The sequence below is a fragment of the Magallana gigas genome, chromosome 10 (assembly GCF_963853765.1).
Source record: "Magallana gigas chromosome 10, xbMagGiga1.1, whole genome shotgun sequence".
Lineage (NCBI taxonomy): Eukaryota > Metazoa > Mollusca > Bivalvia > Ostreida > Ostreidae > Magallana > Magallana gigas.
The window spans coordinates 2,884,354-3,128,146 of NC_088862.1; the positions used below are offsets into that span (position 1 = coordinate 2,884,354).

General features: G+C 33.6%; 15 protein-coding genes and 2 long non-coding RNA genes across 39 annotated transcripts in view; 6 read left to right on the forward strand and 11 right to left on the reverse strand.

Annotated features, from left to right (window-relative positions):
• Window positions 1-8,509, reverse strand: part of LOC117689958 (deleted in malignant brain tumors 1 protein) — a 9,464-nt gene extending 955 nt beyond the window's left edge. The window contains exons 1-14 of the mRNA XM_066072609.1: window positions 7,993-8,509; window positions 7,881-7,898; window positions 7,621-7,762; window positions 6,979-7,094; window positions 6,023-6,043; window positions 5,804-5,827; window positions 5,411-5,555; window positions 4,997-5,154; window positions 4,620-4,787; window positions 3,655-3,792; window positions 2,576-2,784; window positions 1,971-2,323; window positions 803-1,064; window positions 1-707 (exon numbers count right to left, since the gene is read on the reverse strand). The exon at window positions 1-707 is cut by the window's left edge and continues 955 nt beyond it. Coding sequence (XP_065928681.1) covers window positions 812-1,064; window positions 1,971-2,323; window positions 2,576-2,784; window positions 3,655-3,792; window positions 4,620-4,787; window positions 4,997-5,154; window positions 5,411-5,555; window positions 5,804-5,827; window positions 6,023-6,043; window positions 6,979-7,094; window positions 7,621-7,762; window positions 7,881-7,898; window positions 7,993-8,005 — 1,758 coding nt within the window. The 5' untranslated portion in view covers window positions 8,006-8,509 and the 3' untranslated portion in view covers window positions 1-707; window positions 803-811. The remainder of the gene's footprint in view (window positions 708-802; window positions 1,065-1,970; window positions 2,324-2,575; window positions 2,785-3,654; window positions 3,793-4,619; window positions 4,788-4,996; window positions 5,155-5,410; window positions 5,556-5,803; window positions 5,828-6,022; window positions 6,044-6,978; window positions 7,095-7,620; window positions 7,763-7,880; window positions 7,899-7,992) is intronic.
• An 8,390-nt stretch (window positions 8,510-16,899) lies between these two features.
• LOC105320425 (uncharacterized) lies at window positions 16,900-22,899 on the reverse strand. Its single transcript, XM_011418357.3, has one exon. It carries the CDS (start codon window positions 22,897-22,899, stop codon window positions 16,900-16,902), a length of 6,000 nt encoding a protein of 1,999 aa, XP_011416659.3.
• A 16,289-nt stretch (window positions 22,900-39,188) lies between these two features.
• On the reverse strand, window positions 39,189-43,527 carry LOC105346535 (uncharacterized). 3 transcript variants are annotated; one of them, XM_066073257.1, is made up of 6 exons: window positions 43,396-43,492; window positions 42,858-43,255; window positions 41,934-42,026; window positions 41,599-41,799; window positions 40,609-40,836; window positions 39,189-39,781 (listed from the first exon to the last, which is right to left on the reverse strand). In XM_066073257.1, the coding sequence occupies exons 1-6, from the start codon at window positions 43,431-43,433 to the stop codon at window positions 39,603-39,605; spliced, it is 1,137 nt and encodes a 378-aa protein (XP_065929329.1). In that variant the 5' UTR covers window positions 43,434-43,492; the 3' UTR covers window positions 39,189-39,602. The 3 variants fall into 3 exon arrangements, with proteins under 3 accessions (XP_065929329.1, XP_065929330.1, XP_065929331.1); XM_066073258.1 differs by having other exon boundaries at window positions 39,190-39,781; window positions 43,483-43,527; XM_066073259.1 differs by having other exon boundaries at window positions 39,583-39,781; window positions 40,599-40,836.
• An 8,371-nt stretch (window positions 43,528-51,898) lies between these two features.
• On the reverse strand, window positions 51,899-56,919 carry LOC105346536 (putative per-hexamer repeat protein 5). 3 transcript variants are annotated; one of them, XM_066073075.1, is made up of 4 exons: window positions 56,790-56,919; window positions 56,003-56,091; window positions 55,087-55,218; window positions 51,899-54,854 (listed from the first exon to the last, which is right to left on the reverse strand). In XM_066073075.1, exons 2-4 carry the CDS (start codon window positions 56,061-56,063, stop codon window positions 52,066-52,068), a joined length of 2,982 nt encoding a protein of 993 aa, XP_065929147.1. In that variant the 5' UTR covers window positions 56,064-56,091; window positions 56,790-56,919; the 3' UTR covers window positions 51,899-52,065. The 3 variants fall into 3 exon arrangements, with proteins under 3 accessions (XP_065929147.1, XP_065929146.1, XP_065929145.1); XM_066073074.1 differs by having other exon boundaries at window positions 56,000-56,091; XM_066073073.1 differs by having other exon boundaries at window positions 55,087-55,221; window positions 56,000-56,091.
• Window positions 56,920-57,002: 83 nt separating this feature from the next.
• On the forward strand, window positions 57,003-78,799 carry LOC109621033 (uncharacterized). Of its 3 annotated transcripts, XR_010710010.1 has the most exons (5): window positions 57,003-57,106; window positions 57,949-58,083; window positions 65,243-65,392; window positions 75,485-75,533; window positions 78,165-78,799. It is a non-coding gene; the product is annotated as an uncharacterized lncRNA (long non-coding RNA). The 3 variants fall into 3 exon arrangements; XR_010710011.1 differs by lacking the exons at window positions 75,485-75,533; window positions 78,165-78,799 and adding an exon at window positions 67,449-67,551 and having other exon boundaries at window positions 57,010-57,106; XR_010710009.1 differs by lacking the exons at window positions 75,485-75,533; window positions 78,165-78,799 and adding an exon at window positions 72,941-75,158 and having other exon boundaries at window positions 57,013-57,106.
• A 17,680-nt stretch (window positions 78,800-96,479) lies between these two features.
• On the reverse strand, window positions 96,480-98,874 carry LOC105346538 (dentin sialophosphoprotein). Its single transcript, XM_011455163.4, has 3 exons — window positions 98,716-98,874; window positions 98,335-98,433; window positions 96,480-98,054 (listed from the first exon to the last, which is right to left on the reverse strand). The coding sequence occupies exons 2-3, from the start codon at window positions 98,399-98,401 to the stop codon at window positions 96,913-96,915; spliced, it is 1,209 nt and encodes a 402-aa protein (XP_011453465.3). The 5' UTR covers window positions 98,402-98,433; window positions 98,716-98,874; the 3' UTR covers window positions 96,480-96,912.
• A 16,026-nt stretch (window positions 98,875-114,900) lies between these two features.
• LOC105346806 (transmembrane protein 106B) lies at window positions 114,901-121,477 on the forward strand. Of its 2 annotated transcripts, none has more exons than XM_011455526.4 (8): window positions 114,901-115,037; window positions 116,450-116,664; window positions 117,198-117,321; window positions 117,942-118,005; window positions 119,184-119,349; window positions 119,613-119,809; window positions 120,885-120,938; window positions 121,168-121,477. In XM_011455526.4, the coding sequence occupies exons 2-8, from the start codon at window positions 116,500-116,502 to the stop codon at window positions 121,265-121,267; spliced, it is 870 nt and encodes a 289-aa protein (XP_011453828.3). In that variant the 5' UTR covers window positions 114,901-115,037; window positions 116,450-116,499; the 3' UTR covers window positions 121,268-121,477. The 2 variants fall into 2 exon arrangements, with proteins under 2 accessions (XP_011453828.3, XP_011453829.3); XM_011455527.4 differs by having other exon boundaries at window positions 117,210-117,321.
• A 3,851-nt stretch (window positions 121,478-125,328) lies between these two features.
• LOC105346541 (calcitonin gene-related peptide type 1 receptor) lies at window positions 125,329-140,168 on the reverse strand. Of its 2 annotated transcripts, XM_066074064.1 has the most exons (14): window positions 139,805-140,168; window positions 137,919-138,037; window positions 137,394-137,454; window positions 133,261-133,705; window positions 131,457-131,572; window positions 130,957-131,048; window positions 129,423-129,561; window positions 128,959-129,109; window positions 128,552-128,630; window positions 128,045-128,126; window positions 127,863-127,945; window positions 127,096-127,231; window positions 126,523-126,564; window positions 125,329-125,976 (listed from the first exon to the last, which is right to left on the reverse strand). In XM_066074064.1, exons 2-14 carry the CDS (start codon window positions 137,933-137,935, stop codon window positions 125,695-125,697), a joined length of 1,725 nt encoding a protein of 574 aa, XP_065930136.1. In that variant the 5' UTR covers window positions 137,936-138,037; window positions 139,805-140,168; the 3' UTR covers window positions 125,329-125,694. The 2 variants fall into 2 exon arrangements, with proteins under 2 accessions (XP_065930136.1, XP_065930137.1); XM_066074065.1 differs by lacking the exon at window positions 139,805-140,168 and having other exon boundaries at window positions 137,394-137,479.
• Window positions 140,169-141,300: 1,132 nt separating this feature from the next.
• LOC105346554 (F-box/LRR-repeat protein 18) lies at window positions 141,301-148,921 on the reverse strand. Its single transcript, XM_034453989.2, has 10 exons — window positions 148,724-148,921; window positions 147,379-148,327; window positions 146,965-147,112; window positions 146,127-146,302; window positions 145,293-145,495; window positions 145,011-145,099; window positions 144,561-144,714; window positions 142,744-142,879; window positions 142,151-142,233; window positions 141,301-141,896 (listed from the first exon to the last, which is right to left on the reverse strand). Exons 1-10 carry the CDS (start codon window positions 148,861-148,863, stop codon window positions 141,698-141,700), a joined length of 2,277 nt encoding a protein of 758 aa, XP_034309880.2. The 5' UTR covers window positions 148,864-148,921; the 3' UTR covers window positions 141,301-141,697.
• A 1,041-nt stretch (window positions 148,922-149,962) lies between these two features.
• Window positions 149,963-155,625, reverse strand: LOC105346809 (uracil-DNA glycosylase). 2 transcript variants are annotated; one of them, XM_066074066.1, is made up of 5 exons: window positions 155,414-155,625; window positions 153,862-154,067; window positions 152,507-152,554; window positions 152,134-152,312; window positions 149,963-151,354 (listed from the first exon to the last, which is right to left on the reverse strand). In XM_066074066.1, exons 1-5 carry the CDS (start codon window positions 155,565-155,567, stop codon window positions 151,075-151,077), a joined length of 867 nt encoding a protein of 288 aa, XP_065930138.1. In that variant the 5' UTR covers window positions 155,568-155,625; the 3' UTR covers window positions 149,963-151,074. The 2 variants fall into 2 exon arrangements, with proteins under 2 accessions (XP_065930138.1, XP_065930139.1); XM_066074067.1 differs by having other exon boundaries at window positions 153,862-154,064; window positions 155,414-155,624.
• A 662-nt stretch (window positions 155,626-156,287) lies between these two features.
• Window positions 156,288-166,055, forward strand: LOC105346542 (retinol dehydrogenase 12). 2 transcript variants are annotated; one of them, XM_034453985.2, is made up of 8 exons: window positions 156,288-156,547; window positions 156,986-157,168; window positions 158,274-158,445; window positions 160,781-160,906; window positions 161,326-161,484; window positions 162,203-162,364; window positions 163,614-163,883; window positions 164,453-166,055. In XM_034453985.2, the coding sequence occupies exons 2-8, from the start codon at window positions 156,989-156,991 to the stop codon at window positions 164,698-164,700; spliced, it is 1,317 nt and encodes a 438-aa protein (XP_034309876.2). In that variant the 5' UTR covers window positions 156,288-156,547; window positions 156,986-156,988; the 3' UTR covers window positions 164,701-166,055. The 2 variants fall into 2 exon arrangements, with proteins under 2 accessions (XP_034309876.2, XP_034309874.2); XM_034453983.2 differs by lacking the exon at window positions 156,288-156,547 and adding an exon at window positions 156,755-156,872.
• A 1,298-nt stretch (window positions 166,056-167,353) lies between these two features.
• Window positions 167,354-175,549, reverse strand: LOC105346543 (omega-amidase NIT2). Its single transcript, XM_034453982.2, has 9 exons — window positions 175,302-175,549; window positions 171,849-171,967; window positions 171,338-171,461; window positions 170,319-170,413; window positions 169,820-169,913; window positions 169,405-169,479; window positions 168,997-169,177; window positions 168,514-168,569; window positions 167,354-167,901 (listed from the first exon to the last, which is right to left on the reverse strand). The coding sequence occupies exons 1-9, from the start codon at window positions 175,309-175,311 to the stop codon at window positions 167,813-167,815; spliced, it is 843 nt and encodes a 280-aa protein (XP_034309873.2). The 5' UTR covers window positions 175,312-175,549; the 3' UTR covers window positions 167,354-167,812.
• A 4,247-nt stretch (window positions 175,550-179,796) lies between these two features.
• Window positions 179,797-186,717, forward strand: LOC105346544 (1-deoxyxylulose-5-phosphate synthase YajO). Its single transcript, XM_011455170.4, has 8 exons — window positions 179,797-179,955; window positions 182,178-182,240; window positions 183,268-183,453; window positions 184,168-184,326; window positions 184,707-184,885; window positions 185,120-185,171; window positions 185,540-185,701; window positions 186,368-186,717. The coding sequence occupies exons 1-8, from the start codon at window positions 179,836-179,838 to the stop codon at window positions 186,461-186,463; spliced, it is 1,017 nt and encodes a 338-aa protein (XP_011453472.3). The 5' UTR covers window positions 179,797-179,835; the 3' UTR covers window positions 186,464-186,717.
• A 401-nt stretch (window positions 186,718-187,118) lies between these two features.
• Window positions 187,119-190,111, reverse strand: LOC105346399 (uncharacterized). 2 transcript variants are annotated; one of them, XM_011454945.4, is made up of 3 exons: window positions 190,017-190,111; window positions 188,163-188,446; window positions 187,119-187,505 (listed from the first exon to the last, which is right to left on the reverse strand). In XM_011454945.4, the coding sequence occupies exons 2-3, from the start codon at window positions 188,434-188,436 to the stop codon at window positions 187,261-187,263; spliced, it is 519 nt and encodes a 172-aa protein (XP_011453247.1). In that variant the 5' UTR covers window positions 188,437-188,446; window positions 190,017-190,111; the 3' UTR covers window positions 187,119-187,260. The 2 variants fall into 2 exon arrangements, with proteins under 2 accessions (XP_011453247.1, XP_011453246.1); XM_011454944.4 differs by lacking the exon at window positions 190,017-190,111 and adding an exon at window positions 189,885-190,012.
• LOC105346545 (uncharacterized) lies at window positions 189,809-191,916 on the forward strand. 2 transcript variants are annotated; one of them, XM_034453978.2, is made up of 3 exons: window positions 189,809-189,968; window positions 190,578-190,853; window positions 191,404-191,916. In XM_034453978.2, exons 2-3 carry the CDS (start codon window positions 190,589-190,591, stop codon window positions 191,670-191,672), a joined length of 534 nt encoding a protein of 177 aa, XP_034309869.2. In that variant the 5' UTR covers window positions 189,809-189,968; window positions 190,578-190,588; the 3' UTR covers window positions 191,673-191,916. The 2 variants fall into 2 exon arrangements, with proteins under 2 accessions (XP_034309869.2, XP_034309871.2); XM_034453980.2 differs by having other exon boundaries at window positions 189,876-190,031.
• A 5,105-nt stretch (window positions 191,917-197,021) lies between these two features.
• On the reverse strand, window positions 197,022-241,877 carry LOC105320283 (uncharacterized). Of its 11 annotated transcripts, none has more exons than XR_010710135.1 (9): window positions 241,796-241,877; window positions 239,485-241,205; window positions 229,242-229,362; window positions 228,938-229,049; window positions 227,883-227,988; window positions 226,728-227,012; window positions 200,038-200,268; window positions 198,582-198,815; window positions 197,022-198,332 (listed from the first exon to the last, which is right to left on the reverse strand). XR_010710135.1 is itself a non-coding variant. In XM_066073334.1 (5 exons), exons 3-5 carry the CDS (start codon window positions 227,001-227,003, stop codon window positions 197,487-197,489), a joined length of 1,353 nt encoding a protein of 450 aa, XP_065929406.1. In that variant the 5' UTR covers window positions 227,004-227,012; window positions 227,883-227,965; window positions 228,938-229,055; the 3' UTR covers window positions 197,022-197,486. The 11 variants fall into 11 exon arrangements, 3 of the variants coding, with proteins under 3 accessions (XP_065929406.1, XP_065929405.1, XP_065929408.1); XR_010710129.1 differs by lacking the exons at window positions 197,022-198,332; window positions 198,582-198,815; window positions 200,038-200,268 and adding exons at window positions 216,138-221,863; window positions 222,108-222,253; window positions 223,777-223,995; XR_010710128.1 differs by lacking the exons at window positions 197,022-198,332; window positions 198,582-198,815; window positions 200,038-200,268 and adding exons at window positions 216,138-221,863; window positions 222,108-222,342; window positions 223,777-223,995.
• On the forward strand, window positions 224,132-228,368 carry LOC117683881 (uncharacterized). The gene is made up of 2 exons (XR_010710136.1): window positions 224,132-226,344; window positions 228,098-228,368. It is a non-coding gene; the product is annotated as an uncharacterized lncRNA (long non-coding RNA).
• Window positions 241,878-243,793: the final 1,916 nt, after the last annotated feature.

Sequence of the window (243,793 nt, forward strand, 5' to 3'; positions counted from 1 at the left end):
TTAATAATCCACGTATACATGTATATATCATACCGATATCTTTGAGTTTATCATTCATTTTCTTTTACATTTAATGTATTATCATTGCAAATCTATGACCTGTCATGTCTCCTAATAACGACCTCTTATGAAAATTGTATGACATTTTATCTCAGAATTAAAATTTGTTTTATCTCGATACAACTTTTAAGTATATTTATTCGTTTTCCATTTATATTAGCAAGTCGTTTACTAACTGACACTAATAAAATATATTGCATTTTAGCAGTATTGTTTGACTGTTTGTTTCTATGTTATGTTCCTTTTAAATCTGTAAGAGATTAATCTCAAATCCAAATATAATTTGAATGCAAATGGTATCAGTATGGTGTCGACTTATTTACAATATTCAATAGATAGTCGGTATTTAGATTAACATAAACGAGAAAAAGGGAGAATAACAAAGAAGCTATCTTATTTCGACTTTTTATCTTCATAGTGATAAATGCTATATAGTAGATATATTGCATATTTTCATTATAAATCAGTATTTGATATTGTGGAATCATTAGCATTACAAAAATGCATAATACTCAGTTATAGTTTATATTTAAATGCAAAATTATTCCTGTGTTTTGCGTCATAATAAAGTTCTGCAATCTGTTCAGAAACATTCATTGTGTTTAGAAACGGAAATACTGCATTGACGCTGAAAGTTGTGCGGAGACCTGAAAATAAAAAGAAAAACATAACTTAAATGTTTCCTTGCATTTAACATTTAAATTCAGCAAGTTTCGATCTGATATTGTGAATTATAACCTACCATATTTAACTAACGAGGTTTTTCTTCATCATTGTCGGTATCATTTTGAAAATTGATAACGTAATTTTCCCTTAAACTTCTGGCCACGTGACTAGAACACGTGGGTTGACAGGCGGGAGAATGATCATTTTTCTGACAGAAAGTAGCGTTACAGTATAAATGCACAGCACCATGACTGCTAGAGAACCCAACATACTGGAAGGAGAACCTTGTTTCATGATCTAACTGATAGAATACTACAGCATTAGGATCAATTACACACCTGCAAAGACACATAAGTATATTCACCTACATAAATACAAGGCAGATTCATAACATACAGTACGTTTGATGGTGCGCATAAATGAACATATACGAGTGAAAAGGTGGAAATCTATGCTGCATATAACTTTTGTGTTCTTCAACAAACACCATGCCATTTATACGAGCGAATGCTTATAAAGTAATTAGTGTTTGTTAAAGTTCGGACTGCAGTGGACAACGGTAACAATATTTAATAAAACGTATCAAATTTGTTTCAAATAACGCTCGCTGATTAGCATTAAACAAGTGCTTTAAATAGACAGACGCAGGAAGAATGTGATCCCTGCTGAACTGATAAAAAGGATTTCTTTACATTAAGGCAGGTGTTAGGGAAACTAGTGGCGTTAACCATCCTTTGAATGAATTGTTTATACAGTGTAGCAATAAGTTATATATTAAATTGTCAATAGAAAGTGACTGTATTGAAGAAAAATGGACGAATTAAGAAAACAAATCGCTAAGTTACATGTATTATGTATTCTCAACAACATTTGATATATATTTGTATTATATATATATTTGGTGAACAATTAGATATTGCAAATGTAGACTTCAGACCATATTCACTACGAAAAAAATATCGGGAAAAAATAAGGTGGTTAAATTTTCTTATACTAATAAATACTTAAACACTTTTCGCCGGTAGTTTACAATTATCATTAAACACAAAGTATCATACCCGGAACATCATTATGTTATCTGATATTTGCTGTTACTGTTATGTATTTATATATGTATTGCTAAATGGTAATGCAATCATTGACAATTGGATATTTCTCATAAAAAAGACAACTATATAGTTTTATAAAAAAAAATACTGCAAAGGGATTTAAGGTACTTATAAATGATGTGAAAAAATGTTTACCCATCTTTGATGATATAATATTGCATCCCAAGGTCAGTGATAACCGCTGGTGTGATATAGCAGTGTGATAATCTCATTTTTATGTTACTGTCCGTGACGTCACTCAATGCCCGAACATATAGCTTCTCTCCAGCTCGGCATCTATTGAAATCCTTGGCCCTTGTGAGCGCGGGGTCAGAAAAGTATTGAAGATGAACTTGTCGATCCGTAGGTATTGAAGAAACCACATCGAGAGAGAAAAATTTGCAAAGCAGTTTCACTTGAAGTCGAACTTCACGAATTATGAAGTGGTACAGACGGTCATGACGGGCGCAGAGAAGTTCATTACTGTATTCAATACCTTCAGTCAGATTCTGTAAAGAATTAAGACTAATGGCTAGATAACTTTTAATGTACTTTTCTTCCGAACGTTTCCTTCAAGATTACTTTTCTGTGCAAATATAAACACCGAGGTGATTACTCCATAGTTAGTTACTTGTAATAGTCTGGTAGAATTGGATGTTGATAGTTGTGTATGCATACCATATGCTATATAAAAAGATGATAATGTATATATTTAATGTCGTCGTACACAATATCAATTTTAACACTTTTCATTAAATTACCTTTTCAATTGTTTTGCAGTCCTTGTAATTTTGTCTGAAATAAAGACTATCACCATGAATACTTCCGGTACAGTTAGCGTTGTCAAAACCTATATAACATTCATCTGGATCAAAATCCGGGTATTTTTGACGCAAAGGTTGAAGATCCACTGTAATGTTCCATGCGTCATCAAGGCAGCTGACAAAGACTGATGACGAGGAAGATGTATCTGAAAACATAAGGTACAAAAGTGCATATCGTGTAATTAAGTACATGTATTCAATCAGTATTTTTTTTAAGATGTGGTCTCATATGTAAATGCAACGGTGTATGCATACAAATTAAATAACGCTCTCAAATGTTTTAACGTGCGCTACTGCGTTATGAAACTTTGTTTACACATACCGCTGAAGTCCACATCTTTAAAAGAATTGATAATTTAATGCTTACATTTGCGTTTTTTCACTTTTTCCCTTCCAACAATTTTGACTATTTTTAAAAATCTGCGGGTTTTTTAAAAAACGAGTTGTGCGCAATCAGCGGAAAAGGCATTGACGCAGCCGAACTATGCTGCCTAAAGAGTGCACAATCCTATAGATTATGGTTTTCTATTTCCACAATTTTGTTTTCATTTTATTATAAGACGAATTAAATCTTTGGTATTTTGATAAATATAAAAGTAATCACCTGAATTTATTCAAGTATAAAAAATATTCACATCAATGAAATAAATATATTTATAAGCATACAGCCCGGTTTGAAGTCGCAAGGAGAGTCAGTCAAGTTCTTTAAGAAATACTAAAGAATATTCTTTTCATACGCACCAGATTTGGCGATTTGATTTTCTGTGTTATAGGTAAATAACACTCATATTATTTAAAGAAATTTAAAAGGGGGACCGAGAGTGAATGTAATTATATATGAATGTCCAAAATGACAAACGTATATTTACCCATTTTCCATTTAAATCAATATCTGTGCGGTTCGTTTGGGCGTATTCTCCAAATGTTCTTTATTGGTATAGAATTTATCAATAAACTAGTAATTGAAATTAAGTAGATATATTCATTGATAATTTTCATACAAAGTAGATACTCACCTGTTTCACAAGTGTGTCCAGTATAGCTATTAGGACACACACAGGTGTATCCTTTTTGGGAACTAATTTGAAAGCACGTGCCCCCATTTTGACAATAGTTGATTGGACAAGCGCTTTTCGATGTTGTTCTTGCGATACCTGATTTATTTATAACAATTATTACTAAACGTAATGTTACGATCGATATCGAATCGTTTGTTCAAGATATTGATTACATATAATATAGCGTTTTCGTGTCATGCAAAGTTCAACATATTTTTAAAAATTGTATAATTTACATGTACTTGTATATACAATTGTGTATAATTAAATAACTCCTTCAAAATATTCGACGTATCTTCACACGTTACAGAAATCCATGGCAATAATTTAATCATTTGTACTTAAAGGTGCATGGTCACGATCTTCCATAAAAAAAATGTTTTAAATGTTTATAATGCTTCGGTAAAGCATTCTGATAGGCAACCAAAATTTGAGGGTCATTCGTTAAATTATAAGCAAGACACAGAATTAACAATTCTCTGTTAGCGGCTATGAAACAAAGCTTGGGCGATGTTTTCGATTACATTTTGAATATTCCATGTTTAGACATATAGGTTCATTGGATGTGACAAACGATTGGAACTGTTCATTCATATATCAAAACGAATCAGCGGATAGAAAAATCAGCTTGAAAAAGAGCTTTAACCGGTTTATGTACGAATGTAAACAAAAAACAACGCACGAGCCTTGTTAACATTTACTTATAATTTTACGTTTAACACTCAAACTTTTGTTGATCATTGGAAATGCATTACTAACGCATTGTTATTCATAAAAAAATGAAAAATATTATTTGGCCAAAATTGTGACCATGCCCCTTGAATTTATCAAAATATCTAACATGCACATTGTTTATGTGTGTAATGCGTTGCATTCATGAAAAATTCGTCGAAAATACAAAAGCGTAATTAGATAAAACATGCCGTATTGACAGTAAGGTCCAGCAAGTCCTTCCGGGCATATACATGTGTAACCGTAATTTGAACTGACAACACATGTACCGCCATTCTTGCACGGTGTCGAGGTCAAAGTGCAAGGGTTTCCTACCGTCGTCTTCTGATTCAATGGAATGTTACCAAACTCATAAGGTACTGAAATTTAAAAAACAAAAAAGACGCAATTAAGTTTTAGTTGTTTATGAAATCATTTATTTTGATAAATATTTTAGCTATGTGACCTGGATTACAGAACTATTTAGAATTTTCACTATCGGATTACGTCTAGATTAAACTCATTACAGATAATCAATTATACATTTATGTAATTGTACATGAAGATGTTATTCAGATTAACAGCTAACCACAAGAAACCCCAGCGTCCTCCCCGTGACCACAGTCAGTGTTTCCCCATCCATTTGAGGGACAGTCTCCGATCTCTGTCTCATTCCCCACACATTGTAAATTGTCTTGCCAGATTGGTCCGTATCCGTTTGAAAAGTGGGCATATTTAAACACTTGACTGCAAAGGAAGGAAAGCCAATTGTTCCTATCATTAGAATATTTTCCCTTAATAAGTGAGAAAACGTTCAGGCCTTTCGAAATTAATACCTATAAAAACAATTATTTCATAAGCAGAACCAAAGCCCAAAACTGTTTACTTGTCATCATTTTAATTTGAAAACTCTTACAACGAGTTGCAGGCATTGGGTTGCCTATATTGAACAGTAAAAAAAACTTTATTAACTGTGAGAAATGATCATTCATTATTCATCTACCTTGCCTCTTTGTAACCAATCATTCTGCATATGACATCACCATCTGCTTTATCAAACATGTCGTCACAGACCGTACCCCATTTCCCGTCATGCAACAGCTCTACTCTACCTTCCGTCTCAGACTCTCCATTTATAAGTCTTACAACTATGAAACACGTTCTAATTTTATATGTTTCATTATCATAGAAAGGGAAAAAAACATGTATCATCATTGAAAATTGTATTTATTCATTAACATGCTTATGATATAGGAGAAAGTAGAAGTATAAACCGATGAATTAACTCACGATTCGTAATTTAGTAAATTTATTAGATTTTGTTGTATATACAGATCTTACAGTTTGTGCAGAAAATTGTTTTTGATAAATCCTGCAAATATCCCGTAAAACTTACGTGTTGGAGAACTGGTTGTTGTAACTTTAATATAAGATAATATTTGTATTTTTAAGAGATGACAGTTTATAGAAAAACGTGTAAAGATGAGTAGTAAGGCTTGACATTTTTAACTACAAATATTAAGTTGAAATGATATATTTTTTAAGAATTGTATGTATGTATTTTGCATAGACTGTTTTGCATAAAATTGAACAAGAAATACTTTATATTGCTTACCTATCGGATTTGTGGAATATCCTGCTTAAAAGAAATAAAATGAAATGCTTAAAAAATGTGATTTTCTCATACATATCAAGTTATTTATCAATCTTCTGATCCTTTCTTTCTAACTATCAGAGTTTGTGTTTTAAACTACAGCAGAAGGACAACATATTGAAAAAAAATTTTATAATTGTAAACTAGGTTTATGTTCATAAATACCTCTAACACTTATTAAGTATTTATCTGAAACAGGATTGAAAGACTTTATAGTCATATGGTCTCACATAATGGCAAAAATATTTTTAGAAAAATTTCCAAGAAGATTATGTTTCTCAAAACAACTGTTATTAATCGTATATAACGTTTATAAATATGAAGTAAAAACAACAGTTGTTGACACAACACAACACATTGTTATTACCCCTTTGTTATTATTATTAAGGTAAGGGCTGTAGAATTTCGTGTTATAATGAGATTTCGCGTTGCACAAAGCACCTTATACATGTAGATGTACGAACAAACAACCAGTCAAAGACATCAATTTCCATCTGAAATGCTACAAATGTATTGTCAAGATACACTTTTTAATGATAATTTCGAAGTAAGTTCTTACAATTAATACTTTGATGATTTTATTTGTTTCCTCGCTGTACTGTTTCAACTCATTTGTTTTTACATAATTGTTTCTTCTCCTGGTCAAGTGATCAACATACCAATATTTGAAACAAAACGGTTTGATAAAACATTGGATTCCAAATGAGTTCGAAGCCTTATTAGATATAAAGGTATGTTTTAGAACCAAAGCATCTCGTAAATTTTAAATTCTTATATCATTCATCTGCTTACTTTTGATTGATAAACAGCTGATAGTCTCTTATGCATTGTTTTTTTCGAAGGCTCAGAAGGCTCATTTGAGATTCGAAATACGAGATACGAGATTCGTACTTTTCTTTACGAAAACAAACGCAAACCTGTACAATGTAATTCAACAGCCTCATCACAAAATCTCTGGAAAATGTAGCAATAAGACAGGTCTGGATAGGAACAGTGAAGCAGCTGGGATCTATAACGGTCATACATTATTGTTCTACAACATACGAAATCACAAAACAACTTTATGAATGGTTTCCTTAATTTGATTTATATATGTAAATGAACATTTCAGAAACTTTTAATGTAAAAGTTAAACAAAAGTTTTGAAATAACCTTGTGGCGTGTTTTCTTCTCATACATATATTTTAGAATATGTTTTTTTTTTTCATCGAAAAAAAAGTTTTTGCTGAATTTCATAATATGCCTGATGATTTTCGTTAAATTTTTATAGGAATTCAAATATCAACTTGATGTAATTTTACTACGATAAGAAATTGATCTTTGTTTTAGAAACGTTTTACTTCATCCTTAGGAATTTTCATACAGTCTAATATATTGTCTGACGTTTGACTTATGTCAACTTTAAAAAATAATTTTACGTAAAACTTTATTGATTGTAATTTTTACTGTTCAAAAGTACGCGACTCGCTTTTGCTTTCATCTTCAACTGCGTCCTAAAACATAATTTTAAAAAAAAAAGTTGCCTATATCGCACACTAGTATTTTTAAATCATGTATACCTGTTATGTGACCCATACTGCAGCCCTTTTGATTGGCAGAGTGCCTCCCCGGCTGTTTTGGTGAAGGATCTATAACACAGCTCCCTACCGTTGAGTTTGATGTGTCCCCCATAACGAAAAGGAAACAGTACATCAGATATTCCTGTCGCAAAATGAATGCTTATGTTTTAAAATAGAACTGTAAATTAAAAAAGGCCAGAAAAAGGATTTAAGGCAACATTGGGAATATTCCCATCAAATCATGCGTTGATAAATCTTACCTACTGTACGAGCGTAAACTACAAAATAAAATTATTACATATATTAGATTTAAGTTGAACAGTAGGTTCTTATATATTGCATTTTGATGGATTGAAAAAATACAATTTTTACCTGGAATTGTCATTTTAGAGGACAATGAGGTAGTTGCTTTAGAACTGATCTTTGTTTGATGAACTGGTGTCGTATGGACTTCAAAATAAAACCAAGTGATTTAAAACCTCAAACACATGTATAGCACTTCATAACTATACTCTGTCCCAAAATATCCTGGATTTACATTTTGCTTAATTGCATTATATTAATAAATATCTTAGGGTCAAAACGATGTTCATTCAAAGAATGAAAAATTTCCATGATTTCTTAGTGGAAAAGCCCCTGTTAGCTTATCAGGTTTAGATACAATGCTAAAAATGTGATGTCTACGAGGATTTTGTATTGAAGCAAGTCCGGATGATAACGTTGTAAAATTGCGCGATGTATTCCGAGTATATTCCGAATGGAGAAAAGATGTAAACATTTCCCATTATAAATCTCCGTAAGGAATCTGTTTTCGTTCCTGTGAATTTTTCCGAGTTAAAGATGACAATGTGTCAATGAAATTATCTTGGAAATTATCCCGCTTAACTATTTCAATTGCCCTTCTTTTACAGGTATGTGTATATTTTATTAAAAATCGTCCAAAGTGCTGCATGAATATCTTGGGACAGACTATACATAACTATACTCCGTAAATACACATTTCAAACTGTATGGCATGTAGGAACAAAGTCTGATATATAACATATATTACATGTAACTATGTCCTTTTACAAGTTTTTTTCGTTGTAAGCAAGACACTCTTAACAATACAACAGCGTACTTTATGCATATATAATGCTTACAAAAACCCGAAAAGTTCTAAAAACAATATTCGTTTATTTAGTAGGGAAGGCTAATATTTGATCAGCCTAATGGAGAGAAAAATCACAATTTTATAACGTTAGGAAAAATACCTGGCGATTCATTATTTAAAATACTGCTACAATGAAGAAGATTGTTAACAACACTATGTTATTGTAGGCAATTAAGTTGTTGGAAAGTAGGAAATTCTGGAAAAGGTTTATTTAAAAATGGCGATTTCCTATTCAAACAATTTCAATTCCCCTTAAAATAGAATGACATTATTCAAATTTGATTTGCATATAAAATAGATGTTGGAAAGGAATGGGATAGAAAGGTCAGACACATGTGCTAGTGTATTATTCAATTGTATAAATATTTACTTTGTATGTTATGGTGCTAGTTTATTATTCGTGAAATTCTTGGGTACCTCTCATCAACGAATTAACATTCCCCAAGAATAAATAGACTAGGGTTTTAAAGTCATATTTCCTTATGTTGGTTTGAGTAAATACACGAAATTACGTTCCCGCGAACCTGTAAAATGTAAGTAATCCAGGAAAATTGGTCCCCATGAATTAAAATGATTCCACAATATCATTCTCTAGTATTAATTTTTATATTGTATGGTATGATGACAGTATATCATTCTAATGTATAAATTTTTATATCGTATGTTACAATGCTAGTGTATTATCATACTTTTATATTATGGGTTATGTATATGTATTCGGAGAAGAAATTGAAAAAAAAAACATTGAAATGTGATTGACAATCCCGTCTGAAAGTTGAAAACAGTACCTTCCGTTTACAAATTGTCAGCAAAACAGCAGAGATACTACGTCTAAAACGACGGTTTAAGGACTATTTTGCAATCAGTTGGATATGCATGTAATAATAATTTTATGAATGGCTAGTACCATTTTAGAAAATCTAAAAGCAAATAATTGAAAGACTTTGTCTGAATTTTCAAACATTTAAAATATAGAGATTGATTTTACATTTCTAAATTTCAGCTAAGATTCGTTATCAAAATTATTTCAACTGTACAGAGATATGTTTGGTCAATAGGGTTAGGCGTAAGTGTGTCTGCGATTAGTATGTTTGTTTTGGGTTGATATATAATTTGGGTCATGTAATAAGTGTGTCATATATTATGTAAGCATTAAGGAGAACAACCACCTTTTTTAATCATACCATATTTTTGACAACTCATGCCTTGTTCTATTTTCTCAAAATATAAAGTTTAAAAGTTGTATCAAGCTAAATAGGAAACGCGTGTGTTCAAATTGAATAACTATACACTATATAATAGACAACTCGGAAATAACCCATATTGTTCTATACTTAATACAAGTAAACGTTTTCACATGTCTACTCATTTATTAAATATCGGGCGTCCGTGGGAGGTTAGAACAAGTATTCCTTTTAAAGGAATGAACGGCAAGTGAAACCAGTTGTCAAAATGAAATGTTTTGCCAAAAGTACAACATGCATTATATAGGACAAATTACGTTGTTTGTTGGCTTCCGGAACAACCAAGAACAAATACACTCTGTATTTTGTAGGAAAACTATTTCCGAACAACATACGCATGTAATGAAAAACAAAACATGATTTAAACCATAAGTAACTGTATAAATGGTTAAATCTATAATCAACTACATTGTTCCCTGCTATAAAACTATTAATTGATGATTAACATGAAAAGCTTCACCTCATTTTTTTTCAGGCCATGATTCTTGATACCGTGGGAGAAAGACTGTCAATATTGTTTGTAATGCGCGTTGTATTGTTACACTTACAGAGTCACATTTTACTTTGTCAAAATGCTCCATTCTTTAGTAAATTCCCGTTTTTTATTTAAATTCCCGTATATTTATCATTGGTTCCTTTTCAAAACAGTGCTTGTCATTACATAATCAGCCAGATGTCGCGTGGTAAATGTTTGTTTAACTATATGCGGGGATTTCTGCACTTGCATTGTCTCGTGTCGGACTTCTCAAGTTAATAGGATGTTTGAAAATTTATCAGTTACGATTATTTGATTCACTAGTATTTCATCGTACGTAATCCGTTATGCAATTATTGTTTTCCAAATTGAAAATGTAAATCTGCACCGTAATTACGACCAAGGAGAGCTAAAATATTTCAGAAAAATTAAAACCATTTGCAAGAATAGACGATCAAGACCTACTGCATGAGATACTAAAATTAATTAACAACAACGTTCTCCAAACCGGATGTTGCTTAATCCGACCAAATTTTTCAGAACCGCCCTCCGCCGGATTAGACAAGTTTTACTGTATGTGGATGCGTTAACTTTACCTGAACGAAAAGAATTTAAAACATTACTTGAAATATACCACATTTTGAAAACGAGGCTATTTTAAAATCAGGTAAACACGTGCTTACCTCACACATGGATGACTTCTTAAAAGAATAATGTTTAGAGTGCAGGTAAAATACTTCGGATATAACCACTTTTTGTTTGGTAATAGAACAGGAATTTTTTTTTCGCTTATTAGACTTGCAAAGCTTGGTTAAGCTGACAGAATGTTTAAATGTGCCTAGACAGGAAAGGCACAAAATGCAAGGTAAATAATAATAAAATGAAACGTCTATATTGACCGCCTTTTTCTACTTAATTTAAGTCGCAATTACAACACTATTGATAAGAGTGTCTGTCTCGATCTTTCCTCACTGTACGTTATATCGTGAGTGCGTGTCAATTGGGTGTGATTTTGTACAATTATCATTTTGAGTTTAAACAAAAATGTCGCCATTTATACATCTGTAAGATAATATAAAAAATGCATAACTCATACCTTTAAAAATAGCAAATAAAAAAATCAGTTTAAGAGCTATTTATTTTTAAAAGTTTGAACTGTAGTACTTATCCATTGAAGCTCCATTTGGAAAAAATGGATGATCAAAACTGAAATAAATGCTACCTCTGACGACCAATAAAAATGGTTAAAATAATCTTATTGATGGGTTTGAATTTGTAAATTCTGTGCTTAGAATTTTTTTTATATTTGATAGCTAAAAAATGTTCAAACCATCGTCTGTGTATAATCCTAGTATCTGAAAAAAAAATTTTCTAAAATCAAAAACACATACCATTTTGAAATCAATAGGACTCACTTTCACAACTAAAAATCGCAGAAAATATTTAAAAACTTAAGCTTTATAACAAATCTTTGAGACATGATTCATTAACTGATGAACTGCTTGATGTCTTACCAAAATAACGAAAAGAATTCCCATTGTGAACGAGTTGTCTAACAGTCAAACACTTTTTCATTTAATCTAAGTCTTAATCTTGGAAGTCTAATTCATACATAAGTATTCATGATTATATCACGTGCAGAGTGATGATGTAAGCAAAGCTTAAATGGACCATCAAGATAACAAAATTGTATGGAATATGTTAATTAGAATTAAACTGTATCGCTATACAAACTCCGTTTTATCTGTTAAAAAAACAATTTTTATAATAAATAACAAAAGTAAATATTAAATAAAACCTTTAATATGATTTTTTCTCCGAAGTAGAAGTATAAATTAAACAGTGTTAATTCGAAAATGCTACAAGCTTCTAATTTGTAGTTAAAGTAAAATTGTATTTTTTATTATGTTTTCGAAAATAATTGTCTTTTTTCTATTCAAATCTGTTATTATTATATTATACAATTGTGCTTTCTAAATCATGCATTATCAGGGTGTTTTGCCGTACTTTGCGACAAAACTTGAATCAATGTCGACACCCGATTATTTAAGGGTGAATGGCCTTAAGATAAATCAGTCTTGTTTGCGCCGGCGTTATCTGTCGTATTTTTGATTCATTTTAACAACTTGAAAATTTTGCCGCTTTTAAACAATAAAACTAATTATTTAAACAAAGATTAAAATAGTGATATTGTACATGATGTAGAATGATATGATAATGGAAGATAATAAATGAAATAAAATCTACGAACTTTCGTGTTACCTAAAAATTTCCGGAATTTATTTTTATCAATTTTTTTTTCATGTTTCATTAAGTAAATGTCGAAAAGAATTTCCTGTTTCTTTCTTAACATTTTGCATCAATATAGTTGAAAGATTTAAACCAAGTTCACAAGACAAGTTCAAAGTTTGCACCATCTCAAATTGTTTGATTGAGGGAAATCTCAAGGAAGAAAATCATAAATTTGATTAATAAGAGTTTGCTAAGTTATCAAGTACTTGGGACTTTGTTGTTTAATCTATATTTCACCTCGGTTATTATATTCATTATCAACTTTGTAGCTAATATAAATCATCTAGCATGGTCAAACGGAGTACGTACAAACTATATTCTTTATTTTTATTAAAGGTCGGAAAAAATAGAAAATCAAAATTATGTTTTACACCAAAAAGGTTCAATTTACTATCACTTCAATAAAATATCCTGTCCTTGGTTAAAACAGGTTTTGAGTCTTTTAAGATTTAAGCAAAATCTTCATCTTGCTGGCAATACTTAGTGAGATTCGTTCCATTTTCTGGAGTACAAGTCATATAAATCCCTTTAATCGAATTCTTTTAAAACTGTTTAAGTACTTTCTTACGTTCAAAATTGTGCGTGTATTAAAAATAAATTTTCCATTTCTGAGTGCACATAACACTATACATTTTTATTACAGGAACGAAACAAAGTGTACCATAAAAAGGCATTTGCTGAATGTTTTGTAAAGCTTAAAACTAAGTAAACAAGTTCAAAACGGTAATGTCAACAAAACATTATCCAATAAAATTAACTTAAACAAACAAATGACTTAGAAAGTGTTTAAGAATGAAACGATCCGTAGCAGCGAAAATTTCCGTATAAACCAGTGTTGTCTTGAGGAGGGCCGCGGGGGTTGTCAATGACTAAGAGTACAAAACCTTCAAAATACATAATCTTGCCATAGTTTCCGTATGAACCTCATTGGCCTTGGTATCAATAAGGTACACCTAGTCGCTGTTTAGATATTTAACCTGCTGTATCACGCTGTTTGATAATGACTTAGGGTAAAGGTTGAACAAACAGGGGGAGATGAATCAGTGTGTCAGAAAAGGTAAACAAAATTGTCAGTGTTACTTTTTAAGTGAAATGAAAATGTGACGTTATTTTTCCGTTGTAATATTGTCTTTGACAACAATCACAAAACGAAATTAATGTATATGTTGTTGTTTTTTTGTGTTTTTTCTTGCTCATCGATAATATAATAATTTATAAACGTTTAGGCAACATTTCAAGATGTATACCATTGGGGTTTACTTTCTAAAACAAAAGGTCTACATCACTTATCGCATGTTTTCTTGAGATCTTTAAATTGAAAAAGCTTTCATTTCAAATTAAATTGTTACTATAAAACAAACAAATAAGGGCGTTTAAAGGGACAACAATCTGTGTAAAAAATATAAATCAATATTAATGCAGCTAAAGAGAAAATAAACTGTGAAGAAGTTTTGTAATGTAGAATTCGAATTTCATGTCCTTTTTTGAACAAATCAATATATAATCTAAAATCGTCAACAATAAGTATAGTTCTAGTGTTTCGAGGTGGCTGGACTTTAAAATACACATTTCTTATCTAAAAAATAACAACAGTAATAAATATTTTATAAATCCACATGAATGCACAGATGCATATACGTTTTTAAATGATGTTCTAAAGGAAGTTGCAAAGTTAAGTAAAACTGGATATCAAATTTTTAATTGATGGTTTTAAATTTTGGGGAGTTTGATCTTTTATTTCAAAAGTTTTCAGAAAATTATTGCATTGATGAATGTTTGCCAAAGTGATGTGCAATTGCCAGTCATAAGTTTGAAAAACGTCATTTATTTTTCATTGGGAATAGCACAGACAAGTAGGAATATAATATTTTTAACTTTTTTTTTTTGGGGGGGGGGATGGGCTTTCTCTTTTTCTCGGGTTTTTCGGGTTCAAATGAATGTGCTCATCAATGCAAGGTCTTAGGAATCTGTGTGAAACTACTTGGGTTCCAATTTAACAAAAGAAAACAGTAGGCTTCTGAACAAAGGTTGTGTTTTTGGAATAAGAAATAGACAGAGAAGATATGGTTGTAGAATACCGCAAGAAAAAAGTCAACAATTGACTGCAGCCCTGATTAAGAAATCTGGTCTCATCTTCTAGCACAAAGAAAAAAAGAGATATTAACATACTCGTTCAATTTTTCTACTATTGGTCTCCTTTTGATAGGCTTTATGTCTGCAAAAGGTTTGGTAGATTCAAAAGGAAGATCTAACATTTCCGGCATCGCTTATTCCCTTAAGTTAGATAATTGGGCCAAAATTAAAATTATATATCTTTCCCCTTACTCGACCGACCCAATTAAATCCCGTTGACTTAATTTTTGTTCACATTGAAAATATTCTTTTTAAAGAAACCTGATTTATCCAAATTCGTTTTTAGAATACCCACATCTTTTTCGTTTAACAATTATTTTGACAGTCTCGATCATCAACATGGGCGAAACACTCGCTTTTTGATCGGTAACTTCGCCGAAATTTCCTCCGAAAGAGTTGAAGTCGTCCTGATTTCTGAGTTCACGTTCGTGTTATTTAACCCCAGATACATTAAATCGATAATCATTTATTTCAAAAGACGTTTCCACAGTCTCAGTTAACCACTTTTGTGATTAATCGATTGTCTTATCTTTTATGGGTATAAATACGGGGTGATGCCACATATAGCCTACTCACAGTGCATTGAAAATTACAACGCGGGTATGATAAGGCAACTCTCAGCGATCGACTGAGTAAAATTCCTCTGATCGATAAGACGTCACAATAAGCAGCATGGTGTCATATTTTACTCAGAAACATGTCAATTTTGTCTTTATATCTGGTTTGAATTATAAAAACTTCAGAAGAAAAATGTCACTAGAAACTTCTAACTGAATATATCTTCGATTCTCTGTATTACGTATATTCATCATAGACAACGTCAGAAGCATGTTTAATAGAGAAGATCAATGTCGGTAGACAAATCATCGGAATGCAGTGTAAACAATGCCGAAATAAGACTTAATTAATACAGATACCCAAGATTTATATGAGAGTCAGTTAGGATATAATCAGGATAATAAAGGCATTGATATTTTGTTTTATCAGCGAGTTTTACAAGGTAAGCAAATAGACATTTAAATGCCTTGACCGGCCTTTCCTCTGTAAATGTGTACAAAAAAGGCAAAAGTGAAACACTATTCAGAATATTATGAAAGATGAATTTGGTAAATTTCAAAAGTATATGACCTTAAGTACTTGAAAAGTGCTGCTAGAATCATGTGCTTCGTTGCTGTAAATAAAAATACAAAGAATCTTCAATAAAATTAAAGAAGTTGAGGGGGTTTCAGAGAAATAATGACAATATTTATTTTATGCGATTAACAATAGGATTCTAGCAGTTTGCTGTCTCCTGAATACAGCTAGCTAACGCATGTCGTTTGATGATTATATTTATTCAAAAACATGGTGAAAAACTACAAGAAAAGAAAAAACAATAAATGTGATGTACAGAGCCAAAAAATAGATAATGTCATGAAAATGTGTAAATACGTATAATGAAGCTTAAATTTTATCAGTATATTAACATTACATGACTGAGAAGTTCACATATACCTAGTCTAAATGTATACATGAAAATGTAACAAACTCCCCTAACCTAAACCATAGAAATATGTATGAAAAAACTACTGTAAATTATCAAAATACATAGCCGAGAGTAAAAAATATAACCTAACGACAAAAGACTCAAAGATAATGACTTTCAGATACTTACATTGTTGGCAGACTAGAAAAACAGTGCATGACTGTGCAGACCTGAGGTAGGACGACGAGTGATCCAAAAAAACCCGTGCAATATACAAGTTAGGAAATAGAAAGTAAACAATAAAAGAAAAAACCAAGCCGTACCGGATAAAAAATTTCCGGCTACAAGACGGCACACTCCTCGCCTGATATAGAAAATATCACTCTATATTAAACTTTTAAGCACCCTAAATATGACAATTTGTTAAGTTACATGTAATATAAACTGAAACACAGTCCATTTTCAAATTGAAACACAGTCCATTTTCAGTCAATTATAAGTAAGATTCACTAAACGATCACTGTTCAAGAATTACGATAAGTTCAGTAATTGGTCGCACATAGTTTTTAGGTTCACCATTCACGATTACACGAACTATCACTTTACGCACAAGTTCATCATCACTTGGTAAAGCCTTAGTAACTATACCGATTGGCCAAGAATTGCGGGAAAGTTCTTTGTCGCAGATTAAAACTACATCACCAGGCGATAGGTTTCTTTGAAGTGAATTCCATTTACGGCGCATCTGTAGAGTGTTCAAATATTCAGTCTTCCACCGTTTCCAGAAAATTGATGCAAGATGTTGAACTCTCCTCCACTGCGTCTGTAATAGCTCGTTTTTGTTTTCATGATCAGCAAATATCACATCCTTATTGCTTGTTTTCTGAGTAAGAAGAGTTGAAGGGGATAACACAAGGGGATTTTCAGGATCTGTAGACACTGGCACTAGAGGTCTTGAGTTGATAATGGAAGAGGCTTCCGCTAAAAATGTAGTGAGAACCTTATGAGTTAAACTCATAGATCCATAATCAAGAAGGATCGCATCCAATATGCGTCTCGTAGTCCCGATCATGCGTTCCCACACTCCTCCCATGTGAGAGGAGTGGGGAGGGTTGAAGATCCAGGTCGTTCTCTGTTCGTTGAGAAAGTTATGAAGGTGGTCTTCTTCCACATTGATGACATTAACTTTCAGCTCCTTCGCAGCACCAATAAAATTTGTTCCCATGTCTGAACGAAGGACTTGAACAGGTCCACGTATGGCGATAAGCCGACGAAGCGCATTAATAAATGAGGAGGATGTCATTTCTTCCACAACTTCAATATGCACGGCCCTGGTAGTGAGGCAAGTGAATAGAGCGGCCCATCTTTTACTATTTGCTACACCACCTCTGGTACGTCGTGTAATGATGTTCCATGGTCCAAATATATCAACTCCAACAGAAGAGAATGGTGGTTGTCCAGGTATGAGACGATCCTCGGGCAAGTCGGACATTTTCTGATGTTCAGGTTTTTTCCGAAGTTTTCTGCAAGTGACGCACTTATGAAGAACAGATGAAATGAGTCTTTTACCTCCGACAATCCAAAATCCAGAAGAACGAATATGACCCTCTGTTATATGACGTCCTTGGTGTCTGACATCTTCATGAAGTTTTCTGACAATAAGAGTGGTAACATGATGTTTTGCAGGCAAAATGATTGGATTCTTGAATAAAGGATCATCATTGTATTTCTTCAAGCGACCACCAACACGCAAAATCCTTTCACTGTCGATGTAGGGGTCAAGTTTTTGAATGGAACTATTTCTCGACACAGGCTTAGAGTCTCTAATATTTTCAATTTCCTCTAAATAGAATTTCTTCTGAATGTCTCTTATTATAACTGTTTCAACGTTGAGAAGAAGTTGAACATCACTCAATTTGCTCTTTGGGTTACGACAATTCTGAATGAAACCATAAACTTTAGCAAGTACAGCAACCAGTTTGTTCCACTTTGAGAATCGTGTAAGGAGTTCATTGTCCAGACCCACAGCTGTTTTTGTTTCAATGTCAGTTTTATTACAGCGGATTTCTTGATCCTCTTCGGGGCTCACTAAAGGAAATTGTTCAATAGAGGGCACAATCTCCACGTTTTCTATGTTTGAAAGCCATGCACACTTTTCCATTTCATTTGGAAGAATTCCTCTTGTGCTCACATCTGCTGGATTCATTTCACTGCGAATATAATACCATTGGGTCGAACTGCTGAGACTGTGGATATGAGCAATGCGGTTAGCCACATACACAAGGAAACGTTTTTTCGTGTTGTTAATATATCCTAATACAATACGACTATCACTGAAGAACTTGATGTCATCTATTTTCACTTTTAACTGTTCCTTGGCTATTTGTGCTATATCGGTAGCAAGCACTGCGGCACATAGTTCCAGTCTAGGAATTGTATGTCCACTAACAGGTGCCACTTTTGCTTTTCCTAGAACAAATCCTTGAGATGAAGAACCATCTGAATACTTTGCCTTTAAATAACAAACAGCAGCTATGGCTAGTTCAGACGCATCACAGTAAACTAGCAACTCCCTTCTAAACGCTTCACACAATTTGGGAACAATCACACGAGGAATACGTAAGTTTTCCAAATCAGGTAAGTTATTTTTCCATTTTTCCCATTCTTTGAGCAAATGTTCAGGTAAGGCTTCATCCCAGCTGGAGGTGTTTGACACAACTTTACGCAGAATAATCTTGCCTTGTATGACGACAGGAGCAATGAATCCAAGTGGATCATAGAGACGATTCACAACTGAAAGTACACCTCTCCTAGTAGATGGTTTGTCTTCACTAGAAATTTTGAATCGTATGGTATCTGTTTGTAAATCCCATAGAAGGCCAAGACTGCTTTGAGTTAAGACATCCTTCTCAAAGTTAAGGTCCACAATATTCTTTGACAAATCATTCGAGTCAAAAGCTTCCATTACTTCTTTTTCATTTGAAGCGAATTTATGAAGTCGCAATCCACCATACTCTTTCATGGCATCTTTAGTCTTCTGTAGAATGTTAATCGCTTCACGAGTAGTTGCACAAGATTTCAATCCGTCATCAACGTAGAAGTCATTCACGATAAAGTCTTTCACTTCCTGTCCATAACTTTCAGCAGCTAAATCACCAATACGACGTAATCCATACATTGCAACAGATGGGGAAGAACGATTGCCAAATACATGAACTTTCATTCGATAAGTAATAAGTGGTCTTTCAATGTCATTATCTCTGTGCCACATAAAACGTAAATAATCCCGATGGTCTTCATCAACCAGGAATGAATGAAACATGCTTTGGATGTCAGCAACTACAGCTACATTTTCCTTCCTAAATCGAATGAGAATTCCTAAGAGGTTGTTTATGAAGTCAGGTCCCTGTAACAATTGTTCATTTAATGACACACCCTTGAATTCCGCTGAGGAGTCGAAAACTCCGCGAATTTGATCTGGTTTACGAGGATGGTAGACTCCAAACAGGGGAAGATACCAATGTTCTTTGTCAGGTGGTATTATCGGAGCTAATTCTGCATGATCACAATCGAATATTTTCTGCATGAACGCAATGAAATGTTCTTTTTTTGTGTTGTTTTTTCTTAGAGAAGCATCAAGACATTTGGCCCGGAATAACGCTTGTGAGTAGTTGTCTGGAAGTTGTTCACGATTTTGCCGGAAGGGCAATGGCGCAGTCCATTTACCCTCAGTAGGATCAAGATGAAACTTGTTGTCCATAATATTCAGAAAAGTGTGGTCTTCAATCGAGAGACCAACTTTGTTGTCATCTGATGTTTTCGTGAAGACGTCTGTTTTCTCAATTACGGTCTTATTCGAGGTGATAACAGTGTTTTTAATGTTTAACATCTGTGTACATGGTTCCAACATTGTAGGTCGACCACTTCTGTCTACGTAGGTTCTGTTGACCTGTAATGGTGGAATGTGTTTTCCAGCCAAACAAATGTCTCCAATTATAGTCCATCCTAAGGGAGATTGTTGAGCAAAGGGAAATCGTGATGGTCCTAATCGCTGATCAATGACGTGATGGGCTTCTGGAAGATCCCGTCCAATTAGCAAGAGGATCTCCATAGATGGATCCAATGGATGTAGATCTCTAGCAATATCCTGCAAATGTGGATAATGAAGAGCGATATCCGGAGTTGGTATCTCTGCCTGACTATTGGGTATATTATCACACTCTAACACAGGTGGCAACTTTAATTGGCGATTGTCATTGATCGATTCTACGATAAGGTTGTCAACAATGCGTCCTCGTGTTGCAATCTTGCCTGAACATGATTGCATAGTATAGTCCACTGCCATGGTCTTGATACACAAAGCGTCGAAAAGGTAACTTTTACTGAGAGTTCTGTTGCTTTGGTCGTCCAACATGGCGTAAGTGAGTATCGATGATTCAGGTTGACCTTGAACAAACACCCGCACTGGTACAATCCTTGCACACGACTTTCCACTGAATTCACAACAAATATCGGTACACTTGGTAGTGACAGACTGGTTCACAATTCCAGAAGAAAAGTTTTCCTCCTCGCCATGGGTTTGTGGTGAAGGAAAGTTCCTCGACATTTGACGGTAACTAACATCCTCATGAAGAGCGGTACAATGATAGTTACTTTTACACACATCACACAAAATTCTAGCTTTGCAACGATTAGCGAAGTGGTCTGATGTTTCACAGCAACGAAAGCAAATGTTATGATCACGTAAAATATGTTTACGGTCCTCGATACTTTTGGTTCTGAAAGCTTTACACTTGTTTATGGTATGTTTGGATCCTTTGTGAATCAAACATATATGTCCAACGTTTGCTGTTTCAGATGAAATGTCAGTTTTGTGAGTAAACACAGTTTTGACTTTTGTATCTTTGCGGTCAAATCGAGGTTGTTTAGAAGTATCAAACATCAATCCAGGATCATTTCTGATGATGCTCATCTCACCAATAAAAGACACAAATTCACCAAAAGGAGGGAAGGCTGTTGAATGTTCTTTTTTGTAATTGACCACACGATTAATCCACTTATCCTGGAGAAAACGAGGAAGTTGTTGAATTGTAGGTTTCAATCCTAAGGATGAATCAAGGTAAGAAAACATGACACTGTATTCTGGAATGCTTTTTACGGCTTGTATCTCACAAAGTAAGTCATGGAGTTCATACAACTTCTTTGGGTCTGTGAAATTCGTAAAAGCCTGTAGTCTAGATTTCAATGATGATTCAAGTAATTCTGGAGAGCCAAATCTTTCATCCATACGTTTCCAAATGTTCACTAAACATAACTTTGGATCACTTGCATAGGACGCTCTAAGGCTCATGATCAATCTGTGAGCTTCTGAGTTTTTGTTCGTACAGTTTGTCAAAAGAGTCATTTCTTCTAACGGAGAACAGCAGATTTCTGACACCATTGTCTTAAACTGTGATTTCCACACCACATATCTATCTGATTTGTCATCAAAACGTTGTTGCTGAAAACTTTCCAACAATAAGTTTTTCTTGAGAAGATAATTTGAGGAATTTGAATTGTTCTGTAAAGGTAAATTCAAAGTAGTTTGTAGTGGGGTACGGTTATCGTTGTCTCTGCTTTGTTGATCATGATGACGGACATCTGAAGTATGTACAGGATGATTTTCTTTGTCTGAATCAGGATTCGCTTCCTGCTGATAATAAGTACGAACTCTACGACCAGAAGGTTTCACATCTTGGTTTAATGTAAGATTTTCAACAAAGTTTCTTGTCTTCTGATCACCAGATATACTTGGAACAGTGGGCATGTTGGGTCCTAGATCTTCATGTTTGATACTTTCTCCCTCCTCTTCAAGTTCGAATTCCAGCTGCATATTTGCCAGTTCGAGTTCTGCTTGTTTTTGAAGTAGATCTAATTCTGTATCCAGATCTTCCCATTGTTGTTGACTTTGTGCTAAGTGAATTTTCTCTTCTACGGCGATTTTTGATTTCTGTTTTTTAAGTTGAGCAGATTGCTCAGCAATTTTCAGACGAGTTTCTGCTTCTTTTGCTTTTTGTAGGGAACGCACTGAGCGTCGGCTAAGTGATGTAGATTTGGAAGTATTGTGGGATGTACTCGAATAAGTTTCCAATTGCACAAAATCAATATCATCTTGTAATTTCACTAAAGCGTTTTGAACTTTCTTATCTATGTTTTGAAAGTCTCTCTCAACAAAAGCCAACTTTTCAATACTTTCTTTAGTGTATGTATTAGACAGGAATTCACTAAATTCTTGATAAATGTCTTGATAGCGTTTATGGCTATTTTCAAGGTCGGTCTTTGATGATGTTAAGACTTTTATTTCTTTACTGCAGAATGCTATATCCATTAAAATATTCTTTATTTCATCAATGCAACGTGAAATTTTGAATTCATATCTGTTCACTTTATCCAGATAAACTTCTTGTGCTTTAGGTGTGAGTGTTCTTACTCTTCTTGATGTATTTTCTGGAGTAGAAGTTTCTCCCTTCTGAGCCATGGTTGATTTCTGTATTCTGCAATTTTTTCACTATGCTGTCTCCTGAATACAGCTAGCTAACGCATGTCGTTTGATGATTATATTTATTCAAAAACATGGTGAAAAACTACAAGAAAAGAAAAAAACCAAGCCGTACCGGATAAAAAATTTCCGGCTACAAGACGGCACAAGCAGTATTACTTATAAACATGAACTAATTGCCGATCGAATTTTTGTATCATACATACAAATGAACTTCGGGGTAGTGTTAAACCTTTTTGATTTTTTGTTAAGGTGAAAAAGCGATCTATTTTTAACTGTCAAGTGATACTATGGCACGGCAGCTTCAAAGATTGAGTCGATTCTGAAGTAAAAAATAATATCTTGGTTAACATATTCATTTCAAGTTGGTATTCATATTCAGCACTGACTTCATAAAAGCAAACAATTTTTAAATTGATCATAATTTTGACGGTCGTTAAACTCAGAGTTGCCTTAACCTACCCGGGAACCGATGATTACTACTTTCAGTGTTGATATAACAATTGGTTGGTAACTTGTAATTAGTTAATAACTCTGCCAAATTAATGCTAAAATAATCATAAAACCGTCTGCTTATATTTATCATGAAAATTAAAATAATCCTCTACACAACGGTTAATTGGATCAAAAGGTGTGACTAATACCTCAAAATACACAGAGGTACAGAGACTGATTTTATTTGTCATTTAGCTTACACAATTACAAAACATTTCTATGAAATGTATGAATACATAAAATACATTAAATCTATTAGATTGGAAAATGAGTTTTAAGATTTTTAAAAGTGTTTTAATTCTTTATTAACTTGGTTGGAATATTAATTATAAGGTTAAAACTGTGTATATTATCATTCCTGTAGATTATGCTGCATCATAAATATTGACAGTTTGACCAAATTTAGGTTGGTACTTGTGAAGTAAAAGACTCTTTGTATTGGAAAATTTAAACATTTCTCTTAACATCGTTAAATTTCAAATCAACAGAAACAAAAGAGTTGGCTTGGTAATGACTATATTTAAAGTGAAATTGGGTAAATGTACAAAAATCTTTATCATTTAAATATCTTTTTTTTTTCTTCCTAGCTAGCATTATGTTTCAAATATGGGTTAAAAATTTTTTGTCGAAAAGGAAATTCTCTGAAAATATAGTGATTTCGTGTAACCTTATTATTGTAGAATCATTAAATATGACTTCACAAATATCTACATTTATTACACTACCTTAAGTTTCTCATATATTATTTTAATGTACTTGTAGACATTTTATAAACGAAATTTTAAAAAATTAATTGATACTTAAAGTAGGTATATTATGATCATTAAAATGATATTCAAATATAGGCTTACATGTACATCAACATACAAATGATAATGAATTAATGTATTCATGCACATGTAGTCATTGAATCAAACATGTTTAAATTTAAGATTAGCAATATCAAATGGTGAATTCGACATTAAAGGACTGTGTGCGGTTTTATGCATTTTTGCCCGCAAAATTAAAGTTTTATAAAGAGCTTTAAACATAAGGTGGAAGATAGTTAAAATCATATTGAAAATAATTGTGTATTATGTAGTAATGACGTCATAAAGATTGTCTTATTTTGAACAATTGATGTTTTGTAGCAAAATATGGGTGTTTTCTGTTGGTTTTTCGACTGGGAAACAACGAGCGCAGGCTTGCTCAAGTACCATTTTTTAATATAATGTGTATAATTACCTGAAGACAAATGTATGTTAAAATCGTACTTGAGCAGACCTGCGCTCTATACTTCCGAATCCAAAATCTAAAGCAAAAATGAGAATATTTTCATTTGTTTGCAAATTTGCAGGAATTAGGTCATTCAGATGACGTCATAGATAAACAGCAATTGAGCAATTACGACTAAAATCAAGATTAAAGTGATAGGCGTCTTCTATACAATGATTTATGAAGATTTTGATTTTTATACAGTACTATTTAAAAATCGGTTAGAATTGGAGGAAGATATTTGACCATACTGCACATAGTCCTTTGTTCAACATTCCATCAAGTTATATCATTATATACAAGTATATCATTTTGTTTTACAACTGGTCATACTTTTTTTTAGTTTTGTAATAAAAAAAAATTGATTTATTTTATAATGTATTCTATATTTTACCATGGCAGAAAAAATTTTTTTACTTACCACCTGCCCAACTTCAAAATTTAGGGTCGGATTAGGGGAAATATAGATATTTTTATTGATAGCCTTGTAAAAATGTAACTCAAAATAAACTTCTTTGTCATAAGGTAATCGATAACCCAAACATTTTTGATTACTTCTTGAGAGTATCGTTCTCTGTCTGCACTAAATCCCACAAAGCAAAGTTAATTGCAGTGTATCTTTTGAATATATTAAGGGGCATGGTCACGATTTTGGTCAAAAATTATTTTTACGATTTTAATCTTTATAATGCTTCAGGGCACGAGCCTTGTTTACACGACGAAGAATTGTGAGCCCTGTATCTTGCTTAAAACTCATCGACGGGCACCCAAATTTCATTTGATCATTTAAAATGCATTCATAAAGTATTGTTAATAATACAAGAGGCCCATGGGGCCACATCGCTCACCTGAGCAACAATGGGCGTTCAAAAGATATTGTGCCATATGGCCCTCGGTAGAATGGCAAAAAAATAAATATTGTAGAGTATTTGAATTTTACACTTATTTTTTCATACACGTAATCTTTGACATTGCACCTTCATGAAATACTGTTTTTACACAGAATAAGAATATCCTACGCAAGTTATAGAACTAAATATTTGGTGGGGTACACTGTTATATAACTTCTAATTCCCTGTATTTTCGTTCTTCCCTCCTCCCCCACTTAATAAAGCGATCAAAATATATGAGAGCATATAGGTACATTTTCTTCCCCAACTACTTACTAGTTATTGTATTTTTTTAAAAATATAATAGTTATTGTATTTTATCAAAAAAATCCTACATGTATATATGTGAAGAAGAAAATTGCACCTCAATGCGGCCAATTTCTCAAATTAAAAATAATCAACAATTTAATTTGTCTTCTCCATTATAATTAAATGACTATTGTTTACCTCGCGTAAACTCGTGACTTTTATAACTTTACTCACACTTGATTGATGAATACACTGGAATGAAAAATTTTGTCACGTGACATGTTAAAGAGCTATAAAAATCAATGTTACCGTATTGAAAGGCATATCACTCTAATTTACTATGGCCCACCCATTATTTTCATTTTTAATTAAAAATAACAAATGGCTACAAACCAGGATAATTTTCCGCTGTAATATTTTCTCAGGAATAGCGATATTTTTTTTATCCCCGCAACAGAAATGTGTCAGAACTATGGAAACTGTTTTAACGATGTCGTTTTTATTTACTCACATTTCACATTATTCATTGTATAAATAGGAGGCCCCAGAGAGTAGTTATATACAGCATATCATTCTTTAATTTTCTTGTGTACAAGTATTTAACATACTCTAATTCATATAGAATTTCTAATAATCAACCAAAATTTCAGCGTCAATCGTAAAATTATAAGCAACATGAGCTCAAAATTTTGCTTGTTTGAGTCATATTTTGTTCACATGAGTTTATTACATCCAGCTTAAGATTTTTAACTTGGTATTTCCTATTCGGCATTTAAAATGGACAAAAAATGAATCTGTGTACAAACATAAAATTGTGAGCAAATCTCTGTATCTTGCTTATAATTCGAAGCTTAACACTCAAATATGGTAAGTAAATAGAAATTGTAAACAATTAATCACAAGAAACATGCACTATAACAAATTAAGAACACAATTTATTTTTCAATATGAATCATATACATGTATATACCCACACATTTCCGTCAGCGATATTAAACTATATTTAAACTGAATAAACTCGAGAAAAAGCCGAGCATCTCAACAAAACATTTTGCATTATTCTACAATTACAAAAAGATGATACCGAATTACCGATAGCCTGAATGAATTGCATTTTAGTTCTTTCTTAATACATCAGATGTTGCTTAATTTGCGCAGGTAAACAGTAAACTGTTTGATTTACCGAAGTCTCTGTTTGATTTGATACGTAAAAATCAGGAAATACAAGCGACAGTTCCCAGGTTAACGCAAAGCATAAATGAAAACGAAGCGAAAATCACACAAGCTAACACCACCGTCATATGAAAAAATTGTCAATGCATTGAAATATTTAGCCTCAATTTACTTCACAAAATCGGCACCAATGTATATTGCATGTTTCAAAGATTCCCTTCGTATACGAACTGTTGCACAACAAACAAATTCATCATTGTCAGATTGACCCGTGTATCATATAGGGTCATGGCTGCTTTAAACAAAGAACCTCGTTTTAGAATTATGGAATACGAGTCTTGGTAAAATGGGTAAGCAAACCTGGGCCGGGGCAAAATCAAAGCAAGGGCAGATCGGCAATCGTCAATTCAAATTACGCATTATTTTGCCGCAATATTTACAGCGAATACAAATATACTGGTCAGTAAATTTCTTGAAATTTTAATGAGATTGGCAGATTAATAACTGTCAATCTTTTGTTTTGCCTTGGCCCAAGACTTTACCAAGACTCATGGATGCTATAAATTGCTTGAAACACGCCTTTTCTATCTTATTATTCTCGTAATAACTCAGATTTGAAACAGAATTAGCCCATAATTTTTGCAATTTATTTTTTCCTTCCCATAAGGATTATTCATGCTAAATTACGTTGAATTTGCCTCAGTAGTTCTTGCGAAGAAGATCTTTTAAATGCACCCCCTTTTTTTTAAAGTTTTGAGGTTTTCTCCGCTTTCGATGAAAATTTGTCTTTCATTTCTGCAATTATATTCATCTTTTCATAAGAATGCTTTGAGCCAAATTTGGTTGAATCTGGTTAAGTGGTTTTAGAGAAGAAGTTCAAAATGTGAAAAGTTTACAGACGGACAGACGGACGGACAGACGGACGACGGACAAAATATGATCAGAATAGCTCACTTGAGCTTTCAGCTCAGGTGAGCTAAAAAACAGAAAAATAAAATTTGACCAAAATTGTGACCACGCCCCTTTAAGGGCATGTGAGATCACCTAGAGGAGACAACAATAAATAAGCTTTGCTTTAGAGTATAAGAACCCGAAATAACAATTTCTAAAACGAGGCAAGCTCCTGACAAACAAGATGATAAAACAAGTTTATCAACTGTCTCGATTGAAGTCATCATTGACTTAGTTCTATGACCGATAAAACGACCTGTTTATTTTGTTACTTTCAAAGGGGGGGGTCATCAAAATGAATTGGGGCACATAGCACTATGTTTAAGTCTCATTCATCTAGAAAAGGTGCAGCCATTAATGTGGCTAAGTTGTAGAAATCTTTGTCTTTGTCTTACAAGCTATCAATCGGAACTTAATATTTTGTATTACTTGTTTTATTCAAATTTACAATCTAGCTGTAAAACTATCATTTTAGAGTTTGATACATGTATCTCGGTCGTGGGTTCCTCAATCATTTACAAGGAATTTATTGCATACAGAACTAGGTCAAAAGGTGTGTGCATATTAAGGAACATAAATGTTAGAAATAAAATTGTGGCGGCAATGAAAAAAAGGTATATAATGGTTGATTATGAATGTAAAATATTTTAACTTTTTGAGAGGTTTAAGACAAGCCACATTATTGGATCTTTTATGTGGTGCCAATGATATTGGCAAAATAAAATTGAAAGAATGGATATAAAGCATTCAAATTATTTAAATGCAAAACTCATTTCCTTCGAGTTGCTGCCCCGAAAAATTAAAATATCCTGATGACATTGAAGCCATTAACACAACAGTAAGATAGCCCAGAAGGCTCATTCGAGATTCATCGAGCGCGATTCGAAATACGAGAATAATTAAAGATTCGAATTTTAAGATTCAAAAATAAATTCACCAATCAAATTAAGGATTTGAAAAACTGTAACGAAGCGACATCATACTATTCTAAATAAAGATAATCCGTCCATGCTCTTATTAATAAAAAAAATAATAGGTTATCCCTAACTTAAGTATAGGGTAATTAAGCAATCGAGGATATCATGGGACAGAGTGTAGTGTGGAAGCAATTTCAGACAGTGTAGATTTAAGTTTAATTTTCGGTGATATAGTGAGGCCGTGTTTACATGTGTATCATTATCTTTTAGGTTGTTTGAGAGACAACGCCCGACAAGCTGAAGACGGGTAATTCATGTCTCTAATGTAATGTGCATGTAATTGTTGTTGGAATCGATATATTTATTGCTATGAGACTGTTGGATTTCTCTAGGATATATTTGGTATTCAGACACTGGTGGATATCTTGCTATTGAATTGACGTTGATGGGTTATGATCATGCAGGGTAGCATCTTTTGTGATATTGATATGACTAAATACTGTGTATATTTTGTTAGAGGATCTCTTGTCCTATCTAAATAAAGTAAAGTTTATATTGGAATGGTAGTTTTGTAGAATTTGCATCTGTTGGTTTCAAAACAGTAATTTTCCATGCATTTTCGAACGTTAAACTGCTTGCGTTTTTTAAATATTACATGTAGCTGGAAATGGGTATGGCGTCAAGACATATGGGTGTAACATCACAACATTAAAGATAGAACAGAGTGCATGTATTTGTATTTGATTACGTTTGAAGGGAAATTTCTACATGTAATAAGTTCCTTTTTCTGTAGTCATAGAGTAATGTACACACATGTAAAGTTGAGTATTACTGTAAACGTATTACTTTTGGCTGTGTATTCTATTCAGCGTTTTCGGCGGAAAATAGGGTACGCTAAATAAAGTTCATCGCCAAATGTGAAATATATTAGTAGATAAATAGGTACCTTCAGAAATGCGCTAAATCAAATCCACGTTGACTTGTTGAAAGATCATTTTTCGCCAAATATCGTACACGCTAAATGTAGTAAGTTTATAGTACACATTCATTAAAGGATTATCCCTCCTCCCAGTGATACGGCAGATGAAGGAGAGCGATGTGAGAAGTTTAATGGAATTCGAGAGGATCGATGAGAAAAAAGGATAGCATAAAAAGAAAGTAGATCAAGAGAGCAGTGGTGCTAATTATTGTAGAGCCACTTCATGTTATTTTGGAATTGGCAGGTTAGATTCAAAATAACACTTTAAATGCATGCGAGTGTGAATAACTGTTGATGGCAGTTTCAGATATATATCATATACAACATATATATACATTCAAGAAGATATAATGTTGTATTTGGGATACTTACCTGGCATTTCTAATGTGGCAATGTTAGCAGGTTGATGTATGTCATCATTATCATGTCCAAATACTTTTAATGACCTTGTTTAATTTTGTTAAATAAGGTTGTTTAGATGGGTAATTAATTATGGAAAAGTTAGCCAAAATGAGGTAAATAATGACATATCTTGTTATCACAAAAATTTAAATGGTAAAACAGATTTTAGGTTGTTTAATTATTGCAGATATTTGTAGCCTGGTGTGGTTAGGAAGAAGAAATAAATAACAAGGAAAATAGAGGACGTGATGAAGCAATCCCTCTGGCTGGAAAGGAGTATGAGGGAAAGACGAAAGAAAAGGTTAAGATTTTGGCCACATAGCATGATCCTTAAGAGTTAGTACTGTTAATAACTGTAGACGAAATAACTAGTTTAGCTCTTAACGTGCGTCATAAGGAGTTGGGGGTATATGAGGTAAAGACACTGTGGGCGTTTACAGGGAAAAATTAACATGGCGTATTTGTGTTTAACTGTATCAGGAGGGCGGGGTGCAGATGTTTTATCTACAGCTGTGAATAAGCATTTCAAAGAGCATCATTATTGAGAGTCTAAATGTGAGTTGGCTTAAGAGGTTAGAATTAAAACATGGCCAAAAACATGGGGACATTAATATTAAAGGTCACCACTGGCAGGACTGTAGCGCATGTATCCTGGACCAGGTTATCCCTTCCTCTTTTTACTTCAGAATCAGTATATGGGTGAGTGTACTAGACCAAGGGGAATCATTTTTGTTATTTTGTATATTGTGGGAAGGGACCTCCTCCTTTATGAAAATCATCAATTTTAAAAATTAAAAAAGGCAAGCTACTGGATTTTTTTAGATAGCCTAGAGTACAAAACCTTCAAATTACGTAATCTCGCTTTAGTTTCCATAACCTCGTTGGCCTTGGTGTCAATGAGGTACGTCTTGTTGCTGTTTGGGCCTTTAACCTGCTCTACACACTGCTGTATCACGATGTTTGATAATGGCTATGATAAAGGGTAAAGAAACAGGGGAGAGCTACCGGTGTGTGAGAATATGCAAAAAACTTGTCAGTATTGCTTTTTAAGTGAAATGAAATGTAACGTTATTTTTCCGTCGTAATATTGTGATATGATTACATCACAAAAGGTATTAATATATTCGTTTATTTTGCACAGTGATAATATAATTTAATAAAAATCATTCATAGTTTTTACAAACGTTTAGTCAACATTGCAAGATATGTATCCTTGAGGTCCTCTTTCTAAAACAAAAAGTCTACATCACCTACATGTATCTCATGTTTTCTTAATAACTTAAAATCAAAATAAGCATTCATGCAGCGGATTGAACAATTAAAAAGAAATTCCTGAGACCAAGCGGCGGGTATAGCCAGTACGGGGACTTAAAATTTACACAGTTCTAGGGATGTAAGCAGCCGCGTTCTATTTCTGTTGCATGTATATTTCTTGTTTTTCCGTTTAGTCTGTATCTACGATAGCGTATGAACTACTTATGGATGTTAGAACTGTGGAAATTGCTGTCATCAAAGTTTTACCGAATAAATTTACGTGTTACTGACTTCGTTATTTCTACATTTATAAACATTTTTTATCAATCCTGTTGAAATAAAACAGTCAAACACAATAGTAAACGACACGAAAAAATAAATCACAACACTGGAAACGCCCAAAATTCAAAAAGAAATTCGGGCATTATTTCGCGTCCTCAATGTTTTGAACCTTCGCTGAAATACTGTTATGACACCTGCAAAGGCTGTGTGTTCCCCGGAGGACTTCAAAATTCATAAACTGATGATGTCAAATTGGACTTTGAATTTGGAATCTTTGATCTTGTTTAACGGGAATACAAGTTGACTTTAATGGATCATATGAACGATGTTCAAATGCACATATTGTAAAAAGATCCCTTGAAAGTGTACCCAAAGAACGTGTCCACTATATTACATCATATAATTATTATACTTCTTTTTGGTGTTACAGGTCTTGTCGGTTATAATTAGGCCTATATTTATTAATATATTGTAAACATGACTTGTATGAACAGTAATTGAAAAGGAATTTGAAAATTTTTCGAGTATTGTAGTGAATATTACCATCGGGTTCGGAATTCCATGAATAACAACATAAATATATATCCATTGTAAACAAAGTTCAGTTGTTATCTGTACCTTGCCCGAGTTGGACGTAGATTTTATCCGTCAGACTTTAGAGGTTTTTAACAACACATAACTCATATTTGTGAGTATCATTGACAAATATATACCGTCACAACAGTATTTTCAACTTTGTGCTGTGAGTTTAAATCTGGGGCAGAAAAAAAGCCAAACAATGGTAAAATTCATACAAAGATCACAAAAATTTGAAAGATTTTTCATGAAAATCCTTAAATGAATAGTACTTTATGACACTCGAGATTTCTCTCTGTATTACCCTTTTATAACATTGTCTGGTTATTAAACTGAAGTTATCGGACTTTGTACGTGATGTCACCGGAAAAGAAATGACAATGAATCACTGAAAGAACTGTTCTCACATAACTATCATTCTCACATCACACGATACAGAGTTTTACGATAAAATAAAATATCCAAGAAGAAAGAGTTGTACACTTTTTTCATCTAGTACATGTATACACACGCTGAGGTTAAAAGAATTTGATCATCCTTTGTGTTTTTTCCTTTTTCTCTGCCTCCATTTTTTTATTTTATAGCATGGACGTGGATTTAATAGATTTGTTTTGGATGAAACAATTGCACAAAAAACAGTTTTAATAGACATGCATGTCTGTCGGTAAATGGTTAATGACTCTAAGGTGTCTCTTAGCTATAAGCATATTTTGCATCAATCATTTCTTTTGGAAAATCAAGCTACGATTTGTGCGTTAAGATCTTCAATATCTTGTTCTTAACTCATCATATTTTATGATAGAATTTTCTCTGTCCAATTCTGCAGTGAGACCTCAATTAGTTGCATGGTTCCTGGTCAATCTTGTGAAAGACTTAACAAATACAAAGGACAACTATAAACACTGTTTTAATTTTTTGGCATCCATGTTTTAAACACTTTTTTAAAGAAAAAGTTGGTGAGATAAGAGAAACTCGAACAGCAACTGCCAAGCACAATCATTAAACATGTAAACTTGAATGCACCATGAACCGCCAATTACCTGGCATTTGTGAAACACAAATTTCAAATTTCATAAACACGACAGATCAATTGATCGACGATACAAAAAAGGAAATATGGTCAGTTTTACTTCAGAGAAAACTGGAGGATATTTGCAAAAAAAGAAGATGGGTGAATAAGGCGTGTAAACTGCCTATGCGAGGATAGATGAGATACTATAAAATTAAAATATCATCAAATCTCATAATTTTTTTTACATTATTGAAAACAATGTATATTTAAGGATGACGTTTACTCAGAATGAAAAAAAATCCACTGATGATAATCAAAAACCATCTATTGTGTGTTATAGACCTTTGCTTGTATTGTTATTTTTCACTTTCAGAAAAGTAGGTCAATGACCCACTTTTTGAGTTAATGGCCATTGAAAAAAATCCAATAAAATTTTACACTACGATTGAAATTTTCTTAATTTTAAAAATATTGCAAATAATTAAACACTTTTAAAAATAAGATACAGTTTATGAATGGTAGTGGCACTAAATAAGTACACAACATTTAGATTTCAGCATCAATTTTAAAAAATACTTCAGTTCGAATTTCCTCTATCAGTTTTCAAATCCCTACCCATTTTTGATTCAATTTTACAAAAAAACTGAATGATGATAATACAAAAACATTTATGATATTGAACTATTTATATTGACCTTATTCTGTTGGCATAAAATTTATATGAGGTCAATGATCAAAATTTTGAGATATGATGTCTTTTATCGTTTTTAAGCATTTTTCAATATTTTTATTATTCGTGCCATAAAATTATTTTAATGAATATGTGAGGTAATACCAACAGAAAATATGCAAAATTACGTAGACTTAAATATAAAATCCGAACTTTTAATATTACACTACTGCCAAAAAACTTTTAGCAGAAAACAAAATCTGCAAAATTTAGTCCGAATTTCTTCTGTTTTGCTAAAAGTCAATTTTTGTTTGAGCATAATTCCATAATAAAGTAAAACTATTGACTGTTTTGTCAATAATAATTAATTTTATAAATACTTTTTGTGTTTAGAACAAATTTTACTCATTACATTGAACTTTTTAACAATCGGAATTACTCAAACCCTGAGTAAATAACACCCTTAAAATAACATTGATTTATAACCATTAGAAAGGTTAAATATTTGGAATAGGTTGAATTAAACTGGTGCATGCGTGTCAAAACCTCCAAATCAGGGATGGGGTCGATTACTTTCAAAAGTAATCGATTAAATTACAATTACTTTGGGTTTTAAAAGTAGTCGATTACAGGCTAATTACATCCATTTTTAAAAGTAATCGATTACATTATATTACTTTTCCTCATTGTAATCATGATTACTTGTGATTACTTTAGATTACTTTATTTGTTTTTCAGTTTTTTCATAGTTTAAATGTTTCATTAAAAAAAAAACAGTGCATTTTTTGACAGGACTCTTTATTCTGGTATCAAGTAACTTGTTGCATTATTTACTTTGCATTCCCCGATATGTATGCAGAACAGTATCTACATTTGGCTTTCACAATACCCGATGATGGTTGATCATCAGAAAACTCAAAATGTTGTACAGCAGACATCTTTCTCTAAACAAAGTCCAACTAAAAGTGATCCTTTAAATAATTTTCCCAATTAAATAAGCACAGTATGTAAACTGTTTTCTAATGCGCCTAAAAGGAAGGACTGTTGAATAGCAAACTCATTGTATCGTGACAAGACAGGGCAATAAAGGAATACTGGCCAACTTTAAGACTGTCATGAACCTTATTCACTAAATATAAGATCCAATGAATAATGATTTCAACCTATTGAATTTTGCCATTGTAATCATAAAAGTAATCAAAAATTAATCATGATACAGGACTTTTTCACAGAGTAATCGATTAAAGTACGATTACTTGTAATCAGAAAAATGGATGATTACTGATTACTCATGATTACTCAGCAACCTGCAATCGATTACAGCTGATTACGATTACTGATTATGATTACCCCATCCCTGCTCCAAATAGTGTCATTTTTAGAACTTCAATGCCTTTTCTTTTATAAAGTGGGTCTGAGCTTCATATTTTTGTCATAGTCTATATAAAATCAAACCGATTTCAATCAACGAAAAAGTGGAGAGATGACCCACTATACTTTAAACATGTCATTTTGTATCGCAACAATTGAACGTTTTAGAAAAATAATACAAGTCCTTAAATTCGTGGTTGAAGTCGCATATAGCATTTAACAAGGGTATTTGTTCTAACTGAAATGGCTCAGTGGTTAGAGCACCAAACTTAAGGTAATATTATAGAGCTAGGGTTTTTCGGTTGTGGGTTCGAAACTACCAAAACTTTAAAATTTATTTTTTTTCTTATCGTTTGTTAAAATATTAAAAACTGAATATTGTTAAAAATGGTGCTTTAGTAAACTTTTATTATAACATTATCAAGCATATTTAGTTGAAAAAATTAAATTTGAAATTGTATTTCACGACTAAACCAAGTAGGCATTTGCGCTATCTTGTTCCCCCATCTTCTTAGTATGCAACCGTCGTACAGCATAAACATAATCGTGTTCTATGGTGCATCATTGTTCAATTTTATCACAAAGTACAGATAAAATATGTTGTGTCAATAAAAAAAAATACAATAACAAACCATCAACCATCTCAAAACTCCATTATACGAAATACAAATTCAAAGCAGAGCAACACGGACCTCCAAAAAGATAGAGGTAGGATCGGGTGCTTAGGAGGAGTGAACATCCTAAGCCTTTTACTTTAAGCATGTTTGTCCAGTTCACGTGCATTCACCGTTAAAATGTAAATACACGTTTTTATTGCTAGCAACACTGTTTTTGTGATATTTTGAGGAGAGCATCTGCTCTAATAGCTCATGATTTATTAAACATAAAGTGTAAGAAATTGTAAGATTTATTCGTATGAATATTACTGGTTGAAACAAAAATACAAGAGAGAGAGAGAGAGAGAGAGAGAGAGAGAGAGAGAGAGAGAGAGAGAGAGAGAGAGAGTTTAGGATTCCTTCCCATTACCATATGGCAAATTAGATAATTACATTCCCTATAAAACTGAGCGACCAAATGTAGGTGGCCAGGTGGTCATGCTACACGATCTACGTGTATGCACCCTCACAAAACTTATTCACGGTTTTGAACTTCAAGGTTAAGAGTTTATTGATAACAAAAATATGTTAATGAGAACACCGTGTTTTAACTGAAACCCCAAATGACAATGTCGTCGACGGTTGACATTAATCAGTGGTATGATTTAAACCTGTTCCTCGTGCCGGGTCCTCCAGTGCCTTACATATTATTAATCTACCTTAATGTTTTCAGCAACAAATGACACCCAGTTGTCAACACAAAGTATGATCATTGTTTAATACCATTAATAAAGCAAATGAAGTAAGTTCTCGATTAGCGGAAATAAAGAATCATAGGAATTCTGCCGAACATTTATATGCATAGATCATTTTTAAAAATGTTCTTCCAGTTTTGCTAGATAAATTGAGCACTATTCTTTACTAACTGACTTGCTGCTTTTACTTTTAGTTTTACGATAGACAAATTACTTGGATGAAATGACTGGTTCAGCCATTGACTCCACAGATCAGGGCATTTGCACACCCATAGGCTTTTCAAAAGTGTTACAACAAAGTTTAAAATATTTTTAGTGCGTTGATCTTGTCCGAAATTTACCTAACTTTGAATTCTTTTTTTTCCAAAGTGAGTTATTTTTTTCATAGTGAGTTGCCACATGACAGTATTCCTTAAGCCCCGGTCCGTTCATATGAAATATCATAATATGGCTTTACAACCTAACTGTTCAGATCTTTCACCCAACCACACAGGAAGGAAGAGAAATTATGCAGGATGCATACATTACTGTATTTTCCTGATGCACAAACTTCATAACGACTCTGCAATCTTTACAAAAGACTTGCCTGATCAATTTCGCAAAGCTTTGAGATGAGTCTTGTAATAGCAAGATTACGTCTGTTGCCAGCAAAGGGCGCTATATACTTTGTTTTGAAACTTGGTATCCGAAAACTTAACTTCTTTTAGCTTCTAATGGATTCTGATTGGATGTCATTTAATTCGTCATATTGTAAGGAAGGATTTTCGAAGCCAAGAATTCTGTTCCATTAGACCAAAATCTAAATTGTTTATCTTGAACAGATATTTTATAAACAAGACGTTCTATAAATGCATACAACTCATTAGAAATGGTGTCAAATAAATCTTCATTGATTGTGTATTTCGTTATCTTGTTCTTATTAATCAAATACTATTTTTTTTTAAATATATTTATTCGATTTTTCGTATATCTACAGCGAATAAACATGTTGTTAGAAATTTATGACTTTACAAAATAATATAATTACCGCAATAATTATTATAATAAGCATAAAAAAGATGCTCTAGCAAATTTATCATTTGGAGAAATAAATAAACAGCAGCCGTTGAACGTTTTTCAGCAAAATCAATTCATTCAATACAGAAATTCACTTTTCAAGGAAAGTATACATTTATCTTTAAGATAAATCTTAAGTGAAAATTTGTTTGCAAACATCATTATCTTTCATGAACCTTTCAACAAAAGTTTAAAGTTTGAATTTTTTAAGATTTAATATATCATTTTGTCTTGCATCTAGCACTACCGTTGTATAACATATTCTAAAAACTGCTCTGAAGAATGAATTTACATTGAGATATGCTGCAAACTTAATCTTGGACTTCGAAACTTAAACAGGTATCGTGTTGTAAAAGTATCTGCTACAACTGTGTTTTAAAGGTATCTGCTACAATCGTGTAGTACAGGTATCTACTGCAATCGTGTTGTAAAGGTATCTGCTACAATCGTGTTCAACAAGTAGCTGCTACAACATTGTTGCAAAAGTATCTACTGCAATCATGTTGTAAAGGTAGCTGCTGTAACAGTGTTGTAAAGGTATCTTCTGCAATCGTAGTCTTGTTTATAAAGAAAATTCATACCACTAAATACCATTTTTTACTTAGTGCTCTTTCGATGGATCATTGACCAGTTTGCTTCAAAGAAATAGTACTATACACTAGGCAATAGGTATTGACACCCCTATTGGTAAGCGAAGGGAAAGAGAGAACGCTTTTGTAGTTTGAAAGATATTTTTAAACCCAATGTATTTTCATTTCATCTTTCTTTTTATTACATGTCAAATGATACTAATAAAAAAATCATGCATATATGTTTAACTTTTAAAGATGAAGTTCGTTGTAAAAAGCTTTGTGTAAGCATGTGATTCCAAATGTCGTGATATGTACACTTCCGGTTTGTTTCCCTTTTATCAAAGATGCAATCTCTTTCTGTTGAGCACTGTTTTAGTGTCCACGTGAATATTAAACATTTCTTTGTTTATTGGCTGATATGCTTATTTGTAAAATGTCATGTAGATATGAAAAATGATGTTTCCGTTGTTTGTTCACTTAAAACTTATAAATACACATTTTGGTAAATAATGAAGGTACGTTTTACTGCATGTGTAAGCAACTCTACTGGCATCTGTATGTTTATTTGGTACTAACCCTAACCCTAGTCACCGATATGTTTGCTACGCATTTTATGAACGCACATGCTACCAATAGCTTCTGATGAAAAAAAGATGTTTCATTAAATCGCAATTTTTGTGTTGTCACTTAATCAAAATACAAAGCAAAGACAAATGAATGATATAGAAAAAAAACAACAGATTTTCAAAACTGATTTTTATTTGATATAGTATTTATAAAATCGTAATTCTATTATTTTAAAAAATATATTTAAAAACAATTGCGAATAAACGCTTGGTTGGATAAAGATTAAAATAATTGTTTATTCCTGTAATTAAATCATTTAATTAAAAGGCAACAGCCCCCCAAAAATCAATAAAAATATATATTTTATAAAAACACAATAATGATATATACACGTACGTAAACATGCACGTTCACATGCATATACAGCACACATTGTATCAGGCGGCATATATAGTGACTCATGCGCGAAACCAGAATTTTTTTTCACAGGGGGAAGGGGGCCCAAGGGATATTAAAATTTGTCAAAGAAGGGGGATTCAAGGCATATTTTCGGTATTTTTCCTAAATAAAAAGAAATTTGAATTATGGGGGGGCTTCTGACTCCCTCCCCCAATCTCGCCCCCTTATAAATACGCGCATGGTAGTCATTTTTCTTCTTTGACTATTTTTGCATAATCCACTGTTCATTTGGAAGGATTCTATGTTTGATAGTCTGTCTATTAAATGTATACGAGATATGAATCCTACCAGAGGAGTCCTGAAATAATGTTGGGTAACTAAATTCCACGCCATTTGAAGATTTTGTGTACTCCAGATTTCTTGTGTATTTCCACGTGATCCCTAAAACAAAGGAATATGATGCAAAACGATTATCACCTTTTCTTAGGAACTTTCTTTTGTCGAAGTATTATAGGGTGGTATGGGAGACTTTCAGGTTGTGACGTATTGTTTATTGAATAAACAATGAAATGCAGTGTTATTATGTAAGTACTTTCTTTCACAGTATTGCACCTAACAGCGTAGCGCACTGGGCTAGAGGGTTTACTGCTCATCTGTAGGTCATGAGTTCAAATCCCGCTGGGGGGTTTACAACTTTTACTTCTACAACTATTTTTAAAGCTATTTTTTGGTTAATTTTGTAAAATTTTGATAATTCTAAACGGGTGAAAGTATTTTACTTATAATAACCTTTAATTCATATTAATATCGACAGATGTCCCATACCACCTTAACTTTTATTTCTTTGTTTTTTCCAATATTCTTGAATTGTGCATTGAAATTTTGCCCAGGTTTCTCAATGAACATGAATTCGTTTCGTTAAAGAATAATGTATGTGTGATAATATATTCACCAATATAAAGTTACAAAAATATTTGAACAAAAGGTTTTAATGACAATATTTCATATATCGTTAACTTTGTCAAGGCATTTAATGGCAATCATTAATAATCACTTGCATGTAAATAAAGTTTTAGCACTTTGGATGGGAATCTATAATAGACCTCCCAGAAGTCCCTTTGTACCTTAATTAGCTCACTGACTGGTATATAGTTTTGGACTTACCTTATCCTAGACCTCATTCTGATTTTTGGATTATATGATAAAATTGAATTAAATTCTTTCACATTTTGATTGGTCAGTGGGAGCTCGGACAGACCTGGACTCACCCTGATCGTCAGACAGGGACACGCTGAGGGGGTTACGGTCCTTGGTGGTCGGGTTGTAGACGATGGCCAGATTCCCACTGCTCAGCACGCTGGCCTCGATCCCGCTGTTGTTATTCGGTAGAGTGGCCTTACTGGGTCTAGTCCAGGTCTTTCCGTCATCCGGGCTTTCTGCTCGGTAAACATGCTGTGCACGTCTGTCCCTGAAGAACACAATGAGTCGAGGGTTTCCTGTAACGAAAGAAATGACCTCTGTGGGTGAAAGAACGACATTGCTTTCAAGAGTTTGCTGCCTTATATTTAGCCAGCTGGCACCGCGGCATGTAGACTATGGTAATTACAGAACGTTTCCTACGTTTCTGCACTTACATGTCGTTTCTGTTGATAAAAACATGCTAATGAGAACGCAGTGTCCTAACAAAAACACTAAATGACAAAGTCGTAGACGGTTGTCATTTATCACCAGAATGATTTAAATCTGTCCCGGATGTCAAGGTCGCCCAGCGTTTATCTGTAAGACTAAGTAGATGTTGTGTTTCGCTAATGAGTCTTCATCAACAAATGACACCTACCTGTCAACAAGATTTATGGTGATTGTTTCCTGTGCTTATTCTTTGTTAAACACACAAAATGACATGTTAGTCCCTTTTTTGCCAAGCTGAAGTTAACACCAATTGCATATAGTGAATTTTGAAAGGACGAAACTTTTTTGGGATTATTTTCCTCCCCCTTAAAGTTAATGTATTGTTCTCTGTAATAAACTATGATACTGTGGTTTCATCAATATTCGTTGAATATCAATTTTCGCGGATTTCGTTGTTAAGTTGATCCATGAAATTAAATGTTCAGTGAAACGCAATTTTTATTAACATTTTGAATTGAAAGGGTCATTGGCCACGAATTTACGTATCCTTGAAACTATGATTTTCACTTAATCCACGAAAATTGATAACCTTGAATATTAATGAAACCACAGTATTCGGTACCGCCGACCTTTCTTTGGCCTGACGACGGACGGTTGGACAAGGTAGTTGGAGGCCGTGAACGGGTGGTCCAGCCAGGAACTGAACACATCGTGGTCCACGCATTCCTTCAAGTTGGAGGTCTGGTCTTTGCTGGAGCCTCCTGCGTAGTACATAGGATAAAGCCAGGTGTTCCGAAGGGACACCACGACTCTGTTACGATCGAAGGATCCTGTATATAGACGGAGAAAAATCAGAAACGATCTTAGCGTCACAGTGTCACAGTGTAAACAATGGAATAAAGATAGAGCTCTCAAAATTCATCAATATTAACACACAAACTATTAGGGTTATTATAGCTTGTACCTTTGTGTTTAAACATAACACGTGGTGGGGAGAACTGTATGGCGGTAGAGTTGGTGACATTTTTAGCGCCGAGGACCCATATTTCTGCAGAGTCTAAACATTCATACAATTAATCAATGATTAATTGATGATTTTATATATTACAATCAATAAGCATTACTGATTTATCCATTATATTATTCTAGTAATTCAGAAAGTTGGTTTTTTTTCTGTTTACGCGAGTTAAAGCTGCTTGGTCCGATTTCATATCAAATTTTGTGCACGTTTATAAACGCTGGTTTTGCTAAGTATATGTATAATAATAGACATTGCAATATTTTTCTTAGTCAATAATACCAAATTTCAATGAAAAAAAATATGTAAAAAATTTGTTAACAAAACAAACGACATAAAAGGGCATCGCGTTATTTCGCCTCATATGAAAATTCACCCTGACGCTAAGACAGGTATGGTTGTGTTACGACTTTGACATCGCTAGAAATAAAGGTCGTAATGTTCAGGCAAATTACAAATGAACCTATGCATGTTTTATTTACTAATAATTCTGAAGTTTGCTTTGTTTACAATCGATGCATAGCATGCAAGTTCAATAACACCAATCATTCGGGGGACAAAACCAAGCGGTTCTCTTTTCTAAAGATCCCATTATACACTTTGGTTTGTTTTTTCGTTTGCCCAAATGGGAGTTATTTTTATTTACATTGAATAATTCTAACTTTGAAAGGAGACCGATTCTGCTGATGTAAATAAGAGAAAGTCCATAACTTTCTAAGATAAATGGTTTGTATGAAAAATTATTTGATACTGTAACTTCAAAAAAAATCGGACCAAGCAGCTTTAATGAGACTGAAATGACACTGTTGGTATTTTCAATATTGACCGTAAGCTCATCTTAAACCTTAAGATATATATATAGTGGCCAACCTTCACTCTGAATTCCTGCTGAAGCTTTCTTCGCTTCTTGTTGCGAGTGGAACAGATACAAAACGTCTGTTTTATTGTCATGGAACAGTACAGGGTTTTGGTTGGAATAGCCTTTTCGCTGAGATACAACTTGTGCTTTCGTCCATTGATCCGAATTGTTCTTTAATTGACTGAAAACAATAGCCACATTGCTCTCTCCTTCTGATGTCCCGCTAAACCACGCCATAACGAGGTCTCCATTCGGAAGTGGTTCAATAAAAGAGGCATGGTTGGAGGCAAACGGCGGAATCATATATGCCTCCATGGTCCCATCAGAGGCGTTCCGAAGAACGCCGTCAAACTTTGGGTCAGCATTCGCAGTGATTGCAAAGATTAAAAACCAAAAGAAATTCCTGAAACTTTAAAAAATAATACCGGGTATTTGATTAGAACCGAAAAATTAATAAACTGACACGCAAAATCTTTACATTGGAAGCAAGGTTACATGTACACAAATCAACACAGAACATTGCAATGTATAACATAGATGAGTGCTTACGTGTATAGGAATACGAAATGAAGTCTTAGTTTTGACATAACACCATGGAAATGTGAAAAGTAGGATTTGTTTTGAACCTTTACTCACTTGATCATTGTCCTCCCTATACTGATTATTCAGTGATAACGGTGTGAGATATAAGATTGTCGACGACCCTTATCTTGAAAGGAATTGATCTCTCTGGAAAACAATTGGGACAACGGACATAGTGAGACATATACGATTTCAAGTTGTGAGCATAAAACATATCCTTTTTTCTTTACAGGATAATAAAAAACGAGAAGTGGGAAGGTCAAAATGTGAAACTATTTTAAAATATTATTTTTTAAAAGTAGAAATAGATCTTTTTGTTTGGTTTTATAAACCTTCTGTGTATAAAGATTGATATTATATATATATATATATATATATATAGAGAGAGAGAGAGAGAGAGAGAGAGAGAGAGAGAGAGAGAGAGAGAGAGAGATTATTACTGGCAACTTTGCTGTATATCAAAATTTACTGTTTACTCTGCTTCAATAAGTCATTTTTAATAGCCAACCAAAATTTGAGAGTCAGTGGTCGAGTTATAAGCGAGATACTGAACCTACAATTCAAAAGTTTTTGTTAACATTTTGAATATTGATAAGAAAAGTTAAGTTTAGACCTAAAATGAATTTGCCAACGCTAGAAACTGTTCTGTATTTACGTTCAACACGAGTTTGCAGATAAAAAAAATCAGCTTGAAGAATAACCTTTATCATTATATTCAACCAATGTAAACAAAAACTTGTCACGAACAGTGTTTACATTACAAAGAATCGCAAGCTTTGTATCTTGGTTATACCTCTACGATTAACACTTAAATTTAGATTGATCATTCAAAATTGTTTGCTTAAGCATTGTAAATATTAAAATTTAAGAAAATGAAACTTGAGTAAAATCGTGACCATGTCCCTTTAATGTTTAATCCTAATTACCCACGTATCAATGATTAAAGCAACAGTGTCATCAATCTGGTGTAAAGGTCTTCACGATTCTTTTCATCTGTCCTGTCTTTAACTGTACCATGAATATGGTTATATTTAATAATTAATACAACGGTATTTCATTGCACGAATGGGAGAATCTGTATTTTCAAAAGAAGGACTTTAATGGCAGTTGAATTTAGTAAAAATCCATGAATATTGCCACAATATGCGCTTTTAACATTATAATCAGATAATTTTTTTCATGTGTTTGATATATTCTTGGTACGATTAACCAACATGCAATATAAAAGAAAAATTTGATGCCTAATTAAAATGGCTCATCTATAAAAATGTTAATAATATTAAACTTCACCAACAAAAGTTTAAAATAATAGTAGAACGATTAACATGTAAATTACTTTGGACATTGGCGTAAAAATAATTTGAGAAAGCGCGTTTTTCTCATTAAACACGATATATTGAGTTCAATGTTTAATCATTGAGGAGTTAAAAAAATTTTTTACAAGAAACTAAAGTTTCAAAAATTTATAAAACTGCAATTATAAGTACTCATCTGATTTCTGAATCTGTTGAATTGTTTGCAGTGAAATATCTTCAACATGATCCACGCTGCATGTACTTTTTAACTTTGACTAATGCGGGATCAAAATTTACCTTTTAATCATAAACCAAATTGAAAAAAATCTGGTCGTAATAGTTGCGAAATTTTACAAACTTGATTGATCTTGATCAAGCCTGTTGGACTTGCACTGACGATCACGCATGGTACAGTGTATATGCAGTGTATACGCTTACTATTTTTCAAAATTTAAAACAAAAGGAAATGACAAGCAGGTGATGTTATTAATTTTAGCCAACATTCCGAGATGTTGACTAACGGACCAAAAGCTTCTCCTTATTTATGGTCTTACTAAATAGCGGAATTGACAAAAACTTAGTTAAATCTACCTATTATGCCTTGCATGGTTTTATTACATAATTGTACACGTTTGAATTATTTCTGTGCGGTTTGTTTTAAAACGGCATGTTTCGGTATAAAACATGAAATGCTGTCTTTTTGTGTAAGGTGTCCATATTTTACAGAAGTAAACTCGCATAAAAACAAAACAAACAAAACAAAACAAAAAAAACCCAAGTTTTAGTGCTTAAGTATGGATTGTTTAAAACGTTGGTTAGCTTTTAAATTAATGAAATAAAAAATAGTTGTTTTCATGAATTTCTCTATGTTCTATTTTTTTTTTTTTATTAAATTTTCTACAAAATGAAGGAAAAATTGCAAGCACAAACCGAGGAGACAAATTTACGACGCCGTGTCTACAACGTCTTGCTTTGTTTCGAATATCTCAGATGTAATATATGCAAAGTATATTACAGTTTAAGGACCGTCGTTCTAACACAAGTAGCGTTATTTAAAAACATTATTATCGTCTGCCACAGAAAGATGTGGTTACAAAATTAAAACAAAATTACATACATTTATCAAAACTGTCATTGTTGACAAAAAACTCCTACATCCAAGTCAGCGCACCTTACATTTTCATTGACCTTTTTTGTTTTTAAAAAAATTAAGTTTTATTAAAGAACAGAAAACAAAATGAAACAAAAATCGGAGCTGACGGATTTCCCGCGTTTTCTTCCGTAATTACTGTCAAACTCTTAAATTAATGTCTAAGGTGCATAGAGACACGAGGCTTCCCTTTCAGATTCATTTTCTATGCTTTGACCATAAGATTTTTGGAAGATGCTAGATTTAACAAGAAATGTTTAAATTACTTAAAATTTATGTCTCTGTATTATTCAGTTCATTATTTCTTGTTAAAAAAAAAAGATCCATATAAACAGAAAATCTACAGTATATATTATCTATGTTGTCTTTAGATATGCGTTTGCATTAAACAAACTCTCCAGGTTCTTATTTTCTTATATTAGAGCTGAAAAAATATTGCTCATGCATATGATATTTGATATCCTTCCGACTCTTTGTAGTTGTAAGTTGTTAATTGTAATACTTGTAATAATAATAATAGAAGAGTAGATGAACTATTAAGGTGAAAGACCTTGTTTCCGATACTTTTGGTTATTATCAATAACAAATCTATAAAAACAATTACGATTTCCAGATTAGTTGGTGTTTTTTTAGACAATATACATCATTATTGTTTTAACTATTTTTTTTTTGTAAATGTAGGAACTCATAATGACGTGTTGTTGGTCTGAGATCTTCCTCTTTGAATTCAACAACCTTTGTCTGGTTTTTAAGCTAAGACTACGCAATGAGTCCATATTTCGCTTGAAACCGCGTCATTTTTCACTTGTTTTGACGCGAGGAATAGATACATGTAGATACGCCCTTCTGAAAGTCCAAGGTCTTGTTAAAATGGTTCTAAAATGTAACTGGTGTCGACATTTATACCCGAAAAATAATTATCAACTATTTCTATTATGATAAACTTTTCTTCTGTCAGAATGTAGCTTTAAGTATCTGGAGCTTTGTTTCAATATTGATTATACTTATTCCCCTTTAGAATTGTTTTCCAATTACAGTGTCCCGTTTTATTTTATCTCGTGCTACATATAAAGTTAAAATGCTTCTTTTAATTAACCTGATATGATCGGGATCGGGCATTGGCAAAATTGAACCTATGTAAATATATTAAAGTATAGCTTATAATTTTACAACACATGCTTTTCCAAATTGTTATTTTTTCCAAGATTCGGAAAATTTTCCATATTTTGACATATACATGCATGTAGCCAGTTTTATTCAAAACAATGATTTTTAAATATTTCCAATATGGATACTTCGGGTAGCGTCGTTTGGGGCATTTATACCACCGCTTGTAAATTTATTTATTATAATTTGTGATCTTTCGCAATTTCCACAGATACATCATACATTTAATCGAGTATAATATAATTCTTCAAAAAAACAATTAATTCTGAAGGACCTTTTAATCATAGCAGAGGAAAAATATGTTATTTTTACATACCCTCACTCAGAGAAAGAACTGGGTACGCTAAGCATAACATATCGGCCCTGTCGAAATGTGAAAAATCAAACACATGATATCTTTAATATGTTCGCCGAAATAATTCATGTAGGACACCCCTTGTATGAAAATAACTTCCGTTTGCTAAAATTCACGTGCGTTTGGTAATTGTAAACTCCGAAACCGGACAGTGTGTACGGATTTTGTAAAATATATAGATTTTTGTAATGTTTGATCTGAAATTTCTACAAGGCTGCATTCGAGTACATACACTAAAATTTCAGAATAGCACAATATTAGACTGCTTATTAACATGAAAACGGAAAAAAATATGTACAAGACTGCGGCCACTTTCGTTTTTTTTTTAATTTTTTCTATTTTCAAGATGAACAAAAAAATGGATGTTTTCATTGGTCAGCTAAGACGTAAGATGAGTTTCTTGATTATGACCATGCCTTAATAAATACTTAAATGTAAAAATCGACTACTGTTGATAATAGACCTAAATTAAAGAAAAATAAAACGGTTCCATGGAGAAATTGGAGTATTTTAATTAGTTTATTAGTCCTTAGACACAGTGTATTTGAATTACTCGCAATTACATACCGTGAATTGCAGATAAAATGGTCAACGTTGTTGTGTAGTAAAAACAACTATACCATTTTGATTTCATGATGGATATAAGAAGAAATATCATTTTGAAAAACCTAAACATTTCTTATAATTTGCTATTTAAGGATGACGTTTACTCAGAATGAATAAAAATTCCACTGATGATAATGAAAAACCAACTATTGTGTGTTATAGACCTTACATGGTAGTGTTATTCTTCACTTTCAAAAAAGTAGGTCAATGACCTACTTTTTGAGTAAATGGCCATTGAATATTTTTTGAAAATTTAAGAAAAATCCATAAAAATTTTACACTAAGATTGAGATTTTCTTAATTGTGAAAATAATACAAATTACTTAACTCTTTAACAAACGAAATACAGTTTATGAATGGTAGTGACATTAAATAGATACAAAGCATAGAGATTTCATTCACAATTTTTATAGATATTTTAGTCCGAATTTCCTCTTTCAGTTTTCAAATTACTACACATTTTTGATTCAATATAACAAAAAACTGAATGATGATAATGTTAAAACATTTATAGTATTAAACTAAGTATATTGACCTTTCTCTGCTGGCATAAAATTTATATGAGGTCAATAATCAAAATTTTGAGATATGGTGTCTTTTATCATTTTTACGCATTTTTCAATATTTTTGTAGTGTGTTCCATACGATTATCCAAACGAAAAAGCAAGATAAAACCAACAAAAATATGTAAAATTATGTTGACTTACAAATAAAATCTTAACTTTAAATATTAAAGTACTACCAAAAATATTTGAGTGGGAAAAAAATCTGAAAAATTTAGCCCGAATTTCCTCTGTTTTGCTAAAAGTCAAACCTTGTCAGAGCCCAATTCCTTAATTTAGTAAAAATATTGATTGTTATGTCAATAATAATTCATTTCATAAATACTTTTTGTATTTAAAACAAATTTTACTCATGAAATTGAATTTTTAACAATCCGGATTTGAGAACTCAAACCCTGAGTATACAACGTCCTTAATGAGTATGAAGTAATCTGTGTGCCTTTGTACTCTATATAAATGACGTAGCAAGTGTAAACAAATGACGTCATAAAGAAGCTGAGAGAGAGACAGAGAGAGAGAGAAAAAAAGAGAGGTTTTAAAGAGTTTCAAAACAGTTTTAATATCGAATCAGAAGTCAGATTCAAGACTCGGTATTTGTGTAGATCTATATACATTGTATTTGGTGCAAAGTTATATTAAATATATAAGTAAATCAGACACTGAACGTTTGCCGATCTTGTTGAAGTAATTTAAAAATCAAACTTAAAAACTATTTTCACAAGAAAAAGTAATTGTGATCATATTCCTATGTGCATACATTCAAAGCACCCAGTATATTTACTAGTACATGGATGTCATTAGTCTCTGTAACGGGACTGTCTAGGGGTTAGTCGCGTATCTATATTATATAATATTTACATTTTTCAGTGTGAAAACTGTGATTTTGTACTATACAGTCCAGTAAAGTCAAAGGACGTTTTGTTTGGGCGCAAGCGGGGTTTCCTTATTTAAATTCAAATTTTTATTCATACAAAACCTGAAAATTATATAAATATAATTAAAAAGAAATCATTCTTTGAATATCATAATGTGATAATTACGATTAAATTTTATTACCCTACCAAAAGTATCACCTCATAATATTCAAAGTACTTAAAAAACAACAAATCCTGGCAGGGTTCTATAGACCCGGGCGCGGCTAACCCGGGCGGATGATAATCAAAGGGGGAAAAACTCCATACGACAAGTAAATACAAATAGGGGAAGTATGTGGATAAAGCAATAACAGTTCAGATTAAAACATTGTCAAATATATATTCATGTCGCTGGAATATTTACTGGAGGAATTTAATCGCCGAACAGGCGTGTGTCCCGATTTTTGATCAATTGATCGATTTCATTCATCTTGAAAAGATATAATTCGCGTGTCTTACTAAATGTACTTTAATCAATTAGTAATCAAGTGTGCATAGTGTTTCTTCGATAAATTTCTTCTAAAACATTCAATCTAAATATAATTTATACCAGACTTTGACCAGTGCGTGCACGGGTTGACATTGCATATGATATCGCTTAGTTAGAATAATTTAACTGTGTTTTGAGACAGGCCTTCACCACACTTAAAGCTAAGCTTCCCGTATGCCCGTAATGTAGCAAAAATGCAGAATCGCTCCGAAACGATTTTGGAGAAAATTAATGAGGCTGCATTACTTTATTATACTTTCATCTAAAAAATTTTATTCGAATCAACACTTTTTCCATGAACGTTCTTTACTCCCTTCAATATTTACACACCTTATTGACAATCGGAACTCTCGGGAATTTTGCGCAAGATTGTAAAAAGTTAATATGATTTCGGATTTTTGTTAGGAATTCTTGTTGATTATTAATAAGCGAAGCTTGATTGAGAAAAAATAAAAACAAATTGGTAATCTTCAGGCACAAATGTTGTTTGAAATATATAAAACAAATCACAGTACTCTTCCGATTTCTCGGTATTAAAGCCCAAAATTTCGAGTCTATTATTTTAATATAGTAGTATAGATAGTTGTTACAAAACAGATGTAAATAAAAAATCATTTGACCCCCTCCCAATGGGTTTATTCAAAGCATCGGAGATCTCATCCTTTGAGTGTTAGGTAATTTTAAAACCAGGACTTCGCGCGATAACTTCACATGATTTGATAATTTTTGCGTGCCGATAAGTGGACGGGATCAAGAGAATAAAGCTTTTTGCAGCTTTATAATTATTTGAAAAACAAAAACCTTACTTTTCTATGGTTGGAAATGACAAATAAGGCCTTTGATTTTCCATCTTAATATAACAAATACAATTTAACTGCTTTATCTTTTAAGCTTACATGCTAATAATTGCACGTAAGCTTGAAAGATACATGTACATTTCAAAATAATTTGAAAAAATGAAATAAATTAATTTTAAATAATAGACACGTACATGCTCAAGCTATAGATCGAAGAAAAAGACTGAATTTTCTACTTAAATCTGCAAGTTCCGTTTATGAATTTATGAACAACAGCGAAAATTAAAATTCATGTCATTAGATACGGTTGCCCTTGAATTATTTTGTTTAGTCGACCAAGCTTTTTGGAAAGCTATTATTTGTACATCTTACACTTCTGTCAACACTGGAGAAATAGTACGTCACATGCTCAAAACAAGGATGGGAAGCACATGGTATTGCTGTTTTCATTTTCCTGTCCTATCATCTTAAAGAGAGGACAAGAAACGGCGAAGACATTATGGTCAAGTTTTTAAGATTATAAGAGTTGACACTTCTGCTGATTTCTATTAAACAAGCGATGAATCGGTCAAAAATTGCCCTCTAAATTATGTAATCATGTAGTTTTTAATTTTTACCTCGGCTAAAAAGCTCTTACAGTAACTTTGTATGAAAGATGTTCACATGCATTAAAAATTTAAATTGATTTGTTTATTATCATGCTTTTAGATAAAAAAAAATAAACTACATTGATTTTAAATACATTTTGCCCATCGTCTCAGTTTGTACATCTTTTAAATTGGGCGTTGACGGAGATGCAAGCGAAACTTGCGCAACACGACCTCTGGTGAGAGAATGCAAACTATTATGATGATGATATTTTTAAAAAATCAAACTGTTTTGAAACCGGTTAATTCTCCAAATATTTCACATAAAATTTCATTAATTTTGAAAACGGCCGATTTTGCTGTTTACCGTACCCAGTTCTTTACAAGCGTTCGGGTGCTGTAAGTTGCTTCATTCGCTCCAAAACAATTAACTTCAATCGCTTAGCTTGTTCTGTGTGTATTTGATACGTCGCGATGAATCACCATCGGTGTTTCATTTTGCTCTCCATGTCAATGAATTCTACTCATAAATACCAAAACCTGAGATGGGAAATTTTCTTTTTTTATTATCAAAATAACAACAAAACAAACAAAAATACTGAATTCTTTGGATCAATACACTTACACGTCTGTCATTGTTATTTCACATAATTATGAAGAATGTGTACATTAGAGTATGAAGTGTTATAGTTGCAAACATTAAGTGTTCTTATTTAATTACAACCAATTTCATTTGGACTGCAATTCTTTCTACTAGGATATTGAGAGCTTTTCCTGAAGAAAAACTTAGGAAGTGACAATGGCTTAACCGCACAACCTGGTCCTTTCCCATCTGAGCCACAACCATTTGCAGAATAGACATTTGATCCCGATACCACTTGACCATACGACGAAAGCGTGCCTGCACTGGATACGCTGTTACAACCTGGTCCTTTTCCGTCTGCCCCACACCCGTTACCGTTTCCGTTGCCATTTCCATAACCATTGCCGTTACCATTGCCATTTCCATAGCCATTGCCGTTACCATTGCCATTTCCATTACCATTGCCGTTTCCATTGCCATTTCCATAGCCCTTGCCGTTACCATTGCCATTTCCGTTACCATTGCCGTTTCCATTGCCATTTCCATAACCATTGCCGTTTCCATTGCCATTTCCGTATCCATTGTTGCCATTTCCATTATTTCCATTTCCACATCCTGGTCCTTTGCCATCAGCTCCACATCCGTTTCCGTTACCATTGCCGTTTCCATTGCCATTTCCGTTACCATTGCCGTTTCCATTGCCATTTCCATAACCGTTGCCGTTACCATTGCCATTTCCGTATCCATTGTTGCCATTTCCATTATTTCCATTTCCACATCCTGGTCCTTTGCCATCAGCTCCACATCCGTTTCCGTTACCATTGCCATTTCCATTACCATTACCATTGCCATTTCCATTACCATTGCCGTTTCCATTGCCATTTCCATAACCGTTGCCGTTACCATTGCCATTTCCGTATCCATTGTTGCCATTTCCATTATTTCCATTTCCACATCCTGGTCCTTTGCCATCAGCTCCACATCCGTTTCCGTTACTATTGCCATTTCCATTACCATTGCCGTTTCCATTGCCATTTCCCTTACCATTGCCGTTTCCATTGCCATTTCCATAACCATTGCCGTTACCATTGCTACTTCCATTACCGTTGCCGTTACCATTGCCATTTCCGTATCCATTGTTGCCATTTCCATTATTTCCATTTCCACATCCTGGTCCTTTGCCATCAGCTCCACATCCGTTTCCGTTACCATTGCCATTTCCATTACCATTGCCGTTACCATTGCCATTTCCGTATCCATTGTTGCCATTTCCATTATTTCCATTTCCACATCCTGGTCCTTTGCCATCTGCTCCACATCCGTTTCCGTTACCATTGCCATTTCCATTACCATTGCCGTTACCATTGCCATTTCCGTATCCATTGTTGCCATTTCCATTATTTCCATTTCCACATCCTGGTCCTTTACCATCAGCTCCACATCCGTTTCCGTTACCATTGCCATTTCCATTACCATTGCCGTTACCATTGCCGTTTCCATTACCATTGCCATTTCCGTATCCACTGTTGCCATTTCCATTATTTCCATTTCCACATCCTGGTCCTTTGCCATCAGCTCCACATCCGTTTCCGTTACCATTGCCATTTCCATTACCATTGCCATTACCATTGCCATTTCCGTATCCATTGTTGCCATTTCCATTATTTCCATTTCCACATCCTGGTCCTTTACCATCAGCTCCACATCCGTTTCCGTTACCATTGCCTTTTCCATTACCATTGCCATTTCCGTTACCATTTCCATTACTGCATCTGCTTCCATCAGCTCCACATTTCATTGCGTATAAAATTCTGCTTAATCCACTTTTCCCACTATAACTGTTGCCATTGTTTCCCCCGTTGTTGCAATTTTTACCATTGCCATCAGGTCCACATCCATTACCTTTATTTGACCCACCGTTTCCATTGTTGTTTCCTTTGTCGTAATCCCAGTCTCCATTGTCTTCCCAATCACTGTAGTCTTCTCCGCTTCCTGATTCACTACTACTACTTGAACTACTACTGCTACTTGAGCTATCACTAGATCCGCTTCCGCTTCCTGATCCACTTCCAGATCCGCTTCCGCTGCTTGATCCGCTTCCTGATCCACTTCCAGAACTGCCTGATCCACTTCCACTTCCAGATCCACTTCCAGAACTGCTAGATCCACTTCCGCTTCCTGAACTACTTCCACTGCCCGATCCGCTTCCACTGCTTGATCCGCTTCCAGAACTGCTAGACCCACTTCCACTTCCTGATCCGCTTCCAGAACTGCTAGACCCACTTCCACTTCCTGATCCACTTCCACTGCCTGATCCACTATCGCTACCTGACCCACTATCGCTTCCTGAACTACTATCACTTCCAGATCCAGAGTCTTCATTGCTTCCAGAGCCACTTCCGCTTCCAGATCCACTTCCACTCCCCGAACTGCTTCCAGATCCACTTTCTGAACTGCTTCCAGATCCACTCCCTGAACTGCTTCCAGATCCACTTCCACTTCCAGATCCGCTACCAGAACTGCTCGATCCACTTCCACTTCCAGAACTGCTTCCAGATCCACTTCCACTTCCAGATCCACTTCCAGATCCGCTACCAGAACTGCTCGATCCACTTCCACTTCCAGAACTGCTCGACCCACTTCCTGATTTACCACCTGATTTGTTATAGTCTCCGTCCCCATTGTCGCCATTGTAGTCATCATCACCATCGCCATTTTCGCCATCATAGTCATCATCGCCTTCATTGTCATCGTAACCATCATCACCTCCATTATCATCACCATTGCCATCGTCGCCATAACCATCATCAGCTCCTCCGTTTCCGTTACCATCGCCACCATTATTTCCCCCGTTATTTCCATTTCCACCATTGTTGCCGAAACCTCCGTTTCTTATCAACGACTTGTACTTTGCCTCCCCTAAATTTAAAAAAAAGTTCTATTCATAAATTCATATCATTAAAAAAAACAATACTTTATCATTCATGTAGAGTTTCAAATTTTAAATTTTACATTAAGAAATATATCTTATATTCTAAGAATGACAGCTAATTATTATTACTTTGACTTTAACGAAATATTTTGAAATCGATCGGGCATTAAATTGACCTATGCTGTGTTAGTTTTGGTTGCATTGACGTAGCTGACTTACAGTCGATCTGACATCCACAACTGGCCCCAGAGTACACCTCTCCGTCGCGACAAGATTTGCCTTTCCACCGTCCCCTCACCTTCTCCTCGTACTTACAGGAGTCTCCATATTTAGGACGTTTGTTGCATCTCCCTTCTAAAAACAGAAAAAAATAGTTGTTACATGAGGATATTGTGTTGTGTCAACAACTCCCTCTTTCTTTAGGTTAAAGATTTTTCAACGATACATATTCGTACATGAAGTACGCAGTCTTTGTTGTAGAAGGTATTGAACTTTAATTAATTATGTGTTTTTGTTTGGATCCTTAAACAGCGATTGCCACGGTATCAGATATACAACTATTCCCTAAGTGTATGTGTTTGGACGCAAAAAGTTTTTTTTTTGTATTGACATTTAATTATAATTCAATCGTATAGCTAAACATTTTAGTCTTTTCAGGCCGAAACGTATTTCTACGGAAATGGCAATCAAAACGTATTACTACGAGAAAAAAAACTTTCCTTTAAGTTTTTTTTTTAAGTATTAATTTTTTTAAGTTTTTCATGGCTAAGGTTTTAATGAACAAACAAATAATCATTTACCTTTTAAAAAACAAGGATTCTTCAGGAATATAAAAATTAAATACTGGTATTTTTTAAAGGGTCTTGGTTAGAAGAAAAGACATACATGTAACGACGTCACAATGAACTAGACTGCGTTTTACAAAGCAAAGTCGTAAAAATCTGTAGTCTTACTGAATGCTTTTTGATGAACAAAATTGATAAAAAACCATTAATTTACAACTATTCCGATTTCTTTAGTTTTATTCTAAAGCCATTAAATTGAATCATTGATAAAGTGCTAGTAATAAGCATTCATTGATTTGATCTATAGTCGTAGGTTGGTTCTTTTGTAAAAATCAGCCCTGACTTACTTTTTTTGGCTAGAGCATCTCCTACGATGAGGCAGACAACCACGAGGATCAACAAGGTCCGCATTTCCTGATATACCCAAGTGGACAATATTCTGAAATATACAGTACGTATCAAAATCTTTGATACTAAAAAACCCCTAAATTTTGCACCTCTAGAATTTGCGTTTTCTACACTACACTGCACTACAACTTTATTTTGCTCTGAATGATTTGTAAGGTATAACAAAACCTGATTGATTGGGAAACAATATACCATTTCAAAAATTCAAAAATAACTGTTATTGTGCCGACCTCATAAGGATGCTATGTCTTTGAGATAAGAAATGGACAAACGAATTGGATAAGGATTTTACCTCTAGTTGCCTGATATACCATCTGTTTAAATTTGTGCTTCACTTTGGTACATTGCAGTAACACTTAACATTAAACACTTTTTTCTACAACATTTATAAATCAATCTAATTGCTATTGCAAAGAGTAGTAACAAAAATCACTGGATAAAAGATAAATCTAAAATCAAAACAGAAAGATCTTTTGAAAATGTTTTAAAAGTTTCTTGCATTGAAGCGATACTACTGATAGTAAGTTAAAGTAAATTAAAAGTCACACATCTTTTTTTTTAAACTAATATTCAAGTACGCAGTACCATAAGATAGAAAAATTACAAGCCCTCCACCAATCTGAATGCCATGAAATTATCTTACAATAACTTGAGGCAAATCTTAACCAATTGAAGCGTAGGCCAATTAGAAGAACACTTTATTCTAAAGTAAGAAAGAAAGCTACTTACCAGATATGATTTGTAGTATATTCCACCAGCTGTCTTCAGGATTGCAGCGGAAAGGAAGGCGATTTGATGCCAGGACCGGCACCAGGTTCTGGTTATATAGTCGCCGATGAGTGTCATGGCGACTTTTTTTGTTAGAGCTGAATGACCGTTGCTAAAGAGGGGAGGAGCCTGGTGCAGGAAACAATGCTGTTCTTGACAGGCGCATCACTGCAGCAGAATGCAAATCTGTGATGTAAATAGTATCTTGGCATTTATGTTTAAATTCAACTCAGCGGTTTTATACCCTTATAATTACAACAAAGACCTAATTTGTCGCGGTAAGCTATTTGTTATTCCTCAAATATACATGAATTTTTAATTTAAAACAAAGAAAGTTTCAGAAACAATGAGAGACATGTTATGTTAATTTAGTTTTAATTAAATAAAAAAAAAATATTTTTAACGCTGCACTTAAAAACCATCTCTGTTGTGAATGCCGACATGTTCTATGTTACAATTTAACTTGGACATGAGAAATAATTTGTATTTGAATTTAATTCTTAAAATCAAATTACCTGTCGACTTCATTTCCTAATCAGGATATCTTTCTTTATTATATAATATCAACCATGCTTGTGTTAGAATTATGTTTGCAATTGCATATCATTTGATATATATTACTTGAATAAAGTAATCAATAATTTTTTTGTGATGAAAAAATGTAGATCTTTAACATACATCTAATATATTTATCAATCAAACATTCATCCTAACATTTTGTCACTTATTAAGTTAGAAAAAGCGGTTACACAATTAATTTTTGGCGGATGAGTTTAAGTTGTGAAAATGTCACCATTGATTCATGAAATGAAGATTTGCAAAAGGTGGCACAAGCACTCGTGATGTATATTTCATGTAATAACTAAGTTTAAAATGACGTGAAAATTCCAATAAAATGTCTATGAATTGTTTTTTTTTTCATTTGAAGCTGATAAAAAAATATAATTGTCAATGTTTTAATGAATTTATATTTTCATAAAAACTCTGACATACAGAAGTAACGCGGGTATGTGCTCATATTTTTTTTATACTAATGAGAGTGTTTAAAAGACGTTTAGGACAGTGATGGTTTTTATGAAATGCTGTTTCTCTTACGTAAGCTCACAGGTGTTCATTATAGGCGGACGAAGTTGAACTCTTAAACTCATCTTTATTGCAACAATCGCCAGGTTTTTCAACAATACCTGGTGATGAAGGACTTGTGCAAAATCCTAGACGCGACATACAACGATTTCACGTTAGGTATACTTGAAAGGTAAATGGTTTTCTTTGTTGTTGTTTTTCTATTTTTGAGATATTACTTTTTTCTACATTTCTTTTGCTTTGAAAATTTGATCTTATACACTTATGGTATACGTTTGCTCAGAATGAAAAAAAATTCCACCGATGATAATAAAAAAAACAACTATTGTATGTTATAGACCTTACATGGCAGTGTTATTTTTCACTTTCAAACAAAATAGGTCAATGACCTACTTATTGAGTTAATGGAAATTGAATATTTTTTGAAAAATTATAAAAAGTTTACACAATGATTGAGATTTTCTTGATTGTGAAAAAATACAAATTGCTTAGCTGTTATAAAAATGAAATAAAATTTATAAATGGCAGTGACACAAAATAGATACAAAGCACTAAGTTTTTATTTACAATTTTTTATATACTCCAGTCCGAATTTCTTCTACATGTATCAGTTTTCAAATCCTTACCCATTTTTGATTCAATTTAACAAAAAGTTGAGTGATGATAATACATGAATATCTATATTATTAAACTAAGTATATTGACCGTACTCTGTTGGCATTATATGTATTTGAGGTCAATGATCAAAATTTTTGGATATGGTGTCTTTAATCGTTTCAGCGTTTTTCAATATTTTTGTAGTGGTAGTGACTGCCATACTATTATCTAAATGAAAAAAGCGCTTAAACAAACAGAAAGGATGAAAAATCATGTTGACTCACATATAAAAATCTTAACTTTCAATATTACAGTACTACCAAAAATATTTCAGTTGAAAACAAAATTTGAAAAAATTTAGTTCGAATTTCCTCTGTTTTACTAAAAGTCAAACTTTGTTTGAATTGAGCCTAATTCCATTAGTAGTAAAAATATCGAATGTTATGTCAATAATAATTCATTTCAGAAATACTCTTTGTGTTTAGAACAAATCTTACTCCTCATAACATTGAACTTTATAATAATCCGAATCTGAGGACCCAAACACTGAGTAAACAACGTCCTTAAGACAACACATCGATAAAGATGACACCTTAAAAATGTTATTGAGGCTAAAGATCCAGTTCAAATTACTGTTAACAAAACCTACAATGCTTTTTGAGTGTTGAGTGAAAGCGTTTGCCAGGGACAAAACAAATATCATCATCCTCATGTAAGTATCTGGATTTCTTTTTACTGATTTTCATTTAAAGATTCCATTTATTATTTTTTATGATATGAAATGTAAGTTTTTAAAACTCATTTGATCGAAAAGTTTTAGAAAGCGTTTTCCTTTTCCATATGTTGTTAATGTGATTTTCATACATGTAATCAAACGAACATCAAAGCGTAATTTAATCAAACTTCGCGTAAAGGGTTATTAGTTTAAAAGTTAAGTACGCGTAAATACAGGTCATAACGTGTTTACCTTGTAAATATGAGGAAAGTAGGAAAAAAGATGGGCTTATTTCAAACTTTTCTTCTAAAGAACAAAAAAACCTTTACATATTTTTTCTTATATATCGTTAACATCAGTTTATCCAACAAATTAACCCATGTATCAATACTCTGTCTTAATGGGACCTTGTGAAATAATTGTTAAAGCAGTGTAATGTATGGGTATGATATTTTTTTTTCGATTTTTTCTACTTATGTGTGGTCTGAAGGAATCGTTACTTTCTGGACAGTCTGATTCTAAAAGAAGATAAGATATCCTACTTATATAACTCTTTTATAGAAAATCAGGGTTATGTTATTAACAAAAAAACAACGATGTGTTTTTAAACAAAAACATATTGTAATCTTTGAAAATAGTATAGATACCACATTTAGTTACATGTAAAAGACGTAAGTAAAAAAATAAAACTTCACAAACTAAATTTTTAAGAATAAATAAAAGGCTGTATATTATAATAGAAATACGGATTTAAAGTAATCTAATGTTTTATTTTTTTTTTTTCATTTTCACCTTAACGAAAAACTTAGAGATATGTTAAGTAATTTATCATGGGTCTGGCCCTTTGAACATTTAAACAACCGTGTTTTTTATTGAAAGATTTTTTTTGAGTATAATAATAGTGATAAAATAATTATTGCTGGGTTTTTTTAACCAATCCGCCTCGGTGAATACTGTACTTCTCAGGTAGCTTAATCATCGTATTGACCTTAAAACAGCAATAATTGTATAGTATTATGAGCCAAAACCTGATAAAACATTTATGCATACTAAACTAAAGAAAGTGAGCGCACAAGATTGTAAATTTGCAGGAATCATCGACACAAATCAATTGGGATTTAAATGTCTATAACCTCGAAAGGCTATGTACAGGTTTCAACAAAAATATATTATGTTGAGAGTCGAAGTACATGGCTATTCCGGTAATTAAAAAACTCACAAAGCTTTCAAAAAATGGCAATGAGAGGTAAACCGATAACTAGTTGGAAATGTTAATGAAAACATATTTTAATGAAGTTATATTGTGTATATCCTAAAAAACTAGTAATAAGAAAAGATTTTATTTCTAGTGTTCATACAGCAGATCTAGAAATAAATAAAAACAAATTAAAATATACCGGTATATTATAATTCAACATCATGTTATATTAACAAACATTTAAAACAAATTTTTTTTTTAAAAAGACCACCAGTTGGATTTGAACCCAAAACACTGAAAGTATGTATTTACTTAATCCAGGACGAAACCACTGAGCCACGGAGACCTGTCAATATATGTTCTTTAAAGTACTGTTTGAAACAACGCTGTCATATCAATGGACTTTGTTTTTTATCCTTCAAAAAATAATTTGAAAAAGTACATAATTAGGCATCTCTGGGTCATCTCTCCATCTTTTTTTAAAAAGCGACATTTTTAATGTTGAAATATGTTACCTTTACACGTTTCAAATTTGTGGAGAGAAGACCCAGAGACAACAAAATCATTTAAAAACAGTTGTAAATAAGTAGGGTTTTGCATGAATTGCATCGTGTTGCTATATTTAGACCCATATTATAATAAAACCTTTTGCATTTCAAATATGTTTCCACTCATTCCACATCCAACAGAAACCAAATAACGGTTATAATTCGAAAAATATTCAAAATTAATTGATGAAATTTTCACTCTCCTTGTGCGCCCAGATTCCTGCCGAATCTACATCTTAAGCGCCCACATTCTTTATTAAACAATCTTATGACATCTTTACTAACTCTGAAAAATTTGTTTTCCCTTTGACATATTTAGGAGCTCGATGGTCTTGGCCATTTTTAGACCATATTGGTCTACATAAGAAGAAAAGTTATATATGAAAATATAGGAAAATGCCGAAATTTTCAAGATAAATGTACAGATTTTTTCTTTCCTAAATACCAGTTTTTAGCTTAACAAATCAGATGGATGGATAGATAGATTGATAGATAGATAGATAGATAGATAGATAGATAGATAGATAGATAGATAGATAGATAGATAGATAGATAGATAGATAAAAAGTATATTTCTCTGTCTTTTAATACACGTAAGTTACAAATCAAAAAAATGAATGTGTTGTTCTAACCTGTAACGGCTAAATAAAAACTATTATTTTTTTTACATTTCTAATAGATGACTTATTTGTATTCTTCGTACACTTACAGTTGCAAAACAAGGAGTGAATTGTAAACGTGATGTTCTAAAATGGAATGACAAAATGAAGGCTTCTATTTTCTAGATTTTTTATGATAAATGTTGCATTTGCTAACCTGGTTATCAAATTCCTAATAATTTTGTGATTTCCTGTCTTTAACGCCGGAGAATATCAGTTAAGTTAATTACATTAATTACAAAATAATGACTAGCTACATTAGTGTTATATGATTTGTTTCATTAGGTGGTATTTTGTATCGTCTAATGTTTAAAACAGATGCAATCTGTTTCCTTTTAAGGAAACAATTCCTGCAGAGTAATTTAAGTTTTATTTGAAAACTCGTTTTGTTCACGATATACATTTGATAGTTTCTGGCTCAAATATTATCTTTGAGATATTTACATCAAAAGAGTATTTCTAAGATCAGAATTGCGTAATTACCTGTCATTTTCCATAACATTGTAGTTGCACAGTGCAATTGTCATTCGCTGCTAATTTATTTTACATATCAAATCTTGAGTATAAAATTAGACTGCAGGTGTCATATTGATTACATAAAACGAAACAAACCCACTATAATACTCACTTTGTTTTATCAATATAGGTACAATTTTAATCAAATGTGGTAATCAATATACATGTATAAGCACTTCTTCTCTTTAGAAGAACTTTGGGATACATGCGACCTGAAAAAAAAAATTAGGACAGATTTTAACTAATAAAATATTCAATTTAAAAAAGGGTACAATTTTAAAGTTAAATGCATCTTATTATCAAAATTATTTTTTATCTTTCTTATGTTAATATAGTCTTTGATATTATTTTCTTTAAACTTTAGTCTCTGTCAACAGAATGAAATAATAATTTTTCCCTATTTATGTATAGTTTCCATTTATTTTTCAGTAGAATTTAGAGTTAGTAATAAACATTTGATTCCGATTCTTCTTTAAAAATAGTTTTTTTTATTATATCGTTATATTTTTCTGCAGAATAGTGAAATCAGTACATGTATTTCAATGCCGAGTAATGTTATATCATATAGTTTATTCATCCTGAAATATACCAATGCATTGATTTTCCATCTTTCAAAGGGATATCTAAAACATTCATATATTTTCTTTAAAAGGGGGGATAGTAACTATTAATTCTAAATTAACAAAGACACATTTATGAATTGTCCTTTACAAATTTCTAAAAAGATATTATCCAAGATTGCAAAATTTGAATTTAAATTGGTTAACCTTTTCAAAAATATAAATGACAACAAAAACTGAAATCATCTTGACATGACACGACAGACAATAAGCTTATTAGAACCGACTACTAATTAAACTCACGTGATTTACAAAATAGAACTGTGTCATAATGAAAAAAAAAATGATAACACTTTTAGCTATCACAAGGTTACAGGGAGATGAGTATCAGATGTTTTGTGTTTGGTAATTAATCACTGGGGATTGATATGTTGCTTTAAAGCTCAAATGTCAGTGACTTAAGGAGGCTTTGTGGTTAAACCTATAACCCATTAGGCCTGTCCTATATTTTTTTCAGCCATAAACTATTATTTAGCGAACACAAGAAACTATTAACAACCATCCGGCAAAGGTATTAAAGGTTGAAGTGAAAAATTAACAAATTTACAGCCGAGGACCTCTTAAAAGATAGAGATGGGAATAGGTGCCTAGGAGGAGTAAGCATCCCCTGAAGTGACATTACATTTATGAAAGAAATGCCTTATTAGGAAAAGGATAGGGTTCTCTTTGGTCTCCAATTAGTCAGCACATGTGTGAATCTCAAATATATTAGGTTTAAAATTCAGATATTTACTGTATCTTTAAACAAACGTCTTCTTATTGAGGAAATTGATCGAGTCCAAAACGGTCACGACCATTTAGCCACATATATGTTAGAAATTACCGATACACCTTATCAGTTGACTGATTAAATTCACTACCAAAGCATGTTGAGTTTTCAAAAAGGAGAAAGCATTGAAGAAGTAAACAGGTAAATGATTAATGCGTGAATTGGACAAACGTTTAATTAAACTTATAACCCGGACCAAAATACTCGGAGGAGAGACATATAGTATGTGAGAGTATATTTAGATATGATGCGTAATTATATAGAGAAGAGTACATACTGTGGAATCATTTTTTATTCATGGGAAGGGGGGGTCAATGCTCGTGGGTACAAAAATTTTCCTAATTCGTGGGGATGTTAATTCGTGGGTGGCAAGTTCTATTTTGTGAGAAAAAATACTATACAAATGCTTATATATTAGGCCGTGAGGATGTAAATTCGTGTGCAAAGGTTACCCAAAAAAGCCATAAACAATGGTCCACCACGAACAATAATGATTCTGGAGTATAAGACTTTTAGACAAAGTCTATGAGCAATCATCTATATATTGCATAATAGTGCATTTCTATACTTCATTTTCATATTAGAACTATTTATCATCTGTTTCTAGTTTGGACATTGCTGATGAGTTTCTAAAACTCTAACGGAAATATTGTTACACGGTTTTGGGTTTTTTTGTATTTTTATTATTTTATCGTGATGTAAAAAAGTATTTACATCTCTCACACTATTTGAATGTGCACAAACAACTTTTTTCTTGTTTATTCCAGATTTCAAAATTATGTTTGGCTTCTTTGTTGAGATAAAATTTCCTTAAATAAGCTCGTGTGTTAATACCTGAACTCTTTATTGATAATGCTATTTCTTAAAAGGAATATTTTTTTTATCTTGCTAAACCACTTTTTGGCAACATAAATATTTTGAATGATTAAACATAATAAACTCGTTCATCGATTATAATTAGTAATTAAAACAGCCAAGTCACTGAACATATTGAACTGAAAATATCAACTTAAAGGAAATATCTTTTGTTGATGCTGATCCTACAAATCAAAGATTATTAGTATACCGAATTGGAAATAGATATCTGTATTTCAGAACTACTGTGGAATCATTTAAATTCGTGGGGACAATATTCGTGGATTGTGAGTTTTTTGTTTATTCGTAGGGATGTATTTCGTGGATGCGTCGGTTTTCAGTTTCAGTAACAAAACTAACTCTCTATAAATTTGCTCTCGTTGAGGGTGTAAATTCGTTAGGGGGAGGGGATCTAACTATGAATACTCACGAAAATTTAGGCAACATGTATTTTAATGATTCCACAGTAGTTGTTTTTGCTCACAAAGAATACAGAAAACCCAGACATTCTTTTTTTCACGAATAATGTGTGATGTACTGGGCGACAATTATCTTTAACTCGTTCGTCGAACTGTCGGTTTTGTTAAAACACTGCTGTTTTATCTTTTGGTAGATCAATTTGTCTGAATGTAACACCTACTCTTAAATTGGCCAAGTGTAAAATGTTTATGATGAATTTCTGCATCATTGAGCGTTCCTGATTTACCAGATGGTAAATGGCCGGCCCAGAGTAAATGAAATTTACAAAGAGCAATCATATCATATACATCAAAACTTCAATTCCACTAATATATATATATATTCTTTTGTTATTTCGTTTTTATCTATTATTGAGATTTTACTTTTCATTGCAGGCGAGTTTTGGGAACCGAAGCATCAAAAACTTCTGCAACAGCGAAGAGTAGCAAAAACAAAAAGCACAAGGAAAGTTTTTCACCAAAAACCTGCAACATTGTCTAAAAAAAATCAGATCAATTTTGTTCTGACCCGGTAAACACTCTCGGGTAAGTGACAATTTTATATTAGAATATTCTCCATCATTCTATTCTCTAGAATGTATACTTCTTTGCAAGATTTAAAATTCTTTTTTTCTAAATAACAGAGTATGAATTTTAATTTCCGTTCTATTCTTTCGTGTATGTATGCCTGGTGATTAATTAAAAAAAAATAGCAAAGTTCTATTGTAAAATATGGAACGTGATTAAAGCTTTTTGTCTTCTTCTGAATTTATAAATAATAAATTCTTTTAGTTCTTTTTAGCGTCTCTGTATAGCCAGTCGATTTTATAACTTGAGAAATCAATCGTAAATGGTTTATAAGACCTTTCAAACCAAACCAGAAATACAACTATAAAATGTGAATAAATTTAAAAGTATGAATTCAGTATTGTAGAAGAATTATGAGAAGAAATGCGTTATTAATTATAAAAAAGCATATTAGAATCTACGACATGGAATGGTAAAACATTTGTAATCAGTGTCACTGGAGAAATCGGCGGCCAATCCCAGCCCAAAAATAAATAGGTGGAATATTATCACCTTACAAAAACCTTAATCCCATAGTCGTCAGCAACTTTTGTCTAGATTTTACAAAATTCAACCACTATTCATTAAAAAAAATAGACCAATGTTCAGTTTTAATGCAAATATGACTCAGATTATCTAAATTTTAAATAGATGTTAAGGAAATAAGTTATTTAAAGCTGCAGGCGTAAGCAGTAATACCTTTGCATTTTGTAAAACATTGTGTAATTATTTGACCAGATCTCAAAGAATTCTAATAAAAATTATTGTTTGATACACGTTTCTCAAATTTACAGTTAGCAATTTAACGTTTGTAATCATTCGCTATGATTTGAAATAATGATTGCAGTTTGCTAAGGCTTTTGGCAGAAAAATATTTGCTAATGAAAAAAATGGATATATAAGGAGTATCAAAGTAATTGGAAGAAAATATCTGATGAACTGTAGTGTATATGGATCATCTCGGTTTTTTTTTTGGTTTTTTTTTGTTTTGTTTTTTTTGCTTTGGGGGGGGGGGGTATTTTGCTTTTATTTGGATTGCAATATTTTTTTCAATTTCATAATCCTCTATCAGGCATCTTTGTAAAACGGTCACCAAACTCGTGAATGTGTTTTAATCCATATTCGCAAGTAATCATTCCCTTATTTCTTCCTCTCTTAAGCTTTACTCTCTATTGCTCCCTCTCTCTGTATACGGTTTTACCTAAAATCGTACCAGTATCAGGCTTATTTTGAAAATATTATTGCTGACAATGGCATGACTTGATGGCTGATCAAATTCATATATGATGAATATGATATCGTTAAATGCTGTATGAATAAAGTTTGCAGAATGCGACGAGTTGGTTGTTTATTGAAGCTAAAAAAAGTGTTACAAAAAAGCTGATAACAGATATATATATATATATATATATATATATATATATATATATATATATATATATATATATATATATATATATATATATACAGTTCAGTGATTATTTTTTACTTACAATAGATTGTTTTAATATAATCCGTCAGGGAAATTGTAATTTTCTCATCAGTTGGTAATGTATATTATTTAGTCATAAATAAAAGGATATTACGTTTTGGTTGTAGTGTCAAACACTATCGTATCCCAGATTCAAAATGTTTCTGACACTCTATATGTTCTCTGTGTTATTATTTATCAAACATCATAAAAAACATTAATGGTTATATGACTTTCTTGTTATTAAGAATAACGAAATATTTAAATCGAAGGAAATAACTCAATTTGAAACAAGATTTGCTTATTAAAATTTCGTTTTTGTACAGAAACTGTGTGTCGGCTTTTTAACCGAAGATTTGTTTTGCCCTTCACTTTTTATGACGTGACCCAAAAAACAAAAACCACAAAATGTAAATTTTTATTCAATTCCCAGCAGGTGGCCCATAATTACATGTTAATCATATTTATTTCTTTAACAGTGTTATGAATTCCTCAAACGTTAAACTGAGTGAATGAAAACTTGTTGGTATTGATTTAAATGCATTTTTAATTTTCCTTGTATAGTATCCTATGCTACGTCTATGGACAATGACACAGAGAAAACATTTTGATAAGAGGAAATTGGAAAATATTTCAGAACTTGTTGGTTTTACTAAAGACTTGGTTTAGGTATGTCCTTTTAGCATTTATAACTAGAGAAAGTAACCAAAAAAGCCTATTTCCTGCACAATTTTTACAAATGCTTGATATTATCCAGTGTCTATTTAATTCTTTCATTTTGTTAAAAATATATGTAGCTTACACACTTCTACATTTATTTCACAAATTGATATAACAGAGTAGAAGCTTCAACATGTTTTTTTTGTTGGTGATTCTCTCATGGTTGTTACACAAACAGGTTTTTTCCCAGGTAGATTCACTTTATAATATACCTATTTTTTATTCAGAAACAATTTATAAAGCAAGTTTGTTCATGCACAAGTATTTAAAAAAGTTTTCTTTTAAAATTACAATAATTAGATAATAAAATGCAAACTCTTTTATCATTCAAAAAGGAAAGAAATTTAAACTGTTACAAAACTATAAAACAAATTTTCTTTATAAAATTTTTGTTGAAATACAATCATGAAATAACATTCACCGAATATTTTCTCCAATATTACTTAAGAAATCTAATTGTATTTTACGTTACCATTAAAAACCTTTTGCGATATAATTAATCAGGATCAAAATAGTTAAAATCAATTTGTCCAATTATAAATATAGGAACCTCTTTTACTTTACATAACTGAATTGAAATACTTTGTAAAAATGTAAACCGTTGGAAGTATTTTGAATATAATGTACTTTAATCCACGTTAATATCAACAGATGCCCCTTACCATCTTAAAGTTTCTTATTATTAAAACCAAGATGTATGCATATTTATAAATACATTCTCCTTAAAAATATTTTTACCAGCATGTTGTTATAAATATTTAGATAAAATGCATTATAGTATTTCCTTTTATATAATTAAATCTATTTCGTATATGATTTCAAATATATAAAAATATCAGCTTTTTACAAGTGTTTCCCTTTGCAGGGTCAATTAAAAGGTCAAAAGTGGAAAACAAACTGCCTTTTTTGTGCTACCAAACAATTTAGAGGCGTGAGATTGAATCGTTTGGATTTATTCGTTCCAATCTTATCCCCATCCTGGCGCACTGAAAATTAAAGTATTAATAATTATTGAAAAAAAAAGAAATTTTTACAGTCAAATGTCAAAGTAACTAGCTCCTAAACTACAGTGGTTACTGTGATAAGTATTTTTCCCAAAAATGGCGGCAAAGGGAAGTAACTTTTACAAACTGTAGATTAGTTTATTGATATCAATTTGCTTGTTTCTCTTTTGGTCGTTAATAGTGCGTCCATTGTTTTCGCTTATTATTAATAAACACACAGAAATACCGGTATCTTACAGGGCAAAATGAGAACTTCTTCGCCATACCAATATAATTATAATATGATCTTTTCTAGAACATTCTTAAAGTCATAAAAGACATAAACACTGCTCAAATGTAAGAGTTCATATATATAAATCATGTGACCAACTGTGACTGGAATGAAAAGTAGCAAAATGTATCCTTCACTTCCCTTGATATATTTGAAACTTAATTTGTGTCTCGCCGCCGGAAACAGTTAATCGTATATCATACATGATGATTAATAGCACAACAAAACATTACAATGTCTTAAATATGTTAAATTGCAATAATTAAATCTTCATTATTTTTATTAAAATCTACATATGTAAATTTTTATCTTTCCTAAGTTTGTTTGTTGTAGTTAAATTCGGACGTCAACGATTTGTGATAAATAGTCCTCAAAAGGAATTAAAATTGGAAGAAATAATTGTGTATCTTAAAAGGGTTAGTAGACATGTGACTCGCTGTGTTTAAAAATTACTAATATGAATAAAATTCAAACATTGTTCAGATTTTTTTTTTTTTTACATTATTTCACAGTTGAAAACCTTTTGCAGTGAGTCAAACGATGGTTTTCCCAATGACCACTAAATGTTCAGATTTACCTTTACATTTAAGTTCTCTAAAGATATATTTTACAGGTAAATAAATCAATAAATCAAATGCAGATCCCGTATTTTAGAACAGCAAATGTATGAAAGCTCCCATATCCAACATTGGTTTTTGGAAGTCAGCCGTCGATTGGTGAATTCGGGTCTATAAATAGTGACAGTATACCAAAAGTACATCTCAAATGCTAAACAAAAAATCATATATTACAAAAAAGTTATTTATGTCATTTTAGCAATTTTCGTTCACCAAAAGATTATTTTCAAGCTTTGAATTCTGATGAATAGTTACAGAAAATTCCAGACTTGAATGTTATTGATTTCTGTATAGTTTCACGTGTTTAACTCTGCTACTATACAAGTTAAACGATGAAAAATAGAAAAACCTGACCCGCTATTGGAAAAACTGAATGAAAGATGTACTAATATAAGTTATCACTCTATAGAAACCAATTTTTAGACGGGGTCACGTGACCCCGTCTATTGGTTTACTGTCAGCCGAAGTCTTAAACCGAAAGGCAGGCGTAGAACACATGAATTGAGTCTACGCGTAAGAAAATAGTGCAGAAAGTTTTCATGCATTTCAGTAAATATGTATTATAAAAACACGCATTAAATCTTTTTAAGTCCTCTGTCTATAAACAAAATTCTATTTAGAAAATAAACAAATAGTTTTATTGATCAAAATATTCTTGCTCGGGTTCAAATGTGGAATGAGTTACATAACTGAATGCACAGCGCCGTTGACAATTCAGTTGGTGTACGAGCTCATTAATCAATAGAAGAGGTTGATGGTGGAACCGGAATTAAAGTTCACAAACGCAATGTGCCATTTTTGAAAAGTTGTGAATTTTATTTTGACAATCTTTCACCTTAATACTACCAAACTTCATGCGCAAGCCGAAGTTAAAATCGGGACGGGTTATACACAGATGCTTTACAAATTAAATAGGTGTTTCATTGGCTTTCCAGTCTACTTGCGGTATGATTGCTATTCGTCTCTAAAGGAATTTTGTACAAAGAAAATAAAAACAAGTCTGAATTTGCCTTCTCGTTCGTTGGCTCTTTAGTTGATTAAACTGAATTTAAATTTTAAACAATGCATTGTAAGCAAAATCTATAATAGATTATTCATTTTTGAAGACTTATACATCATATTATATATACAATCTTATGGATTGAAGAACCAAGTTTAAATGTGTTCATGTTTGCTTGGGGTGAATTACATTGTAAAATAATGCATTACATTACCATTACTTCATGAATTAGGGCATTAAATTACCATTACCATTATTTAATTTTCTTGAAGTAATGCATTACATTACCATTATATAAGTAAAGTAATGCATTATCATTACTTTGTGAAAAGTCAATAAGTTTTAAAAAAGTAATTTAAGAACTAAATAAAGAGTTTTTGTAAATATTTCAGAAATAAAACATGCTTAAAATATTTACAGGTTCATGTTCACTATCAGGTTCAAATTTAATGACTTATACAAGATTGCTGTTGCACTTGTAGTTCTTAAAGTAAGGTTGGTCTCGTAACATTTACACGCTATAGCGGAGTTGACAATCTCTGTTATTTATGTCTCTGATTGTTGGAGTACGATTTTTAATGAAAGGAACGGTTGTATAGTAATTCGTTTAGGTGATGCACGAGTTTACACAAAAAAGTAGTAAGTGGCGAACGGATTTATTTTTACCTATAAATTTTCCATGAATCGCAAATGAAGAAAATCGTGACAGATAAGTCGGTCTTAAAAATCAAAATGGCGACCGTGGCAAATCTTTTTATTGTCAAAGTTCTTGGAATTTTGATGTAAAAAAATATTTCTAACGTCAGTTGCCTGTGTTTGTTATTGGTATACAAATGTTCACTTTGTTTGTTAATTCAGCAGTTTTAGAGTTTTCGGGGTTTTCATAAAACTTTTATTACGGATACCGTCCGACTTGTGGATTTTCCCTTGGATCACAAAATTGAATAAATCTAATGATTAAAATTATCTACTTTGATATAGTTGTTTGATATTCCCGGTTAGTAGTAATTTTATAAATTTTTCCTTTGGGTTTTATTTTACATAATATACTGTTTTGTTATACTTTCATGTTAAATACTGAAATCTGATTGGTTAAGACGCAGTTCATTATCCGTTCTATTACCCTCAGCGTTAGCAACGCACTTAGCAACGGGTAACATTAAAAATTGTTACATGCTCGAAAATTATGCGCGTAAGGTTCGCTGTAGAGTTCACGTTATTCCTATATAAAAGCAGTAAAATTTTCTTAAAAATTAAGACATTCAGTATAACAAAATAAATAGTGCCTGTTTGGGAGGATAACAGTTGAAATTGACACCCCTCGAAAACCATTGTCAACCTCCGCTTCGCGTCGGTAGACAATAGTTTTCTCAGGGTGTCAATTTCAACTGTTACCCTCCCAAACAGGCACTATATATATAGTGTCAATTTTCTACAATTATGAAGGCCGGGATTGAGTAAAAGATAGACAAAGTATCAGACAATTGCAAAAAAGCCGAATTAACATAGATTGTAACAAATAATTCAAAAACATAAATTTTGGAAGCATATTCGAGGAAATCCAGGACAATTACAAATTAAAACTTTCAAGACCCCGTCTTTCAGTACTCTCAGTACTTTGATTTTTAAAGTAGTGAAGATTTTTCATTGATAATGTCAGATCAAGTATTTATAGCTGCAAATAATGAAAGCGGAAAAAGTGACTTCATCTAAAAGTGACGAGATCATACAATATTCACAAAGAAACCAAATATTTCTTTGTTAAATTTCTGAATTTAAAACAATAACTCATAACACAAGTTAATATGCAAATCAACGTAATGAAAATTTTCTTTAGTCATTAGAGTTGACTCCTCCCTACCTCAAACAGTCTCAAAATTTTGATCAAAAGAAAAAGGAAACGACAAAACATGAACTTTGCTTCATAACCCGATAAGTTGTTCACATGCTAATTGCATTTATTTTTGTGCTTTCATTAGAATTTAAAGATGAAAATTAAACAGACGATACGGCAAACAAAAACACGTTTATTACATTTGAGTTTTCAAGCATTTAATTCAATTTTCAAAATTGACGTGCGGTTTGTGGAACTTTAAGATATTAATTTTTTATGAAACATTTTCTCTGCTTCTTTCAAATTACTTCGTAGTTTTGTTTTGGTCTTGAGATCGCCCAAAATTAAAGAACTATAAATAACAGAGATATATCTGTGAGCACTATCGTATATAGGGATGGCACATTGTAGAATGCAAAACATTGATGATTCAATAAAATAAGTAGCACTTCATTTCACTTGTTATTTGCTGATTTTGTTATGATGAAATGCATAATGTTTGAAATATATTTTAGAGACAAAGAAAACTGTCCAGGTTATAAATTGACAGCGTTATTTAAAATACCTATAGATTAAAATGTAATCAGTGTTGTACCTATTTTGTTTTTAGATTGATTAGAGCAGGTCTGGATTATTTCGTGAATGATCGATAATTGTGACATAAAGAGAACGCATACTGACGGAAAGTAGGTAAGAACTCCAAATAATTGAAGTTTCCTTAAATGAATGATTGAAACTGCGTTTCGTTTCTTTGTTATTGTCATACATTATACGTGTAACTCTGCATTTATTTAGGGTTTGTTTTGTCTACAGATCACTTGCTCCAGCTATTTTTATTGCATTAAACCTGTAAATACCCTTTACTCTACCTCCTTCCACTGAAGAGAACCAACAGAGTAAACAAATAACACTGATAAAAAGTTTTTAAAAGCATCATTAAGAGATATCTATTTTTTTGCTTGTATCGAAGTATGGGGCAACGGAAAATAATTTGATAGAAGTGATTGATCTAAGTAAATAATTCTATCAGTATATCATATCTTTATTTGTTAAATAAACTGTTATGATTTAAAGTCAACTATTTATAAATTATCGGTGTGTTTTTTTACAATACTCATTTAAGGCAATATCGTTAGTAAGAATTTAAGCAAAGGTATTTTAGAAAGATACTAATGCACAAAAAAACCTGTAATTTTCCAAAAATTATATTAAACATCAATAAAGAAGCAACAAAAAAGTTTACACTTTGGAAGTTTAGTAAAACGAGCTCAAATGCATTAAATCTTAATAAGATTCATATATGTCACCTAACTCGATTTCGTTTTTAAACATCCTTGTCAAGAACTTGCTTATTACTAAGTCGTAGAACCCGACTGAACATATTTGCCAATATTTATTTTTTTCAAAATTCCCAATTCATTTTTATAAATCAAACAATACTAAAATGGGTTGAATACAGCCTAATATATATTTTCCTTTTCCTTGATATGTGACGTTTTCCTTCACATTCAAGACCGTAAAACTCATGTTTGATGATGTTTGGCACAGGATGAACTTTAAATTAAAAGGTGTTTTGTACCTTGACAATTTTACATGTTAAATTTGATTAAATTTAATCTCAGTTTTTCATTACAATCAACTTATGCAAATTCAGTGAAATTTATGACATCTTCAAGTTAGCATGAGCTCTGAAATTAGGTTGAATGGTAAACGATCAATGCCACCCAACAGATATGTGCCTCAGGATACTTGATCGTGTATACTTTTTTAGAGTCCATAATTGACATATGGTACCAAAAGTGTGTCTAATTTTATTTTGATGTAAATATACATGTACATAAATTAAGCAATGTTTAAACAAAAACGTTTTGATGGTTTGTTGCTCTAAACGTCTCGATTTTTATCCGGGATCCAAAACAGCCAATCAAAAACATTGCAAATGAATTATATGCTTAAAAAATGATAAAACATATGGCAGCAATAGTCTCTGTTTTTTAAATTGTAGTCTTAAATTGGCATTGAAGAACCTATAAACAGTATTTTTGGCCCCTGAAGATGAACAATTGGTATTTTAAGTCGATAACATTGCCATGATGTCCCCGTGTTTGAAATTTTCAATACTTGGTTATACCTTTTGAGCATTAGTATCTTAATTTCATATATGTTTGGTTTTACAAACCTTACTAAATCTCATGTTATATTTTTTCCACCCTACTTCTTACAAAATCTATTCTATCAATACTTCTACGAACTAAACTGAATAACAGTCAAACAAGTTTGTCCACTTAAATGTACGCTTTCTTTAACATTTGGAAACAATTGTAATTGAATTAGTATAATAATAATTCTTTTTGCATGTTTCCTCAACTGACAACAGAATTGACGTTTTATTAGAATGTATTTTCATGGAGTACAAGGTAATGGAGCTTATTTAATTGGCAATGAAGTCTTTACAAACTGATGTAAGATTGCTTTTAAAACATATTAAAATATTTGATTTATTCATCGAAGAATAAAAACTTCTTTCCATGCAACGAACTGATTGACACTTACGTTCAAAGACATCACTGCTTTATATAAATGCTCAAATATGTTCACTGAAAGATTTAAAGGAAAAATATATAAATGTTTTAGGTAGTTCGTTCAAGCTATGCAAGGTAGCTATCATTGATTGTAATAAAAGAATTTATCCAGCTAACGTGCAGAACTATTATTAGGGTCTTCCGTCATCAAGGAATCCTTGAGGTCCGAATATTTTTCATTCTGTATTGAGTCTGGATTTCCCTCATGCATCTCATCTTTTCATAAATAGGACGGAAGTCTTAGTCGTTGCTTGCAACGAGTACAGTCTGGTTACTATGATTTTTTACATTTATAGCACAAGAACTGCGCATTCCAGGAATTGCTTAACCATATTTTGTGCTTAAAAACTTGATGAGGTCGGTGGATTCGTTTTAATTTGCTCCTAGTAAACAAGACGCAATTTTAAAAAATCCTTTATTACTCTCTAACTTTTAGTCATACTAGAGCATGAAAAACTTAAAAGAATAAGATTGACGAATAATTTATTACTCATTTAAGAAAAAAAAACGGAAACTGTTTTTATGGAATTATGTGCAAGACAATAACCACATGTTTTGTTTCTTATTTTTAGGTAACAGAAATTTAGCTGCAATAAGGAAATATGGTGGTTAACGATATAAGTAAGCAAAATAAAACAATAAACATTTACATACAAAATAGAACCTATATGACATCTGGATGACAAAAAATGAAAATATTTAAGAGAATAGTTATTTTTAGACCAATACCAATTTCCTTAATTTACCTGAGAGACAAAACTTAAATCTATATCTAATTGATCACCTTTTCAATAACTCAAATACTTATCAATTTTAAAACTAGTATCTCCAAGTAAATAAAGTCAATGAATTTTTGCTTATTTTTTGTTTCACGTTTACAACATGTTTAAATCAATTTTCTCCAAAACTCTTTCGTTAAAGCTTACGTTAAAGTTAACCTGAAAATAGAAAAATGTCGATTGGTTGATTTCGTGGTTTGAATGCATGCAAAATGGTAATCTAAACGAAAAACCCGGGCAAAGAAACATTAAAAATATATCAGAGGTACCGTACTATCAACGTACGAAGAGAGATTTAATGCAAAGCATTAAGAAATGCTGCTAATTTTTGAAGTGAAGGGGGAAAGGATTTGCATAACGCAGATATCTTGTTTCAGTAATGACGATATTGTATCTCTACTACCATAGACCTGTGCTCTTAATAATTTAATTTTTTTTTTTAATATTTCTATGATAATATTTTACGTATGTTTTCATATACTGACAAAGTGCAAATGGGCAGTGGTTAAAATGCGACTTAGGCATGAAATTGAATTATTTTAAGTTGCAAAATAATTAAGAGAATATTTATAATGGTTTGACGTGAGAAGGCCAATCACATTGCAGAAGATAATGCATTGTTTTGGTTGCATCCTTTTGAAGGATTGGCTAATTAAACATTTCACAATTGAATGATTTATTGCATGGTACACTATAAACGACAGGTAACATATTACTTCGTGTTCTTAAACAGAGAAAACAGGTGTTTGTCGCGATCCTCTATGATTAACAAGATTTAGGGGCTATTTTTATAATTACGGACCTAGATTTTCTTGCAATTTGCATTCCCAGGTCGTATGCAATTTGCTGTTATTTTTTTAAGCAGCATTGTTCATCATTGCTATTTATTATATTACGTTTGGAAATACCAATATTTCTTTTACAGTTTGATATACTGTAGATTCTTATAATTCGTGGTGGCTCAATTTTCGTGGCATTCGTGGGTATCCCTCCCCCACGAATTTAAATCCCCAACGAAACAATTTTAAAAAGAGTTATCTTTATTACTGAAACAGTTACTGACGCATCCACGAAATTGCCTCCCCGTGAATGAACAAAAAAGTCACAATCCACGAAAATTGGCCCCCACGAATTTAAATGATTCCACAGAATATTGTATTTAGAGTCCAGTGTTTGGCTTCAAAACAATTGTGAACCCAGTACGTATTCAACATGCTCTATGCAAAAACACATGTGTGTACGATGATAAGATAATGAATTTCGTTATCTAATCTTACTGTGCATCTTATAACTGCATGTATTTAGCGGTAGAGAGAGTCTTAACTTATTTCATTAAAATAAAACGGAATGGCAGTAAATCTTTTTATTTGTTCACAGTATGCAAACAGTAGTTTAATTGGAGCTCTCAGTTCTCTATAAAAATTAGCATTCAGTGGTGTTGATTCGCTACATTCATTAAATATTGTTAAGTACTCCGTTGCCTTGGTAGCAGAGACGAAAAATGAAAAAATATTACGTTAATTTTGGTACCAGACGAAGTATCTTAGCGTTATCTTATCTTGGTCAAAGTAAAAGACTACAAAACCGATAGTTCATCTTAAAACTGCTAAAAATTTTAAAAGATAGTTCATAATGAATAAACAGCATTTCTTTGAAACCACTATGTACTTTGTTCTTCTATCACGTACGGAAGTTTTAAACCATCTGTATTAATTGTGCAACAAAAACAACCATCGTTTAAAAAACAAGTTAAAAATATGGCACATATTATTTAGTGGTACGCTTAAAAAAATCACTTTATTTTAAAAATTCATTCAAGTGTACGCATATACTTTTCTTGTATACAGATACATTAATCCTTAAAAATGAAACAATCATGTACTCGTTTGGAATAAAAATAATAAAATAATGGTTGAAACTTAGCTGGGCAATGAAGGACCGCGTCCCGATGGGAAATTTAGAGCGGAAGAATATTTCTTTTTCAAATGTCCTTGGCCATGGCTTTCCAATACAATACTTCTCAAATAAGCTCAGGCTTTTATTCATTAAAACAATCAGCAAAATAATTGATACAAGATAGGTTTTAAATTATTTAACAGTCTGTTAAATGTCAACTTAAGTTTTAATTTTCGCCCAAATTTTAACCATATCTACAAAGCAATAAATGTCAATCTTCGCTTTTGATATTGTGATTACAACTTCTTATACCAATGTCAACAATAATTTATGAAAAATAAAGAAAAATATTATGTCTTTATAAAATTCTTACTTTAAATTAGAACGGCTGTAAAAGATAAACGACATTTTATATATTCGACGAGGATAGTTTATATGGATGAAATTGTGTGTAATTATGGTTATATTACTGAATGCATGAAAATTTGTAAAAAGTTACTAATCAGATCAATGCAGTTGATTTAAAACTTACATCATTCAATTACAAAGTAAAAATATGTTGCTTTTTATCTTCCAGATGGCTTTTTTTTTCAATAAAACGGACATTTTTAAGCCCGATACAGAACCTGGGGGTGAGAAGACGACGGTTCCCATGTAATTGTAATGCAATTAAAATAGCAATGTAGAATTTACATAAAATTAATTTGTATTTTATTGTGCATATTACTCACATGCATATCGTTTTGTCATATGTGCCATGTTGTTTTGTTTTGAATTAATTGCAACCAAAAGAGGAAAAACACATATTTTTAACAATGAAATAATTGTATTACAGTCGTTAGGCAAGTTCCTCAAGATATAAATCGCACAAATCTCCATAGTGACCGCTACATAAATACAAACAAAACGATGCAAACAGTCTTTATAGTGACCGTTATGTGTCTAAACCACAAATTTGGTTTCTAAGTGACCGCTATATGTATATCGCACAACACGATGCAATGGGTCTCCATTGTGATCGTTAGGTGTTCACAGAAAACGATGCAATCGGTCTCTTGGGAGTATTGGGCACTTCGTTTTGTAAAAACTTACCTTAAATTTTTGTACACATTCTAGATGGTTTGAGGTACTTTTTTCTGTTCATATTGATGAAAAATCAAATCATGCGTCAACATTTTAACAAATATGAAATAATTTGAAACAGCTTTTGGGGTTTTTTTATTAACCAGTTTGAAAGTGTGATATTATGTAGCTATAAAATATGTTATAATATTGAATAAAACTTTTTATTTGCCCTTACTGGATGCAGTACTGATGACTTTGTATTCGAATACCGTTTTGAATGAGAATATGATTTAAATGAAAAAATTCTTTGTTTAGCAATATACTTATCTTCTTTGCAAATAAATTGGAGATAATACTGAAGTTGATCAACACCAAAATTTTGTTTTAAAATTTGATAAGTAAACAAACATGAATAGCATATACTTGTTTATAAGATAGCGTTTTCTATTAATTACTAACACTTAAAAAACTATTACTTGCATTGTTACTCTCTAAAGAATATTTTAGAATAACTTTAAACATTGGTTAAAATAAAAAAGAGTTTACAAAGTATACTTTATAGCTCACCTGAGCTGAAAGCTCAAGTGAGCTATTCTGATCGCATTTTGTCCGTCGTCCGTCTGTCCGTCCGTCCGTCCGTCTGTCCGCTTGTAAACTTTTTTACATTTTGAACTTCTTCTCTAAAACCACTTATCCAATTTCAACCAAATTTGGCACAAAGCATCCTTATGGTAAGGCAAATATAAATTGCAGAAATGAAAGACTTATCTTTATTCAAAGCTGAGAAAACCTCGAAACTGTAGAAAAAGGGGGTGCATTTTTAAAAATCTTCTTCTCAAGAACTACTGAGGCAAATTCAGCGTAATTTAGCATGAATAATCCTTATGGGAAGGAAAACATAAATTGCAAAAATTATGGGCTAATTCTGTTTCAAATCTGAGTTATTACGAAAACAATAAGAAAGAAAAGGCGTGTTTCAAGCAATTTATAGCATCCATGAGTCTTGGTAAAATGGGTAGGCATGACCGGGCCAGGGCAAAACAAAAGATTGACAGTTATTAATCTGCCAATCTCCTTAAAATTTCACGATATTTACTGACCAGTATATTTGTATTCGCTGTAAATATTGCTGCAAAATAATGCGTAATTGGAATTGACGATTGCCGATGTGCCCCGGCTTTTATTTTGCCCCGGCCCGGGTTTGCTTACCCATTTTACCAAGACTCGTATTCCATAATTCTAAAACGAGGTTCTTTGTTTAAAGCAGCCATGACACTATATGATAAACAGGTCGATCTGACAATGATGAATTTGTTTGTTGTGCAACAGTTCGTGTACGAAAGGAATCTTTGAAACATGCAAAATACATTGGTGCCGATTTTGTGAAGAAAATTGAGGCTAAATATTTCAACGCGTTGACAGTTTTCGCATATGACGGTGGTGTTAGCTTGTTGTAATTTTCGTTTTGTTTTCATTTGTGCTTTGCGTTAACCTGGGAACTGTCGCTTGTATTACCTGATTTTTACGTAACAAATCAAACAGAGACTTCGGTAAATCAAACAGTTTACTGTTTACCTGCGCAAATTAAGCAACATCTGATGTATTAGGAAAGAACTAAAATGCAATTCAATCAGGTAATTCGGTATCTTCTTTTGCGTAATGGTAGAATAATGCAATATGTTTTGTTGAGATGCTCGGCATTTTCTCGAGTTTATTCAGTTTAGATAGAGTTTAATATCGCTGATGGAAATATGTAGGTATATACATGTATATGATTCATTTTGAAAAATAAATTGTGTTCTTTATTTGTTATAGTGCATGTTTATTGTGTTTAATTGTTTACAATTTCTATTTACTTACCATATTTGAGTGTTAAGCTTCGAATTATAAGCAAGATACAGAGATTTGCTCACAATTCTATGTTTGAACACAGATCTGAGGCCATTCATTTTTTTCCATTTTAAATGCCGAATAGGATATACCAAGTTAAAAATCTTAAGCTGAATGTAATAAACTCATGTGAACAAAATATGACTCAAACTTAGCAAAATTTTGAGCTCATCTTGCTTATAATTCTACGATTGACGCTGAAATTTTGGTTGATCATAAGAAATTCTATATGAATTAGAGTATGTTAAATACTTGTACACAAAAAAATGAAAGAATGATATGCTGTATATAACTACTCTCTGGGGCCCCCTCTTCAGCCCCTCTTTATACAATGAATAATGTGAAATGTGAGTTACTGTAAATAAAACCGACATCGTTAAAACAGTTTCCATAGTTCTGACACATTTCTGTTGCGGGGATAAAAGAATTACTGTAAAACGAGAAAATTTGGCGCATACTTATTTTAGCGCAAACGCAACTGCCAGTACATTAGCGCAATTATATTTTAGCGCATGCATCTTTTCTTTAAAAAAGAATACAAAAAATGTTGTTGTTTGATAAACGATCGCGCTCAAAACTAAGATCTGTGTTCACTCAAGCGCGTGAACACAGCAATTTTGATTTCTATCTCGCATGCACGGTAAACTGTCGTTGAGAACAATACACTTACTTTTGTGTAAATCGTCAGTAGATAGATATGAAAACTTCATTTATTGGTGATGATGTGTAATTTTTGTTGGAAAACAAATTTGAGTTAACGGACTTTGAATTTAACGTGTTGACTTGGGTAACACTAGAAGAGTCCCGAAACTAAAAGTGAAATCGAATGCTACATTTACCATCAGTTTCGATTACCATGAGATAATTTTTTTCACAGTAATTTTACATTACAAAAAACACAAAAAATAGTTATCGTCTTGTTATCTTTATAACCACTAATCAGAGATCAAAGAAATTATGATCAATCATGTATTGTCAGCTTAACGATCGCCACGCTTAATCACATTTTCACATTTCACGAGGCGCTTAATGGAAGTGACATGGGGAGAAGCCCAATTTTCAAGGTGCTAATGAGAGATATTAAACAGCAATTAAAACTGAATTAATTAATCCATGTTTAGGCACTTATACCTGATAACCCATACCGGTCACCAGTGTAATTGTTTAAACAAACAGAACCGACAGCATCTGATATTTAAATGAACACTTCTATTTAGCCTTAAAAATGGACTGACGTTATTGTTTTGCAACTTGAAGAAATTTAATACATATGGAAAATCGTTGGCGCACTATTAATTTAAGCGTTCAGAGGCAGTTGCGCTAAAGGCGCTAAAATATTATTTGTAGTGCGCCATATTTTCTCGTTTTACAGTATCGTTACTCCTAAGAAAATATTACAGCGGAAAAGAATCCTGGTTTGTAGCCATTTGTTATTTTTGAATAAAAATGAAAATAATGGGTGGGCCATAGTAAATTAGAGTGATGTGCCTGTCAATACGGTAACATTGATTTCTATAGCTCTTTAACATGTCACGTGACAACATTTTTCATTCCAGTGAATTCATCAATCAAGTGTGAGTAAAGTTATAAAAGTCACGAGTTTACGCGAGGTAAACAACAGTCATTTAATTATAATGGAGAAGACAAATTAAATTGTTGAATATTTTTAATTTGAGAAATTGAGCGCATTGAGGTGCACTTTTCTTCTTCACATATATACATGTAGGATTTTTTTGATAAAATACAATAACTATTATATTTTTTAAAAAAAACTACAATAACTAGTAGGTAGTTGAGGAAGAAAATGTACATATATGCTCTCATATATTTTGATCGCTTTATTAAGGGGGGAGGGGGCAGAACGAAAATACAGGGAATTAGAAGTTATATAACAGTGTACCCCTACCAAATATTTAGTTCTATATCTTGCGTAGGATTTTCTTATTCTGTGTAAAAACAGTATTTCATGAAGGTACAATGTCAAAGATAACGTGTATGCAAAAATAAGTGTAAAATTCGAATACTTTACAATATTTATTTTTTTTGTTATTCTACCGAGGGCCATATGGCACAATATCTTTTGAGCGCCCATTGTTGCTCAGGTGAGCGATGTGGCTCCATGGGCCTCTTGTTTAAAATCATAAATGAAACACAAAAAACAAACTTTCATATGCGAAAGGAGACAGTGAGAGTAGTAGACGAAAGAGAACAGAGATTGTGTTTCTCTGTTGTACATGTATATTGCAGATAATTTGATTCGGAATTTTTATCGCTGTAGTATGAACGTTTAGTAACCATCAGATGAAGTTTCATAGTTATAATTAGTGCATAAAAGGAAATTGTTCTTTAATTCTGTATTTCTCGTTAAACAAATATCATCTTATGTCAGAGTGGTAGATGGTTGGGAAGGTGTAGGCTCCGACAGATAGTTCTGATTTTGTGTACAACGATGAATTGTCTTTTCAGTAAAGGGGCAAAGTGAAGTGACATTTTGCTATCATTGTTTGTCGTCCGCGTGCGCTATCTATAGTAGTTTTTAAAATCGTTTTTAAATATTTTCTCTGTAACCATCGGTCTTTTGTCGACCTAATCTGATGTAAAGCATCAGTAAATTCATAAAATGAAAAGAAACAAGTTAGTTTTATTTTACAATTTAGAATCCTCTTTTTTCTTTGATGAAAAATATTGGGTAACAACTCTAGAAGACAAAAGTTTATGAGGATGAGAAAACTTAAAAATGCAAAAAGCACTAATGCGTTTATAATTAGTATGTATGGGATGCATTAGTCATATTATGAACAAACATTTATTCTTCGGAAATGCTCTTATTTTTCATTTGACATTTAGTATGTACACTTTGTGCATCGTTCGGATCAATATGGAATACTCGACTAATTCAGAATTTAAAATCTGGTGATTAGATAAGGTTTCTTCTTGGTCATGTAGTGAACATGTATTATTATTTTAAACTCTTCTTGACTTCTGGGTATCTTTATTAAGCAAGGAAATTTAATGACTGCCTAACAAAGAATGGCTGTATGATTCTTGTATTAGTGTCTGTGTTTTATGTGTAATTCAAATGTGCATCTTAATTTGTTTACGTCTTTGTCGAAAATACATCATGAAAAAATTGATTCATGCATAGTACTATCTTGTCATTCTACAAAGCTTAGTAAAATCGTTAAAATTTTATTGGAAAGGTGGTCGGTGTTTTTCAAAATATGTACATAATTCGACAGGAAAAGCAAATCTAATCATATTTCAGGGATTTCATAGTTGTGCAAATCAGTGTAAATCACAAACAAAAAGGAAACAAATGGTCACTGAGGTAAGGGGCCAGCTGACTTTTCTTAACTTAAACCAATTGAAATGAGTTTCCCTAGGGTAAAATATGGTTTCTGTTTTCGAATCCTACAGTTATAAACAGCTGTGGTTAAGGAAACTATATCTTAATTATGAAATAAAAAACAATAAATGTAAAGAAAAACTATAAAATGTCTTAGCGGTACTTTAAGCCGACGGATTCATTTAGTCTGGAAACATCTCAAGGTCTACGAAACCGCACGAACTATTAACTGGAGACGACGCGCATTTACACAGTTTTACTGGATGGATACTGTTGTCAATTCATCGCAGAAAAAGCTTTATCATAATTGGTGTTAGAGTCAAATCATATCATTAAAATGGTGTGTTACAATTGATTTTATTGTTTTTTTTCATATCTCAGAATTTCCTCTTTTACAATGTGAGCTAATGCCAAATTATATCCAAAAAATATATAATTCAAGCAAGTAACCAAAGGCACACATTTTATATTTATATGACATGTAAATTTGAAATATTTAAATTCTGCTTGTTATTGTTTTACTACTTCTATTAGCCCGGGCATGAAGGACCTTCAAAGGTAAAAATGTTAAAAAAAAAAACATTTGTATGTAATTAATCTTAACATAGAAGTTTCATCCAAGAATCAAAACATCAGTAGAATAACATGCTTCTCCCTATTGCATCGTCCTTAAAAGTTTGTTTAAGGAACGAAGGTTTTAAAATAAGCAAATACACTCATATTTTATCTCCCTTATATCTCCTTCAATCTTCAAATAAGAACGCAGCTTAAATTTCAGGTTATTTCCATGTTTACGAAACTTAACTTTTTTATTTTCATATCCAATTTTTTCTGTAGAAATTTAAATCCAGAAAATAAACAAACTATAACTACCTCCTTCCTCGGTATATCAAGTAACAATAATTTGTCAACAAAGTTCTATAACTCTTAAACTTAAAATTCTATACGGTCATTTAAGAGTTAAACAAATTGTTTATTTCGAAAAAGTGTTTGTACTATAAGACTGACCTTTCAATGAATTATACATATACCGACTACTGCTAATTTATAAACGCTGAAATATAAAGCTATGAAATATTAGACCACATAAATCTTTATCTGCACACACTTTCAACGACTGTTGTGCAAATAGTATCCATTACTTTTACACACAATTCAAAAAACTTTTAAGAGTCAATGCACAGACTATAGATATTTTAAAGAATGTTGTATGGACAAGTGATAGTAATGTTCATAATATCGACAATGTAATTGCATATACGTGTACAGTATACTTATTATCAAAATAGATCGGCGCATGCAAGATTAGTCAACATCAAACAGACAACTCATGGACACTAGTGGTCACAAACAGAAAACTCATAGACACTAGTGATCAGAGTATCTGCAAATGCAATCACACTGATAAAGTTTGTTTCGCAGATTATATATCTTTACATGCACTACATTTGCATACTTATAAGTTTTATACAGACGTAGTTATATTTACAATACAGGAACTAACAATGACTGAAATAAAAAAAATATATATTTATATTATACGTAAATAAGTATTAGGGATTAGTGAATTTTAGCAGATCTATAAGTTGTATATAATGTCCATAAAGAAATCGATGCACAAGTGTATTAAGATATGCAAACAAAAAAAACCTAACAATTGCGTTTAAAGCTGAGAGTCTTCTTCAGATTTAAAAAATTATGTAATTTACTGTCACAATGTATCCACACATATACAAACTGTAATCAGATAGTCGGTTAGATCTACAAATCAATGGACACTAGACAGACGGGTAGATAGATGTATTTGCACACAGACTGTCAATAAAATCCAACATATTTAGAGACAACTGTTTATGGTACCCAAAGAATGATGCATTAGACACAGGAAGTTGAATCAGATACCTGGAAAGAGTCTCCATAGAAAAGACAATGGCGGACATGGAGTCCAATTATCCAGAAACGTTATTCGGAGAGTGGATGAAGCAGCACGTAGCTGCAGAAAGTATCCATGGAAATATGGACACATAAAAACACTAGATTAAGATTGGAGCACATAGGCAACTAAAAAGAATGTCATAAAAGTATCTAATTATTTGTAACATTAGTGGACGATTAGACATTTGCACAGTCTTTACAGACATAGACACAGCAACGAATTATTGATAGATTACTCAAAAATGACTCTTGCAGATATATGATTTCATGTTTACCACTGAGACAGATATTTCTACAGAGAGCCTCTACAGACATAAACACATCAATGAAAACAATGATAACAACGATAATGGTAACAATGATAAAGATTTCTGTATAGAGCTGTATATAGATACATTATTTGATCATTGTATTTTTAACTATATCTAAAAATATAAATACAGTATGTGTTCTAGGTTTATTTACATTAGTATTTTAATGTGTTAAATTCTGGGTTTAATAGCATGTTTTAAAAATGTCGTGAACGTTTATTTCAATTACATAAAACCTGGTTTGATTTTTTTCCCTTGCTTTATAAGATGGATTTCTTTTTTTTAAACAGTGAAGTTGTGAATTGATTCTAGCAAAACAGAAAAAAAATAATTTAAACATGAGGGGTGTACCTCTTTTTGCCCCTCATTCTGAAGCTGTACAAATTAAAGTTATTTTGAGTCGTCTTTCTTTCTACCTTGTTTTTTTTTTTACAGGAGATCACCAATACTGTATAAATAGTTCTCATATTTTATTTGAATTCATAGAGTTTGGAGATGTATTAAAGTGCCGCCCTGTATAACACAGTTTTACTGAGCCTTAAATTTCTTCCAATTCGTCCTTGTTTTATAACATCTCCATATTTGTGGTAAACTCTTCTTGAATAAACAAATGTTTGACAGCATGGGCGACTTATTGGTATCATTGACGAAGATGGTTCTTTATTCATTATGTGCTATTGATAAAAAGGCTGAACTATTATATATATATATATATATATATATATATATATATATATATATATATATATATATATATATATATACATACATACATACATACATACATACATACATACATACATATATATATATATATATATATATATATATATATATATATATATATATATATATATATATATATATATATATATATATATATATCTCCATGCTATAAATGACTGTTCAAAAACCATCTAAAGCATTCAAAAACTTTACGATCCATTATTAATAATGAGTAATATTTACACAATAATTATTGTTAAATGAAAGATATCAAACTCTTTGAAATCTTAGATCAAAATGACTATGTTTCAAGAGGAAATGAAGTGAGCTTTTAAATTTTGAGCATACCCTATAAAAATGTGAAAAATACAGCAAGTTTCAGTTGTTTCAATACAGATTTAAAAAAGAAAATCTTAACAACAAAAAAGTATTCTTATTTGAACGAAAAAATAACTGTCTAAATATTTGTTTGCGGGGGGGGGGGGGGTCTTAATAAGGGTTGTACAAAGAAATCGTTCATTAAGTTGTATATGATATAATGATAATTATTGTGTGATGATTTAAAGGGACTTCATCCCGATTTTGGTCAAAATTTATTTTTCCGTCTTTGATGTATACAGTGCTCCAATCAGGCAGTAAGGCAGTCGTCCAGTTATGAGAGAGATACACAGCTTTAAATTCTCTGTTATGTAAACAAGGCTCAAGTCATGTTTACCTTTACATAATTCTGAATGTTGTAAAGAAATTTCAAGGTTTAGGCCCAAATAAATGATTGTGACAAACATTAGGTACTGTTTATTTTGGTTCAAAACGAATTTAAGTTGAACAAAAATCAACGATGTGCCTTGATACATGCAAAAGTATAAAGATGTACCGTTTATCAGGTTTTTTTCCGCGTGTATTCATTTTCCGCTTTGTTCGCGACGATTTCCGAATCACAAAAATAAATCAACGTAAATTTGATACAAAGTTTTGTTCTTGTAATAGAGTTTCCTCTTTTCTTATAAAGTAAACAGGTAAGTTACAGTACGGTGAATTGTGTTGAGTGAGTTTGGTTAGAGGTAGATGTTGCAATCGGAGGACAAGCGCCAGAAAACAGGTATGTAAGCCTCGTTGTTTATAAAACGGCCACTTTCCTTGCGTAAACAAATGTCTAATTACCTGGTTTACCTGAGCTACTGGTATATGTAAGGGTACATGATCTATTGATCTATGACTGTTTGCGTCTCTGAAAATAATTATCGGTAATAATTTCACATTAAGAAAATAATGTAAATGGTTCTTTTGCCCAAATTTTTCATTTTTAAGAGTGACATTTTAGATACTTTTTTCCCTCTTACTTTACAGGTCTAAACAATCGTTTAGTATATTTTCACTATGACTTTGAAATAGTGAAAATTTGATTCGCGTAAATGTTATAGACCGTTTCGATCAAACTTCGATCCACTTCCTAAAACAATTCTAATCCCTCTTTTAACCTGTATATTCTGCTTAGTACTCCTGCAATGCATTAGCCTCTAAATTAGTTTTTAACTCTGGATGAATGATCGGATAAAGCGGATAAACAGTGAAGTTATAAACATTTTAACTAGAATCAATGACTACTAATTGACACAATACTGATTCATTTAAAAGTGGTCTTTGCTTTGGTCGACATTGTGGCAACAGCGACTCTGGAGATCGAAGACTGATCAAATTCATTGTAACCTTATAAAACCTTATCATTTGTATAACGTCCCATTTATTCTATGTCTGTACATACAATGATTTAATTGCTATTATGGTACATGTATATCCTATCACGGTGTGGTGATACTTAACGTAGTGCTAAAACAAAGATGTGCTTGCATATTCAATTTTGGTAATAATCGTTTACCTTAAAAATGTTGTCTTAAGAACCAAACCCTCCATGATTTCATTTTCATATTTGCATATGATTTCCATTTGTTATTGGATATCATCAAGTCTTTAAAGAGCAAATGAAACCATTCAACAAGATAAATGTATCTAGAGACTGCATACTACTGTCTCCATTTTTTTTAAATTGCACCCAAATTCATAAGGTTATATATTTGGTTGCAATAGACTTTATGACTTTTAAATCAAATTTCATATATCAGGTTAAATTTCCGCTATTTGGTTACGTTTACTTCTTTTTTAAACATTTTTTACAGTTTTAATCAATTCATATTCCTATTTGACATTATTTTTAACAGCAAGGATTTGAAGCTGTAAACACACATATTGATAAGCGGCCGGTATTTACATTTTAATAGATTTGTTTGCAATTGTTCTTATGATATTGAAATTGAATAACCATTAAATAAGTCATTAAAACGAACCATTGTCCAATCCTCGGCATTTCTATTCAGGTGGCAATGATGTCGGGTTTTCGCTTATAATTCTATAAATCTTCAGAATGAATATTAAATGCAACGCAAAATTTCACATTTAAACTGAAGGATGTCGATGTAGGTTATTTCTTAATACCTCTAAGGGTCACAAAAAAGAATTCAAAAATGGATTTTCTTGCAAAATGAAGTGTTTCAAACATGTAAACCTCATTAGCGAAGCGAGATTCTATTAATTTAATAGACATCACATTATTCAAACTTAAGGTCAGACAGGCGGGTTGGAAGGGTGTGAAAGTACGTCTGTAGCTTTTAAACGGCAGGGATTTTGAATATGAGTGAATATCATCTTTTACATGTATATATAATTACAAAAAGCAATTTAAATCAGGCATGATATGCTTCTTGTATTTGGTAGGCTTTTCGACATCACTAATAGCTACTTTTTTAATAAAAAGATAGCGGACCTCTTTTGCATTAAAATAAAGCAGAATTTTTTCAAAAACTTGTATTTGAAAAAAAATATAACACATGCTGTGCCTTCAACTCTTAAGTCAGGTTTTTAGACGACGTATTATCGAATTAAAAGATACCACAGAATCAGTGTCATCTGTTTCATATTTGGATATTTTACAGGAAAGGGGAATTGATGGTAACCTAACAACATAACATTTCTATAGACAATTTTTCTTACTTATGTAGCAATATACCTTCATCACCTGCAAATGGAGTTTTTGTCTCCCAGTTATAATAATAAAAATATAATACGCAAGGACAGTTTTTAAGGCTTGGCAAGCTAATGAAAAACAAATTGTAAAATCATGACTCTCAACAGTCTCGATTTAAGTCATCTTTTCGTAAGTCCAATGGATGAAACAGCAACCTTATCAGCAAATACAATCTTCCACTTGGTGAAATGCTGACTGACGTTTTTCATACTTATTGTTAGACCATAATTACCCTCAGTGACACTTAATTGTCCTACTTCAAATGTTTTAGAGGCCTATGTTTGCTCTGCTCCTGTTTTGTATTGTTCCTTTGGGCTTTTGATTTTGATCACTGTTCGTTAAAACAACATGTCATTAACAAGACTTTTTTTTTAATATTTACATCAATATAAGCATATCAGATGAACATGAGTATACAGTTTCACTGTATACATATTGATTTATAGTATTTGTTTGATTGCTACATTCAATATTTAGATATAATGTATATGTATATACACATATTACTCCTTAGAAAAGTAACAATGTAATTTTAACAAGTGGTGGTATAAAATATATTTGAAAATGTTTTGTTTTGGTGTTGTGTTTTTTAGAGAGAGAAAACAGCCGCAAAAATAAGAAACATGGACATTAAGGAGAGAACACAGATAGTGATGAATGTTCCAGACGTTGAAATGTGACTTTCCAATAAGTATCAAGCAGATGATATTTACAGTTTTTCGGAAGCAAAAATTTTCTACAAATAGTCTTCTGCCTATAGGTTTCTCCATGATATTTACATTTAGCCTTGATGTTTTCATTTTAATATGTATATGAATATTGATTGTGAAGAAAATGATTGAATGTTAATGTATATGGATATTCCTATTAGAATACTTTCCATATTGAATATTTATCAAAATTTGTTTGCAAATCAAATTTATTTATCATCCATTACCCCGGTCCAATTCAAATTTCTTTCATAAAACGTCAATTTGCTGACTGTCAATATTGAAAAGGTTTTTTAAGATTTAAATTCTTATTTTTTTAATTACATGTAACAGAGCGAGTTTCTATTATTAAACATTAAAACATTTAATTTGAAAAAGTATTCAGCTGGAAATGTAAAGGGAAAAATCGTTTAAAACTATTTGTAGCTTTATGTCGAATATGTCTGTTCCGAAACTTCATAACTAACATAACTTAAACAACAAAATCATTTTTAGACTACAATGTCGCATAACATTATCAAACAAGAGGCCCATGGGGCCACATCGCTCACCTGAGCAACAATGGCTTTATATGGGTGTTCAAAGGATATTGTGCCATATGGCCCCTCGGTAGAAAAACAAATAAAGAATACCATAAAATATACTGTATCCAAATTTTACACTCATTTTCCTACACTTAATCTTTGACATTGTACCCTTATGAAATACATTTTTACCAAATATAAGATCCCATGCAAGATATAAAACTAAATTTTTGGTAGGGGTACACTCTTAACTTCCAATTCCCTTTGTTTTAGTTCTGCCCCTTCACTTTATAAAACGATCAAATTATATATGAGAATATGCATATAGGTACATATTCATCTTCAACTACATTGTACTAGCTAGTTATTGTTTTTTATTTGAAAAAAAATTCCATATGTGAAAGAGGAAAATTGTACCTCAAGGCGCTCAAATTAAATTAAATTGGTCTTCCGCATTATAAATGGTTGTTGTTTACCAGGTGTGAACTCGTGCGACGTTTTATAACCTTACTCACTTGATCGATTATTAACCTCGAATGAAAAATATTGTCATGTGATATGTTAAGAGTTATTACATGTATAATCAATGCATAGGCGTAGGAACTGGGTGAAGGGAACACCCCCCCCCCACTTTTTTTGCAAAGTTAGACATTGCCGTACTCAAAATCGGTTTTTTTTCAGCTTGTCAAGATTTCTGATAAGGTCTAGCCCCCCCCCCCCCCCCAATCCCTCTCAATGAGCCTCAGACTGCAATGTATTGACAGGCATATCGCTCTATTTTACTAAGGCCCACCCTTTATTTTCATCTTTATTCAAAATCAACGTTAACAAAATGGCTACAAATCAAGATGATTTTCCTCTGTAATTTTTTCTTAAGAATAGCATAATACATTTATCCCCGTAAAAGTAATGTTTTAAACTGTTTTAAAAAGGTTGTTTTTATTTAATTGTGTCTGAAAAACCAACAAAGTTGGTGTAGATTCATCGTATAAGGAGGGAGCCCCAAAAAGTTGTTACAGCATATCATTCTTTCAATTTTTCTGTACAAGTATTTAACGTTTAGTGAGACATTTTTGGTGATAAATCAAAATTTAAGCGTCAATCGTAGAATTATAAGCAAGATACAGAACTCACAATTCTGCTAGGTTTGAGTCAATTTTTTGTTCACAAACGTTAATTACATTCAACTTAAGATTTTTAAACTTGGTATTACCTATTCAGAATGAACAAAAGCATGGCATCTGTTCTGTGAGCAAAGCTCTGTATATTGCTTATAATTATAATTCGAAACTTGACACAGCTGAATATGGTTAGTAATTAAAGAGAAAATTGTAAACAATTAAAACAGAAGAAACATGCACTAAAACAAAAAAAAGAGCACAGTTTATTTTTCATAATACATTTGTACATATATACCTATATATTTCTAGCAGCAAAAACAATCTCCGTTTAGACTGAAAATGCAAAGCATCTTAACAAAACACGTTGCATTATAATCAAACATAACGTAGACATCGTACCGAATTACCAATAGAATGTATAATATTTATAATATGTTGTTAGTGCATCAGATTTTGCTCATTTTTCGCAGGCAAACAATTAACTGTCTGATTTACCGAAGTCTATATTTGATTCGATACGTAAAAATTCCAAAAGACAGGCGATATTTCCCCTCAAGTTAAAAAGCATAAACGAAATTCAAAACAACGTAAAACCACGATCACGAGTCAAAAATATCAACGCATTGAACGCATTTGTCTCTTCTTAGAGTCATCTCCAAAACAGAAGTCTCGGTAGTTATCTTTCGTTGCAAACTAAACAAAATGTTTTATGATACATCAGTATACAAATAGTACATAAATAAACACAATGCCTTTGTACAGGTATACATTCATCGTTGGAAGAATGTGTGAAAACAGCTATTTACTGTTATAGTTGAATTGATGACAAAAATACAAAATAATCCTATCTTAGCTTTATATCGTTTTCACCCTGTCCTCTATTTTTTACTTCATACATAATCTCCATTTCACAAGATGGATTTTACAAGAAGTTTAATAGATGGGTCAAAGCAAATTAAACAATAACAAAATCAGACCCAGGGGTCACATTGCTAATCAACGATTATGATGAACAGTAAATCTGATCAAATCATATTTTAGGTATTAAAAACATATTTTGATAATTTACTTTAGCGGATCCTGTTTAAAAAAAAAAACTTAAAATTTTTCTCCACATATCTTTGTTAAGCATATATATACCATTATATTGTTTTTAGTTTTTGACAAGGATTTGAAAGATGTATTCATATCTTGTTCTGTTTTTCGTATTGCTGTGTTAAAATTCAATTCCAATTGTGATCCTGTCCTACGTATGGGGGTCCTAATTGAAATTTTTTTTAATCTTCACTATCTAAGGATACTTTCAGCTTTTCTGACCGAATAGATTTTGAAACCTTTTTTCTTTATTCAATTTTAAGTTCAAATTCACCATACTCACAATTGTGGCTCTAGCATACCCCCACGAATCATTATTAGAACCAACTGAAATGTACTTTACCCAAGAATGTTTCCTCGATAGTTTCTTTTGTTAGTAGAATTAATAAAAATTTTGAATTATTCTAAACTTTCTCCTTTCGAAAGAGGGTGTGGCCCTTCATATTAACAAATTTCAATTCTTTTTGCCCTAAAAAATTGTGTCATATTAGTTAAAAATTAAGTCCATGGGACCAAGAAAAACAAGTTGAAAATGTACAAAAAATGTTTAAGACAATACAAAAGATATCGACATCGACAAGCAAGGGACGAGTTTCACTTGAACAATAAGCTCGAAAGTTTACATTGTATTAAGAAATGTGTATTGCTGAGGTTTCATTCATTTGAGTGGCATCAGTTACTCACATTTTGAATATAGTATAAACAAAAACAGATTCAATGATACGTAAATTTGTGGCCAGTGATCCTGCCATTTAGTATGTTCTTTTTTTTTTTAAAAGGACACAAATTGAACTCCTTTTTTCTCAACTTAAAAATTAAATCTACGCAAATTGGTATTCAGTATTCAATATTAATGAAATCAAGAGAAACAATAAATCAAGCCGTATTCCTTGTTTTTCCTAGCTACTATTATGCAACATCAATAGATCGAGGTCAGTTCATGGAGCATCTTCTTATGATTGAGGTCAGTTCATCGAGGTCAACTTCATTACTGAATGAATCTTTCGATCGAAATTCTTACGCGTAAGACAACATGTGCATTCTAGAATTAACAGGTCGAACTGTATTTTATGTTTGTTTGCATCTCTTAAGGTAAATGAATTGAAATAAAACTGAGTAATATGTTATATAAATACTAAAACAAACCAAGTTTTTATAAGAATTACTTATGCAAGCGGAATGTGTGCGCACGTGGAAGCATTTGTCGGATGCCGCATATGGACACAACAGTGATCGGCCGAAGCCGATCACAATAAAAACAAACTCATGTTAATATTGCAATAAGAAAGGAATAAAACCATAATAAGGACAGGCACACATTAAATGTCGAGCTTTTCAATCTCAGCTGGATGCACTTATTCTGATAACAAGAAGCAAAAACACATTCACCTAAAAAAAAAAAACGAGCGGACACAGCAACTCCATAAGCACGCATAACACATCTAATCCTGGACAAGAAAGGACGGATGTTTACAAGGCAACCAAAGACAACAGTTTCCGAAAATATTATCATATTTCAAGTGATAGTAGAGACTCAAATATGAAAAGACAAGAGTTTCTAAAAGCAATAACTTATCTAAAATAATTTCTCACTTACTTGAAACAAGACACCACTACTATTTTAAAACAAGAAAAGATCATATTTTTCTCGTCTTGGTTTACATAATGTAAAACAACGTTCATGTTGGTCTCTTTTCCTTTATACTGTACAATTTATAACAGTGTTTACATTTTAAAATGCAAGTGACATTTAATAAATGCCACTTCATTTCTTTTCAATAAATATAAAGAGATAAAGTTTTGTTCATTTTTCTTTTATTCCTTCATTCTTACAAGTGTTTTTTTTTTCGAACTGCGAGATGTATTCATCTCCTGTTTTGTTTTTCGTCTTGATGTGAACGGTAATTCATACATGAGAATGCAATTGGTTGTTCATATATTACCAAGTTAAGAAACATAAACCTCATGGCGAGTAATTATAAGGTTTTTTTATTTTACGTATCGTTTTTTTCCAACCCAATAGTATTGTGAGTATGCTCTATTTTCCAATTAAAAACATGTGTTTATTATCTCTCCTGTACAACTAGAAAGCGACATTTTTTTAACTGAATCGGAGTACATATTTAGAACATTAACTGATGTATACAAAGTTAATGTTGACTTTGTATTTGGACTTGATATATTAATTAAATCTTGCAAAGGTAAAACCCACGACAGTCATGAAATCGCATCACGGACCGAATTCATTTATAACTAGTTAGAATGCGTGCATTGTTGTCACTTCCCAGCATTTTAATATGAGAACTTATATAAATCAAGAAGTGGTTTTGATGAATTTTGCAACGTATAATGTTATAAAGTATAAGACAAAAAATTAATTTGAATTTCAATCCGCGATGCTTTCAGACAGTAATTTTTGTTGTGTTTTATAATTTATCACTTAACAAAAGACGACATCACGGGAAATACAATACATGGCATTTTGTCAGCCGAAAAAAGGAAAAAAACTAATTATGGTAAATTGTCAAAAAGGTGGAAAATTAGCATCAGCAAATGGATATGGCGTTTAGTTTTCAGCGTTGTAAGTCTTGATATTTATTTCAATTTATATTCTTTTAGAAATTTATGTTATTCTAGGGTAATTACTGTAGCAAATAGTTAATATAAGTAAGATATGAAAGATTTTGGCCGTACATTTATATTATTTGATTTACAAACTAATGGGTAATATACTCATCTGGTCGTCGATATGTTAATACAAGAATTATGTTTAGATTTGAGAGAGAGAGAGATTAATGATTAATTATCCCATCGAATAATTTATCACTCATTAAATGAATAGCATTCATAACGTTTAACCATTCTAAGTTGTATCGAATGGGAGCGTTTGTTTCTGGAACTGGAAAGGCTGAGAAAGTCAATCTTTTCTAAATGGATTTTAACACTTCCCAATTTTAAGAACAACTTGCTTTCCCTCTAACACCTCTTCCGTTTACTTTCTTTTCACTAATAATTGCTTACAATATAAGTGAACACTGTTCCACAGCTGTATTTGATCATACTCTTTGAAGTAAGATTCAGAGTCAGAGGTCAGATTTTTTTTTCAATAATTTATTGAATTGCATTCTGTTTACAAAACAATGTTACATCTGCTTGAGGTAAACAACAACATGAGCAATACATAGAAAAATAATACAAAACAAAACTTTCAGTTAATAATACTATTATGCATACTTTTCGTTGCCGGTTCCATTACACATGTGTAATTTTCAGATGAAGAAATGTCAAAGAATATCTTTTATTCCTAGATAAAGAAATATTTTTTTTAAAATCTTGATTTGTTTAAGCCGTAAAAATCTAAACATTGGAAAATAAATAGTAAGCAGGTTTATTTGTCTAACCGTAGAATACCTCAAAACAAAACATATGGTCTGGCATGAAACTCGACAACTGGATCACAAAACTCGCCTACAGTAGAAAAATGTGTCTTTGATTGTAATTGGAAAGAAATCTATTAATGGATCTATTTGTCATTATTGGGCGCATCGGTGTAATCTCCGTTTCCGTCGGCTCCGCCGTTTCCACCATTTCCTCCATTTCCTCCATTTCCTCCGTTACCGTTTCCACAGTCGTATCCGTTGCATCCGTAATCGCCATAGTTACCGTAATCGCCATTGTTGCCATAATCGCCATTACCGTCACCATTTCCGTCACCGCCATCTTCGTCACTGTCGGAGCTGGAGTCGCTGTCTGAGCTGCTACTGCTGCTGCTACTGCTGGAGTCGGAATCATCGCTGCCATCTGATCCATCAGAGCCGCTTGATCCGGATCCGTTATCTCCGTCTCCACCATCACCACCATCTTCACAATCTTCATCATCAGATCCGCTTCCAGAGCCGCTGCTGCTTGATCCACTGTCAGATCCACTTCCAGAACTGCTAGACCCACTTCCAGAACTGCTAGATCCACTGTCAGATCCGCTTCCGCTGTCATCATCATCGCAATCCTCATCAGAGTCACTGCTGCTAGATCCACTTCCGCTGTCAGATCCGCTTCCGCTGCTGCTGCTTGATCCACTGTCAGATCCAGATCCACTGCTGCTAGATCCTGAACCAGAGCTTGAATCATCGTCGTCACAATCTTCATCTCCGTCATCACTGGAGCTGGAGCTGGAACCTGAGCTTGAAGATCCTGAGCCAGAGCTTGAAGATCCTGAGCCAGAGCTTGAAGATCCTGAGCCAGAGCTTGAAGATCCAGAGCCAGAGCTTGAAGATCCAGAGCTTGAGTCATCATCATCTTCGCAGTCATCGTCATCAGAAGAGCTGGATGATCCAGATCCGGAGCTAGAGCCAGAGCCGGATGAGCTAGATCCAGAGTCTGATCCGCTTCCGGAGTCAGAGTCAGAGCTGTCGCTGTCGCTTCCAGAGCTGTCACCATCATCAGATCCGCTGGAGCTGTCGTCATCACCGTCCCCGTTCTCATAATCTCCGTTTCCGTTCTCATAATCTCCGTTTCCGTTCTCATAATCTCCGTTTCCGTTCCCATCTCCGTTTCCGTTCCCATAATCTCCGTTTCCGTTCCCATAATCTCCGTTTCCTCCATCGCAGCCACCGTTTGTGCAGTCGTAGGGTGAACCAGCATAGTCACCACAGTTTACCGTACAGTCTGAAAAAGTATGCGACGAAATATTTTTTTGAATTTTGAGTTTCATTGAATTGTCTTAGATAATAATTGTTGCTTTTCATAGATTTGAATATGGTTATAGGCACCATTTTTAAGGTTACCTATCTGGATTACTTTTTCCGATCATTTGTTCTGTTTAAATTCGTTTAACCAAAAGTTCATACATTTTTTTTTATTTCTGCCTCCAAAATAATTTTAATTCAAAGACTGAATTTTTGAGTCTACAGAGAAAAATAATTCCGTTGATCATTGCTTCTCTTACCTTTGACTGGGGCACCTTGGTTGAAAGCCACCAGGCAGGCTAAAGCGAAAAGCAGACACGCGCGCATGATTCAAATAAACCCCGATGTATTCTTCTAGGCTGTAAGAAAAAGAAAGAACCTGGTTAATCTCAAAGATATTTTGGAACACAAAAATCAAATTGACCTGTATAGAAATTACTTATCTTAATTTGATTTTACTTAATGTAGCAAAATTATGAAGAAAAAAATTCCAGTTTTTAAAACTTTATCTTAATGTTTTTTTCATTTTTGAAAGAAAAACAGTTTTGTTTTTAGCGTTTGGAATAAAAAAAAGATTAAGATAAACTAACATATTTAACTTTTTTCTTAGCTATCTACAGAAATTTTCAGAGAGCACTTACCAAAAAATTGCTAGTTTTCCAACGGCTGTTTATGATTTGCAAGCTTGTTGCGTGCTGATCTCTTTGGGTTAGAACAAGTCCTTATATAGCGGATTGAAGAATGCAGGAATTCTGATTCGCTGCCGTTATTTGCATATTCGTGCGGCAACAATTAAGGTAGATAGATCGCCAAGGGGATGTTTCTGCCTCACAGAGGTCGAATCTGTACCGAAAGGCAACGAACCGTGACCACGCATATCTAAACTTAACATCAGCTATTCTTAACAATGAAGAATAAATAATTAGTCCTTTTTTATTTAAAATACAATCGTTGCAGATGTTAATCTTCTGCTTATTTAGTTATGTTAAATGGATATATTATAAAACGTTTTTTAATCTGTGTACCTGCTGCAAGATTTCGATTTTTTTTAAAACTTTTATTTGGCCAAAGAACAGCAGTAGCAAAAATCATTGGAAATAATACATAAAGAATTAAACAAACGCAAAAAAGATTTCAATAATGTGTAAAAATTTCAATAATCATAATTTTTGAGGAGTGGTGTTTTTATCCTAATATTTTTTTTCCTATTGAATACTTTTTATATATTTCAACTTGAGTTTGTACTGCAGCGAACAAAAAATACATGTATATATGAAAAGGATAATGTTTGCTTAGAGGTTGTTCAATCATTAGTATAATTGGGTTATTGTTATAACCGCACTACTGACTGCATTTTCCTTAGAAAAAGCATGCTTTTTAATTTGATTATGAAACCATTACATTCTTACATTACATTTACCGTGCTTTAGATAACCATTATGTCAAATTAAATGGTTTTACAACTGAATTCAACATTTAAACTTTTTTATTTGGATTTCAAAAACATAACAAAAACAGTTGATAAAACACTGTCTATCAAGAGAAACGACTAGAATTCTGAATATTCATTAAAAAATTCTTCAGCTTCTTTTCCAAAATAAGATGACTAGAAGTTACAATCTGCAAGACAAAAATTGCATCACTACTAAAAATATGTCAATTTTATTTTGTAGTACTATGCTTTTACTACTTTGTGTAGACATCAACTATTTATATTTTTATTTTTTGTTTTTATTTATTGTAAAAATGCTTTCAAGGATCCATAAATTGGGAGAAATATAGACTATTTGTTAGTCTTGTTTCTGGTTCCGTAACGACAATTATATAGTATATATGTATATGTGTCTACCAGTTATCTATAATATTGCACAAAAATCCATTTAAGGGGATTTTATTACAAAATAAATATTCAGTTTTTATTTTATGATATATATCTAATTTATTTTTTAAGCCTAACACTAATTCAGTAAAAACACTGTCACTTGAACTTAAAATCGTATAGTTTGTGATAAATTGAAGTTTATGAATGAATTGGTTTATTAATAGTCCAATCATGAAAAAATGAAATATTTGAAGAAGAAAAAAACCAACAGTACTGTATTAAAACCATGGCATATATAAAGTGGGTATCGGCAATTTTAGCTATATACATATCTGGGGAAAAACTGATGTTAATCTATAACATTCAATTAGCTTATTTTTGATAACATATTCTGAATCAAAAGTTTTGGTAATACATCTATTTCTAAGATATTTGAAAAAAAAATCACAACATTTCTAATAATATCGTTGGTCGAAAATACTTATTATAATATTTAACGGGGAGGTGTTACATACAAAGTTCCCAATGTAATCTATAACTATTCAGTGGGGATATTTTTGTTTTTTTGATTACTAATGATGAACACATTTAATCGTTTCAAAGCTGGAGTTAAACGATTAACCATTTACTATATATTATCTGTAATGTTTATAACAAAAATCGGTATCTTGAAACATCTTTAGAAATTGCATATTTTAATTTAGGGTTTCTTGTTTAATATAAGTGGTCTGTAATTTATGAAAACGAATTTTATAAATAGCATTTAGGCCTACGAACAGTCCCTGTTACCTGTCAAAGCCTTGTGGACATTTTGACATTGTACATCTCAAAATACAAATTAAATTCTCATCAACAAAACAGCTTCCTTCTAAGAGAATATATTAAATTGTAGGACTGAAAATATCTTTAAATTCATTTCAGTTTACAGGTGTCATAAATTAGGATTGGACATTTATTATGTGAACACTTGTTCATAATCAACAAAGATAATGCAAAAATGAAAATGACTCTATAAATGAAATTTTATTTGAAAAATCAAAGTTTAATCCTATATGTTTTTAAGTATAAAAACAATAACATACCCCTATAGTTGAAGTTATACATGGCTGTAGTGTAATAAAGTCAGATTTGCAATATGCGTTTCATAGATAATATTGTGTGAAACAATAAAATGGTTGAATATTGATCAGAATGCTCCAAAATGAAAAAAAGCATGACATTTGGACTTTTGATTAATATATACTATTGGTATTGCAATGGAGCTTACTTATACTAATTTGTTTACATTATGGGGCTTGCTTATAGACATTGGATAACTTCATACAGCTTCTTTTACACATTTGATAAATTTGTGCACCTTTCTTCTAAATATTTTATAGATTTGAGAACCTTTCTTCTCTCCATTCGATAAATGTGTGCAGATTCCTTCTACATAATATTTACTTAACGCAGCTTACGATAACTTCATAACACTCCCATATACATTGGATAATTTTATGCAGCTTGCTTCTCCACATTTGGTCACCTCTTGTAGCTTCTGTAATGGTTTTGACCAACATTTTTGGATAGATCTCATAAAAGCTGACTTTTTGCTGTTATATAAGACTAGCATTAAAAAGGAGTTGATAACGTAATATTTACATTTGACGCTGTCATTTTCTTTGATAACAACACGAATCGATTTTGGAATAGAAAGACTAATACATTCCATAAATGATCTTTTTGATGTTTAATCTAATAATTGCTGAAATTTTATCTCTAAGAAATAGATAATAATTCCTTAAATATTTTGAGGTTATCAAATACAGTCGGGCGTAATCAAATTCTATTAGATTTGATTTTCCCCGTTCGGTTTGTTCACCTCATAATATTCAGAGAATGATTTCTTTTTATTAATAAAAATACAATTGAAAACATTCGATGGATACAAGTAAATGTACACTCGGTGGTTACAAATATATATGCTCATTTCATATAAACATTTGACAGAATCCTGCCATTGTAGTATCTACAAAGCAAATGTCACCTTTTAAAACTTTAACACGTAAACGTTAACTGGACAGATAAAAGATGTTTTAAAATAATTTTTTGTGATAGTAATTTTTTGTTGTTTCTAAAATTGTTTTCGTGGAAGTTAAGAGAGTTGTTTTGTATAATTTTGAGTATATTGTAATTGATTTGTTTTTAGAAATTTGCAGTATTATTCAAAACGGAAAAATCGTTATGGTTATAAGAAAATATCTTCTTTAAGCATTTTTGAAAACAATGTATTTGGATTATAGTTTAATGGATTAAAGTTGTTGTATATAGGATTGGGGAACGGGGTTATATGGTTGTTCTGTAAAGTATTCTGTTGAATACTCCTGGGCAAGACTTGTTTCCGAGGAGTGAAATTGGATGATAATCGTTTTGTAGAGCGTTTCTGTTAGCAGAGCTATGCTTTCGGTTAGTGGTAAGCGAGGTCGGGAGAGAACTACTTGAAAGAATGTTGGTTTTGTTGTTTTTGATAGTGTTTGAAAGAGAATTTTTGTTCTGTATACGGTTGTTTTAGTTGTTTAGTTGTGTTCGTTGTATGTTAGAACAATCGTCCTGTTAAAGGTTATTGAAATACAGAGGTTCTATAAACGGTTTTTGGGATAATGGTTTGACGAGTATTAATACTTTTAGGTTGTATAAAGACAACTTTTTTTCAATATGACCTTCAATTAGAGAGGGCCCACTGCAAACAAATAATGAATTTATTAAGTCATATTTTCTTGTATTTTGCTGCATAAACACGTAGAATGTAAAATACAATGTCGTATATTGTTCAAATAGATTAGAAGGTGTGGAAAAAACAGATGATCACAAAACGCGTATTGATTTTCAATAAACCGTTTGGAATTCGACTTTTGTAGTAAATACTTAAATACTTGGAAAATAAATAGCATAGATTTCTTCTCGCGTCAATAAAAAATGTGTATTTCAAAGATGAATCGTCGATCAATTTAAGATTTACACTGCTAACGAGATAGGAAGAAGCAATGACAATAGCTGGTAAATAAACTGAGGTGTTTTTGACGTCACAATGCATTGGGCCTTCGGTAAAGTTTACTTTGGATGCATTTTATGTTACTATGATTCTTGTGGATTTTTTTTACTTATTTTTACAGTTTTAAAAATAATTTTTAATGAATATATGATCGCAGTTTTACGTGTTTTTATGATGATTACTTTCACGTGAATTCCCATAAACCACATTAGTATTATATATCAAACTATTTTTTGTATATACTTTTTTACTCTTCAAAGTCTAATGACATCATTTATGTGCACGATAAGATATACAAGTGTCGTTATAAATATCTTTGATTTGCATTTCCACAATTTTAATTATTCTCGCTGTAAGCTATAAACCGGCTGAATATTGCATTCGGGCTACGAAAAAAGGTATAACTATTTTAATTTTGTTTCTGTTCATAAGTTTATGCATATCATATAGACCAATCCTAATAAATGTAAATGCTGTTTTATATATTTTATATATTTTGATTTCTAAAAATAAAAACGAAACTGGGAGAAAGGTAAGAAAATAATCTTTACTGGCTTCGCAGGCGATAAATAATGGCATGCTCAAAACCAACCAGATGGATCATTGGGTGCAACACTCACTCCGCATGCCGAAATTAAGCCGCCTTATAAGACATTTTTGAATTAATAAAATAGTAAGGGGTGAGCAAAAAAAGAGGTAGGTATGATTAAGCATTTTGATCTTTTGCTATTCTATGTGGATGACTTCATAAAACACTGTTTCATACTAGATACGACATTTAAGTCTAAATATTCCGGACCAAATCCATGCGTGGTGATTGCTTTAGAGAATATGCCCGTGAAATTAAAGTATTATTTGAGCTTGAAGTCAGATTTGGGGACTGGTATTTTCATCTGTCATACAACACGAGCAGCTGGCACTGAAGAAGTTTCCGCCACTATCGTTGTCCTTATAAAAAATGCTGGTATATTGTATTATTCTCAAGACAGCGAGTAACCGGCATTCAGATGGTTTCTCTAGATGGTCGGACAGAGCTGGGTAAGGCGCGACCCCTGACATTTGGGCAAAAATAAAACTTTTAAAGAGTTGATACTAAGAATGCACATTTGTAAGTTACTATATGATTTTTAAATCTTGATTTGATATATTTTTTAGATTTTTTTGCAATATAATTATTTCGTTATTTCCTTTCTGATTAGTTTACAAAAAGAAAGAAATATATGTTTACCCAATAAAGAAGTTAATTGAATGTTTATTTACTTTAGTTTTAATTTACAAATCGTCTTTTTTTCAAAATTTATTTGCCTATTGTAAATTAATAGCAAGATGCATCTTGTGTGTTCTGTTCTTATTATAACTCATTTCCGTCTTCTTTGCATTGTTATGCAAAGTGCCTTGCAGGACCAGGCCAGTGTTAAGGTTTTTACAAGATGCATGACAAATTTGATTACACCATTCAAGATATTTTTTCCAACCAAGAGACAAAGTGGATTATTTTCAATTTTAATATATTTACGTATTCTTGTATGATGTCATACGATGGAATATGTATTGTTATATCTCGTTTTTGTAGTGTTTTAATGTCTTTATTTAATTAAGGTAAATGTCTTCAGACAGTGTCTAATCAAGCTGAGAACGACGTCCATGTTGTTTGACTAATGTGAGGATAATTTACAAATAAAAATCGACATAATTGTTATACATCAACGAACTAAAGTTAGTGATTACATTCTTTCAACAATTTAATCCAGTAACCGAGTCTTTCTACATATTTCATTTTAAATGGCATTTATTTCTATTTTCACGATTTTTCTAGATTTTTGACGAATCGAGATTAAAATATTTGACCAACTGTTCATCCGTGTGTCTGTTTTGGAGTAGCTAAACGGGGTCTATTGTGTACATATGCATCGTAACACTTTCTTAAATTGTAATTTATTTATCTATTTAATTTTTGTTTGCATGCTTTACGTCTGGCTTTTTTTTTACATGTGTCTATGTACAATTATAAATTTGAAATATCATGACTTGTTTTCATCATAAGAACTGAAAAATAAACGTTTTATCAAAAACAAAATAGGTTAATCCTGCATTTTTCCATTTTGGTATATCCAGTTTTGGACTTTTCTTTAAAAAAAAACAATGCTGTGAATGGCCAGGATCTGTATGCTCTAAACTTATTACAGAGGCTATTAGAGACTTGTCTATTTATCAGAAACAATAACGCATCTGTGGTTCTCAGTTTTACATAATTAAAACAGCAAGGTTTAAGACAAACAAGACAAATTGTTATATATTAAAATAAAGAGTGTACTATTTAAAATTCTAAGTTACCTACATCTGAATTAAAAGTAACTTATGTTAAAATTTACATTGGTCTGCTTGTACAAAGTTGACATTTGTGGTTTGCTAGATAGCTCTATGTATAAATTTATTTTTTTAATTCAAATTGTTGCTCAATGGGACAAAAGTTATGTATGTTTCACTGACGCATTTTACTTTCTCAGTATCTTTCAAATTTTGTTTAATTTTTACGATTTAAAAAAAACCATTTAGAAATTAGAGCCCTTAAAAAGATAAAGTTATGGTTAATTGTATTTTAAAAGATGCGCATTTTCTTTATTCGGAAAGTTGGTACAGCTGAATCTTTTATTTCATCCATTTTGTTCCCAAAATGCTTTTTTTTTCGAATCATGAGCGAACATATAATGCATTATGCAATGTTCTTAAACTTTAAAACGTCTCTTTGCTGCCTGATGTATGCCAATTAAGCAAATGTCATCTTAACCAAGTTCATGCACCTTTATTATAAATACAGTGACGCTAACCTCACAAATTAAGCGCTTGTTATTCAAACTTTATGAATGACAGGACGTCGCTATTCCCGGTAAAACGTGACTCCACGGAGAGGCATCCAAAGAGAGATGGCATGAAGATATACACAGCAGCTCTTTAGTTTGTCATGAAATAAGAAATGGAGAGGTCTTTTTAGGATAACAGGGCCATCTGTTGTTAATGCGCAACTCGAGGAAAGTGCATTTTTATATACGGCGGCGTAATCAGAATGCAAGGGATCTGGAAGGCTACGGCGGATCGAAGTGTAAAACTTCGGACCTAAACTTGATGATTCCAACTGGACCAATGGGAACTCTATCTAAATGTGCTCTCCGTCTTTAACGCTATTTTTGATATTTTTTCATTACAGCAATTTACTTTTTTTTTCTTTTTTTTTTTTTTTACATGTTATTAAGTTTATACATATAAAGAACTGTAATGTGTTGAACAGGAAAGCCTCCTGACTTCCTGAACTATTAATTGTTGTGGTTTTTTGTTTGTTTGTTTTTTTTGTTTTTTTTTTTTAGGGGGGGGGATGACAATTTTTAATAATACGTTTCTTTTTTATTATGAGTGCTAAAAATTGCACCGTTGGGCCCCATGTTGGTGGTGCTTTTTTCTGGGGGGGTTTTCGTTCTTTATTTCTTTATTAATCGTTTATACTTTTTTTAAAGTGATTGTTTGCTAACGTTGTTGTTGTTTGCTTTATTTGTTTGTTTGGTTATGTTTAATTTGGTTAGTTATTTTTTTATTCTATAATCGTCAGGAATTGTACTACCGAACTTTTGGGTTTTTTCCTTCTTTCTTCTTTTCCTTCTTCCATCGATCCTAAACTTTGTGCACTATTTTTTTTTCTTAAAATTATGACTTCGATTTTCAATGAGGATGTTCGCTCATGTCGCTTTCTGCTGTGTAGCATAAACGCGTAGGTTTTCAATGTATAACAATTCAACAATGGCGAATAACTATAAATAAATTCTTGACTTTTTTACATAGTTTTTTACAAAATCATTATGACAGGGAAATAAATTAAATACACCGGACTATTAGATTATTCAACGAAATGAACTCTCTGCACTTGTTTCACGTTTTTAATTGATTCTTGATCTACAAGCTGTTTTAATTTATATTATATCATTATAATATATATATATTCTTATTATGAATATCTATATATATATACACTCTATGTATTTTTTATTAAACAAATATGATCTGCAATATTCATGTCAGCTTTTTTAATGTAAATTGGAAAATTATTATTGAAAAAAAACACCCGAAAGAAGTAAAGTGAACATCATCACAAAAAATTGGATTTTATAGTAAAGAATGTTTTACTTGTTTCAGTTTTATCCATCGAAAAGGTTCCAGATATATGCAGAATTATAGCCAATTTTGGCAGCAAAATAAAATCTTCAACAGCACAGCTCATATTTTTTAAATATCAAATGATTCAAACACGATATTTTACAGAGTGACTATCCAACTGTCAAACTAATCCACTCTAGCTCTACAGTCAGAGAATATTCGGATTGGCGACCGTAGGGACAATGTACGACATGTCAACCACATATTATATTTTTGGCGAACAGTCACAGGCACTTGAATTGATGCATGGACCCCAGCCATCCCACGCAATTACATGCCTACACCCACAATTTTTTATCAAATTTTTAAAACATGCAGAAAATACTTTCTTCTTATCAAAACAACATTTTTGAAGATCATTTTTTCGACTGACTCTTTTAAAATATTAGTCGGTATACGCTATCTTAAAGGGGCATGGTCACGATTCTGGTCAAATTTTATTTTTCGATTTCTATTGTTTACAATGCTTTAGTAAGACATTTCTAATAATCAAATAAAATTTGAGAGTGATTCGAAAAGTTATAAGGAAGATAAAGGGCTCACAATACTTTGTCATGTAAACAAGGCTCGTGTCCTGTTTTTGTTTACATAGTCAATATACCAGTAAAAAAAATCTTTTTCCAGCTTATTTTTCTATCTTTTTATTTATTTTAGGCATGGATAAACAGTTCCTAACGTTTAACACATTCGTTTTAAGTCTAAAACTGAAATTTTTACTTCAACGTTCAAAATGTAAACAAACGCTTTGTTTACATAGCGAAGAATTTCAAGCTCTTTAACTCGCTTATAATTCAACAAATTACACTCAAATTTCGGTTGCCTATTAAAAATGCCTTTCTGAAGCAGTGTACATATCAAAATCCGAAAAATAATTTTTGACCAAAATCGTGACCATGCCCCTTTAAGGACAAGCTTTAAAAGACGAATAAGTTTCATTTTCAGTAAAATCAGAAAAAATGTGATGCCTATAAAAACATACACAAGAAATCAGTGCGAGTTGGCCTCAGATTTTTTGTTGATTTCAATCGATAAGATAGGAGGTATCCATACCATAGTGTCTGTGTGTAGAGCTATAGATCTACAGGTACATTTGTAACAAAACCGTTATAATGAACATTGAGTGTATATATATAGGTTAGTACCGAACTATTTGTAACAAGTATCTGTCATCTAGAATCAATAGAACTCATTCCTTTACTTTTCAAATTAGAGTCAATAATCCAAAGTCTCTATATTTATGTATATATTAACATTTTCCAGTGTTTTTGTCCGTGTTAACACTACGTATCGATTTACTAATGTACATATATAGTCCTTTACAGTCCATCTATGATTATTCAAATTTTAAATCGCACAATTGCTCGGGTTTTTTTTTATATAATCAATAAGAAATCATTCTTTGAAGGTTGTTATATGATAAAATACGGTCGGGGTGATCAAATCTACAATAAAACAATTCTGGATTTCGGGATTTGATCATCACCTCGTTATACTCAAAGAATGATTCCTTATTTCTTAATTGTTCGTCTTAATTCGGAAAGTTGGTAGATCTACAGTACATGCTGTTTAGAATAATATAAAAAAATTTAGTTAATTTTTCGTCTTAATTCGGAAAGTTGGTAGATCTACAGTACATGCTATTTAGAATAATATAAAAAAAAATTACTTACCAAAAACCTTGCTAATTTTATTTCTATGTTTTGACAAATGGCCTATCAAATGTTTAAGAAAAAATAATAATATACGCCGACAGCAGGAGTATGAAATATAAATTAAACATTAAATTCAATTTTATTTTTTATAATTTCATAACAAGGAAATGCAGATTCGCTATCTTCCAACAACACAGAGGATATCTTTGTCAAAAATTTGAATGTAAAATACAACGATGAGACGTTCATTGAAAAGACGTGCACATATAAATTATATAGCAATAGAGTATACCAACTGAATACTGAATGTGTAAGTGGCTAATATCTCTCTCTCTCTCTCTCTCTCTCTCTCTCTCTCTCTCTCTCTCTCTCTCTCTCTCTCTCTCTCTCGTTTTTATGTATTTAAAGCCAATCTAATATTCAGTCTCTTATTGTCTTTAAATGTACTTGAAAATGCGGGTTTTAAGATAAAATATCTGGGGAAAAAAATATCTTTTTTTCTCAATTCGGCGGTTAGTGGTTGTTCTTGGCCTTTGTGACATCTTGGGGAGTTTAAAGAAATCGAGAAACAAAACTATGCATGACGCCAAACTTAAAAACCAGATATACTCAAAGGGGAATGAAATTATTACTTTTTACCCAAGTATGTGAATCTACCATAGATTGGTTAGAGAGAGAGAGAGAGAGAGAGAGAGAGAGAGAGAGAGAGAGAGAGAGAGAGAGAGAGAGAGAGAGAGAGAGAGAGAGAGAGAGAGAGAGACAGAGAGAGACAGACAGACAGACAGACAGACGGACAGACAGACAGGAAATCCATTTTTGTTTCAAATATGTGATGTGATTAAAGCTTAAAATTAAGTGGGAGGGATGAGGGAGATTGATATCTTGGACTGGATTAGCTAACTTGCTCTCGCAACAATACAATTACAAATTACTTGACTCGGCAACCTTTAAGGGGTTGTTTTTAAAATCAATTTCAAATTGGTGTCACTCATCCGACGAAAAAAATGCAAATGGCTGTCAGATATCTTGTAGGAATACTCTGTTCGTTCATTTTGAGGGCCAACTAATGACGACCTCTGTCTGCCATCAACCAGCTGCCAGATCAACAAAGCGTTTGATTTCCATAAATACAGCAAAGGCCTCACAAGGATTAAAATCATTAAAAACCACAAAGGCATGTGTCAAAATGCCAGACAACTACCTATTCGTCAATTGGTACCCCCCCCCCCCCCCGAACATCTCACGTGGAAAGTAAATCAAATACACTTTAATATCAAAATTAGAATAAAAAGACACGGCTTTCGTTTGTTTGTTTTGGATTTTTATTTTTTTTTGGGGGGGGGGGGGGGTCATAAAACGTAAAAGAGGATGAGTGCTCAAAGGTTACCCATTAGATCGGCCTTAAAATTTCAGATATGACTTTTTAGTGTAAATGATTAAACAGCCAAAAAGAAAAATTGTCTATTTGTACATTTTAAGCTTGAAAAATTGAATATTTTCTGTAATTGACACAGAGCTCTTCTTCCTAAGGAGATTAATTTAGTCTAAAAATGACCACGACTATCCAGTATTCTTAAAAGCACACGCTCGTTTTAAAATATAAATTTAAAAAAAACTTTATTCATATGTTTATTATTATTTATGATATTTATTGATAATTTTGCTTCATATGGAGCTCTCAAGAGCTGCTGTCTAGCTCCTACACAGCCGTGGTTTACGACAATGTATAAAGCTACCTTTGTTCCCATCAAATCAAGTCACGACATCAGAATCTTCAGAATCTTGTTTTATCATTAGCTGGTAGTCTCCAGGTAATTTATGGCCCATCGTGTCTCTGTAAACGACTCCGCTGACTTTAACAAATCATCAGCTGGTTTTAGATGAGGAGTGAGAAGGTAATTAAAAATTTTACATGGAACAATACTAATTGTATCAAAATTAATTTTACGAAAACATTTACGTGGGGCTGTAAATTTCACGATTTGACATCTTGTGTTTCCTTTAGACATTCTTATAGCTAGCTCCTCTGACGGCGATCTTATTATTGCATTGCAACACGGGAAACATTGTATAATTTTTCTAAAATATATTCAAATATATTTCGATTTGTAGAAATGAACTGTATCTTCCTAAAATCTGTTTATCAAATCAATGATACTGATAAAAATACTGAGAGAGAGACAGACAGACAGACAGACAGACAGACAGACCGACGGACAAACGGACTGACAGACGGACAGAAACAGAGAATTTTAATATATAGGAGATATTATATTGTCATAATTACATTTTAAACAGATTTAGTTCACACGAGTTTAAGAAAATGCATTACATCAAGATTTAAATGTATGTAGATAGTTATATAATTACACAAGTCATATATTTGGATATCTTACGAGAATTTCTAAACAGTTTTATGTTGTGTCCCCTTTAAATTTTGAATGCTGACCCCTCCGGTTCCTTGCACACTTTTGTTTGGCGCGTTTCTCCATCTTCTCTAGGAACGCCTTGACCCTCTCGTCTATCTTCTCCACCCTTCTCCTCCAAACCTCCTCCCCCCGGACCCTCGCTTCCTCAGCCCTCGCCGAGATTTTCTTCAACAGCCGTTTTTGTTTCAGTCTTGCTTCAAGGATTTCCTGATCTATTTTCGTGTTCAGCGTTTTCCCGATAATTTTTGGCTCCCATAATTCCCGCTTTCTTCTGAGTTTCGGACGGTATGTAAAATGGGTGTCCTCAAAATGCTCTTGTTGCTTGGCGTGCCAATATTCTTTCTGAAAAATGAATGGAGGGACTCCCCCACGTATCAACAGTTGTATGATATCATGGGTCCCATACGCTAGAGAATTCACAAGGGTGCGGTCAACGCTCCGATTGGCGTATGTGATCGAAGGAAAATAAATAAACTCCTGGGACTGGTCTTCATGCTCTTTGACACTAACATGTAATCCACTACTTGTTAATGTTCCTATCATAGGCCTGATTATTGGCAACTTCGGCCTGGCATTGTTCATTGACGACATGATTCTCAATAGGACATTGTGACGTCATTGTTGTTATGACGTTCACGTATAGTAGATTCGTCCTATTTTGTACATCAAAAAAAGAAAAGAAATTCTGAAAAAGAAATAAATAAAACATGACATTCTAAAAAACATAAAGAAAATGAAAGAAATAGAACTACATGCAAATAAAAATGTAAGCAAGTTACAAGTATAGAAAAAGGTAAGTTTACGTTAGCTACTGAAATATACACTTAACCTGTATTGGTATTAGACACAAATCATATAATAACATGATTAATATTTATTGTAAAATGTTTCGTTTCACAAGATCTATATTACATTTATAAATATAACCATACTTAGATAGTCTAGTACTTACGGCAGTTTGTTTGTTTGGGTTTTTTTTAACACAATTGACCGTCCATTCATTCATGTAATGCATATATTATACAAATATTGACTGGGGTTGAGGGCAACATTGATTATATTAGCCCCCGAGGGACGAAATATTGCCCGACGCGAAGCGGAGGGCAATATTTTCGTCCCAAGGGGGCTAATATAATCAATGTTGCCCGAAAACACAGTCAACATTTGTTTTGTTATATGAAGAAACAAACCAAAAATTTAAGAAAGTAATTGAAAACAGATCGCCGTAATTTTCTCAGCTCAACAAAGAATTCACGAATTCAATTTTGTGCAAAGTTCATTTCCAAAATATCCTCAGCATAAAACGGTCACTGGTGATATTCCGCCGACCGGAAGAATTAAAATACAGATGTTCTACCTGATTTTACTTCACAGTAATTCGCAAATCCTTATATCCGTTATGATAGCAAACCGTCGCATTGCGCGTCCGTTGTTTACTTGCCTTGACTGACTGTCTATTATGACGTCACCTTGTTTTGGAGTCGCGAAGAGTTATTTACGTCATCGTTTACGAATCAACAAATCAGAGGCGATTATTTGAAATAGAGGGAATGTTCTCTAGATATTATTCCTAGCCAGTCAATATCAAAAAAATATTGACCGGTCAATATTTTTCGGACGAGCTAATATTATAGTTATTGACTATTTGTCTATATAGAGTTATATAGTGAGAATATACTACTGAATATAACAAATATATATATGTATATACCTTCTAAGCGGCATAACTTGATTAAACATGTATATAACAGCAATGACTAAGATCGAGAAAATTAAGATATTATAATTTACAAATTAATTTCATGTTTTCAATGGATATTTTCAAAATATTTATCAAGATATTCGGGGGGGGGGGGGGGGGGGGGGGGTTTATTATTTGCTCAATTTTCAGCTGAATTTTGTAACAGTCCTTCGATACAGCACAAATTAAATATATCAGATATATAATTTCTTGATGCATGAAATATGATACATATAATTTAAAGTAAAGAAATAAATTTATTAAAAAAAAGTTTGATGTACATACATCAACACATATATTAAACCTTTTAGTATACGATAGCATTTATTATCGGTACAAAATGGGTGGATAGATACGCGTGTTATAGGCAAACAAGAGAAAACCAACCAGATTTGTTTTTGTGTGAGAAATATCCATATACACGTATCAATTTGTTAACACTGAATTGATAAGCGCTACATATACAGAGAAATGTGGTGCATATATGCAATAGTTTAACCCCCACCCCACCCCTCACCCCCCCCCCCCCCAAAAAAAAAATCCCAAACAAACAAATAAAACAAAACAAAAAGAAAAACTCAGTTCTAATCATGGTGGTGGGGGTTTTTTTCATATATTAAAATTTAATATGATTTCAAATTCAATTGATCAATGGTCTATAGATTTAAACTATAATATATAAATAGTGCCTGTTTGGGAGGGTAACTGTTGAAATTGACACCCCGAGACAAGCATTGTCAACCTCCGCTTCGCGTCGGTTGACAATGGTTTTCGAGGGGTGTCAATTTCAACAGCTACCCTCCCAAACAGGCACTATTTATTTTATTATACTGAATGTCTTAATTTTAAAGAGAATTTTACTGCTTTAAAAAAGAAATGAAGTGAATTCTACGACGAACCGTACGCGCATAATTTACGCGCATGTAACAATTCGTTGTGTTACCCGTTGTCAAGTGTGTTGCTAACGCTGAGGGTAATAGAACGGATTACCAACTGCGTCTAAACCAATCAGATTTCAGTATTTAACATGAAAGTATAATAAATACTATTATATTATTTTGTAGAGAGAATTCCATATATATCTTAGCATCAGAATTTGAATAGAAAACTTCATTTTTATAAAGAGCTCGTCATCTTCTAAAGGAGATCGATATAAAGAAACGGTTTATTGATGAGATCTTCATTAAATATCTATATTGATACTCAATAATAGCAATAACTCGGTTTGCTTTAAAATGAGTGAACATTTTCTCATTCAGGCTCGTAGCATCGTTTTTGAAAGGGGGGCCAGACTCATCCAAAAAATCTTGACAAGCAAAAAAAAACAAAACAAAAAAAAAAGGGGGGAAATTATCAGTTTCCAAAAATCTTCAAAATCCTAATCCGTGGGGGTGGGGTGGGGGGGGGGGGGGCTGGCGTACTATATAACTTCAATTTCACTCCTCATTTCCTTATTTTCATATCAATTTTTTACATACTACCAAAAAAGTGGGGGGGGGGGGGGCCAACTCCTTGATAATTTCATTTTTTATATGTAATTTTTTTAAAAATTGTTGCTGCGAGAAAAAGTGCCCCCCCCCCCCCGATGCTACGTGGTTGTCATTATGATTAATTATATAAGGCCGATTATATATGCTTTGTCATGAACAGTAATATTTATCATTAACCACGTTAAAAAAGGTTTGCTATAGTTGCATTTTATTTTCTGAATTATTCAGTTTATATATCACAGCAGGAAAATATTTTCATTGAAATACTACAGTTATTGTGTTAAAGTGTTCAAGGTTATTGAAATGATATACGATATGTATCTAATATTTTTTGTCGGAATTTTTTCTTGGTTTTAAGAAATTTGACAGTGAAATAAAACAAGCTAAATGGAAGAAAAAAATTATGTCCTCTCCAAGAGCGACTTTGTTCAGATCTGCGTTGACTTTAATCAGACACTGTGATTGATTGATACCTCATGTAGGGTGTTTAGAATAAGGGGGAGGTTATCCTTGAACGTAAAACTTGTCACGTGATGTCAACAAAATGGATTGGGGCTGACAGGCACAACTTGAATTGACTAGGCTAAGTATACAGGTATTGCTCATTAGATGTAACATGGCGGTGTCTGTCCCATGGAAATCACAAGAGTTAAAGTATTCATTAATACTATTTTGATCGAACGTTTTATTCAATATCTTTGAAGGAAAATTATAGAGGCCACCGTTACGTGCGCTTTTGAAATCATGCCTATAACACATGTATCAGTCGAATTTAAAAGTTTACGATGTAATTTGCATATCCATAGTTTTCAAATCACACAGGCGTTGATTTCAGATTTATGAACACGTGTATTATTTTAATAAGTAATAATCTAAACATTGGAAAGGGGAAAGCTGTCGATTTTAAAGGATAACTGTGTATTGTGATTGGTGTTGGGACGATTTGACCCACTGAGCGTTAAGGTTTCGACCCGGAACGTTTTGACCCAAGGATCGAAGGGGGGGTGGTTAGTTGGTTATCTTGCATTTAATCACAATGTTGCAGAAAATATTGGGTCAAGTTTATAAATGATTACATGTATATATAACACACACATTTGTAAAACACTCCTGGCCTAACACCAAATCTCACCAAGTACTATACAATTATTGCTGATTTTTAGGTCAATCATTGTATTAGAGGGTGGGTCTACAGAGCTAAAAGTGAAAACCTATATATGCTGTTGTATATAGTACACGCTGGCATGTCCCAAGGACTGATAGAATGATAAAATACCCTGCCTCTCTCCTCATCTGCCCTACATGTATAGATACATCATGGAATGATGAAAATGTCACAGCAACTTTATCTGCATCTTTAAAAAAATTCATTAGTTATGTAATATACATGTACCTTGTACCTTATTATAATGAAAGAAAAAATGAACAAAAAAAAATATTGGGAATTCGGTGGTTAACGTACAATTCCTAAGCTAGCTTACGTACTTTACCTATTGTTTTTTTAGGCTAGGATTGATGATAATGATTTCTTCATTTTTACAAGTTAATCCCTGTGACTACTAACTTGTAAAGCACAGATTGTACAGAAAGATGCATAAGTATTAGCATTCTAGAGTATTGATTTTGGGAACTTTATATATAATCATTATAATACTACATGTACTATATACATGTACATGTTTGACAGTTGTAAGGAACACTTGTTGCATGCCTAATATTTTTGTGATTTGCAGTAATGATGAGTTTAGTAGGTGTGTTTATTTGACAGTCTTTAATTCATCCATTCCTGAATACAGTATGATCTCTGAGATTTATGCATGCACAATGTCAGTGAAATCTTATTGTTGTGACCATAAACATGATAAACATGATAAATCCAGATATGGATGTAAAATCAAGATAAAAGGCATTGCATCAGGTGTGTGGGGCTGATTTAAATTTTATGACTGCTTTATCTAAATTACATTTTGTATATAAAGTTGATTTAGGTTGTATCTCCATTTCTAGACAACTCATTAAATACAGAGAGAGACTGCAGTAAAGTGTGACCTTGAGAGATGTCTGGTGAGTATGAGAGACTGGTAGAGACGTCAGTGACCCCCAGCCCCCCAAGGGACGGGGGTGAGGCTCAGCAGGAGACTCGGAGCCCTCCCCAGGGGACCCAAAGCCCTCCCCAGGAGAAGACAGGGAGCAGTGTCAACATGGATCTAAACACTGAAGAGGTGAGACTGGAGACAGGGCTTAGTTATAGTTACACAAGAGAGGGGGAGGGGGGGGATATGAGAGAGAGAGGAGAGATGTATATAGAAGATGGACATGGAGCATGTTCTTGCCATCGGATATATAAATATATCCTCCAGTGAGACCGTGGGTTGTGTTGAATAGTTACATTTGCTAATAAGACAGAAAGTTTAATAAAGTTACACAAACTTAGTGAGAGACATGCTTTTCTCCCCATTTTTTCTTTAGAGAATATAGAATAGTTCAATGTATTAATATTAATTAGTATCCTGGATTTTTGTGCCATTAAATATTCAATTCAATTATTGGTTTATTGACATCACCATGTTGGCATACAGTCAAAATGAAATCAAATGACAGACAAAAAATATTATAACATAAAGGCTACAGCATGCAAGACAATTTTATACAATTCTTCATAGTCCCTGGAACTGTTCTCTATGCATAAAGCATTTATCTAAGTAGATACTTAGATGTTTTGTAGCATTAAAATCACATGGATAACGATTTTCAGTCACCTACACAGGGACAACCCCTGAGGAACCCCGCGGCTGTTATTAGGACGGACGGATATGTGGAGCTGCTGAGAGGGAGGGTGCCTTGTCCCACCTGTCGAGGGGCGGGGTCGATACCTAAAGGTACTGTAAACAATTGGCTGAATACTCGTACCTAAAGGTACGGTAAACAATTGGCTGAATACTCGTACCTAAATGTATTGTAAACAATTGGCTGGATACTCATACCTAAAGGTACTGTAAACAATTGGCTGAATACTCGTACCTGAAGGTACGGTAAACAATTGGCTGAATACTCGTACCTAAAGGTTCTGCAATCTATGAGCTTCATATATATAAAGATGCTGTAAACAACGAGCTTGATAACTAAATTTACTGTACAAAATGGGTTCAATACCCAAAGATACTTTTTTTAAAAATGGAGTTAACACAGTTATTGTAAACAACATGAACCTAAAGGCTATATTCCTATTTGTTCTGTAAACAGTGAGCTACATTTTAAAAGATACTGTAAGCAATCGACTACATTTCTAAACATCTTGCATACTTATGAACTTACTAGTTTATACAATGTACCTTTTTGGAGTTAAAAAATAAAGAACAATATTTGCGATGATAACAATGCTTTGAAACAACATGACTCAATGAATTGTGTAAGAAATCTAGCCCACATTTTGAAAGAGGGAAGGGGCACCATTAAGTGAATTCCATTCATCAACAGAATCATGTTTTACCTTTAACAGAACAAGAAAGCCAGCTGGTGGCCCTGATTCCTGTCCAAGATGACAGACTGAAGCCCAGGCGGACGTAAGAATGGATAATTTACTGTGGATGTTGAATGTTTGGTGTATTTATGACTATTTGATATGAACAGAGTATGGGAAAGAGTGTCTCTAACCAGAATATGTAGTGTCATGGATGTAAAATAATGTCTTTTAAACATGTTGTGTATTTTGACTGTCTGTTCCTGAATTGGACAGGTGTCTGTGCGTGTCCCTGGCTATCACAATAAGAGTCACAGTACAGGACATGTCTTATAGCCACAGTCAGTACACAATTTCCTATACTGAGACTCTTTGAACTAGGTGTATAGGTCAGTACTTTGACTTATTCTGCCTATATTGGACAGGTGTCTGTACATATTCCTAGGCACAGCCAGTACTTGGGTTCCTGTACTCTCTGACTCTATGACTTACATGTATATGACAGTACTGAGTCTTACTCTGCCTATATTGGACAGGTGTCTGTACATATTCCTAGGCACAGCCAGTACTTGGGTTCCTGTACTCTCTGACTCTATGACTTACATGTACATGTATATATCAGTACTGAGTCTTAGGCCTAAAAAAAAATTGTGTGTTTAGGGTAACACTGATGAAAAAATTAGGTTAGGTAGGTAGGGATTTTTTTTTAATTTTATCATATTTTTTTGGTATGAATCCTAAGAATGTTTGTTTGTTTCATATTAAAAACGTATTTTTTATTGGAAATCAGATAAAATTCACAATCGGATAAAATCAGACATCTAAAAATGGTAGGATCGGGCCATTTTTGTAGGTTAGGTCTGGTTACCCGAAACACACAACTTTTTTTTTTAGGCCTTACTCTGCCTATATTGGACACGTGTCTGTACATGTACATATTCCTGGCTATCACAGTCGGAGTCAAAGTACAGAGCATGTTTAATAGCCACAGTCAGTACATGATTCCCTGTACAGAGACTCTTTAACTTGCTGTAAACATATAACATTTGGCTGTGTATTCTTTTAGCATTTTTGGGCGGAAAGCCACTTCTGCTAAATCATGCCATTCCTATATGTATAAGAATAGGCACAATCAGAAATATGCTAATTCGAATCCACCTATAACTTGTTAAAAATTGATTTTCCACCAGATATTGTACACACCAAATATAAACCAAATATAATACATTTACAGTCCATATATGTGTCAGAACTGTGACTTACTGTGCGTTTATTGGACAGGTGTCTGTGGGTTTCCCTGGCTATCATCGGCTGTCTTCTAACTGCAGGACTACTGATATTTTTTATGTTTCCAAGAGATGTTAAAATCAGCAACAATGTTAAACTTCTCCTGCCAAAAAATCTAACCATTGATCTCAAACATGAGGCGGTCAATTTCATTGTTGAGGTGAGTAGTTTTGTATGGCAACAACTGAAAACTTTATTGTCGTTTTAAATACTTTTTTTTTAATGAGTAAGCTCTTTTCAGGGTTTTCTCATCTAAAATATTATTATAAGTATTGGTCGTCAGTGATGCCCTGGTATTATGATATTTATTTTTCACATCATTTAGCCATTTAATTGATTCATATTCAGTCAGAAAATTACTGGAACACACCTATTTGTGTGTTATTGTATTAATTTAAATGTACGATTCAATTCTCCTTTCAGAATCCCTTCAATATTACAAACTCTAATTATTTTCCTGTGAAAATATCATTGGCCACAATGTCGGTGGTGTTTGCAGAGAAAGTGCTGAACACAACTACTCTGTCCATGGACAAGACAGTCCAAGTACGCTCTCACAACTCCTTCTCAATTCCTATAGGTATAGCCTTCAACAAACAGAATGGACTGGCCCAGTTAGTGTAAGTATTGGTTTAGCGTTTGACAAACAGAATGGACTGGCCACGTTAGTGTAAGTATTGGTGTAGCGTTCAATAAACTGAATGGACTGGCCCAGTTAGTGTAAGTATTGGTTTAGCGTTTGACAAACAGATAACAAACAGAATGGACTGGCCGGTTAGTGTAAGTTACCACAGACCTATTGGTATTATAGCATTTTACAAACAGAATGGACTGGCCCAGTTAATATATTAAGAAATCACAGACCTAACAGTATATCATTCAACAAAGAGAATGGATTGGCCCAGTAAATGACAGTTTTAAGTACACATAGATTTATTTAGTAGTTTTGGTTGAGAAAAGTTTTCATTGAATCAAATGCATATGCATTCTAAATACATATAATTATGTGTATCATGACAGTAATTTGATCAAAAGGGGCAGATCCCTTCAAGCTACTAGGCGGGATCATCAGATCAAATTAAACGCGAAGGTAAACTTTGATCTGATGATCCGCACGTGGCAACGAGATGTGATCTGACTATTCTGTAGATTTTTTATTTAAAGTAAGGAATTAATATCTGTGTAAAACCGAAAGAAGCAGATTTCAAAATCTTGCTTTTATTTTTTGAGAGTTGAGAACTATAGTTCCACATTCGTGATGTAATATTCTCGAATTTTGATACAAAACAGTGGAATTGCGAAATTAAGTTTAATATTGTGTAAAATAAGGAATCTACAGTAATAAGAAAGGAAAATTGATGGGTAGAAAATGAATGTTGTTTAAACAATGCTTTTCACTTGTTTAAAATGAAATTTCCACCAAAGATATTATGATAACTAACTGCTCAATCTGATTAAAATAAGATCTTTGATCCGCTCTGACAAATTCGATTTCGCTACACAAAGATCTGATCTTTGTGTAGCGACATCGAATTTGTCAGAGCGGATCAAAGATCTTAATTTAATCAGACTGAATAACTGCTATAAATGATCTCATTGACTGGCTCTCTATGCAGACAACTGTGCATTTTAAACCATGATGTGTGTAAATCCTGTTGTGTGATTTGACATTACATTATTCTTCTTTGTTTTTAGCCATGATTGTGCAGAACCGTACCCATTCTATCACAGACGAGTCATGTCCTTTTCGTGAGTTCAAGACCTATATTACTTATCTCAAGATCTATTACTCTGTGTAAAAAAATTTGTCATCATGGGAAATTTCTACACATCATTAAAATTTTCATTTCATCACCATTTTGATTTATTGTTTCATTGATGATGATATGTTGGTATAAAGATATTAATATAACAATGATATGAGGAGGATTGCGTTCAAGTTATTAACGATGATGAGGATGATGTTGTATCCTTACAGGGTCACTGCCAGTTATAACTTCCTGGGTCGGGATGAGGAAGCATCATTAAACATGTACACCCAAGTCAGTTGTGGGAATGATACACTGCGACTGCCGTGAGACCGTGTCGTTTACAATAAGACTGTTCCCGGCTCTGTCGTCAGGAAGTGCCATTCTGGTTACCAATTTCAGGGCATTGTCTTCTTTTTGTGTTTTTAAATTTCATTTTCAAGTTTATTTTGCAGTAATGGTTTTTTTTTAAGAACAAGGATATGGATTAATTTGTAATCATGTAAATGTAACATTTACGTCCAGTATATGTGACACACATGTATTGTAATGCAAATATTTTTAGCCTGTGATATGGTTCTTGTAATGGAATGTAACAATGTAATACGTAACAAAGTAATACCACATGTATTTGTGATTTGTGAAATTATACCTCGTGTCAAGATGTGTTCACTAGTCCACACTTAACTGTCCCTATCAGATCTGTAAGTATTGTACCAGCCAGTCCACATTTCCTAGTGAAATATTTTACTGTAGAAAGGTTTACTTACATATGCTTGTAGGAAATTTAGTGAATTCATGGCTTCTTTTACTGTGCTTTGTATATAGAACTGTTTTAATTCTTGTTGCACAGTGGTATATAGATACTGCTGTATTATCTTGTTAATGTGAGATTACAGAGGCAGGTTGATCAAGTTTTTGTGCTGGCATTGACATGTAGGGCTTAACTATTTCACTTTGATTCAACTGATCTGTTTTAATTTCAGTAATTATATTACTAAAACCGATTTGGTTTGACTTTTCCGATCGCGTCACGTTCAACTTTTTCAGCTACGTCATACATAAACAATACCCGCACCTTAACCACAGTTTTTTTATTGGTGGATTCAGCTTACCGCTGATTGGCTGCTGGTTAACTAAGACTAAATTATGCACGGACAGAACAACAACATAACAGAGAATGAAAAATTCACATGGGTACTCGTGACTGTCGAAATTGGGCTATTTTTCGAAAGTGTACACTTGTGATAAAACAATACATACGGTACATAACATATATAGCTGTAGCTCTGTGTATAAATTTTGGGTTAGAAAATTAAAGCTATAGTGCATACAATACTTACATGTACAAAAAAACTTTACGGCAATTTGCCGCGTATAAAATAACACTATTTTTTAAAAATATTTACATCATACCATACCACATTTTGTGCAAATAATCCATTTGAATAATTCTTCATTTAGTTTACTACTGTTAATAATTGTAGCTTTACCCGCCCCAAACTTTCTCCTATTAAACAACCTTTAACCGTACTCGGAAAGCGGATCAAGAACTGTATTTTTTATGTATGTAAACAAACCAGTGTTCATGTATGGAGCGGGTGATGGGGGGTTCAGAGACAGGTAAAATAAAGAAATCTGCAGTAAATGGTTTGTGGATATTTTAGTATATATATTTACACCGAAAGTGATAGGGCAACAGAAGAGAAACGAATCGGACACTTGCCTAATGAAGACGCACATGTACAAACCTCCTTGCACTCTCCACTTCCGTCTCGTTCTTTCACACCATCGTTCAATACTTTTATTGACTGTCGATTGCCGATCGAAAGGTGTAGAAATCGAGGAATTCATACCTATCACTTTGACTGGCAAGTTAGTAGGTAATACATGTGCATTATACATTTACGGTATTTACATGAAATGAACGCTTAGCACATGCAACTTTTAAATATTATATTTTTTATAACGCCGTACTCTGGACCGTAGCTTGAGGCTATGGTTTAACGCCCGTTTACAGAGAGAGAGAGAGAGAGAGAGTTTAGCACAGAATTTAAACATACGGGATAGTCGATTTTGAATGAATAATATTGGGGGGAAATAAACTGTTCTGAGAAATCCTTCAGCTCTGGCATTGCATAAGCGTATACTGATAACTCGGCCTAAAAATAGGAGTTAACCAATCATATAGTTTTCACACCGGCGGCGTGTATAATTTATGCATGACGTAGCTGACAGAAATGATCGTGACGCTATAGGAAAAGTCAAACCAAATCGGTTTTGATAATAACTGAAAGTGGCATTGGATACCTCCATAAAATAAACAATAAAATCAAGCATCTTCCTCAACAAAAATTGTTACCAGCTTATCGCAATACTTTAGAGTGTTAACTGCTATTAGGCTGTAAGTCATGAGTTTGAATCACACTGGTGCTTATAAATTTTACCTTACCGAAAAAATATATTAAAACATATTTTTTGGTCAATTGTTGTAAAATTTGAAAATTCTAAAATGGTAAAAGTACAATGTATTTTGATTATAATGTACTTTTATCCATAATAATATCCACGGGTGTCCAGTACCACCTTAAACTTTATTTTGACAAATCATTATGTGTAGATCTCGAAGGGGATGGGCTCCCTTTGGAAAATTAAAATTTATTAAATTTGCTAAAAAGATGCATCCTCCACCCCTTTTTGCCTTACATCCCAGATTTTGACCAGTCTATAGGCCCTGGATTATATTGACATGTAAGTATTCTTCTCCCGTCTCTCTGTTTTGCTTCAACAGAACATCAATTCACAGGAAATGTTAATGACAATTGTCATACTGTTTGTTTGCTTAAAAGTAATTTGGTTGTTGATTGTGAGCATTTTGATTCAAACTTACAAGAAGAGTATAATTTTTCACACAGCTTTTTTAAAACTCTCTTTGAATCTGACTTTAAAGAATTCTCTCAGATTTGAAAATCACGCTAATAATGTAGCATAATTCCTGTTGTGCATTTGTAAAGAATTGAGAATCCCTGTACCTTTTTTTATTTGTGTTTTTCTGTATTTATTGTGTATATGGTATTAAAGGTTTGATGCTTAAAAGTTTTGCGTTGTGTTTATATATGAAAAAAAAAACTCCAAATTATTGTTGTTGTGCATTTCGAGTGTCTGATGCATATTGAAAACGTAACTTTTTATCCAGTGGATTAGTCTAATCAATGTAAAATACAAGCTGTTACAAGAGCTTGGACTTTAAATGGGATATTACTATCAAATACATGTCATGTATCTTCAAATATCAAAATATACTGTTGTTGAAGAATGTGATATATCATAATTTTATCAAATTTTATTTCGCGTACTCTTTTCCAATCCAGTAACATTATATAAATAGTGCCTGTTGAGGTGTCAATTTCAACTGTTACCCTCCCAAACAGGCACTATTTATTTTATTATACTGAATGTCTTTATTTTAGAGAAATGTTATTGCTCTTATATAGAAATGACGGCGAACAGTACGCGCATAATTTACGCGCTTGTAACAATTCATTGTGTTACCCGTTGCCAAGTGTGTTGCTAGCGCTGATGTAATAGAACGGAATATCAACTGCGTCTAAACCAATCAAATTTCAGTATTTAACATGAAAGTATAATAATTAATTTTGTCAGCTGCACTGAGTATAAACAATACCTACCTTTCTAACCACAAACTTTCTTATTGGTGGATTCAATTTTTCGGAGAATGTAAAAATCACCGGATTACTCATGATTGTCAGAAATGGTCTATTTTTATGCCAAAAAAATGTAAACGCAAAGTGAAGATATTTTGGGTTAGACTTTATACACGTAGCTACAGTGCATACGATATAAACGGAAAATTTGCAATTAATGACGCACAAAAAAAGATGTTTTCGGGTTGATGGGATTTGTGTTGTGTGTTTGGTTTTGTACACTGGCATAGACATTGATGAAAAATATTTTCTGAAAACAGTTAAAAGAATAAATGTCAATGTGTTAAAATGAATGTGAAATGTAAACATTAGCAACAGATAATTATCCGTTGACGTCACTATAAAGTGAACATGACGCAATACAAAACACAAAAAGTTCCAACTACTTAAAATAAAGGGAACATGTCATAATTATCTGTGTGAAACATTTACTGCCATCACACTTATATTGGAAAATAATTGGTTATATTAGTGACATTAAATGTAAAGGTTTAAACCAAATGATTTTACGATGTGTTTTGAGAACTTAAAAATAAATATGTCAGTATGGAACATTTAAACCTCCCGTGAGGCCCCTCGACCTAAAATAACGGGTTACCATAGAGACATACTAAAACATCACAGTAACTCTAATTGATGAATGATGGTATTTAAACAATCAACAATTTATTAATGAAATTAATATAATTCAGATGTAATAGTAGCCTTTTATTACAGCCAAGCAAGCAAAACAAACTTTCTGTCCTAGGCTGTAAGCGTATTTACAGCAAAAATATGCTCCGGGTTTTTTTTCTGAGCACAAACGAAACAACGTCAAATCTGACAGGGCAAACAAGAAGCCTGATGGTGCTTTGATTGTATTCCTTTGTATGGAAAGGATAATGGTGTAGATTTATTGTCTTGAAATTATTCATGACTTCTAACCATGTTGTGACCGACATTATTTTAAACTCCACAACACAACCAACTCTTCGGTCGGTTCTTGGAAAGACCTGTGGCAAAAAACGTCAAAGTTCTCCCAGCGTTGTTCGCTTATTGCACGTGACCGTTTTCTTTGGTTTCTATGGTTTCACATCCATGGTTGACCATTCCGTCCGCATGTATCTCTTCCATTGGAATGTTGTTTTTCTCAGCCAGTTTCAACGTATCGTTCAAGTCGTGAAAAGACGAGACGTAAGGGAGGCCATTTTGGTGGATGTTGACCGAGGACGCCGAGAACCGGCGGGTGTTTGTCTGTGACGTCAGACTTCTCCGTCTGTCTATGCTCTGCTGAAGTCGTACGTTGTTGTAAGAAGATTTTATATGAGAAATGACCTACAACAGATTGAATTAATGATTAATCAGCCTCACTATGTCAATTCACGATAGCTGCGATACTGTTCTTTTGCGGGGTGTATGTATTTCCATTGTACGTATTCCGTTATGCAGTTATATTGTTTTCCAAATAAAGAAAAAAGGAAAAGGAAAATTGGCATTGTAATCACGATCGAGGATGTCTGATATATCTCAGAAGAAATGAAAATGTTGAAGAATAGAAATACTAAAATTAATTTTCAACAATGTCCTCTAAACCGGATGTTGCCTAATCCGCCGGCCGAATTTCTCGGACCCAACCTCCGCCGGATTAGACAAGATTTACTGTATATTGATAATGTATTCATGCGAAGTTTTAGCTCGCGCACACAATGTAATAAAATGACGTTATGAAAAAGTTGCTGTTGCTGTTTCATGAAAATGTCACATTTCTGCATACTAAAGCAGCACCACCATGGTTATCATGAATAAAGTCATACAATTTAGATCTGTAAAAGGTTATATTCACATTTAAGAAAGGGTTTATATGTAATAAATAATTCTTACCTCGCCATTTAAAAAACAGAATATCAGTGCGACCATGATTCCCTGGAACATTAATAAAACAAAATATAGAGATCTAACTTAAAAGTATTCACTTTAATTTACACATGCAGTCATGTACGTATAAAAGAATCTAATTACATGTAACGACAAAACAAATGCAATAAATTGTTAATCATCAATGTGTCATATAAATTATAGATGTATAGAAGTTATCAAATTGTATATTATGCTTTAGGCATTTTCTAATTGTTAAATTACCCCGCCCACCATACAATATATACAGGTATATATATGTCACACCAATACTAGTGCATTGTTGATGACCCCGCCCACCATACAATATGTGCAGATGTATATTATATATGTCACACCTATACCTGAGCATTGTTGATGACCCCGCCCACCATACAATATATACAGGTGTATTTATGTCACACCTTTACCTGAGCATTGTTGATGACCCCGCCCACCATACAATACATAGGTGTATATATGTCACACCTTTACCTGAGCATTGTTGATGACCCCGCCCACCATACAATATATACAGGTGTATATATGTCACACCTATACCTGAGCATTGTTAATGACCCCGCCCACCATCTGGAAGAACTCGTAGCCGTCCTCGTCCGCTGTCGGCTGGTAAATCAGGAAAAACTGATGGAGCCCAAACAGAGGGATTAGGATAAAGGTGGCCTTCAGAGCCTTCCTAGATAAGACAGAATAAATACTGCCTTCAGAGCCTTTCTAAACAAATCACAATAAAACGTAAACGTGGCCTTTACAAGCAAGTCATGATAAACAAGGCCTTCAGTGCCCTCCCGAAAAAGTCATGATAAGCGTGGCCCTTCGGTGCCTTCCTAAACACAGTTTAAAGAGATTACAGTTTAGAGTTCATTACAGTGAAGTTGTGATGGATGTGATTACAATGTAGTTGCAATTAAAGAGCGAGTATTATAACAGAGTAGATAAGTTTACAATACAAATGTGATTACAGTACAATTGTAATTACTGTTTGCATGTGAATGCATTGTAAATGTAATTATTTTGTAAATGTGATTATAGTGTAAATGTGATTACAGTGTAAATGCGATTACAGTGTAAATCCGATTACAGAGTAAATGCTATTACTGTGTAGATGTGATTACAGTGTACATGCGATTACAGTGTAAATGCGACTACATTGTAGAGGTTATAACAGTGTAACTGTTATTAAGCACTATGGAAGTTATTACAGTGATGATGTGATACCAGTGTAAAAGTGTTATACATTAATGTTACTGAATTGCCATTACATTGTAGGGGTGATATCTTTGGATACACTGTAGATGATGTCTCACCTGAAGTTACTGGGTTCTGATGGTAATGTGCGTACCTGTCTGATCAAAATCCGCAGAATGTTGATGAAGAACACTAGATTTAGCTGAAAAAAATACCACCAGAAATCGTAAGTTCGAATCATTAACAATAAAGATTTGACATCAAGTTTTATTTAATAATGTAATGAAATGAGTGGGGTTACCACTAGACAGAGTATGGTGGGGGCGAATATAATCCAGTATAGACCGGTCTCTGCTGATGACGCCGTGTCCAGCCAGCAGTAACTACAAAACAAGCACCTGTTATTACATCCACATAACGGAAAATCATATATTTAAACTTAAGAATTATTCCTATGTAAAAGATATTGAGTTATATGTAAACGTGCTACAAAATATGTAAACATGCTTTACAAAACATGTTTACCTTCAGCTTAATAAAAGTAAATATCAATCTGAAATATGTTACACCATATTTGGAAATATTGTATCACAAACAGATAAATCTATATAGTTAGAATTGTAATAATTATTTTCAACATGTACGTACATTTTCACCTATTTACAAAATATGTTAACTTGCATGCATTAAATGTAATACTAGTATTCATCTGAACATAAATAAACATGTATTGTGCGCATATAAACATTGCTATTTATAAAGCAAAATATTTTTGAAGCATATGAAAGATTGTAAACTAGATACCTACTCCGTTGATGAGGACGGGGATGATTTTGAGGTCTCTATTTTGATGCCTAGGTATATAAGGATGAGGATCACCGGTGTTCCTTAAGATAAAAATAAATCATAATGAATTATTGTAAAAAGGAAATCATTCTTAAATCATTTTTTAAACCTTATTTATCACACAGAGGTTCAGAATATCTAACTGTTGGTAATACCATCATGAATACGTTTTTATGCTTTGGTATATAAACGAGTATATATATACAATAATGAAAATAACCGGTGTTCTTAGAAAATAAAAGATAATGGAATTCTAATACAGATTCTCACACCATGTATATTATCCAGAACTCCTGAATTTTGTTGTTGGAATAATAAATTTTCAGAATTTTTTTAGTTAAATCTAATGGACAAGATCATGGTATTTACCCCATCCAAAGATGTAGTAGTAAATCAAAGTTTTCTGTCGTTCGAATGTCTTGATTAATAGTCTATGTAGGAAAAACCCCTCACACAACATCCAGAAAAATGGCGCCGACCATCCAAAGCGATTCATGATGTACAGGAACTTACATCCGAGCTACAATAGGTGCAAATATTAATATAGTCAAAAAATTAGAGATCATTATAAATATATCTGACATTAAGATATGTAACTTCAATGAAGCTGCTACAGGGCAGGACAAAAAACCGCCATTTTTCAAACATCTTGAATAAAATTGGCAAAAAAATAGAGAGATATTTAATTTATAAATTCACAAAACCAAAGGAAGGTGTACATGATCTCTCACTCGCCCGAATGTACAAAAAATGGCTTTTTTTCGAGCGCCATTATGATAATCATGATTTTAAGAAGGTGTGGATTAAAACAAGAGAGTTAGTTCATTATTTACATCGTCCGTGCCCTGGGATCCCTGTTCGAGTCTCCTGTAGCGGATGGCTACATCCCAGCAGAGCTCCAGCACCCCCCTGACCAGCAGGGACAGGAACAGGTGCACGTGTAGCTTGATCCTCTGCTGTATCCTCAGCTGTCTGTAACAACAAGTATGGGTAGAAATAGTCCGACAACTGTTGTTGTGTACGATGACACGAGTTTCTCATAAAATAAACAATATACTGTAGATTTCGAATTAAGGAGGCTGAGTGGTCAAAAAATTAACCATCACATCTACCTTAAATTTTTAGAAATTATGTTTTAAACTATAAACTTTTATTTGGCAAAGAAAATTCCATATTCATTAGCTTTAAAATTTGATTATTTTCCTGTATCTTTATGCCCCTTAAATGCGAGGGGTTAATTTTTTTGCAAAATTGTGGGTTTTAAAAATTCTGACATTTGCAAATTAAAAGATATAAAATTTTTAAAAAAAAAATACAACATGATACAAACGGCAGATCAAATAGCAAAAATAAATAATCGTGTAAAAATGAGGAATATACATATATACATTATCTTAAATATCTTATATATTAGAATTTTAGGTAACCTATGGCTAAGTAATGAATTTAATTTCCTCAGTGGCGTAGCTTTCATTGAAGCACGGAAGCACGTGCTTCCACAGTTTTGTAAAAAAAAAAAAAAAATAAAGGCAATTAAAAAAATTACGTACTTAAAAGATTATAAATTGAACACAAATAAATTAATATAAATAAAATTGGTAAAAATTTTGAATAATTTCACAACGCATTTAAGTGTAATGAGACAAGTCAAAACTCATGTAAGGTCAACCATGCTTTCTACGAGACTTTCAAGTCTCTCGGTACTACATGCGTACAAACAGTGGTCTATAGACACAGACAAAGTCATTGACATATTTGCGTTAAAGAAAACACGAAGACTGGACGTCCTCTTTGATAAAGATAATTAAAGTTATACAATATATTTTGTCATGTAAAAATGTTTTTTATTTGTTTGTTTTGTGAAATGAAAAAAGAAAAAACATTTCTTGGCTTAAATCTAAAGAAATTAACTATACTAAATTACATAAATATGCAGCATAATTTTTAAAGAAAAATATCGCGCATGAAAAGCTTGAATTTTGCACAAAAAATATATATTTACAATTGAAGAAAAATGTATATTGGAGAAATTTAAAAAATCTATCGATATTAATTGTGAAAAATGCGTCAGCTTCTACCCTGGACCATTGGGGGCCTCAGGGCGGCCCCCAAACCCCCTGCCCTGCTGTGGTACAGTGCTTCCATATTCATCTACCCTAAGCTACGCCACTGTTCCTAATAGGTATGTTACTTGGAACAGTTTATGCTCTTTACTTAACTAATGTCTACGGCTTTTTAAAAAAAATCATATCTTAAATTTTCAAATATATCTGATGGTTAGTTTGTTGTCCATCCAGCCTCCATAATCGACAAAGTCCGTAAGCATTATCCGGTGAGGTGTGTTTGCGGCAAAAGAGCAATGTTCACCTGTAAAACAGAAGAATCCCAATGGAGGAACACAGGAGCACGAGTCCAACACTGTTTACAGAGATTCGAACCACTGTCACTTTCTTGAAAAACTGCAAATATATTAAGCATCGTTAGAGAGAGAGAGAGAGAGAGAGAGAGAGAGAGAGAGAGAGAGAGAGAGAGAGAGAGAGAGAGAGAGAGAGAGAGAGAGAGAGAGAGATTTTAAAATTCGTTAATTGCCAACTTTACTATAACAGAGGACTAAAATACTAAATCTTACAGAAACGTTTTTCAAAAAATCGTTAGTTTTTGGAGATATCCATCTTACTTCATGTAGGTAGTTTACTTTCAAAAGATCTTATCTTCCTTGTCTTTTAATTACATGTACGTAAAAAAAAAAATAATAATATAAATTTGCTTATTGATAACTAACGTTGATTTGGCTCTTTGAAGATGTCAGTTAAAAATGCCAAAAATAAACACACTTTATCATATAAAAGTAAAATCTCCGCACTCACGTCAATCTTGTCCTGTAGGCCCCGCCCACTCAGACACTGGCTGTAGTCCGTGTGTTCGCCCACTGTGACGTCGGACCACCACGTTCCTCCCTCCGTGCAGTTTTTTACAGCTCTGGCTACAACGAGGGGCAAAAAGTTAACAAAAAAATATGTTATAAATAAATTATGAAAATACACAAAAAATTGAAGAAAAACTTTAAGCGTTCTATATCTTGTTTGTCCGATTATTTTCGCGATGATCAAATTTTCGGGTTTTTTTTCGCTAATATGTAGAAATTTTCTATAGGGTATTGTATGCTGTCAGAAACACTGCAATTTCTCTTTCTTGTGAGTAACGGGTACTTTTTTTCAAAGTAACCTAAATCTTGTCTGTTCTAGTTCCAGGTTATACGTTAAATAGATATTGAGGTCTCAAAGCGATCAGAAACACGGTTGTTGAAATTGAATGTGCGGATAACGTTTATTATTAATGCTTCTTTTTAAAAAAAAATTCTAAAAAATTAAATCCCCTACCATTATATTACAAGCTTTTAAAATTTATGAGGATTACTTGTGAAAATCAAATCATGTTAACACGGAAACTGTTAATACTGATAAATCCGGGAGTTTGTCCGTGTAACATGGCGCTGCTCGCCGCCTCGGCGCTGAGCTCAGTGTATACATGTATATAACACTGTATATAAACAAGGGCTTGGTTAGACGGGGATCGTGTGAGACCACTCCAGATCAACAGCTTTGTCCGGACGAGCTACAAGTGTCTGATGACGACTGTTTCTTTATTGATAGCGATATATTAAAATTCCCAGGTGTTGACAGCGTTGCTTCATAAACCGTCTCCACGCGTAATGATTCAGGACTTTGCGCTATTTGGGCAATTATCGACACGTTTCATCCAAGAGCTCTTCAGAGCTGAAGTGGGTCTAATCTTGGCTTCTGTTCTTGTAAATTATAGCTAGTAAGGGACACTTTGATATATCAATATAAATAAAAATAGGCCTACGTCTTATTAAAAATATCACCGTTTTAGGGTGTAAAATATATGTTTGACAAAATAATGCTTTTTCAAAGTTATTTAAAAGATAAAATTTTTAAAACATTTGAGAATTTCAGACTCAAAGGTTTCAGATCAGTAGCTGATGTTGAATTAAACCTAGTGCGTAATACATCAACAGATTAAAAGACGCAATTACATAAAACTAAAACTGAATTATACTTAGTCTGTCGCAAAAAAGATAAGTCGCAATATGGAGGTGCCCCATATCTCCTTAGAGTTTAATTTAAAAATGATGGACAAAATGATGCAAGAATAGGCAAAAACATACATGTATATTGCTTGAAGGTATAGTGCAACGATCTCAGACATCAAAACTGTGAAACATAAAAAGTCAGTTGTATTATTTTTAAGAAAATGCGTCACAATCTGGAGGTGTCGCACACATCCTAAAAGTTAATTTTGAATGAAGCAAATAATTTAAGGGGAAAATCATGAAGTCGGAAGCCCTAAATTCGTTACGGTCCAAAAGTAGCGCCCCCCCCCCCCCCCTTTGTTTTTCTTGCGCTTCTCGGGAGATTTATTCCAAAATTTGCAATTTGCACAGATCAATGATTTACTTATTCAATGAAGAAAATAATGAATAAAATGTTAAGTCTTACAATGAAATATGTCCTATATATGTTTGGTATAATACAGTCATTTAGTGTCACAAGTTTAAACAAGCGATTAATATAGCACAATGTCATATTCTTAGGGTAACGACCAATGGACCGTGGACCTCTGATGATATACATGTATAGTAAGACTTACCATCCGCGGATGAGTATTTGAGGAAGCTTGGGCACGCCTGACTGACAACGGACCCCGCGGGGGACCTGTCCCAGCACAGCCAACCATCCCAGGTCCCCGGGCACTGACCCACTGCCGCGCGGCGACTCGTGTTCTCCTGTTTGTGGGAGAGACAACACTCCCACGCACTGACGCAGCAAGCAGTCCACTGAACGCACTTGCTTGTACTTAAGGTACTACACACGTAGTCCATGGTGGTTTGGTTGTCGTGTGTGGGACACACAATCTCGTTCCGTCGGGTGTGGTTCAGACAGATCCCCTCAGCGGCCGGGGAGGACCGGAACTGCGGCTTATCGTGGGATTTGACCAGGTAGTTGTAACACAGGGTACATGTGGTCTGTCGGTAGGCAACGTCAGACAGGTTGTTGTTGGATCGAACCCTGCAGTACTCTGATTTAACAACGACCTGAAACATAAAATTTCACTTATAAACGATACTTTAGTTAGCAATTATAGCTCTCATCTTTCGTTGGGGAATTCAAAGACAGAGAAATTTGAATATATGAACTAGTGAAATATATAATTTATAGTGAAATTTTAAAAAAGTTCATATATATATATATATATATATATATATATATATATATATATATATATATATATATATATATATATATGACAAAAATGATAAAAACCAAAAGCATGAAACAACAATGAATCAGGCGCCAGATGGCCGGGTTATCACAATGTTACAGTTTATATCTACATTATCCAGTGTCTTTGTCTGTGATAATACTGCGAATCGATTTTGTAATGTATAGTCAAATAAGTTCATCAATGACTATTTTAATATTAAAGGGACTTGGAAACGATTGGAGATCAAAAATTCTATTTTTATTTTTTATGTATAAAATGGTTAACTGGTGCATTTTAAATGATTGACCAAAATATTGAATGTTAAAGTCAAGTTACAAGCGAGATACAGAGGTAAGAATTGGTTGTTATGTAAACAAAGCTCGAGTCTTATAGTTGTTTACAAAAATGAAATGTAGAGAATTACCATTTCCTAGACATAATGACATGCAAAAAACAATTTAAACTAATTCAATATCTTCATAAATACTATTTTCAACAAAAGAAAGATACATTTGATTGAAACTTACACCAATACAACACATTTGTAAAAAAAGACATTTTTGAGCTTTGTTTACAAAACAAAGAATTATAATCTCTGTGTCTTGCTTATAACTTGATATTTGACTTTCAAATTTTGACATAGCATTGTAAACTTCTATATTTATCAGTATAAACATTGAAAATGGGAAAATAAAATTTGAAAATTTTAAGTCAAATCGTGTCCAAGTCCCTTTAAATCGTACAATTGCTGAAAATAATATAGGTATAAGTAATAAGGAATCATTCTTTGAATATTATGAGGTGATCAAATATATACTGTCGGGGGTGAACAAATCTATCATAAATTTACTTAAGCCTTTCGGGCTTTATTGGATTTGATCATCACCGACCATAGTTTTTACACCTCATAATATTCAAAGAATAATTCATTATTCCTTAAATAAACCTCTAATTAAAAGTTGGGTTTGTGAGGTGCTTTTATTATTGGATTAAGGTTCTCTTAGGGTTCACTTTTAGTAATTCATGCAATTAAAATTACTTAAAATTTTGTATAAACGATAAAAAATGTACACAGGCGTAGAAATGAAAAAAATATGTCTGAGTTGTCCAGATAAGATAAGATAAGATAAGATAATTTTATTTCCAAATTCTGGGCCCTTTTGGGCATACAAAGGTACATGTAAAAAAAAAAAACCAAAAAAACAAACAAACAAACAAAAAACAAAAAAACCAAAAAAAAACATGTTTTCATTGTTTTCAAAACTGTTCATACTATATTTATCGACCAATCTCGAAATACAATGTAGTCCACGACGAAGAGACATTAATATCAGAAAAACGAAAAAGAATGAAATTTACAATTTTTGTATTATTTTTATCATTCATTTTTTAATTTAAAAAAAAAATAGAATTGTAAACAGGAAATATTTTAACTAAAGTCTCATTGGCGAAGTTTTATATTTCCGGCTAGTGATTCGGTCTGTTGTTCATACGCGGGCAAATTGCAACTGATATTTTCATTATTCAAACTGGGTAGATCTGATTTTGTTCATATTTACATGTATACCATTAATCAACTGCAAATCTGATTTTTTTAATATTGCAAATATTCATCACGGCTGCCATTCTTTTCATTACGTCATCAAAGTTTAATCCATCGCCATTAACAATTAAGACAAAAAGATTTCTAGAAGCACCGGGACCCCACTCTATGACCACCTTATGACTGATGAACGAGTTGTCAGCATGTAAATGATTCCTGGTCGCTATATCTATGTCGTAATGTGCTAAACAAGGCTTAAACCAGCTCAGCAGACGACACCCGCCTCGTCCTCATGTCATGTAACCACACGTGCTCCATTAATAACCCCGTCAGTCTCTGTCAGTGAGCGCTAATGTTCAAAACAGCTTAAGATTCCGTGTATGGAGAATCTCGCTGTGTACACAATGTCCAAATGTTGGTTTAATAGTTCGTTTGTCTCTTTCCGCTGATATTAACGTAATTCCAAATAGATATCACGATATATATACCTGCTTACCTCGGCGAATCTTACGAAATGCGTGATCTTATATTGGCATTTTGGAGTTACTGTATAGAGAACGATCAAAGGGAAAATTGAGTATATTAATTGTTATAAAAAGTTACACTGTATCAATTGTTCAAAATTTTTCAAAATTGAATTTTTAAATTGTTCCTTAGTCGAACCACGGTGTGATTTTAAGATCACAGAATTTACAGAATGCTTATTTACATACTTAATCCAGAAGTTTATATATTTTGTAACAAATGAGAAATAGTAGCAATTAAAGACTCCTAGAAATGTTGTGTTGCATACGAAATTCTGCGCATTGGCCTTCTCATGTTGTATAAGGCCGATTATACCTGGGGTTCCTCTTGTACTTTTTAACTAACAAGCTAAGTTCGCATGCCCTCTCCCTAAGACCCAAAAGACTTTAATATCTGCACCAGGCAATCTTTACAGTTAATCTTTAGAAAATCCAACTATTTTGCTAAAAATCAATTTAAAAGATCTCTTTATTGACTTTCCGCCCCAAAACCTGACCCCTCTTGCTAGTTTGGAATAAAGTCCCCTCTAGATTTCATTATACGTACATCCCTTGCTTTCTTGATCGAGCCGGTATGGTTTAGGATCTTTACAAATTTTGATGCAGATCGTCCATTGTTGAGATAAATTCCTAGTGTGGTCCAAACAGTGTTAACACGTTGTTAGAATTAACCCAAACAAGATCATTATACCCAATCAGTCAGCCCTTCTGTTACAGCACATGTAGGGATGGTATTTGTGAAAATATTTTTTTTTTCATGAATAACATTTTATTGTTGGAGCACAGGCACCTGACGTTATATATTTTCCTCATGATGAAAAAAAAATTCCCCAACCTAATTCTAATGTATTACTCTATTAGGTAGGGGGTATATTTTTTTGGTATAAAAAACATATAACGTTAGGTGCCTGTGTGTTGGGGATATACAAATCACAAGTAATTATATTTTGAGAATGTAAAACCATGTATACTAAGATAGATATCATATCACTTGATAATATAACTACATGTATCGTAAATCCAGAAATCGGGGAAAAAAACCGGCAAAATTAATGACCACTATATAATATTCTCCTTTTGTAAAATTCAGAAGCATGAGACAGATTATAACAGTTAAAAAAAAATTTCAATTCGATTGTTGAACAGTTGTTAGCATATTAACATTAATACAATGTTTTAAGCCTAGTTAGAATCTTTAACCAAATACATACAATTACCTAAACATATGACAAGCAGATATATATCGCACATGGATATAAGAGGGAAGGAAAAAGGGGGAAAACATGGATCTTTTCTAACTTTTCTGTAATGTTCGTTGGTAAAATTTGTTTATTCTTCAAGCATCATGTGAAGTACCAAAGGCTTTCGACCATTTAACAATTATATATAATTCTTTGGATTCTTGGTAAATAGAATCTCACTACTCTGATATTTATATGTATGATACTTACCAGACACAGACACAGTATAGTAATGAGTGCATGATAGAGCCGCTCCATTGGTAGGTTTTCTCTATGATGAACAGAAACGGGTCAAACTACAAAAGACGACAAAATCTTACTTAAACATGTAATGCAATGATTTTTAATATCTCTGTCTGTTTCTCTCTCTCTCTCTCTCCAGAAATATGTCAGACTTCATAAACTACATGTACAAAGGCCAACAAATCTTAACTTAAGAACAGGCGATGAATGCATTTTTGGGAGGTAGTTTCTACCCTCATATTACTCTCTCCCACTCCATCTCAATCTCTCACTTTTCTCTCTATTCCTATTTTCTTCCTTTTTTGCGATCACAAAAACTTAAGTGTTTTTTTTTTATAAATCTTTTAAAAAACCCTATCAATGAACTAATTTATCAAACCATCAATAATGACTATTGAAATAAGTTATATCGAATATTTACAAGATGTCATGGTGCAAATTTCTTTTGACTAAAACAATACAAGCTATTTTTCGTTAGTTTGAAAATCTTACCTTCTCACTCCAAGCATCCGCGGGACCAACTGAATAAAGCAGACATTCTAGAGGCGCTAATATGGGTGTTCCTGGGTATGTTCTCTGGGATTATGATCCCAAAATACCTTCCAGTAATCCTAAAAACAATACGGGAATTATCGAGTACAAAGGTAGCGTTTCGGGGTCCTCCTATTTTCCTCAGAAAGTCCTACAACCGCTGACAGATCTATACGTGGATAGCGAGGAATGCACCAAATCACCAGATTCCTTATTCTTTAATTTTGGGAAAATGTACTTTAAATCTTGTTTAAATTTGGAAACATTTTGATACAACTGGCTTAACTCTGAATATATTTTTAACTTTAATATCTAAATTAAGTTTAGGAGTCTATATGTGTTATAGGGTTATCAATCCTGTTGAATTGTATTATATACCTTCTCTTAAAACGACTAGAGCTTAATCCTACATGTATCTTATTTTCCTGTCTACGACCGCGCACCCCCGCCCCCCTCTATCCATCCCACCCATCCGGCAACCTTAGGTATATACGTTACTTTGGATTTACGTGTAATTGATCTTCTTATAAAATTATTAAGGATGCCCCTAATTACTTGCTTAAAATTCAATTAAAACATATTTGCAAACAAAATCCGTGGTGTAATCATTGGGTTTTTTCCCTAATTTTACCTCAACTAATTGTTCAGTAATATGTTTGATATTTACGAAAGTACAGTGACCGAATTACGTGACCATGTAAAACTCGGGTCTTAAGATCTGGAATTGTTTGCTCTTTATGTCGAGTAGATTACTGTTTTAAATTATCAGTATTTTAAACTAACATTGTATAGGTTTTTGTAGGAAAATAAACACTCGCCTGATAAATTTTATACAAAAAACAAGATTTATTGTTTTCGTAACATAAAACCGCGATAGAATCTGGTTTACTTATTACGTATGTAGATCATTTTCATTTCGCGCGATATTACATGCGCGGATCCATTTTTTTTCCGGCCGGAGAGGGGGGGGGGGGGGGGGGGGTTCGGGGGATAATCGTGTTTGCCCGGGGGGGGGGGGGGGGGGTGATACATTTTCGGTAAATTTACTATGTGAATGTAATAAATTTGACTTCTCCGGAGGGGGGGGGGGGGACCATCACCCCCCGACCCCCTGTAGATCAGCGCATGTATCATTTTCGTCCATGAATGAACTATTATTTGTTTCCGATACATAAATATATATATTGACCATTATATATTATATTTCTTCTACATGAAATAAAGGGTTTTGCTTTTTTCCGCAATGCTTCCGTCATATAATTGTTTTAAATATCATATCAATTGAATACCATTAATGAGTGCAGCATTTAATTTATAAAGATAATACAAGAATCTTAATTTTGATAGTAACGGGTTTATGAGACTTGCATAAAGTGTCACAATTACAAAGACGAGTAATGGATTTGGAAGTTGGAATTTTACATGGATTTATACAAGAATTTATTACAATGATAGGATAATCTACCGATATTTTTTCAATTTTGTTTTTGCGATTTGAAATTCATTCTTCATTATTTTATCATTAAAACTCACTTTTTTATATTAAAAACTACTAAGATTTTATTAATTCAAAATTAAGATTTAGAATAATTGATAATAAGCAATTTTTTCGTATATAATTCACCAGTAGTAAAATAATTTAAAAACAAATTATTCAAAAACCAACGTAAAAATAGAAAGGGGTGCCTTTTAACTCTACCTACGTGAAAAAAGAGAAAACCACCAAAAAAATAACCTCCTTAATCTTTATACAAAAAAAGAAAACGCAAATGGTCTACGCTTCATAATTACGCAACACAAGACAGGGGATATTTAATTTGATAATGATGAGGGAGGGGTGGATTTACCTGATGTCTGCCTGATGACGCTCTATCGCCCTGGGGTGGTCATCTACTAAGCTCTCTCCAAGTGACCCGAGTACTAGGATTATTTTTCGGGAGATCCCTCAATTTGTCCAATCCAAACCAATAAGTTGGTTATGCAGTCAATAAATAGTGATCCCTGGCAGTCATCTGGCAGAATGCTCTATACCTCATTATGCACCGAGCCGTTTGTTAAGTAAACTTTATAAATTCACTACCGGTAATTTGGTCTCAAAACACAAGTGAAGGGATATCTGTGTATCCACGGTCCCGATCTAGATAACGACATCTGAATGCTGGCACGGCGTATTAATCAAATGTCCAGGTATATTTTAAGACTCGGCTATCCAGTTTTAAGAGTATAGCTACGTACCTTGTTGATGTTTCGCGAGTATTTTTGGAAGTGTTTCTGTTTGATCGGTGATAAGAGAGAGAGAGGTCTGACCGCATGTAGTCTAGTCTAAGGACATGTTGGGATATGGAGAAAATGCTTCCCAAAAAACATGCAGAACTGACCTTTGATATGACTGTATATTAATGTCGCCAAATGTTTCTGGAGAACTCTTGACTGAGGAAGTGGTTAAACAGAGCGAAAATAAAACCAGCGCAAATATAGCATTTTATACAGTACATTATATTATACATGTACACAACAGTTAAATAGTAATATTTATAGTAAAGCAAAAATGTCTTTATAGAAAAGAATAGAATATAATTTAATTTTTTCCCAAATTAGGGCTTCATGAGGTATGACATACATGTAAATTAATATTACATATATATTATCATATTCTATAAATCAATTTCTGAGATTTTGAAATTATAGCATGCATTTTCTAAATTTAGAAATAAATACCGGTATAGACTTTCTCTAGCAACTCAACATCCTTGGCTGCAACTACATGTAAATGTACTCTGTGAACAAGCTTCAAACCAAACATCAACTCGTGGTTAATGTGAATTGAATTTAAATTTTGAACACTGGGGCACTTTTCTAACCACAAGTGGTCACACTACAACTTAAATCATATGATATATTGAATTGTTCCCTGGCCATTCTTTATAATTTTTTTTTTAAATTAACAATTAATTCAATGAAGATCTATTGAACCTAAACACGATATTCTCCTTACCCCTGAGAACCATGAATTGAATCGACTTAAATCTACCATTTATTACAAGTATCAGAAGGCGAAAAAAAGGATACTACCGTACAGTTTTATACTGGAGAAGGGTTTGAACTAACTCAACTCCATTTCTATTTACCTATCATTAGAAGGCGTGATACTTCATTTGAACAAAATTGATAGCTTTTCACCCAAGGGTAATTTGTGCCAAGTTGAAACAAAATCAAACTTGTGAAAAAAGATAAGACTTGAAGTGAATACCGGTACTGCAAACAACAAGAACAAAATCTGATCAGGAAAGCTCATTTTGGCTTTAAGTTCAGATGAGCGATTCAGGACACAAACTAATCTCACTTCTGTTGAAGATAATTTATTGATTCAAGTTACATGTATGTTATGACATACAATAATAAACTTGGCATTGACATAGCCACAGGATGATAATTCAATTTAATGCTTTGTGTCCATAAATATATAAATAAAGTAACATTTTTGGCCTTGCATTAATAAGTCATGGTCATTTCAATTACCTAGGGCCTGAGCAGTCTCTGAATTACCCTAAATAAAGGTCAAGGTCATATATATTTTTGACCCTGCATTCACTCATGTTCACACAATCACCTTTCCCTAGTTGGCCTGGTTTTACCCTTACAAAAAGTCAAGGTCACAATCACCTTTTCTGGTCATTCCCTGGTTTTACACTTGCTTTAGGACAAGGTCAACTTGCCTGGCCACTAGCTTGAAGTCAAGGTCATACAGTGACCTTGCCTGAGCGGTCTCTGGTTTTGGCCTTGACCCTACACTGTCCTGGAGGCTGTTGACAGATCTTGGAGCTGAATATGGTCAGTTCCTCCAGGTGTTTGGTGGGGATTTTGTTCATGACGTACGCTGTATCCTGGTCAAACAGAGGGTAGATGGTCACACTAAGTGCTGGCCGGGTACTCTGGAACCTAAAACAGGGACGGAGTAGTATCAGTCAAATCATGTCAAGTCTTGAAATATAGAAAAAAACTCGACTGAGCTGACAAACCTTTAAAGCATTAATTTGAAAGTGTATATCTTGACAAGATCATGATAAATATAACCATTCACAGGTATTTGAGTTCTTTACTACCCTTGCAGGACTGTACATTTCTTTATGACACACATCTTACCTTCATGTTTGTATTGTAATATTCATAAACCTTATTAACAGACATCATACCTGTCTTTCAGGGCCTTCATCAGTTTTTTACACATGGTTTGAGTTGAATCAGTGAACAGCTGTAGTACCATCAGACGAGGAAGCTATAACAACAAGATCCCACAACAGGGGTTTACTTACGTACATGTGGTTATAAGGTGAATTAAGTATTCTGCATTGAACAAACAAGTAATGCATGTTCAAAAGAAAAAATTTCAATTGTCAAATCATACTTAAAAACAAAAACTATAAAGATCTATTACTGTAGATTCCTTATTACTTAATCCTATATGTTATAAATCATGACCACCTAACTTTTGTTATGATATCATAGTTAACATTTGTCAGAAAAATAATATTGTGATTTTAAATTCTGCTAGGGATGACTCCCACAATTTTACATAGGTATGAATTTCTCAAGTTTGATTAGGAATCTACAGTATGTAAAATTTCTCCATCGGTAAGACTGAAAGCCACAGGAGCAGTACAATCATTGTGGTTCACCGTATATCATATCGTGATACATGATGTATCACATTAATGTATTGTGATACGTATCGTGTGGTAGCTGGTGATATTCACCCTTACACTGTTGTGGTTCACCGTGGACTCACCTCAGACATCAGGCCTGTCACCGCGTCAGGGTCCAGACTACCGTTCTTGGACACCACACAGAACCGCTGCAGAGACCTACACTTCCTGGCTGACCGACAAAACAGCTGATCGATGGACAAGTAGGCGTGCTCTAACCTGTGAATATAACAGAGGTTAACAATGAACAAGATTGTGTGCTCTAACCTTACCTATGGAATATTTTACAATAAATTCTTGTTGAGTTTACAGATGTCACAGTTTATTACATGTACAAGCAAAATGGCTGACAAAGGTGTGACAGTATGATACTCTTCATATTACAAAGACACAGTTTGTCATACAAAATTACTAAGTGATGGTTTTGTCTGTTATTTATAAATGTATAACATATTTCAATATTAACATGAGTACTTTTTTTTTCTTTAATTTTTGACAAAATTTTAATGACATTCCACAGATGCATTCAATAACAAAGATGAAATTGTACGTCCTGTGTAACTTTTGTGTGTGGTAAGCTATCTGTCTGCAACAAGCAAAATTTTCCTGTTTTAACTGAGATCATAGGTTTCATGTTTTTACATGCGATCAATAACACAGATTTCTGATCTTACCTGAATTCAATGACACAGAATATTTGTGTTTTTACCTGAATTTAATCACACAGAATATTAGTGTTTTTACCTGAGATTGATGACATAGAATATTTGTGTTTTTACTTGGGATCGATGACACAGAATATTAGTTTGTTTTACCTTAAATCGATGACACAGAATATTAGTTTGTTTTACCTTAGATCGATGACACAGAATATTTATATAATAGTGTTGTGTTGTGCATGTACTATGCCTAAATAGAAGTCAGGGTTTGATACATGGTGCACGAGCCGGAGGCGAGTGCACTATGTATCAAACCCTGATTACTATTTAGGCATAGTACATGCACAACACAACACTATTGTTATTATTATGCCGACTGTTGAATATACTGACGTGACGGTGCTTTGCTATAAGTATTTGTGACATTCGAGTGTTGACAAGTCCCTAAATATAATCACCGGAAAATCAAGCGTCTGTTTTTTGTTTGTTTGTTTTTTTCAAATTAATCAATTGATTTGATTGTTTATTTAATCAACAAGTTGTTGTACAATAAAAAGTCAACAAAGGTTTATGTTCTAAGAAATGAGAGACGTTTGGCCTTACCGAGAAAACTCGAAATGTTTAGCAGACGAAATCTCATTGAATTTTTTTTCTTGTACATTCTTTATCAAGCGTCATTTAAAAAAACGTTTTTGTGATTCTCATGTAAAATTTCTTTGAAAAATGTTCAGTCAATTTGTTCAAAAGTTTATAAGAAACTTTAACTTAAAAATTTCCATCAGTAATGAAGTGTTTTATGAAAAATGAATAATTCTAATTGCTTGATGTCAGTCGTGTTCATCCACGTTATATATATATAAACACCATTAGTTTAGTTAACGGTTAATGTAGCATAGCGGTAACGTGTTGGGTTTCATCCTGGAATGATTTTGGCGTCGTGAGTTCGAATACCGCTGTCGGCGCTTGAAAGATTTTCTCTCAAAACATTTGCCGTGCTCTATTTCGGCATAGTATGCTTACGCTATATAAATCCTTTGACACTATGCGAAATTAGATGAGTATGGAATATATAGTGACACACTGACAGAAGGCATAATAATAGTGTTTTACCTTAGATCGATGACACAGAATATTCATGGTTAAACTGAATTCAAAATATTCATGTTTTTACCCAATATCGATGACACAGAATATTCATGTTTTTAACTGAGATTGATGACACAGAATATTCATGTTTTTACCTGAGATCGATGAGGGAGGTAAAGTGCTGGAAGGCCTGACAGAGCTGGTTGGTGTAGATACAGTGGGCGGTCAGGCCTAGGTACGACAGGTGGAGCTGTTTCAGCTGAGGACACTGCTTAGCAATGTGTGACAGAAACGATCCACTTATAATGCCTGCAAGACAACCATCAGAAGATCCTCTTTAACACTCCATCAGACGCCAAAAGTTCGACTCATTTCTATGTTTGTGTTTGGCAAATAATTGATTATGATTTCTAGGGTAAGGACTTCAAACAATTGATTATAATTTCTAGGGGAAGGATTTGCCTTTCCTTTTTTTTTTTAAATAAACTACTTTTTTGGAGAGTGTCAGTGTAATAAATTCTGTCTCTAGAGGGAATGTCATTACAATAGAGCAGACTAGATGCCTCCTCCTATAGGCAAGAGACATGTACTCTGGTATTATGTACCTGGTAATCCAGCTAGCTGTAGGTACTGGAGATTAGAGAGTCGTCCCAGGTATGACAACTCTGCATCTGTTAGGGCATACGACTCCACACTGAAATAAATTGTACACAGAAATAACATTAGTGGAATCCAGACTTTTAAAAGGTAAAAGCAATATTTTGGGGAAACACTTTTGTTGCCAACTGAATAGGTGAAGGTATCAAGAGCAATAGACCAGACAAGTCAAAACAGAGCATGTATCCCTGGGAGTTAAACACCTTAGTACATAGACATTGGTAACTTACCATGGGACATAGACACAGGGCCGTGGTGCCAGTCCGATGGACCCTCTGTGTATCACAGGCCTGACCAGTCCAGCACTGATCAGTTCTAGGTGGGAGAGGCGGGGGCAGGCCTCGGTCAGCGACTCAAGGCCCGTCTTACACCGAGGGTACAGGGTGGAGGCTGGGTCAAGGTCAGTGTCCTCAGAGTCAGGCAAGACCGATGGCTATTTATAGACAGACAAACATTTGAGAGTTAAAAGTCATATCTTTGATAAAGCATCAATGGATTGTAAGTTTAATGGTAAGCTAAGAACTGAATCAGTTGTATCTATTGTGTCACTTCAAGATGATTTTAGATGAGCAATCTATGAAAATTAACAGAAATTGAAAATAAAGAGTATTTTTTCACTAATTCACATTTCTGTGATTTGGGTTCCAAAATAGGTCTATATATATATTAAAATTTTGTTGCAATGTTATGTTTTTAACTATTTCTGAATTGATGACTTTGATTTGAAATAAGGAAACTTATAACATATTTTTTGCAATGTAAAACTCTTCATGAATTTAATAATTGACCAGAAAACTTCATCAATGCGCTTAGGACACTGATGAAAGTTTTCATATCAATTTTTCCTTTGATATGTCGTTCAGTAGAAAAATTATTCAATTCATTTCTTATCATTTAATAAAACATTTTCAAATCATAAAACGTGAAGTCTTATTGATCAAAAATGTAAATAAAGCAACTGAAACAACGCCTATGAATACAAAACAATAACAGCAACAATATTTAAAACAGATGTGCCTTCAGTTGATGAAGATAATTTGCATGTTATAGAAAGGCAGTAGAACCTGGGAGGTGGATGCAGTGTGGAGAGATATCCGCCTCTTTTTGGCGTACTGGACCATCACCGTGGAGGCGGCCTGCTTCTTCCCGGACTGTGAACACCCCGGACTGTCCTCGGGCTCCCTGGTCTCGCAGTCCTGTAATCGTAGGCAACATGGCGACAGAGCTAGAGAGCGTAACCCTACAAACCAACAGAGATATGTCCGTAATTCAATAGAAAATCATAAATCTAACAGTAATTTTACAGAAAAAGACAAATCTATCAGTTACTCTGTAAATCAACACAAATCTTGGCAGGAGAATTGTGACAGCACTGACATTTTTACAAAGTTGTCATAAAGAAATATCTTATCTAAATCACTGACTTTTGCACAAATTTGCAAGGATGGTGAAAGCTTTAATACTGTGGTTTCATTAATATTCATGGATATCAATTTTCGTGGATAAAGTGAAAATCACTGTTTCAAGGATACGTAAATTCGTGGTCAATGACCCTAACAATACAAATTATTAGTAGAAATTGCACTTCAATGAACATTTTATTTCATGGATGAACTTAACAACGAAATCCACGAAAATTAGTATTCAACGAATATTGATGAAACCACAGTAAATGTCTTTCATAAGACACTGACCTTTGTCTAAACCTTTCTTTATGAAATGTCCTAGCTCTTTAGAACACTAACTTTTAAACAAACCTATAAGGATTGGGCTAACAAACTTTTGAACCTGCAAGGGTGGTGTTAGCAAATGTCTTTTGAACAAACATGTAAGGGTGGTGTTAACAAACGTTTGAAGAAACCTGTACAGGTTGTGTTGTAGCTCCCTGACTTTTGTACAAACCTGTTAGTGTGGTGAGGGCGTTAACAAACGTCTTCTGTAGCCCGCTGACCTCGTGGATATGAATGTTGCTGAGGTTAAGATGGACAATTTGATGGCACATGCTGACCAAGCTGCTGAAACCCTCAATGTCAAAGGTCATCTGCTGCTTCTGTGACAAAATTTCACAAAATGATCATACCCAAAATGTCAAAACAAAGTGAAATTGGTTACAATTCCTAAGAAAGCTTGAATTTTATATTATTTACTTTTGATGAAATAACTAATAAATGAATTAAGTTTCAGTGCAATATTCCAAAGGCTCTCACGCAAATTTTTAGTACAGAACTTGCACAAAGCTTTTCATGAAAAAAATCAAAATTAGGCAGTGTCAGTTTCAGTTCTGTTGTGATGCTGTATGTATATACATGCACTTACTATTGGTGCTCCAACCTGCTCTAATGCCCCCTTATGTAGATACACTAGCTGACTGTTTTTCAGATTTAAGCTTTGAAGGTTTGGACAAACATGGCCCAGAGTGGCTAGATTCATCCCCACTTCTCTACTGTCTGTTTGAGATATATTTAAATATAACAGATTCTTTTTAACAACACCTGGATCAAAAATAGTTGGAAATATGTTCTTCAGTGATATATTGGATAAGTCTAGATACTCCAAATCATCCTGAGAATTCCAGAAGTTTTTCCAGAAGTCCATGTTCCTTTCAGAACTAAAATTTGCAGAAGGATTAAGGACTGTTTTTAACTTGAGATGTAGCTTGGCTACAGACATTAAGGTCCCATAATAGAATATCCTTGCCGCTGGATCTATGGCATAATTTAGCGACAAATGCTTTAAGTTTTTGAGGTTGCTGACTTTGACAACATTTGGTTGAAGGAGAAGTTTGGGCAATCCACAGCCCAAGTTGGGATGTCCCATCACATGAAGAGAGGTCAGTTCTCGGCAGTGCTCGATGAATGAGTTCTTCTTTTGAATGAACTGTACCGATATTGATGGCTCTGTCCGTGGAGTGATCCCCACTTTGAAATGAATTGTCAGATGTTTGATATTGCACATAGTCCTCTGAGCAGACTCGGAGGCATTTAGATTATTGTCAAATTCATCCACACTGGCCACCGTAAAGGCGAGGGCCTCCAGCTTTTGGAGTGAGGACAGAATTTTACAAAGTTGTTTTGTTGAAAGACCAATGTCTAGCAGATAGAGCTGGGTCAGGTTTTTACACTTGAGCACAGCAGTCTCCACACAGCGCCCAGTCAGCCAGTAGCAGTGGTTCAGACTCAGGCTTTCTAGCATGGAGCTGTTAGATTTGATGTAGTCAGTGAACGAGGAAGGGGTGGTTCCATAGCACTGCTCAAAATCCGAATGTCTGAAATAAACACAACAATGATATGTCATTACATAGAAACACAGCAACTGAGAGAAAATTGATCTTATGATCAGAAAATCACATAATTTGAACTCAGCACAAGTTTAATAAATGCAAAGGGGAATGGGGGGGGGGATCAAAGTCGTGCCCTTTAAGAAAATGACATAAACAGAATTATTATGCAAAATCTTTGATCAGCTGTTGATAAATCAATACTACAGTATATGTACATAGACATTGAGCAGGTGGAACTCTATTGATAAATCTACAGGACACAGTATATGACTTTATCTATATGATGTAATGCGATGTTTTTGTTGACATTCCCTTGAAATCCTACGAGACAATGGTTTTCGTGGTTTACACGGAGACAGTCGAGCGATAGGAGATTCTCACCTCACGAGACTTCTGTCAAAGGCTAGCCGCCTGAAGCGCTTGCTAACGTTATATATCGTACATAGATCTTCCGCGGAAACATTCTTAAAAATTCTGATGATCAAGTCGTCTGGAAGACAATCAAAATTCGTTTCCTCCATACCACCTTTATCTCTCTCTCAGAATTCCATTATCATCAAATGAAAACATTCCGGAAGTGCGTGAAATTGTGTAAATGTTAAACTGTCCATTTCCGGTATATAGACAAATCAAAGTACTGAGAAGCACTTAGTCTCAAAGTTGGTGAAAGTTTCATACATAATCCTTTTGTAAAAAGTGCGACTAAGATCAAAAGCGAGCGCGTCCAACTTTTGTTCTCCCGAGCCATAAAACTTGGATGAGCTCATTTTTTTTCTCATTGTCATTTTTCAAATATTTTCCTTTTGTAAAAGTGAGATTATTATAAATCAAAAGTGCACGAGGTCGAAGCACGTACATTGTGTAGCAGGAATGGGTTAAATTCACATTCTATATATTCCCTATTTGCCCCTTCTTTTGTTTATAATAATATTTGGAAGTTTCTAGTTTATATACTTACATGTACTTCATGTTAAATTTAATTATATCAGAGACATTATAAATATAGAATGCTTATGTAAAAGAGACACTTATTGCCTCGAGCTCTGCTAGGGTTTGAACCCGGGTTCTCTGACATGCAAATCCAGCACTCTTCTTGCTAGCTCATAGGAATGCCATATGTGTGACTCTACCACATTTATTTTGATTTTCTGCATGGTTTCATTTTTTCCTAAAATATGGATATTGACAATTTTTTAATTCTATGTCAGATTACGTTACATATTGTACCTTCCAATTGCTGAATATATGTCAATCTAGTTGGTGAGGATCAAACACCTATTCTTAATTTATTGCGATATAATTATTTGAAATATATATTTTGGCTTTAGTACACATGCAATTTCATTGATAACATTTTTTCAGTCCAAATGCGAAAGCATCACATGTTGCCTGAGACTGATAGGTTTTGCAGCCATGATGTGAATTTGACCATAGCTTAAGACCACAAAATGAATAATTATTCAGTCTAATTATCTATACTCCATGCATTTAAATAAAGCACTGATTGATGGACTAGACTATGTTTATAATTTTTTTTGCGGGGGGGGGGTGGGGGGTGGGGGGGCATTTATCCCTTTCATCGTTTATTTGTTATACATGTATAACCAAAGAAGCTACATACCGGTACTTGATTCTAAATATATAAACAGAGTATGTTTCTCAAGAAATTCCAGACTAATGGCTCTTCAAGAGTTCTGACTGAGCATTACACTGAGTGGACTGTGCTTAAGTAGACCCCTTGCCTAATGTCCATGGTACCGCAAAACAAAGGAGAACTGGCAGTTCATACAAAACAAAGGAGAACTGGCAGTTCATACAAAACAAAGGAGAATTGGCAGTTCATACAAAACAAAGGATCAAAGCACAAACAGTTTATTATTAAATACAAAAATCTATTAATTAGTACACTATTTATCAAATCACAGTGATAAAAAGTCATAAAAACAGCAATAAAAATGTAGAAGTGAATAAAATCATATACATGTACAGACATAAAAAAAAAATTATGTAAATACATGTATCTAAAAGAGTTCAAACTACTGGTCAAGTGGTAATAATGTTTTCAGAGAAAAATATGAGATCACAAACTTCATGTAAAATGTATACAATATATAAAAAATAAGACTTTCAAAAAATAGTATATATATATAAAATAGGTCTAAATCAAAATATCTTTTTTTATGTTGTGAGAAATTTTGTTTTACCCTGCAAGCTATCACAATTTTTAACAGTGACAAAATAGTACCTATAAACTTAATAACATGAAAGTTTGTATATCTTCACACACATATTCTCTATGCATTATAACACCTGAGAGAAATAACTAGCAGGAATGATTATGACTCCTTTACAAGGAGTAATATCTGTCAAATTTTGCCCCATCAAGAAAATGAAATTTCAAAAAAAAAAAAATCATATAAGTCCTATCCTTTTTAATCCATCAACATTTACCATTTACAACATCCCCATCTTTTAAAATACAACCTACCATGTACATCTTTTTTTTTTAATTGCAATATTTGAACTGCATGAAAAATTTATGACTCATGATTTTTCAGGTCAACATCAGCCATTTTCTAATTACTACCCCAGAACTAGTTTCCTAAGAGCCAGTGAGATGAATAACACTCTATCAGCAAAAGCAAGAGAATAAAGATCCCTTTATAGGAGCACCATTACCACAACTACAGATGATTAACATATTGCTGGGATCAAGGGTTAAATCTATTGAATCAAAGTGTCCAATCAACTGGACTTTTCTTGAATTTCTTTAACTCCCCGTTGGCATTTGAGAAACATCTGCAGTTGATGAACTTTCCAAAGGACAGCGGGGATGGGTGGGCGGTTTTTATGACCGCATTTTTCTTCTGATCTATCAGTTTCTCCTTCTTGTGGGCGAAGCCTCCCCATAAAATAAAGACCACTCCCTGCTGTGTTTCGCTGACCAGGCGAATGATGGCATCAGTGAGACTCTGCCAGCCATACTTAGAGTGAGAATTTGGTTGATGAGCTCTGAAAATACAACCATGTAGTGCCAGTGGTTTTTTCATTAACAACAATACAATGTAAAGCAGCTTTTGTTTGCTTAGGAGAAAAGTTTGCAATATGTGCAAGAACCTTGTAAATTTGAATGCATGCTTTTTTTTATCATATGAACCAATCTTATATTGCTTCTTGTACATGTATTTGTTACAAAATAGATCTGTTTTCTGCTAAGCTTTAGGCTTTATGAGAGAGGACAAGCAAACTAATACTTCAGGACTGGGAACAAAAAACATGTTTATGAAATTGAAAAATGTTTATCTTATAAAAATTCTGAAATGAAAATACATGTATTTGACAAAAGATGGTCTTTGTGGAGAAATTTTTTTCAAAGTAGACTTGTATATGGTACTTTCTTTTTCTGTACGCTGGTTATATCAACTACATTCCTCAAGCTATTTATTGTATATTCCTTTTGAGATTGTATTAGTGTGTGTGAGAATATCTATGTGAAAAATTTGAAATTTGCAAATAAAAAACCCCCCAAAAAACGTGTTTATTTGTATCAAATTATTAAGAAAGAAAAAAAATATCAATCAATGTTTTTTTCCTTCCAGCGCTCTGCTATATCCAAATTGAAAAGGGGAATAACTCAATATTAAAATTTTTAGTTAAAATACAAAAAGTTATTCCCCTTTGCATCTTTTGCAATTAAATCAAAAATAAATTACAAATCTGTCGCCTTATTTGAAACTTTCAGCCTGTGAAACAAAAGATAATTTATTTCTGTATTTTGTTCAAGTACTCACGTCACAGTCAGTGTAGCATTCAACAGTAAGACCCCATTCTTTGCCCATTTTTCCAAGCAGCCATGATCAGGGGTTATAAATCCGTCTATATCAGGATCCGCATTGAGCTCTTTGTAAATATTCTTCAAAGATGGTGGTACCTTCATGTCTCCGGGAACTGAGAAAGAAAGTCCCATTGCCTAGAAAGAGGTTATCAAAGTTTGAAATACCGGTATACAATTTCGAATTATCAATATTTAATATCAAAAACTTTATTATAATTATTGGAAATCAGTCAACCACTTTCCATCAAACAGGGTATTAGATTGTTTTGCATTGTAATTTTGATTTGAGCAATGTAAATTTAAGTTTTAATAAGATAAGATTTTTTTACCTGTCCGTCATCGTGATAAGGATCTTGACCCAGGATCACAACTTTGATCTGTAGTAATAGAAAATACAGACATATTAATGGTAATTAAAAGAAATGACATCTATTTTTTCTTTATTATACCGAAAATTATGATATCTTTGTGGAAGAGATGTCATTTCTTTATTATACCGAAAATTCTAGCTGTTCTTATTTCTTTACATTATCATGATTATACAAACTATTAAGATCATTATAAATACCCCCACCCCTTCAAAACTATTTACACATAACAATGAGCAATATATTAAATACACGTCTTACACATATTGACATCCTATGTTATTACATATTTAAATAAAAAGTATCAGTTTTTCAAACAAGTTGTTATTGCTAGGTTGTCAGAATTAAACATACGAATTATTCTTGCTAAGAGAGCTGAATTCCTCCTCTCTTGGGAGAGAGTGGTCTACATTATGGAACTTGTGAAAAATCCCAGTTGTTTTTTAGTACAATAAAAATATGTTTAAATCAAGCTGAATCTAAAAAAAATGAATGCTTTTATTTGATTACGAGGGTCAATCACAGATATTCTGAGCTGAATTCCTCCTCTCTTGGGAGAGAGTGGTCTACATTATGGAACTTGTGAAAAATCCCAGTTGTTTTTTAGTACAATAAAAATATGTTTAAATCAAGCTGAATCTAAAAAAAATGAATGCTTTTATTTGATTACGAGGGTCAATCACAGATATTCTACTCTCTTTGGTATTGTTTGATGTTCAAAATACATCAAGCATAACCCCATAAAATGTGTTAGAGTTAAACACAAATGTGCAAATATTTTTTGACTTATTTTATCCACCATTGAGCATTTTCACAGTGTTTATCAGCTTTTTCCCCCGAGTTAGATCCATACAGCTAACAGTTTATCCTTTTTGTTGCGCCGTGACTTCTGACAATATCAATGTTTTTAGTCAATTTTAAAGAGGACTGTATGTCAACTTTAGTTACTGATAACATGCACTTCAACAAATCTATTTAACCCTGCATTATTTGGTACAGAGAATATCATGACAATTTTGGAGTTTAGGTTTCAGTATTTATTGGTTTTTAGCCCAATTTATGGAGTTATTACTTTCAACATAATATGACACAACACAAAGTTTGACCTTGCGCCGCGACCTCATTTTTGCATGATTAGATTCTAAATAATTCTTAGAAATAAACCTTTTTTTATTTCAAATTGTTTGATACAATTGCTAAATTATGTCCACTGAATTAAGTGATAATATGACGTTAATTAAATAACATAGCTTTGGCAAAAGCCTTCATATTTTTTTTATTGACCCTCGTATATATGTTCAGATTGTTTTAATTACTTTGTCCAGTGGTGTCATATTGAGGGCGTTGAATATGAGGTCCGTGGGTGGGTACACACTGTCCCCTCCCTGATAGTGCTGGGTCAGCTTCTTCTCTAGTTCCTTGACGTAATCCTTTTCCAGCTCCTCAGACAACACCTCTCTCCATCCGTCATTTGTGATGAGGTCTGGTAAACTGAATGAGAATGTGCCACTGGTCCCAGCTACTAAAGAAATTCTGAAGTGTCAATGTTGGATTTGTGGGGCTATACCAAATACAAAGGTAAGTGTTAATGTACAAAAGCTATTATATAGGTTGGTACATGTAATTCAAAACCAGTTCAAAACTCTTAACTTTTAATTCCACAGAGGTTCACTTTGATTGAAATATATTAGAAGAGGAGGAATGATCACAAGTGGGCCTGCACTCCCACCCTACCAACGCTAGGAAACCAACCCTAGATACCAAATAAGCTATATTAAATTGTTTTTTAACCCAATATAGCTACTGTAATCTCAGCGAGATTCGACCAGACTGAAAAATTTTGACTGATATCTCAGCCAGATTGTCAAACATCGACGAATCTGGCTGAGATGACAACTACTGCTGCTAGCTGGATTGTAGCTCCAGGTCTGAAAAGTGCAATATTTTGTGTGCCATAAATTGCTTTTTTTACTATTGGAGGAACTGTATAAGCTTCCAGGTCATCCATCTGAATTTTTTACTGATGCTTTCCTTCAATTTCTAGAAGCAATTATTTTGATAGTAAAAACAATGCTTGTATCTCATGATAATAGAAATGCATGGTAAAATAAATTAATTATTTTGATAGTAAAAACAATGCTTGTATCTCATGATAATAGAAATGCATGGTAAAATAATTAAGATTAATTTGTCAAGCTAATTATTTGGCACACTGGAAAGGTCCTTAGCCTAAAGGTAAAAACTATTTCTTCTAATCGTCAATAAATTATTTTTTCATATTATTATAACTTGTAACTTAAAGTGTAATAACTATTGATGTGTCATCTGAGAAGTGCAGCTTGCAGATAACGTACATTTATCTTTTTATATTTGGCGACATCTGTTTTGATGCATTTTTAAGAATAATAATTTCCTTGTGACACCTTTTTTTTTGACAATATGAAGCATATTTGTGAATATCCAATAGTGATTTTTTTTTTTTAAGTGCATTGATATTATTTAAAAAATAAATTTGTTCCTTTTGACAGGCGACAGTAATGTACATTTAAAACTAATTGATTTTTATTTAATAAGTTGAATACAATCTGGCCTTTTATTTCTGCAATTTGTATTCGCCTTCTTATAGGATGCTTTGTGCCAAATTTGGTTGAATTTGGACTGGTGGTTTTAGAGAGGAAGTTCAATATGTGAAAAGTTTATAGACGGACAGACGGACGGACGACGGGTGATCAGAAAAGAGCTAAAAAAAACAAGGTGCCGAATTCACCAGATTCACAATGCCGAATTCACCAGGTGCTGAATCACCAGTTGCCGAGTTCACTATTTATGCTGGTGGCGAATTCACCATATACTGAATTGACTTGTTACCGTTCTTGGTAGCTGTTTGTTTTCCCTTTTGTTTTCCCTTTGTGTTAATGCTCTTCTTGGCTTTCTGTTTCGGTTTCTGTTTCCCAACATTTTGTCGTTTGGCGGTACCAACACTGTCGTCTTTCGTAGGATGTTTACGTTTTCGGCCTGACATGTTTTGAAACCGGAAATGCCCCAAATCTCAGACATGTCGGCCCAACGACACCTCGGCCCAACGATACTTCGGCCCCAGGACACCTCGGCCCAGACGGGTCGGCCCAAAATTTGAGACACCTCGGCTCACGTAAAAGACATCTCGGTTCAAGCAAAAGTAAAACAAAAATATTTGATTTAAATGTTTTTATTTTATTAACATATATATTTTATCAAAATATTACATATCAAAGACGTGTAAAAGAAATTGAATTATTAAAAAAAAATGAGACCATTAAGTTCTAATTGTACAGCTGTTGACCAAAAAAAAAAATGAGACGCGTGACCATCCAATTAAACAAATACACAGAGTTTGATGGACAGGTTTAGTCATACATGCAAGTGTGACCCGATGTCCGAAGTTATGCGCGCTTATTGTACATATCGATGTAAATTTAAAAACAAAATAACGATATACTATTAATCATTCAGTGTTGATTAAATAAATATGATCATACTAATTTTAAATATAATGATCATGTGCGCGTCTTGTACGAACATTTTGATGCTAAATATCATCTGACAATTTTATCACATTTAATCACAGGTAATCCTTGATCGTTAATAATATTTATATAATATATTGAAATGGGGCGAAACCACTCGGCGCGAAACCTCTCAGCGCGAACAAGTGATCGGAGCGAAACCACCCGTTACCCCACTGCCCTAGAACACAGGAAGTTGATTTCAAGCGAAATATAGTTCTTAAAACTCCTATCGTATTTCAAATATTCGTGGTTTCTAATCACTTTACAACTTAAACTTTTCACGCTGATATTACACTCACTTTCACATTTATTGAAATAAAACACTTGATTTATCCCTTGGACTAATTGCATTATTGATGCGTAGAAAAATATTTCCCTTTGTTTACTTCCGGAAAGCCGCCAAATCGCAGACATTCAAAGAGAAACAGCATATTCCAGCTAAAGCATTGTCAAGGTACTGTTTAATGATATATAGTGTAATTCTGTAATTTATGTACGACATGTAAAGTACATTTTTCAAAAAAAGAAGTGCAAAGTACCAGTAATATCAGTATTGCACATTTGACGTTTTCCAAAATTATGCAACATGCATTCACACATGTGTATAATGTGTCACGTGTTTTGGCACCAACACCCTTTCTTAAGTAAACATGGTAAATGACCGCCCTGGTCCTGTCAATATTCCGTATTATTGTTGATCTATAACCACATATATATGAACATTGATACTTGCTGTGAAAAAGGATGTTTTTGTGCTTTTAAAAATGAACTATAAACATGTATGATAAAAACGTTCTAATTTCCGATAGAATATAGTTGTGAGAGTTGAAACACAATTGCAAGAATTAATAGATTTTAATTGCATCTAAGAGATAATTACATCCTGTTTCAGACAATGACAGGCAGAGTAATCATCATCACGGGGGCCAACTCAGGGATCGGGTTTGAAGCAGCCAAAAAACTGTGTGAGGCGGGGAATGACGTCATTTTGGCCTGTAGAGATGAAGTCAAAGGGAAAGCAGCAGTTGAGAATATTCTCAAGGAAAATCCTAATGCTCTCGCAACATATCTTCAGGTAGTTTAAATGTTTAAGTACAAACACTTGAATGTGGTTATTTGTGACATATGTTGGTAATATTTACTTCAGTCATTTCATCTTGAAGTTGTCCCCCATCCTGATACAGTTGTCTGGTCAATTTTTTGTTGTTGTCCATCTAACACTCTTGTCTTTACTTGGCCTTATTCAATGTTTTGACAGTTGTTTGGTCTTTCTGTTTGGTCTTTTTTAGTCATGTCTTTACTGATGTGATGAAGTTCACCTGCCTTCTCTCAGTCTTAATCTTGGTCTTGGCACAAGTTTTTTGTTGTCCATTTTTCCCGTCTGTCTTTACTTGGCTTTATTCTATGTTTTGACAATTGTTTTGAAGACCCTTTGGATTTTTGTGGTCATGCCTTACTAATCTTACTAATGAAATTTTTCTGTCTTCTCTCAGTCTTAATCTGTTAATCTTTGTACCGGTATACTGATGCTATTGAGAGGAGGTGGGAGATCATTGCGTTCTTTTTGTCATCTTTGGGGTATGAACATTGCTGTGCTCTTATTGCAAAGTAACAATTCATCCTGAATTTTGTGGTTGTAACATGTTGTGCAGGAGACAATACCTCTGATATTTTCAAAATACTCCCAACTTTGGAGAGCCATACCTATCTTCATTAGTGCATTTTCAATGTGTATAGCGGGGAAACTGCAGTTACATGTTGAATAGAATTCTTTGTTAGTTATGATATCTCAGAATAATATTTAATATAGAGAAGATAATATTCATATTCACATTCAGGAACATTGACATACAGATGAGCTCATGAATCATAATATGAGCGAACTTTTGTGGTACATGTACCGCACTTGTTAGTGATGCTAGTAGTATGTTGCCATTTTATTGGGAGAGACATTCTCTACCTCCCAAAAAAAGATTTTTTTTTTATTTTATCAAGTTGTGATGTTGAAATAAAAATGACTATATTCAACAAAATGCAAATTTAAAAAAAAAAATTGTATGGAAGATGAAATATCAAAGCATTAATTGACCATCCATGCACCCAAAACATGCAGAATCTTACAGTGAATTTTAAACTTTTGATAGGTAGATTGGTAATTGGTTTGATGTTTTCATTGATAGTTAGACCTGGCTGATATGGCATCCATCAGGAAGTTCGTGGAGGACTTTCACGCCTTGGGGAAGAAACTGAATGTCCTGGTCAACAATGCGGGGCTGTTCCTAAAGGGCGATGACCGGGTCAGACAGTTCACCAAGGACAACTTTGAGCTGACCATGGGGACCAATCACCTAGGTATGTCATTGACCCAGACCGTTAGATATACCCTTGACTCTGGGGATCAATTTGTCTTTGACCCTTGACCATAGGCACCAATCACCTTGGAATGTCATTCACCCCAATGACCCCATACACTTAAATATACCCTGACCTTGGAGATCAATTTGTCCTTGACCTTTGACCATGGGGATCAATCACCTAGGTATGACCCTGACCCCTGACCCTAGGGACCAATCACCTAGGTGTGATCAGAAGGTTGGCCGGGAAATATTGGTATCGGGAGTTACCGGTGGTAAACATGGTAAATACTGGTACATCTATTATATTCCTGTCCTGGTAAATATTACTGATTTTCACTAAACTGGGAATTAATGGAAATACAAAACTAAATTCTTCATTTGTTTGATTTTTTCAATGAAGACGTGTAACCATTTAGCCTTGCTGTAACCTTGATGAGAACCAATAGCTGGTATGACAAATTCGTTATGGATAACATTGACCTACCGTAATGTCTCGTGTATAATACGCATCCCCAAAGTTGACCAAAAAATGGCGAAAAAAACAGCAGGTCCTATGTATAACACGCACCCAAAAAATGGCGAAATCAACGGCTGCCATTTTCCCCCAAACTATCGATGTTTCATGTTAATTTTATAATCCATGCGCAATTTCTTTAATTTTGAGATCGGAACATAGCACAGACGATGAAAATCGACGGCCGCTATTTTTCCAAATAACTATCGATGTTTAATGATGATTTTTTAACCAAAGTGTAATTACTGTAATTTCGTGATCGGAACATGGCCTAAGCGATATTAGAGTCAAAGTTCTTACACTTTTAATTAAAAAGGACGGCATGATTTACATGGGCAGTATCAAATATCATTTGACACTTTGTAAAGAGTTTCTTACAACATCGGAGAAGTAGAAGATCATCATACGTAGAGAAGAACGGCAACCGAGCTTAGTGCTTAAAAGTAATAATGTTTGCAGACATAAACCAGAAATGATTTAATTGATAAATTATAGTCAAACCCTATGATTGTTGTTTAAATAAACATTGTGAAGAAACGTACGTATGTCGTATATCGTCATTATCAAGTCGTACAAATGATCGATGTAATTTTAGCAGTGTCTATGTAAAGCAATAACGTTTAACTGCATAACGGGACACAAAGTAATTAAGTTTAATAAAATCAGAATAATTGCTTATCTACATGCACTTGAAAACACCCTGTGAAGTCCGACATGAGAGAGGTGCATGCTTCTGACACAGGAAATTGTTAACAAACATTGACCATGCGCCGAGTCAACAGGTGGCTGCTTACGTAATGGCGAATACACTGGCCATATTTAAACTTGTTTGATGCAAGAATTAGTGTTAAGAGAGGATAAATATTTTAATACATGGGGGGAAAAAATTAAGAATAAGGTATTTCTGATGCAGTAAATTTAGTATACACTCATTTAATTTGCATAACTTGCTATATCGACAGTCACTACTCCCGTGGTATCAAGAATCACGGCTTGAAAAAATGGGGTACAATTTTTGTCCTATGTATAACACGCACCCCCCACTTTTGATCAAATTTTGGCTGAAAAAAAGTGTGTGTTATACACGCGACATTACAGTATATATTATATTGCACAATCGTTATTGGAATGCAAAGTGATGGAATGAACTTTGTAACCTAATAATGGAATGCAATTTTTTTCGTTAGCCAAATTATAGTATGCATGGCTTACGTGCAATATTAAAATGTCACAGAGAAACACACATTAGATACATAAGTACATCCAAGGTTATATTAAAACATGCAATACATGACTAATTGTACAGCACCTGTGACCATGCAGAGCTATCAAACACAGACACAGGTTTGCTGAATATGACTAATGATGACAACTTGTTTACAACTTGATTTGGATTTTACTGTGCCTGCATCCTGCACCTGGAAAATCCCAGTATTTCCCACCATCCTGTTAATCATGAGTATTTTCTGCTTTTTTGCTAACCCTGTATGCCCCTGACCCTGGTGACCAAGCATTTAAGTTTGTCCCTGACCCCAGGGATCAATCAACTAGGTATGTTCCTGACCCTTGAATATGGTGACCAATGACTTAGGAATGTCTGTCCCTTACCCTGGGGACCAATCATCTAGGTATGTCCTTGACCCCTGACTACCAATCACCTAGGTATGTCCTTCACCCATTACCCCTAACTCTGGGGTCTAGTCCTTAGGTATGACCTTGACCTTGGGGACTAATCAATTCAGTTTATTTCAGACCCATTTTCTTTTACTTTAGTAATGTATATATTTAGTAAGACATGATCTTGTGTTTTTGACAGGCCCGTTCCTTTTAACGCATCTTCTCCTGGAAGACCTGAAGAAAACTGGGAAAGAGACTGGAGACAGTCGGATCGTGATGGTGTCTTCTTCACTACATGATGTCAATGAGAGGATGAACAGAGGCTGTAAGTTTGTTAATGGGGATCCTGATGTACATTTGTACATATTACACAGCCTTGTGCGAGATAGTTCTAATATATACTGATGTAAGGTTGTACATATGCATCCTAATATAAGGTCGTACATACATGTACTGTGGTTTCATCAGTATTCGTTGAATACCAATTTCCATGGATTTTGTTGTTAAGTTGATCCACGAAATTAAATGATCATTGAAGTGCAATTTTTATTAACATTTTGTATTGATAGGGTCATTGGCCACGAATTTACGTATCCTTGAAACTGTGATTTTTACTTTATCCACGAAAATTGATACCCTTGAATATTAATGAAACCACAGTATATTGCCAGATGTAATGTTTTTACATTAATAACATGAACATTAATATTTACCGGGTAGTAAATTTATATTTCTTTTAAACAGCATCTGTCCTAGACCTGGAGAATTTCTTCTTGGACAAAGAAGGGACATATAGTGGACAGCAGGCTTATAAGAACTCCAAGGTTGCCATGGTGATGAGTACCTACTCCCTAGCCCAGCAACTTGAGGGGACCGGGGTGTCGGTCACCTGTATGAACCCAGGTAAGGTCAGGTCAAGGTTAAAGAACAGACCAACATATCAGTCCTAATATTAAATTGTTCATTTTGATTCTTTTTCTTTCTGCTTCATGTACAGTTCAGACATTTTGATTTGTTGATATTTGTCAAATATATGCAATTACTTGAACTTAGTTCAAGGACAAAGAACAGACCAATACCTTTCTTATCAAAGTGGCTCAATTTTAATGAGTTTTCAGATACTATTTCTATAAATAAACATCCACTAAAATTGTGAAACACATTCTTTATTCCTTTTACAAGGAAGCAAGTCAACGAAATCACATCCAATTGAAAAAATTGACAATATAAGAAAATATGCCCACATTAAATGATTCCACAGTAGTCCACAGTGTTGCTCAACTCCAATATTTTTGCAATTTGGCAAAGAATGATACTAGTGACATTGATAAATTGTTTGTTTTAACTTTACCATCCAACAATGCAAATGAAGTGTATACTGTGGAATATTTAAATTTCGTGGGGGCCAATTTTCGAGGATTCCTTAAATTTTACAGGTTTGTAGGGACGTAATTTCGTGTATTCTCTTAAACCTACAAAGGAAATATGACTCTAATACCCTAATTTATTAATTCGTGGAGAATGTTAATTCGTGGATGAGAGGTACCCACGAATTCCACAAAATTTGAGCCACCACGAAATCTACTGATTCCACAGTAACAGAGACAAATTTTTGTTGAAGGTTTCATTCCTACCACGGATTTGTCTAGAGACGCATCATCGGTCGCACGATTCATGTTGCGTTATCTGATGGCCCCGATGTTTAAATTGGCAAAAATTTCCCGAACAGTGGACCATGGAAGTAAAATGATCGTAGATCTGAGCATCAGTGAAAAATACAAAGGTATGGGACAACAAGCCTTAAACTGTCAAAGTAAAAATACAAAGGTATGTGACAACAAGCCTTAAACTGTCAAAGTAAAAATACAAAGGTATGTGACAAAAAGGCATAAACTGTCAAAGTAAAAATACAACGGTATGTGACAACAAGGCATAAACTGTCAAAGTAAAAATACAAAGTTATGTGACAACAAGCCATAAACTGTTAAAGTAAAAATACAAAGTTATGTGACAACAAGGCATAAACTGTCAAAGTAAAAATACAAAGTTATGTGACAACAAGCCATAAACTGTCAAAGTAAAAATACAAAGTAATGTGACAACAAGCCATAAACTGTCAAAGTAAAAATACAAAGGTATGTGACAGCAAGGCATAAACTGTCAAAGTAAAAATACAAAGTTATGTGACAACAAGCCATAAACTGTCAAAGTAAAAATACAAAGTAATGTGACAACAAGCCATAAACTGTCAAAGTAAAAATACAAAGTTATGTGACAACAAGCCATAAACTGTCAAAGTAAAAATACGAAGTTATGTGACAACAAGCCATAAACTGTCAAAGTAAAAATACGAAGTTATGTGACAACAAGCCATAAACTGTCAAAGTAAAAATACAAAGTAATGTGACAACAAGCCATAAACTGTTAAAGTAAAAATACAAAGTAATGTGACAACAAGCCATAAACTGTTAAAGTAAAAATACAAAGTTATGTGACAACAAGCCATAAACTGTTAAAGTAAAAATACAAAGGTATGTGACAACAAGCCATAAACTGTTAAAGTAAAAATACAAAGGTATGTGACAGCAAAGCATAAACTGTCAAAGTAAAAATATTCAGAGAAATATTTGTAATGGGGTAACAATGACTTTTTGTTGTTCAAGCAATATCATGAAAATGGACCTCACTATATTTCTCCATCAATGTATATATTTGTCATCTGACTGTTTATATAAAAACTTGACTTTATTTGGGAAAGATAAAAATACATCAACTGGTAAATTCATAGTTTCAATAATTTTAAGAATTTCTTGCCATTAATGTTATGAAAGGAGAAAGAAATTCAAGACATATGAATTGTAACCAGACTCAGTCAATCATAGTAGAATTTCTTGTGTTAATGTTATCAAAAATTGAAGATATTCAAGACTTGTTAATACACATGTAGAATAATCTAAATTTAAACTTTATGCAAGATTTTGTAATGGGATTGAATCACAATAAACATATCAATTTTGGTTTTTTTCCCATAGGTGTTTCTGGAAAATATTTTGACGACTTTGAGGAAAAAGAATCTTCTGAGGAATCTCGTGACGAGGATCTCCAGAAGAGGCTGTATGAGTTGTCTGCCCGTTATTGTTGTCTGGACGGGTACGAGGCTCTGACCGCCCCCGCTCCTCCGCCCCCAGAGGAAAAACCCGTCAAGTCACCCAAAGCCAAGACACCAAAGAAAAAGAGCAAGGAAGAGAAAGAGGAAAAAGAGGCAAAGGAAACAACAGAGAACGATCAGAGTCAGGGCAAAGGTAGGAGGGATCGTTACTAATGGATGTTGGGCCAAACAATTTGAGTATTGGTTCTTGGATCTGGCTACATTAAGTCTAATGGTGCCACAGTATATGCATTGCCATAATCAAAATGGGATAACTCATTCTTTTCATTTTAAGTAAAAATATAAAATTTGAGTTTAATATTGTCCATTGTGAATCAGAAAATTGAATTAAAATACCTGCCCGCTATATTACTTTTTGAAATTTTGGCCCTAGAATCTTTAGAATCTTAATGTAGAGCATTAAGGTATCACGGTATGGGGATAGCTTGGCTTATCAACCCAAAAAGGACAAATTTGGCAGTTTCAAATGCATAAATGTTCTTAATGTCATTATGTCAATTAAAAAATCCACAGTATTAACTTACCAGTGCTTGGTTGGTATAAAAGAAAGTCTTGTAGTTTACACATTTAGCAAGATTTGAGAATCATTTACTGTATATAGTAATATTCACAAATATATAGAATTGTAGAAATGTGAGACCAAAAGCATTAAGACATATAAATGAGAATTAGTATTATTGACCTTGGCTTGTTATTTTTCAGGTGGCCCAGATGTGGAGGGTATTAAGTTTGTTGATGAGGAGGACAAGCCCGAGGAGGAGAAACCTGAGGACAGAGACGGGGAACCAGCCAAAGTCACGGTGACCGTGGAGGACACTTCTAAAGGAGAGGACACCGGGAACCAGGGAAATGATGGAGAGATAAAGAATGAAGGAAAGACAGAAGAAATAATGGAGAAAGGAAAGGCTATAGAACAGGAGGAGGCAAAAGTAGAAGTCGCCGCACAGTGAAGATGAAGACGTCTCTCAAAACACTACCATTCATAACCTCAGATACCAAAGTCTTGTAATCGTGTTTATGAGTTTAAAGCTGTATGTTGAATGGTATGATGTTTTCTGTAGGTTAAAATGAAAACTTTACTTTTACATATAACATTTTGTATCCTTAATATTTTTCCTGAAGGTAATATTTTCATATGACATATTTGGTGTTTAATATTTTTTTTCATAACTTGAAATCCAGATATAACATGAAGTATGTTTTAGCTGACTGGTGAAGAATCTTCCATTATAAAATGTGTTTGAGAAACTTACTGCTGAGGCAGGCTTGTAATAAAGCTATCGGTATGCTGTCAAAATCATACCATCACAAATGTTTGTTTTTATAAATCATTGGCATTACTGGGTGCAATTTTGTTTCATGGACATTGAGTCATTTAGTCAAACCTTGTTTGTATACACTGTATATTTATATGTCATTTGAACAAAATCTTATTATTTTAAAAAAAAAAATTTTTTTTTTGCTGTGACATTATTTTATACAATAGGATATTTCAGTATTGTACGGTGTATATTTGAGCTACATAATCTTGCATAATTTAATCAAATGAATTTATTTTATACACATATTTTGTCTAATACATGTACTAGTCTAGTTTATGAGATACCTTTACCAAACCGACTATTTAAATGTCTTGTTCAGTGTTTAAGTGAAAACTGTGCCTTGCAATCATGATTGTAGACTAAGAAATGTTTTTTTATATAGATTTTGAATACAAATAATAGCTGAATCTTTTTAAAAAAAATTAAGGTAGGATTTCTCATGTACATGTTGATGTGCTTTATAAAAAAATATAAAAGTGTATGACCTTCCAAAAGTTGTCCAGGTAACTATCCCTCCAAAGTTGTTTTTTTTTTTTTTTTTTTTTGTGCTATTTCAGTTTATCTAGTTATCTACGCATGAGTTTATACCACTGTGTTTCTAACTGTATTTATTATCATGTGACCTAATTGACCAATTTCAATGCATTTTATTGAACCCAAGGTTGTAATTTTGTTATGCCGCTCTCTTTTATATCTCTGTCTCCTGTACATTTTGACATATACCAGTAAATTTACGTTTACATTTATGCTTCTCTTGGTCTGTAACTTATACATTACATGGTCCTCCTAATTACCCACACCAATTTTATTGACCTTATAGAAATCCTTGTTGTGACTTATTTATAAAACAATACCATGTACTTGACAGCTTATTGTTCTTTTACATTTAATAATTACCACAAAAAATAATGATTATACACAATGCTTTTGATCATGATATAATTTTGTTGTAATTATGGCAAATAAAAGTGAATATATTATTATACTGATCTTCAAATGCTCTATTCAGTAATCATTTTATCTATATTCGTATAGAAGAAATAACATTGTTTTTACGTGTAGTGTATACACTTTGATTTCACAGAGAACGTGCACAGGCGCTTGTTTCTTTGACAAAACTTCCCCCATAGTATGATATTAACGTGTTATTGCATGTATATTATTCTATGATATTTACATTTTCAAGTGTCTTTGCCTGTGATAACACTACGTATCTATTTTGTACTATTTAACCCATAACTTCAAATGACGCCAAATTGAAGCGCCAGCGGGGTTTGCTTATTTAATGGTACGATTTCTTAAAAGTATACAGATAAAAGGAATAAGGAATCATTCTTTGAATATTATGAGGTGATAATTTCGGTGGGGGCGTGATCAAATTTATCATAAAGCCCTTCGGGCTTTATTGGATTTGACCCCGCCCCAGACCGAAATTATCACCTCATAATACTTAAAGAATGATTCCTTATTCCTTAATTAAAGTTGAACTTATTACAGAAACAAGCGCCTATAAGAATGTGGACCAAAAACATTCTTCTTTATAGAATTATATCATGGGGAAAATTACCTTTCAAGAATAAAAAAGTTCTGCATTGTTAAACAATACTTTTTCATTAATGTCATCAAACTTACGATCTACATTTAATCGAACAAAAATGCAGGAATGTTTAACTTGTTGAGAACAAAGCATATACATGTACTATCATCACTGGTATTACCCGTGTTATGTAATACTCTTGCTCAGCAATGTTATAGAAATTGCAATCAATACTCCAATATTCTGTTTTTCTTTTGAAGTCATCACCAAACGAATTCGCAGTTTCAAAGCAATTTATTCCAAACACAACGGACGCATGCATTAACTCTTGATGTACAAGTTTCAGCAAATCGATCTTGAGTCAGTTGAAGATGCCGTTCTGTAGTTCTGAATACACGACAGCGCCTGTACACGTTGAGACAGTCTAGAAGCAATCATGCTTGAGGCCAATATCCGCCTCTCACCGCGTGAAAACTCGTACAAATTCCTCGACAGAAAAGAGGGTTGCTATATAATGTTTAGATATATCCCATAAAAACTTTGATTTTGTTTATATGTACAGTAACATGTTTGTAGAGAATTGCATAACACTTCATATGAACACTGAAAGTCAATTCATTTATCCACAGAGAAGTAAGGTTACAGTTATTCTTGAGGTCAAACATTCAAGAATACCATGGGCGGATCCAGGACATTTTCCCTGGGTACGAGGGTTTAAAAACCGTGATAAAATCAGGCTTCATTAAGTTGATGTTTTATTACAATTATACATAATTATACATTTCACTGATCTTTCTCATAATTATACATTACTGAATCCGTTCAAGTACGATATACAGAGTGCATGTGAATATAATTACTGATTCAATACATTGGCATGATGCATGGTAAGAATTAAACTACTTTTCACATGAACACAATTAATACTAATTTCAATACTTAGATCCAACAGTACAACATTAACAAGCTTAGGAGCCACTAGCTGATTGTCAATATACCTGTCCTTCTTGTATCTTGAAAATCACGGTGGATTGAATGACGTCACGAAGCCATGTATCCGTCCAATATTTTAAACCACAATATATCATTCAATAAATCACTACTTCTGTTTTATATGGTATATAATTCACCGTCATATGAATGCTAGGCGGTATTTATATACATTGTATATAACAATCATTTCACAACCATTTGCAACATAGTCTACCATTTGTAAGTAAGATGGTACAGATCTTTGCGGCGTATTTTCTCTACCGGCAGTTGTTGTCTTACTCGATTCAAATAATTCATATCTACAAAAACAAGAACATTCATTCCGGGAGATTTTTATAACAAGGAGAGAATTAGGAGAAAAAGCATGAAGGCATTTTGTTTGCTGTTTATATATCCCATCCATTGATCTATAAACACTTGAATAGAATACAATTTAGATTAAGATGTGTTTATCCACAGGGCATTACATCAGAAAAATGTACAGTTACAATAATAATACAAACTGCCATTACCATTATGTACAGGGAAACTGTGGATTATAAGTACACGTAATTAAAATGTGAACGTAAAACCCCTTCTTCTTGGATTTGGTCTAAACATAAGCACCATTATCACTGCCAATGCTATACTTTATGTCGACTTTTATCCCACGCACTTATCTAATACTTTATACACGTTAAATATGCGATTGATAGATCACCTATATATATGACCTTCATTGCACGTGATTCATGTTGCACGTGTTTTTTTAAAATTACACTTGATTTATAATGCACGTGATTTATATTACACGTGATTCATGTTGCAAGTAATTTATATTACATTTGATTTATAATGCACGTGTGATCACAGTGTACGTGATTTATATTGTACATTTTATCTATTTATAAGAATTGCATTATGAAAATTACCTAAATCAGCGTAGATTAGCGTCTCCTTCCCGTCCGCCTGGCTTATTATCTTTCCCCTGTCAAAAAGCATGTCTATATTTTAATACTTAATATAATTATAAATCAAATGTAATATAAAGATATTTTTTCTCTACTGTTATTTCAGTAAAGACGGCCAGATATTCAACGTTTGTGTTTTCGTAAGATTTGCATCAATTCTTTTATTATCCTATTTTTGACTACCAACTATCATTTAGTGGAGAAAAATCCAAATATTTTAGTTTTAAAATTTGAAAAATTTCCTTTTTCTTTACACAGAGTTTTCCGTTTAAAGGAATCTAATTAATAGAGTCTACATAGGCGTCGGAACCGGGGGTGGCTGGAGGGGCGGGGCTTAGCCCCCCCTCCCTACCTTCATTTGCAAAGTTATACATAACCATAACGACCCCCTCCCTTTTTTTTTGCTTGTCAAGACATAATGCCCATTGTCTGTGAGGAGCTTACCAGGGGTCCACCACAGCACTGTGTCCCCACGCCACGTAGTGGTGAGTCTGGTCAGTCGCCGGTGAGCACGCCGCCACGTACACCTGGTTGTCTATCGCACGTGCACGGAGTAGCACGTCCCAGTGCGCTGGGCCAGTTTTCTCCTGACTGAACGCTCCAAGGTACACGTGCAATAAACACCCTACAATTTAATAACAAATAAAGGGTCGCAAAATTTGAATAATGACAGCGTCATAAAACGGACAACATTATAAAGCTAGGACCGTGAAATGTCCATTGAATCACATAATATTATTTTCCTTAATTAATACTGAATTTAGAATACAGTAATTTCGTCAAAATGAAATACAAATCCTATATTACTTTTTCCAATGTGATTTGTAATAAAGTATCCGGATATTGCGTTACCTTGTTCAGTATAGTATCTGGATACTTCCGGAAAGCGAAGATCAATACATATTCCTACCCCGATTTTACACTCATCTGTCAAATGTACAAAAAAAACTTTTATTACACCTGCCGAACTTTTAAAATTATATAATTACATCTGTTTAATGATCAAAAGGATTTATTCAAATCTAACAATATACTGAGTATCAATTTCTTACATTTTTTTCAGCAAAAGATATGACACAGATGACGTTTAAAAAAAAGAGTTCTAAAAATACGACACGCTTTTGAATGGTATAAAAATACTATTGTCTTTTTCTAATTAGTTATGGACTTATTGACAATTAAAAATTGTTAATTAGTAAAAGACGCTATTATATAATGCCACTTGCACACTTACGATCATTTTTCTACTTGAATGAATATAATGTACCCGTTTCAAAAGATAACGTGTTGTTGCCATGCTCAAACCAGTCCGATTCATGGATGGAAAAATTTTCTCCCATGTCCACGTCAAAGCTGTGCATCTGTGAATTGACTGTAATCGTCGAAATGTTGGCGTGGCGGACATTTTGGCGAATCTTATGACTATACAGATTCGCCAACTTATAGCCATGCAAACATTTCAGAAGGTTGCTGCTGGTAAGTACAATAATTATTATACATGAGCTTGATTTTTTGAAAAGCGTTTAAAATTTTATTTACGAATTTTCAGCTTAAACAGCTTAAATTCAAGACTTTTACCTTGATATTTTTTTTACCGGTAAACTCGTTAGAACATTTCTTGTTACGTATTAACTCATATATATGTGTATTACACTACTTATTTCCGTAGGCTTTTAACCTTGGTGTATTTCCATACTAGTTCCCCATACTTTTACTCTCTGACTGATGAGTCTCCTTGTGTACTAATTTATTTTCCAGTTTAATACCTTGGTGTATTTCCCAATCAACTTCCCCATTGGATTGAATACCGCACTAGTGTTCTTCATTTTCTCACTGCCCTTGATTTCCTCTGCTATAGAACCTACATGACAAGAAAAAAAATATTTTGATATAATTCCATTAAAGATATACATGTACCTGGTATTCACTGCATTTTTAGGGTCATAGAATACGCCTTCCTCAGCATTGATTACACCAAGAAGGCTAAAACTCGAGGTACACTTATTGTAAACCAACTTCTATTTGCATGCGAGTTTCCAGACAAGTGGTTTTACTTTCTTTTCTTTTAATTTTTATTTTTAAACTTTTGTAAAGATAGCCAAAAACCCGTTTTTCACTGGTAAATAATGAAATAAGGTTTTCGCAAATGAAGGATGCATCATTAGGGTTTTTTTAGCAATGAAATCAATCATTTTGCCTTTCCCGCTAAATACGTACGGTGAAGAGAGGTTGGATGGAGGGTGGATGGAGAGCTAGTGGATGGAGAGTGGATTGAGAGCTAGTGGATGGAGAGTGAATTGAGAGCTAGTGGATGGAGGGTGGATTGAGAGCTAGTGGATGGAGGGTGGATTGAGAGCTAGTGGATGGAGGGTGGATTGAGAGCTAGTGGATGGAGAGTGGATTGAGAGCTAGTGGATGGAGGGTGGATTGAGAGCTAGTGGATGGAGGGTGGATAGAGAGTGGATTGAGAGCTAGTGGATGGAGGGTGGATGGAGAGTGGATTGAGAGCTAGTGGATGGAGGGTGGATTGAGAGCTAGTGGATGGAGAGTGGATTGAGAGCTAGTGGATGGAGGGTGGATTGAGAGCTAGTGGATGGAGGGTGGATAGAGAGTGGATTGAGAGCTAGTGGATGGAGGGTGGATGGAGAGTGGATTGAGAGCTAGTGGATGGAGGGTGGATGGAGAGTGGATTGAGAGCTAGTGGATGGAGGGTGGATGGAGAGTGGATTGAGAGTTAGTGGATGGAGGGTGGATGAAGAGTGAATGAAAGGTGGAGGAGCGATACCTGCAATGATGTGCATGCTGTGTTTCTTGGCCAGGTGAGAGATGAACTTGCTGGTTTCTCCTTCCGGTATGCTCTCCTTCTTCTGCACAAAGATCGGCGGGTGACACTCCGTGGTGAATAGCTCCTACATACAAAAGTTAAAATGACGTCATATCCTACATACAGAAGTTAGAATGACGTCAGAGAGGACAATACGATCTTAGTGGGTTTTGTAATTGGAAATCTTCAACTTTAACAGTGAATATACATAAGTGTCTAGATTAAAAGATGTAATGCATCTTTCACGGAAAATAGATTTTATGCAAACGTAAAAATAATTCTTTAAACGAATGTATTTAATTAATACTTGTACATTTACCTAGTTTTTTATAGCAAAAATGTCCTTCTGCCAAAAAAATCCTTTATACCAAGGTGTACTTTTTTTTCAAAGCAAGATAAATCAGAATAGCTGATGACGTTTGACGGTAAAGAAAAAAAAAGTTTAGCTGAAACTATAATCGAGACATTTTACCGGCAAAATGGCGAGTTTGGCGCCATTGTTAGCGGCCTCCGAGATGTATTGTTCAGCCTTCTGCAAAATGTTGGCCGTTTTCTCTCTCGCCAATAACTGCAGCAGCGCAATCCGTAGACCTATATCATGTAACAATCAAAGTACTGAAAGTACTGTATCATACCAAAGTTCAGACATGTATTATGTAACAATCAAAGTACTGAAAGTACTGTATCATGTCAAAGTTCAATACATAGACCTGTATCATGCAACAATAACAATACTAAAAGTACTGTTTCGTGTCAAAGTTTAATACATAGATCTATATCATGCAATAATCAAAGTACTGAAAGTACTGCATGAGAAAGTTTAATACATAGATCTGTATCATGCAATAATCAAAGTGCTAAACGTACTGTATCACGTCAAAGTTAAATACCTAGACCTGTATCATGTCAAAGTTCATTAATATGGTCGGGGGATGGTAACTTAGATCGTGTAACTATGTCTCTGCTTACAAAGTATGTCGTCAGTGTCCGGGGCTATATGGTGCTCTCTATCATTGCTACCATTCGTCAATAATTTTGTAATCGTAATCAGTCGTCATCTGTCAAAGGTCATCACCATAGGAAAGGCATTGACCTAAAAATGTTCAGCAACTATATAGCCATGGGGAAACAGAACCATTTTTTAATTGGGTATAAGAAAACTCACTCACTATTTATTAGCAAAGATGAAACTGAGAACAAAAAATGAATATTACCATTTATTATGACCATTCTAATCTGCGCTGTGGTGAAGTAAAAAACGGTTAAACAAACCATTAACATTATCTTGTACAAGATACAGACGGATCACAGAGAGATAAACGTGTACGAGACTGTACGAGTTATATCCAATTGCGCAATCTCAAAGTCCGTAATCCAAAGTAGGCATATTTTCTGTATGCGTAGCACTGTATTCGGATTGAAATAATTTCATTTTCGTTTATTTTATTCTAACGTGTGTATGTACATTATCGATGTACATCATTTTAAATCACGCTTATCGCTCTGTGGTGAACATCAAACTATTGATCTAAATCTTAATAAGAGAAATTTTGGTTTCCGTTGTGTTAAAAAAAACAGTAATGCTGATGAGAGCAACATTGCTGTTTATGAAATCAATAGACTATTATTCTGTATGACAGACTCCGAGAGACAAGTTACCAGTGATCAATAGAGCTGAGATTAACAATCAAAACGAGGCTGTCACAGACAGTGGGAATCCCTAAAATAATATTGGAACAGTACAATCGTTAGAACGATATACAAGGCGAACAATATCAAAGTAGCTGATGTTTTTATTATTAATATATTTTTTTAAGTTTATATATATTATAGATAATTGCATTGTTTAATTAATTTTCATTGAATTATATTGTTAGTATTTTTTCTTTTTAATGTGCATGTGTTTCATATGTCATCCAATAAAAGGAATACATTTCATTACAAAAATTATATCATAATAAATTTGCGAATATACACTGGTTACATGTGTATTTTTTATGAAAAAACTCTTTAAAACAACTTTATAAAATAAAAAAGTGATGAAAATTTGTTAAAATTCACGACTAAACACCCCCCTCCCCCGAAAAAAAAATCAGAACAGGTGAACTATTATCAAGAGGTCGAAGAGTCTAGTGTAGGATGTCCCACATTCTTGTAACCTGTGCCTTGTAAATTCAACTTTTAAAAGATATGTGGGTTATTGCATGTACGGAAGCCATTTAAAGCAACAACCAAAAATTGTATGGATGTCGCAACAACCTCCTGGTTAAAAAAAGTTTGTGATAAAGCAATATAAAGACACAATGGATGGAATGGCGATTAATTAATTAATTGTATACATATACGCGGCTGTCGAATTAAATGATATGCGGGTCTCAAATGATTCGCGTGGTGTCCAAAATCACAAAAAACATTAATAAGATAGAGGAGTTCTCAAAATGTATGTATTTGACAATACATTGAAGAAAAGGACTATAATGTGACTTCATGTGAGCCACAGAGAGATATAAAAATCTATAATACAATGTAAAGAAGCCCGAATCTGTAAATCTTATAATTGCAATGTGATTTTAAAAAAGGTAAAAAATCATACGCGAAAACCGCAACACGTCAGATTAGTTGTGAAGACTGATTTTTTTAAAATGAAAAATCGTCAATAATATACCAATTCAATTCGTTTATTCACTTAAACCATCTAAAGCCAATGGTACATGAGGTACACAATTAATTAATAAGCTTTAAATCGTAATGTCACGGGTCTAATTATACATAATAATACAATACAATATAATAATACAAGTGTCGATAAGCAGAAGTGAATTTTTTTTTAAACATATACCCGCATGCATAACTTCATCATGATTAAATTTTCATGTCCAGCTGCGATTCAAGATATAAACACGTGTATAATATAGAAATTGTTGTTGCCTTACGCCGATCGTGATCGACTCTCTATGATTTTATCGCACCTATGACGAATACTTCTTGAAAGTCCAAGAAGGCTGGCTAATTATAGGTCAACTGAGTGCTAGCTACCGTCATCCTACATACATAAACTATTGAGACGGATTTTCTCACAAATACACTTACGTCATCAAATGAAAGCGTGAGAACTGTGGTCGATTCATTTTATTATTTTTTTTCTCCTATCTCCGCAATCTGAAGATTTCCACTACATTATTCCAAAATTTTATTTTCGGATTAATAGTTTCAATTGAAAATATACACCCTGACTTTATTAATAAGCATTCAATTGCATTTTTATGCAATTAAAGAAAAATTAAAGAATATTCTAACTTTTTTGCCAAAAACCTGGTAATGCAACCTGCTTTTTGGGGGCATTTACAGGTTTAAATGCCAAAAAGAAAGAAATATCAAATCGAGGAAAATTATCCAAAACGTGTGTCTTTACATCTAAAAATGTTTATTACTTTTTCACTCTATTAAAATATCCAAGTGCATTAGACTTTACCTGTAATACATGTATATTAGAAAGTCCAAGTACAGGTATATTAATAAGTTCAAGGACATGCATACAATGTATTAAGAGGTCATGTTTTTAAATTTAGTTTATGTATTCACGTGATGTTTGAGTAATACATGTACATGCGAATTTTCTCAATTAGATCAGGTGCACGTATAAAAATAGCCCAGTTTATTTCTGATGGCGGCAAAATGTTATTTTAGTGGTCACCAAATAAAAGAAATAAAATCTGACACCAACCGGGTTCCAAAGGTCACGGTGTCTATTTAAAAGGTCTCCGCCGCTGTCATAAAGCTAATTATATCTCTTTATCAAGTTACATACATACAGAGAAGTGTACACATAATTTCAACAGTTCAAGTGTATTTCACAAAAGCACTACGTAATTTCACCCATGCACTATTTTGTTTAAGATCTAGGGTAATGTGTTTGGTTACTTACCACTTGCCATTGTAATCGTCAAAAATCACGGTATATCCCTACCAGCCGTGTAGATCTATATATACCCACAATCAACAGCTAACAGCAATGTATACCGACTAGACCATTAGCATCCCATTGAACCCGCAACAGTCGTTTCCCAGGATATGCTTAACGCTGCACAATCGAAGTTTTAGAGAACGTGGTATTTTCTCTCGGAATCAAGTATGTGTTTGCAGTCGGATCTGGCACAATGACCTAATGTGAACCAGGGGGGCGGATCTCGGCTTTACCTACGGTGCCTTGTCAATCAGAATGAGGTCATGTACATTTAACTTTCTTGACCGGGAATACAGATCAACTGACCCGAGACTCAGGGAATTTCTTCATTTTGAGCAAAGAAAATTATGTTTAACTGCATGACGAAAATTTTGAACTCTGTAGATTGGATCTGAAATAATAGAATTTATCGATTGGCAAATCTCAAATTTGCTCAATAAGGTCAAGACTTAATAAATTGAAGGTGCCTACGGGTTTATAAAATTTAAGATATTAATTCTTTCAATGATGCTTTATAACAATACACGCTTTGTTTGATATAAGGTGTATCGGTGATTATTTTTTTTTTGTATACACAATGAAAAATCATGTAAATAAACTGTCAATGGAGATACTACAATAGGAATCACCCCCACCCCTTATTTTTTGGAATTGTGAATTTTTGTGACAATTTATGTTTTGAAACATCAAATACATGTAATAATTCATTTTTGGTTTAATTTGTTTATTACCATTAACAAAATTAAAATTAGAATACATAATTATGATTATATTAAACATTTACTAATATTAATTTGTACATACATGTTTACATTAAATTAAAATTCCTCCAACGAATGCACTTTGGATTTAGAAATTCTATACAATACCCTAACAGGTCATGATCAAGTTATGTAATCGATCCTACTAAGAGAATTGAAAAATCTGTACATATCTATTGAGTATATAAACGATTCAAACAATCAACTTGACAAACTAAGAACAAACTTTGTTAGCAGAGACATAGTTAAACAACCTGATTTACTTTTCGTTATTATTACATTTTTTGTTTGAAACAGGTCTACGTAATTAAACTTTGACATGATACAGTACTTTACGTTCTGTGATTATTGTATAATACAGGTCAATGTATTTAACTTTGACATGATACAGTACTTTTGACATGATACAGTACTTTTAATTTAGCACTATGATTATTGCATGATACATGTCTATGTATTTAATTAAACTTTGACATTATACAGTACTTTAGGTACTGTGATTATAGCATAATACAGGTCTATGTATTTTAATTTAACAGGACACAGTACTTTAAGTACTTTGATTATTGTATGATACAAGTCTATGTATTTTACTTTGACAGGATACAGTACTTTTAGTACTTTGATTATTGCATGATACAGGTCTATGTATTTAATTAAACTTTGACATTATACAGTACTTTATAGTACTGTGATTATTGCATTATACAGGTCTATGTGTTATATACATTAAAAGTTTAAAATTTATCAATTTAAACTTATTTAACTTTGAAAGGAAACGGTACATTCAGTACGGCCCTTTGCTCAAGCACCTGTGGTAAGAATGGCACGCCTGATATACAAATTAAGATAAGCTAATCATTGTTTTACAATCGCTAAACTAGGTTTTACAGTTGTAAACTACAGTTTATGGACAAATAACTATAAATAGTTATATAACGAAGTTAATCTATATTTCACACCTGTAAACCATAGTTAACGCAATCATCTGTGCTTCAGAACTGTAAAACTATTAATTATAAAAATACTAAAAGCAACCATTTGCGATTTTTAAAGCATAGTTTTTTTACGATTGTGGATCTATCACAAGGACAATTAGCAACTCTTAAAGGGTTTTCCACCCTTGATGTTTTTATGGTTTAATCCGTGTACATGTTATTCGAAAGACCTTTACTACATGTATATTGTTAACGAAAGTAAATAATATTATATTATTATACTTTCATGTTAAATACTGAAATCTGATTGGTTTAGACGCAGTTTGTAATCCGTTCTATTACCCTCAGCGTTAGCAACACACTTGGCAACGGGTAACACAACGAATTGTTACATGCGCGTAAATTATGCGTGTACGGCTCGCCGTAGAATTCACTTCTTTCCTATTTAAAAGCAGTAAAATTTTCTTAAAAAATAAGACATTCAGTATAATAAAATAGATAGTGCCTGTTTATATAATATAGTTCTTTATTTATCAGCCAATTCTGTCGTTAACATTAATTGCAGACAGATAACTTAAATAGCTTAAAATTCGTAAACTATAGTCTACAACCGTTAAACATGGTTTTACAGACGAAAACTATAGTTAGCTAATCGCTTACTATAACTAACTAACAGTCAGTAAAACTAGTTTATATGTCGATAAACCTAGTTTATATGTCGATAAACCTAGTTTATATGTCGATAAACCTAGTTTATAAGTCAGGGCTCTTTTAATACGGTGTGTTAACTCCCAATTCACGGAAAATGTCCTGGATCCGCCCTTGGTATATCCTTCAATGTAATTGTATAACATCAGCTCTATAATATTTTTGTATATATATAGATAAACGAATTCACTTTTTCTTTTCTCACTGTACAGATATGAATAAATGTTCAACGAACATGTTATATATGGGCGAGTAATATTTCACAAAGATAGCATATTGGATATTCGTTTTAATGAAGCAAACCTTGACTGTCGAAGAATTTAAATGCGAGTTTTAGGTTCGTGGGAGGCGAAGAAGACCTAGGGATCTTATTGGCCTCAAGCATAGCTTCTGGACAGTCTCAGTTAGAGTACGGCCAGGGATGTGTGTACATTCTGATCCCAGATCGATTTGCTGAATCTCAGTCAACAGGAGCAAGCAATTTCTGACTTAGAAGTGACTCATACATCAGGAATTAATGCATGCGTATTAATTGATTTGAAACGGGGACTCCGTTTGGTGTTGACTTCGATGGGAAAACAGAATCATATCGTAGTATTGATTGTAATTTTTTAAAACATGGCCGATCAAAGACTGTTACATAACGTGGGTAATACCAGTAATATATAAGACATGCTTTGTTCTCAACATGTTAAAAGTTATTTCATTTTGTTCGATGATTTTGTAAAAGAACAGTTTTATATATCATTTAGTTGTTGATATTGATGAAGAAGTTATTCATTACTAAAGAAATGTAGTCTAGAATGGTAATTTTTCTAATCCGGGAATTCTGATAAAACAAATATTGTCATTAAAAAGTTGTTGTCTCTGTTCTCTGTGAAACCAGTCTGTAGGGGCACAATACTGTGGAATCATCATTATTCGGAAACATCAATTTTTGTCTATCTAATACTTGAAAAATCACAATTTCAAGCTAGGATTTATATGTTAAATTGTCGATATTTAAATATAACAGGTTATATCATTAGGTATTGCACTTCAATAAATATGTAAGTTCGCGGTTTAGCCCAACACCAAATCCACGAAAATTCAGCAAAGTCTTCAGCAAAATTCGATGAAACCTCACTTCTTAAAAAGTTAACCGATCGATCCATTAACAATTTTACTTGAGCTACAATATAGCCTTACGAATCCGAGATATCTTACCTTTTCCTGACTTTTTGAACGATTTTGATATTTAAACTCGGCTGGCAAGTAAAATATCATATTTGTTAAAATAGCCAGAAAAACGTCAGACAGTTTCGGAAAACGTCAGATGTTACAGACTAATCAATGCACACATTGCAAGCATATTTTTGCGGTATATTTGACTCCGTGCTCGCGAGTCAACATGCACTAGTTGAAATGTTTTCTTCAAAAGCAGGCACGTAGCATCGTTTTTGAAAGTTGGGGGGGGGGGGGGGCAGACTCATCCAAAAAAAAATCTTGACAGGCAAAAAACAAAACAAAACAAAAAAAAGGTTACTTTCCAAAATCCGGAAAATCCTAATCCGTGGGGGAGGGAGCTATACTTTTCACTTCAATTTAACCGTTTATTTCCTTATTTTCTTTTCAATTAAATTTTTACATGGTCACAGAAAAGTGGGGGGGGGGGGGCAACTCCATGTTAATTAAATTTTTTGTATGTAAATTTCAGAAAAATCTTTGCTTCGCAAAAAAGTGTGTGGGGGGGGGGGGGGGGGGAGGGACTGCCCCCCCCCCCCCCCCCCCGATGCTACGTGCCTGAAAAGCGTTCCAACAAATCCAGAATCGACTGAATGTCAAATCATTAATGGCGTAGCGCATGCCGAATAGTCGCTTTCTGAAATTATAGATTTTTAATACATTTCTTTGGCTTCATCAAACTTAAACACCCAGTATGGCTCTAAGATTTTTTTCTTCTCTTTTCTTAAAAAAAATTTAAACAAATGAACGGCTATTTGGCCGATAATCAAATCTTGGTGGTACCAGTCGGGTAATTAGCCAAATCATACTACTATTAGGGGACCAGTTTATTCTTATTTTCACTTTCATTTCACAGTAGGAAAAATGGCTGCTAAACGCATCACTCTACCGGGGACGAACTTGAACGTCTCCAGAGTTTGTTTGGGGTGTTGGCAGTTTAATGGGGGTAAAGATACAGTGAACTGGGATGCTCAGACCCCCGAGGTATGTGTTGTTACCGCTATCCATCGATTCCCAGGTGTAACCAGGGGGCCGCAAGGGGTGAAGTACGAGAGAAATCAACAAGGTCATGCATTTTAATTTTAATGGCATAGCTCGTTTAAAATGGAAGACAAAGCGTTAAACTTTTGAAATATACAGGCCTATAGAATGCATTCTTTTATTTTTTGTTGATGAAACTCTACTGCAATAATTAAAATTCGCAGTCATGTGGCCTTTTCGCTTGAGATTTAATAAAATTTGTTAAAAGATTCCAAGTGGCGTGGATTCTTAAGGGCGATATCGAAAGTTCAGCATCTGATAAAAAAGATATATTATCACATTTTTCACCAAGACCCTCCCTCCCTCACCCATGTCAAACAAAACATGTGGGGTTTTTACACCTTCACCCTAAATACCTGTATATAAATTATATTTTTTCTTATCTGACTTCAATCTTTTAGTTAAGATTCCGCTTGATCGGCATTACAGTACTTTTATCAGACCGCAATCTGTATATTCCTCTTGATCAGTTAATGCACAGTCATACTTTAAATTCTTTTTGTCTGATCTATATATTCACTCTCAGTTTTATGAACATTCTGAATTTGAACAACTAAACCTTATTAATTATATACTTAGGCATCAAAAAGAGTAGACAGGTTTGAAGAGTGGGCTTTCTCTGTGTATGCACCCTGTCTAACATAATCTACTTAATTCCCCCCCCCCCCCACTGTGGTTTAAATCAATATCACTTATTCATGACAAACAACAAGAACCATGTCCCAAACAGCTAGGGCAGATAATAGACACTAGTTGAAATATTCATGGAAAAATTAACAATGACAGTGGCATGCCAGATGTTACTTAAAAATTTTATTTTGTCTTTTTATAAGATGCTTGTAAGGACACAAGAAACATATCAGATAGATTTATTCATGTGGAGTATAACTGTCCAAGCATTGAAGTCCAGACATACACGTGTATCACATGTCTTAGATAGTTGAAGGGGGATGGGGTTTGGGAAAATGTATGTTCATTAGCTACCACTATTGACAAACTAGTTTCAAATTTTCATTACAATGAAACCTCTCCTCTTTCTTAAAACAAAAATAATTTTCAAAGAAATTACAAATGAAATAATTATTCAGTGTATTAAAGATGATTTATGGTTAAATTTTTTTCCCCAGAGTTGGCCCCAGGTTGGACTGATATCAAATTAGGTCAAATTTGACAAAGTACTTAAATGGGGATCACATTTAGAGGAGATAGTAGAGCAAACACATAGTCAGCAGAATTCAAGATTTGATGATAATGGATAGGTGTATAATCCATTCTCTAGTGTTGGCAGAAAGGATGAATCAAATGTCACCACTGACCTTGACCTCAAGGTCCTACTGATATATAGAATAACTTTAGTCACTCATTCTGAATCAGCTTATTTATGTAAAATGTAAGAAATTTAAACAACAAAGCTGTCCCTTGTGAAAATTATGAAATTACTGTTCCTTTCAACTTCCCGTGACCAAACACACACTTTATTTTGCATGTTTATCCATGGGTTGAAGCTATTACAGTATAATCAAAGGTATTGAAATAGCTCTGTCAATTTTAGGAGGACTCGCGTAAATGAAATTAGGTGAAACCTTAAATCATTAAGAAATAAGGTTGTGTCCATAGAAATAAAAGAATGGGCAAATACTGAGGTTTATTTATCTATATGCTTACAGTTAATGGGTAGAATATTTAAGTTGTTAGATTTTATTTATCAACATTTGAATAAACAAATCAGTCAGAATCGAATTAATTTAGGGGAGCTTAACTCAAATTCAAATTGAGTTAGATTTGAATAATTGGACTTGTATTTAATTTTGTATGCATATATATAGATGTATACATGGTATATGTATAAAACTTATATGTTTAACATCTCAGAAAAATGTTTTATTTGGTAAGTTACATTTATTTACACAAAGAGAGCCATTTTGACTGTGATTATTTATCTTATATATACTGTTTGAGAGGCTGAATCAAAATCTGTTGACAAAAAATATGAGCAATACTATGGCAGTTTTCAGGGTTATAAAAACTCTTGAAATTATGAGTTTTCACCAGCTCTATATTTCTTGTCATTTTAAGCTAAATGTTACAGAACATTATTGTAGTAGCTTGATTTTGTAAGAATTCTCTTGTCTGAATTAAATAAACACTTATACTTATTTTTTTAGGAATCCAAAGCAATTGTGGACAAATGTCTTGAGATTGGCGTGAATTTCTTTGATACAGCCGAGGTAAGAGCTGATGATTTGTTTATCAGATTTCCCCATGACTTCCCACCCTGAGGGCTATTGTGTTGTCCTAGGTTTACTATAGTACATGTATTAACTATGACAGATTTCCCCATGACTTCTCACCCTGAGGGCTATCGCATTGTCATAGGTTTACTATAGTACATGTATTAACTATGACAGATTTCCCCATGACTTCTCACCCTGAGGGCTATTGAATTGTCATAGGTTTACTATAGTATTAACTATGACAGATTTCCCCATGACTTCTCACCCTGAGGGCTATCGCATTGTCATAGGTTTACTATAGTATTAACTATGACAGATTTCCCCATGACTTCTCACCCTGAGGCTATTGTGTTGTCCTAGGTCTACTATAGTATTAACTATGACAGATTTTCCTTCAGAGTTACATGTATTTTCCTTTGCCGCCATCTTATGAATGAAGCTTGAGTGCATTTTCCTGTTTCAGCAGCCAATTTTAACTGAGGATGACAGAAATATATATATGGGAAAAATCCAGACAATATCACAATTGCAAGTTTAAGAAAAAAAAAGCTCTAGCTATGTGAAATATTCTGTATGAATATTCATACAACTAAAATTGTTCTACCAAAAACTACTATTTTAAAAGTACTATGCAACATTTCATATAAAGAACTATTTCCTGATTTCAAAACTTGTAGAAAACAGTTCCTAAGATATTTATTCAATATGACTATACAATTACCATATTTTCAGGGAATATAGGTCAATGCTCTATATAGATTGAACTAGCCGATTTTGGTAAAAAAATAAAAAATAAAAAAGAGTTTTTACAGGTAAACTTTAGTAAAATACTGTAATGTATACTGCCATCTTTTTTGCAGTATTATATAGGGGATATTAATGGTTTAAACTAAAGAAATATATTTAATAATTAAAAAAACATTTCTGGTAATTTAATTGTGATAAACTTCTACAGGGTGTGCATTAAATACCAGTTCAGGGTGTGCATCACTATCACAGGTCTTGTATGTTTCTATTTCAGGGTTACGCTGGCTCGGAGGAGGTACTTGGTATGTGTCTGGAGGGCCGCAGACAAGATGCGGTCATTGCCACCAAGTTTGGATTCAGGGAGGGGCCAAACACTCCTCCCTACTCCCCCCAGCAGATCGATGAAGCTGTTACCCGCAGCCTGAATAAACTCAAGACCAACTATGTAGATCTCCTGCAGGTTTGTACTCAGCCGTCCAGTCCATATTTGGAAGGGTTTTCAGTTTAAAAACAGATGCTCTACTGAACCAGCTATACCTGAAATTAATGTGAAGCTCTTTTCACATGAATTTCATGTGTTTTCACCTGAATTTCATGTGAGGCACAATTGGCTGTGTAGAAGGTTAACCCACTAGCTAATACTGTAGATTCCTAATTAAACGCGAGGAAATAATATCCGCGTAAAATCGGGAGAGGCATCCTTCGCGGATTTTAAAATCTCGCCATTATTTTCTGAGAGTTGAAAACTAAAAGACATAAGAAGAAAAGTTTCACGTTCGCGATTTTATATTCTCGCGATTTGATACACACCAGTGTGATCGCGAAATTAAGTACTCGCGTAATATAAGGAATTTACAGTAGACTGAGGTAGTAGGAGTAGGCAGTACTTAGGCTATTATACAACAAATCACACATGTATGGTATAGAACTTCTTTGCTAGTAAAGTACAGTCAAACTTCGTAATCTTGAATTAGATGGAACTGTTTAAAAACTTTGAGATATCCGAGTATTTGACATATCGAGGGGAAAATACTTCAAAAATAAGTCGTTGGGACTTACAAATCACTTTGACAAATCCATTATATTCGAGATATCGGTGTTTGAGACATCAAAAATCAACTGTATCTATCTTTTCTTCTTTAAATGGATATTTAAATAATATTTGAATGTTTAGGTGCACTTTTCAAGTTTCTTGGAGAACATGGAGGAGTCGGTGAAGGAGCTAGAGCGACAGGTGTCCCTGGGCCGCATCAAGTACTACGGAGTGTCCAACTTTGGACCGGTCAACATGAAAAACTTTGTGGATGCAGGTGGAAAACCTGTATCAAACCAGGCAAGATTTCAAAAGAATCAAAGTACAGTTAATCTCTGATAATTTCTATCCCAGATCTAAGTTTGTGCTGTGTATTTTCAATGTTAAGAGTGCTGGATGATCATGGCCATTTTCAGACTATAATAATCTCCATGAGAAGAAAAGCTCTATATAAAGATATTATTGAGAAATACCTAAATAGTTTTGGAATTTTTTCTTTAATTATTAGCTATTAGTTTAAAGCCCCCAAAAAAACTTGTCTAAAAAAGTAAGGTACTTGTAGATTTGATTGGTAATTGTTTGACTTCCCAGCAAACAGATGCCAGTATACAAGACTGTGTGCTAGCCTTCATCATTTGGTCCCTTTCTGTTGTATGACCTCTGCCCTTCTCTTATCACAGATTGGTTACAACCTGCTGTGGCGGTCAGTGGAGCATGAAGTGATTCCGTCCAGTCAGAAGTACGGGGCCAGCATCCTGGCTTACTCCCCCCTACAGCAAGGGCTGCTGACCGGGAAGTTCCTCAAGGTTGACGACGTTCCCATGGGCAGACGCCGGGGCAAGCTCTTCTCTCCTGAGAGGTAAAAAGTTTGCCTTCAGTTATTTTCAAATTCTGTGAAAAAAAATACCTACTCATTTTAAAAGATATTTTCCCCTTGGTCATTTTTTATGGTTCATGAAGGTAAATTGCTATTTCTTAATTAAGAGGATCAATTTAAAATTTCTTAATTGGCAGAAATTAGAAAAACTGGTCTCTTTATCTCTCTCTATTAAATGACAGGGCAGCTTTCTAATTTGTAACACATTTTTTAAAGTTGCCATTTAGCAAGACATGGACAAGAGGGGGCAGAGAAAGAAGTCTTTGAGGTAAAAGCATACATTGACATACATCATTGTTCAATCTCTGTAAAATTCTCTAGTGTAAGATCCTCAGAATACAATTGTCACCATGTTACATGTAACAGGTGTGAGTGACTGTCAATATATTGGGTCTTAGCAGCTCAGTGGTTAGAGCACTGGCATGGTACGTCAGAGGCCTTAGATTCAATTTCCAGTGGAGACTTGAAACTTCACCATGTATTACACAATGATAAGAAATTATTGGTACATTTAAAAGTAAAGACAGCTTTGTTGTCAGCAAAGTAATGCATGCAAAGTATTTTGATATCTATTCACAGTTTTGCAATTCAAGGCTCTGATGTATGACTATTCAAGCCAATCTTCATCGTTTTCAGGCTATAGCTAAAATGAATGACATTTGTAAGAAAGCCAATGTTCCAATGGCGAAGGCTGCATTATCATGGGTACTGAACCAGCCCAATGTACCAGTGGCCATAGTAGGCGCTCGGACTCCAGAGCAGATGGTGGAGAACTGTGAGATAGTGGATCTACCGCAGGTATTTTGTTGTTGAATTAATGAACTTCTCAGGTATAGTGACATCCCTCACGTACCATAAACCAACCTTTATTTATGATTTACCGGAGATTAACTGGTACGCGCCGCCTGTTTTATCCACACTGGTTTTGATACAACACCCATCTGGCAAAGACAGGTTCGCAGCAAGATAATTTACTGTGAAGAGGTTCTCACAAATATTTCTTGATTGCAAATAAAAGTTGGATTATTACAGTAGTTGAAAGAAATACATGAATGGTCTACATGTACCTTAGATAATGCAGAGATGTATCTACCTGTGTAGGTATTCATACATGTATTGACCACTATGGTATGGTATTTAAGGATATTCTGTTATCTAATTCATTTTGATGTGTAATTTATTTATCAATTTTGGCTGAAAAAAACTTTTTCAAGCTGTTATGCAAGAATATAAATTCAGAAATGCACTTCGCAGTAATCAAATCTATGCTGACTTGTTAAAAAATCAATATCTACCAACTATTGTATGTGCTAAATAAACTGTCTTTACAGAATTGCATGGACACTTCAGGCAATTCATAAATATTCATTTACATGTATTGATATCCCTAGGTAACTTTTGGAGTAACTTATTAGCATATACATGTATTGACTATCTCTCAAATGTTGTCTGTTGTTCTTTTAGAGTGTCATCAAAGAGCTCACGGAGGCCACAGAGTCGGTGAAGAATAAGATTGGTAAATCCATTGACCAGTGGGCCCACCCCGACCGCTGTGAATGATCTCACCGTACACCCTCACCCCCCTCATCAGATCAGCCACAAACTCACGACAGATAATTCAACAGTGATTTTTTTTGTAAATCTGTGATCAAGTTGATTTTGAGATCACTGGAGTGCTACGCATTCTGTTATCTTCTGAGAAGATAATTTTATCAGAAATTCATTTAATATTACATATAGTTTAATATTAAAAACCGGTAATCGTACAATAGACAAGCCTAATGTGATTATTTTGAATAAATGTTGATATTTTTGATGTTTTGGTTGATTTTGCCAGTGAGAGAGTTACATGGGTAATATCCATGTAAAGCAGTAAAAATATACAGTATACCAGTAACCAACAATATTTTGCGACAACTTTAATTCATGATGTTCTGGAGATAAACTGGCTAATATCCGCAGTCAAGATGTAGATTATCTAGAAAAGGATATACCAGAGTCATTTGAAAACTGTGATAAACATTCACGACATTGAGGCTCTTCTAAACCTCATGAAAAGTTCTTGCAGCAATTAAAAGTTTGTTGACATTTTGATCGTGAAAATTGAAGAAATTAGGGCAGGAATCTAGTAAGTTGTAACACGTTTAGTTGTGTATCACAAGGCTTTGCATACCATCTACACACCTTGTTCTGTTTAGAAGTAAAAAATAAAACCTGTAGGTCAACTTTATTTATTATGCAAAGCTAGATGAAATATCTAGAAACATTATAAATATAACAGACATTTAACAGTATTTGATATATATATATGTAACAATTTGTAATTATCCACCCATAACCAACACTTGGTCACGTGATCACTTGAGCGCCATTGATTGGTTCTCTGTCATGTATTTGAATTTGATCCAGTCTTCCTCGTTATAAAACATCAGGGATTCCCTAGGAATGGCGGGGGAGTCCTGATCGTGGAACCATTTGTTTCCCGAGGGCAGGAAGTAGCCCGACCCTGACCAGTTCTTAGTCCAGGCATTTTCCCGCCAAGGAAGTAGTGTTGGAACAGGAACTCCTGTGTAAGCCTCTGGTTTACCAGACATCGTTATTCCTATAAATCGAAATAAACTTTATAAATTGCTAGTAAACAATATGTTATTGGATATTAATTATTTTAAGTAAAATTTCTAGTACCCCCACTCCCCCCCCCCCCTCAACTGAAGTTTTGTTGTAGTGTCTTAACCCTGGGCCAAATATTTGTGGCAGCACCTTACTCCGACTAAATCCTTTTGTAATGGCTTATCCCAGGGTTTTGTGTTTAATTCCTTCGTTGTAGTGTTTTGCTATTGCGTTGATCCACACCATTTCCCAAATAAACTTAAAATTGAATGTTGATTTGCCCCCCCCCCCCCCACCAACTGATAGACTGCGTTTGAGGTGACCCCTTGCTCCTTTTGCTGAGTATTTTTGTGGTATTTTGTCATGTAAATAACGTTTTTGATGTCTGTTATAAATCCCACGGCAGCACGTAGCATCGTTTTTGAAAGTGGTGGGGCCAGACTCATCCAAAAAAAATCTTGACGAGAAAAAAAAAAAAAGCTTTTCCCAAAATCTTCAAAATCCTAATCCGGGGGGGGGGGGGGGGGCTTGCATTGTATATAACTTCAATTTCAATCCTAATTTCCTTATTTTCATATCAATTTTTTCATCCTCCAAGCCCCCCTGCCCCCTTGATGCTGCACGGTGCGGTTTATTGGTCGTGCCTTACCTCCGGGCTGAGTTGCCTTGTCCCTCTTTCTCTGGTAGGCCACCCACTGCTCCTCAGACTCCATCAGTATGGCGTCTCGCCTTGTTTCCCGGGGAATGGAGCGATACTCGTGGAACTTGATCCATCTGTTTTCTGAGGGGACGTAGTAGGCGGGGCCCATGTACACGTGAGATTTCCCGTCCCCCGCGAGATAGTTGTTGACAGGCGTGGAATTGTACGGTCCCCTCAGACGGACATTGGTTCCAGCGCTCGTCCCATACTCTGGCCGGTACATGGTGACAGATCTATAAACAAAAGTTCAGCTTTACTAGTCAATCAAAATAGAAGGTATTAAAATATGCTTCGTCGTCACCAACTTACAAGTCAAAATTCATCTACAAATGTGAAAGTGTGAATATTGACCTCAAGTTTGAGCATTTTTCTCTAAAGGAGTTGCGCTCAGGAATGAGTTGAATGATACTAAACTTTTAATGACGTTGGGTCAGGTCAAAGACTGAAGTAAATAATATCTGTCCCCAAAACCATAAACCGAGAACAGAAAGTTGAAAAATACAGGGTATGTTGTAGTGTACATGGATGGTTCATAAATTTTAAAAGGAAACAAGGTTATTTGATAATTTGGCATACTATTCCACTCTATCACTTTGAATCAATTTTAAACTTTTAATGATTTATTTCAATAGTGGTTTTTCAATATATAGGTGTTGCAATAACATGTGCGGATCTAGAGGGGGGGTCGGGGGGGTCCCGACCCCCCCCCCCCCCTGGAAAATGAAAATTTATTAAATTTACATAGTAAAATTATCGCGAAAATATGCCTCGGACCCCCCCTGGCAAACACAATTATCCTTCGGACCCCCCCCTGGAAAAATTTTCTGGATCCGCGCATGAATAAAACTAGTCTATTTTCTCCGTTTATGCGCTTGAGGCCTGATCAGGCATGGGTATGGGTATAGGTACAGCTAGGTTTCTCTACAAAAACACAAAGCATATATAGAGATCTGTAATTGATAAGTTTGTGGTTTGACTTTTTCTACAGCATGGGGAACAACAATGGAAGTACCAATTTATATGAACCTATCACTCTTGTCGATATGAAGGTCCACACCCTCGTAATAATCACGAATATTTACTTCGTACGCCTATACAACTATTACATGTAAATACATGACCATTTGAACCACAGAAAAAATTCTGGAAGAATTGTCAATACTTTTAACATGGGTCAGAAAAGAAAGCACGATAAACGTGTAAAGAGTATAAATGTCGGACCTGTAGTTAATGGAAGGGGTGGCTGACGGGCAGAGATGCTCCGTTTTTTGTCAAAAATTATTGATGTAAAAAATATTCCCCCAGTTTCAACGTGTGTAGTAGATTATACATGTATATTATTCAAATATATACACAACACAGTATAATGTCCCACAAAAATAATGGCAGGTTGAAAAATGAGACGAAGGAGAAGGCGTGTCTCTTTAACAGACCCTCTCAACATGACTCTGCTTTAATTAGTAGACCCTACATGACCTCAATTGCTACTGCTACTCGAAGACCCCCCACCCCCATTCACATCGTCAACGTTCATTCTAAATGTTATATATTTCTGCGGTCTGAAGCAAAGAGTTTATTCTTTACCGTATTTAAGAAAATTAACAGAAAGGACTTGAAAATCGTCGCATTGTTTGCTGTGATGGGTGTAAGGAAGGACCCCCGTCTACGTACCTGCTCTGGGACCGGATGTTTACATCGCAATACACACTTGGTTACCGGATCGATATTTAGCTGTGTTTATATCACCTGTCACAGGTAAGGAGTTTTAAACGGACAGTTTGACTCTCTTGTTTACATACTTACTCTATCTTTGGTCCAGTAAGTTTGCCTTTTGTTGCATTTGTTCTTGATTTTTATTATTTTGAAATGGGGGACATCCCCTCCCCATTGATGTGAAAGCAATCAAGGCCAATAACTCCGGTTTTCTTTAAGATCATGCGCGGATCTAGAGGGGGGGTCGGGGGGGGTCCCGACCCCCCCTGGAAAATGAAAATTTATTAAATTTACATAGTAAAATTATCGCTAAAATATGCCTCGGACCCCCCCTGGCAAACACAATTATCCTTCGGACCCCCCCCCCCCCCTGGAAAAATTTTCTGGATCCGCGCATGAAGATGGATCTTTTTCGAGGAGTTGTGTATAAAGATACATGTGTTTAGGGAATAAATATTAAAACTTTAAATGTTATATATTCTGATTTCTTTTTTAGTAAATACTACTTCATAGCAATAACTCATACCTAAAATTTCAAGTATGATGGAAAAGTTGACCACCCATGCAGCCTCCTTAAAAATATTATAATCATTATATATACAGTAGATACATATATATTACAACATTGTGAATACTTCTGTCATTGTTTAGATTCCTACGCCATGCATCGCCCCGAGTACGGAACAAGCGCCGGGACCAGGCTGTTTGACCGGGGCCCCTATAACTCCACCCCCGTGGACAACTACCCGAGCGGGGACGGTAAATCCATGATTTGGCGGGGACCCTCCCACTATGTGCCGTCAGAGAGGCGGTGGACGGACTACCACCAATACCGGTCACTGCCCCGGGATACGAGGAGGGACGCCAAGGAGATGCAGAGTGAGGACCAGTGGGTAGACTTCATGAGACAGAGGGACACGCCCTCAGGTAAGGGACATGCCCCCAGGTAACTCTCCTATATATGTAGAGCTGATCCCGGGGCAATAACCTTTAGAAAGACTCCGGCTATTGTCTACATCAATAAGAGCTGTCCCCAGGGTAATAACTTAAAGAAATACTCGGCAACTGTCTAAATCGGTAAAAGCTGACCCCTGGGCAATAACTTTTATACAGACTCCGGCAATTGTCTAAATCAATAAAGGCTGACCCATGGGTAATAACTGTTAGAAGGACTCCGGCATCTGTCTAAGTCAATAAGAGCTGACCCCTGGGCATTAATATTTCTAATGAAAGACTCAGAATAATTAGAGCTTGTTTAATATGTCTGTGGAATGGTTTAATACATCCTCTCCTTTATTTCATGCATGCAAAGCAATCGGTAATTTAACGAAGACTTTGAGAATTTAAACTGACTAGGATTTTTTTCTTTGCTTTCCATACAATGTCATGTTTTCAATGAACAAAGGTCCATATTTATCGAACAACAAGCTATTTAGAACAACATATCGTTATTTAATTTTCTTTGTTGTTCATTTAGGCTACTATCACAAAGACATAGGCTTGCTACAGACGGGTGTACCGGAGTGCCGATTGTTCGGATACACACGTGACCTCCCGAGCATGCCCCCTAGGGCCTTACAGGACCTATCATGGCCGAAATCAGACGCATTCGTCCCATTAGAGCGATCAGACCGCGGGAAATACTACGGCTATTATCACGAGGCCATTGCGCGAGAGAGACAGCAGAGGAAGAAAGAGCTTCCCGAAAGTATGAGGGTAGAAGCCCGAGACATTCCGATGTTATAAAGGACTTAAAATGGATGCAAGGATAGAGCGCCCTGTGCCTCGAATACATGGAGCAATTAAATACCCAAAAGTATATTTGAAAGCATAATTAAACAGGAAAGGGACAATTGTTATCATAAAATATCTATGTTTGTTGTGTTTGCTGAATTTTTCTATATTATTATTATTATGTACATCTGTTGAGTATTATCAATGTGTGATTTATTGTGCACTATTATTATAAATAAACTTAAATGACTACATATTTACTGGTCAGTATTAAGGCTTGAATGCCTGAACACTGCTAAGTATAAAGGCTGAAACGCCCAGTGAGAACATTGGCAAGGAAAAAGGTAGTACCCCTAAACACTGGTAAGGATTGAGGATGGAACACCTGAACACTGAAAGAATTAAGGATGGAATGCATGATCACTGGTAAGGATTAAGGATAAAATGTCTGAACACTTGAAAGGATTAAGGATAAAATGTCTGAACATTCGAGAGGATTAAGGATAAAATGTCTGAACATTTGAAAGGATTAAAAAGGAAATGCCTGAACAGTTGAAAGAATTCACTAGGATGAAATGCCTGAAACCTTGAAAGGATTAAGGATGGAATGACTGAACACTGAAAAGGATTAAAGATAAAATGTCTGAACACTGGAAGAAAGGATAAAGGATAGACTGCCTACACACTGGTAAGGATAAAGGATAGACTGCTTACACACTGGTAAGGATAAAGGATGGACTGCCTACACACTGGTAAGGATAAAGGATAGACTGCCTAAACACTGGTAAGGATAAACGATGGACTGCCTACACACTGGTAAGGATAAAGGATTGACTGCCTTCACACTGGTAAGGATAAAGGATAGACCGCCTACACACTGTAAAGGATTAAGGATGGAACGCCTACACACCGGTAAGGATAAAAGATTGACTGCCTACTCACTGGCAAGGATGAAGGATTGAAATCCTCATACTGGTCAGTAAATTAAGGATTAAGGATGGAAACACAAAACACTAGTAAGGATTTAGGATGGTGCGTCTTTGCACTAAGTCTGGTAAAATTTTAGGATAGAACCCTTAACCCCTGGTAAGAATTAAGGACGGAACGCCTAAACACTGGTAAGGATTAAGGATGGAACGCCTGAACACTAGTAAAGATTAAGATTAAGGATGAGCCTCCTACAACAGGTAGGAATTAAAAATGATTTTTTTCACACCGGCAAGGACTGAGGATGAAACGCTTGAACACTGACAAAAAGAGAAAAAGAGAACAACACAGTTCTTCACCCGACACTGCTAAAGACAAACCAACTAAACTGCGACAGAAAGCCTTTAATTAATAAAGAAAGGCAAACGAAACACCAAATAAATTAAAAAAAAACAAGATTGAAGACCTAAACATTGATAAAAAGACAAGAATGGAAGACATAAACACAGATAATCTACTTGGAAAAATATGAGTTATACACATATACTAGGTGCTTGTTGTTTTATATAGTACTTGTATAATGATATATGTCTTTGCAATTTGTATATGATATACTTTATTCCAATCAATCGAATCCATTTTAATTTTCATGTTGCTAGAGAAACTTTGCTCTTAATATGCTAACTTTAGTATACTTAACCGGGGAGGTGTCTTTTCAGCGTGTACTTCGTTCAAAGAGCAGGTGATCGCCTCTTTTGTCCCTTGTTCTGATATTATAAAGTTATTGCTGGTTTTGGACGATTTAGCTGTAATCGACAACTTATATTGATCACCGTGTCCGACGTACGAGGTGATTATTGTAATTCGAGATTTCTGATTCGTGATCAATAGATTGAAAAACGCACTGGAACATCCAGTTAGTTTATTACTGAAGTGTGTTAGCTTGGTGTATCTTGAATCTCAATTAAGTTGGTTGACGTCTGCTATAAATCGGTACAAAGGACATAATACGTAAGGGCCCATAAAATGAATTTCTTGATTCTCATCCCTGGCCATCTTCGCTAGCCAAGTGTTTTTCGGTCCACTCCGCTCCCCACGGATCAGAAACCTTTGACTTGAGAAGATGCATCCACTACCGCCCCTCTGAAAGTGGCCGGCTCCGATGTGATAAATTTTATTTTGAAAAAATAAATCGAGTGGAAATTTTTGGGGGAAAATTGGACTCGATATGCAAAAAATTCAAAAAAATTTTAATGGCTGCTTGACATGTGGAATATCGTTTTATTCCAGCCGTGTTTGTTATCATAAGGATACTATTGTCTTTATGCATTAACTGGTAAGTTAAAATAAAATGGCATATTAGCAATGAAAATTAAAATATAGAGCAGTTGTTCTTCCTAGAACATGACCCGTTCGGTAAATCAATATCGTTTTTTATGAAAAAATAATATCCACCCACCCATCCGCCCTGCAAATCAGGACGAGATTCTCGGTATTAATTTTATGTGTCCTAATCCGGCACAATTGATTACATTTTTTCATGTAATTAACGTTCCTGGTTTATATATACAAGGATCCAGGGTGAGCAAAGTACAAAGTGAACAAATTCTCAACCAAGCACTATTAATGTGCAAATTTCCTGGCTGTTTGTCGCAGAAAGCTCAGATATAACCTTAAATAACTTGTAATAAGCATCGCTCGTTAATGATCAAAAGAATTATACGACCCGATTAAACGATCGATGCTTAAACATAATTTAGATGATAGTATTAAACGATTCAATAATGTCTCTATGTATATATTCGGAAATCGTTCAGGTATGTAATAACTCTTTTATAGATGAAGTAGCAGTAGTTCCACAATGTTCTATTGTAACTTGAATGTGTCGAAATGAAGAACATCGCAAAACACTCATAAAAAAGGAAGGAAAAATCCAATGCGTTTCTATTTTATAGCAAAATTCTGTTGGTCAACTTTTATAATATACAATCATGATTAAGAACACGTAGTCAGACAAAGGGAGCATACTCTTCTGTTAGCTCCCCTCGAGACGAAAACATTTGACAGTGTACATTATAATAACTTAACTATTTAAATCCCTGAACATATTTTGTAATCAAAGTAGAACAACTAACCATGCACACATATTCTCTTATGAGAAGTGGACAGGCATAGATGAAGGCTATGCCTGTCCACTTCTCAAAAGAGAATACATGCACACACAGAAAATAATACTATGGTAATGTTTCCCATTGCACTCAACGCAACACACCTAAATAAATCAAAGTACTGAAGTACTAACGGGAGTTGATTTATCGATTATCATTTATCATAAAATCAACGATGTGTTATTTTGCATGGCAAGTAGTTTCCAATCTGTATTATTATACTTTCATGTTAAATACTGAAATCTGATCGGTTGACAATGGTTTCCTCGGGATGTCAATTTCAACTGTTGCCCTCCCAAACAGGCACTATTTATATATTAGAAATGAATTACGCACATTTTATAATATTAATTCTCAGACTTTTTCGACAAGAATATCGGGAAAACTCAGTACGAATCATGTTGTGCACCGGTAATATTCAAAGATAGAATTAATTCCATCAAACTATGTATCAGTAATCGAAATATTTCTGAAAATTGTATGGATCTAAGCAATATTAAACTCTAATCTCGTTAAACCAGATGCTCGGCTGTCTCTGTTAATCTCCAACAAACAAGAAAGACTCTCTGCTTGTCGGAGATTTACGGAGGCGGCAAAGCGTCTGGTTGAATGAGACTGTATTGAACCCTGGCGTAGGAATAAATACAGTAACTACAAAAAATATCTAAATTGTTTGTACTATTTAAAATCAGACTATTTTCAAGGTATTTATTATAAGTTTTTTGAAAAACAATGCTTTAGCATACATTTCAGCGAATCTGTCGATTATTTTCAAGACTTAAGTCTTGTCCGCGGTGATGATTTGTGCTTAGGTCCAAACAATGTTTCACTTTCGGTTTGCCAAAGTAACAGCATAGGAGAGTTGATTAAAATCAACTCCCAAAAACCGTCTAAAACCTTGTGCAACTAATTAACCTGTATAGTACAATACTCTGTCGGTTGTTCTCCACACTGCTCTAGAAACACAATATCTATATGGGTTATTAGATATAACGATTCGTGAGTATATTGTAATCTATATGCAATTACACAATTACAACATACTCAGCATTGCAGGTGCTTCAGGGCAGGATATACCAAATGAAATTTATGATAAGGGGGGAATCAGCTCTCCAGGTGGTGAAAATTCGGGGGTGGGGGGATGGAGGTGAACAGTTTCTGTCCTCAAGTGCATGTGGCTTACATTATGCAAGACTAATACGACGATTATGAACTCTCTCTAGAAATCTATTATCTATGATACACGAGTCTCATTGAATGGAGAGAGAGAGAGAGAGAGAGAGAGAGAGAGAGAGAGAGAGAGAGAGAGAGAGAGAGAGAGAGAGAGAGAGATTACGATCATTGGTGATTTCTTATATCAGTAGGATGTTACTTTTTTCTGCAATGATCGCAACTGTTATAAATTATATGAAACAACCACAAAAGCTTATTTGTAGATTATTGTCTAAAGTAACATTTTTAAAAAAGTACAATTGATCGGTATGTTAACTGAATGTTAATGACAGCATGTAATTATGTGTATATTTATTTTTCTACATTTATTGCCTCTATTCAATTTTAAACATATTTCCGATCAAAAAAGTGGAAATTTAATGAATGTGCAGATTTACACCCCATGATCCTTCTAGAACTGTAAGAGAAACTACGAGGCGTTTATTGATGGGCATCTAATTATGACTCATTACCCTGCCCTTGCTTCGAAAAGCAGCCAATGGGGAATTCAATATTATCAGTCGGACATCAGGGGTCCGTTTAAGATCGTAACTGCTACTTAAGCTAAATGCTCTCAAATGTTTTTTAAAATCGGATATCAGGGCAGGAGACAGGGTCACTTTTACTGGAAAGACCACAAAGATGAAACCCTGGAGCTGGCGAACGTAGCCAAGATGTGGCCATCGTTAAACTATATTTCTGAAAGACATTTTGAGGGTCTACCCCTTGTTACATACATTTTCATGTTCCAATTTATAGAGAGGCACTAGCTACAGAATATACATCTCGCTTCCGGAATTTCCAGTCAATACATATTACTAAGCTATTAGATATAGACTTCGAACAGGCCTCCCTGGTAAACAATGACTCAATTTACTCAGTTTGTAAAAATAAAGTACGTATACGTCATCGATCCAAAGCTTTTAATCGGGAAAAACCCCTCCTTCCGACCCAAATTACGATTTCCAGTTTTAAGATTCCTGTCCCTATAGATCACTCATTATGAAGAAATTGTGTATCTAAATAGGACAATAAAAAACAACAAACAATCGAATCTGTCAAAAATAGTCTATTAGTCAACGCAATAATTAGGAATTACGCAACATGTACATATATGGTATAGTACAGTTAAATTAATAGTGATTGATGAACGACATAAAAACAGCATGATTTATTAATGACAAACATATTTCAAGTGAATATTGTAAGTGTGAATGTACATGGAACAAGTCTATTAACCTTTAAGATAATATTGAAGATAATCTATTCTTATCTAATATTTGTCATCATTTAATTAAAAATTAGCAGTAAATAGAAATTTAAAAAACCCGATATTAATCAGAAACACAGTAAAAAATCTTCGTTTGGATAATTCTACTCGAAAGGTTCCTGTTATGCGAGTAGTCAAAACGAATCGGTCCACATTCGATTTAATGATGGGTTTACATGCGACAAAACACACTGCCATTTTAAGTTTTATCTGTATATACCACTTAAGTTTCTCATTGGGTATATGATCTTATTCTGAAAACGAGTTAAGGTAGGCTTCACCATCTCCAGTAAGGGATACGCCATAATCCTCGAACAGTGAGAGAGCGGAAATAAGGCATTTGTCCCAGAGTTCCTCATCATTCTCCGTATCACCGGAAGTGGGCGTTAACACGATTTTGTTTGTTAGTTCTTCATAACCTGATTCCATACTCCTCGAAAGGTTTTCACTACAGAATTTGCTTAAGTTTGATTGGTTTTCACCGTTTAGTTCGGCTTGGTTCTTTTCTCCAGTGAATCCCGACTCCGACCCGTTTTGAAAATTGTCACAAGAACGTGTTGGTGACTTAATTGTTAATTCTGTTGCAAACAGTTTTGAAAGGGAACTGTTTGGCAACTTGAAGCCATCTTCTGTCGTCATCCTTTGATCCTCCTCCATCTTCTCATTGCTCTCATCTTCAAGAATTTCGTCCTCAAAACTCAGTAATTTCGCCAGTATTGATCTATTTTTCGCGCATGCTCTTTTCGGGCGACGTTCCGGATTTCCTGTAGGCAAAGTCTTTGACCCAAGTTTGACTTCGAAATTTTCAGGACCCCGTGTGTCTTTGGTCTGGTTTTGATTTTCTTTTATCGGAAGGACTCCTTTGGACTTAAGGGCCCACTCCCCTTCGTCTTCTGTTAAACTTTTACCGTTTGAACCATCTTGAGTTGCTAAAGTGTCAGATGTTTCGTTTTTATCGATCGCTGGTTTGAAAACTGAATGTGCAACAGGAATTATTGTATTAGTGGGCCCATTAGAAGATTGAGGAGATTGAAATTCCTTGAGTAACTTGTCAGAGATACTCCCTTGGTCAATTTCATTGCAGTAATCTTTAAACTGAATATAAAGATATAAAGAATCCAGATTACTATTGAAATATGAAAGGAATTATATAGTCTAACATAACTACTGCTATATAGAGTCGTGCAACGCCATACAGATTAACACTTGTAACAACCATTATTCACAGACTAGAGCTTCATATGAATATTCATGAAAAAGATCCTCAAATTTATATATGCATTACTAGTATTATAATTCATACTGATATTTTTTACATTTAGTTTTTTTCTCTTAACAACCAACCTTTTAATCATGGAATTTTAAGGAAGGGTTACAAAATCGGAATTTTTCATTCCCACAATTCCCGTTTCTAATTTCCTTTGTAAGGGTCTGCAGCACCGAAAGCCCTGAATCTCAGTGCGTTGGTCTCAGCCATGTGCTCTAACTTATTTTTACATCTCATATGCAAATGATTGCCCCCTTAACAACAGCCTGACAAAGAGGGACAGAGAAAAGTGGCCTCGAGCAATTTATACCCTGCAATACGAACAACATTTGATCTATTCTAGGTATACCACTAATTCAAAACTATAAATCTGATCAGCATAGGACACGAATACAAAACTAGATTTGATATTTTCTGTGAAAAAATAGACAAAAATAGAACTAGATTTAATACATTATGTCTTCGAGACAAATACACTGACTAGATTTGATATATTCTGTCTACGTGACAAATACAAAAATTCTGTCTATGATAAGAACAGGTATAAAAAAATTCGATTTCATATACTGTCTTTATAATTGATCTTTCTTGATTCTTTGAATATACAGTGTCACAATGAACAACCAATCTATTGATGATGTTCGTTACAAGAATTTCAGGTTGCCGATGCACCACTCACACACGCCCGCACAGACACACAGACAATAGAGACCTTACCTCGCCGGCACCTGATGCTACTTCCTTGGTCCTTTAGACAACGGCAACCGAGGGAAACTGGGGAGTCTAGTGTTTCCAGCTTATCTTAACTACAGGGTCACCTCCCAACACAACAAGTGATGGAGAATCATATAAACCCAATCTACCTTAGTTAAATCGGAACCTCCTGTAAACTAAAGACAATAATACCTATGTTTTTCAACAAAGTAAATGTACGTTAACCATACATACGTGTATATAAAATAATACTTATAGGCAGATTCGTGTGAATGTTACATCACGATTTCATAGTATCTGATTTTAAAAGAACTGAAGACAACAATCGCTCCTTCTTGGGCCTTTCCGGCTGGACTCGGAAAAAACCAGCACTGGAAGTAATAGTTTTTATAAAAAATGAAGTTCCATTCCATTAATATAGGTATTGGCTAGATAGCCTTGTGATTCTCGTCTGATAGATTTTTAAGGTATATGAGGCTAAATAAATTGATTTCACAGCTCAAAACATAGCTCGACGCATCGCAATGTATCTAAGATTTTTTTGAGAAAGAAGATTTTCTTATACATTCGTTTATATACTGGTAACGCTTGTCGGAAAGACCCCAGAAGTTGCGATATAGAGGCTGTAAGGGTCATATTGTCATTGCATGATTTCTTTTAAAGAAAACTTAAAAGCATTGCGAAACAGAGATAATTTCTTTTGAAGAAAAATATTTTTGAAAGCATTGCGGAACAGAGATAATTTTGTGTAATTCTGTGTATAAGGTGAGGGGTTCCGAACTCTGTGACTGTATGTGAAAGTTTCATATAGAAACCTACCATCTCCAACTCCTGCCGGAGCTTCAGTATGGCTCTCTCCTTCGTCATGGTTAGGTCCTCCAGAAACTGGTACCGGAGCTTACGGCGCAGGCGACAGTCCCTGGCGCTCTCGCGGGTCCTCTGCACACGTGACCCCACATCTCCAATGACCTTTCCTTGACCTTTTCCTTTCCTACCTTTCTTTTCTGTTTTAACTGTAGCTGTTTTTCTCATCCTGTAGTGGGAGAAAGTCTGAAAAATGTTAAAATATAGATAAACTAATAATTTATCTCCATAGGATCTATCAAACGTGTTAGAAAAAGCGTTCGTTCTCTTCATTTAAAGAACTATGAATAATATAATACGTTTATTGAAACTTAAAGGGATTGGTCACGATTTAGGTCAGCATTTATTTTACCTTCTCTAACGTTGGCAATGCTTCAGCATGCGCGAATCTACAGGGCATGGGGGTCCCGACCCCCCCCCCCCCCCCCCCCCCCGCCGCAAAATCAATTATTTTAAATTAATATAAAATTACCAAAAATATGCCTCGAACCCCCTGGCAAACTCAAATAACCGTCAGATAGTAAAATCAGCGAAAAAAGATTGTCACCGGTATATTGATCGAGTAAACAAAACATGGCACGAGCCTTGTTTTCGTAGCAAAGAATTGTAAGCTCTACATGTATCTTGCTTTCTAACCCTATGACTGACACCAAAATTTTGGTTAGGCATTAGAAAATGCATTACCATTTATTAAAGCATTACAAACTATCAAAATAGAAAAATTTCGTGACAAAGTCCTTTAAGTTTTTCTCAAATACCACCCTATTAATTTTTAGAAAATTAAGTCTATACAGTTACCTAAAACTTTCTCGGAATATAACCGTTAAAACATATTTCTGACGAATTAGCCAAACGCCAATCTTAATCCTAATAAGGAATTGGAAAAGAAAAGGGTGCCATCTTTTCTGCACAAAAGTCTTGTAACTTAACATATAACTATTGCGGGGGGGTGGGGGGGGGGTAATTTTTTTTCCGTTATAATTATAGTTTCAATGTTCACAGTCTACGCGTGTGCCAATGCCGTCTCCTTTAGTTGAGATACATACTCAAAACCCAAGAGCAATGCGCAAACAAGTCATGTTGCACACTCGACCAATACAGAAATATAGCTAAATATAAAAATGAGAGAAAACCCACGTCAGTAAAAATATTCAAGTGACACTGTAGAAAATAGAAATAAAAAACTGATAAACTTACGGAATAAATATCCGTCGTAGTCGGCTGTTTTCCTAAAAATGAAACATGTTTTGCTAAACTTGCACATTGTAAACACGGGTTCGTCCTTGAGGGCCAGATCCAGCTAGATTGAATAAGGGGATTCCCGTAGACCTATTTATAATCTAGATTGTTCCAGGTGTAAGAGTTGTCGATCTTCGTAAACATTCTGTTTACCGCCGTACAGTGCCGTGATTCACGGGGTCGGTCGGACTCCTCCAGGGCATTCCGTGATTTGTATGGTACAGGACTTTCCGTCATTTGTAGGATAGAGAAAACTGCTATCGTTCTTCAATAATTTGCCAAAAATTGAAAATATTAACCACTGCATGTTTTGAATTATTGTACCTACAAAAGCGCATTGACATGTGTGAGCGTTTCACACAGAAACAGTGCAACTTCAGCTACATAAACAGGTGGAAACTTCACAGTCCGTAGGATTAAGTCCAACAGAAACACAGAGACTATTAACTAAACAATGAAACACTGAAGTAATTCAAACACCCGTTAAACTATTTATTACCCCCAATTATTTATAGGAATACTACTGCCAGTGAAGATTTATGTGATAAACTTGGTGAACAGATTGTGGTGAATCGACGCCACCAACAATTCTTATTAATCACCAGCACTCCCGTTATCCTAAAACTATGGTGAATCAACGCCACCAATAGCTTTCTTTAACTGTAAGATTGTAAACACCTGTAACTCGTGTAAAAACATCACCAGTAGTAATGAACTAATTCCTTATTAATAAAAGTAAGTTTCAAGAATTCCATAGGAGCACCGTAATCAAGATTTCACCCAAATTTACCAATAAAACTAATCCAATTATTAACCACAAAATCACCCGTAACCAATTGTAAAATTTACCAATTCACGGTCGGCTCTTAATTGTGCCTCCGACATCCTCAAGATCTTAGAAGAACTGCAAAGCTAATTGTCGCTATAACGGTTTATAAACGCTGCTGCTGTAATCAAAATGCTATTAACACACTAGGTGTCCTCATCCTCCCCGTCTAGCCAACCCCCTTACTGACCAATACACAGATTGTATCTCATAGGCCAAAGTTCACGATTCATTAAGGGAAGTCGTCTATTATAAATTACAGCTGAATTCCAAAACTTAAAAGACAAAATTAAAGTTATACATGACTGTATAACACAATGCACTTGCAAGGATTAAATACATTTTTACGTCATTTTCGTGTGTGTGTGTGTGTGTGTGTGTGTGTGTGTGTGTGTGTGTGTGTGTGTGTGTGTGTGTGTCAATAAAATGCCTTAACAATGCACTGGCGAGAAATGATCCTTAGCGAGAAATGGTCGTATTCAGCACGAAACGAAGAATAACAAAAAAAACAACAACAACAACAAAACCGTCCAATTTAGTCCCTTAAGTGGCACGCTAATTAGTTCAATATCTTGAGATAGGCTACCTTATACATGTTTACGCTTGATCAGCCGAGGATTGCCGAGTGATGAAAGACATTCCGATGAGTATAAGTTGTCCTTGCTGTCACTGTTGATGAAGTTTCAATTGGTCTTGAACAGTAATAATAAAAAATACATGTATATGTTCAATTAGTCGAGCATTTAAACTCTTTACCTTTACATAATCTACATGTCATTTGCTTCGTTATTTGAAAGTGAACTAGACGCAAGGCTTCACAAACGGGCATGGACCACCACCGTAGACCACGGAAGGCGCCAAAAAATTGTGGCGACTGTTTTTTCTGGGTTTCGATCGCGACTTGTCAAACGTAAAATTGATTAACTGTTCATTAAAAGAAGATGATGGGAAATTAAAAATATATGTTTTCTTTCTTTTACTATCATACAACTTGACATAGAAATAGTAATCAATATTTAGAATCTAACAAGGACTATATTTTTGGCGGAATATTGGCGTAGGAAAATATCACATTTTTCGTAATTCGGAATTGCTGTAGATTAATTAGTTTGTTTTAGCATTTTTATAACAATAACATTATGTTATAATTTTTAACTAGTGTAGACTAATGATATGATACTTCGGTTTCAGAATACATGTATGTTTTTAAAATACGATTTGCCTATCAAATTACATTTTCATAAGCTTTTTAAAGCGCCCATTCTATACATTGATTTGCGTGAAAAATCACGAAAATCAGTTTTTCTCTCTTATCAAATGGTGAATATATTAGATTGTTTGTCAATTTATATCTTTATATGAAGTCTACGTAAAAAAAAAATAAATATTTTAATAATCAATATATCTTCAAAAGTTAAAAAAAATAGAGGAAATGCCGGCTAAGCAATATCAATTTTAGTTTCAATATTTATTCCCATTCAGTAGTATAAGCTGATAGACATTTTGATATTCTATCATTTCAATGAAGAATAGAATCTTCATATCTTAAACAAATGTCTACATGATTGAAAAGAACTTCATTTATTTTCTATCATCCTTTAAGTCGATGGAAAAGGTAGTGACCTTTACCTGATCTTTATGCGAAAACAAGAAAATCAAATTTGATATAACTGAAAGAATCATTTGGTTATATGGTCTGTTTAACTGTGTCAAAATCTCATGAATTTCTTATTATAAGAAGTATGTTTGATAACGTGAAGACTCCTTCCTTAAGAAATGAATACTTTACTTGATAGCTATATTTAAATGGTGTCCTGAGATAGTGAGAATGATTAAGGAAACTGTTGCCAAAAGGCTGGGATGCTATTTTGACTGTTCAATAAAGAACATTGGTTATCCATTTTGATTTGCCTTGTGTTATGATATTAAATCTAATTTGCATTCTTTCAGGACAAAATTTTGACAACCTATGAGTCCAGGCTCCGGGATCAAGGAACTTTTTAAAATATAAGTTTGATTTTCGACTTAAGATGAAGATATAGACTAAGCTAAAATTGCAAACTTAAGTTGATCATGAAACAGTCTTAACAAAATAAACATAGCTGGGTAAAATGTATCTTAGTTCTAAAGAAGAAGATGAAAATGTGAACTCTTAACACCGCAACAACATTGGCAACGACATCGGCAACGTTGACAATCTATCTATTTTTTTTTTAAATTGAATTTTAAAACTAAAGAAACTGTATCAAAATACTGTAAGAGGTTATTATGTTATATTTACAGTTTTTACATTTTCCAGTGTCTTTGCCTATGATAACACCACGTATCGATTTTGTACTTTACAGTCCGAAAATTCAAATGCCGTTTTCATTTTTCATTTTTTTTTTCACTTTTGTATTGTCACTCCAATGCATGCAATGCATGTATTATATGTATTATTGTTCAAATTTTTTTGGTGATTTTTCTCAACACTGTAATTTATGCAGTTCAGAGAATAAAGAAATTGTCATTGTCATTGTCATATAAATGATGCGCAAGCGGGGTTTGATTATTTATATTCAAATATTTAATCGTACAATTGCTGATAATTATAAAAATCACTCTCGTGTATCCGCGCCGGTAGTGACATGTTTGGATAACGTGAAAATGGCGTATCCACTTCAAAAACAATGAGTGTTGTGTCCTTTTTTCTATCGACAACGAGGTAAATATTAATTAAAATATTGTAATAATCATTCATATTTTTCTGAAGGTTTTGCAGTTGAAAAAAGTGTGCGTTATTTTTGTTCATCGTAAATAATAACGACTTCTTTATAGAATATCAATCGTTAACGTGTCATTTAAACGCAAAAACCAAGATCTATTTCGAGATAACGTATATAATATAACACCTACTAAAAATCTGAAGCAGCCAAAATTAATTCAAAACACTACACTAACAAAATGAAATCATTTCAATATCTTTTTAATACATTAATATGTATAAAAATAGCAATAACTTCATGCACCTGCCAAAGAAGTAGTACGGTTTGGATAATTAAATTATTCCGGTTTGGATGCTAAAATATAAATTGTGCAAATGGTACGGTTTGAATAATTTGAAGATATAGCAATAATAGCATTTTTTATATTTTAGACATAAATGGAGCAGTTTGCATTTTATCGGTGTGCAATCGAAGATATATCTTTTTAAGAGATAGTTGACCATTCAATTACACAGCATGCAAAAGATCAAAAGAACTAAATATACAGACGGTGAATTTTTCTTTCCTGTCCGACAGTTTCATAAACGTCATGAAAACAAAATACTTCCACATGTTCGAAGGGGACTAAACCTGGATGACTAAGTTCATTTCTGTAGACAAGCATGTTTTTTTTCTTCTGATAAAATGGTATTTTTAGTATATAATTGATAATTTTGGTCGGGGCGTGGTCAAATCCAATAAAGCCCGAAGTGAAATTATCACCTCACAGTATCCAAAGAATGATTCCTTATTACTTATATTAATTTAATTCACAGCAATTGTATGATTAGATATTTGAATACAAATAAGCAAACCCCACTTGCACCTCAATTACACGTCATTTGAATTTATTGGACTGAATATAATATACAAAATTGATATACGTTTGTGTTATCACATGAAAAAAAAATGAAAATGTATATTTAGTTATATCAATTTCTTTTACTAACATCTCAAAAGAATACTTTCTTTAATTTTAAATTATAAAGAAAATATGTGTTAAAACTTGAGGAACACAATAAAATTATACATCTATAAAACAATGTAAAAAAAAGTTTTTCACTTTTAACCTAAAAAGCAATACATCATATAAACACCTTAACGGACAACTATCTACTACTTTTATGGCAAGCGACTATATGATGTGTATTTTTAGTTATTCTAAATAATATTTATAATCGTGTATGTTTATTTTTTAAACAATGTGACTTCATATGTCTATCACATGACGATCTCCATAATATTGAAAGCAAGATTTGCAGTGAGGGCATGTATATCGCACAGTAGCGATGCTATATCCCCTTGGCGAGGGGATAACTAAAAGAACTGTTTGCACTCACATTGTAGTACTGTAAGGCCGTTTGCAGGTACCCCATTATATTTTTTTGATGTTTCATGGTCCAGATAACTCTACTTCCTGGAATTCCTGGAATTATGAAATCCAGAGCATTCTGAATAATATGTGTGCCTGCTAATAAATAAACGCGCCGAGCCTGACACTCTTCTCTGTTCTTTTTTGGGATAACAACATATTAACCACATCCAAACCGTATCAGATGCGTATCCAAACCGTTCCTATTTTGAAAAACAAGGTCATCCAAACCTGTTCCGTTGTTCAAAATTAATCGACATAAACTGCTTATTTACATAATTTTAACATAAACTTCGTAGAACTTTGAAGACTTAATATGCTTTTAAATAGATTTGACGATCTTTTTAATGTAAAAGTAAACAATGTAAGCCTTAAATAAAACAAAAACTTATCAAGAAACAAACAGAGCCGCCATTTTCACTTTATCCAAACGCGTCACTACCGGCGCGGATACATGACAGTGAAAAATATAGGTAATGAGAAACCATTCTTTGAATATCATGAGATGATAATTTCAGTCGGGGCGTGATCAAATCTTTCATGGTTTCATCTTTCATTGTTTCATCTCATTTCACTAAAATACTCGGTTGTTCTACACACTGCTCTAGAAACACCAGGTATTCATACCCATATCTATATGGGTTATTAGATATAACGATTCGTGAGTATATTATAATCTATATGCAAGTACAACACACTCAGCAGGTGCTTCAAGGCATGATATACCGAATGAAAACTAGATGCTGTCATTAGACAGTAATACCCGCACCATGTGTTTGCCCCTAAATAACACTGTTTTGTACCAGTTTAATTAAAAATGAAGGCTACATGCAAGCTCTGGTAATACATGTACAATTAAAATTTATAATTTTCATAACTGAAGGATGAGATCCCTTCCCATATGATAATACACATCGTGACATGAGCAGTACTTTATGTGCAATTTGGGGTAGAACTGTTTGCAGTGAATTTTCAGTTAATCAATAATCTTAACATTTTATGTCAAAGAAAGTATAATGGTCTATATAATTATTACAAACAAAATTAAAAATTAAATTATGCCCCCTCCCCGTGGCGGTTGCCGGTTTTAGATTTGCTTGTGTGCCTACATGAACATCATCGTGTGCACAGATTTAGAGAAGGGGTGGGAGTGAGGGGTCCAGACCCCCCCCCCCCCCCCCTCTCCATGAAAATTCATTTATATCAATTGTAAAATTACCAAAAATACACCTTGGATCCCAATGCTCTTAAGACATATAAACGCTCTAACCCATTGCGCTTCAATGTTAGGTAAAATTATTTAGGGGGTAAATATTTAATCAATATTTAATATACTTTATTGTTTATCTCAATAGGAAGCATACATGAACATCACAATATGCAGGTGTCCTGCACCACCTTAAAGCTGTTATTTACCTAATAAAACAGTGCAAGTGGATTTGAAGAATAGGTCATAAAAATACATGCATGTTACAAATGAATGATCTTTGTCTGAAGTTACATACACAACACAGGTCTGTATGTCTCATTAGCGGGTACTAGTTTTACCCAGCTCTTTGATTAGATGGGTTCACGTGTATACGTATACATATACGCAGTGGCGGGGGCGGGTACCAGACTAAATGAATGCAATGCTATAATTGATAGACATTCATATGAATATTAATAAGATAGCAACATGTTGATAATCATTCATTAGATATAAATAAAAGATACAAAGTAAATCGTTTCTGGTCAGTCTATACCCTTTTTAAGCATTAACCGTGATGGTATTTTCCATTCCGTTCCGTTTTCCGTTCCGCGTTTTAGCAACATCCATACATACATGTCTGTGTTTTCCGTATGCAGAATAGCTGCAGAAGAGGATTAGTTAAGATCAGCTAAAGGAATTCATTATTGTGTTTTAATTGGATTATCATTATGATGTTGACCAATTTAGGTGAGCATAATACATGTAGTAGCAGTAGCACAATATAATGAGATGCCAGCATACATAAATAAGTTCTACTTTCACTTTCTAAATGTGATCTCCCTTTGACAGCATACTGTATCATCATCTTTTAATATTTAAATAAGCTTACATCGTTACCTATCCTATCGCATTTGTAAAGTTTCTGTCATTTAGTTGCAAAAGTTATTTTTTTCATTTGTCAGACTGCATGCACTATTGAGTTGACCCAATATTTACCCTGTATAAACAATTTTTTATTAAATTTGTGTATTACATATAAGTACATGTAGGTGTAAACACTTATCATTTATATTATGATAGGAAGGAAGGTGTATTTCTTTCTTAATGTATAATTATAATGCATCAAAATATCTTCTAATGTCATTATGATGCATCAATTAAATGGTGTAAAGTACATTAATGACCCCCAGGTGTTGTCTTTAACCCCCCACCCCGCCTTTATGAAATAAGAAATGATATGCTACACTGTATATTTCGTTAACTTCTGGATCTGAGATCCTCATCCCTAAACCATATAATTTATTTTTGCTCTTTGTGTCATTGCGCGTAAATTTATATATAGATTATGCCCCCTTGGAGATCACCCTGACATTTTAGAACTAGAAATAATAATGTATTTTATCTTATTAATATGTTATACAGTAGTGTTTGATCCATGTGGGTAATTCCTAGCCTAATGATGTCACTGCATTGTTTAGGAGACATGGCAGTGATGCATATAACATTTTGTTTATAAATCTTAATCAAAGTACTGAAGAACTGACGGGAGTTGATTTTGTCGATGTTTGTTTATCTTAAAATCAATGATATGTTATTTGCATGACAAGTACATGTAGTTTCTAATTTGTATTTGAATTACGCACATTTTTATAATATGAATTTTTGGACTTTTCGACAAGAATGTCGAGAAACCCCCATATGAATCGTGTTAAATAATATTTAGAGTAAAATTAATTAAATCAAACTATGTATCAGTAATACAAAGTATTTCTCGAAAATTGAATGGATCCAAGCAATATTGAACTGTAGTCTCGTTCAACCAAACGCTCGGCTGACACCGTAAATCTCCGACAAACATTTACGGAGACAGCCGAGCGTCGAGTTGAACGAGACTATATTGAACTCTGGCGTAAGAATACATACGACTACGAAAAATATTTAAATTGTTCGTACCATTTAAAATCTGACTATTTTAAAGGTATTTATAAATAAGTTGCCGTGAAAAACAATGCTTTAGCATACATTACATCGAATTCATCAATCATTTTCAAGAACTAAGTCTTGTCAGCAGCGATGATTTGTGCTGAGGTCCAAACACTGTTTCACTTTCGGTTTGTCTGAGTAACTGCATAGGAGAGTTGATTAAAATCAACTCCCAAAAATTGAATTAAGCAATTTCCAAAATGTTAATGTGAATCACAAGAGAAAAAGCAATCAAGAAATGATTTAAAATTTGCTACTGTACACATGTAAGAATGTATTAAGAAGACTGAATCTTTATAACCAGGTTAGATTGGGGGGGGGGGGGGGGGTTGAATGTGGAGTATATATAAACATTTATAATTTGAATCATTTATTGTTATTAATTTGAACTTGTCAATGAATACTACTTATTGATCCCAAGGTAGAAATATGACCTCTGATCATATCTCAATAGATCATTTGTCAATTATGCAAGGTGTAATGTAATTTTTTTAAAGAAAAAACATTTTTCACATTTTTTTGTAACATTTTTTACCAGTTTATAAAAGTTTTTAGACACCCAAATTATATTTTGATTTTAATAGATCATTCGACAAGGGAGGGGTGGAGGGAGAACAGTTTATATTTGAGTTTGTTTGGGAGTGGGGGTTCCAAGTCATATACCGTAAATCTGGAAATTTTTACGTCGATTTATTTTTGCGAATTCGAGTCATAAAGCTATAGATTAATTTTTACGTTTTAAAATTTTGCGATTTGTCATCGGCGCTAAAAATCAAAAGCACTCAAATATTAAATGTCAACATACTGACATGCACAATGTTAGCTAACCTTCGGACATCGTATATTACCGCCGCCTCTAATTTTCTCACGAATCGTATATGTTTACCAACTTCATATAGTATCATGTGAGAGTTGATGTCTGCAAATTAAATTTTGTTCAAATTACCGATATATACAATAACAGCAGCAAATGCAACAAAACTACCTAAGAGCCTTTACCAGGAATCAGTGACCACGACATTGTCTACATAGACACAGACATCACAGCAAAGATAAACAAGCCTACCCAGCGCAAAATATACTTGTGGAAAAAGGCGGATAACACCAAACTGGAAGAACTGACGAGAAGCATGAACACCAATTTCCACTCAATATTCCACCCAATGAGCCCTATCCAGGAAATGTGGGATTTCATTAAAAAGAACCTACTAAATATCTTACAGGAGAGTGTACCATCAAAACTCTCATCAACCAGATTTCACCAGGCATGGATAACGAGAGATATTAAGAGACAATCAAGACGAAAGAAAAGGAGCTTCATCAAAGCACGTAACACCAACAATAAGGCCGACATCAAAAGATACCAACGCCTAAAAAAACTAACAGAAAAAGAGTGTAAAACAGCATATAAGAACTACATCGAGGACATGATCAGCCCTGAGCTAACAAACAACCCAAAGCGATTCTGGAGCTTCATAAAGAGCAAACGATGTGAAACAACAGGAGTTGCTCCACTCAGAGACACAGATGGCTTAACTTACTCAGATGGGAAGTCCAAAGCAAACATCTTAAATCAACAGTTCTCCTCAGTCTTCAACAGTGATGAAGATGTAAGTACCATTCCAGATAAAGGGCCAAGTCCACACCCTGCCATGGATAACATCACAGTGACAGAGAACGGAGTGTGTAAACTGCTACGTAACTTAAACATCCATAAAGCAAGTGGCCCAGATGAAATACCAACTCGACTTATTAAAGAACAAGCAGAAAATTTAGCTCCAATTTTTACAACATTCTTTCAGGCCTCCATTACACAAGGAAAATTACCATCAGACTGGAAAGAGGCAAACGTAGTTCCAATCTTTAAAAAAGGAGAAAAGTGCAAAGCTGCCAACTACAGACCTGTTTCTCTCACAGTAGTCATATGCAAGATCCTAGAACACATAATATGCAGTAGCATTTCCAAACATCTGGAAAAACATGGAATTCTCACTGATGCCCAGCATGGATTTAGAAAGAACAGATCATGCGAGTCCCAATTGATCCTGACAGTCCAGGACCTAGCCAAGAGTATGGATCTCGGGAAACAGACGGACCTTATCCTTTTGGACTTCTCCAAAGCCTTCGATAAGGTCCCCCACGAGCGATTACTATACAAGGCAATGTATTACGGAGTAAGAGGGTCCACACTCCAATGGATTAGGGACTTCCTCAGTGGAAGGAACCAGCGAGTAATAGTTGATGGGAAGAGCTCCAACAATGCCCCCGTCCAGTCAGGAGTCCCTCAAGGGAGCGTTCTTGGCCCGCTGATGTTCCTCCTCTTCATAAATGACCTCCCAGAATATGTCCATCAATCCAATGTTAGACTTTTCGCTGATGATTGCGTACTCTATCGTAATATCTGTAACAACACTGACACTATTAAACTACAAGAAGATCTCAATAGTTTACTACAGTGGGAAACAGACTGGCAGATGGAGTTCCACCCCAGCAAATGCCAACTGCTGAGAGTCACCAACAAACGAAAACCTGTGACCAACTCCTACAACATCCGTGGACACAGGTTAGAAGTCGTGGACTCTGCCAAATACCTCGGGGTTACCATCCACAAGAACCTCAGATGGAACGAACACATTGATAACATCACTAAGAAAGCAAACTCCACCAGAGCTTTCATTCAACGAAACTTGCAGCACTGCCCACGTAATACCAAGGCAGCATGCTATACAACACTGTTAAGACCCTTAGTGGAGTATGCATGTACTGTGTGGGACCCACACACAGCCCTTAACATCCAGAAACTGGAGGCAGTACAACGACGATCGGCTCGATTTGTGATGAACAACTACTCACAAACTAGCAGTGTAACATCAATGCTTGAAATTCTCCAGTGGACATCCTTGGAAGAACGTCGAGCCAGGAACAAAGCTATAATGATGTACAGGATAGTGCATGGACTAGTAGCTATTCCAACAACTGAGTTACACCCAACGATGACTTCAGCCAGAGGCCACACAAACAGATTCCTGATTCCCTATGCTAGGACCTTATTATATAAGCATTCCTTCTTCCCAGATAGTATCAGGATCTGGAACAACTTGCCACAGAGAGCAGTGGACAGTACCTCCCTGGATGAATTCCGACAGGAGGTCCTGGCATGCAGTCTACGTTAGAGCACCACCAACTTTTACCCGGTTTTAATCTCACCTGCACTGTATATACATGCACTTGTTGTCACACCGAGCACAAGCCGAAGTGCGATGATACTCCAAGGAGTCCTGCACTTTATTGGAAGAAGAAGAAGAAGAAGTATCTTGATATGGATTTATAGTGAGATAATTATCCCAATTAGCAGTTCACACCTTCACATGCGACGGTTTGTGTACACCACACAAGTATCAGAGGGTCACGTGTCAAACACAGGTGTCGTTTTCCTGTGTCAAGAGAGCGAGAATGAGAAGAAAATGGCGGCATTCACGAGAAATGCAAAATACTGTACAAATTTTCGTATTCCGTGAATTTTGGTGTCCCGCCGGTACACTGTGAATGGGGTAAAAAAAAATAACGCTACATTCTGCGTAACGCCGGTACATATCATATCTATGAATAAATCACGCATGCATGCAGTGTCATCAGTATTTACACTTACAGCGAATTACAGAATACCGGTAGAGTTTTCAATAGCTTGTTGGATTGCTCAATAGGGTATTCAATTTGGTCAGCAAGGTATCACATCAGGTTTAAATCTAGGTCCTGTGGTTACTCAAGTGTAGATTGTTATTTTGCACTCAACCCATTCATTTTACACAAAGAAAACCTCTAGAACACTCCCTCCTATTGTTAGCTATTCTATTCATAGACTTTTAAAAAGAATGTTCACCTGGACAGCACTGGACTCTATAGAGCATCAATTCTGCTTGGAGTAATTTGAATTTTGTTTTTCAAAAAATGTAATTCAAAAGGCAGTTCTGAAGTAACAAACAAAAGAGAAAAGCATAACTTTAAAAAGTTGATATTTTTCCCTGCAAAAAATCATTGAACATTTTGGTTCCCTGATTCCTGGTTCATCTTACAGCACTAATACCAGTAATTTTTTTTGTGCTGACTGCTTAATTAGTTCAGACTTTTAAAGCAGAAATGTAGGATAACAGAGAGAAACAAAAGGGCTCAAAACTTGCAAATGTTAACCAGATTAACTCACTCTATTGCTGTCATACCTGAGTAATCACATGACCTAGATTTAAACCTAATGTGATACCTTGCTGACCAAATTGAATACCCTATTGATCAATCTAGCAAGCTATTGAAAACTCTACCGGTATTCTGTAATTCGCTGTAATAAACATGAGGCTACCAGTCACCGGAGATACCGATTTTGAGTGAAGTCCTTCTCCACACGCTGGTTATAGCTTGGGGGTAATTAACAGGTTTTTTGAATGACCACTACTTACGGACACCTGTTCATATGGTTTATACCCACCTAGCTAAAAATCTGAAATTCTTATTCCCACCTAGCTAAAATTGTGATTTTCACACCTGAGTGAGCATTGTGTATAGTCTGTTTTAGAAGTGAACTACCTGTATAGAAATCACCTGTGATATATAGTTACATGTATATATTCTTGACAATAAACATTAATTTTGATTTAAGATCTATCAATTATTGAAAGGTTAAATATTTATAAATTGAAAAAATAGAATAAATTTAAGAAAAAATAAAATAAATTTTATAGGCCTGGCAAGCAATTGCGTAAATAAACAACACACCACAGAAATTGATGGTTTAATTAGATCATATGAAACTTCAATCAAACTAATGCTTGATTTAAATGCCATTAAATTCCATTAAATGCTATACCATTAACTATCATACATGTACATTAAATGTAGTTTATGTGTGTTCTTCTAAAATGTAAAGGTTCCCAGCCCAGTCCATCATACAAACATGATCTTTTTGAAGCATATATAAAAGCCAAATAGATTTTCATAAACAAATTTCTATCTATGACACGTTTCAGTATTGTAAGTATATTCAGCCTCTTACAAGCCTTTTCATGTATATTTGTTACAATAGTATATGATAAGTCCAAGTTCCTGAAAATGCATTCCTAAATGTACATGAGCATTTGATTTTTTTTTATATAATCACCACCGTAGCCATGGTGTATCCTGTATGATGTGATAATTTCTCTGCTATCTTGTAAAATTAACATTAATTGTTTTTCCGCTATTAGAATCAACACCCCAAAATTTGGACCATATAATTTTTATTTTTTTCAAGATCCTCAATAAGGGGCATATATAGAAGGGGTAAAAATGTCATTATCAACAATGGCAAACAGAAATGTATCATCAGCAAAAAATATCATTAATATATGTCAAAATCAAAAAAGGGTCAAGCACTGATACTGGCCCTTTTGGTATCCCAGATCATTAATTTCAATCTCAAAACCCCTTTACAATGGTATAAAGAGAATATGTAATACATAAACATTTCTAAAAAAGAGATTTTCTAATCAAATAACAACTAGAACTGTCCTAATGGGACTAATACCCCCGCTAGGCTAATTTCAAATGGGACAAATAATTGAATTGAATAATAATTAAGGTTTGGAACACATACAAAAAAAATTCTAGAATTGTAAAAAAAAAAAAATAGTTAACAAAGAAAAATTAAAATCAAAATTGTCAGAATTTCACTGTAAATACATATCTATAACAGTAATACATTTACAAATGTATGTATTTGATGATATATTTTTTTAATTTAATTGATTTAAAGAAAAACCAACAAAATGACAATAACCCCTCCCTTTGCAGTGAATAGAAATACCAGTAGCCAAGCAATGCTCTTCTGTTGATAAAACTTTCAATATCTTTCTAATAAGAGTCTTGACAGATGCAATTAGTTGTTTCAAATTTTCCTCACTTTCTCCTATGGCACAATTGAACTCCATATCAGAAAATTGATCCCATAGGACTATGATTTTCTTTGATGGGCTTGTTAACTTTAATAAACTCCCAAAACATTACCATAATTACCATACTATGTAAAAATATGTAAAAAAGAAAATTCAATATTACAAACAATTTTAAAATTGCCAAAACACTACAATCATATCAGTAATTTTAAATTTCATTTAAATTAATGCCCAATAGTGTCACTTCATCAAATTACTTGACAAATAAATTTAAACAACCTCTAAAAATAGTTTAACTTCTTTATTAATAATCATATTATTTATTTCCTTATAATGATAGACCTTTTGGTTTACATGAAACAGTTTTAAAATAGCCCCAAAACCATCACCAATTTTACAGATTATCAATTTCCCCTAAACACATGCTCCATCTGAACCATGGCTCAGATAATGGCTCCCTTGGGACAAATGAATTCAGCCACACTTGTCTTTGATGTTCTCATTAGCTCCTAAGAATTTATCATTGACAAACAAAAACTTTGCATTGTCAGTTGATAGAATACTTATAAAAAATAAATTTTTTTTATTAATTAAGACATAAAGACAAAAAACTCCATCTGGATGTATTTATATAAATATATTTTAGAGTGTTTTCTATTAATTAATTAATAAAATTTGTAAGGATTACCTCCCTTACTTTTCAACATTAGTGTACAATACATAGAATAAGGAAAATGAAAACTGTCATAAAATCATTAAATCTTGTCTGATCTTAAAAAAAATTGCAGGTGCACATCTTCAGATGGTGTTCAACATATGTACAAATTTTCAAACTGTTCCATGCAGTAATAAAAAATTCTATAGGGGGGACAAAGTTGCGTCTACAGACAGACGGACAGACGGACAGACGGACAGACGGACGGACAGACAGACGGACAGACGGACAGGGTGAAACCAATATACCCCCCTAAACTTCGTTTGCGGGGGTATAATTATCCCAGCATGTATAGTTTTATAAGTAGATGAAAAACCTTCTAAATTCACTCTATGTTAATTGTCTATCGGTAAGATAAGCTTCAATCCACCCCAGGATATTTGCAATAAAAAAGTAAATTATAACTAACTAACATGCTAAAATATTTATGTACATGTATATGATATTCAAAATAAGTTATAACTGCTAAACAGAGTTTGTTGTTGACTGTGATTGTACATGTATTTAAAATAAACTTTGATGCAACTATGTCTGTTTCCCCTCTCCTCAAAAGAATGAATATTGAGTAATTTTACATACAATAAAATTTAGCTACTATCCATCATAAAACAAACCCTTTAAATAATCAAAATTTACTTCTATTACATGTATGTAAGTTTTTAAAATTTTGAACAAAATCTTAAAAAATTGCCTGGTATTTTTTTTTTATTTAAGGTCAATAATTGAACAGACTATAGTTCACCTGTAATTAATTTCCTTTGTTCTTTGACACCCTTACCTGTGCACCATTCCCACTTAGCTAAAACCAGTCACCCATAAAAAATTCAGAATTTTAGCTAAGTGGGAAGACACCGTTCATATAGTAGGGAGAAGAGACCAGCCTTCGGCAAAAATTTTATTACTTTTTTTTTGTTGTTGATTAATTTTTAGGAAAAAAAATTTTGCAACTGCAGAGCACGCGCAAATTAGCTAAAAATTTATCTACGGTAAAAATTTCCAGATTTACGGTATTTGACAATTTTTTAATGTAATTTAAAATAAGACTAAGCCATACTACAGTCATGAACATGAATAGTATAGAACAAAACACGAACTAATACATGTACATGTATATGTATATATACATAGGAAGTATTACAAAACAGATGATTGATCTATATCTGGGTTCTTAAATTGAATTATATATCATATATTATATTATTGTTTCTTTGTTCAAGGCATTTAAGATGGTATGTAGGTCATGACTCATGATCCCAAGTGCTCTTCCTGAAATTATTAAATATCATAAAAACCATTGAGATCCCCACCTTAATCCAAAGATATTATTCCTCCTTAGGTCATGCAGGCGCATCAGATCATTATGGCATGTAAGTCATGACCCTAACGGGTCATCCTGACCCCCTTAGAATCAGAAATTGTCAATTATCTTTAAATTATTGATGTTTGATGATCCTATCTCTATTTAATCTTTATTATTAAGTCTCCCGAATGAACATTGGAGACTTATTGTATTTGTACGGTTCTTATTACATGTATTCTTCTTCTTCTTTTTCTTCTTTCCCGCTCTGAACTTGTTTCTCAGAGATGGCTGAACAGAATTGTACAAAACTCTAGGATATGATAGGCCTGCATATCTAGTTGTGCACCATGGTTTGATTTTTCTCATTTTGGGTTAGACAACCACTTTTCGAGGGGGGGGGGGTCAAAAGTTTGTGGGGTCTAACATTGAACCTTGTAGGAAGAATCGTAGACTCTATTGTAAATGGTAACTTGAAAACGGACAAAGATAATAATATAGGGTTTTCATAATGATTCATATATTGGCCGTCACTGGCAATATATAGGGTTTATCAGATCTGACTCCTGGGGTCATCCCCACCCCCCAGGAATTTGAAATTACCATATATCTCAGAAACTGTTATAATCATGACCCCTAAACCATATATATTCATGTTTCTGATGTCAAGGGGCATCAAATGTTATGTAGGTCATGGGCCCTGTGGGTGGTCCTGACCCCCTCAAACAGCAAGTCCCTTATCAATAACATCTTCAAAACAGTTGAGATCCCCACCCTTAAACCATATATATTCTTGTTCCTTGTGTCAAGGGGCATCAAACGGTATGTAGGTCATGGGCCCCGGGGTGGTCATGACCCCCCTTGAACAGGAAGTGCACGAATATCTTGAAAACGGTTGAGATCCCCACCCCTTAACCATATATATTCTTGATCCTTAAAGGGCATCAAAAGGTATGTACCGGTAGGTAATGGGCCTCAGGGTTAAATTTAATTTTTCAAAACCGTAATGTACATCTATGGAACAGTTCCTTTCATATCCCAAGATATGATGTGTCTATCCATTAAATCATAAAAGGAGTTCTAGGATCTATGTTTTTTTTAAGTGATTAACGTCAATTATCTGCTACTTTTTGACTCCCTGGATGAAATTTAAATTTTTAAAACCTTACTGCACATCTATAGAACAGTCCCTATCATATCCCAAGATATGATTGTCTATCCATTAAATCATAAGAGGAGCTCTTGGATCAATGTTTTTTTTTAGTGATAAACGTCAATTTTCTGCTACTATTTGACTCCCTGGATGAAATTTAAGTTTTTAAAACCTTATTGCACATCTATAGGACAGCCCCAATTATATCCCAAGAGATGACGTAGCTACTCCAAAAGTTGTAAGAGGAGTTCTGGGAACCATATTTTTTTTGCAAAAAAAAAAGTCATTTTTTGTTGCCCACTGATCCCCTTACTAGAAAAAAAAATTCTGGAACCTGATCACACTTCAATATGACACCCCCAATCATATTCTAGAAGATCATTTGGCTACTGATAAAAAAAAATGACGTTTTTGAAACCAGTTTTTTTGTAAAAAAAAACGTCATTTTTTAGCAATTAATTGACCCCCAGGACAAAATTGAAAATTCCGAAACCTTATTGCGCATCTATAGGATACCCTAAAACATATTCCAAGAGATGATTTTCTACTGTTGAAAATGTAGGAGGAGTTCGAGGAAGAAGGTTTTTTGTGAAAAAACATCATTTTTTACCAATTATTTGACCCCCAGGACTACCAGAGAATTTTTGAAACCTTTTTACAAAACAACATGATACCCCAAATCAAACTCCAAGAGTTGAGTTTGCTGGTTTATAAGATGTAACAGCAGTTTGAGAAAGTAAAACGTGACAGACGGACGGACGGACAGACGGACGGAACAGAGTAACAACAATATACCCGAACTTTCTTTAGAAAGTGCGGGTATAAATATGATAAGGAGGGAATAAGTTATCCCGGTGGTGAAAATTCGGGGGTGGGGGGATGGAGGTGAACAGTTTCTGTCCTCAAGTGCATGTGGCTTATTATGCAAGACTAATACGACGATTAGGAACTTCTATGATCCACGAGTCTCATTGAGAGAGAGAGAGAGAGAGAGAGAGAGAGAGAGAGAGATTACGACCATTGCTGATTTCTTATATCAGTTGGATGTTCCTTTTTTCTGCAATGATTGCAACTGTTATAAATCGTTTGAAACAACCACCACGAAAGTGTACATGTGGCTTATTGTCTAAAGTAACATTTAATTTTTTTTTTACAATTGATCGGTTTGTTAAACGAATGTAGATGATAGCATGTAATTATGTGTATATTTATTTTTCTACATTTATGGCCATGTTACGCACTTTGCTTGGTTATATAAACATTTTCTATTCAATTTTAAACATATTCCCGATCAAAAAAGCGGAAATTTGTTGAATGTGCAGATTTACACTACATGATCCTTCTAGAACTTAAGAGAAACTGCAGGTCACATACCATTATTTTTACCGCGTGCTAATTGACGCAAGTAGTTCTATTCTAAAAATGTATGGTTTTTTTCCAAAAATTCCCAGGGGTGCTAAATGGGCGAATTTGGTGCCTTTTAGGACATGGATGAAAAGAAGAAGGTTTGAAGAAAAATACTGGCTTAAAATATTGGAAAATCGATCTTTAAAGGCGCAATAGGAAGGATGTAAAGAGGCCAATGTTTACAAATATTCCGAAGTGAAAATGGATATTGCAGGGTAGGTTGTTGGGACCATATCTCAGCCCCCCTCAACTGATTTTCCTTTACTTTTGGCCATGTTGTTGGACTAATGTTTGTCTGTTATTATGCCAAATTTGAATAGATTTGAGCCAGTTGAATTTTTTATATGAATTTTTGTTTTATAAAGGAATAAGAGGGGAAAATAATTGTGGTCTGTGTCCTAGGAGGCGCTTATTGATAGGCATTTAATACTCAATAACCTGCCCTTGATTCAAAGCGCAGCCGATAGGAATTCAATATTATCAGTCGGACATCTGGGGTCCGTTCAATATTGTAGCTGCTACGTAGAGCTAAATGCTCTCAAATGTATTTTAAAGTCGAATAGCAATGCAGGAGACAGGGTAGCTTTTATTGGAATCTACCACGATTTTTTCAAGATGAAAAATAGTATATCAGTCAAAGCAATATGCGCTGCATTCCATTAAGAATTACGCAACGTGTACATTTGCGGTATAATACAGTTAAATAAATAGTGATTGATGAACGACATAAACACAACATGATGTATTAATGACAAACATATTTCAACTGAGTATTGTAAGTGTGAATGTACATGGAACAAGTCTATGAACCTTTTAGATAATATTGAAGATAATCTATTCTTATCTATTATTTGAAATTTAGCAGTAAATAGAAATTTAAAAAAAACGATATTGATAAGAAACACAGGAAAAAATCTTCATTTGGATAGACTCGAAAGGTTCCTGTTATGCGAGTAGTCAAAACGAATCGGTCCACATTCGATTTAATGATGGGTTTACATGTGACTAAACACACTGCCATTTTAAGTTTTACCTGTATATACCACTAAAGTTTCTCATTTCTTTTATAAAGTAAATGATCTTATGCTGAAAACGAGTTAAGTTTGGCTTCACCATCTCCAGTAAGGGATACGCCATAATCCTCAAACAGTGAGAAAGCAGAATTAACACATTTGTCCCAGAGTTCCTCATCATTCTCTGTGTCACTGGAAGTGGGCGTTAACACGATTTTGTTTGTTAGTTCTTCATAACCGGATTCCATACTCCTCGAAAGGTTTTCACTACAGAATTTGTTTAAGTTTGATGGCTTTTCACCGTTTAGTACGGCTTGGTTCTTTTCTCCAATGAATCCCGACTCCGATCCGTTTTGAAAATTGTCACAAGAACGTGTTGGTGACTTGATTGTTAATTCTGTTGCAAACAATTTTGAAATACAACTGTTTGGCCACTTGAAGCCATCTTCTGTCTTCATGCTTTGATCCTCTTCCATCTTCTCATTACTCTCTTCTTCTGAATCAAGAATTTCGTCCTCAAAACTCAGTAAGTTCGCCAAAATTGATCTATTTTTCGCGCATGCTCTTTTCGGGCGACGTTCCGGATTTCCTGTAGGCAAAGTCTTTGACCCAAGTTTGACTTCGAAATTTTCAGGACCCCGTGTGTCTTTGGTCTGGTTTTGATTTTCTTTTATCGGAAGGACTCCTTTGGACTTAAGGGCCCACTCCCCTTCGTCTTCTGTTAAACTTTTACCGTTTGAACCATCTTGAGTTGCTAAGTGTCAGATGTTTCGTTTTTATCGATCGCTGGTTTGAAAACTGAATGTGCAACAGGAATAATTGTATTGGTGGGCCCATTAGGAGATTGAGGAGATTGTAATTCCTTGAGTAACTTGTCAGAGATACTCCCTTGGTCAATTTCATTGCAGTAATCTTTATACTAAATATAAAGATATAAAGAATCCAGATTACTATTGAAATATGAAAGGAATAATATTGTCGAACATAACTACTGCTATATATAGAGTCGTGCACCGCCATACAGATTAACTCTTGTAACAACCATTATTCACAGACCACAGCTTTATATAAATATTCATAAAAAAAATCCTCAAACTTATATGCATTATTATAATTCAAACTGATATTATTTACATTTAATTTTTTTTCTCTTAACAACCAACCTTTTAACCATGGAATTTTAAGGAAGGGTTACAAAACCGGAATTTCTCAGTCCCACAATTCCCGTTTCTAATTTCCTGTGTTAGGGTCTGCAGCGCCAAAAGCCCTGAATCTCAGTGCATTGGTCTTAGCCACGTGCTCTTAATTACTGTAACATCCAAATAAGCAAATGATCGCCCCCTTAACAACAGCCTGACAAAGAGGGACAGAGAAAAGTGGCCTCGAGCAATTTATACCCTGCAATACGAACAACATTTGATCTATTCTAGGTATACCACTAATTCAAAACTATTAATCTGATCAGCATATATGACACGAATACAAAACTAGATTAGATATTTTCTGTGTACGAGACAAAAATAAAACAAGATTTAATACATTATGTCTTCGAGACAAATACACAGACTAGATTTGATATATACTGTCTACGTGACAAATATAAAAATTCTGTCTATGACACGAACAGGTTATAAAAAATTCGATTATTACATTAACACTGGTATATAAATCAAAACCAGATAAAACACTTCTGCCTGTTTACCAGTCGTCTTTTTCAGCAGCCAATGACAGTTCTCGCATGATTTTATGGGATTTACGCTTGGAGTTTTGATGGGCTTGAAAACGTGAATGTCAGTGTAGATAATCGATCTTACATCGTTCTATCACTAAAACATCATTTAAAGAAATGGTATATAATGGAAAATTCATATTTACCGCGTTAATTATGTTTAAAATAGGGGATTCCTCATACTACCCATAGTCCTCTGCGTCTTTGGTACAAACGAACTCTGGCGGAAGTTTGGGGGATTCCTATATTCAGTTCAAGATCCGCTCCTGAATTCTCATTGGCTGTCCAAAAATAAAACCGGTCAAGGTCAGTAAACATGGCGGACAAATTCAACTTGTCATAGTGTTGTTGACATACCCAAAAAATAACCGATATATGGACTATACTTGATGTTTTTGGATTATTTTATGCCATAGACATCTACAATGTTTGAGTTCAGGTAAGAAATGCAAATGTTAATGTCATTTATATAAGATTTGAGACGAAATCATTGCGGGAGTGAATCACTCCCGCACTTACACCATAACGGAGATCCTATGGAGTTGTAGCCCCCCCCCCCCCCCAAAAAAAAAAAAATCGGGAGAGAGCTACATTATTGCAGCTACAATCGCTCCTTCTTGGGCCTCTCCGGCTGGGCTCGGGAAAAAAACCAGCAATGGAAGTAATAGAGTTTTTATAAAAAACAAATGGAGTTGCATCCCATTAATATAGGTATTGGCTAGATAGCCTTGTAATTCTCGTTGAAGGTATTTTTAAGGTATGCCGCTAAAAAAAATGATTTCACGGCTCAAACATAGCTAGACGCATAGCCATGTATTTAAATTTTTTCAGGAAAGACGATTTCTTTATACATTCATTTAAGTAACGCTTGTCGGAAAGACCCGAGAAGATGCGATGTAAAGGCTATAAGGTCATATTGTCATTGCATGATTTCTTTTGAAGAAAACTTAATTCAAAAGCATTGCGAAACAGAGATAATTTCTTTTGAAGAAAAATATTTTTGAAAGCATTGCGGAACAGAGATAATTTTGTGCAATTCTGTTTATAAAGGTGAGGGGTTCCGAACTCCGTGACTGTATTTGGACGTTTCATAAAGAATCTACCATGTCCAACTCCTGCCGGAGCTTCAGTATGGCTCTCTCCTTCGCCATAGTTAGGTCCTCCAGATACTGGTACCGGAGCTTACGTCGCAGACGACAGTCCCTGGCGCTCTCGCGGGTCCTCTGAGCACGTGACTCCACACCTTCAATGACCTTTCCTTTACCTTTTCCTTTCCCGCCTTTCATTTCTGTTTTAACTTTCATCGTGTAGTGGGAGAAAGTCTGAAAAATGTTAAAATATAGATAAACTAATAATTTATCTCCATAGGATCTATCAAACGTGTTAGCAAAAGCGTTCGTTCTCTTCATTTCAAGTACTTAGAATAATATAATATGTATATTGAAATTTGAAGAGATTGGTCACGATTTAGACCAGCATTTATTTTACCTTTTCTAACGTTTACAATGCTTCAGCATGCGCGAATCTACAGGGCATGGGGTCCCCAACCCTGCAAAATCATATTTCTTTAAATCAAAATAAAATTACCAAAAATATGCCTCGAACCCCCTGGCAAACTCAAATAACCGTCAGATAGTAAAATCAGCAAAAAGTAGAGATGACCACTTTAACACATTATTAGGGTGGTAACGGTATACCACCAGTAGATGACCCTATAATTTTCAGGCCCCAAATATGAATTCTAAATTTTAAATTGCGAACTGCTTTCTAGAACGCAGTTCACTTTTTAATTGCAAATAAGCCCGAATTTCAATAAGTAGACATGATCACTTCACCACATTTTTAGGGTGGTAAATGTATACCACCAGTAGATGACCCCGAAATTTTCAGGCCCCAAATATGAATTCAAAAGTTTGAATTGCGAACTGCGTTCTAGAACGCAGTGCACTTTTAAATGGCAAATGAGCCCGAATCTTTAAAAGTAGAGATGACCACTTTACCACATTTTAGGGTGGCCATGGTATTCAACTAGTAGATGACCTGAAAATTTCAGGCCCGAAATATGAAATGAAAAGTTTGAATTGCGAACTGCGTTTTAGAACGCAGTTCACTTTTCAATTGCAAATAAGCCCGAATCTTAAAAAGTAGAGATGACTGATTCACCATATTTTTAGGGTGGTAATGGTATACCACCAGTAGATGATACAGAAAATTTCAGGCCCCATACAGGAATTCTATATTTTGAATTCCGAACTGCGTTCTAGAACGCAGTTCACTTATCAATTGCAAATAAGCCCGAATCTCAATAGGTAGATAACCGCTTTACTTCATATTTTCAGGGTGGTAATGGTATACCACCAGAAGATGACCCCGAAAATTTCAGGCCCTATATATGAAATTTCGTTCTAGAACGCAGTTCACTTTTCAATTGCAATAAGCCCGAATCTTAAAAAAGGAGAGATTACCACTTCACCATATTTTCAGGGTGGTAAGTGTATACAAGCAATAGATGACCCTGAAATTTTCAGGCCCCATATATGAATACTAAATTTTGAATTGCAAACTGCGTTCTAGAACGCAGTTCACTTTTCAATTGCAAATAAGCCCGAATCTCAAAAAGAAGAGATGACTGCTTCACCATATTTTCAGGGTGGTAATGGTATACCACCAGTAGATGACCCTGAAATTTTCAGGCCCCATACATGAATTTTAAATTTTGAATTGCGAACTGCATCCTAGAACGCAGTTGACTTTTCAATTGCAAATAAGCCCGAATCTTAAAAAGTAGAGATGACTGCTTCACCATATTTTCAGGGTGGTAATGGTATACCACCAGTAGATGTCCCTGAAAATTTCAAGCCCCATATATGAATTCTAAATTTTGAATTGCAAATTTCGTTCTAGAGCGCAGTTCACTATTCAATTGCAATAAGCCCGAATCTTAAAAAGTAGAGATGACTGCTTCACCATATTTTTAGGGTGGTAATGGTATACCATCAGTAGATGACCCTGTAATTTTCAGACCCCAAATATGAATTCTAAATTTTGAATTGCGAACTGCGTTCTAGAACGCAGTTGACTTTTCAATTGCAAATAAGCCCGAATTTAAAAAGTAGAGATGATTTTCAGGGTGGTAAAAGTATAATACCAGTAGATGACCCTGAAATTTTCAGGCCCCCTTTTAAGGTGGCAGGGGATAGTTTCGAAGGAAAGACCCGTCAAAATTTTGAAATAAAGGGAGAACCTGAGATTTGGCTGGTTATTTGAGGGTTATAAATTGCTAGAATATTTATTGCATTCATTTTGTGGACAGAGGAGCTCATGTCAATTTCATTGATATATGACACTTTAATACTGGTAGCACTTTTCATCAGATATGGAATGAAAATGCGAAACTGTGGCCAAAATTTTCACTTTCGGTTTTGTGCTTGAAAAGAAGGGTGGGTTCAGAACACGAAATGTCACTCGAAAAGAAGGTGATTGACCCCCCCCCCCCCCCCCATCAATTGGTGATTATTTGCATGGGTATACATTACGCTACCAATCCTATGTTAGTTTATGGCAGTTGCTCGGGACTGGAGCGTGGTGCTGGACCCGTGAAAATGTGGAAAAAAGGGCAATTTTTCAGAAAATTTTGAGACCGTCCCTGGCTATTCTATATAGTGCTATATGTAAGTTGTACTTATTTTATTCTGAAATGTTTAAAAATTCTCAAGAGTCGGGACCACGTGTCCCTGCGTGCAAAGCAATTTTAGCAAATTTCAAAATCCACTGAAAAATTAAATCACATATATGAGCACTATCTGCCTCACATTTCCTCGACTAAAAAAATATCCCCTGCCACCCAAATATGAATTCTAAATTAGAACGCAGTTCACTTTTCAATTGCGAAAAGCGAACTGCGTAGTACATAAAGGGCAATGCGCAATCAAGTTATGATGCACACTCGATCAACACAGAAATATGGCTAAAATATAAAAATAAGAAAAAAATCACGTTAGTAAAAATATGCAACTGACACTGTAGAAAATAGAAATAAAACTGATAAACTTACGGAATGAATATCCGTCGTAGTCAGACGTTTTCCTAAAAATGATGTTTCGCTTGATTTGCGCACTGCACACACGGGTTCGTCCTTGAGGGCCAGATTATCTAGATTGTTCCAGGTGTAAGAGTTGTCGATCTTCGTAAACATTCTGTTTACCGCCGTACAGTGCCGTGATTCACGGGGTCGTTCGGACTCTTCCAAGACGTTCCATGATTTGTAAGCAGGCAAGTAGCATCGTTTTTGAAGGGGGGCGGGGGGGGGGGGGGGGGGGGGCAGACTCATCCAAAAAATCTTGAAAAGCAAAAAAAACAAAATAAGGAAAAGGTGTACTTTCCAAAATTCTGAAAATCCTAATCCGGTGGGGGGGGGGGGGGGGGGGGGCACTTCCATGTTAATTGAATTTTTTGTATGTAAATTTTAAAAAAAAAACTTTGCTGCTCAAAAATGCTACGTGCCTGGTATGGTACAGGACTTTCAGTCATTTGTAGGATAGAGAAAACTGCTATCGTTCTTCAATAATTTGCCAAAAAGTGAAAATATCAACTACTACCTACAAAAGCACGTGTGAACGTTTCGCAGATCGAAACAAACTGTGCAACTTCAGCTACATAAACAGATGGAAACTTCACAGTGGATCAAGTCCAACAGGAACACAGAGTGTAGCTATGAAATTAACTCTCATGTTGAGGTATTATAAATGTGCATGTAGAGAACAACCAAGAAAACTTCCTTATTCTTTGTTGCCAGTATCATTATACTGGCGTGCGACCATGCAACTTTCCTTAAGTCAATACTCAGCCTCAAGTGTAAGTTTTGACCTCAAATCCATGCACTGTCTCTTTAAGGATTTGAGTTAAGGTTTAAAAATGGCGGTGGCAGCGGGGCCTGTTCTCAATCGCCAGGTACTATTTCTCATCAATGCATTGTTACGTACGTCATCTATTGGATTAACAATATGACGTAACAATGCACTGGCGAGGATTAAATACATTGTTATGTCATTTATATTATATATATTATATAATATGTGTCAATAAAATGACGTAACAATGCACTGACGAGAAATGATCCTTAGCGAGAAATGGTCGTATTCAGCACACAACGAAGAATAAAAAAAATTGTCCAACTTAGTCCCTGAATTAGTTCATATTCTTGAGATACCTTATATATGTTAACGCTTGATCAGCCGAGGTTTGCCGAGTGATGAAAGACATTCCGATGAGTCTATGTTGTCCTTGCTCTCACTGTTGATGAAGTTTCAATTGGTCTTGAACAGTAATAATAAAAAATACATGTATATGTTCAATTAGTCGAGTATCAGTTTAAACTCTCTACCTTTACATAATCTATATATCATTTGCTTCATTTTTTGAAAGTGAACTAGACGCAAGGCTTCACAAACGGGCATGGACCACCACCGTAGACTACGGAAGGCGCCACTTTAAATGTTGCCCTAACTTTGTGGCGACTGTTAAGAAATGAATACTTTACGTGATAGCTATTTGTTGAACAGTATATACATTGTACATGTAAATGGTGTCCGGAGATAGTGAGAATGAATAAGGAAACTGTTGCCAAAAGTTCCTCCGCTCAACACTGGGATGCTATTTTGACTGTTCAATAAAGAACAGTTGTTATCCATTTTGATTTGCCTTGAGTTTTTATATTAAATCTAATTTGCATTCTTTCAGGACAAAATTTTTGACAGCTTATGAGCCCAGGCTCCGGGATCATGGAGCATTTTAACATATAATTTGATTTTCGACTTAAGATTAAGATACAGACTAAGCTAAAATTGCAAACTTAAGTTGCATGATCATGGAACAATCTTAACAACATAAACATCGCTTATGTTATATATACAGTTTTTACATTTTCCAGTGTCTTTGTCAATGATAACACTACGTATCGATATTGTACTATACAGTCCGAAAATTCCAATGACGTATAATTAGGGCGCAAGCGGGGTTTGATTATATACATTCAAATATTTAATCGTACAATTGCTGATAATTATAAAAATATAAGTAATAAGGGATCATTCTTTGAATATTATGAGATGATAATTTTGGTCGGGGCGTGATCAAATCGATCATAAAGCACTTCGGGCTTTATTGGATTTCATCACGCCCCGACGGAAATTATCACCTCATAAGATTCCTTATTCCTTAATTACGTTCCCTTGTTACATTCAACTATATCAGTCTAAAACAAACCTGTAGGTTAAATGGGATTTCATTCCTTTTAATTTGGTTGGTTAGCGAGTAACACGTGGGTTTCTGCATCCCTGACGACGACAGTATGCCAGGCGCGTCCTCCATCTTCTTTCTAAAAATTTTTTTTTTTTAATTTAATATAAGACATATGCCTACTACTGGCTACTGGAACATATCTGATATAAAATTATTTAATTTTGATATAAGATATACTAGAATTATCATGTTTAAAATTATCATGTGTATAAAAAGCTGATTGCATGATTTGCCTCTATACATGTACTTCAATTAATACAATACATACCATACCAAATACATACTCTTATCCAATGCTTGCTTTTCATTTTGTGCTGAACATCAATGTGCCCACTTTTACCACGTAATGCTTCTGAAAAAGGTCACTGACCAGCGTACCATATCCATGCCTGTATAGACAAAATGACAGTTCAAACATAGAGGGATACAAAACTAACTTTAGTAAAGATCGCAACTACTATGTGGGAGGTGTAATGATATATATTTCTGACTCTATAGTATGAGTTAGAGGCCAACGGTACAGAAATCTTATGGATTGAAATACCGCGTGCTATTGAAAATATTCTGTTATGCTGTGCATATCGCCCACCAAATTCTAGTAGTACTTTTTGGCAAAAATGTTCATGGTCCATTGAAAGATCAAGAGCTAATGATATCTCTTCTAAGATCATAGTTCTTGGCGATCTGAATGTCAATTTTCTCAACCTTATTTCCACACATGAGACCCACACAATTATAAACTCGAACATATTAACAAATAAAATACATACACCTAAAAGGATCACTGAGCATACATGCACTTTAATAGATCCTCTTCTTGCAGCAAAATCCATGACTCAGGCACTATTAGTCATACACTCAGTGATCACAGAGCAACTTATATATACATACATCAAAATTCAAATGTATCATTTATAAGACCACAATTAGAGAATTCTGTTGAAGGTTGGTCTGGATGTACCTAATTTGATATGGATAACCTTGAAAAAGTTCAATTATATGCAGCAAGAATAGTTTCGGGTCTTTTAATCATAGCCTCAAGAATTTTTTTTTTATTTAAAACAGGATGGTAACCATTAATAATGAGACGAGCCTGCTTTAAATTATCTACTATGTTCAAAATTCATAATAATCTTGTTCCTTCTTATCTAAAAGATATAACTCCTATCATTAGAAATGCCTCTTCCTACTCTAATACTAGAAACTCCTTAAACTATTCTTTGCTTAGATGTAGACTAGAAGTTTTTAACAAGTCATTTTTTTCTGACACTATTCGTTAAGTGAAATATTTTGTGAAATAATACCAAAGGAGCAACTTCATTGAATATTTTTAAGAAAACGCCACAGAGCGATTATACAAAGCCTCCTAAGTATTTCTCTTTTGTGTAAAAGAAATTTTTAAATATCATTCATACGAAATTAAGGCAAAATTGTATTCTCAATTATATGATATATATATCGATGTAACATAATAGACAACCCAATGTGTTCATGTGGAAGTTTAGAAGATGCATATCACTTGTTCTTCGTTTGTAAAAAAAATATCCATTACTAAGACAATCAATTATGCATAATCTTTTATCGTTGAACTTTTTGAATATAGTTGATGTACATTTGATACTTTGGATGACAAAACTTTATCTTATGATGAAAATATAAAAATATTTAAAGAAGTTCATACATTTATACAAAAGTGTGGAAGATTTATTTAAGTTTTTAAATTATTTACATAACTTTTCTATCCATCCTAATTATAATTCTAGATTTAAAAGTAATGATTTATTTGTATTTCATTAAATGTACTATAACTGTTATAGATGTTAACTGGCATTGTATGGTATTGTAATTGAAAAATTTTATGTACAAGGAGAGGACTTTTTAAGTTTTTGAAACTTGTATCCAATCCTTTTGGCATTAGTCAATAAAATATGTTCAACTCAACTCAGACACAATGATGAATGCACACTAGGACAGCTTTCTTGAAGCTTAAACCTCTGTATATGAATAAAAGTAGAACCTAAGGGCACCAGACATATGTCATGTTGTAAATTTGATGCAATGTCATGTTGTAAATTTGATGCAATGTCATGTTGTAAATTTGATGCAATGTCATGTTGTAAATTTGATATAATGTCATGTTGTAAATTTGATGTAATATCATGTTGTAAATTTGATGCAATGTCATGTTGTAAATTTGATGTAATGTCATGTTGTAAATTTTTTGTAATATCATGTTGTAAATTTGATGTAATGTCATGTTGTAAATTTGATATAATGTTATGTTGTAAATTTGGGAGTAAAAACAGAGTTTACAACATGACACATTCAAGAGCAACTTATTGTAACGGAGACTTACTACCATTATTACAATCTATAAAACAAGTTTCCGTTGATCTTACAATTTAATATTCAAAGCAAAATTTTAGTGTTATAAAACAATAAGATAGTAGAAACCTATGGTAAACATAAATGTATATCTATACATTTTTTGATAGCTGAATGAGGTACCCGATTTGCAACTCGTTCATATAGGATATTACTGTAATTCTTAGAAAGATAAAGTTTAAAATTTTAGAAAAAAAAATTACGAAACCCATTTATATGACACATGAAAGGAATTCAATGGGTAGCAGTAAATAAAAAGTAACTAAAATATTAAGGCTTTTAAAAAACAACAAAAACAATGGTTGGTAAATATAGATATTGCTGAACTCCTTCAAAATCAATTCAACAAATGCTTTAACCAATAATTTGATAAAAAGGCAAATATGAACGATAAGAAATTGTAAAAGACGTAACGTATTTTTCTTCCGTCGTAATTAGCATCTGAACCCCATGCAGGGACCATTCCCTTTTTGACACTAATTTCAATGTAATCATAAATCAACTCGATATATGGTTAAATTAAAATTAATGTAAAACGGACTTGGCCCCTGTGATCTTAACCAGTGTATACATGTAGAATAATACTATTAAATCGACACTAGGCCCCTATTTTCATGCACGTAACATCGATGGGTGGAGGTGGGGGCAGACTCATCCAAAAAGACTTGACAATAAAAAAAAATATTAATTTTAGTCCAAGACAAAACAAATTCTGTAAATTTTACAGATCTATATCTTAATTAAGAAAATGTCTGTTGCAATGAAATTTTGGGGAGAAGGTAGAAGAATTATTTTTTACTTTTGAAAAACAAAGTCTGTTAATTTTAAAGATCTATATCTTAATTAACAAAATGTTTGTTGCGAGAAAATTTGGGGGAGAAGGCAAAAGAATTATTTTTTTACTTTTGAATTAACATCGTTTGAACCCGAAGGTATTTACAAATGTTGAGTTAGTAAGAAAAATATGAATCAAATATGAATCGATGATATCTTTCGACAAAGTATAGTTATATATATACACATCTGCTAACCTTACCCTCAACTCATCAAAGATATTTCAGTCCAGAGAATTACAACATCCGTTTTTTCTACTTTATGTTCAACTAACTACATTGTCCAAAATCCAGTAAAAAAGTCTGTCTGTATATCATTTGATCGGAATGTTTTAAAATCCACTAAATGATAAGAAAAGGAATGAAAAGCTAGCAAAGTACTTCATTCAATCAGTCACCTCTAGTATCACACACTTTGTCCTGAAATTGTAAAATTCACAGAATACACCTGAAGGTAGCAAACACAATAACCATTTTGTGAAGGATCGGAAGAACCAGATTTTTTCTGCTGTAGCCATTACGTTAAGGTAGGTCCTTACCCGAATGATGTCATCATCGATAGTTTTTATACACTGAATTAAACATATATGATTATCATAACTGGAAAATCAAATTACTGTTGAATAGACTCTGTGTTCATAGTACAAAGTAATGCATTAGTAGCAGAGACCACAGGTAACATTCGTCCGGAGTTGATCAAGTTGAGTAGATCTCTATCACTCGAATTTGTTTCAATTTTGATAAATACAACTACGTATCACGTTATACGCCAAATTATGAGGTTGGATAAAGAGCGGATTGACCATGATTTTAATGCACTCATGCATGCATATATAAGAATCAACAAATATCCAAGAACCGAATTCTAAACATACAAATTTTAAAAAAAAGCACTGAAGTTTCTATATTTCACAGTATCTTTATAAGAAATTGACGCGAGTGCTTTGAATGGCATAATCAATTTAATTTGTTTATATCAAAAATGCTACATTATGGTTGTAAACTTAACGTTTATTTATCTATGATATAAATGTATTGGCATAGGTTGTAAATCCAACTAATACAAGCTGGCATAATCGTTTATGGAAGTCTGTGTGTGTGTGGGGGGGGGGGGGGGGGGGGGGGGGGGAGACTCATCCAAAAATCTTGTGTAGCCCAAAAAAGAACAAAATGGAAAAAAATGAAAACAAGAAACTTCTCAAACTATCTTGTACATATTTTTCAATTTCACTGGCAATTTCTTTCCTTTACACTTCAATTTTTTACATGTTCCAAAAAAGTGGAAGGGTAAGGGGGCAACTTGTTTGCTGCGAGAAAAAGTGAAGGGGGAGGGCAGACCCTAATCCCCCCCCGAAGATACGTGCCTGCAATAGACATAATATCAGAAAATAAATCACACAAGGGCATAACAGAATGACCTACCTGGCCTACAAACACAGCGACACCGACTCATACCTAGTTCAGTGTACCTCACTGTTTATTGTAGCTATTTCCTAATGGAAGATAACTCGTGATGAGCCGAGGAAACCGACCTATTCCGGATTTCAGTTGTAAACACGGTAATATTTTGTTCTTGTTTGTTAAACGTTGGTCAAGGCCATTCTATTTTTTACATTAAATTCCCAAAATAATTGATAATAAACAGAAAGCAGGGTTATTGATAGTATTTCTGTTTTCAAAGGCCGATATAAATGGTGTTTTGAAACGGTAGCCCACATACCCATATTATGACTATGCATATTAAGTTGGAGTTGTTCAGACGGTTAACTCTGACACACTCGACTGCTTGATTATGTATTTCTAGAAAAGGTAAGAGGTCCGGACCAACAAACCACCCCCCTTTCCTACGAAAAACTAAAAATAAATTACGCAGAAAATATGGACCCGTGGCTGTATTTTTCCTAAAACCTTGATTTATCAGCTTGAATATACAACTGATAGAATATACCTTGAAATTTTTAAAGGCTCCTCTTCCTTGAAAAAGTTATTTGCTGCTTATATTACATACTAAATCAATTTTTTTACTAACATCAGATTATAAAATAATTTATACATGTACGTGGATGAAGAACATATGTCGTATGATACTGTATAGCTACAATAAAACAATGTTTGATGATCTCAAAATCTCAACTGATTTATACACTCATGACTGCAAATACAACTGAAGGATCAAAGAAGGATTTCCCAAAAAAAAGGTTTTAATCGTTCACCTTTTCCCCTCTCCCCTTTTAAATTAATATATTGTGTATTTTACATAGGCCTAAATGTAAAACCATCTTGCTACCCACTGATGACCATTGACCATTAAATTCAATTAATAAAAATAAATTGTCATTGGTCATCAATGGGCAGCAAGATGGTAATGGTAATGCATTACTTTTCTGATGCAAATGTAATTTTATGCACTACTTAAAAAATCTAGTAATGGTAATGGTAACTTAATGCCTAAATTCATGAAGTATTGATAATGTAATTGCATTACTTTACAATGTAATTCGCCTGCGTACTGCTACCGATAACAATGAAATATTACTAATGGTGTGTTCACACAAATCTTCAAACACAGTCATTCTAATTACAATATAACAACAGTGTTGGCAGATTAGTATATGCATGCACTTGTTTTTCATATTGATGGATTTCTATAGAAATTCCATTTGATTTACAAAAATAAGAAGTTGGGGAAAGTGTATTCGAAAAAAAATTCTCATTTTTCAAAAGTATATCCTAAATCACTCTTTGTGATCATAACTCTAGGGAAAGATGATATACTTCATAAACAATAAATATGATAATTTACATGTTGTATTGTATGCAAGAACAGAACAATGCAATTTCGATAACTTAGAACAGCTCTTGAACTGCGCAGCTGTTGACTCATTTTGAAGATTTAAAAATCTTTTAAAATATGAAGGGGGTTCAATGATGTCCTCTTTACAACTATTTGTTGGGGAACAGGTTTAATCTTGCATATTAAAGCTGTAACTTTGCCTCAAAATAGTGTGCCAAATTTTTATTAGTCACATTGACGTTTAATTTTCATGGAAAAACAAATGTCAATTCAAAACAATCTGTGTTGAATATGACAGACATCACCATACCAATCCTACGTTTTTCATTAAAATGTAACTTCAATATACCTCCATAGACACAGACAAATATATATCGTGAGAATTGATTGTTTCTGAGACCAATTTTTCGAATAGGTTTCAACTTAGATAAGCAAGCTTAGACATTTTGCTCAACAAATAGTTGTTGAGTGAACAATGATAACATCCCTTCAAATTTTTTTAAAATCTTGAATTTAAGTCTGTAGCTGCGGAATTCTAAATGATAAAAAGTATTGTTCTGTTCTTGTAAGCATAATGTAATATGTAACAAACAACATATATAACGTCATATTTATTGGGTTTTTTTTTATCTTTTGACAACATATATGGATAGTTTTGCACAGTTCAAGTAATCTTTACATTTTTTATTCTTAAATGTACAAAATGGCCGCACATCTTCATGTAATTCATATGTAAAAACAATGTACTTATTATAAGATTTGTCTTTTATCTAATGAAGAAATTAGAATCATATATATTATGTATTCAATCAATAGGCACAACTTTCGTGTATAGAAACATTTCTTTTCACCGAAAAATTTCAGATGCGATTTCCGAAACTGTCCTGTGTACCTTGCCATATTATATATAATGGCATTCATACAAAACGCACCGGACAGAACGCTTCCATTAGGCTGTGTTGACGTCGATATCCTTTGTTATGATTCATGTCAAAACCAAATTTTAACATACGTCAAAAACCATAGAAAAACAAAGAAATATCTAAAGATATAAGACATACCTTCTGTTCATTTATTATTCTTAAATCTCTCAGTTTTTAAACAAGTTGAATTTGACACCTTTCATTTTCCATCATCTGTTTGCATGTACTTCAACGTCTCTAAACTGATTGGATGTATTCAATGAAAAAATGACAATAACAAACTGTCAACCATCTCAAAAAATCCACAAAACGAAATACAAATTCAAAGCGGAGCAACACAGACCTAAAAAAAATACAGAGGTAGGATCAGGTGCCGTGGAGGAGTGAGCATCCTCTGCTGACCAGTAAGTTTTGAAGTTTGGAATAACTTAACTCCTTGTAAAGCCTAAGTATCGATATTAATAAACAATATCCTAATTTTATATTTAAAAAACACATATGTTCATTGTTATCATCAAGCGAAATTCAAACATCAAAAATTTTACTTACTGCAATGATTCCTAAATGAAACACCAAAATATTGAATCTGGACATCGTACGTTTAAATAGAACTTCAATCAAAGAGGTAGTGAGGTATATTCATTGAGCTCATATTATAGCATAACATAAATAAGAGCGATAACTCTGTGCTGAAAGCCAGTCTTCACAGGTTTTGGGTGGTTTTAGAGAGACAACTTTATATAGCATACTTCTTAAAAGAAGAAAAAATCGAAATGATTAATAGATTGCCAACTTTTTTTTAGAATATCGATTCAGTTAATTTACTACCATTTCCATCCTTAAGCTTGTAAATATTCCATTAATAAACGTGTAAAATGTATTCATTCTCTCGAATTATACAAATACGCTCTGTTTTTTTCTTTTGTTTGTTTTGGACGTATTTTATTACAATATTTTGATAACCTTTCTTTTATCCACATGCTACTGTCTGTACACATTATCAGGGAAACATCAAAGTTTTAACACAGAAAATTATCTTCATAAGTAAGGAAATTCCCTGGGTCCACGCTTATCTGTTCTTGCTTCTAGATTTCTTGTTTCGCTTGTTTCAGAATGCATTAGACAGAAATCTAAATCGATCATGAATTGATAAATATTCTGTTGCTAAAAGGTTTCTTTTTTTTCTCCCCTATATACACTTATTGGTCTTCCCAAACTTTCAACTTTTTCTCCCCTTCTTACACGTATATCCATTGTACTTTCAATGGCATCTTCTTGCTATTTTTGATGTCACTATATCATGAAGCATTTCGCTTTATTCTAATGTCTATTCCCCAGTCCCCGTTACACTGTTTCTTCTCCTATACGGGCAAAGATTCTATGTCGTCCTATTTGAGTCATCTTCCCAAGTCAAGGGTTTCTGATCCGCACCTCTCTTCTTACTTGTGGTACCGGAGTGGACTAAAGCACTTGACTAGCGAAGATGATTTGCTTCAATTTTGAAATGGTTGACAAAAATCCGCTTATGTAGAACATGTTCATTTTGCCCCACTACTTTACATCTCAAGTTCACATTGTGTAACATCGCCATTAGGTGAGAATTGCTTTTCATATAAAGGTACAGACAATCATAAAGTGTTTCCTTGAAACGTATACGCTAATCAATAAAGTCTCGGAGTGTTCGTATAGAAATAGTTAATACCATTCAACATTCTCCCGATTATTTCTAGCAATTGTTGTGATAGTAAGCAAGTTCAAACCTTTACACTGGGCATCTTTTAAGTTTTCAGTCCATAAAATATGTGATAGGATCTACTGTCTGAGCACTGTGTTGAAAATTGCGGTACCAGATTACAGCAAACAAGAATTAAGTATAGTCCATCATTAAGTAATTGCGGTCCGCTACGCTTCATATAAACTTGCAACGATTGTTTAACTTTGCGTAATTCTTACGTTTTCCTTGTTAGATGCAAGTGGGGTAACTCTTGGTGAAAATTTAGGAAACCAGATTTTTCAAAGTCGAATATCAAGTTAAATCTGAATCTGATTAAAAGACAACTACTTTTTCTTTATTCTGAAAGACGATCAAGAAACTACATAACTTTGAACATAAGGCGCACATTCCACATACATGTATTGCGAATAGAAACCCACTTATTCACGCTCTTCGAACCTAAGGCGCACATTTGCACATACATGTATTACAAAAAAAAATCTCACAAATCCACGCACATTCGAACGCCAGCAAAAAATAACTTAATAACAATGACGGGACATGGATTTTCAAATCAATAGAGGAGCCCACTGGCTAAATGAAATGGAGACTTAGCAATCTTAATCCGAAGTAGTAAATTAAGTCGCGGGTTGTTGTATAGAATTGTGAACAGGATCGACAAGCAGTTTTCGTGTTTAAGCTTTCCGGTTTACACAGACTGCATTAGGTTTTCTTGGAATAAAAATTTGTAACTAGTACAGAACGATCTATTCTTAAAGATATGGAAACAGCACGTTTTATACAATAAGAATTCACAACTTTGAACAGATCTGAAATCAATTTATGAAATGTTCCTCTTGCAGGCAATTGCAGAGCCCTGAGAGTTAAGTGTCTCACAAAGAAGAACAGTTTTGGTCAACATGATAATTATTCAGCACAATGCGAGTCAATTGGACTTATCCATGCCTTATCGCATACAAGGTGGTATATATGTAGTTACGTATACAATGGAAATGCATGTTTTTTTTAAAATACCTATAAGCAGCAATGTTGAACTACTGTTGCTTTGGATTGCATTTTTGAAACAACAGAGTACAAAGTTTGATTAACAGTTCCTTGCTTTTTTGTCTAGTTTACATAGAAAAGCAAAACTGCAAAAAAGAAGCAAAATAAACCTACTCTTGGTAAGTAAATAAAGCTATGTAGGTAAATCAAGCTACATAGCTAAATCTAGTGATTGTATTGGACCTGATCTATATGAAGGCATTAAGCAGATCGGAAAAGACTCGTTTATATTACATATCACGTTATTTATTTATCGCCAAATTCTCAACAGTTGGAGGGAAACTTAGCGATAAAACATAACATCCTTGATATAACAACTTACAAATAACGTATTCACGTTGACGTAAAACAAAAATAACTGTCAATTCAAAACAATCTAGTTGTGAATGTGACAGACATATTAATACCAACCCAAGTTTTTTTTCTCCAGTTCTATAAGTTAGAATTTTTTTTAGTAGTGGGGTAGGACTCAACGAATTAATTTTAACATGTACAAATGTTTTTCAATGAAAATATAACTTTAATGTACCTCCATAGACACAGACAATCATGCTTTGAACCGACTGATAGTTTTTAGACTTAAATAAGCAATCTTATATCTTTTTCTAAACAAGTTATTGTAGAGTGGACATCGATGACTTCCATTTTTATGTAGAATTTAATAAAAGCATTGCTCTGTTCTTGCATGTGTAATTTGCATACAAAACAACATGTATGACCTCCTGTCAATTGATTTTTTTTTCGACAAAAGTTTTGGTCCGCTCTGTGCAGATATTAGCCAAGCAAGAAGTGTTTACCTTGATATTCAGTTGTACAGGATGGCAGCACTTCAAAAAAGTCGATGTCTTACTGGTAGCTCAGAATAAAAGTCGCTTAGAGATATAAAGGTGGTCTTTTTATCATGATAAACATTTCAAAATTCAATTAATGCCCATCTTCTGTCAAGTTTACAATTTGTAAAACGATATTTATATTTTGAAAATGATGTACATTCTTCAAATTTTATACTAGTATGTCAGGGTCCAATAAAAAAATTAAATTAAATTTGTTTATTAAAAGAATTGCAAAACCCCAAAAGACACAGGGACGCTATCATTTCCCATGATGATACTAGTTTAATGTTGGGGTCAATGAACATTAAGTTTCTGTTTGTTTGTAACAAGTGTTATTTGTGTGTAGCTTCAATCATTCTGTTCACCTATTGGTCTATATCTGTAGCTAATGAGTTGTCTGTTTTACAGTTTACAAATGAGAAAACAATCGAGACAAACGTCAACTGTTTCTAAAGTCAATAACTTTTCTAATAGATGATGTCTTGAATCAAGTACACGGAAGGAAAACCATCGAACATTTGCACATTGTTTACACATTGTAAACATACAAATTTCAGCCTTGAGCGTTGGTGCAATTTCCGGAATTTATTTTCGCCCAATGACTGCATGGGAAATCTCGAGTTATAAAAAACCCAAATATCAAAATATCACAATAACAGTGTAAATGAACTGTATAATATATTCTGTAAACACGTTAGAATACTAAGGGGCCACGTTCAGTCTTAAAAACAATTCAGAACAAAAACATTGTAAAATATCATTAAAAGATAAGAATATACAAATGAAACTTTCAAAAAGATAGCATTTCATTTTTAAATAATTTTTTTTAATTTATTTTGAATAATAATTTTAAAAAAAAATAAAATACAGGAATCATATTTTCTCCTAACTATGAAGCATTTACGAATGTAAGAAATAAGTCGAACTCGAAAAGTGATACTTTCTGTTTTTGGTCATCTTCGCTAGCCAATGGTTTTCGGTCCACTTTGCTCCCGATTCTCATATATCATAATAACAGTGTAAATGAACTGTATTATATATTCTGTAAACACATTAGAATACTAAGGGACCACGTTTAGTCTTTTAAACAATTCAGAACAAAAACATTGTAAAATATCATTAAAAGTTAAAAATATACAAATGAAACTTTCAAAAAGATAGCATTTCATTTTTAAATAAATTTTGTTTATTTATTTAGAATAATAACAATTTTAAAAAAATAAAATACAGGACTCATGTTTTCTCCTAACTATGAAGCATTTAGAAATGTAAGAAATAAGTCGAACTCGAAAAGTGATACTTTCTGTTTTTGGACATCTTCGATAGCCAAGGGTTTTCGGTCCACTTTGCTCCCGATTCTCTGCTTGTCGAAAATTTACGGAAACCACCGATCGTCTGGTTGAACGAGACTATAGTAAGCTCTAGCGTAGGAATACATACCACTACAAAAATATCTAAATTGTTCCTACCATCTAAAATCTGACTTTTTTAACGGTATTTATAAATAAGTTTCCTTGAAAAACAGTGCTTCAGAATTCATTACAGCGAATTTATCGATTATTTTCGAGAACTAAGTCTTGTCAGCGGTGATGATTTGTGCTTAGGTCCAAACGCTGTTTCATTTTTGGTTTGCCAGAATAACTACATATGAGAGTTGATTAAAATCAACTCCCAAAAACTGCAACCTTCAAATTAAAGCAATTGCATTAGTCTAAAAAGGGAAGGGGCCAACAATTTTTCTTCAAGTGATTGTAAATAGGTCTGTTAGGGACCCAACGAACGTTGATTTTAGATGATCAAATAGACTTAGTAAGAAAAAAGAAAGGTCTTAAAAACCTCTGATATGCAGCTCTTATCTCAACAGTACTTTGTTGTACGTTATAAAAGCGGCACGATTTACTCTTAATTCTGATACTTGATATTGGATTCCCGTTAATCTTATATTAACAAATATGCGGATTTCAGCGACCAACAACTTTCATATCTCAAGTCTAGAACTCATGAAATGTTGTCAGGAACATTTATCAGAAGATGATCAGATTAAGCACTATGTACAGCCTTTGTATTTGACGCAAAGAATCCTACACGATTATGACAACTGAAGCTAAAATGTAGGTGACCATTGGAAGTACCTTACCTAAGCATTGTGAATATTTAACATATCAAAATTTAAATTTGAAAAACAAAATTGTGTCCATGCCCCTTTGAACCCCTTTGAGTTGAAGGATCGATCAATTAGAATTATTCTCCCAGAAAAGACCGAGTTTATACGTACATTTTTACATCTTGTATGCGAGAACGGGTTATTCGGCCACGATATCAATGAATGTGAGCCATTGGTATAATTTGCGTTTGTGTATCCTAGGTGTTGCTAAAACGCGGAACGGAAAACGGAACGGAAAGCGGAACGGAACGGAAAATAACCCATGTATCGCTTTAAAAGGGTATACACTGGCCAGAAACGATTTACTTTGTATCATTTATCCATATCTAATGCATGATTATCAACATGTTGCTGTCTTATTGATATTCTTATGAATGTCTATCAAATATAGCATTGTATTCAATAGGCTTTAGTTGAGTATGAAACGGAAAAAATCAAATGTATACGGAGTGTGAAACATTAACACGATTAAACAAGCAAATTATTGCAGGTATTGCTTGCATATCAGCATAACGTACGCAGTTAATGAAAGTGTTTCTTGTGTTTTATGAGTATTTTTATATTTCAAATATGATATATATACTTACATCAACATTGAATTTTCGGTATTCTATACGATCTTAAATCATACAGACGATACAGTATCATTGAGATGGGAAAAAAACCCCGTACGACTGACGACATAGTCCCAATTGTAAATTGGGACTATAATCTGTCGATCCCAAAATATTCATGCAGCGCATTTCGACGATTTAAAAAAAATACATATACCTGTAAAAGGTGCAATTGAAATAGATGTTGAAATGCAAAACCCCGTAGACTTCTTTATTTTCAGCCGTGTATTAAAACCAGCTGATGAGCCAGAGAGGACGTTTTAAAAAAAGAATAATGAAAATGTTGAATGCTTCTGAAAGAGAATCGCTTGAACCCAGAAGTATATATAAATATCGAGTTATTCTGCAAAATGTGAATCGAGGATATTTTGGGACAGAATATAGTGGTCAATGCATGTACTTTTAATTTTGAGGAAATAATTATTCTTGAATTAATAATTTAATATTGCTAATCTTTCAACAAAATTAAAAAATGACATAAAGTATATCGTTTTTAGCATGATTAACAAATCTGTGAAGTAAATAACATTAGATAAGATTTTCCGTTTTCCGTTCCATTCCGCTTTCCGTTCCGTTTTCCGTTCCGTGTTTTAGCAACACTCGTGTATCCTAGTTTCAGGACAAAAAAACCCCGGTCGTTCTGCGCAGCGACCTTGTAAATATTGTTATGCAATCCTTGCATTTTGAGCTATAAATAGTTGTTTTCAATTAAAACGCCACAGACTGCCTGATGTGTTGTCGGAAATATTATGACAACATTCCATGTTATTCATTGTAATTTACCTGTAGCGGAATGAATCTGACAGCTAGCGGTTAAAAAACAAAAGTATTAAATATTAAAAAAACACCCCCCCCCCCAAAAAAAAAAACAAAAAAACAAAAACAAAACAAAACAAAAAAAAACTAACGACAACAAAAAACCAAAATAATGCAAAAATTAATTGCCCCTATCTCTCTCATATACATAATCATTAAATTTAAAAGAAAACTGTTTACTATGCTTCGCTACGCCAAAGATGTTCACTGCATTAGAAAAGTTAAAGAAAGAAAAAAACCCAGATGATAATATGCAGTGTATGCATGATTTAATTCATTATAATTTAATTCTGATTGTAACGCCTCATTTGATTGGCTAAACAAATTTTTAACTCATATATATCGCATAAAATAATGTCAGCAAAGATTTGGCTGGAATATATATGTGGACTGCCCCTTCACTTTTTCTTTGGTCCTTTAAAGTTCTCGGATGGATGATGATTCTTATTTTCATTTTTCCTTGTCAAGATTGTTTGGATGAGTCTGTCGATGCTGCATGCCTGTTACACATGCACCAAAGGGGAGAGAGGACGACACATACTTGGAAGTGAAAATTTAAGAATTTAGTAAACAGGAAGTAAGGTTGAAAGTGCTTATTCAGGACAGTCATGTAGGTCAATGTTATTTTGTTTTTGTGGTTTATACCTGGTAACGGAGAGTTCTAGTTAAGTGACAACAG

What these genes read in the sequence shown, in the direction of transcription:
- LOC105346809 (XM_066074066.1), bottom strand. Translation starts at nt 155,567, where the DNA reads ATGTCAGGCCGAAAACGTAAACATCCTACGAAAGACGACAGTGTTGGT. An exon ending in ACAAACAGCTACCAAGAACG is followed by an intron (nt 154,068 to 155,413) that starts GTAACAAGTCAA and finishes GAATTTCTTTAG; the next exon opens with TAGCTGGGACCAGTGGCACA. An exon ending in AATGCTACACTGACTGTGAC is followed by an intron (nt 151,355 to 152,133) that starts GTGAGTACTTGA and finishes TTGTATTTTCAG; the next exon opens with AGCTCATCAACCAAATTCTC.
- LOC105320283 (XM_066073334.1), bottom strand. Translation starts at nt 227,003, where the DNA reads ATGAGTCTGCCCCCCCCCCCCCCCCCCCCCGCCCCCCTTCAAAAACGA. An exon ending in CTACGACGGATATTCATTCC is followed by an intron (nt 200,269 to 226,727) that starts GTAAGTTTATCA and finishes AACATTTTTCAG; the next exon opens with ACTTTCTCCCACTACAGGAT. An exon ending in TCCGGCAGGAGTTGGAGATG is followed by an intron (nt 198,333 to 200,037) that starts GTAGGTTTCTAT and finishes CTTTATATTCAG; the next exon opens with TTTAAAGATTACTGCAATGA.
- LOC105346536 (XM_066073073.1), bottom strand. Translation starts at nt 56,063, where the DNA reads ATGCGGACCTTGTTGATCCTCGTGGTTGTCTGCCTCATCGTAGGAGAT. An exon ending in AGATGCTCTAGCCAAAAAAA is followed by an intron (nt 55,222 to 55,999) that starts GTAAGTCAGGGC and finishes TTCTGTTTTTAG; the next exon opens with AAGGGAGATGCAACAAACGT. An exon ending in TTGTGGATGTCAGATCGACT is followed by an intron (nt 54,855 to 55,086) that starts GTAAGTCAGCTA and finishes TTTTAAATTTAG; the next exon opens with GGGAGGCAAAGTACAAGTCG.
- LOC105346545 (XM_034453978.2), top strand. Translation starts at nt 190,589, where the DNA reads ATGCATCGCCCCGAGTACGGAACAAGCGCCGGGACCAGGCTGTTTGAC. An exon ending in ACAGAGGGACACGCCCTCAG is followed by an intron (nt 190,854 to 191,403) that starts GTAAGGGACATG and finishes TTGTTCATTTAG; the next exon opens with GCTACTATCACAAAGACATA.
- LOC105346554 (XM_034453989.2), bottom strand. Translation starts at nt 148,863, where the DNA reads ATGGAGGAAACGAATTTTGATTGTCTTCCAGACGACTTGATCATCAGA. An exon ending in ACCTCCCTCATCGATCTCAG is followed by an intron (nt 142,880 to 144,560) that starts GTAAAAACATGA and finishes TTATATTCACAG; the next exon opens with GTTAGAGCACGCCTACTTGT. An exon ending in TGACAGGCCTGATGTCTGAG is followed by an intron (nt 142,234 to 142,743) that starts GTGAGTCCACGG and finishes TTGTTGTTATAG; the next exon opens with CTTCCTCGTCTGATGGTACT.
- LOC105346543 (XM_034453982.2), bottom strand. An exon ending in CAGCATGCACATCATTGCAG is followed by an intron (nt 170,414 to 171,337) that starts GTATCGCTCCTC and finishes CTTGTCATGTAG; the next exon opens with GTTCTATAGCAGAGGAAATC. An exon ending in CACGTTATCTTTTGAAACGG is followed by an intron (nt 169,480 to 169,819) that starts GTACATTATATT and finishes TACATTTGACAG; the next exon opens with ATGAGTGTAAAATCGGGGTA.
- LOC105320425 (XM_011418357.3), bottom strand. Translation starts at nt 22,899, where the DNA reads ATGGCTCAGAAGGGAGAAACTTCTACTCCAGAAAATACATCAAGAAGA.
- LOC105346538 (XM_011455163.4), bottom strand. Translation starts at nt 98,401, where the DNA reads ATGCGCGCGTGTCTGCTTTTCGCTTTAGCCTGCCTGGTGGCTTTCAAC. An exon ending in CCAAGGTGCCCCAGTCAAAG is followed by an intron (nt 98,055 to 98,334) that starts GTAAGAGAAGCA and finishes ATACTTTTTCAG; the next exon opens with ACTGTACGGTAAACTGTGGT.
- LOC105346541 (XM_066074064.1), bottom strand. An exon ending in CAAATACTCATCCGCGGATG is followed by an intron (nt 131,573 to 133,260) that starts GTAAGTCTTACT and finishes CCCTCGTTGTAG; the next exon opens with CCAGAGCTGTAAAAAACTGC. An exon ending in CCACCATACTCTGTCTAGTG is followed by an intron (nt 127,946 to 128,044) that starts GTAACCCCACTC and finishes TATTTTTTTCAG; the next exon opens with CTAAATCTAGTGTTCTTCAT.
- LOC105346544 (XM_011455170.4), top strand. Translation starts at nt 179,836, where the DNA reads ATGGCTGCTAAACGCATCACTCTACCGGGGACGAACTTGAACGTCTCC. An exon ending in ATTTCTTTGATACAGCCGAG is followed by an intron (nt 182,241 to 183,267) that starts GTAAGAGCTGAT and finishes TTTCTATTTCAG; the next exon opens with GGTTACGCTGGCTCGGAGGA. An exon ending in CAGAGAAAGAAGTCTTTGAG is followed by an intron (nt 185,172 to 185,539) that starts GTAAAAGCATAC and finishes CATCGTTTTCAG; the next exon opens with GCTATAGCTAAAATGAATGA.
- LOC105346542 (XM_034453983.2), top strand. An exon ending in CTCTCGCAACATATCTTCAG is followed by an intron (nt 157,169 to 158,273) that starts GTAGTTTAAATG and finishes TTTCATTGATAG; the next exon opens with TTAGACCTGGCTGATATGGC. An exon ending in CGATCAGAGTCAGGGCAAAG is followed by an intron (nt 163,884 to 164,452) that starts GTAGGAGGGATC and finishes GTTATTTTTCAG; the next exon opens with GTGGCCCAGATGTGGAGGGT.
- LOC105346535 (XM_066073257.1), bottom strand. Translation starts at nt 43,433, where the DNA reads ATGTCAAAACTAAGACTTCATTTCGTATTCCTATACAC. An exon ending in CATTTCGTATTCCTATACAC is followed by an intron (nt 43,256 to 43,395) that starts GTAAGCACTCAT and finishes TATTTTTTAAAG; the next exon opens with TTTCAGGAATTTCTTTTGGT. An exon ending in GTCCCTGTCTGACGATCAGG is followed by an intron (nt 39,782 to 40,608) that starts GTGAGTCCAGGT and finishes CCTTTGTTTTAG; the next exon opens with GGATCACGTGGAAATACACA.
- LOC105346399 (XM_011454945.4), bottom strand. Translation starts at nt 188,436, where the DNA reads ATGTACCGGCCAGAGTATGGGACGAGCGCTGGAACCAATGTCCGTCTG. An exon ending in CAAGGCAACTCAGCCCGGAG is followed by an intron (nt 187,506 to 188,162) that starts GTAAGGCACGAC and finishes TTCGATTTATAG; the next exon opens with GAATAACGATGTCTGGTAAA.
- LOC105346806 (XM_011455526.4), top strand. Translation starts at nt 116,500, where the DNA reads ATGTCTGGTGAGTATGAGAGACTGGTAGAGACGTCAGTGACCCCCAGC. An exon ending in GGCGGGGTCGATACCTAAAG is followed by an intron (nt 117,322 to 117,941) that starts GTACTGTAAACA and finishes TACCTTTAACAG; the next exon opens with AACAAGAAAGCCAGCTGGTG. An exon ending in AGACGAGTCATGTCCTTTTC is followed by an intron (nt 120,939 to 121,167) that starts GTGAGTTCAAGA and finishes GTATCCTTACAG; the next exon opens with GGTCACTGCCAGTTATAACT.